Here is a 273804-nt window from a genome sequence, read left to right on the forward strand (position 1 = left end):
AGGAGGGTGGCAGCAGCTGAGTGGCGTGGGTAGTGGCTGGGAGGGGCTGGGGGGCTAGTGGCTGGGAGGGGGGAGTCCAATTGACTCCTGGTAGGCCTCGTTCATGGAGTTCCCTGGAGCCATGGGCAACCGGGAACCATGGCAGCCACCCCTGCTTCAAAACTGAAGCCAGAGTGAAGGATTGAGGGACCCAGAGTTGAACCGGGGCTGATTCGTAAGCACCAAATTGGCCTTTGAGTCGCTTCAGGGCCTATGTATAGTCCTAGTTTACACAACACACTAACCTATGATGGAGTAGCATGTTGTCTGTGGGCTGAACACACACACATGGTGGGTTATTTCCCCCAAATAAGCCACCCTGAGAACCCACAGTCTGCAGTAAGTCTTGTATATCTATGGTGGGATAGTGTGTTGCTTGTTGCACAGTGTGGGTTACAGCGATAGCCTCCTCTCAAGCAAGCTGTATTTCCACTGCAAAGGAAGCTGGGATACCTGCCTGGCTGGGTGAGAGGACTACAGGAGGAGGAGTGGCAAGGGAGGGGTGAAATAAACTACTCTGTGTAGCTTGTTTGTCTGATTGTCTGGCGGGAGCACAGTAGGTTGTTTGCATAACCACCTACCCAGCATAACTTGCCATCCACTATGGCTTAGCGTGATGTGTGTACCTAGCCAGAGAGAGATATGAGGTGACTGGAAGCCACAGTGATGCTTCCAGTCACCTTCCAGAGGAGAAGGAGTGAAACATTACAGTTGTGTACCTATCCTGCCTTATGGTTCACCTGAAAACATATCAGAGGTTGGGGGAGCAAGGGGGAGGGGCAGGCATTCTGGGTTTGCATCAAGGCTCATTGCCTTTGGACCCGCCCCTTTTTTGGCCCTGCCCACCATAGGAATGCAGCCCCTGAGAGCTTCTCCAATATGGAGTTTGGCCCCACAGACTGAAACAAGCTCTGCACTTCTGGTTTACCACACACTAGCAAAAAGCTATGCACCATTTGCCCTGTTACAATGCCCTTGAAGAGCACATTCGGCTTATTCTGAATAAGCTGGCCAGATTATATTTCTTTATTTCTTTCATATATTTTTTAGCCTCCTTTCAAGACCATAATCTTCCCAATGTTTAGATGATAACTAAACATTATCTGAAGGAATTTTCTATGTTTATATCTCAGAGGGCTGCAGGGTCTTTTCGACAGAAATACCATGGTCTAGTTAATGCTGTCCCTGCTTTAGGCACTGCTCTTGTTCTCCTCTGAACCATATGGTACAAGAGGTTGGTTTTTATTTTCCCTTTTATGCCAAGAAATACATTATATTAATACTAGTGTGAAGCCAACGTTTCCATGGGCGTTAGTCATCTGAGTGTGACACATGTTGCTTTCACCATATCAGTCCTCCAGAAGCTGTATGCAGGTTACTTTCCCTCAGCGCAACTGAGAACTTTTGTCCCTCACTTCCTCACTTCCATCACTACTGAATGACATTCACTTCTTCCCCTCAGGCCTCAAGCCCACCTCCTTCCCTCTTCCCCCACATTTTAAAGCCCGGCTTTTCCTAGAGCTACTTCTTTTCCTCCTCCACCACCACTGTTCCTGGTGACAATAAGCCTGCCCTGAGAGCAGGCTTGACTCACAAAGCCCAAGGTCCTCCCTCTGTCCCAGCCTTTGTGGTTTTCTTTCCTGCATGGCGCGGAGCTACGTGGGAGCTGCAGTTTAGTTCCCCAATAGCCTCAGACTATGCTCAAGCTTTGAACTTCGTTGAACTTTCAAAATTTTCTGCAAGTCTACACTGCTCAAGCTCCAGTTTAAAACTAAAATGAAATAACTGGGCATGTTTAGCCTTGAGAAGAGCAGACTGAGGGGAGGCACTCTTCAAGTACTTGAAAGGTTGTCCCCCAGAGGAAGGCCACGATTTCTTCTTGATCATCCCAGAGTGCAGTTCATGGACTAATGGACTCAAGTTACAGTAAGCCAGATTCCGGATGGACATCAGGAAAAATTTCTGACTGTGAGAGCAGTATGACAATGGAACCAATTACTCAGGGAGGTCGTAGGCTCTCTCACACGAGAGACAGCTACCTGTCAGGCATGCTTTAATGTGGATTCCTGCATTGAGCAGGAGGTTGGACTCAATGGACTTATAGTCTGTGATTCTATGAATGAGCAAAATCAGTCTAGCCTTACACTACCATATTCTTATAAAAGATTCACAGTACTCATTTGGCATGATGTGTGCATGAACATTTCAAACACCTTTGCCGTTCATGAATAATATACCTATCCCATGCTCTATGAAAGCCCTTCTTCCCTGACACACCATAATTCTACTGTACCCAAATAATGAATGGTGTTATTACATGCTCCAGCTCTGAAGTGTGAACCTCCCCCCCAAAAATAAATAAATATATCATTATGGCTGACAGCTTCTCGTCTATTTGAGAACCACACAATTGCTTTCAGTTTTTAAAAAAAGAAGCAGGAGGCAGCTCAAATATGACATCTAGTGCTGTACAAATTGAGACTGAAAGCCAAGCTCATTTTCTTGGAAACAAGCTTAATTGAACTCAGGAGAACATACTTCTGGGCAAACATGTATTGGATGGGGCTGCATGCCATGATGTGTCATGTTATGAGGTTCCTTGAAAAGAACTGCGACGTGGAAGCACACCAAGGAATCAGCAAGTTAAAAAACAGTAAGGAAGAGGAGGCAATTTAATCCTTCCTCTGAGGTTATTGTGTAATATTAAGAACCATAAAAGACAAGCACCAACGGTGGCGTTACACCCCCCAAGTCAGTTCCCTAATGTGTGTCTAGTATTTGAAAGTCTATTGTGTTTAGAATGTTGACCTGAGTGGGTGGAGACTGAATATCTTAGGAGGGGGGAGGAAGATATATAAGGGAATGACTGAGGTGATAACGGGGTATTTTTAAAAGTACTTTGGTTCGAGGGAGAATTAGAGGATCAGGGTAAAGAGGGTTGTCTTTTGAGTGTAGTGTGCAGATAGTCAGTGGGTGTATATTAAACAATCCTGATAATAAAGAAAGTTCAAGAGTGAAGGTGTGAGAGAAAGGAAAGTGTGTATGAGAAGAGAGAAAGGATTGGATGAGAGGTTTTAACAAAAGTCTGAAAAGTTTTATTATGAAACAAAGTTTGTGAACATTGAAATACATTTTTATTCAGTTTGTTTTACTACCACAAAAATCCCACGTGCCTCCTTGGCATTTATCATCTGCAGTTATATACATATAACACCCGTTCTGACATTAATTCACCATCAGCACATATAATTCACAGCACATTATTTTATTCCTGAAATTATTGTAAACAGCCTGTGTCGTGACACCAACCACCACAATGTGTCTGTTGGTGGGCTGTACTACTTCACACATAAGTGAAAAAATTAAATGCCCTCCTGGGTGTAGAAAACCAGCATATCAATCAAAAACTGTCCGCCACCAGGATTCTGAAGTGGTACAGCCCATCAACAGATACCTGACACAGATAGTCTGTTTATCTGTTAAACTCTTATTTAGACCCAGTAGTATGGTATGCACACACCCACACACACCCAGAACTTTGGTTTAGGGTTTCATGGAACATTTTCGTTATCTTGGTAGGGTAGACACATTTCCTAAAAACACAAATCCTCACTTTTGTTACCCTGTTCAAGGTTGGCTGTGTCAGCACCGTTTTCTTCTGGCAGGTGTTTCTTCTTCTTCCTGGACCAGTGAAATTATCCCAGCCAATCAGGGATCTTAGAATAAATATGATGTCATTAAGCCATATAACCAATCAGATTGTGTGACATGCTTCCATAATTTAGAGTGAAAATAATACTTTCTGGATCAGTCATGTGGACAATCCCAATCAATCAGGGATCATGTAGTGCTCTCCATTTCCAGGTGGTGGCACATCTGAGTGTGCTTTTTGCCACCCGGATAAGCTATGGCTTTGGCTCTTTGTTCACATCAGTCTTCTTCCTATGAAAAGTAACATCATCATGTAACCCAGAGTTGGGCAAACTGTGGCCCTCCAGAGGCTAATAGACTCTCAGTTCCTTTCAGAACCAGCCAGCATGGCCAATGGTTAGGAATATGATCCAAGTTAAAGTTCAACAAGAACTGGAGACCACAGGTTCCTTGCCCCTTGTTCTAAATTAGCATTGTCTGACCTCCATGTTATCATCACATAACCACATGTGTTTGCCTTCCAGATGTTTTGGTCTACAACTCTCATGATCTTTCACCCTTTGCTATGCTGACTGTAGGCCAAAACATCTGGAGGGTCACAAATTGCTCATCCCTGGGCTATGTGATGTCATCTCTGTGCCTGGGAAGAAGGTAGTGTTGAAGTTTTAAAAATGATACTAAAGAAGCTGTCAATCAGGGCTGTGAACAAGCCTGAACAAGGTAAGCCAGGGAGTTCTCAAGCCCTTCATTCTATATATTTTTATACATTCTTGTCATGGTGGGTGTTGAAGCCACACTACTGTAGATCCTAAGGCACTCTGGTTCCTCCATATGTGTACAAACAGGCCAAGAGAAATTTGCCAGTGCTGTGCTCTGCTACTGACCTTCATTCCACGGAATCTGTTTTCCTGATGTCTAAATGCAGCTTGGGAAATCAGCCTTGAAATGCTTCGTACCCAGAAGCCAGGCTCAGTTAGAAATTACCTCCATAGATATGATCCAAGCACAGAGCGAAACCCAATTTAAAGACCACTGTGGCAACAATAAAGTTAACCTATGCCAGAGACAGTTTTCAAGTCATTACACCAATGCCTGCAGGACAAGTGAAATGTTTTACACAGAAAGGCATTCATTGCTGCTATTCCTCCATTCGTATCCTAAGCCAAAAGGAAAAAGAAAGAAAAGGGTAGCTGTTTTCCACATAAATCTATTTAAGGGCCAGGGCGATAGGAAAACATCAGCTGAGCCATGCTGTGTCTAAATAGTAGCATGGGGGAAAACCCAGAAGCACTGGCGCAATAACGCAGTTGGGATTTAATCCTGACTTCATTGAAATAATTGTCAAAACTTGCATTGGACCCAGAAGTAATTGGCAGGAGAAAGGGATCAATTAAATACGTATTGGGAGTAATTTGCAGCACTCTAGGCAAGAAGATTTTTGACACAACCAGGTTGAGAACGATTGTCACTCTATGTAATGTTGTTTTGCCTGTAGTAAAACTCAAAATGATTTTGAAATGTCATTCTGGCATATTTGGAAGGAAAAATAGTCATGATTATGGTATTTTGGCACTGCCAGGCAGTAAAACCCTACCTGCGTCCAGGGCTTTAATATTGGTAATTTAACGCAGCTCAACAGTGAAATGAAGATGAAAGAGAGAAATCTAATAGAAAGTGTGAGCGAAAGTGCGCATAAAAAGTGGTGCTTCATAGGTCATGTAAGTTTCTCCATAGGAAAGGATACCTTGGAAATTCTTCAAATGCAGTATCATAGCCAAAACATCAGGGCAAAAAGAAAAGATGGATAAATCAAGATAGATACATAGGGTGGTAGTGATGATGATGATGATGATGATGATGATGATGATGATGATAATAATGATGATGATGCTGGTAGGTCAGATCCAGATTTAGAGTAGGCTCACTGAAACCAATGGAAAATTAGTCATGACAAACCTTAAGGCCCATTGATTTCAATAGGTCTACTCCAAGTATGACTAATTCTGGATTCAACCCAATAATAAGGGAAGGATTCAGGATCTACAATATGCAGCAATGATTTTCAGTGGGATTTAGGATAGAAAATGGAATGTAAAATAATAACAATTCAAGGCATTTTTGTGCAAAAGGCTGATAAGAATGCTTTTGTAAACCAGAAGTGGTTAAACAAGAGAGGGTTAATGGGCCAGATATAGCAAGGCATGTGTTGGCATGGGGATGAAATAGTTATCCATTTGCTCCTTCATGCAGGATGTTCTGAATACAAAAACCAATCAGAGAAGCGACAGAAATTTCGGGATGTTTTAAATAGGAAATTCAATCAGAGAAGGTGACAGATGCCAGATCTACACCAAGCAGGATACAAACTATGAAAGCTGTTTGAAAATGGTATGTGGAATGTGTCATGGGCCCAACAATTGTCAGTGCACTTCAATACCTAGGGTGACCCTATGAAAAGGAGGACAGGGCTCCTGTATCTTTAACAGTTGCATAGAAAAGGGAATTTCAGCAGGTGTCATTTGTATATATGGAGAACCTGGTGAAATTCCCTCTTCATAGAATCATAGAATAGCAGAGTTGGAAGGGGCCTACAAGGCCATCGAGTTCAACCCCCTGCTCAATGCAGGAATCCACCCTAAAGCATCCCTGACAGATGGTTGTCCAGCTGCCTCTAGAATGCCTCTAGTGTGCCTCTTGAATGCCTCACAACAGTTAAAGTGCAGGAGCTATACTAGAGTGACCAGATTTAAAAGAGGGCAGGGCATCTGCAGCTTTAACTGGTGTGCATCCAGTTCGGGTTAAATCATCTGAAGGAGAAGAATCTGAACGTGTTTTTGATTGTCCCAGTGTTGAAGGGCAGCAAATAGGCCGTGAGTACAGGATAGAACATGATAGCCAATCAAGAAGGGTAAAGTGCAACAGGAAAAAAGGGACACGGCAGAGACATCGGGGTGGGTGGGACACTGTGTATAGGTGTTTCTATGCAAATGCTAGAAGCCTCTGAGCCAAAATTGGAGAGCTTGGTTTCAAAGGAAAATAGTGTGCATTACAGAAACCTGGTGGAATGGAGAGAACCAATGGGATAGGGTCATCCCTGGATGCAAATTTTACAGGAAGGACAGGGAAGGGTGTACTAGGGGCGGTGTTGCTCTGTACATCAAAGAGGGCATTGTGTCAAGTAGACATTTACCTTAATGCTGTGAACCAGTGAGGCCTCCATGGGAACGTGCACTCTGGAGCTGTTCAAAGCTGCTAAATGAATGTTTTCCACAATACAGTGCTAGGGCACATGTCTTGTGCAATCAAAATCAAGCCACAAGCACCTACTCTATCATTTCCAGCATTGGTTAGCTTTGTATCTTCTCAGGGACCATGGTTGAACATAAACCAAACCATCTGCAAAGAAGGAGCAAAGAAATCATAATCAGTTGTAGATCACTGCTGATTGGATTTTTCATGGAAATCCTCTTGGTGATCTTGCTAGATCTGATTACAATGATGGCAATATTGTGTAGTGGGTGTGGGTGTGCGCGCACACGCACACACACACACATTATAGCAGAGATGACAGTTCTAAATAGGAGCCTGCGTGTCTGTTTTAGATATGTATAGGAGCTTATCCTTGACTTCACTAATAACACTTCTCCCCTTTATGTTTTAATGCAGAGCTGGGCAGATGTTTTGTACTTCAACTCCCAGAAGCCTTTGCCAGTATAGTCAATGGTCAGGAATGTTGGGAGTTAAAGTCTAAAACATCTGGAGGGCAACAGGTTGGGGAAGGCTGGTACAGACTGTGTAGCATCTGCCCACCCCTGTTTTAATGTATACATCCCCTCTCTCTTCAGTCCTTGTTTTTCCAGATCTGATCCAGGAAAACCATGTGTATAATGCTGTAGTTCCCTGATTATTGTAGCTAAAGTTTCCAACGGTTTTGAAGCATCATGCAGTAGTCTGTGCAGAATAACCCATTTAGGCCTCGAAAGGAATATTTAGTGCTCTGAGATTTAGAGTGTGCTCCCTGTCGAAAGTTTATAATGGTGCATTCCTATAACTATGTATTAGGCAAACATGCCCTGTGCGTAAGTTACAGTTTTAGTTAAAGGGGTTGTGGTTGTGGTTGTTAAAGCAGATTGACAATATTTCTAGGAGGGGTGGAATGCAGTATCTTGGAAGACAGGTTGACTAGCTGGCTGGAAAACTGAACAAGAGCACTTCATGCTGCAATAATTTGTTACAGCTCTCACTGCTGTATTACTGAAGCTAAGCAGGTAAATGGAAGATTGCTGGAAGTCCTGTGCAATGGTGTGATATACAGGTAGTAACCAAATCTGTGAAACTCTCTCTCTCTCTCCCCATGTGTGTATAATCTTCTAGAAAAGAAACCCACTGCATTTATGTAAGGAGTTTGAGTGCATAATGAGGCCATCAAAGCCAGCCAGTCCATGATTTTAAATTCTTGCCTAGGTGTCTTGCAAAACAAGGCTACACTGACATCTAGTGGAGATGTAGCTAATTTTTTGTGAGATTCCAAAGAAATGTATTTGTTTTGGGGAGAGAATGGGAGGAGATGGTTTTAGGAAGAAATCCACAGATAAATTGTTGTTCAGAGACAGATAAGCTTCCATATAGGACATGGAACTAAGTTTTTTTTTTTTAAAAAAAAATCCCACATCAGTGAGCCTATGTTGGACAGAGGAAGATGGGGTTTAAGATTCCCGCTCAGTTCACTGGGTGGCCTTGGATGTTAATTCCAAACATGGGTGGTCCCATGTCTATTAATTTATAAGTGAAATAGGGTCATGGAAAGATAAGATGGAGGTTTCTGCACACCCCTAAGTAGGCAGAAGAACGCTAGTTAGTAAATTAAAAGGAGAAAAAATGGAGATGGAGATGAGTGTGTGGAAAGAGTTTGACATGGATCTCCACTTAGTGGCTTTAAGCACCTACAGAACACGTAAGAGCAGCTGAGCCACAGAATGTTAAGGGTGTCAGTTGGAGGAGGGAAAATAATAGAGTGAATGGGGCCTTAGCTAGACCTAAGGTCTATCCCGGGATCGTCCTGGGGTCATCCCTGCCTGCTCCCAGGATCCCCTGTGTGTCATTTACATGAACAGGGATGACCCTGGGACAATCCCGGGATAAACCTTAGGTCTAGCTAAGGCCTTGGTCTGCTTGAATTCCTAATGGATTTTAATATTGGCAGAGGGTCAGGCAGATTCGCATAATAAGATTAAAACTTCTTGTCCCACAACCTGTTTGACACTTTCCCCTTTCCATACTCCAGAGATCTGTCTGTCTGTCTGACAGAGAGAGAGAGAGAGAGAGAGAGAGAGAGAGAGAGAGGCAGGCAGGCAGGCAGGCAGGCAGGCAATAAAGAGACCAGGGCCAGATCTACACCAAGCAGGATATAACATTTTGAAAACGTTTTGAAAATGGTATATTGAAAGTGTCCTAGGCCTGAACAGTTGCCAAAACCATTATAAACCATTATAAAGCAGTAGTGTAGATCCTCTCCAGATCACACTACACTTGATCTTAGCCTTGTCATAATGGGGAAAGGTTTCAGGAGGGTGGGAATAATAAAAAAAAGTGCCCCTTTCCTCACCTGAAACTTCACCCCTTTTCTGGTAATCCCAACATAAGACACCTGTTTCAGGCTGGCTGAACCTTCAGCTTCTATTAGGAGTCAGATTTTTCAAAGTTGGTAAACTGCACCCCACAGACTCACACAGATTCTGCATTCCAAGCAAACTTACAAGTTTTATTCAAACAAAGGCCTGGTTCAGACAACACACTAAACCATGCTGCTTAACCACAAAATGGATGCATTCCATTAATCATCTTGTGGTTAAGCAGTATGGTTTAGCGTGTTGTCTGAACCAGGCCAGAGCCTTTGTACTGAACTCTCTCAGGATGTGGCCTGTCTCTTTTCAGGCCAGAAGCAATAAGCATTGGACTTCCTGGTTCCACTAAGGCTGAATCCAGCAGTTCTTTCATATTGTTACATAGGGTGACCATATGAAAAGGAGGACCTGGCTCCTGTATCTTTAACAGTTGCATAGAAAAGGGAATTTCAGCAGGTGTCATTTCTATATATAGGGAACCTGGTGAAATTCCCTCTTCATCACAACAGTTAAAGCTGCAGGAGCTATACTAGAGTGATCAGGTTTAAAAGAGGGCAGGGCACCTGCAGCTTTAACTGTTAGAAATGTAATAATAAATAAATAAATAAATTGTGATGAAGAGGGAATTTCACCAGGTTCTCCATATATACAAATGACACCTGCTAAAATTCCCTTTTCAATACAACTGTTAAAGATACAGGAGCCCTGCCCTCCTTTTCATATGGTCACCCTAGCCAATCCTTGTTTTGCTTCCTGACTTTGCCCCCCACTGACTTACTATGATCTAAGGTGACTATATGGAAAGGAGGACAAGGCTCCTGTATCTTTAACTGTTGTGTAGAAAGAGGAATTTCAGCAGGTGCCATTTGTACGCATGCAGCACCTGGTGAAATTCCCTCTTCATCACAACTTTTAAAGCTGCAGAAGCCCTGCCCTCTTGACCAGATACAAAAGAAGGCAGGGCTCCTGCAGCTTTAACTGTTGTGATAAAGAGGGAATTTCACCAGGTGCTGCATGCATACAAATGACACCTGCTGAAATTCCCTTTTCTCTAGGACTGTTAAAGATACAGGAGCCCTGTCCTCATTTTCATATGGTCATCCTAGTTGTAGGTCCCCAAAATGAAACAGGACGCATGGAACTTGTCGTGTTTTCTGGGCCTGGGAGAACACAGGGATACAGAAGTATATCCCTTTGCAAAGTGAAAGAAAGCAATGTTTTAAAACCAAAATGGTCCAACAGATAACAGTTCTCTGTGTGTTCTAGGACATATGGAATACTGAAGACAGTTGAGCCATGGAATGCTGAGGGTTTCTGGGAAAAGGATGTCTAGTGACAGGGAGGAATATAGGGCCAGAGCCTCCCAAAATGTTAATTCTCCCAATATGAAATGTATTTGAATCCTCAAATTCCTATCATTTCAGTAACTTAAAACCTTTGTGTGTGCGTTTTAAGAAATAGTGTAGGCATCTAAAAAGAGGGGTAGGGCAAATTAATTGGTCATAACAAAGAAATGTAAACACAGATAACAAATAAAAATATAAAGGTGTGAATGAACTTAAATGTCTCACTTTAAAAGTCACAGGAATTCCAGTAACTGTGCAGTGCTCAGAACAAACTAGGAAGAACAGCCAATATTTGTCAATTGCAGAGTCAAAATACTGCAACCTTCACAGCGGTTATTGGGCCAGTTCGTACAACATGGCAGCCCACTGTAGGTTAATTTACCCACGAAGGGTTGTAGCATGTGCCAGCTGCCATTGTGAATATGCAAGCCCTGGTTGGGGTTTGCCATGGCTTCTCATGTCATCTGAACCTGGGTGGTAGGGTTAGCGTTAAACAACCCTTTCATACTCCGAAAACAAACAATGTGTTATGCAAGGGTTGTTTAGCCTTCAAATAACCCCTGCTGGCTGGGTTCAGATGACTTGACAAGCCATGGCCACAGCAAATCCCAGCTGGGGCTTGTACATTTGTAATGGTGGATGGCGCATGTCGTCGTGCCCTGAGGATTAATTAACCCACAGTGGGCTGTCATGTCAAGCAAGCAAAGTTGCTGATGCCCTTCCTCGTGGGTGCTTGTTAAGCACCATTAATGCCCCCTTCTGTGTACCTATGACAATACAAAACAGGAGAAAGTATAAGACATATTTGGTGTCTGCATCAAATGGTCTTTCTAACAGAATACATCTGAACTCCATGCAACTGTAAAATGAAGTAGGAGTATGTGTGTTTGGAGAAATAGGACTAATCCATGCACCTAATATGCATATTGTGTGATACGGACTATGGCCCGGAATAGTTATTGGAACATGGTTCCCGTGGAAGTTTTGGAGCTTATTATATCAGTCCTGTCTAGTAAAGTGTGACTGGAATGGGTATTGGAATGTGGTTCCTGTGCACGTTATTGCATCAGTCCCTTGTGTGACTGAGAAATTTGGTTAAATTGGCTTACTTGGAAGTTGTCGTTCTGTGCTGTCTGGTGTAATATGGACTATGGCCCAGAATAAGTTTTGGATCTTATTATCATCTAGTAATTTTGTATTTGTGTTTTTAACCTGTTGGTTGTTTTATTATGGTTTTAATTTTTGTGAACCGCCCAGAGAGCTTTGGCTATTGGGTGGTATAAATATGTAATAAATAAATAAATAGTAATGCATGAGTGGCAAGTTTGGTTGAGTTGGCTCAGTTGAAAGTTGCTGTTCCAGCCTGTTTTGTGCAATATGAGCCATGATCCAGAACAGCTATTGAAACATGGTTTCCAGGGCAGTTTTGGAGCTTATTATATCAGTCCCATCTAGTAATGTGTGACTGGGGAATTTGGTTGAGTTGGCTCACTTACACTTGAGTTGTAAGGTATGCATCAGGACAACAGTAGGTAATTTATATAGATAAAGAGGTACAATTCTATAAATTATAAGACAAATGCACTTCTACCACAACTAGCTACTTTTGCCTGCTGAAAAGCTCTAGTGGAACGGCTCTGTTCAACCTGTGTTGACTGACCTCATTTCCCTTCTTCCTTATCGTTTACAGGTTCCTCTGATAAATAAGACATGAAGAATTCATTATTTATTTACTTTCTTATGTCCGGTTCATGCATTTTAGGATAAAGATTTCCCACAGAACTCAAGTTTTCTTTTCCGTCGAAGGGATGGTTATGAAAACTAAGCCATGGTGACAGTAAGAGATCAGAACTTTTAAATTCAGAGAGGAGATGTTTGACTATGGCGGGGGGAATCATTTGGTTCCTATTTTAATACAGACCTACCTACTTCATACTTCCTGAATCAATATGTGAACCAAGGCCTTAGCTAGACCTAAGGTTTATCCCGGGATCGTCCCAGCGTTGTCCCTGCCTGCTCCCGGGATATCCTGTGTGCCATTTACATGAACAGGGATGACCCCGGGACGATCCTGGGATGAACCTTAGGTATAGCTAAGGCCCAAGATACAGCTATCCTTTGGTATTCATGAAATTTTGTAATATGGTATCCAATAAAAAGTGCATACAAAAATTATAGGTGAAGGAGAAGTGCGCACAAAAAGGTATATATTAGGGAAAATAACATCCCAAAAATGCATCATATAAGGGAAACCTTGGGAAAATGTGGATATTATGAGAAATGCACATGAAAATATGCACATATGTTCATTCAAACTTTTAAATATATACCAATTGATACGGAACTGGGATGAACAAAGGTAAGATTGGGAAAAGGTGAAACTGATAGACATTTTTTTTTAAAAAATTGTCCATCTCTCCCTCGACGTGGGATATGATTTTGACATGGGGATGGGGATACATTTAAACAAGAACATTTCTCACATAAAATCTGAGGTGGTACAGTTATTTGAGAAGACTGTACCATCTCAGATAACACAAGGCTGAATCTAGGCCCCAGTGATTTCATAAATAGTGAGCATTTAACATTGCGTTGAGAGATATAGAGTTTGGGAAGCAGTTGTGCTTTCTGAGTACATTTTAGAGACATTAACCATTTATGGCTTTGAACCAGCGTAATCTTAAAACAGGGCTAATAGTGTGGTGTAATGGTTGGAGTGTTGGACTGGGAAGATCCAGGTTCAAGTTCCCATTCAACCACGAAGCTCTCTGTGTAACTTCGGGCCAGTCACCCTCATCTAACATACCTCGTTGTCAGATTAATACGAAGAGGATCATATATGTCACCTTGAGACAGGATATAAATGTAACAAGCAAACAAACAAACATGGACATATGAAGTACTCTAGAACCAGCCCTATCATCAGGCAAAGAATGATCATCACCTCAGGAAGCAGATACCAGTGTGTTGCAAGATGATGTTGAACAGAATTATGTGCGCGTTCAGTCTGTCCCTTTATCTCTTAAAACTAGTCTTCTGCCACCAGATACAATGGAGGTAGGGTGACCACATGAAAAGGAGGACAGGGCTCCTGTATCTTTAACAGTTGTATTGAAAAGGGAATTGCAGCAGGTGTCATTTGTATGCATGCAGCACCTGGTGAAATTCCTTCTTCATCCCAACAGTTAAAGCTGCAGGAGCCCTGCCCTCTTTAGCTAGAATGACCAGAAACAAAAGAGGGCAGGTTTCCTGCACTTTAACTGTTGTGCTGAAGAGGGAATTTCATCAGGGTCTACATGCATACAAATGACACCAGCTGAAATTCCTTTTTCTTTAAAACTGTTAAAGATACAAGAGCCCTGTCCTCCTTTCCATATGGTCACCCTAATGGAGGATGCAGTTCCACTGCCAGTGCTGAAGCAACGTTCATGGTTGATTTCTGGTTGACGTCTGTACATGCAATTGGAGGGGAGCCATCTTGTCCTTCTCTTCAGGCAGCAAAATGTCTTGAGATGACCTTGAAGTAGCCCAACGCTAAGTCATACTATTGGATCATTTAACCCAGTGCCATTTTCATTTGAGTGATAGTGGCTATCATTTCCTGTTACTCTGGCCATGCCTTCAAATAGCAGTACTCTCTCTCTCTCTCTCTCTCTCTCTCTCTCTCTCTCTCTCTCTCTCTGTGTTTATTACTGGGATCCCCTGGGAAACAGTATTTAGATTTTGCATTGTACATGCAGAAATGCCACAGCTTAAATTTATTTATTGTCTTTGTTCTCCATCACATGCCTAGCAGGTCCACAGAGCTTTAAAAAGAGGGATTGCTGTGGTATGCAAAAACAATGGTGGGTGATCACAAATAGCACAAGGCCCATCCATATAGTGCAACAAACAGCCCAGTTAATACTGGAGGAACTACAACATTTAATGGAAATGCGCATATTCCCATGCTACTCTTGACACTGAGGCTTCCTGAGTATGAAAACTGAAATAAAGGACAGGCAACCTCTCCTGTATAATTATCTTAGGCCTGACCTACACTTGCAGCAGAATGAAGTGGTAGGAGTCTTGCTCATCCCAGAGTGCAGGACACGGAATAATGGGCTCAAGTTTCAGGAAGCCACTTTCCAGCTGGAAATCAGGAAAAAAAATTGACTGTTAGACCAGTACAACAATGGAACCAGTTACCTAGGGAGGTTGTGGGCTCTCCCACACTAGAGGCATTCAAGAGGCAGCTGGACAACCATCTGTCAAGGATGCTTTAGGATGGATTCCTGCATTGAGTAGGGGGTTGGACTCAATGGCCTTATAGGCCCCTTCCAACTTTACTGTTCAATGATTCTATTATACTTTACCCTTTTGGTCCGCAGCCATAGGAATCAGTTTTATGCTCCCTGTACTCTTTTTAAAATCCAACAGAGTAGCCCAAAGAGTTTGGCTAAAATGTCTCAGCCTGGTATGCAGGGAGATAACCATAAGGTCAATTCTTCTGGTTCTGGTTCAATAGGGGATTTCATTAGCAAAGGGTGGCCTCCACGAGACAATCTACTTGAATGGGCAAGGCCACTGAGGGGCTCACAACCCAGCTGGGACAGTATTAGTAGTGCTGATTTATGAAGCACTGTAGTGATGCTGAGCCAGTGGGGAAGAGATATGCACAATTGTACATGGATATGTACAAGAAAGCATTGCTGTAATCATGCAAATTGTAGTGACATGGCCTCAGGCCACCTTTACCTGCTTCCATGCCAGCCAGGTCACAGGGCTACTAGTGACCTGTTTGTTCTCACAGGCTATTGTGTGGTGGCTATCAGCAGTATGAACTGCCCCCCAAATCTGATTTATTCAAATCTCCCAATTAGGCTGACAGCCAGTGTGGTGTAGTGGCTAAAGTGTTGGACTGGGAGTCTGGAGATCTGGTTTCTAGTCCCCACTCAGCCATGGAAACCCACTGGGTAATTTTGGGCCAGTCACAGGCTCTCAGCACAACCTACCTCACAAGGTTGTTGTTGTGAGGATAACATGGAGAGGAGGAGAACTATGTACACGGCTTTGGGTTCCTTGGAGGAAAGAAAGCAGGATATAAATGCAGTTCATAAGTAAATAAATAAATAATAAAATTCATTGTGTAATTGAGGGGCCATAGCTCAGATGGAGGGCCATAGCCTAAGGGAGGTTCTGTAGCTCAGTGGTAGAGCACTTGCTTTGCATATAGAAGGTCTCAGGTTCGATCCCTGTCTTCGCCAGGTAGGGCTGGAAAAACTGCCTGAAGCCCTGGCAAGCTGCTGCCAGTCAGTGTCAACAATATTGGGCTAGATAGACCAGGGTCTGTCTCAGTATAAATCAGCTTCCTAGGTTCCTACTGTGACTTTCCATGTAGCTCCTCACTGACTCATGTCAGTAGTGTCAATATTTCTGTGATCATTCAATTACCTAAATACTGTAGGCATTTCCTAGGCTTTGGACCACTTCTTACCTCATTTCCTGTCACCCTAGAGGCAGAACAAGAGTTACATGACCATTGGTTTGGACTTGATATTTAAAAAGAGGGCACCGGGACCCTCTGAGTGAAGTCAGAGCCCAGAGACCACCACAGAAACAGGCACACATTCCCATGTAACAACTATTTGATTTATTTAACAATACAAATTTCTTTCTACCGCATGGTGTAAGCAGAGAAAAGTTGAGAAACAAAATTAAGGTTTGTTTTTTTTAAAGTTTAAATGTATACACAAAAAACCCCAACCTCTTACTTCAGTAAATATAAAATTTACAGACAAAAAAAAACTACATTAAAAAAACAACAAGGCTGTGACAAACCAATGACAGGAAGGGAACTCAGCATCAATAATCATTTTTTTTAGTAAAGGAAACGGGCAATATTGAGAAGGCAATCTGAAATTTGAGGTGCAATAGGAAACTTTAGTACATTAAAAACAAGAATAAGGTTTTAATTATACTATATATTTTGAGATATAAATATTTGAAAGCTTTGCAGGTCACATATTTAATATGTGAAATATACATTTTGCCCCTTACTGTAAATTCATGGGACTGTTGTACATACAAAGTATGGTTGTATTTTGCTGGCATACGGGAACCAGCAAAGTCTTTGGAGTCTCTCCCCATGCTCTAGTTACCTGGAAGTTGTCGTTTCTTAATTCTCATAAATTATAAGGTGAATCTACAAAGCCTCCACGTCATGTAAACTCCATCGATTTTAGTGCGGCCCACTAAAATTAATGAAGGGTGCCTGGTAGAAGTGTCCTACTGATTTCACCCTATAATGTTTTTTCTAAGTAGACCCACATGCTCTCTTATTACAAAACTAGATGTAGGCCCAAGTTCTCGCGGAGGTACTAAAGCTGTTTGTGCTGCAGACTACAGGTTGGATCTCATAAGACTGAGTGACTCTCCATACAAAATAACAACAGCAACACACAAGTTCCTGTGCACAGGAAACTAGCATGTCAGGAATAAGGCTAGGATAGAACCCTTCTCTGTGACATCTAGTTTTAGCTGTAGAAGGAATTTTCTTTTGCGTATGAAAGGGGCTTTTAAATCACGAGAGCCTTTTTCTGAGTCTGAGGCGATATAGCCCATAAACAGCTTTGCCCACCGCAATGAGAAATGCCAATTGTTTGCAGCAAATTGTTTGCTTCTACCAATTGACTACTAAGGACATATTTTACACTGATTTTTACTGAGCTGTTAACAAACCCCTCTCACATGATGAGTAAGAATGGCTTTTGGTTGCGAGATCAATGGTTCAGTTGTCGTTTGAGCCTCCTTTCAGAGTATGTAGGTATTATACGTCAAGTAACATCGCTCTGGAAGTCATATCCTGAGACCACAGATCTTACAACAGCCTTCTCCAAGCTGGTGTTCTCCAGATGTTTTGGGTCACAATTCCCATCATCCCTGATTGGTCATGCTGCTCAGGACTGATGGGAATTGTAGTCTGAAACATCTGGTAGGCACCAGGTTGGGGAAGGTTATCTTATAGAGACAAGAGAATATAAGACATCTTGAAGTCTCCATAGCGAAGTATTTAAGAGATTTAAAAATACTGAAATTCAATTATCCATAAAAGCACGTAAGTGTTTGACAAGAGGTGCTCCAAAAAATTCCAAAACATGCACAGCAGCTTTGGTGGGTTAGGGCCCAAGAGACTCAGCAAAGTAGTCATTAGGAAGCAATTCAATTTTTCTTTCCTTGTTTGGGCTTTGTCGCCACTTGATAGCGAACTTATAAAGAACAGAAGAGTAATTAATTGCTACCGATCAAGTATCTAGAATTCATGGCTGTGTCTTGGGCCCAAATCCATACATTATCCTCCTGGGTCAATGGCTTGCACTGGTAATGTATGGATGCTTTGATTACATGGCTAATTTCCATGTCAGTGTCAGTTACCCTAACGGAGGAGGAGGGAACAGTGATGTGAAAAACTATCCCTGTAATAAAAGCTGCCCACATGATTGAAACAGCCATATACGATGGATGTACTGGTGGAGCCAATCAGAGAAGGAGGGGAGCAGATTGGGGTTGAAATCATGTTGCAAAACTAATGTACGGATCAGGCCTTCCTTGTAGAGAAAGGGTACAACCTACCAGGAAACTATCCTATGTAATCCCCACTGAAGCAAATGGGAACTGCAGGCTTTTGGGGAATCCCATTCATTTCACTGGGGCTTGTGCAGGAGATCTTCTCACTGGATCATGTTCAGAACTACTTGTCCCTGGCCATTCAGAAGACACCTTAAACCACGGCTTTAACCATGGTGGTTAAGCCAGAAAGCCTTATTCACTGTGGTTAAAGCCATGGTTTAAGGTGTCTTCTGAACACAGCCTGGCTTTCTGGCTTCACCACCATGGTTAAAGCCGTGGTTTAAGGTGTCTTCTGAACAGGGCCATTGAAACCTACATTTCACTCATAAAAGTGGATTTTGCCACTGCAGTGTTTTCCTCCCCCCGCCGTTTTATTTTTTTAAAAAATGTTATAGTTCCAGATCAATAATATGCTACTTATTCCACTTTGAGGGAAGCTGGTAAACAGAGCCTGCCATCATGCTGCTTTGGAAGAGTTTAATGTGATTCGATAGGTTGGAACTTTAAACTGAAATCTAAAGCACTGAACGCCCTGTGCTCTGATAAAAGTTGAGAACATAGCGGCAAAATCCACAGCAACTTTTATGGAAACAAAACTGAGCCCCCAGGTTTGAAGACCTCTGCATTTGATCCTGCAAAAGCTAGCTTATTTATGGGAAATTATTGCTGGGGAAGGCAGGCCAAATAGTGTAAAATCCAATAGGAAATTGGATGGGCTGCTCATTCACACTGGAAATGCAATGAAATAGCAAGACTCCTGCCCCCAGGAACCCATTGCCCTGGTCAACAATGGGTGAATACAGATGATCATTTATCAAGAATTAATATACAGTAGAGTGCATGTAAATCCTTGGCAAGCTGGTTGTGTTTATTGTTCTTCTAAACAGGGAAAAGAATCGTACCATTCACTCTCTTAACTTCACTGCGTTTCTAAGCAGGTGTGGAAGGCTGGTAAAGCCTCCGGAACATTTGCCCAACCAATAGGACAGGAGTGAGCAACTTCGGGAGCTCAGGGATCCATTTCACCTCCCCCCTAGATCCCCTCAAGAGCTGCCCCTGCCCCATGGGTGCTGAAAAATAAATTTAAATATTTTTTTAATGGCATCTGTAGTAGTTGCAGAGTGACCCAAGGGCCAAAATTAGCTTGTTTGCAAGCTACTTCTGACCATTTTGGTGTGCTACGGTGGCTACGGAGCACCAAAAAGGTCAAAATTAGTTGGCAAATAAACTCATTTGATGTTTTTGGCATTTCATAGCCACAACAGACACCATTCCCCACCCCCAATAATAATTTTAAAAGGGGACAGTGTGGGCTAGAGGGAGCTGTGGACCACATCCTGCCCCCCTCTGCAATAAGAGATGAACAGTTTATCAGATTATTACATGCACACTTGGCAAGGGATCATCTTACTATTCACCCATTGTGCCAAACTCATTTGCGCTGCAATATTGAAAGATTAAACATTAAGCATTAAATTCTATTCATCCTTCAAGGAAAAAGCAAGGGCCAAACTACAGGTGACACAGAACACATCACTTGCAGGTGCATGGATGTTTTTTAAAAATATGGCAAATAGCAGGCCGAGGAGAGGGGATTTTCAACGGGACCGCAGGGAGGGCTGGTTGAGTTCTTTCCTTCCTTGCTGTGGTCCCACCAAAAAAGGCTCCCATCCTGCTATTAGCAGAGGTTGGGGTGAGATCTCATTGGTGCCAATAAGAGCTTCCTTCCTCAGGCTAATAGGAGTTGGGGAGGGGAGATTTTTTTTGGGATGAGTAGGGGGAGGAAAGGGCTAAGCCCACCTTCCAAAATGCCATGGTTTGATCCTGACCAGCCCCTCCCTGCACCTGTTCACCATTGTATTGATTTAACATATTTATATCCCTCCTTTGTGCCACCAAACAGGCTTCCGTTCCATGGCAGCTGTCAATAAGTGAGATGATGATGATGATGATGATGATGATGATGATGATGATGATGATACATCAAAGACTCATTTTTAGAAGTAGTGGCTTAGGGGATGGGTGGGGCAGGGGAGGGGATGGTGATGGAAAATGTCCACTCCCCAGACCTTAGGTGACGCTTCTTCTGCTTAGACCTTGAAACACATGACCGCAACTACAAGTGACATGTTTAGCATCTCATGAAGCTTGGCCTTAAAAAGAACTGGGCAGAATTAAACCTGAAGTAGAAGCTACATGGTCTTACGCTTGGGCCTTTCCTTCCTTATGCTAGTCTTCCGTGAGGATCTGTGTAGAAACAGCCCTGCCTTCTAATCAATTACAGCATGCTCCGATTTTAATTTCAAATATGAGAACAAAGCAGCTCTTCCTTAGGGAACATGTTTATTGTGTTTGAGATGATACACTGGATGCTCTCTGAGCTACAAGGTGGGTGGTGATGGAAGGGGAAGGGCTTGGGGGGGGAAGAATCCCTTTCATTACAAACTGACAAAGGTAAAAGTTTAAAACAGTTTTCACAACAGCATGTACCACATATCGGAAATAGATCTGGGCTTAATACAAATGACGTAATTCCTAGTCATCTACAGCTACCTTTAATAACTTGATACAGATAATGGGTTAGGCTAAAATGCACTATAATATTTGGTTGACTTCAGGAACGGTTTCCTTAGTTACATCACAAAATACATTTTGATATCCCAAAGAAGCAAGACTTGCAAGTAGGCATTTTAAACATAACTAATCTACAGCTACAAAGTTCTACTCTTGATAGCATTTACCTTTTGGGGGGTGGGTGAGGGTGGGGAGGGGAGGGGAGGGGGGTTCAGGAGGGAGGGAAAGCGGTATCCCAATCTTCAAAAGGATAAAAGCAGAGAGTAGAATCAGTATAACATATACACAGAAGTCCGTATTGTAAAGGCTATAAAGATTGGTTGCACACTGCAAGGCGGCGTCCCTGCACCTTCACACTGCACAAAGTCGTCGGCGTCGCTTATGTTGCGTACCTCTTGGTCCACTGTCTGGCTATCCTGTCATGTTCTGCTCTGTTGGTCAGGTACTGCGTGGCTATGCTTCCCACCAGAGGATCAGCTGCGAGAGATTGGCAGGCCGCAAGGGAGAAGAGGGAGACGGCATGTTAGGGGCCATTCTATTAACAGACACACCAACGCGGCCCTGGCTTATTGCACCACGCAGGGTCTCCAGTTGGCTGCACCCACGGGATACCTAATGCCACTGTGACTCTTAAGCATGGCTCATGGCAAAGGTTATTCACGGCTGGCAGAGGGACGCTGGAAACTGTGGTCCAACGCAGCAGATGGGGGAAGGCTGGTCTACACCAAACAGCAGAATCCGCGAGAGCACACTTCTCACTGGCTGGACCATTTCAGACTGCAGGAGGGGGCGGCGAGGGGAGGGCGAGGGCTTGGCGTGTGTGTTTAGGAGGGTGGCAGGGAGCGTTGGGGGTGGGGCAAAAGAAGGTCGGGGGCCACTCTAAGTGGCGTGAGCCAGTGTGCATGATAGGGCTGGTGGCAGGAATGGCTGGTTGCAGGGATGGATGACCTATTGGACTGGAGCCAGAGAAATGCCAATGGAAGGGGTAGGCACAGCCGCCTTCCATGAGCAAAGCTCCTCTTAATGGAAGAGGCCTCCATTTTTGGCCATCCCCACTACCCCCTCAGACCTCCCTCCACCACAGCCTACAGTTCGATGACCCTTGACAGAGGCTTTGGGCCAGGGGGAGGAGGGGGTGGGAAAGTCCCTTTCCTCCCACCCACATCCACTGGCGTTTCTCTGGACTCAACCCATTCTGTTCATATGCAGCCCAATAGCTACTTTTGCAAGGGAAAGGCAGGCTCAGGAAGGGGATTTGGAGCAGCAAAATGACAGGAGGCAGAGCGGCTTACCCTTTCCCTGCCTGCTCAGCAGTACCCCCTATGGGTTCCCAACTGCATGTTTTCTAAATCTGAAGTCCATTTGGAGAGGAGAAGTGGCAAGTAAGGAAAGTGTGAAGCATCCCTCAGTGTTTCGCCACTCCGAATCTCCTACCCTGAAACGGCTCTTCCCTAGGAAAACGCCACCTTCGGCCTTCTGTTACATGCATATACATGTAGTCCTGAGCCGAGAAATACTGTGGCTTTTACAAAATATAGATAGATAGATGGATAGATAGATACATGCATAATCCAGACATGCACACCTGTTTGGAGAAAGGAGTCTAGGGTAGCCTTCTTACTGATAGGCTATTGTTTCCTGTGTGCTGGGGGTAGGGGTAGGGGGAATTCAAAAGTGTGACTCTACTGTAGTCTAAATTAGTACAGTCCTGGGCCAAATTTATTGCAACAGCTTCCACCCAACTTGGTGCCTTCCAGATGTGTTCGGACTACAACTCCCATAATTCCCAGCCAGCATGGTGTCTGCCACGCAAAGCAACACACCTGTAATTTTGAAGGAGAAAGTGCACACATGGCAAAACCTAACACAGAGGCTTTCATCTGTTCACCCTCCCTTTATGATGGAATAGTTAACATTTCTTTTAAAGCCTGGGAAACAGGCTATGTCCAGATGTTAAGAGAATTTTCCTGTAGCCATAACAATACAGAGGTCAGGCAGGAAAACCATGCCATTTTGTTTGTGGCAAAGCTGACTCTGTCCAGTTTCACATGCCGGAAATTATAGCTTTAGCAATAATCTCACTCATATATGACATTTTAGGATTACATTTGAAGGTATTATGTATTTTGTGTTTTTGCTTATCGTGTCTATCACAGCCTACTGCTGATACAATGGACTTTTCCACCTCTACCCCATGGTGCTCCTGAAAAGCCTCTCTGGAGGGGGTCAAGAAATGGATCTTGATGGGCTGCAGTGGGAATGATAACTGGGAGAAAAATGGGTAGTGGCAGCTTGTGCGAGCCGAGCTCTGGATCCAAGCAGAAGTCTTTCTTGAAATCCTCCTGTATTTCATGACTGAGGGTATGCTGGCGCTGGACAGCCCTGTAATGGATTTGAATGTGCAGAAACAGCACATGATACAGTCCAAGATGGGTTACACAATTTCATATTGTAGATACGGGGGAGGGGGGGAGGGGAGGAGGGAACGACACACAGGGAGGTCTCCCTGTACATGGAAAGGTCGCCCAGCAGGAAGGTTTTGCCATTTGTGATTTAAGCCTGATGGCCCTGAGTGTGTATTCTGCCATTCAACTCAATGCAGAGTGTGGATCAATGCCAGCTCTATGGCAGAGCCGAAATATTCAGAGAATTAAAAATAACAAACAGCATCCATTCCCAGGCCATAGGTTTAAAAAGCAAAACAGCATGAGTTTTACTTCATCCTAGTCTGAGATCTCACGTTTATGGATTGTTTTTACACAGTGACCCTGTTCAGATGACACCCTAAGCTATGGTTAGGCCGCTAATGTAGCAAATGGCTAGCGAGCGGGTTTAAACCGTGTCATGTAGCGAAGGAGGGTGTGGCCTGGTGTGGTGTAAGATGTCCATGTAAAATCTGGCTCCTTCAGAGCCCTCCAAAAATGTGTAAGTAGAATGAATATCTGCTCATAAAAACACATCTAAAAACAGTTTGCTAAGTGGGGGAAAGTCCATGTGCCAAGTGGGATCAAAGGCGAATGATTGAGCTCAACATTATGGCTTAGATGTTTAGATGAAATGCTAAGCCATAATGCTTGGCTCAAAACTGTGGCTTTGCATGTCATCTGAACAGGGTCACAGTCGATTAATAATACCTTTGAATAATTGTTGATGACTAAGTGTGCAATCCTATGCATGGTCAGACCGGGGGGAGGGGGGGGGGGGAGAAAGTCCTACAACCCCCAGCATCCCCTAGCCACCAGGGATTGTGCCCTAAGTACAGGAATTGTGTTGGCTCTACGTGCCGCACAATTGGTAACACCTGCTTTTGCTCCTAAAAAATGAAATAAAAAAAGCATCGCCTTACCAGGATTGCAGTCTGTCAAGAGGGAACAAATAGACAGCAAAACCTTTGAAATAGTCAAAGCAGGGCTCCAGTTGTCTTTCAGAATATCCAGACAGATGACTCCCTGACTGTTGATATTGCAGTGGTAGATCCTAGTACGGAAGGTAACCTAAAGGTAGAAGAGCAAAAGATGGGGAGGGAGGGAGGGAGGAGAAAATCACCATTACATGTTCTTCATCCACAGCTTGTTACCAGTCCTTTGAAACCTGCTTTGAATTATTCACCCTCAGTGGGAGAATACTTCTATAGAGACCTTTCTTTTTTGGGTTGCTCATTCTGTAAGACTCATCTAAAAAGTGACCCCCCCCCGCCCCGCACTTAGCAAGCAGCTGTCTTATTCATGTCCGCCATGTACATCTCAACGTTAAAAGCTTTATTGTGGCTTTTTCTGGCAAGCCTACAGCATTTTTAAATCCAACTTTTTTAAAAACAACAAGCATAGCATAAGAATATTTTACATTATTCTTGTGTACTTGGGAGATATGTGTATCTACATTTAAATAAAAGGGGGTGAGGGTTCAACTCAGATGCCTCGCTTCCATTCAATTCCATTACATGTGAGGCCCACAGTGGTGGCTTAGCTTTCAAGGGTGAAAGAATAAAGTCCCACAACCCCCTGCTTTCTCCAACATCAAAGAGGGAGTAAGCCTACCCTCCCTTGGCATGGACTTCCACAGCTAGGGAGCGGCCACCGAGAAGGCCCTATTTTGCATTGCCACAAAGCGCTCCTCTGAAAATGCTGATCTTGAAAGGAAGTCCTCACTGTGTGTGTTGTGGGTCTGTGGAACATGACATTTGACAGACCCTGGGGATGCCTAAACCTATTACATATAGAACATGCTTTGCAACAGTGAAATGCCCAGAGTTAACATTCTTTTGGTAATCTTTTGTTGATGGGACGTGGAACACTGTTTCATGGAACTTGACAAACACATTTTTTCACAACTTTCCTTTTAGGTCAGGGATGAGCAACTTGTGGCCCACCAGATGTTTTGGCCTACAAAACATCATCATCTCTTACCATTGGTTGTGCGAGGCAGGGTTGGTGGGAGTTGTATGCCGAAACATCTGCAGGGCCACAAATTGCCCACCCCTATGTTCGACGGAACTATAATGTGTGAAGCATGCTCTGCTTTAACTTGTGTCATCATTCTGCTCTAATTCACTCTAGTACTGATCTTCTGTACAAATGTGGCACAGAGTTTAAATGCATTAGTTGCAGAACAAATACTTTATGGCATAAAGGATAATGTACATCTTAATGGCACCACACACTGAAGCAAAACAAAAGAGTCTTTGGAAGTTTGAAGGTAAAATCCTTGCGGGGGAGGATGGAAATTACACAGAGTTGTATCACTCCAAGTTCAAGACCAGTTTGTTTAGTTTTTTTTAAGTTTGTCTCAGCCTTATTTTATTTATTTATTTACTTAAATTAGTTATTTACTTACTTTGCATTGCTATGAGATGAAAGATACACTGAGGAGAGACAGTGACCTGCTTCGCACATCACATAGACAAAATATGTGTTTAACCCATAGACCAACTATTGGTTAACAACCCAAAGTTTTAACCCAACAATTATCTATGGTTTGGCACTGGGTGAAAACTCTCACAGGCTCCCACTGTACTCTGGCAATTCATGGGTTAAACAACCCACAAATTGTCGTTACGTGCGAAGCGGTTGAATGAGTAGGATACAGAGAGCTGGACAATTACTTCTGCACATCCTCACAGCCCTGCTGTGTCAGACCAAAGGCCTATCTAGATCAGTATCATTTCCCCCAGTGGCCAATCAGATGCCTCTGGGAAGCCACAAGCAGAATATGAGTGCAATAACACATCAAAGTGAAGCTTTGGACTGGTGTTTTTCAAACAGCAGGCCCCCTACCACATGGCCAATGGATTTTAAAACTGATAGTCCCTTTCAAATGCAGGTTATGATATGGTATGAGAATTTGAGAGTTTTTAAAGAAAAGTTAAAAAAAAAACAAAAAAACCTACTGGGCATGCCAAATCCCTTTGAGCCTGCCTAAAATAGTTATTTGGATCCCACCCAGAATACACAACTTATTAAGACAAGGCAGGATAACTGGGCAGGGGTGGGAGGCGGGGGCGAGAGACACAACCCTCTGCCACTTGATTTCTACAACATGTGTCAAACAGATTAACTAGCTTAGTAAGCCTAACATTTGGTCTATTTGTTCAATACCAGATTTTGAATCTTCTTCATCGAACATCTGCTTAGCAGCTGCAATTTTTGAACAAACATTTATGCTGGCATAAAAAATCTATAACATATGAGCAAGCACATAAGATTTTAGTTTACGCTTGGGACAATTTTAAGTACTAGATTTGGCGTGCTTTTTCTTTCTTTTTTAAAAAAGAAGCGGTCAAACAAATCGCTAGCATACACATCATTTTGCAAAATGATAATTGATTTCAACACTTAATTTTCCTTTGGTAGAACTTTACCAGTATCAAGACAGTTATTCCTTTGTAGTTTCTTATATTTTTGGATAATTCATATCGAGACATCATCCTTGAAACAGAAGCTTCCCTCTGTGAGATTTTGATCTCCCAATTATTTAACCTACTTCACTGTATAATTACGATTTTGACAATTGCTACCAGAATTACTGGTAGAAATCATGCAGTTTTCACTCATCAAAGGCACATTATTTGAGAATATTAAACAAGATTACAATTCAGCACATATTTTATAAACACTTAAGTACTGCTGAAATCAGCAGGACATGAGTGTCTATGACTCTACACAAGGTTCCAATAAATATCCTATTGTTCTCAACCTGTCAATTTACTCATTACTTAGTTTTCTCTGGGTCAGATTGATACTTAGGCCTTAGCTAGACCTACCTGCTATCCCACGACGGAGGAGGGAAGATCTCGTGTTGTGTTTAACACGAGATCCCTCCTCTGTTTACACGCGATGACCTCAGAAAGAGAGGCGTCGCGCCCGCCATTTTCTTTTAAAGGGCAAGCAGCGCACGAACGCTCGTGCGCAAAAAGTAAGTCCTTTTTTAAATTTAAATTACTTTCCCCGCTCCCCCCACCCTACCCCCAATGGGCGCAGCGCTCCTGAGGAGTGGCTCCTGGCTCCTCGTGAGGAATCGCACGGAGCCGGGTCAACCCGCAGCAGCCAGCCACATGTTCCGCGGTCTCAGGCTCACTCGACCAAGGGTTGGTGGGAGAGGGGGAGTTAAAAAGGGTCTTTGGGAATGCTTCCTGTGTGTGCACACAGAATGGAATCATGTCCTTAGTCTTCCCCATTTTTGTCCCTAGGAAAGTCTGGTAAAAAGTTACTGGCTGCGTTCGGACAACACAAAAGTCAGTGGTGGGTTAAAAGTCAACTCCATGGTTGATCATCGACAGGGTACTCCCTACACGACATGATTACATGGATTAAGGCCAGCGTCGAGTTGACTATTAATCAATTGTGTATTTAATTGACACATCCCTTGCCCTCTCTAACCCCTCAGTCCTCCTGTTGGTATCCCATCAGCCACTGCGAGTTCTGCCAGCTGGACTAGAGCGGCCGCTGCCACTTTGGTCACTTTTGCTAGGGGACTCTGTAGTCGCCAAAAATAACCAACTGTGTGTGACGAAATAGTCAACAGTGCCCGACACTCGACATGATAACCAACTTTTGTTCAAATAATCAGTTCTGCACAGCGTTGGTTATTCTGGCCGAATAACCAACAGTGGTGTGAAAAAGTCCCGACAGATGACACAATAACCCACCATTGACTATTTAACCCACTGTTGGTTATCGTGTCATCCAAACCCAGTCACTGTCAGCCTAAAGAGATTCATTTCCCACCTCCGGAAACTGTCAACGTGAATGTGTTCTGTAGTCCACTGAAGGCTTGCAGTCCTGGGCTATGCATGATGTTTGGAATTGTTTTGAGGGCAGCTGCCTCATCCCCTCATTTTGCCAACATACAAGAAAACTCATGACCCTTTTGTCCCGTTTCAGTTGAAGGTACACAGAAATATATAGACAACTCCATATTCTTACCTTTGGTGGTTTAAATGGGTAATCGGATGAAAATGTGATATCCAGAAAAAAGACGCCACCTTCGTATACAGAACCTGGGGGACCAAGGATAGTAGATCTCCATTCATAAATGTTATCACCTTTAGGCCCAGCGCTATTGAAATAAGAGAGAGGGGGAGGGGAGACAGAAAATGAGCTGGAGGCTGTGAGAGCATTTACATTCATTACTCATCTCGTCTTCAGTTGTTGTGAATGGCATCTGTTGCTGATATATATGGCGTGGTGCTTTTGTATGCGCTTGCTAGGAACGAAGAAACTGCACATCAACAGTGCTTCTGTCAATGTTTGCAACACAAGGCCCATCTTTGTCTTTTGTTAATATTTAGCTGTGTAGCCTTTTGTCTGCTGCTCTTTCCGGTGCATGGGGCAGACACGAAAGGGCGGGGGGATGCTTTAAACCACAAGGGCTCCAATTCAAGGCAGAGTTAAGCATACTTAAGACCATTCATCTGCCCATCACATTTTATATCCTACCCTTCCTTTAAGGAGCTCACGGCAGTGTATGTGGGATTATCCCAATTTATCCTCACAAACCCATGAAGTAGGTTAGCCTAAGGGAGAGTGACTTGCCTAAGGCACCCAGTAACCTCCAAAGCACAGTGGAGAGTTCAATCCAGGCCTCTTCAGTTCTATTCCAACTCTCTGTCCACCAAGGCTGCAACCCGATGTCCACTTGGCTGGGAATGAGCCCCACTAAACACAGTGGAGCTTACTTCTAAGTAAACTTGTATAGGAATGTGCTATTGCACACATGCCTAAAATGGACTTAATAGTGACCAATGGGTGCAATCCTTTCTGATGCTGCTGAAGCTGACAGCAAAACTCCCTATGAATGGCTCTGGAGTGCAAATTAATGCTTTGAAGTATCAAATGGAGCCATTCCTCCATGATAACATGTATCTCTTGATCCCACACTGCTCTTGTGGCTTTGATGTGCAATCAGTTCAGATCCATTTTCTAGGATCCAAGCATTCTACACACACTTCTTGAAAAATCTACACATTGTTCACTTGCTTCCTGAAAACCCTTTTTGACCTTCAGAATAAAGATGTAAAAGAATGGTGTTCTGATACTGCCATCCTGCAGAACATCACATTATGAGATGGTGAAAGCACTGAGAAAATTTATGGATTTGAGAGAGAGAGAGAGAGAGAGAGAGAGATCTACAGGCCATTTTAGACCCCAAGTTTTAGTATTATACAGCTGGTCATTTTGATAGATTTGAACTCTTGTTCAAGGATCCCTGAGATGGTTATTTTAAGGATGAATTTTCACCGCATTGCAACAAAGCAGCAGGGATGATACCACCGTTAAACTAAACCTAGGTCCCCTTGAAAAGCCAATTTCAACAGAAGGATAACTACTTTATAAATATGTCTGTAAAGGTACCAAAAAAAGCAATAAATATACTTTTAGGTTAATGCTTTAAGAATATCTACATATCTATATTTCTAAGAGGGCAGAATGTCCTTTTTTCCTCTTCCTTCGTGTTTTACATTTTATTCAAACACATGTGGTGCTGGTTTTAACCTATAAAGCCTTACAAGGCTTGGGACCACAATACCTGACGGAACGCCTCTCCCAACATGAACCTACCCGTACACTGCGCTCAACATCTAAGGTCCTCCTCCAAGTGCCTACTATGAGGGAAGCTCGGAGGATGGCAACAAGGGAGAGGAGCTTTTCAGTGGTGGCCCCTCAATTATGGAATGATCTCCCCAATGAGGCTTGCCTGACGCCAACATTGTTATCTTTTCGGTGCCAGGTCAAGACTTTTCTCTTCTCCCAGGCATTTAACAACATATGCTAAGTTAGTTTGTTTTTTAATGGACCCCAGAACTGTTGTTTTTTAAATGGATACTGTTGCTTTTATATTTTTGATGGTTTTAAATTTTGTATACTTTTTAATGTTCACTCTTTTTAACTTTTGTAAACCGCCCAGAGAGCTTCGGCTATGGGGATGGTATATAAATTTAATTAATTAATAAATAAATGTGGTAGACTTATCTCACCTCCATGCAATCTTTTTTTTTAGTAAGGCCTTTAAGAGAATTTAATATGAAATGTTATGATCACAAATTGTATATGGGAACATCAAAAGCCTTATTACATCATCCTTGGTAGTAGTAGTAGTAGTAGTAGTAGTAGTAATAGAAACCTGAATTCCATAGCTGTAAACAGCTATTTTTTAAATCATCATCAGCATTATTACTGAGCTGTTTTAGAGCTATGAAATTCAAGTTTCTAATTTCCAGAAGGGATTTAGCTGAATTATGCTGACTATAATATAGAAATAAAAAGATCTGAAATGGAAAAAATAAACTTTAGAATGTTTTTTGAGGGTGGGCTCCACTTCAAGAATAATATTTTTTGAGGGTGGGCTCCAGTTCAAGCCACAGTTTCATGGGTTTTCTGACCGCTGCCCCTCCTCTTCAGGCGCAATCATATGGGATGCGCTCAAGGGACTCATAATTCTTGGAACTGGAAGTCTAGCAGGGGCTTTGGGGAGCAGAAAGGAAGGAAGCTGGGGACGACTGGGGGTACCTCACAGCCCCATGTCCCCAGGCTCCTTCCCTCCCTGCCCCTAGGAATGCCTCCTTTCCCCCATCGCTACGTTCCATTTTATGAACATGGAGAGATAACCTGCAGGGTTTTCTCCGCGCCAACCACGATTGAGGGAGGGAGCGCAGTTTCCTAGCTCTATGCGACATCACCAGCCCTTTCACTAGGCCCGTCGCATAAACCCTTCTCAGGCCAAGCACCACCACTTGAAACTATGAGGGAAACAGGTTTAATATAGGATCTCTCTGAATCTACTGTGGGTATAATTTGTTGTAGATGTTTAATAACTGTAAGGCAGGTAAATAATGCCAAGCTGACACATATTTGGTAGCAAACAAAATAATAAGTTTATTGTTATTTAAAAGCTTTAAATAAAAATATAATACTTTCAATCCTGCCTAATCTAAACTCTCCACACACCAACCACCTCACTCTCTTCACACCAATCCTAAATCCCTAGAATCCAAACTCTTCAATAAACAACTCTCTCTCACACACACTCACTCACTCATCCCCCAAACTCTCTTTTTAAAAAATCTGTTTACAACAAAGGTGATGCAAATAAATGTTAGGAGAAATAAGGCTAAGGAGAGACATCAGGCCACAAGGCCTAAGTAATTCATGGGGACCTCAAACATCGCCCGTATTCCACTCTTCTACCTATATTTTCCAATAAAGAATAAGAATTATTATTATTTTAAATAATACAAAAAGTTGGAGCAATATAGAAAATATTTAAAACAAAAGTGGAGGGCATTGGGTTTCCTAATTAACTCTTGACATCCATTAAGCACATAGTGCTTAATTAGCGTTAGGCTTGAAAGTCAAATTTCTCTGGAACAATTCAATTTTGGCACAGGTTTCCTTAATGGCTATTTTATAGCTTAATGCAGAGGTTAGTGCTCCTATATCATCTGTCAGCCACCTTTCCTTCTAACACCTCTAATAGCTGGATGCAATTCAATCAGTTTAATGAAACAGCTGAATTGACTTAGCAACATATTTCAGCCAAATTAATCAGTCACAATTAAGGTTACAGCCTCTAGCTGTGTGCCAAACTACCTGGTAATCACTCAGAGAGTCAGAACAAGGGCATCTATCAATTAAATAGTCAAACATCTAAGAGCAATAATTCCTAAGTTACTATTTACAATCATCAGCTGCATTACCATTAGTGCCACTTAAAATGGTAAGGGTTGCTCACAGAGAGGGGCGAGTTTGCCGTAAAATTTCAGATGTTCTGACCCTGTCAGTGTAGAGGGCATTTTGCAGGAACCTGATCGTTCCGCCTAGCATCTGAGCTCAGGGTGGAGCTGTTCTCCCCCTGCCCACCCCCCAATTGTTAATTTTGTAGTGTTGGGATCCAGGTGGAATTGAGGTATTTGAAAGTGTGCATAATATAAAGGCACTGATGCCTTAAAAAGCAGTGGCTTTTTGTTCTGTTCTTTAAATGTGGTCTGATACGCTCAGGGGGTTATTCGGTGAGAACAATGGTGGGCCCACTTCCTTAGGATGACCACTGGACCACCATTACCAACCTTCCTTTGTAATACACAGCTGCAGGGCAGAATTAGGTGTGTTCTGTAGCACACTCTCAGTTGACACAAGGCAATAGAGAGACCTGGTGAGAGCCTTGTGTGTACCAAGTGTGTACCCTGGAATCCTCTGCAATGCACAGGAGAGAACGGCAGAAAAGCAGATGTGGAAAGTATTCTTCAAGACAGAATGTGTGTGTGTGTGTGTGTAAATCACTGCCCTTAAAAGCCTGGTGAAATGGCACCAGATTCTGGTACACAGTGGTCCATTTATACACACATACCATCTGACTGTGTTGTCTACTCTAACTGCAGCATCTCCCCAGGAAATATTCCCATCACCTGCTACCTGATACTTTGAACTGGAGATGAGGTGGTGGGCTCTCCCACCCTAGAGGCATTCAAGAGGCAGCTGGACAGCCATCTGTCAGGAATGCTTTAAGGTAGATTCCTGCAAATGAGCAGGGGGTTGGACTCGATGGCCTTGTAGGCACCTTCCAACTCTACTCTGATTCTATATCTATGATTGAACCAGGGATTTCTGCATGCAAAGCAGGTGCTCTATCACAGATCTATTGGCTTTCCTCTTGTTCCATGTGGATCCTATTTTATTGCATTTACGTAACTTATACCCTGCATTTTTCACCTCTCCCTTTTTGGGAGGCCCAAAGTGACTTACAGATTCATAGAAACTCTTTCTAATTTAAAACAGTCTAATGCAGTCTCTTCTCAAATGTTTTTTTATCCCGGAAAACAATTTATCTTGTAAAAGCTGGCTGGAATGGGAAGCTAGAGACATTGCATCAGTCCAATGCAAAGAGTAAGATGAATTGTATCCAGAGGTGCTGAGGAAAATCACTTTTATTCAAAAAAAGACCAAATGCATTTTGAGATGTAAAGCTCTACCTTTACATTCTTGCTGATTTCTTTTTCTCCGCTTAGAGAGGCAGCAACTAAACCAGAATTCACTTTTAGAATCCTGAGAATCTCTGCTTTGAAACTGTTTCAAAGATCAACAGAGCCTCTGTGCCCCTCCCCCCTGTCTCCCTCTAGTCCTCTAAGGCAGTGGTTCCCAATTAGCTAAGTACTGCGGACCCCTTGTTTTTCAAATGCCAAGCCATGGACCCCCTACTTTTGAAAATTTTGTTATCTCTATGGTAGCTACCTGTGCGAAGCAATTTTTTGGAGAAAATAGGGTAGCCCCTAATAAGCCAAGTATTTTAGGTATACTAAAAAACAGACCATAACATCTGTGATATTACCACGCAAAAATGACAATGATTTAGTTAGGAATATAAAGACAATTTAATTTTACTAACGTCTAGTTTACAATTGAATGACATGTCTAGCATCTACTAAACCTAAACATGATGGGAGAAATCATGCCTCTTTTGTCCCGAACAATCCCTTCCACATCCGGTTCAATATTTCCTACTTTTAATCTCAAATCTGGATCAACATCGATCTGATTTCTATGCTTGTTCTTCATATAACAAAAGGCTGAAAATGATTGTTCACAAAGATATGTGGAACAAAAGGGAACTAGATGTTTCAAAGCTTTTTCACTTAAATTCTTATAATCAGGAAAAACCTTCACCCAGAATTGGTCCAGTCTATATTCTTTGAAAAATGATTTCAATGAACCATCACAAGTTACGTCAACAAGTGCATCTTGCTCTTCCGCAGATAGAGTTGTTAGTTGTACATCACCACATTCAAAAGGATTCCTTTACCATGAGTTTTCAAGATTAGGTGCAGGGAAGTAATCTCTGAAGCTAGTCGCTAAATCACGCAGGTGCTTTTGCGCATGATGTCACCGTCGAAGCAAATGGAGCGCGGGAGACGGCATATATTTTTTTTATTAAAATGTGGACCTTACAGAGCTAATATGTGAATGGTGCCATGGACCCCCTGGGTGGGTCCGCGGACCACCAATTGGGAACCACTGCTCTAACGCCAAGGATCATATGTTTCCCTCCGTTCAAAGCTTGGAAACTTATATGTTTGGATCCAGCTTCTTTATCACCTGTGGGAAGCATTCCCCAAGTGGAGTTCTGCAAAAAATGTTCCTCCCAGGAGAAGGGGGCAGGCAACCTTTGCAAATTCCCTCCTCGTTTTTCAACCCTCTGTGTCATCTCCCCGCACCCAAGACCCATTCCAGAAGGTCCCTATTCAATCAAAATCATTATTAATTATTATCCATTGATGCAGCTGTTTGAAATTAGGTTTCATAAAGCTATACCTGGAAAGGCAAAGTCTTTCTTGCTTGCTGAAAGGCAGGCAGCAATGGGGACAGGCAAACTCGTTTAGGCATGTTGTTTCAAGGACTTGGCACCACCACAGAAAAGGCCATGTCCATAATGCTCACCCAGTGTAACTCACTCAGATGGCATAGGATGGGACACACGGTACAAGACTCAGTAGGTTTATTGCACAAGTCCAGTAAATCTGTATTATTTATTACAGAGATATCTTGTCTTCCCTCCAAAGAGCTCATGGTATACATAGTTCCCCATTCTCCGTTTTATCCTCTCAATAACCCTGTGAGGTAGGTTAGGTTGAGTCTCTGTGTGTGTGTATTTGAGTGAGAGTGAGTGAGAGAGAGAGAGAGAGAGAGACTGGCCAAAAGTCACCCAGTGAGCTTCATGGTTGAGTGGGAATTTGAACCTGTGTCCATCTGCCATTACATCACATTGGCTCATATGATTAAATTCATACAATGGTGAGAGCACACCCATGTTGTTTGTCCACAGCATCTGGTAATCAGAGGTATTCTGCCTCTGAACATGGCGGTTCTATATAACTGACACAGTTTATAGCCACTGATAGGACTGTATGTACATTGTCCCTCTAAAATGCCAACTTTTTTGGTGTTCATTTGAACCACCCATGTCAACAGAATTGATATCTTCCATCATCCCCAGAAGCATCTATCCCCCTCTTTTTCTTTTACTGATCATCTAGCCCGAAGAAGAGTTCTGAGGAACTCAAAAGCTTGCTCATTACTTTGTTCACCACCATCACAACCACCACAAAAAAAGTAATACACTACGGTTGCTTTTGGGGTTCTTTTCTAATGGACCAGCATAGCTATTTGCAAGGTTTGTCTACGGTGGCATTAAATCAAACAAGTTAATGAAAAAGTACTTCAAAGCAGGGCTCAGATCCAGAGCATTGTCGGGGATGAGTTAGTTGTTACCTATTTGTAAAATACTGAGAATTAAGAAACGGAAGCATTTGGTGTTTTCCTCAGCAATGCACGGCCTGCTTGTTGAAGACTGGCTGTATTTGTTGCAGGTCTGGGAAAAGCAGGGAGAAGATTAGACACCTGGGAGAAAATGGACAGTATAGAATTTGATGTTCAATTTTTATGTATCCATGGCAGGGCCATTCAATGTAAGATGCTTGTCCTGGGGGAACGGTGGCATAGACTGAGTTTATAAACAACCCAGTGCCAGACAGGTTCCTTTGCAATAGTCCTATTACATACTTGTCAGCTGTATTTTACCTTTAATAATTGCACTTAAAACCCAAGTCCTTATCATTCTCATCACATAATAGCTGGATTAGGATAACAAAAGAAAAGAGAAATAAAGCACAGCTAAGCAGGTGATCTGACATAAAATTCAAAGGCTTTAAAAGCAAGAACTGTGATGAGAACCTGCCTGGACCCACAGAATGGTAATAACTGGAGCACATGTGAACCGCTGAGATATGAGCTAATCGCTGTCTAAGTCCCACCTCACAGGGCAGCTTCAGATACTGAGACTGAAAATGCTCCCAAGCCATTCACATGGGCAGGTACATGTAAGGATGGTTCACACATCTCTTTCACTGTTGGTCAGTGAAAAGAAGAAGAGACCAGGAGAAGGCCGCAGGAATGAGTAGGAGATACCCACTCACAGTCCCTCAACAGCAGTGAAGAGCAAAGCTCAATGAACAGCTCCACAATACCACCTGTTTGAGTTCCTTCAAATCTCCCCTCAAAACCCACCTTAAGCCTTTGGCACAAGGCTAGTCTCCATACCCCCATGTGACTCTCCCTGAGTACCCTTCTATCATTCAAGCCACATGATGGAAATGATCACATATTTGCCCCCTTTATCGCTGCCGTCAGTGTTAATTAAGTGGGACCTTCAACAAAATGCCCAGGGTTCCAACCAGCCATGCGCTTTTCCATGATGCTTCATTCCATTCCCCTTCCACCATGATTTTCTGTTCCCCACCCCCAACAGACACTTGTCACGATGGGAGTTGTAGGCCAAAAGATATGGAGGGCTACAAGTTGCGCACCCTGCCACAGGCAAATAAAGAAGGAAAGGAAAGTAGCATAGGTGATCCGTCTAAAGCCTCTCGTGACAAAATTAATTGGAATTCCTGACATTGGGAGCATGTGCCTCATGCCACTCCAGTTGCTACTGTATACTTTGTTGTTAACAGAGCCTTAATAAAATCTTAACCCCTTCCCAAGGCTCAATAAAAGCCATATAACACATGTGGAAAATCTCTGTTCCTCAAGGGTACCTATTTAACCCCCAAAGTTCCTGCCACCGCTCATTTTGCCACCTCCAAAAGACTACTTCCATGCAACTGCTCCTGAGATCCTCCTTCCCTGTGGGCCTATGACAACCAGGAATACTCTGTGGCTGGCCTTGACCATGGCAGTCCTTGGCTGCCATGGTCAAAGGGTTACCCAGACAGAGTGCCAGGTAGAACATCCAGTCTGCAAACTCTGTCTGGTGCACTATTATGATGGCACTATTGCTGCAGGAAATGATACTCACACCAGCCTGCCAAACAGCAGTTTGGCGCTGTGTGTGTGTGTGTGTGTGTGTGTGTATTGGAGCCTATGTGTAAATGAGTGTGAGAAGAGTGTGAAGGCGTGCTGGCCCTGCCCTTGTCCATTACCAGTTCCAACCACTTGCGTCGGCACATGTATCCCTTGGGACCAAAAAGGTTGCTCACCACTGCCCTACATGCAAGCCAACTCAGACATAACCTCAGATGTATTATGCCAACGTAATCACCCAACTCCACTGCATTCACCACAGCACCTGAAACCAACTGGTTTCCACCTCCACCCCCACAAAACCATGATAATACTGAGGAGCATCATCTACTGTGGAGCAGTGATGCATAGCCAGTATTATCTGGCCACAGCCTCCATACAAGCCTTCTCTGACCTGGTGTCTTCCAGATGTTTGGGACAACAACTCCCAGAATTCCTGACCATTGGCTGTGCTGGCTGGGACCAATGGGAGTTGAAGTCCAAAACATCGGGGGGGGGGACCACATTGGGGAAGGCTGTTCCACGCCTTCCAATATGGGCTAAAGACTACTGCTTGTCTTTGGGAATCCTTCTTGAATTATTATATTCCCATGACAGTAGGACTATAATGACCTACATTGCCCGAAAACAGATAGCAACATGAGGGCTAATTGCGAGATTGTTTCTGCTTGGAAAAGGAATGCAACACATATACACACACACATGCAGCAACAGCAAAGGGTGTGCCTGACCCCTGAGCTCTAACATGAGGAATCTATCATGGTAGCCACAAGGAGTGATGAATATTGTTTCAAGGAAGGCTACAGGCTGATGTTAACTCTGGACCTTAGCCCAACCACAGATTCAACTGTGTATTACGTTGTTAAACAAGAATTCTTGGAGGAATCTGTGCTAGTGTCAATCCTTTCGGCTGACAAAATTGTTGAAAAGCGAGAAAATGAGATATTTTGGGATGTATCATCAGCTCCAGTAGCTTTCTTATGATAGGTTTGCCTTTACAGCAGGAGAAACCATGCAGCCAAGGACATGTGTGTGGGCATGATAAAGGGAGAACAGAGAATGACATATATTTGATCTCATACAAGCCTTGATAAAGCTGCCCCACAACCATGACCTTTCCCTTGACTCAGCTAAGTTTACCTACCCTCTTTATCAACTGTTCACTTGAATTACTGCTGAGCAAGGAAGGCGTGACGTCAGCCACTGGCATCCTAGGGCAGCTGCTAGTGACCCAGCAGGGCCAACTAGCACTGGCACCTGTCTGGGCCCTGTCTGTAATACTCTGAATACTACACTGGGTACTCTGGGGCACAACGAGAAATCCAAAAGTCCACTCCTACCCAGCCTTGGGGCACTGATGGCCTGGCACAGTTTGTATGTAATGGCCTTTAATTTCAAGAACTGGTGCAACTGGCAGACTAGCACTATAACCCACTGTACATGGCAGACATGCTGGGCTGTTTCACTAGTACAGCAAAATATCCAGCAGGCTTCCTTGACGGTGCCGGGTTGCCGCTGCTTTGGGGTAAAGCCCACGCTTTTGGGGTGGCAATGGCTAATCCTGAAGCAGAAGGTAGCGCGGGCTTCCGGCAATCGGTCACGAGTTGCCATCCATCCAGGAAGGCCTCCGCCTCAACACCGGAGTGAGGACAGACAGTGGTGAGATACTGGCTTGGTCATGTTTAGAAAAGACTCCATGGAAACAATGTGACTACAGTTAGCAATGACTTATTTAAGTCCCACTGATTTCAATGGGTGTACTCTAAGCATGACCAAATCTGGATCCAGCCCATTATTCTTGAGCCTTGGGTTGTTTTCGTTTGTTTTGAATCAGCGCTGCTTAATGGAATCTTTTGAATAGCAAGTGCAACTCTTAAAACTGCATACACCAATTGAAGGATTGTAACGTTACTCAATTGTGATTCCGGCACAGTAAGAATGGGCTAAATCAGTGGTTCCCAAACTTTTTCAGGTCACCGCCCCCTTGGTTCCACAAACTCATGCCCAGAGCCCCCCTACCCTACACTATAAAAATCATTATTCAGAATAGTGGTTTTCAACGACTCACCAAGGAAGATAATAACAATAAAATTCAAAACAGTAACAATTAATTGAATACTTTATTCAAAATCCAATTGGTGTGCCCTGCCATGCTGGCTGCAAACAGAGGCGTTCGTTCTCTTTTCCCTCCCTCCCTCGGCAAGCCTGGGGCGGCTGCTTCCCATTTAGAGGGGATTCTAGGAGTTGAAGGACTTTTTTCTGTCTATACATGCATAAAATTGTGCCTTTAACTTATCATGTCACACTAGCATGAATACAGGAATCAAATAGGATTTCCTTCTTCAGTGGAACACACTTACTTAGGAGTAAGCACCATTTTGTTATAGGAAAGGATAATGTATTTTAATTAAAATTTTAAAATAATTATCTGCCACCTGGTACAGAGTTTACCTATGGAAAACCTGGCTGGGACTGAAGTAGAGGGGCACTAATTTTACTGTACTTATTGTCTTTAAATATGGTTAAATATCCCACAGTTACCTTGCTATTCTATTTCTACAATTCATTTTCTCCTGGCTTTTCTTCACCCTCTCTTCGTTTTCAGGCTGAATCCTATGCACATTTACCTCAGAGTAAGTTCTATTGATCTCAGTGGGGCTTACTTCTGAGTAGACATACTTAGGATTGTGCTGCAGCTCTGTTTTTATGGTGACACAAGATACACACATACCTTGTTTACCAAAAGAACGCTTGAAAAAAAGAGGGTTAGACACCCTGAAATAAGCAAGGGCAGATAGGAATTGTTTCAGCAAGCATTCTGGGAAAAGGTGCTGCTGAATCTTCTTTAGCCAGGAAGGACCTGGGGAATTGCAATTCTCTCTCCCTCCCCCTTTTCTTTTCTCTCCCAATCCTGTTGTAGTCCAGATTTTTTTGGGGGTGGGAGCACACACAGAGACACGCAGCATCTCTCTCTCTTTCGCTCTCTCCAACCCCCCTCCCCCCAAGCTTCACAATAGCTGCCGGGCTGATTACGACAGGAAGGCAGCAGCTCAGAGGGGAGATGGCCCCAATCTGCAACTCCTGACAGGGGAAGGGAGCCTGGTGATACTTTGCAGCAGCACAAGCAGTCCCGCTCCCCACCCAGCCGGCTGGCTGACTGCTATTCTTGGCAGCTGCTCTGCCGCCTGCTGTCCTCCACGTGCTCCTTCCTCTCCGCCACATGGCTGCTGCTCCCGCCTTGTGCAGAAACTATCGCGAGAGGTCTGCCGGGGCAGCTTGTAGGAGGGAGCCGCTCTGGCTGAGGGAGGGAGGGAGCGAGCGAGCGAGCGGGCAGGCGGAGGTGGCTCCAGCAGGAAAGAAGCCCTGGGCCTTCCTAGGCAGGAGAAGAGTGGGCAGAGCAGCTGAATTCGCCGCTCTTTCCTGCTCTGCTGCCTCCTGTGGGCGCTTCCCCCACCCCCTACTTCTGGTGGGGCCGCTGTGGGCTTGAGATAGGAGGAGAGAGCGGCTGTGTGAGTGAGAAAGTCCTTCCTGAGCAGGAGCAGTGTGGGGAGAGCAGCTGAATTTGCCGCTCTTTCCTGCTCGGTCCCTGGGTTTTAGGACCTTCTGGAGAGACCACCTCGAGCGCCCCCCTGCCGCCCCTTTGCCTGTTAGCGCCCCCCTATGCAATCCCACCGCCCCCAAGGGGGCAATACCGCCCACTTTGGGAACCACTGGGCTAAATTATTAGTGTAAAAATCCTGTTCAGTGGATAGTGGTGAATTCATTTAATTTAAGAACATTGCTTTTGGTAGCTCTGCGGTAACGCTACGAAATTACTACAGAGCTGTCAAACATATGATAGGTTCTTTTTATAAACAAAGGAAACTGCAGGGTTGATATTTTCTAAAAGCTAAGAAAGATCTTCAGAGTTTTTCTAACGTGTTTTGCTGAGTCTTTTGCTACTTCATTAAAAACAGACAAATATCTGCATGAACAACAGATAAACAAAGTGAAAAAGTAGGATTTCACACACAGCAATTTCTAGATTTTGGAGCTTAATGACATGTAGAGACACTGCTGTACAGCAAACATCGAATGCCAGCTTCTGTTATGAATGATTTAGAAATACTAAATAATTGTTCATGTTCGGCTGGTGTGTGAATTGCAACTTAAATAGACAGCACCAGCTGTATAAAGACCTCTTTAATGTTATATTCAGAGGAACAGCCATAAGTCAGGAATTTGTAATATTGGTATTTGAAATACAGCTTGTAAAACATATACTTTAGCATACTTGTTTGGAAAAGCAGTTATTAGAACCGGCATCCAAACAAACTGGGATCCATACATATTCTGCCCCTTACCTAGTGGAAGAACAACAATCCAGTTTATAATGGAAGGGCTGTGGATAGCATTAAGCTATCGTAATGTTTGAGTGCTTTCACAATAAAAGCTACAAAATATTCTGTAGCCATCTGCATCAAACAGGGTGCTTTTTAAGGAATATTTCCCACATTGTTCTGTTTGCTGTAAAACCCCTACACATCACAGAGAACTCCAGGACCTATTCTAGAATGCAAGCCCAGTTAACTCAAGCTCTGTTGGGTTTACTTATCACCCTGTGCAAAAAGGGAGCACTTTAGAATATCCCAAGTATCAGCCGTGCCCTCTAGATGTTTTGAGCTACAGTTCCCATCATCCCTGTCCATCGAACATGCTGGTTGGGCTCATGGGAGTTGTGATCCAAAACATTTGGAGGATTCCAGGCTAGGGAAGACTGGCCAGTGCAGCATTGTGAAATAAGGTTGATAATGTCAGGAAAACTCTCTTTTGAGTCACCTGGTCCACTGTTACTGATCTTCTTGGTACATTTGTGTTTTCTTTTGATGCATTCTGCGCCAGTGGGCAACTTCGCAAACTGTGGTACTTCTGCAAACCTTGAGGTTCCCCCACGTTGGCGGAAGCCTCCCTCTTGCACGTACATAAGGATCAGCACTTGGGGAATGAGCTCACTATTGGTATATTCATTTATTTATTTTTGTATCCCGCCCTATATCACAAGGATCTCAGGAACGGTGTACAGGTAACATTATACAAACAATATAAAACAATAAATATACACAGCTAAAAACCAATTAAACCATTAATGCGCTAAAACCACATGCAGTGCCTATGCCTGGAATATAGGATTGTTTTCACTCATGTTGTTTGATGAAAGAGGTCTGTGACTGTTGTGCTGATTTCTGGATATTCAAGGATAAGGATATGGAAAATGGAATGACTGACTGGCATCTCAGATTTTTAAAAAGACCTTTAGGACATTGCACTGACACATTGATATGCAGCTGTATCATACCACTGGAAGAGGCAGATGTCTACTGAAGAATGTAGTAGTTATTTCTCTCGCTCTTCTGAAAATATACACCTTGGATTCCTAGTTTGCTCCTTTACCTGCTATGGAGTTACAGTAGCCTGCAATAGAGTCTGATCTCAGAGCCTTGATTGTAAAGTGTTCTAAGATTTGTATCGACACAATAGAAGTATAGAAGCAGCTGGACAACCATCTGTCAGGGATGCTTTAAGGTGGATTCCTGCATTGAGCAGGGTTTGGACTCAATGGCCTTATAGCCCCCTTCCAACTCTACTATTCTATGATATGGGAGAGTCCAATACCTCCTTTGGCCCAGCATCGTCTGCTGCTCCCTGCCCATGGTACATGATGCAATACAGAGCAGTAGCAGGAAGAGTCTTATTCACGTTGGTAACTAAAATAAATGAGTTTGAGGGAATCTGGAAACAGTTCCTAATATTTGTGTTTACTAAGGGAAGTGGGAAACCGCCAGCAGAAGGAACGATTAGATTTTGGACTCAGGAATGATCCCGAGGTGGGGGGTGCACTTTTATGTTAAGAATGATGTTGTTGTAGTATGATAAGGTATAGGTAATAGTTATTCAACATATATGTACTCAACATTTATTCAATATGTATGTAGCAGTTGTTTGATGTTTTTCTTTTTGTTATTATTATTATTATTGTAATGTTTTATGTATGTTTATATAGTGTAGAAAACAAATAAAAATTATAAAAAAAAAAAAGGGAAGGTGCTGGATGTAGAGACCTCTAGTTCCCAATTTACAACACTGATCCACCACATGCCAGTTTCACCGTTAAAGTTAGATTCTCAAATCTTGTGAGAAGCCATGATCCACATGGCTTCTAGGAGCCACGTGTATTTTGTTCATGTGCTTGCATGTTGTGGATCTCTCGACCACAGAATTTACACATGTAAGTAACAAGACATTAATTTACTTAAAATTAGATTTTGACTATTTTAAGGGAAGACAATATAAAATTCACACACTAAAAAATGAATGTTTTCTGAACATTTTTAAGAGCGAGAAGGTTTTTGTATGAAACATATTTTGCCTCATGACTGCACTATAGAGCTGAACATACAACACACTCTGTTCTGAGATTTTGTAACCATCAGCAGAGAACTTTCTTATCTATTAGTAGTTGGAATCTTTTACACATGCTTTCCTTCTCCATGCTCAGTCTTTTTCTTAAAAAACAGAGGAAAGGGGGGAAATTGCCACCTGCTGACAGTTCCAATACACACATACCCAAATAGGAAATTCTGATTCAGACGTGACTTGCTGACAAAATAAAATAATAATAATAATAATAAAAGCAACAGAATGAGATTTTTTTCCTGATCACCCGCTCAATCTTATTTGCAGGGACAGTTGTATCTCATAATGTATACAGTCCTATGCATCTATCAGCATATGGAAGCAATAAAAAGCAGGACACATATTGACATTCCAATCCATGAGCGAGAGTAATGATCACGGGGAGGCAGGCAGGCTTCTATACAAGGCTCTTTTGCCTGCCTGGCAGGCAACCGTGCACACAAGAGAAGACTTGCTGCATTCTTTCAAGAACTGGAACTCTGCATCCAGCACTTGGGGCTGGCCAACAATACACCGGGAATTTGTTTGGCCTGGCCCTGTCAAGTTGGCGGAGAGGCAAGGCAGAGCTGAAGTAAGGCCAAGGCAGTTGGTAGCTTGCACAAGGTAGAGATGTGAAGGCCAGGGGGAGTTGGGGGAGAATGTATATATTTTTAAACTACACTCCCCCCTCAATCTTTTCCCTGAGGTTTTTGGAAGATTTGGGAGGAAATTCCCTTCAATCCCAAATCTTCCCCTCCCAAGGCGTTCACATCTCTGGTACAAAGGACAGCAAGAATAGGCTCCCACAGGTGTGAGAAAAATCAGACCCAAAAGCACTCCTGATGGGGGTCTAGGGGGATTACTGTTTACTTCAACATACAATCTGCCGGGTGTCCATTTGTGATGCAGCTGGAAGATTACATGAACTCCTTTAGGCAGCCATTCTCTGTTCAAAGTTCCAGATCGAGTAACTTTGGTGGTGTTTCAGAGTGGTTAGGCCTCAGGGAGAAAAAATCCTCTCTCTGGGTTCTTGATAAAAACACACACATAGATCTCTCCCCCGCTCCCCCAAATTAGAAGAAAAGCACATATTTATTAATCTAAGCATTGGTACAAAACAAAAGCAAAAACAGAGGATGCATCGCTAAGAAAACAAACCTAAGCTTTTTCTCCATCTACTCTGCTTAAATTCAGCACTTACGCCCTCACACCAGTCTCTGGAGAACACCACACAATCCTCCGCCTCCATGGTTGGGAGGGGTCCCAAATATCAGCCCATCCAGCTACCCACAGCCCCCTGGTCTGAAAGAAGCAAAGCTTCCACAGTTTTCCCCTCCTCTCTTGTTCTTTCAGGGCTAGCCAAATGATGAGAGCAAAAGAGTGACACACCTTCTTCTAATTAGGCTGGAAGAAGAAAGGGGCCAGCTGTTAACTAACAGGAGAACTTCTGGGCCCTGTTCCAGCCAGCTGGTGATCTTTAAAGGAGACCTGTCAAAAGAAAAAAAGAAAGAGGGAGGCAGCCCTATGCCGCACCTTTCCTTTGGTCAGACGTGGAAGTTTGTGTGTACAGGTCCTCATCTTACATCTCTCAGGTTCCAGGTACAGGACATGACACAGGCTTCGATTTAGAGTTCAGGGACCACAGCTCAGTGGTAGAGCACCTACTTTGCATGCAGAAGGCCCCAGGTTCAATCCCTGGCAGCTCCAGGTAAACAGACAGGACACAGGTGATCCAAAGATTAGAGTCTAGCCTAAGGCAAGCTTCAAAATGTTCTTATAGTGCTGAACAGATGGAAAGTGTTGTCCAATGGAAAAGAAGGGGCTGAACTTAGGACATCCTTTCTCTAATGGGCAGAGAGTAATGGCTGTGGACTTGGCTTCAAGCCCTACAATCCTCCTAAATGGGGAATGAACACAGCTAAAGCCAACTGTTTCTAGCATCTCATTGAGGCAGGTATAGGTAAAAAAAAGCACAGCACCACTTGAGTAGACCACAGCGGTCAATGCTGATGTCTGGATCAGGGCCAGCATGCCAAAAATGTGGATTTGGGAATCAAAACTGTAGGGCTGAGTTCCGACGACACGCTAAGCAACGGTTGATTTCAATGTCTCTCCTCTAACCCCTCCCCCCCCCCGTTGATTAGCGTGTCATCTGAACTCAGCCTAGGAGTCCGATCACTCCATGTGACAGGCATGATTCACCCCTTGTTACTCAATGAACACCCAGGCCTTTCTTTAGATGGATTTTACAGAACAGAGCACAAACTATGTTACACTGGCACACGTTATTCCATTGCTAGTAGCTGAAATCCCAAGGTTAAAGACACAATGATCCTCAAATTGCTTTACTTTGGCACAGTCCCATTCATTCCTGCTGAACACTTCTGACATGAGTATAATTCAAGCACTGCAAGTGAACTACGATTACAGCAACCAGTGTTCTGGATTCCATGTAAAGTATTGGAACCAAATGCCAAAGTGCCTAAAAGCGATTCTACCATGAAGCACCCACTTCATGAGCCAAACCCACAATGAGTTCCTGGCACTCTGACTGTTTTAGATATCTTTTGCTTGACACGTCAGAACACAGCACACTTCTGCTGCGGTTGCAATGCAACGTGCTCATGATTGCTCGGTTTTTAATGGAATTCCATATACCTCCACAATTCTTTAATTTGTACATTTCAAAGCAACAGTGTGTTTGCAGATCTTTGATGAGGAGGGCAAACAGTTATTAAGCCACTGGAGAATAAAGTAAGAGACACCTATGACAATGGGATGAAACAGGCAGGCTTCTAGGAAGAAATTTTGGGCACTCAAGATAAAAATGGTGGGGATCTAAAAAGTTACTTGGAGATAATATATATATATATATATATATATATATATATATATATATATATCAATCAATCCTCTCCATTTCTCCCACAACATATCACAAACCACTTCCAAAAGACTATTCAGCTTCAAAAGCGCTTTACTACAGCCTTGTAAAGAAGCCTACAGAAATTACTAGCCTGCAATAAAATTTAGTAGCCTGCTAAGAGACTCGTAGCCGGTATTTCTCCATGCTGGTCACAGAGGAAAGGGCTTTCCTTCTTCTGTGGCTAGCTAGCATGGAGACCTTGCAGGTGGATGGAGGGAGGAGAGAACGATCCTACCCTCTTCCCACTCACTATCCCGGGCAGTTGTTAAAAGCTGGCTAGTTTCCTATGACTGCTGCTAGAGGAAAAAGTATGGTAGCACTACAACAGAGGTGAAGATGAAGAATGTCTGGCCCTCCAGACGTTGTTGGATTGCAACTAAGGCCTTAGTTAGACCTAAGATTTATGCTGGGATTGTCCCAGCCTGCTCCCGGGATATCCTGTGTGTCATTTACATGAACAGGGATGATCCTGGGATAAACCTTAGGTCTAGCTAAGGCCTAACTCTCATCAGTCGTAGCCAGCACAGCCAATTCTGAGGGATGATGCGAACTGAAGTTCAACAAGATCTGGTGGCCCACACTTTCCCCACTCCTGTACTACAATATAGGGGATTTCTGGTAATTCCTCTTCCCCCCTCCCTGTGTTTCTGGATTCCTTGCAAGGAAATTGGGGTGGGGGTGGGGAGATTCCCAAAGTGACCATACCCAAGCAATCCTCTTTATCATCCCTGCAAGCAGAGGCAAGGGGGACATTTCTGAGTGTGATGCTAAAAATGTTACCCAGCCCAAATACTAAAGCTTGGATCCTAAGTGTTGCTGAATGGAAGGGCTCCTTTTTTTGATGAACAAGACCAAGATCCAGGACAAAATCCTGCTGGCGGAAGAGATGTATATTCCTTCCAATAATTCTCCCCAATTCCTCTCTTGCAACCCCATTCTCAGCTCTCTGGATCAGACTTTTAGGGGCACAATGGGCTCCACAGGCAATCAGTGAAAACTGTCTCCCCTGCCTCACTTTCTCTGGCGAGAACATGCACAAACAGGACTCAGGATCCTGGTCATAGTCTGTGCTGAATTCTTCTTATTTGGGGAAAATTGCTTGAGGAGTTGTAAAGTTTTCTGTAACCACATTTATTTAAATATTTCTTGGCCAAGTTTTAGGGCAGGAGCCGCCCCAATAAACAATATAACACATAAGAAAAACCAATGTGGTATTAAAAACCATAAAAACACAATAAAAACACAACGATAAAAATGATAAAAACATTTAACGTTAGCCCTAGGTAGAGTAGACCTACTGAAATAAATCTGACTCAAGTTAGTCATGACTAACTTAAGTCTCATTCATTTCAATGGGTCTATTCAACAAGGCAGTAACATTGGATACTACCTAATAAAAACAGGAAGGACGCAATAAAAACAGTAACAACAGCAAATATACCAGAGGAAGACTGGAGTAAAACAGTACGCTCTTAAAAGCCTACGGTGATGGGCTTGGTGGACACTGATGGGAAAAAGGAGCGTAAGAAGATACATGACCAAGAGTTACAAAATCATGCATGATGTGGAGAATGTAGATATTTTTCTCCCTCTCTCATAATATCAGAACCCTGGGATCATCCCATGAAGCTGGCTGGTGGGAGATTCAGGACAGATAAAAGGAAGTACTTCACATAGTGCATAGTTAAACTACGGAATTCACCACAAGATGTAGTGATGGCTACCAATTTGGATGGTGTTAAAAGGACGTTCGATACATTCCTGGAGGAGAAGGCTATCAGTGGCAAACTAGTCCTGATGGCTATACGCTACCTCCAGTATCAGAGGCAGTAAGCCTATATATGCCAGTTGCTGGGGAACATGGGCAGTAGGGTGTTGTTGCACCTGTGTCCTGCTTGTGTATTCCTGGTCGATATCTGATAGGCCACTGTGTGAACAGAGTGTTGGACTAGATGGACACTTGGTCTGATTCAGTTAAGAACATGGTCTTAACTTATTCCAGAAGTGTGGGCCCACATGCAAGTGCATCATTGGAGGTGAAAATTGAAATTAAAATTAAAGCTGATGTATCCAGCACTGACCAAGGTACAGAAGCCTTTTCTAGAAAGCCAGATGCTACAATTCATAGTATAATCACAGCCACAAGATTTCTAGATACCCAATCTAGTTTTTGCCTCTCTCAATATAAAGAGAATCTTATGTCAGCATAATGTAAGCCAATCTTGCGTGCTCTTTCAAGGGCTCTCTTAATAAATTCTGCCCTCCATCTTCAGTTCATCTCCACATTAAAGATCAAGTATTAGTAAGACCTATCAAAATAATATGGAGGATGTAAAATGTAATAATTGAATTAGATGGTTTCCCTGAGGCTTAATCTAAATGAAAGGTTTACAAGAGCACAAATAGTCACTTCAACAAAGCAGGCCAAGGCTGGGGTGTGCAGTTAGTTCTGTCATGGGAAAGAGGCACAGACACTTCACCACAACTTGTCATCATGATCCACCAAAACAAAGATAATGAAAGTCTACACCAGTTGAAGTTTCTAGTGCTTCCCTTTGACTGTTTTTATAGTAACTGCCACCTAAGAATATTGAAGTAAGAAATTTAAACAAGCCTCTATAAAATGCTAACTCTTCTGGATCCATCTGTGTAACAATTTCATTTGGTCCAAATTCTTGTATGAACTTGAATCTCCTGAAACTCTTCACAAATTGGAACACACTTTTGTGCCAATCAGAATTTCAAAACGCAGTTTGTAAAGTGCCTGAAAAAATGCGGATATTAGGGAAAATGTGTACAAATTTTCATCCTGAATTTTTTGAACTGGATTAGCAAACTGATGCGGAAACGGGTAGAAATGAATTCACAGTATTGAAAATTAGGAACTGAGGGAAACAAAAATTGACAGATTTATACATTGCTATTAAAATATAAACCTGTTCAAATATGTACTAGGGCTGTGCTCCGCTCCGATCGTGAATCTGGAGCTGAGTGACCCGATCCGCCTCCACCAAAGGCGGATCTGAATCGGGTCAGGGGAGCTGTGGATCGAGGCGAAGCGGTTCGCCTCCATCCAGAGCTCCGAATGCATGTAAGTGGGGGGGAGGGGGGCTCACCTGGTGGCGGCGCCACAGTCCATGTGGTGACAGCGGCACAGCCACGTAAGGGGGCAGAGGGGAGGGGGGCTTACCTGCCTCCGTCGTGGTCTGGCGCAGGCTTCAAGTGAGGGCCAGGCCTCCAGCCAGAAGAGCAGGCCACGGAGGCAGATAAGTGTGGGAGGAGGGGGGCTTACCTGGCTCTGCTGCCGCAGTCTGTGCGGCAATGGCGGCGGAGCCAGGTAAAGGGCATGGGGGGCTTATTCGGTACCCATTTTGCCCCCCCTTCCCCACTTACCTGCCTCCGCCGCCCGCCACGGAGGCAAGTAAGTAGGGAAGGGGGAGGGCAAAATCTCGATCCGCTCCTCCAGATCTCGCTTCATGGAGTGGAGTGGGGGAGGGTTGGATCGACCCGAAGCGGATCGGGACACAAAGTGGTTTGGGGAGTCCGTGCACAGCCCTAATAAGTACAGATATGAACTAGTTCGATATTGTGATGCTAGTATTGATAATCTGGCAAACTGGATCTATTCTCAAATAACATCTGCTCTAGCATTAGGGTGCAAACCGTAAACATTTTTTAAAAAATATATATATATATATATATATATATATATATATATATATATATATATGTTGATTTGTCATTAATGTGTTCCACACGGCATCAACCTAGCCTTGTAACCTTTCATTATCCACTATCATCCCACTGAAAGGCAAGACCAGAAGTACAGATGCTCAATGCTAGCATTATTTAGGTAAGATCTTTGCTATGTTACTTCTGATTTTTTTTAAAAAAGAAAACTCACTCATACAATTTTGTTTGTTGATGAGAAAATCCAATGCTGTCAGCCTAAATTCCATTCTAGACTAATGGGTCACAGCCATCACAGCATGTTGAAGGAGGGCCAGTTTCTATAGCCAATGACACACAGAAGTACTGATCATAGTTTTTTGCCTTCCAAAGACTCTGCAGATCTTTATTAAGGCAGCTTCATGCACACTATTAATTATGCATGGAGGAAACAAGGTGGCAGGGCCAGATTTACGTACAAGCTACAGCTTAGGGCCTCACATTAAGAGGGGCCTCACGTTAGAAAGAAAGAAAGAAAGAAAGAAAGAAAGAAAGAAAGAAAGAAAGAAAGATTTACAACATTGCCACCGGGAAACCATAAACATCATACAAAACGAAGACTTCTTCAGAAGAGTGAATAGTGTTATGTGATTGGGGTCAGTCTAAATTATCTCCAGGGATCCCTTAACTCAGTGCCTCTGATCGCAAAGAGATTGAGGATTTCCCCCAACTCAGTTGCTCTTGAAGTTACCAGGCCTGTTGAAAATAGATTTTATAACTTAAGGATGAAAAACTCTTTTCACTTGTTAAACCAATGAAAACATGCCACACAAGAAGTCTTAAGATATGAATGGTTTATAAAGAAAAGTAAATGCAAAAGAACATCAGATACAGTCAGAAGTGAAATGTGAAACATGCAATGATTAGAAAGAAAATTCATGTGTACACTTTGCAAAATACACTACAGTTTAACTTTCTAAAGCTTAGAAAAACAGTGTAAATGGCCAAAACCAATGTTGTAGGGCCAGAAGCGCTTTGAAAGGATTCAAAATTGTACTTAAAACTTACACCGGCCCAAACTAATTCAATGAAGTGTTTGAAGCTTTCAACTTTAGAACAGTATAGTCTTATGTTGTTTAATTGCATTATGTGTTTGACAAACACCTAAATAGTGTGCACACATATAACTTGCATTTTTAAGACATATATTACACGACGATGAAATTCCGTTTAATTTTATAGTCTGTATTTTGCATTTAACTTTTTTATTATTATTTGTTTAAGAGGGAAGGGCCTACTCATGTTATAGCTTAGGGCCACAACAAGTTTAAATCCTGACCTGAGAATGCTATCACTCCCCTGCTATGAATCATCGTGTGCACACGGGCCATCACAAACAGGGTGACCCTATGAAAAGGAGGACAGGGCTCCTGTATCTTTAACAGTTGCATAGAAAAGGGAATTTCAGCAGGTGTCATTTGTATATATGGAGAACCTGGTGAAATTCCCTCTTCATCACCACAGTTAAAGCTGCAGGAGCTATACTGGAGTGACAATTTTAAAAGAGGGCAGGGCACCTGCAGCTTTAACTGGTGTGATGAAGAGGAACTTTCACCAGGTTCTTCATATACACAAATGGCACCCGCAGAAATTCCCTTTTCAATACAACTGTTAAAGATATAGGAGCCCTGTCCTCCTTTTCATATGGTCACCCTAATTACAAACATATAAGAGATGGAATTGTCATAGCACCTCACATCACCTCCAGTGCAGCGCAGATCAGCGGGAACTCTTTGCCCAATAGTCATGAAGGTGGGAGCAATCAAGTGTGGGGAAATCAAGAATATACACGGCGGGCCAAAATGGTTGCACCCAATTAACAGGTGGTGAATTGCAGGAGGACTTTGGGGGGGGGAGGGTTACCATGCGGAGAGGGATTCTTATCGCCTTTCCCCTTTCTTAACTTTCAAAGCTGCCAGCTTTGACAACATGGCAATGTGAATGGCACTCTGGTCACAGCTGTCATTATTACTTTGTATTTTTACTTCCGGCAGGAAGGCGAACAGAAGCGGCTGCCATAGCTCAGCTCCTGCTGCTGAAGCTGACAGCTTTTAAAAATAAAAAAAGAGGGGGTTAAAAGCCCCTTTCCGTCAACCCTGCCTCTCATGGCACAAATTGCTTCATGCAGTCTTCTTCTCTCCTGAAAGCTCATCCTGAAAAGTCACCCTTCCCCTCCAAATCAGGTAAACCCTGACATGGGGAAAAAGGAGACTAGTTCTCGCCTGAACCAGTCATTAGTTTGGGCAGTTCATCTGAGGGTTGTGCCAGTGTTCACAAGAAACGATTGCAAAACCCAGATTTTCCCCACCTCTCCTCGCAGGCCCCAGCCCCGCAAGCAAATGTATTATTAGCCTTCAGAAGAGTCTGTCATGGCTTGCAACACTCCAGTTCGTTCCAGCCCAGGTTCAGTGGATCCGTCTGCATAAAGCTCTTGTTAAAACGTGAAACAAAAAAAAAAACCTTTACCACTGGAGAGGGAGGATAACTGGCTGCAGGAGGGAGTCCAGTTTGCCAAGTGAGGGGCCAGCTATCCAGCCTGACCAATTGACTTCAGCAGCCGAAATGAGGCTTCTGACTATGCTCTGAAGCATTGTTTCTTGCTAGCGTTAAAGGAAATATAGTTTCAAGCTAGGCTACTATGTGCCACAAGATACCTCCTGTTTGCAATGGTAAGGGTTCCCCCCCTCCACACCAGCTTTGCTTCAAAAGGGGAGGTGGAACTGGTGGGGGAGATGGATCTAATCTGTGACCCATTTTAAGAATCAATCCAGACCTGCATGGATGTAGATCCACATAAGATTGATTGCAACTTTCATTTCAAGCAGGGGAAGTTCCGAGGCCCCCTCCCCTCTGAATATTTGCCCATTCCTGGTATATATGTGCAGCCGGTGAACTTTTTCCTGAGGTATTTATTTATTTATTGCATTTCTATACCGCCCAATAGCCGAAGCTCTCTGGGTGGTTCACAAAAATTAAACTAAGTTCTGGAGCGCTTCAATAATTTCTTACAATATTCTCCGCGTTTCATGCTTAGCTGTTGGCCATCACTGTTTAGACAGTGATCATCACTCCTTCATTCTCTCACTAATTCTCTCAGTCTCTTTTTCAAGTATTGCATTCCTGTTTCAAACCCTTGACACCAAAGTCACAAATATTTCTGCTTTGTACCAGGCGCGTTGCTACTATGAGTGGACACAAGAATGATGCTGCACAGAATTTTTTCAGCTTTTTAAAAATTTATATTCCATGGTGAACAGTATGTATAGAAGCCTTTGGCAACACTGCTGTGGAATTCCTCCCTTTATCCTTTATAATAGCGGTAGTGGTGTGTGTATGTGGGGCGCGGGGACCCTGCTTCCTTGGAGGGTGAAGCATAGTGGAGAAAATGGAAGCATAAACTTACGCTTTGAAGCCATGACTGTCTCTCGTGACTAAACACTGCACACTCCAGGATGCCACAGTAGGTGGAGTCACTAGAATAAATTATTTATTGCCTGGGTCATTTTGGAGGCCTGAAAACAAGCCCTTGGAAGAGCACTCCATTCCACTCCAGTTTGGTGGTTCCAGGTCTGCGTAAAGCTCTTGTTGAAACGTGAAACAAAGTAGCAAGGCAAATGTATCCTCTTGAATACCCAAAGGCAAAACAAGCACAGCAGAATGGCAGGGAACAGTTAACCTTAGGACTATACCGGCTGGCACAATGTGCTGTTTGGCTAAAACATGAACCCCCTTCACACAGCATACAATGAATGTGGAGAGGGAAGTGGGATTTGCGTCCGCTGTCCCCAACCTCCACACATTCTTTGACTCCGTGCACATACTGCCGACGAATGTGTAGAGGCCAGAGACTCTGTGGGCAGCAGTCTGAGGTGAGCCAAGAGCCAGGAACTAGGAACCACCAGTAGCCAAGACCAAAGAACAAGTTGGGGCAAACAAGGAGGCAGGGTCATGGAGCAAGCCAGAAGAATAACCAAGCGTGCAGGGACACACCAGAGCTTGGCAAATCTTGTTGCTTGAGCAGGGCTCAACTCGAACAGTAAGACCTGTTATACTTCTTCCTGTCTATGCAGATCCAGTGGGCATCACAGTGGTTTATCCCACAGGGGAGCGGCATCCAGTCCCAGCTGCTCTTCCAGGCACAATTCTGCTCTCCTTCAGTCAGGGCAGCTCAAGAAATTCCACATGTAGCGAAACTGGGTCCTCAGCAAAAGCACCAGCTGGAGGAATTCACCTGGCACTTTGAACAGGGATTAGATGACATGGGAGGGTCGGGGGCTGGGGGCTGGCCCTGTCCTCTGATGTCCTCTGGTCCATGGATGGCCAGATGGGGGTGCGGTCATCTGGCCCTAAATCCAATTCTAGTTCAATAGCCCTGCTTTAAAATAATGTTCTTAAAATATTTCCTTGATCATTCTGATTACTATAATGTTTCACAAGATGTTCTGTTTACCTTCTATTTTTTCTCCAAATATTGCGTTTTCAATATTTGCTCTCAGAAGACAAAAGAAAGAAAGAAAGAAAGAAAGAAAGAAAGAAAGAAAGAAAGAAAAGCCCGCTCCAAAACTCCACCTATCTCCAAATTATATTTTATTCCCCTTGGACTTCCACATGTCTCTCTACTCCCAGGTAGAGCCACCACTGCCACCACATTATTTTCTTAGGGCCTGGGATGTTTTTAGTCAACATTTGAATTGTATGAAGTATTGCAGGCTCTGCAATTCATAATGATGTTTGTTGGTTTTTCAAAATAAAAAAGACAGAAAGGTTAGCCAGTCATTTAAGCTTAATTACTGCAGTATAATTTAAAAAAAACTTTCAATATAAGAGACCATAACCTTGATCTTTTGGGGGGAAGGGTTAGGAGGAAAGTTTTGGATAATTAATGGTATCGCATACACGTCTCAAACCTAAATAGAACCCATGTGTTAACAACTGAGGAAAATCTAGATATTTTATTCTCTACTCAGAAAGTTTAGAAAACAGAAAGGAAGACTAAAAAATTATAAAGAAACTGGTTATACTATTAAAATGATGCTAATCCACATCCAGGCTTTAGTTCTTTCTTATGGGTTATCAAGAACAAGATCTCTAGTGCAGATAAACTCTCTCACACAAACATGTTTGCAATTTACCTCTCCTCTCATTAGGACTTCTCGTGAAGTGCAAAAGTACCAGAAAGCTTTGCTTACCCATCACTATGATAAGTAATTGCTCAGAAGGCCATGGTCATGTCTCCAATGGTGCCATTCATGTTCCTTCTTTGACTTTATTCAAACTGGGTGCACGCACAAAAAGACCATTCCCGCTTAAGCAGAAATGCCATGATGTGCGAACATCCCCACGCTGCAGCAAGCCTCTCAGTCCTTCAGATTCTCTGTACAGACTGAAAGAACCATGCAGAGATCCAAATTCCATGGATCTCACATAGATTAAGCAGGCTTTAAATGCACACTAAATCCTCCTCCCAGACGATAATCATTCTCATCAGGCCATACCCGTGAAATCAAACACAGTGGTATCACAATGTTGGTAGTTTTTAACTCTCGTTTTATTTCTTGGCTGCCTTTAACACCTTATTTTAATTTTATTTTTCCCATATTTTATCATGTGGCCTGCATTGTATTTTCATCACGTTGGCTTTTCCATTTGCACTTGTATTTTAATTGCATTCATTTTATATAGTTGTGTTTTATTCTTTACGTTTTCATGATGTATTTCCTGTTCTGTTTGGTTGATATTCACAATAAAAATAAAATCAAATAAAATATTGTTGTGCTTGTTCATTTGAGATGGAGGTTGGGGACCATGGGAGAGGGGGAGAGAGAGAGAGAGAGAGAGAAATTTAAGCTGCAATCCTATGCATACTCACTAGGAAGTAAAAAACAAAGACTCCTCCACCATAGAGACTAACAGATTTATTATGGCAAAGTAAGCATTCCACGTCATCAGGTGCAGAAAGGGTTATCCCCAGTTGGCAGGTTGTACAGGAAAAGAGTAAAACAACTTTAAACAGTGGGGTCAAATGTTAATGCTATGCACTATTCAATTAAACCAGGGGTGGACAGGTTTCAGGCTTTTGGGATGTATTTTATTCTTTATTCCATGGTGAGTATAACCTCTTTCAGCCCAAGGACTGGATTCAATTTCTAGAAGCCCTTGGAGGCCACATTCCAGTGGTGGGCAGGGCCAAAGGCAAAATGGGTGAGGGCCAAAATACAAAAAAAATACCAGCATGTTTTAGCTTAATACTCTTACTGTCAGTAGCTAAGCCATAAGAGATTAATTTCAGCCTTTTAGAATAGGGAAAAGTGTGCAGAACTTAAAAAAACAAAACCACCACTTAGCAGAAAACCACCAAATGATTGGCAGTCAGGGGAAAGGGGGGCGGCCATCTGGGGAACCACAGAGGACTGGGTTGGGACCCCAGGAGGACCAGATATGGCCAGCATGCTTCACGTTCCCCACCTCCACTTTACTGAAGTGGAGTAGTGATGGACACCAATTTGGATGGCATTAAAATGGGGTAGGATAAATTCGTAGAGGAGAAGGCGATCAATGGCTACTAGTCCTCATAGCTATGTGCTACCTTCAGGATCAGAGGCAATAAGCCTATATATACCAGTTGCTGGGGGACATGGGTGGGAGGGTGCTGTTGCACCGTGTCCTACTTGTGGGTCCCTGGTCGACAGCTGGTCAACCACTGTGTGCGCACAGTGCTGAACTAGATGGGCCCTCGGTCTAACCCAGCAGGGCTCTTCTTATTTTCTTATTAAAATCCCAATAATCTGCCAATCTGTACCTGGTGCAAAAGACATACCATCAAAGAATTCTGAGCCAAGGAATTTGTTTTCTGAGTATCAGAATTTAATGGAGCTCAGAGTCCTTCCATAAAAAAAAAACTAAATTTAGCAGTATAATTTAGGGGAGGAGAGATACTTCATTGTTGCTATTGTTGAACAACGGGGAAACATAAAATCTGTGCCAATCTACGGCAAAACAGCCAGAGATGTGCCAGCAGATCCAGATCTTCCCACCCATTAATTAAAGTATGCAAAATAAGCAGGGACTGAAGATAACGCTTCATGCATCTGATGAAGTGGACTCTCATGCCACAATAAAATAGTTATTCTTGAAGGTGCCACAACAAGACTCCTTATTTTTGATGCGAGTGACAATATCACTATGGAAACAAATAACTTTATTTCCCCCCTACTATGTTATTATTCAATTAATGGCCAGATGGCCAGATTGCTAGCAAGATAGAAATCATCTTGGGTTTTTGGAGTTGTTTGTTTGTTATTTCCTAAATATAAACAACAGAACACCTGGTGAGTGCTACATGCAACGGCTCACATTTTTCTTTATTAATATTTTGATTAGAATGGTACTTACAAGGTTTATGACAAGGTTGGGTATAACATTCATTTCTTACCATGACTAAAAAATTCCTATAATTATACAGTTATTCACAGCTGGGATAACATTTACATAGATCAGGAACCAAAGAACAGTGTGATTCACTCTACATGGTCAAGGCACCTTTGAGGTTGTTTCTTGAACAGCAGACTCTCATGTCACATGAGGAAACTGCTTTTGAAATGAAGGATGGCTTTCAAAAGCAGTTTGAATGGGTGTGGATATCTCCTTTGTGCGAGTGCTTATTTTGCACATTTTATTTTTTCTTCTGCTACTGTAGATATAGGTGAGCAGCAAGGGGCACCCAGCCCCACACCATGATCATCTACATCCTCCAATCCTGGCTTCTTGTTACTTACAAAACATTGCCAATGCACTAATATCCACAATACAGAGTGGAGAAAAAGAAAACAGATTTTTCAAAATCTTGCCCAAAGTCAGGGCAGATCTAACTGCAGAACTACGTGCAGAATGTCCACTTTGCAACTTGAAGCAAAGAACTTTCTGCTTTTCAGAAGGATCGGCATCAGTTCCTAGACAGTTCTTGGGTAAGGACGAATTATTAGTATCCTGGTCTGGGCATAAAATGTTAGCACAGCCTCACAGTCGGCCACATGCCAGTTTCATGCCATTAGTGGATTTTTCCAACAATGAGTAAGCCTGTTCAGAAGGATGGAGGAGGAAAAAATGGTGGAGGGCTCTGAAATGATTTCCCATTCCAGTCTCCCTGCCCCCAGCAACTAACACAAAGAATTTAATTTGGGAAGCTGGAACTTTGGTTTGCAACCTAGATTGTTCTATTAGAATATCCACTGCCTATCTATTTTCTGAATATAGAAGTTAGCCTGTGATGTGAAACAGTATGCATGGAAGGACACATGCTATTTCCCACCCATCCCGTCTCTGTTAACTTTAGCAACTGAAGCACAAACTACCTTTTAAACCAGCTTTTAGAAGTACACATCAGTGAATCAAACACCCATCGCAGACTCTATTTAGCTCCCTCACCAGTAGTTATGCTGGCTAGGGTTGATAGGAGTTGTAGGCCAAAATATCTGGAGATTCAGAAATTACCCACCCCTGAACTAGTGACACCGCCGTTTCCCAACAGAATGTGGCCGATCCATCATAATGCCTCTATCCAACACATGGCCACATTAAATTGGGAACTGGAAGTGCTGCTAAATGTTATGAGCCCTTCTCCAAAAATTGCTCTGAGATTTGGAGAGCTCCACCAATTAGAGCTTGAAATTACAGAGGGTGAGGTAGGTTGAAACCGAATGAGGTGAAAGGAGTTCCCAACCAACCCCACAACTCTATGAAGGCTGAATCTTTTATCACCCCTTAAGGTTATTCGAAAGTATGTACGCTAGCGTAGCTCCTCTCATTTCCAGTTCTTTCTTGTACACTGACTTATACTGAGTCAGACAACAGTCCAACAGCTTAGTCCTGCATACTTCAATCAGCAGCAAGTTTAGAGTTGCCAGGGTTTGAACAACAGGACCATCTACATGACAATCACATACTCTTCCACTGAGGTATGGTTGCTCCTTGTGCTCTGAATCTAACATTATTATTGTCAGATTCCTAGCCTACCACACCACACCAACACTAATGGTAGTTACATCATATTGTTTTCTATTCACAGCACAATTTTCTCATAAGTGTTCAAGGAGCACGCACACACACTTAGGCCCTTTCTACACCTAAGGATTATCCCACGAAAATGGAGAGATTGTCCCTGCCTGTTCCCAGGATCCCCTGTGTGTCATTTGCACAGGGATGATCCCGGGACAATCCCAGGATAAATGGCTGGTGTAGTCATGCCCCAATTCACATACTATCTCTGGATGTCCCAGCCTCATTCTACAGTGCACCTAGGCCCTTTTTACACCTAAGGATTATCCCAGGAAAATGGAGGGATCGTCCCTGCCTGCTCCCGGGATCCCCTGTGTGTCATTTGGATGCACAGGGATGATCCTTGGATGATCCCAGGAAAAAAGGCAGGTGTAGAAATGGCCCTAGTCATTTTAACACTTATCTAAATAACAACAATGATAAAAAAAAATCTGGACTCACAGGGTATTTACACATTTATTAATAATCCACAGGCATGTATTGTGGCAGTTAATTTTAAAATGTATGTTATATTTTGCATTATCCATTTTTATTTACATATTTTATGAAATCAACATAAATGCTAAAATGAAATACAAAAGTAACAGACGCTGGTGCAGACCCTAAATAACTTCTTTCTGGAGGCTTCGCTTCCAGTTTTAAACTAGTCACAGTTTCCTGTGACATCTGAACTCAGGGAACTGTGGTTTGTTTAAACTCTGGCTTCAGGACAAACCATCACAGTATGATTCTGGCTTGTTTTCACTGGGAGGAAGGATGCCAAGTGGATGGGAAATTGCTCACATGGTTGCACTATACACACATAATTCCTAATGGTATGGGATCATATCATGTGGAAGCATCTCCCATACTAGAGTACATGCGGAGTGGGAGACAGAGGGAGAGAGATTTTAATGAAGGGGATCACTATAGAATAGCACTACTATCATACATTAGGGTTGCCTGGATAAAGTGGTTGTACAACAGAACTATCTGGAAACTTATTAATAAGTTACAAGATAGAATATCAACCTCTGTGATCTACAAAAAATAGGCTGTAAACATATCCACACTTCCTTGAAAGATCCACTGGAAGCAAATGGGACTTATTTCTAAATAAGCATAGTTAGGACTGAGCAATTAATCTAGCTTAATGTCAACATTTTGGAATTTTTATAGGCTCATTTAAAATCCCAACCTCTATTTGTAAAAGCAATTTTTTAAAAAATAAATAAATAAAACAGACATTACTTTTCTTTTTAAGGAAAGCTGGAAAGAACAAAACTCCAGATGTTAACACTTGCAATATGAATACGTTTAGCTTTCTTTTGGATTTGAGTGAAAACTGCTGGTGAATCCAGATTTATGTAAAAAAAATTATTAATCTTTTAATATACTCTGTGGGTATTGCTTAAAATAACAAATGGAGCTGAACTGTAGGAAGGAATGCCAACAATGCTTTTAAATCACTTTAAATGTCTAACAGAATATATGGGCACTAAATAACCTACTACTGAACATGTCTGCACAGGGCTTTTGAAAGAGAACTGGTCATCTCCTTGATGGGGATGCTTGTACAGAAAGAGCTGCTTGTAGTGTTACACTCAGAAGGCCAAATCAATTATCACGGGATGAACTAGCCCCCTTTAATTCATTTCTGTGACATTCAATCTACACGTTGCACACAATGAGATGGGAAATGTCTGGCTTATACTACTTTAGACTGCAAGTGTGGGGGAATGCATTTTTGAATGTTCCCCTATTGTAAAACAAAAACTCTCATTGCATGCAGCACGCTGGCACATGATAAAGAAAGGCTTGGCACAACCCAATCCCTGATGTGCTAGTTTAAGACATGCAAGGAGATTTTTAAACACACACCATCTGCAGCCTGGGATAGATTTCTAGGATCTCAGATATGGTTCATCTACCTTTTTCAGAGTAAAAGGTAGATGAATTGCTCACATTTCCCCCAAACAATCCAGCTTTTAATTGTTGGAGCTGATTCACAAAACCACCCCAACGTTTGGAATAATGTGTAGCTACAGCTCTAGTGGAATGCTTGTAGACTATAACCATAGGGAATCCTCTTGTGGTATAAGTGATTGAATCAATTATTATTATTTTAAAATGGCTTATTCCTAAGGCTACAGTAGTCTCTCTCTCTCCCTCTGGGGAGAGCCACAAGGGACCGTCTATCTAGCCATCTGGTTAGTTTTTGCAAACGGGTAATCCTGAGCAGCTTTAGACTCTGCCTTGTTAAGTCTTTATGTTATATGGGTTCAGGAAAACGCTGCATTGAGAAGCAAGCTGTGTAAATATTCCAATCTGTATTTACATTCAGTAATGGCGCCCTTGCCTTCTGCAAAGCAACAGATACTTGCCAGATTTTTAGCAGGCATATGAGGCCCGTTTGACACTTAAGAGTGCCTTTTGCCATATGTCAGAGCTGAGGTAAATTCAGCATGTGGTTTTCCAGTGACATCATTCATTTGCTTGTGGTAAATGTTCCATCATCCCTGTAATTGGGTTATAATTTCCCATCCCGTTAACAACATTTTTGTTTACATCAGTTCCAAATGGAAATTGGGGCAATGCCGTAACGAAACCTATGAAGACAAACAGCAGGTACCAAACCAACCAGACAAAACGTTATGACCAATAGATATCAAACAGGGTGGTAAAACAATGGTGTGCAAGATAGCGATAATCCTGAGGTAAAGCACTGTGAGGTAAATATGCTTAGAAACCCCCTCGCATATAGTATTAACAAAAAGTGCTTAGCACTGTGATCCTATGCACGTCTACTGACTTAAGTCTCACTAATTTACTCCCAGGAAAGTGATGTTAGAACTGAAACTTTGGTTCCAACTCTGAGCTCATGTTCCAGAAAATTCTCAAGCAAATTCAAAAGCAAGTGAATATTGCATTACTGCATATTTCCAAACATGCAGAAGAGGAGTAGTAACAGGGTATAAAATAATCAAATTCGTACACTTGTCTAATAAAAGATGCTATCTGGAAGGCTTCTGATGGGCCAAAAAGCATGATACAATGGTAACAAAATATAATAAACATAGGGCCAATTTCAAGGAAACTGTCGTAAATCATGGGAGTTGTGAGATAAGCAGTAGCTAGAGTGGTCATTAAACAGTCCAAGGTCAGTATACCAAAAATATCTGTCAGGAGCCAAGGCAAACAACACCAGATTTAGGGACACGTAGAAGAATGGTCAAGCCATTCCGGGTTCAAGGTCTAGTCCGAGTGAAGTCAGGGAGCTGGCAGGAATGCTACTGAGAAAAAACAACGAGGATAACAATTGCTTCCAGCAAACACCCAGTGTCTGAGGCTTGCCTTATATTGTGCTGCTGATGACTGAGTGAGGCCAACTGCATTGGGCTGCAGCTAGCGTCTGTTTGATCATGTGCTGGGCCCCTCCCCAAACACTCTCAGGCCCAGCTGTTCTGTTTTCCTCCTCTATCCCAAACGGAGGCACAACAGAAACCTAGAGACCTGCCTCTCTGTTTTCCTTGCACTTGTATGAAGCATTACTTTAGTGCAGGGGTGGACAAGTCTGGGAGGCATTTTGCCCCCACCCTGGCTGCACTCCTGATGCAGCTGAAATCTGCAGTGGCAATAATATTGGATATTGGTTGCCGATTTTTAGCAGCAAACCACGAACTACAGAACCAAATGGCCAAATTTAGTTTGAAAGCAATTTTGGTGGCGGGTGTGGGTGTGGGTGTGTGGAGAGGGCTGTACCCGGGGCTGTGGCCCACATACCACATGTTGCCCAACCCTTCTTTAACATGACCACGCATGTTCTCATAGGGTTAGTTTAGAAACTCAGGCCTTAGCTAGACGTAAGGTTTATCCCGGGGTCATCCCTGTTCATGTAAATGACACATAGGATATCCTGGGAGCAGGCAGGGACGACCCCGGGATGATCCGGGATAAACCTTAGGTCTAGCTAAGGCCTATATGAGACAGTGTTCATCTTTGCATGGTGTCAGGTCAAACAAGGGCCAGAAAAATAATGCATATAGGCTTACACATTTAAGGACATAAATGTGCATCATGGGGTGGGGGTCGCAGGTGTACATTCGCTCCTCCATCTCATGATCACTGGCCCTGTTAGTGTATGAACAAGGTCTACGTACAGATTTCCGGTGACTGTCACATTATGCATCACAGTTCTATGTCAGTCAGGACCTAAAAGAGACCTGAAATTCGCTGTTTGTGCAGGGCAAATAACAATTCAACAGCACTCACGAGGCAACCAGGATCTATTTCATGCACAGCCCTGGCCGGCTCATCATTAACTGTGCAGCCAGACTTGCACTGTGCTGATACAATACTAGAGCAGCTGCATGGAAGGTGTCTTTGCTCTCTCCTTAAAGAGCTAGGAACACTTAAGGCTAGAAGAGAATCAGTACAATACCTGCAGATGCCCTAAGCCATTTTACAACAAACATGAAGTAGGAGAGAGAAGGCGGGGGAGGAATTAGAGAAGCAAAACTCTGGTGCATATTCTTAGGGGACGTTGGCAAGAGAGGGGTATCCGTAATAGCATAATAGCTCTGAAGAAGTGCTCTGTGCATGTACAAGGATGCTAGGTTTTTAATTCCTTAAAAGCAAAACGAATAACGGGTTATTTTCAGTTTACAGATTACAGAATTCATTGTCCAAATGCACGTGGTTGTCCTAGATGGTTCCACTGAGCCTGTGACTGATGCAGGGGCTGATAGTCCCTGGACTCAGCAACCTTCTCTCTCTTTCTGACTACACACACACACACACACACACACACACACAAACACACACACGGAGAAAAGGAAATTCAGGGGTCGGTGATTATCTTCCGCTCCATCTGTGAACAAGCAGGATAATTTTCTTATTTCAAATATAAAAAAGGGAAGCTTCTATACCAATGCTCGCCAATCAGATGCCTTCTAAAAGTTTTGGACATCAACTCCCATCAACCCCAGCCGTCATGGCTAATGCTCGGGAATTCTAGAACCTGTAGTCCAAAACATCAGGAGGGCACCAGGTTGGGGAAGGCTATTCCACACAGCTCCAAGCTGTTTGTCTCCCCGCTGCCCCCAAATCTGCTTAGGTGGGAGGGTAGAAGTGTCAAAGCTCTGAGGTTTCTGGCTACCGGTGAAAGAGCAGAAACTCTGCCCGGTGTCAAGACAATATTTGTGTAGCTCCCACAAGGCTGGAATCAAGTTTTGCAGGCACCACATACAACTTAACTGGAAAGCCGGAGACCTTGCCAGATGGCAACTCAAACTCCTTCTCAATTGGAGTGTGATCTTGGCTCGTACATATCTTGAAACGTAGCTGCATTTGGTTCTTCTGAAAGTGTTGTTAGGTTTTATGTGTGCGCAAATATTTATTTATATCCCTCTGGTAACAAATAATTAAAAGAGAGAGAGAGAGAGAGAATTGCATTTGCAGCACATCCTGTACCACATTCCCAACACCCTTTTCACTAAACTCTGGTTAGCCTCGTTAAAATAGCTTCCTACATCTGCAAGCAAATCCATCTTTTTATTTTTTTTAGATTTATCAACATCAGGGCTAGCATTTTGACCAGCTGAAAAATACTTGCTCAAACCAAGTATTTATAGCATTACTTTTTTGGAAACTACAACGAGGGAGAAACCTATGCTAATTAAAACAAGCAAACACACCAAATTAGTTAACTATTAATATTTAACAATGGCATTAAATTCTGAACTGCAATCTGTTATTATTTACAGTCAAATATTAAATCCGTGTGTGTGTGTGTGTGTGTGTGTGTGTGTGTGTGTAGGGGAACATAAAGAAACATTCAAGCAACTGAATGGTTCCTTCTTGGCTTCCATCCTGGAACCCCAGGGGAAAAGAAACCTCCAAAGAGCTAAAATATTGGTTTAAAACAAAATAAAAACAAGGAGAGCAGCTATAAAAGACCACGTCAGTTTTTAAATGTGGTTATCGTTATGAAGAAGGGGAATTGGAGAGGGATCTGCTCCTAAATAAAGTGTGAGTTTGGGGAGGGTTCCTGACTTGCAAAGCTGACAATGGCTTAGTTCAGACATGTTTCTCAAAGGTGGTCTTAGAACTCCACGGTGGAGTTTTTACACCACTGTTGAGAAATGTGTTGTCTGGCGGAAACCTCCACCCCACAGTGGAGGTTTTTTGGAAAACACTCCATGCAGAATATCCATGCTGTGCAGACGAGAATTCCTACATACCCATTGTGTTTTGTGTTGGGCCCTGTTTTCTGTTGTGTTGAGTTGACTTTTCCCACTGGCTACAGAGTTCCCTGGCAAGAGCAGTGAAAAGAGTGAGTGCTGCTCTAGGAGAGCTCCTGGGATTATTATTTTTTCAGCAATGGCTGATGGGATGCCATCGGGAGGAGAGAATGGAGGAACTGTCAATCAAACGTTGTGATGGATTTTACTCAATTCCATGCTGGCCAACAGTCACACAATGGTGAAGTTAGAACATGTTGTGTGGGAGGGAAGTACCCCCTAAAAACTCAACTGTTGAGTGGAGTTTTTACAATGTGTTGACTAACGTGTTATCTGAACTGAGCGAAGAAGTCCTACCCCACCCACCCTGGAGCATAGGTCAAAGGGGGGCAGCTTTGCAGTCTGTGAATAAAGTTGTAAAGCTAGGGTTGCCTTCCCTCACACAGTACACACCAGAACAACCTCCACCATCCCTGACCATTGCTCATGCTTCTTATCATTCCTGACCAGTGGCCATGCTGGCGAGGGTGGTAGGAATTGTAGCCCAAAGTATATGGAGGGCACCATGCTGGAGAAGGATGAGTTAAAGCTTGCACTTCAGCTCAGCCAAAGAGATAGTGAATTTGGAGATGCTCATTTGTTCCCTATTTGGGTGAGTTCATACATAATGACAAGCCATGGCTGTATAATGCTTCAAAGAAAGAAAGAAAGAAAGAAAGAAAGAAAGAAAGAAAGAAAGAAAGAAAGAAAGAAAGAATTTTCTCCCTGGTTATCTGGAGGTGATTATTATCTCATTACAGGTGACCAGGAAAATGACTAATTCTGACTGTTCTCACACAAGGCCATTCCAGATTATATTGTACAATGTACATGTCTCTTCCAATGAAGCCATTTAAAAGCATGTTTACTATTTTGTTTAGTAGTCTGTTTATTTAATTTTTATTGCATTTGTATATCGCCTAACTGGCAAATGCCCTCGCGACGGTTTACAATCTTAAAACCAAAACAACAACAACAGAATAACGAAAAATATATAAATAAGTACAATATCAAAATAATACAATAGGGAACATGAAAAACATTAAACATACATAATAAAAACACTAAGGAGCCATAGCAAAATTAATAAAGTGGCAGATTAAAGGTTAAAAGCCTGTTGGGGAAAATAATCCAAGAAGTGGTAATGAAGCAACAATGACCCGTGAAGTGCAGTGTTTGAGAAGCCTCCCCCAATATGTCTCATTACAATTTATGTTGTCCTCCAACCTTTGAAAACAGGTGTGGGACTTAGCACGGACCTCCTATTTGCAACTCAAAATGTTGCCCAAATTGACACTGCATTTACATTTCCCCCCCATGCCATTTGAAAATAAACATGGGAGCTAAGATGGAATTTGGATTTGAAATACATCTCGATTCTGAAGGAAAATATCATATTGCATTTTCCCCATTTCTTCCTTGATCTGAAATGTGTGTGTGTTAAGCTGATATGCAAACTGAAACACAGAATACCAGTCTGAACGTGTGCACCAAACGCCAGATGGCTTACTTATCTTACTCAAATAATGATGAAAGTGGTTAATGATAATACCATCATCATCACTACCATCTTGATGTTACTCCAGAAAACATAATACTCAGGAACACGTGTAACAATACAAGCAACTTGAGGAAAACATGCAAACATATGCACAGTGCATGTTAACTGTAAATACAATTTTATTTTTCGTACTGTAGAATACAACCTCAACAGTGAAAAAGGTTTGTGGTTTTAATCCCTGGTGGTTTTCTATTTATTTATGTCACACATAAGGGAACAGAAATGTGCATGAGGAATAGACATGGAAATGACATAACAGGAAAGAAATCTTCTACATTGGTTTCTCTGAGCCTCCAAAAGCAGCATATCAATATTGGGAATGTCATTTTAAGTGCCAAATTGGAAAATAGTATCATCCCCAGCATATCATTTAAATAGGTCTTTAAAAGCATGGTAAACAAACAAACAAACATCAGAACTGCCACAGAAGAATATATTGAACGGAAATAAAATATTTCTGTGGGGGTGGAGTGAGGAGTTCAGTCTTGCATGGAAATGTGAAGGCCCAGATTCATTTTCAGAGAGCCACAACGACTGAAAGAACACCAGTTACGCCAGGAAACAGCTGCTCGCCTGTAATAAAAGCTGACCGGAGCCAAACAGTTTGAAGCGCTTGTTGCTGCCCAGATAGCAATCTCTTCACAGCCAGACAACATACAATAAATAAGCTGGCCTAGAATGATGACCTTGACAATTACGGGCCACAAAAGACAATAAGACAAATTAAAAGAACATTTCCTTAGGCTATTGGGCGGTATAAAAATGCAATAAATAAATAAATAAATATTTAAGGCCTATGAAACCAACAGTAATGCCTCACTATCATGGCACATACGGTGTAGAGTGGGGGTGGGGGTGACAGCTTTTGGCACAGTGTGGATGGCCATCCATCAACCCCGCCTTCCACAGGCCAAATGAAGTCAGTGGGTGGAGCCATGCCACCTGACTCTGCTCATTCGCTGGCCAAAGCGTTGCCCAGGGTCCTGACTTCTCCTGGCTGGGGAAAGCCTGTGTCCAGCGAAGCCAACCTGACTGAGGCACCTGTTGGAGGAGTGATCTTCCAGCCCATTTATATTGTATTTGCATATGCTAATTTAGAAATATAGGTGCAAATGCAGAAACAATTATAATTTAAATAGAAAAGCAATACCTCTCACCACAGTTGAGAAGTCTAAATAAGTGTCCTGAGTGCCTGCTTGGTCTTGCTGTCCAGGTGCTCACTTGTTGATGGGCAACTTCAAGGGCCACATAAGACACACAACCTTCTTATGATTCTTTGACCTTAGCTAGACCTACCGGATAATCCTGGATGGAAGAGGGGTGATCTCGCATTGCGATTAACGTGAGATCTCACCCTTGTTTACATGTAAGGCGCGGCGACCTCCGGAAGAGAGGCGTCGTGCCCGCCATTTATTTATTTTTTAAAGAAGATGGAGTGCACGAATGGTCGTGCGCAAAGGTAAGGCTTTTTTTTTTAAAAAAAAAAAAAAGTCATTACCCCGCTCCCCCCACCCTACCCTCGATGGGCACAGCTCCCGGCTGGGTAAACCCGTGGAAATGGGCTACACGCTCCGCGGTCTTGGGCTCAGCCTGAGGCTGTGGAAAAAGCAGGCCCAAAGTGTAGGGCTGTATCCCAGGGCCAGGGAAGGATGATCCCTCCTTGATCCTGGGATCCCCTTTGCGTCATGTGGACACCCAGGGACAATCCCGGGGTTTGCCCCAAGATAAACGCTGGTCTAGCTAAGGCCTTTATGTTTAGAGTGGACATGATCACAGGATGGCCCTTCAAATAGAGGAAGCCTTCAGATAGAAGGCCATCCTCTGGCAGCCCTTCAAATAGAAGAATGTCCTCTGTAAGGTAGGTCACTCTATATGGGGAGGGGGCTTGCTTGAGGAGGAGGCTGGGGGAAACTGCCCCCTCTGAGCAGTCCTGTGCTAATCCCAGTTTTTTTCTAATCCCTTCACTGCCTGAAGAGGGATCGAGGCCTGACCACATACAGGTCAAAGCAGCTAAGAGGTTTCAGCTCAAATCCCTGATATTCAGTGGCATTCAAAAGGGGGCTGCCTGCTCCCATACCTCTTACCTAACTAAAATAATTATTCTACATAAAGAAGCCTTTATGTCTGGTTTTCGTGAACCAGCCAAAGAGAATTTATTAAGACTGGTACATCGTTGTTAAACGGAATCAAGTGAAAAAGTAGAAGCAGAACAGTCAATTCATTATTTAAAGAGCAATATCTATCTATCTATCTATCTATCTATCTATCTATCTATCTATCTAAATTTGCCACTAAAGAAAAGCGTGCCAGCTGATTTAAAATACAGGGCAATAAAAAGCCGGGGGGGGGGGGAGAGATTAATTGTGCTCTTCTTTTTCATTCCCGTAGAACACTTTATGTTGTAAAGAAGGGACAAGACGACAATAAAGAGGAGTACATTTCTTAACTAACCAAGTGGGATTTAACAAAAAGGCATTTTAAGCATCACTCCCCCGCCTTCCCCCCCCCCCAACAAATGTGGTGCCAATGCCATTGAACGATATAAGAAACGCTGGAAGGAAGATTGCTCATCTTTTGAACAGACCTAAACTAAAAACATTAACTGCAACTAGCCAGTTGGCCAGCACATGGTGAGAATATGTATGAAAACATGCCCTAAGGACCAGTGAACTCCTCTTTAAGGAGCAGAGTTTTGTGCTGTTAGTTGCTTTTTGCAACACTGAGTCCCTAAAACTCAAGCAAATAAGAAAACTCTAGTTCAAATTACAAACACTGACTTGTCTGGTAACCTGCAGGTATTTTTTTAAAAAATCACCACAGGTGACCAGAAGAATTTCTCTTTGAAACCTAAACAAGAACAAAAGTAATTAATGAAGGAAGCCAATAACTAGGGATCCACAAATATTGGCTTCACTTATGACTCACGTTCTCTACCCTCTCCTCTCCTCTCCTCTCCTCTGAGAGTTCTGGCTAGCACAGAGGGCTTGAGGCATAGGAGCCATTTCTCTCACTTGCACAGAGGTGTGGAGAGTTTAAGGAAGAGAGGAACAGGTACATTCAGTTTCTTATCTTCTCTAAGCATTGTGGAACGAGCTCCCCAGAGAGGTCCGCTTGGCGCCTACACTGTACTGATTTCGTCGCCAGCTGAAGACCTTTTTATTCACTCAGTATTTTAACACTTAATTTTAACTTAAATTTAAATTTTACTGTTTTAACTCTGTATTTTAATCCTATATCAACTTTGCTGTGTGGTTTTATCCTGGTTGCGCTTTTTATACTGTATTTCGTAATTGTGTTTTAAACTGTTGGGTGTTTTACTGTGGTTTTAATTTTTGTGAACCGCCCAGAGAGCTTCGGCTATTGGGCGGTATAAAAATGTAATAAATAAATAAATAAATAAATGAGCAAGTGGAAGAAGACCTAGGGCAGATCTATACATACCCTGTTTCCCCGAAAGTAAGACATCCCCTGAAAATAAGACCTACTTCCAGTTTTGCCTCTCGCTGTGATATAAGGCATCCCCCCCGAAAATAAGACCTAGCGCATCTTTGGGAGCAAAAATTAATATAAGACACTGTCTTATTTTCGGGGAAACACGGTAAGTGAATAAACCTCTTATAAACGTTTTTAATTTCATTTTCCATCTTATCCAGCCACATGACGCTTGCCTTGTAACGTGGTATTGCTTACCCACTCTGTCGTTCGATTTTCTGATCTTATACGTATAAGTAGTTGTATTTTCTCTTATGTGGCCGATTACATCATTAAGAAACCTTCCTTTTTTCCAAATGCTTTTCCTTAGCCAATCACCTTCCTCGGGGCGTGTTTCTTGTGTTTCCGCGCCCAAAGTAGCAGCTGTTTTAACTCTTTCTTGCCTCGTGTTCCTCTGCAGCCACAACCTCCCTCAAAGGGAAGCCAGCATGTGATGTTAACAGTTGAAATCAATAGGATTTACTTTAAAGTAAATCCCCATACCCTGTCTGGAGGCTCCCTGCATGTGTATGGTCATTGTTCTATATGTGTTTACTCCGAAGTAAGACTCTCTCTGTTCAATGGGCTTTCCTCAAAGGGAAGCCAGCATGTGATGTTAACAGTTGAAATCAATGGGATTTACTTTAAAGTAAATCCCCTAACCCTGCCTGGAGGCGCCCTCCAGCATTTCTCTCGGAGGAGGGGCAATGGGAGAAAACAGGAAGCAGGAGGAACAAACAGCAGATGGGGGAATTGAGAAAAAATGATTAAAAATACATTGTGTGGCCCAGATCAGTGTATATCTACGGACAACACAACAGTAAGAAACGTATTAATAAATACATGTGCCTGGGGACGTATAAAATCGTAATAAAACAATGTGTTTAATGACTCAAAAAAAATGTTTCATATACCTGTGTAGATCCGCCCCGGGTCACCTCCTTGAATACCCTACGTCAGAAAGAGAATTTGGGACAGGGGCAGGCTCTTCTCTCAAGTGCACTGAGGGTTGGAAAAGTTAGGAAACAGCAGGAAAGCCTCCTGTTGTTTTGTACCTTCTCCAAACTGCATTTCAAGTGAAAGCTTGGAAGAACAGAGGACATGTCTAGACGGGGCAATATCCTGGGGATCATCCTGGGATTGTCCCTGTGCGTCCACATGACACACAGGGGATCCTGGGAGCAGGAAGGGAAGATCCCTGCATTTCCCCAGGATATTGCCCTACACGTTTTTCCCGGTTTTTCCCGTGGTCCCAGGATGATCCCAAGACCGCGGGACGTGTGGACGGCCTTCCCGGTTTTGTCCTGGCTCCTCATGAGTAAACGCGAGGAGCTGGGAACCGGTCATGGAGCTCTTCAGGAGCTCCGGGCCCATCAGGGATGGGGTAGGGAGTGGGACTTTTTTTAAAAAAAAAACTCATTTTTTCGGTGGAGTGCTCCTGCGCTCTTTTTCAATATATATATTTTAAAAAAATAGCGGGCACGACATCCTCTTCCTCCTGGGACGTCGCACGTAGACACCCTGGGACGATCCCGGAAGCAGGTAAGTCTCTTAGTGGAGAGACCTATAATAAGGCCTTTGAAGAAAACCGTAAATTATGGGCGAGTTAATTCAGAAGGAGGGAGCTTTCAGAAATCCTGAGTTGCCTCCTGGTCACCAGAGAGAAAAGCCTTTCTATACTGGAACACCTTTCTTTCTCTCCTCACCCACCAACAAATGTTTCATAAACATAACATGACATAGCATCATTTGAGAAACATGTCCAGTGGCTGGTAAGAAGTAAAATAAATTGGGGGGGATCAATGCCACCACTACACTGGTAAGGCCCTCCTGAAATCACCCTCATTTAAGGACACCCCCCCCCCCCCATTCAGCCTGGCTTCCAGATTTTGAGCCAAGAGCACTCAGCTTTCAATTCAGCCTTTGCTAAAAGTGATCTGCAGTGCAATCCTATACATGTACATTCTGAAGTAAGTCCAAGGATCCACAAACCGCCCAGAGAGCTTCGGCTATTGGGGGGTATAGAAATGTAATAAATAAATAAATAAATAAACGTACTTGCCAGCTCGCCAATGGCGAGTATATCTTCTGCTCTGGCGAGAGCACAGGGTAAAGGAAGGCCCCTACCTTTCTTCTGTGCCTAGAGAAGCAAGAGGATTCTTCCTCATGACAACAGGATAACTTCACAAAGACAGGAGAAAGGCAGAAGCTCTCCCTGATGCTGCACTGAACCTCGGAGATAATTCCTGCTTTCTGAGTAACTGAGACTTAGCACGATGGGGATAAACTCCCATTCCTCTCTTCAGCTGTGGAAGAGGGCAGGGCCTATCCCCTATCCCAGTTATCTTGGGTCTCCAGCTCAGTGGAAGATCCTGTTCCATCCTTCTCCATGGGAGGGGGTTTAGGGTCATGGTGAGAACAAATTTTGGCTGACTTATTAAGGAGAGCCAAGGTTTGTTGAATCCCCCACCCCCACCCCCACCAGCATAAGTCCTACTTCAATCAGTGGGACTCGCTTCCAAATAAAACAAACAAAAAAGCAAAAATCACATAATTGCAGCCCCAGATAACAACTGATGCTCAGTTTAGATTTAGATTCAGCAGATGCGTTTCAAAGCTCAATGACATTTTAAAATTTCTCAGTCTGAGTAGATACGAAAAATATCATCAGGTTAATGTACTGTGCTTTCATGCTAAAAAAAAAAAGTCTTTTATTGTCTGAATTTCCAGTAAACATATTATGCAGCCACAGATGCCATGGCTGTGTCACAGATGCTTGTCACACAGTAGCTGGGGCACAGGATCTCACAATTCTTTCAAAACCAGTTAAATAAATTCTCCATCAGGGTGGGTTGATTTAAATCCATGATTTAAAACATAATTTAAGGCACCACGAAGACTGACTTAAATCCCTGATCTGAATCAAATTTCCGATTTTGCAATACATACACTTCCTAAACAACTGTGCATACTAACTGGGCTGTTGTAACTATTAAAACAGAATAGTTTGCATCTAAACAGAGCCTTTATACCACCTAGCAGCATACTCCACAACATTTGGTCATATAGTCCACATACTTTGTACTACAGAATTATATCACGGGAAACAACTGAGAAATTTCAGAGTAATTACATGAATACTATGCAAGATGCTGATTTGAACATCAGAGTTCAAGCAGAAGGCAAAGTGTGATTCAGCCCATAGAAGCCAGGCTTGATAATTACTGGCCAAAACAGTATTTCTCCAGGAGAAATCCAGGAGATGGGGGAAAAATAAATATTAACAATTTGCCACAATTATTTATTTATTACTTATTACATTTATATACTGCCCCATAGCCAAAGCTCTCTGGGCGGTTTACCAAAATTAAAAACAGTGAACATTAAAAACAAATATATAAAATTTAAAACCATGAAAAGCATGAAATACAAACAAAAAACAGACAATAGCCATTTAAAACAACTATTCTGGGTGCAGTTACAAAACTCAGCATATGCTATTAAATGCTGCTAAATGTCTGGGAGAAGAGAAAGTGCATTGGTTGATCCTGAGGTTGCCAGTTCAGCAACCAGGGGCTGTCTACACGGCAACGCTTTTACTGCTGAATCCACCCCAGAACCTGCAACATTGCAACTGCAAAGTGACAACCGCCACGATTACATGGGCAGGTTTGAATGCGAAATATCCTTCCCCAAAACTGCGCAGCATCGTGTTACACGGCTGTAATGCACAACAAATAGCAACTAATGATGGGGCTCTCAAAGTATTTTCTTTCTTCTGTAATGCTGTGCAACTCCGTAGCAGCGAAAGGATGCCTCCACGCACCTACAAAGCTACAGGCTGTTGAGTCTTAGCATTTAACATAATTATCTGCTTTACTTTGTTTTGCCAATGGTACCTTACTGTTGCCACGCCTACCATTTGCGAACACTCATCTGGGTCCCGTCCCCTACCATGCAATCTTGCGAGGCTTCACACATGTGCAGTGGTATGCTTAGGTGGGGCGTACATGTTCTGACAGCATTTCAAAATGGATCCCTCTGTACCGCATTCGTTCCACCAATGAGAACCATTGCAATGGCAGAACAAAGCAAAAATACGTGGTAAAACGATATAGCAAAAACGTGCAAATTGGCAGTTGTGCAAAGTTGCGCAAGTTCTCAGCCGCATCAGAGAAAATACCCTGCGTGGACGTATCCCTGGAGAACAGTTCTGCTTTTAAAGCCACCAGTTCAGCACGGTACTGGTGGCATTACTCAGCAACTTGAGATGTATGAGAAAGGAGGGCAGTCCTTAGAACAGCAGCTAAGGAGATGCCAGGACTGTTGAAGGGAGATGCTAGGCAGGAACTGAGGCAAACGCAGCTCTGTTGCATCATGTGGGTATGTGGCTATGATTTGGAAAGAGCAGGGGGCTCTCCCTCTGCCTCTGCCTCTGCTCAGCAGTGACAGCTAAGTAATGACCTCCTACCATGTCCATCACTGTATCAGTGCTTTTAAAGTGGAAACGGTTCTCCAGGTTGATGATCTGACAACAACCATGACTTTCCATGTGTGTAATGCTTTGCTTCAAAATCAGATCATTATTTTTTAATAGAAGCCCAGCAATAAAGCTCACTGGCTGACTTTGGACCACAGCCTAACCTACCACACAGGGCTGCTGTGAGGATAAATGAAGAGGAGAAAGACCACGTAAACCACCTTGGGTTCCTTGCAAGTGGGGAAAAAAGTCAGGTTATGTAATATATAAATGTAGTAAATAAATACATTATATTTATTTGTTTAAAATTACTTTAAATTATTTTAAGGTTGCTTTTCAGGGCAGAACCCTTTCTAGCACAAGCTTTTAACACACCTTTTTGTATTAAATACCACACTACACTTTAAATCAGCTCCTTTTTAAAAAGAAGGCAATAACTTAAATTTAAGTTTTTTAAAAATTAAAAGCAGATTTAAATGAAAAAAACCCTCACTTTATTATATTTTTAAAAACGTACGTAATTTATTTTAACCCATTTTTTGTCTCTCCTGTACTCCAGAAATATACACATCACTTAGGCTACTGACATTTCTATAAAACAATTCATGAACCCGGCAATGCTCTTTTCCATCCATTTGGGACCCCTTAAGCATTCAAATATTGACGCATTCCATGTAAATTTGATGAGTTGTGAAAGACTATGAATCCTAACCTCATCATCGCCCTCCCCACTCCTCCCCTCTCCTTTAATAAATCCACATAATCAAATCTTAAACCTTTCTTCTCTGCACGCAGTGTGCTCTCTATTGGGAATACTCCTTCTTTCTCATCCTGCAAGATTTTCATCCAGTCGTTTAACTTTAAACATATGTACACAACTCAACTTTCCGCATTTCATCCTGGAACTCTACGTCCCTCCCAATGAACCTCACACATAGTACCTGTGTTATGAACAGAGATACCATGGACTGTTATTAGTAACTGAGCTCTGTATCCCACAACTATTGCGCAGAAGGGAAACATATTCTGCCATTGGTCACGGGACCAAGGCCCGTTGGGAAGTTGCACCCCCATCTCCCAGGAAGAACATCACAGCAAGAGAAAGACCAGTCAAGACCCATCCTTCAGCCAGAGAAAGAGCAGCACAAAGGAGCTTGGTGCCCCCCCGCCCCAAAAAAACCCCACTCCACTCCAACTGCTAGTTGCCCTGGGACCTCAGAGCAAAAGGGAATCACCCTTTGGCCTCTACCACCAGCCACAGAAATTGGGTTGAAGCTCCTCTCTCCCAGCAAGTCCACCAGCAATGGAAGATCAGCCTGGCCCCAACTGGACAGGAATGTCTATTAACAACGGACCACTTTGTACTGGCATTGTCAAATTGACCTCCCTCCTATAGCTTTTCTCTCCACGTCTCTTCCCTTATGTACCCTGCCTTTTTAGTCTATAACCTGAAAAGCACAGCCTGCATCTCTCTCTCTCTCTCTCTCTCTCTCTTTATTGATGTAAGCCACTTTAGGAGACCATATTTGTCTGCGAAGAGGGATATAAACAAACAAATAAACTTACAAAGGACAGGTGAGCAGACGTCTGCCTTATGGGATTTGCATCTTTCTCTCTTTCTAAAACCCTGGGGTCCACCAGCCGGAGCCAGAGGCAAGATAGTGGCTCAGGCAGGCGAACATACACTACAAATTAAGGAACAGGGTCTCTCTGAGCACATCAAGCTCACAAGGCTTTTAATATCAAAATCCTCTCCTGGTTTCTCCCCCTGGTTGTTCTTTCTTCAGCAACCTAATATCTGGTTGCTACTATTGTTAGTCTATAAGAAGTCAGAAATCTTTGCCAATGTACCGCAAATCAACCAGAGATCTACCAGCCAATCCCGATCTGCCTTCTTCACACCTCTGACTTAGAGCACCATCCAAAATATTAATCAGCATTCTTTCCTGCTGATTTCAATGGGACTTTCTCTCAGGCAAGTGGGTATAGGATTACAGCCTTAAGCATCACAATTCCCTCTCTCATGTCAATCTTTCCACCAAAATTATATTCCTAGCTCTTTCTGGCCATCCTTACTTCAAGCACTCTGTGTGTGTGTGTGTGTGTGTGTGTATTTGTGCCAGTTATACCTTTACAGTTATACATAACGTTAAATCAGACAGTGTCTTTAAAAGTGTGAACCTTTAAGCATTTCAAGCATGTTGCACGTATTTAAAATAGACTACAGGTGTACTGTGCATTGCAATTATTCTGTTTCTGTCTGTCTCTCACAAGCCCCTAACCTTCCCATTTCCCACCCTCTCAAATGCTCGGAGCCTACAATTTTTCTCATTGCCTCTTCTACAGGAAGGAGATAACTTTCAGCTTTTTATAAATAAAACCTGAAAATGGTGGCAAGTGTATATGGCAAATACCAGAGCCAACTACACCAAGAACAATCAGGAACACTCTGCAGCCCCAAATATTGTGACTTGAGGACAACAGGAGGTCAGGGTTTTTTAAAGCAAATTTTCCAACTGCACAAATGCCCTGTCAGACCCCCTCCCCCCGTTCAAGCCAAACACATTATTGCTCTTTTACAACTGGACAGATTATCACCAACACTAGTAGCACCTTAAACTTAAAGACAAAATGACAGGGCCATACAGATACACAGGAAGGACAACAGACCAAGAGAACTACACCACTGGTTGTCACCTACAGCCCCCAATTGAAACCACTGCAATGGATCATCAGTGAACTCCAACCCATCATCAGCACAGAAACTTCTCTCACACAAGCCTTGGGAGGCAGACCAGTTCTGGTCTACAGAAAACCTCCCAACTTGAAGCAGATGCTAGCCAGCAATCGTACACAGGCCTTAGCTAGACCAGGCTTTATCCCGGGGCGAACCCCAGGATTGTCCCTGTGCGTCCAGATGACACACAAGGGATTCCAGGATCAGGGAGGGATCATCCCTCCCTTGCCCTGGGATATAGCCCTCCCCTTTAGGCCCGCTTTTTCTCAGCCCGAGACCACAGAACGTCTGGCCTGTTCCGCAGCTGCGCCCATCGAGGTTAGGGTGGGGAGAGCGGCGAAACCAAATTAAATTTAAAAAAGACCTACCTTTAGCGCATGAGCGTTCGTGTGCTATGTCCTCTTAAAAAAAAAAATGGCGGGCGCAACGCCTCTCTTCCTGAGGCTGTCATGCCTTACGTGAAAACAGGGCAGAGATCTCGAGTTAATCCCAACACAAGATCTCCCCTCCTCTGCCCTGGAACAAAAGGTAGGTCTAGCAAAGGCCACAGACAGAGGGACCAGACCATGCAATTGTAAATAATTTCCATTAGAGGACATCTTTTTTGTTCATTAATGGTAATGGTAGAGTCAATTCTATGCCTACACCACAGGAACCCAGACTACTAAAAAGGATTTATTCTAGTGGCAGCAGTTTAAAAGATTTTATAGCTGAGGCAGCATTTCCTGGAGTGGTTAGGTCTCATTGAGAACTAAGTATTAAAAACTGTGGCAGTGAGTTCTAGAAGCTCAAATGTCAAAGTTATTTTTTTTTTAAAAAAAGAAACATATGTGGGATAAGCCATGTGCTGTTCTGTTGCTCTGGTGACAGTGGTAGGAGAACATCTGTTTTCACATGTGGGTTTTAGATTAGAACTACACTAATTGACTACTGCAGCATCTAACTAGAACAAGCCTAGAAACACAGGGCTCTGTAGAACAAAACCCAAACTTTCAAAAATACACATTTTCTTCCTTATTATGATATGGTGACTCTACTCACATGTTGGGAAACTGAGCATCCCTAAATGTCTCTCAGTAAAAGATACATTAGATCAACAATTTTAATCACGAGTGGAAGAAATCACTACACTGAAAATCTGAGAATAAAAACAACAACCCCATTTTCTCTCACAGCTTCATTTCCAAATGTTTTATATCTCTAGTCTTTCTATAAAAGTCTTCTTATAACATAGTTTTTTAAAATCATTTGGTTGGAGTAAAGACTGTCTAACAATATATAAACACATCTTAAATTCTAAAAGATTTTGTTTTTATAATCCAAAGCTGTTCAATTTTTTTTGGGGGGGGGGAACGGTCCTAGGGAAAAACGGGAAGGGACGACAGCTTGTTTTCCCCCCGGGGCTTCACATCTCTAGCCCTTCCTGGCACCCATGCTGCAAAAAAGCGAAGGAAAGGGAAAGTTGCAGTCCAGTAATTCCTATTAAAAAGTGATTTTTAATTAAATGCCAGATACAGCCCCCAAAGCCTCCGAGGAACTCTAAAAGTCTTCCTACTCCAATCTTGGATAAACTGAGATGATTCCTCAGTAGTGAGAGAGAACAGCCCTCTGGAGATAACCCTGAGTTCTGTTTGTTCCAGGGTTAACACTTGATGAACCGGTCCTTACTCAGAAAGAAGAGACAGTTCCTCAGAGTTCTGGTTAGTCATGGACAAAATGGTGCAGATTGAAACAGGGGGGAAATGTACCTACTTGGTGGCTCAATTAGGAAGGTGCTACAATGTTCAATCAGCTTTTCCAAACTATAGTGCTATTTAGTAGATCGATGCAGTTAAATCCAGTCAAACATTATAAGTACCTGAATTCTTCAAAGTCTTGCAAGTCACCAGTGAAACTAGTAAAAAAGACCTCTACAGTATGTCTCATGGTCTCCAGTACCCCATGTCAGGGACCAAGAAAATGTATGCGTGAAAGTGGGGAGCGAACTGGGGAGGGGGGCAACCCAGGCTACAACCCTAGTACCATGAGAAGAAACAAAACAAAACTGAAGCTAAATTGCTTTGAGAATTATTTATGGGAGCTTATTCCCCTGTATCTATGTACTTGATGTCCAAATCTTGTGAGATTTGTTGGAGCCAAATCAGGAGCAATGTTGGACCAGATCAAGCCACACGCTGAACAGTGAGTTGTTGGCCCAGGCCTGTCTCTAGAACACAATGAGTTTGTGCAATTAAACTAGGACTTGTAGTTCGAAAGACAGAGATTTGTGCTTCCCTGCGTGGCATTCTCTCCCCAAAACTACCAGCCCCAGAGTCCCTTGTGCATAAGCAGGAGGTAGGCAGGAGAGAGTGACACCTGGTAAGAAGAGACAAAGCACCATCATAATCAGGGAACATTATTCCAAGGGACAGTGGGAGCCACTGCTGGCGGTAATATTTACAGGCCCAAAATATATGTAGGGACACAATCCTTTGAATTGTAGGATTTTTTTCTGTTTAAACATGCATAGGATTGTGCCCTTAATGTTTAGTTCACATACACTATATACAAAGTTCCCAAAGCACACAACTACACAATATACGTAAAGTGATGAATAGTAACAAATAACCTTATTTATTTACAATATATAGCTGGTGCATAACATGCATCAGTTATATATTGTAAATAAATAAGGTTATTTATAACTATTCATCACTGTATGTATATTGTGTAGTTGTGTGCTTTGGGAACTTTGTATATATTGAATCATTCACACTACTGCCTTCTTCTTTTTGAATAGTTCACATACACACCATACTATCATGTTTGGCTATCAATAGAAATCAGACAACCAGAAATTTAAAGAGTTTAGAGAAAGGAGACTAAAAGATTATGAGACTGGATGTATGGATGGGATCATGGTGTGAGGGAGGATGTGGTGTGGTGTAGTGCCAGTGTAGTGGCTAGAGTGTCAGAATGGGAGTTGGGAGATCCGGGTTCTAGTCCCACTCGGCCATGGAAGCTCACTGGGTGACTCTGGGCCAGTGACAAACTCACAACCCAACGTACCGTCACAGGGTTTTTGTTGTGAGGATAAAATGGAGAGGAGGAGGATTATGTATGCTGCCTTGGATTCTTTGGAGAGAAAAACAACAGGATATAAAATAAATAAATAATAAGGATGTCCAAGCGACAAGTTTGTCCTGCCCCCCCCCCCCCAAAATGATACTTAGAACCTGCCCATAGTTGAAGATGGGACTGCATCAATGGGTCTAAATGAAACTGACTGTCCCTGGTGCATCTGAAAACAGTTCAAAGGACTCTGATAAACATGGGAGGTGAGCCAAATCCTGGTTAACAAAAAAATAAAAATAAAAATGCTCCCCAAAAAAGCATTATGTGCAAACTCTGCCAATATGTGCTTACAATACGAAACAACTGATTCACCCAGGCTGTCGCCCAAAATGCAAAGGGACCTAGAGGCCTATGGCAAAGAGTCCTGAAGAGAAACATTCAAAGCCTCATGTCATATTTTGGATATTCTAACCCAAACTGCCTAGCAACCTGACCCTCTAATGCTGGAGGAGATGACAGATAGGCAGACTACATGGGCAGGGCCAGAACAGGAAAGGAAAGACTGACAGAACAAGCAGGCAGCAAGTTCTCATAATGCCAAATGTGTTGAATGCCATCCTTTTATTTAAACACACACAGTCAAAGATCAACAGAAGCCTTTTCAATTTGGATCACCCCTCTCCTTGCAAAGTTTTTTTTTTTAAATGATCAAATGTCTTTCTTTTCCTGCACAGCTCTGCTAAGTGAAACTATCCTTCCTCTGAAAATTTCAAAATCAAGGCAGCTTGGGGTGGGGGGCGGAGAGGGAAGAGAGAGGAAGAAGCTGTGTTTATATTGCTTGTAATCTAAGATGGACTGGTGGCATGGGGTAGCCTTCGCATCTCTAAGAAGAGATACCAGCTGTCTCATTTCTTCAAAACCCTGCTAATAATGCCTGGGCCATGCAATTCCACTGAGAGGGAGAGACGGAGCTGCCCTACTGCCGGAAAACAGCTTAGAAGTGCCACTTTTGAAGAGTGACAATCATGCCTGTGTGATCTAGCTTTCTTTGATTTGTTTTGTTTTTCCTCCTTGCATTTTTTATCAATGCTCCTTTCTTTTATACTTTATGTAGGAAGTGCTTATTTTATGTTTCTTTTTAAAGAAAATTTTAGCACTGCTGAAAATGTGAGAAATAGGCCGTATATACAAGACAGCAGAAACTGCTGAATATCAGATCAGACAATGCCCTGGTTCATACCGAACGCTAACCCATGGTTTATTTGACCAATGGGTTGTTGTGATGTGTGAACCTAGCCGTGCTAACAAACCATGGTTTGTTAACCATAAACAACCAAAAAAGAGAGCCTATGGTTGGTTTGATGTTGGCTTGTGAACTTTGGGTCATTTAAACTATGGATTGTCATTATGTATGAACCCAGAACATTGTTCATTGGTTGTTTTGCCAGACTACATAGGTGGCGGACAAGAGCGGTTAAAAAAAACCTCGGCTCCTCTACATGCTAATACTACAGCATCACAAAGGCAATTAGGGTACAGGGAGGGAGTGGGCAAAGGAGAAAGAAACAAGCAACCTAGAGTGTGAGAAAAGAAACCATGGTTTGTTCAATCATCTGCCAAACAAAACTGGATAGGGCAAAATTCGATTAAATAAACGGGTTAAATAAACTATGGGTTAGTTTTCTGTGCAAATCAGGTCTAGCCCAGAAGCTCCCAGAAGACATCATTCCCATCTCCAGCTACCTGATCACCTGACCACTTGACCAGGCAACACAAGGCGACCATTTCAAGCGGTTACAGGACTTGGTAAATGGTCAGCCATATTTGCACGCTCGAAAACCGGGCTCTTAAGTTGTAATCGCCAACTGTGGTGAGAGTCATCCATAGTCAACAAAGAAGGAAGTTATGTAAATAATGTCCTGTGAACCTCGTAGTATAACTAGGATTAATAACTCCTGTCATATCGCTACCATTATAATAAGTACTGCAAACAAACAACCCCTGGTTGTGTATACAGCGTCTGATTAATTGAGAATTCTCAGAGCCAAAATTACATCTGTTTACAGAAAGTAGCTCTTTTCATTTGTGCATGTGCACATCAACCTGGCATAGTCCCACAAAAAATACAAGCCAGATTGCCAACATTTGTGTGTATTTTAAAATACTTTTAAGGTGGGGGGAGGGGTATCAGGATTTCTATCTCGAAGTAACGTGAAAGAAGCAATTCTTCCTTTCCTCTTCAATAAGGCAAAGAGCATGCACAAAAAAGCCCCCCCCCTTTTGCACACAGTGACACAAGCAGGCTATGTACTCAGACATTAAGTCCCATTCTTTGCAGTAGGTAAATGTGCATAAGATTGCAGCTGGGCAAACAAAGCAGGAGGCTTTAAGTGTGGAAATGGAAGCACTGGCTCAGTTGGTCACTACTAGAACCTCAGAGAGGGATAAACTGAGCATGGGCTATGGGTTTCATTTATTTATTTATTGAATTTCCATACTGCCCAATAGCCGGAGCTCTCTGGGCAGTTCACAAAAATTAAAACCAATCAAAGTATAAAACAACAGTATAAAACCATAATATAAAATACAATTCTTTTCTTTTAAAAGAACCAGACTCACACCAAGGATAAACTGAGAAGGGGAGATAACTTATAGTGAAGGGGAGGGGTATAGGTTTTTGGGTTTTTTTACTAAACAGCTCACCCTGGGCAACCAGGCAAGCAAGCATTTGAACGCCCAGCACACAAGCAAATGTAATTCATTGTGACGTTTTCCAGCCATACACACAATGAATGCCTGTACTTATTTCATTTATTATTTATTTAACAAAGGTACCCCTTGCCTTTCCTAGCCATTCGAGGCAGCCAACAATAATCTTAAAATGCCAACCTAACAGGGCATAAAATCAGCCATAGCTCTTGATTGTATGTATGTTCAGTGTAAACGAAACCATGGTTTGCAAAACAGGAGCCAGTCCCAGTAACATGTGCTCCCTTCCCCCTTCCTTTCTGGCATGAATCTCCCCTGCCTTTTTCCATGTCAGCTTTAATCATCATTTAGCATTAGGCCTGCATCAATGGCAATGATAATTAGTGGTAACCAAGCTTCTGTTCTTAACCAGAGTTTGAGCGTCAAAAGAGACATTTAAATCAGTATCTAGCACCTATGACATTTCCCCATCCATTTTTTTTACTCAAGAGTAGATGCAGGGCCCCTATCCAGATTAGGACACTAACATGAGGAGGAGGGAGATTTTTAAGATCTGGAGCTGAGCTGAGGAAAATGAGAGGGAGAGCAAAGACAGCCCTGCTGAAGACCTCCCTCATGAAGCTCCACCTCCCTCAACTGTCACCACAAACCGCCATTCCAGCAGGCTGAGCAGAGGGAGATGAGGGGGAGACCAAAAGACCAATTTCCTCCCTCTTCCCTCCCCATTCCTTTTTCCTTCAGTGCTGTGTCTTTTTAGATTGTAAGCCTGTGGGGCAGGGACTATCATGTGTTTACTTGATTATACATAAGCTGCTTTTGGCTGAGGTGCAACATAAAATATTTCAAATAAATAAATATGGGAGTTGGGGGAGACATAGCTATTAGACACTCATTTAAAGTAATGCCTGCTTAGGCTCACAAATCAGAGCTTACAGGGAGCTTGCAAACCCTGGTTTGGGGGTGGGGAGCATAAGCCAGCCTTCCTCAATTTGATGCCCTCCAGATGTCTTGGTCTACTGCGTCAGATGTCGTGTAACACAACTAGAGGACACCATGTTGGGGAAAGCTGGTATAAACCATGGTTAGTATAAGCACAACTGTAACACCAAACCATGGTTTAAAAAGACAAGAAAAGGGAGGGTGTACTTTGTGTCAGAGAAGGGTGGGTGGGCAAGAATGCATCTTTCCAAGGCTGGGAATTTGCCCATTTGAAAACTGCCATTTGGAGGAAGCCATCATTGTGTCTGTACCAGAGCACTTAGGAAAATACGTGCCAAGTGTAAAGCAGACCAAACAATACAGAAACATTGATCGCAGTATAAAACGTGACATTCCCATGTGCCATGTGGGAGGCACATTCTTTGCGGTGTTCACGAAAAAAAGGCGCCACATTCTGAGCCTTTCAACTTCCCTCCCTGCTAATAACTACTTTACTTACAGAAGGCTAACGGTGTTGCCCACTCTTCCTTCTCCTTTCCTCAGGAGCTTTTCACATCTGAGTGACTACCCTTCTGAACTTTTAACGCCCTTCGGCGCTTAGGAGGACAAAAAAGACGGGTGCTGTCTACACTTTAGTTTTACAGTTCCATTAAAAGGTGACCTGCAAACAAAAGAAGAAGAAGAAGAAGAAATATCATGGGACTTTAGTATTGAACGCGGAATGTTCCCCAAATTCAACAGGTCTGGAAAGCATTCATTCCACTGTGCTGGTGAACATTTAGCTGTCTGTTCCCTTCAATGAAATGATGAAGGCTAAACCTCTTCGCATTTTTGCAAGGGGAAAAGAAACCGAAGTATAATTCTGTACAAAAAGGCTGTAAGTGTTTTTACAAGCAATCCAAGTCCCTAAATCCCCATTTACTGCAAGAAACATATTTAATTCCTTTTTAAAATAGTGTGGGGAGGGGACAGACAACAGAGGTTGGTAAGATGAAGGAACAAGACAGATCCCAGAACAAGATGCAGTGTTTCAGAAACCTTAAGAAACAGGGTTTATCATTTGGGGTGGGCGGAGTGGGGTTGATTTAACTCGTCTGTTCAGTGTTCTTAGTACCTTCCATGAACGTGTCACAAAACAGTATAGTTCATGTCTTCAGGACAGAATTCTGCATTTTCATTATAAAAACTAGCTGGACCCCATCTCCAGATTGTCTATGGTAAGAGAGCTTCAATTCTGCAGTAAGAGCAATTCAATAATAGAACCGATTGCCCTGAAACAGGTGTACAGAACCTCTTCTAACCTGAAGATCAAAATCCACCTTGAGAGAAGCTCTTGGGGCCCGTATTCCAGTGATGGCCAAGCTGGAGGCAAAAGTAGTGGAGCCGTTGGAGAGGCATCTCAACCGTTCAGAATGGGGGGGGCCCTGCATGAAATCCGGGAAACTACCAAATAATCTGTAGTTGTGGGAAAGGGGTTGGGTCCAGGGAAAGGTGGTGTGGCCTCCTGGGAAACCCTAGAGAAACAGATTTGGCTCTTGGGCCTGAGGTTTGGCCCCCTGACCTAGAGGAGTGGTGGGCTCTGTTTCACTGGAGATTTTCAAGCAGATGCTAGACAGGCATCTTTCGGAGATGCTCTATCTCTGGATTGACCAGGGGTTGGATTAGATGTCCTTCAAGGACCCCTCTAACTTTGTGTTGGATCCAGATACTTGGGGCAGGATCATGGGAATCAATGTAGCTTAACTTAGCTATGACTGGCTTGGCCAACTCTTGCAATGGGGCTATTCATTGTCCAGCTAAAACTGGATCCAATCCAGTAGATCCAGTTTCTATGATGCAAAGTTGGGTAGAAAAGGTGTCAGATGTGTATTTACCAGTTGACTGAGAATCAAAGTCAATGTGCAGATTCTGAGCATCAACAAAAGCCAGGGCAGGGGAAGTGTGTTTGCTACTGAACAGGGGGAAAGGTAAAAATAGAATGTGAGAACCAGTTCTCCATTTCTTGTTCAAACCCAGCTTGACACCCCATTCCGACACACACACATTTCCAAGAGGGCCAAAAAAGATGCAAAATGTATAGGGAGGAGGGGGGAGTCCCACCTGCATGTCCCTGCCACCGCTCCCCAGGCGTTCAGCATAAGGTCTAGAAGAGAGGAGCCTAAATGCAGACACATTTTATATAGTGAGGGGAAACAAAGGAAGAGATGCACAAGCCCAATCTTGTCATGTGTAGCAGTCCTGGGGGTGGGGGTGGGCGGAAAAAGACTTGCATCTAAAGAAAAAGACTTGCATCCAAAGCTATTTTTGGGGATACAAAGCAATTCTGCTCATGCTTCCTCCCTATTTTTCCTTGGATGCCACTACCCCTCAAACTGGGGGAGTGGGAAGTGGTATGTTGGGTTGTAGTACGTAGAGGGATTGGCAAAAAACAGGGGCCCATCTTGCGTGAGTGGAAGAGATTTCCGCTCACGCAAATGAGTCTTTGGATAGAAGCCACTGAACTGTTCATTCAGATCCACAAATTAATGGATAAGGGTAATGGGTTGTATCCAACTGTGCCCTTCTGTTCATGGGAGGTTCTTTGATCCAGCAGAGGCTTCCGTGAACAAGAGGAGGAAGGAAGACATTTTCACAAGCTTCTCTTTTCTCTTGCAACCCCCCACCCACCCACCCACCCCGGGCCACTTCCCCCACTGTTCTGGAAGGTCCCCAAACCCTCTGGAGCAGATTTCAGGTGTCTATAGAGGGAAGGGGAAATCACCAAACAAAAAGAAAACCCTCCCTCCTTCTTCTGTTCATGGAAGCCTTCACTGGATCAAAGAGCTCTTCATGAACGAAACGACACAGTTGGATGAAACCCAATATATCTAACTCCTGCCTCTAAAAATATTTTTGGACAAATGTAATTTCTTTACTGGTGTGGTCTTTCCAAAAAGAAAAGAAAAGAAAATGTGTATGCATGTGTGTGTGTTTTAAAGAAAGTTGAGATACTCGTTTTTATTTCCAAAATGTTGCTGTTGGAAGAAAAATAAATGTAATTTGCAATGACAGGCTAAAAGCATTAAGTTGTAGAATACGGATTTGCTTCGTTTCCTGAAACACTACTCCAGGAATCCTCTGGATAAATTGCTCCAGAAATCTGAAAATATACCTAGTGTGCAGTGACCGTTTCCAGGCATCCATAAAGCCATCTCTTCAGTCGGGCTCTCGATGGCAAGTAGCAAAGAAGCAATAGGCAAAACGTGAGAAGCCAATAACCGAAGGGATAACACCAGGGCAATTCTCGGGGAGACGGTGGCTGCAATCCTGTGCACGCTTCTCTGTCAATAAGGATCACACTGAACAAAGCAGGGCATACGTCTGAGTAAACATGCACAGGATTGGGCTGCATATTCGCATCAGTGCTCACTATATATGGGAACATGACGAAAGCGCTCAAGAGTTAACTGGGAGATCCATAAACTCGAACCACCTTAGGAATGTGCATAATTAATGGGGGGTGTTCTTTCTTTCTGTCTTTCTGGATACATTTAATACAAATTTGCATTGCTTTATGGTATATACAACTTCATTGGAATGAGAGAATAAAATTCCAAAGGCATTTACCGTATTTCTTAGATTCTAAGATGCACTTTTCCCCCCAAATAAACATCTCTAAAAACAGGGCGCGTCTTAGAATCGCGGGTGCGTTTATTATTTCTTGGAATCAAAGCTTTTTTCCTGTTGGTGGTACTGAAATTAGTGTGTGTCTTACAATCGATGGCGTCTTAGAATTGAAGAAATATGGTAAATCTTTTTGGTTGGCATAATGAAAGGTATTTCTCTTGTGGTTGGTTGATTTATTTATTCTTATTTATTTATTTATTTATTTATTTAATACATTTATATCCTGCTTTTTTTCCTCCAAGGAACTCAAGGCGGTTTACATAATCCTCCTCCTCTCCGGCCTTAGCTAGACCTAAGGTTTATCCCGGGGTCGTCCCTGTCTGCTCCCGGGAAATCTTGTGTGTCATTTACATGAACAGGGATGACCCCAGGACGATCCCGGGATAAACCTTAGGTCTAGCTAAGACCTCCGTTTTTATCCTCACAACAACCCTGTGAGGTAGGTTGGGCTGAGAGTTTGTGACAGGCCCAAAGTCACCCAGTGGGTTTCCATGGCTGAGTGGGGACTAGAACCCGGATCTATCGAGTTTAGCCACTACACCACACTGGCTCTTCTTGACCTATAAAGAAAGGAAGGAAATACTTAAGATTTGGAGAATGATATATTTTCTAATAGATATATTTTGTAATAGTTATATGATTATTGATTTCCTATGAGATAGGGGGAGGGGAGAGATATTATGTTGAAATTCACTTTGTTTTGTTTTCTGTATGAAATTTAAAATAAATAAATTTATTTATATATATATATATATATATATATATATATATATATAATATATACATATAAAGTAACAGTTTAATGATACAAATGCGAAAGAGAATGTATGCCACAGAACATCCTCCCCAAACCTGGTGATTTCCAAATGTGATGGACTAAATGGATACTGTTTTTATACTGTTGTTTTTATATTTTTGATGGTTTTAAATTTTGTATACTTTTTAATGTTCACTGTTTTTAACTTTTGTGTACTGCCCAGAGAGCTTCGGCTATGGGGCGGTATATAAATTAAATAAATAATAATAATAAATAATACATCTCTCACAATCCCCAGCCAGGTTGGGAAAGGCTGCCATAGAACCTGGTATCTCCAGAGCTTCACTTTCCAGGCGCAAAACGAAAGGAACAAACAGAACATGCAAATATCTAGCTCTCAAAAGTTGCCAAGGACAACCTGGGAAAATGGAGAGTTTTCAGCGAAGGCTCAAGGGAGCAGAGCTAGGCAGGCCTGCAGTGGCTGGGATCCACGCTTCGCTGCCCACGCAGCGCGTTGTCTTTCTCCCATGTGAACTACCCATTACTAGCAACTTCCCTTCTCTGCTCATCAATCCTCAGCATCTATCCACTTTCTGCCTTGCCCTCTGCTATCACAAATCCTCTGGAAACAGAAATGTTGGTTTAACTTGACTTGCTTTTTTTGAAGGGGGGGTAACTTCGTCACTCTCATGCAGGTGGTTGCTATCCCATCCAGGCGAATATTTTTAAATATGGACATCGGTATATAAGTCCATTAAATAAATAGTAACAAATAAATAAGTGTGTGAATGTCGTAGCCACAGATGGGGAGCCAAACACATCAGTCCTTTGTTCCTGCTTAGTACCTTCCTAGTGAGAATGAATGAAATTCAAGAGTGCCCATCTGCCACCAGAATAGTCACCCCACCCCAAAAAATCTGCCGTTAACCGGAGTTTTAATTTTAATTAACATGTTTCTCAAGTGGCTAATTCTGGATGCAAAAAAACCCAGTAACATATATGCAAATTTGCTTAATTTATATGTGCTGGCCCATTTACAACATTTAGATGTGCTTGTTGCCAAACACAGGTTTCCTGTGCACATGGAATTAATGAAGCCTAAAGAGGTTCATAAAGGAAGCAACACAGATATATTAATGTGCCGAATGTTCACCAAGTTTTATTTTTAGCACAAAAGAAGCACTTTTTTCAGGGAGACAAAATGTCACACACACATCTGAAAAACTCTTCAATACACCTTTCGTTTTTTATAATTGCCGTTTGCAGCCATCAAGTGCTGCACTGCTTCAAACACACTTTTGAGGGCGTTTCCAACCTGGAGTGATCTCAACTAGCGAAGGATCACAGGATAAACGGGGTGACCTCTTATCATGACATAGCCAGTGAAACTTGGCTATATGAGAGGATCACTGAGGGCAAACAAGGCCAACTGAGAACCAGGTCAGTGCTTCTTGCAGCATATTCCTTTCACTTTTCATGGGTGATCACCTTCGTCCACTTTCAACATTACCCTCCCAAAAATCGCCAGGGGGAGAGTCCTCCTTTTGTCATTTCTGAAGTGCTCCATGAAAAGTATCCCCTCCATTCTGGTTTCAGCACACCTCTACTTTCAATATTTGAAAATGTTATTAAAACAGCTGATTTGGATACTGCTATTGCACTCATTGCAGGGGTGGCTGAGAATGTATTGGTTTATTTTTTGATGAGAACTTACCAAAAGCCACACATTTCTTCATAAGTAGGACAGAAAGAATATGACAGTTTTTTTAAAAAAAAATGAATTCCTGAGAAAGTGAAACTTTTGGATTCATCTATCCAGGCCCAGGACTTTGAATGCTTGGCTCTTAAAAGTCCCTGTGTATTCAGTTTTATTTATGTGTTTATTTAAAATGTTTCTTGGCCATCTTTCAGGGCAGGAGTCCTCCAAGGTAGCATACAATGATAAAACACATAATAAAAACCAATGTAGTAATACAAGCAGTAACAACACAATAAAAACATCAACAGCAGCAAACATTCTAAAAAATAACAAACACCAGCATAAAATAAAGCTTACAATAGACAATTGAAGCTACAACACAGTCTGATAAAACATAACTGGGGGAAGGCCAGAGAAAACATTGGGCCTGTTCAGACAACATGCTAAGCCATGGTTAGGCCGCTAATCCTTTTGGAGCAAATGGTTAGTGAGCATATTTAAACCATAGTTATGTAGCCACCATGGTTAGGAATGGTTCACACAACCCGCTAAGTCATGGTTCACATGACATGCTAAGCTATAATGTTTAGCTCAAAATGCTCAAACACGTGGCTTAGTGTGTCGTCTGAACAAGGTCATTGAGTTTTCAGAGCCTTTATAAAAGCCTGCAATGAAGGGACCTGTTTCTGGTGCTGAATTAGGATTCCCAACTATTCTTTTCTGCCATCTTTAACACCCTTATGGGTAGGTAAATACATCATGATCCTCTCCATGCCAGGAATAGCTATTGAGTTTGGCCAGTGCAGATGGCAAAGAATTTTGTTTGGTTTGGGGGGGGGGATGTTTAAAGAAGAACTTACCAAAATTTGCAAATAGCTTTCATAAATAGGATGGAAGGAACTTGAAATTTTAAAAATTAAAATTTGAAAGTAAGCCTGTCCCTAATTTACCTGCAGTACAGCCTAACAGATATGTGGTCTCTTAGTTTTTGGGTTGTTGTTTTTTTAAACTATGGAAACAACAGTTCTTGAAGAAATCCTCCTGGTAAGAGTCTGGAAGTCAAACCAGACGTTCTTTTGAATAGAACCCCACAAGTGTGTGTGTGTATGTGTGTAACATATTCAGTTCACAAACACAGCAGCACATAACTGCAGCTAGACTCTTCCATAGCCCCTCCACAATCTAAGGCATCCTCCTGCCCCTGCTTCCTTCCATTGGACTACAAATACCATTAGTCCAAGCCCTAATGGTCAAAGATCATGTCAGTTGTAAATGGTGTCCATCAGTTTGTTCACAAGAGCATCCTCCCGCCCATGTCCCCTAGCAACTGGTGTACATAGGCATACTGATACTACTGGAGGTAATATGTAGCCATCATGACTAGCAGTGTCTCCAACTAGGATGGCGAAGACCAGCTCTGAAACCCTAGATCCACCAGTCAGTGTAGGCAAATTGAGCTGGATAGACCAATGGTCAGATTGTCTATATTTAGGTATTTCCAGGATCTACAGAGAAATACATGGTAAGAAACACAGGCCTTAGCTAGACCTAAGGTTTATCCTGGGGTCATCCCGGGGTCGTCCCTGCCTGATCCCGGGATCCCCTGTGTGTCATTTACATGCACAGGGATGACCCCGGGACGATCCCGGGATAAACCTTAGGTCTAGCTAAGGCCACAATGTCCCCACAGTTTGAACCCCACAGTTTGAACCAAGCATTCATTCATTTTAAAGCATCTTGCCAACTTTTAAAAAGTCCTCCGAAATTTCCATGTCACTAAACTCCATTCCGGCACACACCATTTTCAACTTGCTTTGTGGCTGAATATTTCTGAAACAAAGGTGATTATCCAACGATGCAGAGGTTTGCTCAACCCTGTTTGATCCTCAACCAGCAGATACTCAAGCTCAAGGCTAAACTACAATTTCATATTAGTTTCCACTGACATGACAACATGCAGAATGCATACCAACAGAAAAGTTTACCATGCACCCCACTTCAAAGAAAGTTGATGCAAGTTAAGAGAGGGGAACTAAAATACTTCTCTTGCCCCATATATGAAGGCTTCAAATCTAGCCAATACAGATGAGGCAATAAATCTGCTAATCATAATCTAGCTTTCAGTGGCTTCCACTTTTACGAAACGTAAAACTTCGCAAAAGTGCCAGATATTGGGAATTTCAGGGGGAGAGACAGCAAGACAAGTCAGAGAGGAAGCCCGGCACTTCACATACTGTTTACAATGTGCTCGAAGAGTTCTGTCGGGCGGAAACGCAGGCATGAGAAAGTTACCCTTTCAGAGTCAAAAATAAGTCATGCTGTGCAACTATTGTGATTCTATGTAGATCCATCCACAGTAAAGCATACCTGCTTACTACTCTGCAATGCTCCATAAATAGCAATCAAATGAGGTTAGCAGAGCTGCTTGTTATTCTCTTCAGGAGTCAGATATACCCGGTGCCCATCCTGCTACACACACTCAACCAGCTTCTTCTTCTTTTTTTTTTAAGAACCCACATCCTCTTCTTGCTAATGGGGTAGCAAAAAAAGACGGAGAAAGGAGTCAAATAGACCGGGATTTGAATGTTCATAATTCCATCTGTCCCAATCTAATCCAATCAAAATAGTCTTCAGCTTCAAGAATCCCTCTCTGGATTTGAAACCTTAGGCACAAAATAGCTGAAAAAGAACATGCATCTGCTAACTGTTTATAATAATAACTATTAATATTAACTTTTTATTGAACATTTATCTTTTTTCTAACACATATAACATCCTCCTCCTCCCCCTCCCTGCATTTCCCCTTGATTCCCCTGTGCTTTAAGATATGAGGCACTTCTCTGCCAATGTTCAGTACTCCCAGATGTATTAGAGGGTACAGCATTGGTCTCTAAGGTTCACTGTGGATGGGAATGTGTGCCCTGTTTTTTTTTGTCTGCGACCCCTAAACCATGCAAAACACCACACTGCCTGTGACTACAGCTCAACACTGGACAACTGGTGGTTGCCAAATACCCCACAACCACATTTATCCAACATCTAGGATGTTGAGGATGGAAGAGGGGTACTAACATCTCCTAAACACTTGTGAAGGTCAGTTAAATGAAACCTCAATTAATGTAGCATAGCTATGAGACAAGTTTACAAGTGAGGCACAGTGAAGCCAGATCTATGAGAAGGAAGAGATAACTAGTGATACCTCTCTACGCGTTAGCTGCATCCCATAAAGCAAAGGAAGAGCGATTGTGTGCCTCAGAAGTATGACATGCATTCTTCAGATGAGAAATTACAGGCAGAGTGCACAGCTTTAATCACCTCAGCCTTTTGGAGGGGAGGGGGGAGAGGCAGCAACATTGTTTAGTGCTGACATTAATTTTCCAAGATGAATGAAAAAGACCCCGAAGCATGTCTATCCCCACAAAACAAAAATAAAAATCCATCTGAAATGACCAAGCACTACAACCAGAGCGGGAGACAATCCAATAAGGGAGCATAAATTCTTCGGCACAGGCTTAGTTTACATTTGAAACATTTTCAAAATATTGTTTTAGCTGGGTGTAATAGACCACTGTAAGATCTGACACATGGCAAACACAGAGCTTCAATTAAGCAGCTGGCAAGCAGCCAGGCACAGATAAAGGCTCAGCCTGTCACTCGCCAGACAATATATATGGCTATTTTGGCAGCCCAAATTGAATGTGATAATTGAGCCATGACGTATTAAAAAGACACATGCTTTCAGAGGAAAAACGTTCCGGAGTGTTCTCAAACTAGATGCCACTTTGAACCAAGGTACTCCAGGGCTAAACAAAGGTGCTGAAATAATGATGCAATTCAGCTGGCTATATTTCAGTAGATTGAAGAAAAGCAATAACAATGCAGGGTGTACAACATATACAGCTAACGCACTGCACAGTCATCCTAAAATGCTGTAGACGGCCTAGGGTGACCATATTTTGGAAACCAAAAAGGAGGACAACATGGTCGGCCCCCAAGGGGGCCTGCCCACCAACATGACTGGTCCAAGGGGTGTGTCCAGTACCAAGGCGGGGTGCTCACCAGAACATACAGTAGCCTTGGACACATGTCTGATTTTACAGCACACAATCAAAACAACTCTGTTCTACATTAACATCTTAATGTGAAAATCACTGAAATAAAGAACAAGTGAGAGGTTCAATGTATCTGAAATTAACTTAATTCACTCCTACTTTTGTAGCTTTTGCTGTACTTTGAAGCTTTTGCTATACTCTGTGTGATACAGTCTCCCCTTCCCTCAAATATATTTTCTGACTGTATCTTCACTTGTTGCAAGCTCCTGCTGCTGTTAATGGGGTTTGCTGCCAGCCATTCGGCTGGCTTTTTTATTTTTAAATTTCAATTTTTAAAAAAACTTGTGTATGATTGTCACAAGTTTCTCTACTCTAACGTTAGGTTGGGTGTTGAGGGCGGTGGACACTACTTTGCCCATTCACACTTCTCCCTTATATACATTAGCTTCTCAAGGTTTGTGCGTTGGCACCACTTCGCACATCCAGACTTTGAACTCCTGTCTATTTCCTGCACAAACACGCGACTCTGAGACCCCTTTCTAATGCTCTGTGTTGCATGCCAGCACCACGGGGCTAAGTTACAACAGGTGTCTCTGGGTTGTCTGTGCAGCCTGTTGTCTCTCTAAGTCATTGCAGCCAAACCAAAGCCTCCAGCTTCAAACAATCTCACCCTCCCTCCCTCCCTCTCTCTGCCAAAGTCTCCCAACGGTCCATCTGGGCTGTGCACTTGTGGCTGGGGATATTGCTTATTGCAGCTTATTGCTTGGTCATGTCCGGTGACTCTCACTTTAAAAACCTCCACCACTAGCTGCCTCCACCTCCTCTCTTCCTGCACATCCACTAGACTCTGATGCACTCTTAAAACACTCTGGGTGGCAAGCCAGCCTCTCAGGGCCAAGTTACAGATGCATCTGGGTTGCCTTCAGCTTCTCTCTGCCAACATCTCCAGCTTCAAACAATCCCCCACCCACCTCTCTGCCAAAGTCTCCCAGCCAGGCTGTGCACTTGTACCCTGTGGCTGGGGGTAGGGTGACAGCTTATATAGCTTGGTCGCATCCGGTGACTCATTTTTTAAAAAGAAAACTCCACCGCCAGCTGCCTCTGCCTGCACCAACACTGGACTCTGGGACACTCTTAAAAAGGCTCTGTGTCGCACACCAGACTGTCAGGGCTCAGCTACAGCCATCTTTGAGTTGCGTCTTCAGTCTAACTCCATCTCTAAGATATATGCCAGCCAGACAAAGCCGCAAATCTATGTATTTTTCTCTGACACACACTTCAAATGTTCTGCATTGCATGCCAGCAGTGTAGACAGAGCCTACCTCACAAGTGAACAAAGTGAAGTGGAAGGGAAGGGGTAGCAAAGCAAAGCAACGACATGCCGGGTTCTAATATCTGCAGCAACAGGGCATCCGCAAAGATGAGAGCCTCTCTCTCTCGACTGACACCTCACTGTCGGTCATGAGAGTTTTTCTCTAAGTATGACCCTTCATCACCCATGATGTGGAACTTTGAGAAAAAGGCCTCTGGCCCGTTCTGTTTTGCCCTGTGGGCTGCTTTGACTGACCTCTCCTTTCCCACATTTTGATTTGTGGATGCCTCGCCTCTGCTGAGTTCCAGGTGCCCAACTGCCCATCAAATCTGCAACAGGAAAGGTGCCCTGCTCACCAAGCACTTCTTAGCTAAAAACTGGAGATCCCCTTGATGCCAAGGGCTGAAACTGCTCAAGGCACAAGACCCCAAAGTGGAGGTTTGAAAACCTGAGTTTGAAGGATATGGCTCCAGCGGTTTTTTAAAACAATAATTTTAAAACCTTAAACTTTTTTTTAATCCTAAAAATCAATGGATGAACAAATCTGTTTCAAACTTGGCATGGATAAATCCCTCCTTAAGAGCTATCATGGTGCCAACTTACAGCTCTTTACTTTTAAAAATGACATTTAATTCCCCCCCCCACCTAAAACCTCAAACTTTTTTAAAAATCCTGAAATTCAACAGATGAACAGATCTGTTTCAAACTTGGCATGGCTAAATCCCTCCTTAAGAGAAATATGGTGCCAAGTTTTATCTCTTTATCTTTAAAAATGATGGTGATATAAGCATTTTCGTTAATTCCTATTAAAGTAGAGCTGCCCTTTGGCTGGGGAGGATGGGAAAAATCCAGATTTTTCTTCAGATTTCGTAATCCCCTTCCCGGATTTGTTACCAAAAATCCTGAATAATCTGGGTTTTTCCTGTAATATGGTCACCCACTTGTCTTTCTTTTAAAATCAATTTTCTTGCCCTTGTGGTTGTGGAAGAAAACAGGCATGTAACAACATATGCTCACCAAGTGAGTTTAAAAAGCCAAATATAACTGGTTGGATCCAGGCTTAGTTGCACATAGGCCCCACTGAAACCCATGTGAGAAGTTAGTCATGACTAACTCAGGCCTCACTGACTTAATGAAACTGAAGTGCAACTAATTTAGCCTGGATCCAAACCGCAGTGTTCTACAAATCTCATGCCACGGACATTGAATTCACGGTTTCTGCAAGGCAAGCTGGCTGTAGATCTTTAAAATGTGGTGCAAAAGCTTTCGGTTTTGTTTTTAAATCCAATATTTACCCACTGTGGCTTGGCAATAACAACATTAATACAAATTATATACATATTCTATTTACGGCTCGCAATTGAAACATACATGTTAGTTCTGGCACTCCAGATTGTAAGAGGTTTTCAATGCAACTATTCAGTGCTATTCTAATTGTTTCAAGCTGCAATCCTATACTCGCTAACCAATGAACTCAGTGAGACTCACTTCTGAAAAGACATGCTATAGCAGGGGGGCATTTGGCAATCTGAGAAACTGTCCTGAGCATCACCAATACACACACTCTCCACTTTCTTGTTCATGTGCACCGGCTCACCATCCATAGTCTCAGGTCTTAGCTAGACCTAAGGTTTATCCCGGGGTTGTCCCTGCCTGCTCCCGGGATATCCTGTGTGTCATTTACATGAACAGGGATGACCCCGGGACGATCCCAGGATAAACCTTAGGTCTAGCTAAGGCCAGAGTCTCTCTCTCACACACACACATGCAAGCACCCCATGTATCCACCATGCATACACACAAACATGTTCCTCCCTTCTTCTCCTCACTGCAAGAACACAAAACCCCACATTCACTCTTTTGCAGGATCACTCTAAAAGCCTCCTTAAACCCAATCCCTTCTCTCTCCCTCTCTTTCTCACAAGCATACAGGCTCCATCCATTCAGACATGCAAGCACACAACCCTCCCCCACCCCCCCACCCCAGGTTATTCCCAGCTGGCTCCTCCAGGCCCCACTGGCTTCCTGTTAGCTTCCTTGACAGCCACCCCCCTTAAGTGGCTTACCACTGTTTTTCTTAGCCCCCCCCCCCACTGCTCTCTCTAGCCCACGGTTGCTGGCCACTCATGGAAGTTTACAGGTTGATTACATGATGTCGTCAACAGCCAAGATGTCCCGTGTTTTAAAAATACAGAGATAATCCAATATCTAATTTATGGCTGGATTTATTCCACCACTAGATGGCACTGTTTTAGTTAAAAGAATAGGCTGCAATAGCATTCCCTTTTCAATTCAAAATCAAGTGGTTGCTGTTGGTTGCTGTCTGAAGGAGCCCATTGCGAAAAAGTCTGAGACCAGTTGCGGGTTTTTTTTCTTAATGTAGAACAACTCTGGGTGTCACTATATTAAGAGACTCCCAGAGGAAAGCATCAGCCTGCAGCTGCCTGCCATCTTGATTTCCTAAGAATGTCTCTGGGCTCCACACATGTGGCTCAGAGGCATTCATGGGAAAGGAAGATGCTAGCAACTGGAGGCTCTCACTTTGCTTCGAAATAATCCCAACTGCCAGTAACTCTTTTTGTTTTCTTTTTTCAAATGGGAAACCCTGTAGGAGCCTGAGTTTCTATGGAAGAGCCACGGGGGGAGGAGGTCCACTTAACCCTTTTTCTTCTGACTGTTTGTCCGTCGAAATTCCCCATTCCAGCTGCTTAACCCATGCACAAGAAATCCCAGATATGTATTTACAAAGGGCGGAAGGCCCAGAAGGGATTAAGTAGCATTGGTGGTAATTTTGAGACTACAAAAAAAAAAGGGGGGGCTAAACAGCCTCCCGTCTCTGCTCCTCCACTCAAAAATTGCAGCCCTCCAAAGCTACTTTCCATCTAAGAAAACCATACTGGGTCTTCATTGCAAGCAGGTGCATGCAATATGCAGTTTGACACACGTGTACACACACACACACACACACACACTCACACACACACAGAGAGAGAAAGAGAGAATAATGGCTTCATGATTGGTTTAATTCTTCATGAGAAAACCACGCACGTACACATACACTCTGTTTATTTTAAGTATTGACCTTAAAACAACACAGCAGGTTATGCATGTAATAAATATCTCACCTATGTTGGCACTAAGAAAATAGCTGCACGGGAAGGAAAATATCCCCTTACTTTTATTTTGTATGCTGCTCTGGGAGCGCACTGTCCCCCTGTGTGGTTTTATTAAATAATTCAAGGATACAATAATGAACAAATGTGGTAGATAAACACAGGGTTTTAAGTTAACACCAAATAGTTATGTAAAGACTCACTGTTATTGGGATTAGTCAAATTTGCCTGCTGAGACGGATGAGTTTCCTTCTGGAATAAGAAGCGCGAAAACAGCCTGATGCACACATTCCAATAGCCAATTTAATGTAAAATAGGCTATAAAGTACGGTATGTTTGCTATATAAAAGACACGGTGAGTGGAAATAAGGTTGAATCATATTGTAATTCAGGAGGAGGGCTCCAAACAATCATCTGAGATGAGGACTGATGAGCTCAGGCCATGGTTACATGGAGCAATTTCGCTGACCAGCCATGTCACGGACATGTAGCAATAAGGGCTGTACATTCAGATCCGAATCCCAAATCCGAGGTGAATCAGGGTGATTCAGAGGGCTTTGAAACAGATCTGAAGTGAATCAAACCAGGTCCAAATCAGTCCAAAGCGAATTAGCATGATCTGAATCGATTCGGATTGAATTGGACCCTTTCCCAAGCACAGATAGATAGACATGAAAATTGGCACCATGATAGTGCTTCAGTAGGGCTTCAGCCCTGCCAAGGCTGAAGCATATCGGTTCATCCCCTGATTTTTAGGAATTTTTTAAAGTTTGAGGTTTTAAAATTATTTTTTAAGAATACACTGTCATTTCTAAAGATAAAGATAGGAAACAGCACCATGATAGCTCCTAAATAGGGCTTTAGGCATGCCGTATTTAAAGCATATAAGCACGCACCCCAATGCTACACACATGATTTAACATTTTCCAGAGGGGTAGCCATGTAGTTCGCTGCAACAAAAAACAACAAAGAATCTTGTGGCACCTTAAAGACTAACAAATTTATCTTGGCATAAGCTTCTGTGGACACTATCTACTTCATCAAAAGTTTTAACATGTGGCTCAACTGCTCCATGATGAGGCTTATATGCAGGTTTTCCTCACAGAAAGGGGCAGCATTCAACATCGTGTGAACAAGACCTCTACATGATGCACCTGCTTCTGACATTACTCAGAGTATACGGTAGAGGAGACTGAGGCCTTAGTTAGACCGGGAGAAATCCCGGGGCGAACCCCGGGATCATCCCTGTGCGTCCACATGACGCACAGGGGATCCTGGGATCAGGGAGGGATGATCTCTCCTTTGCCCTAGGATATAGCCCTCCACTTTGGGCCCGCTTTTTCCACGGTCCCGGGCTGAGCTCGAGACCACGGAACGTGTGGCCCGTTGCTGCTGCTTGACCCAGTTCTGCATGATTACTCGCCTGGAGCCGCGCATGGGGCGCAGCACCAATCGAGGGTAGGGTGGGGGGAGAGGGGAAATTAAGTTAAAATTTAAAAAAACCTTACCTTTACGCACGACCATTTGTGCGCTCCATCTTCTTTAAAAAAAAATTAAAATGGCAGGCGCAACACCTCTCCTCCTGAGGTTGTCGCGCCTTACATGTAGACGGAGGAGGGATCTCGCGTTAATCACAATGCAAGATCTTCCCTCCTCCGTTGTGGGATAGAAGGTAGGTCCAGCTAAGGCCTTTGTGTGCCCACTGCTCTACCATGGGAAGAGGACTGTCAGATGGATAAATATGTGAACTGGCATTGAGTTAATTAACATGTATCTTGAACAGTAGTATAGAAAAGGGAATTTCAGCAGGTGTCATTTGTATGCATGCAGCAACTAGTGAAATCCCCTCTTCATCACAACAGTTAAAGCTGCAGGAGCCCTGCCCTCTTTAGCTAGTGACCAGATACAAAAGAGGGCAGGGCTCCTGCAGCTTAAACTGTTGTGATGAAGAGGGAATTTTACCAGATGCTGCATGCATACAAATGACACTTGCTGAAATACCCTTTTCAATACAACTGTTAAACATACAGGAGCCCTGTCCTCCTTTCCATAGGGTCACCCTAAACATATGGCTCTGCCTGGCTGGGGAATGCTGGGAATTATAGGATGCCTTTCTGTCTAAATATGTATAGGATTTCATCTTTATTTTACTAAATTCAAACAGCTTCTATTTAGAAGAACAAACCACAAGCACACAGAAACCATGGCAAAGATATTTACTCTCTTGGGCTTCAAAGTCCACAGCAGGCTGTTAAATCACACCAATACACAAAGAAACTCTTCTACACTCCGGAAAAAAACAAAACAGCTTAGTCTAAACACTGTATCAGATTAAATATTTTTGGTGTTGTTCCTTGGTCTCCCCGAGGAAACAGCAAGTACTGAACTACTGAAATTTAAACAACAGCTGTGTGGTGGAGAGAAATCACTTTCAAATCTGGATGTGGAAACTTAAGCCAATGAAGCCAGAGTCCACCAAGTTAATGAGAAATGACCAAACACTATCAGGAATAAGTGAAAATGAAAACAAGAACTGAACAGGAAACAGGAAACATACAACTTGCTATACAAAGAATATTTTGAATTCTTCTCAGACAGAGAATCTAGAGGGTATATTCACAGTAGGGGAAGGAATCCATTTTTCCGTTAAGAAAGGTTCAGAAAAAACACAGTGGGAAAGATACACTTTTCACAGACAATAAATAAAAGCCTGCTGTAAAGAGCAATGTAGTTGTAGAAAATGGATAAAGAGCTTGGAAAGACTGTCAGCATTATTAGCTTTTTTCCCCTTTTCTTTTTTTAATAACCCTTGCTGTGCCCCTTGGACTGCACTCCTGGATTTTCTCCAATCAATATTTTAGCCAATTCAAATTGAAAGCAACAGGTACTTTAACATCACGCCTCCCAAAACAGCTACAGCGCTAACCACTACAAAGCAAGATCTTTCACAGTACATCTATTTACTATAATTCACCCAGTCGTTTGCAAGGTTTTTTTTTTAAAGGAATTAAGTGATTTATAGCAATCCTATGCTGGCTGGGGAGTGCTGCGAGTAGCAGGGTTTTCTCTCTCTAAACATGCATAGGATTGCACCTTTAATTAACATATTAATCAACCACAGAAAGATGCAGGGCTTTTGAAGAGTAGACCTCTTGGCAGGCCACATCAGCAAATCGGCTGAAACTCCCTCCCTAAGGAGGCTTATCTGGTGCCCACCGTATTACCTTTCTGATGTCAGATTAAGTCCTTGTTATTCTCTCGGGGATTTTAATGGTCTGTATTTTCAGCATAGAAAGGATGCTGCATTTTTAACACTGGAAACAAAAGTTTGTTGCTTTAATTGATATTTTAATTGTATAATTTGTTGACTGGTTTTAATTGTTTTACTATATATCGTTATTGTTGATTTTGTTTTAAGCTGCAGTTTCTGCCCTGGGGATAAGTATTATGGAGGGCAGGATACAGATGCTTTAAATAAATGGGCTTGTATCATTGCACAATCTGCTTATGTTGCAGTATTAGCAGAACATGAATGATTTTGTTATCTTGTGAGTCAGTGAGTTGCAGGGCTCAAGAGATCTGACTTCAGAACTCTCTTTAACCATGAGCTACCCTCAGGCAAATCATCATCCCCCAATACATAAAAATGTGAGTGGTAACACCTAAGATCACATGAGGCCTTTTTTTGTGAATGGCTACTAGTCATGATGTATATATATTACCTCCAGTATCAGAGGTAGCATGACTCTGAATACCAATGGCTGGAGAGCACAAGCAGGAGAGTGTTACTGTACTCATGTTTTACTTCTGGGCTTTCCACAGGCAGCTGGTTGGTCACTGTGTGAACAGAATGCTGGACTAGACAGGCCTTTGGTCTGATTGAGCACAGCTCTTTTTATGCTTTTATCATAGAATAAGGTTGTATAACACTATTCAAAGACTTTATTTCTCTCTCTCTCTCTCTCTCACTCACTCTCTCTCTCTCTCTCTCTCACTCACTCTCTCTCTCTCTCTCTCTCTCTCTCTCTCTCTCTCTCTCTCACACACACACACACACACACAGAGGCTTAAATATTTGAAGTTTATTTCTATAAAATCCATTCAACTCCCCCTGTCCCACTTTTTAAAACCATTTTGCCCTAACACAACAGAATGCAAGGCTAGGCCAGCTACCCAGAGGCTAGAAAAAGGAGGAAGAAACCAATTCGGGTGTGAAAGTAGTTCAAAGGGCAGCATTACTAGCAATGTGCAGGCAATTTAAGTTTCTCCAGCCAAGAGACAGGAAGAGACTCACACTTGTGGTGGTGCACACACTCTTTGTGACAGAACTGTTTAGTCGGGGCAAATGTAATTCATCCCAGATCCTGCTGGGTCAGGTTCCATTGTGGGCCAATCTTGAAGGCTCTTCATACCGCTTTTGGGGACCCTCAACACAGAGGAGTAGGAGTAAACAGCAGTGCCAACCCAAGACATTTTGCTGTCTGAGGCAAAGAACAAGACCACCACGCCTCCCCCATTCTAGGTACAAAAGTTGACTGTGATGGCAGTTGAATCTTTCTTCAACTTTGGTGATGAGATAGTATTTTCCAGCACATCTGAAGGCAGCAGGCTAACTTTCGTGCCAGAGGTGGACTGTCTCATGCTGCCTAATGGTGGAGTAAGCATATCTGGTGAGATCTTAATCAATGCCAGCCAGGTAAGAACCAGGAATAGAGAGGTCAATCATAAATTCTTGTTCTTGGGTGGTGCCAGAGGCAGAGAATCAGAGATGAAGCCCAGCAGAGTCAAGTGGCAAAATAAATTAATGTCCAGCTAACATGTCCAGCTTTTCAATGTTCTTGCAAGCTGATGCCAGGCCCCAACTGTTCCACACAAATGCAGTACAGAAACAAATAGAAACGAAAAGTGAATGCAGAGGTCCAGATGACAGAAGCATCTCTGACCACAGGACTAATCAAGAAGTCACATGCGACATATGCAGCTTGGAGTATGTTCTGCAATATAACACCAATGCGGAAAGCATAGGTGTGCGTAAAGGGTGTGCAGACTTCTACTGTTACTTTCTACTGTTAGTTTTACCCTACCCTGTGCCTGCTTACCCTACCCTGTACCTGTTTGCATTCTCTTCCCCTCCTTATTGTTTTACTATGATTTTATTAGATTGTAAGCCTATGCGGCAGGGTCTTGCTATTTACTGTTTTACTCTGTACAGCACCATGTACACTGATGGTGCTATATAAATAAAATAATAATAATAATAATAATAATAATAATAATAATAATACCAGTTGTGCCCAGGCACAGCCTAATGTCTCAAGCAATAATGTCTCTCTGCTGCGAGCCGCATTTCAAAGAAGCCAGGAGGAGGAAACCTGAAGGCTAATATCGTCTCATAAGACCCTCCTCCAGCCATTGTCACCAGAAAACCCCGTCAATGCTGGGACTTGAGGAATGTCTCCTCATTCCGCCCCCCCCCCCCCCCACATGCAATGGCCCTCCTGTGGTCAGGGAATCTGAATGTGGAGTAGGGCAATGTTTGGAACAATGGAACAATGTTTAATAAATAAACAAATAAAAACAATGAGTACTCAATAAATATTTGCCTTCAGAAAATAAATTAATTAACAAAATTTCCTGGGTGCACAAATTTCCTGGCAGCGCATGTCTACAGCAGAAAGCCTACAAAATGTTGTACAGGTCACAATCCAATGTTTTGAGAATCTCAATTTCATTTTATTTTACTAAATTGTTAAAATTCCCCAGACATTATCTTGAAGCCTACAGAGACAGACTTCAAGATAAGGTTTGGTGAACTGAAGACAATAGACATACCAAAGAAGATTATCAGTGGTTGGGGTGAGCCTTCAGAGGCCCACAAAGTTCCTTCTCCTTGTCAGGAGGAGCAAAAACATATTATATAAAATAATTGAATGGGTTTGCTTGATTTATTTAATTTCTTCTGCACGTCAGCTGTCATGAAGAAGCATTTGGGGTGGGGGCTGGCACTGGGTATGCACAACCCTGCAAATATGCAGTACCTAAAGAGGAATTAACCATTTATCATCATTCAGAAAGCTTTCTATCTAAGCCATGTGTCCTATTATACAGATGTGTAAGTCTGAGGTTTAGAGATGAGCAAGGCCAGCTAAAGAATCAAGTGTCAAAAATTCCAACTCACAAGGCAGAGCAGCAGAAAAAAAATTATCCTCAAGCTCATTGGTCATTCACTGCATGCTCTGCTACCCTGGACTCTGCTACTCTTGTTAGCATGGGTCACATGTCCTACTTTATAGAAAGCAGTCCTCTATTTGAAGGGCTGCCAGAGGACAGTCCTCTATTTGAAGGCATCCTTTAAACCCAGTGTGGTTTAAAGATAATGCACCATTAGGAAAAAGCACTTGAAGAGATCTTAAAGTTACCCATCAATGGTTAGCACCTGGACAGCAAAGTAGCACAAACACAGGCGGCCTGCTCACAGTCTTCCCCACTATGGTCAGATATCTTGTTTTCTAATTAAATTGTATTAGCTATGCCTAAATTATTATTATAATTATTTTTAATTACATTTATATCCTGCCTCTTGCAAGCAACCCAAGGTGGTGCACATAATCCTCCTCCTCTCCATTTTATCCTCACAACAACCCTGTGAGGTAGGTTAGGCTGAGTGTGATTGGCCCAAAGTCACCCAGCGAGCTTCATGGTTGAGTGGGGGCTATTTATTATTGCATTTATATCCCACCTTTTTTTCCTCCAAGGAACCCAAGGCGGCATACATAATCCTCCTCTCCATTTTAGCCTCACAACAACAATCCTGTGAGGTAGCCTGGGCTGAGAGTCTGTGATTGGCCCAAAGTCACCCAGAAGGTTTCCATGGCTGAGTGGGGACTAGAACCCGGATCTCCTGACTCCCAGTCCAACACTCTAACCACTACACCACACTGGCTTTCACCTATGCACATAAATTATCACAAAACAAATTTTACGCAGATCTGTATCCTCTTGTGAGGTTGATCCATTTCCTTTTTTTTTTTTTTTTTTTTTGCAATGCAATGCAACAGTGACCACTCAACCCCCTGGTAATCCTGCCTGTACAGACAAGCCACTATATCTCTCAGTCTCGGTCCCTACTTCTGTAATACTGGATAATAAAACTGATCTGCCTTTCAGGGTTGTGAATGGATTACAGAGATAATGTGCACAAAACCCTTTCAGTGCTAAAGCGCTGTAACAATATTATGTATTATTAGTGGGCCCATCTACCTTCCTTTTGTCTAATATTCAGCCTGCCTGGAAATGCATTTGTCAGCCACTGCCATACAAAATGATTATGTAAGACTACTGCTATTACTGCAAATTCAACATCTATTTTGGATTAAATATAACTTAACAGCTAAAGAAACAAGGCAGTGCATCAGCCTAATTCTGCATTACAATTCTGCCTGAAGGTGATACAAGTAAACTGCAATCCTTAAATGCTTTAATATCAAACATTTTTCAACCTTCTGCTGACTGAAACAGCATGAAATGCAAACAATTTAAGGCTAAATTCTCTCTTGCTTTCTTTTGGGTTAGGTACATACCAATATATATATAAGCCCCTACCCCTTCACCACAGAGTTTTGTTTATTTGTCACTGTACATGAGCTCAGGAAACACAGCTGAGAAATTATTTTAATAACTAAATAGAATTTAATCAATGTAGGGATACATTAATCCGGGAGATCTAGCACAAGTCTTTCCCTTATACAAACGTATTTGCATTGCAGATTCAAACATTACGTATAACGCCACAAGTCCTCCTCATCAGTTTCAAAGTCTTTAACTCCAGTGAACCCTTTCCAGACTAACTTGTCAGCCAGGTAACTCTGATCATTTCCCGTGAATCCCTGTATATTAAAGAGGATTTTTGGGAAGGATATATTCCAGGCCATGCACACAGTGCTCAAGAAGCACTGTCTGGTCCCACCGGACCTTTCTGTTACCCTAGAAAAGAGGTGGGCAGGTGGGAGGGTGAAATCAATTGGTAAATTTCTGTCTGATTTGCAGATTTCTGACAGCCGGTTCTTTAAAAAGGCCACCATTGGTAATGCTGGGTAAGGTTGATGGGAGTTCTAGGCCAAAACATCTGGAATGCTACAAGTTGCACACCCCTGTTCTACCCCAAGGAGGAGCCTAGGGTGTTTTGGAAATGCTCAAATCCTACAATTCCAACATTAGGCTGTGTCTATGGCTTCCAACATATTTTACATTTTACAAATCCCACTCTCCAAATTAAGACTCACTCAGGATGCATTATTCCAATACTTCATATTCAACTGAACTAAGTCCCAAGGCATTTTAATTTGGCTGCTTCAATCCACAGGTCAAGGCTGAAATTGTCATTCAATCAGATAGGATGAAGTGAAATCTGGCATTTTGTGTAATTGAAATTCACTTAGGTATGGAGAGAGAGAGAGAGAGAGAGAGAGAGAGAGATTGGGCCGGGGGTTGGGATATTGAAATCTGCTTCTACTTTGTATCTTCACTTATATGGTTTGCTTTGTTCATTTTAAAAAGTCAGTGGAAAAGCTGCTTACCTACATATGTCCACAAATGGAACGTGTGTGTGTGTGTGTGTGTGTGTGTGTGTGTGTGTGAAGGGGGGGACGTTTCTCAGAGGCAGTCCCCTCTTATCGTTAGACTTGACAATATTCCACATAAAGTCCACTGCCCAAAGAGCCAGTGTGGTGTAGTGGCTAAAGTGTTGGACTGGGAATCGGGAGATCCGGGTTCTAGTCCCCACTCAGCCATGGAAACCCACTGGGTGACTTTGGGCCAGTCAGACTCTCAGCCAAGTCAACCTCACAGGGTTGTGAGGATAAATCGGAGAGGAGGAGAATTATGTACACCACCTTGGGTTCCTTGCAATAATAAATAAATAAATAAAATGGCCTCCCCCCTCTTTTTTTTTTTTTAACCTTTGATAACGAGATATGATGCCACATTCAAGCAAGCGGTTCAGCAACGTGCTGCAACGTTGGCCAGGCTGTAAGCTAGCAGAGCCAGGCACTCTCCTTCAATCGCTCTGATTCAGCACCAGGGGGATTCAGTGCAGGCCGCCCTTTTTCCTTTGCCTGGGGATTTGATTTCAGCAACAAAGGCCTTGCTGTCGTCACTTTCCCTTCAGAGTGAAATAGACCTGGAAATCAGTCAAGCGAGGCCTCAGTGCAGGGGGCTCCCACCAAATAAATCAAAGAGGGTTTTGTGTGCTCGTCAGATTGTGTCTTTAGTATACCTAGCCTATCTCCCACTGCCAAGCGCGATCTTCATGAACGTTACATCGCCAATGAATTGGAGGGGGAGAAAGCTGGCTGATCATCATTCACTTTAATCGAAAGCTCCATTTCTTTCTTGCCGTTACAGGGATTCATACTTCTAATAATCTACTTTCGTCATCCCAGCCCGGCACATCTGAAATCCAAATCCAGCAAAGCAAAAGAGAAATCTCTTCTTCATCACATACTGTGGGTTACAGGAAGGACGAGATCAAGCCACAAGGTCGAGGGGGAAAGGATACAAAGTCGAAAGCCCATTGCAAATATGCGGAAGGACAATTTTTAGTTACACAAGAAGTCAGTTTGTAAATTAATCTACTTGGGGAGAAAGAAAATCTAATGAGGAATGCCCTTCAAATTCAACAGATTCCCTAGGAAGTACTTTATTTTATTTATTTATTTATTTATTTTATTATTTAATCCTACCTTTTTCCCCGCAAGGAACCCAAGGCAGCTTACATAATCCTTGTCCTCTCCATTTTTATCCTCACAAAGAACAACAACCCTGTTAGGTAGGTTAGGCTGAGAGTCAATGACTGGCCCAAAGTCACCCAGTGAGCTTTATGGCTGAGTGAGAACTAGAACCCAGATCTCCCGACTGCCAGTCCAACACTAACCACTATGCCACACTAGCTCTCTAATGAACTGTTTATTTCTGTCTCCGTGACTTTGTCAAGACACTCTCACTAACTACTCTGGATAACCATTTTTCAGAGACTTGAAGATGGTACTATAGAACTATCATTGCCCAATACCAACCTTCCCCCAACTTGGTTCTCTCCAGATGTTTTGGATTACATTGGCCATGTGACTGGGGCTGATGGGCATTGAAGCCCAAAACATCTGGGGGGCTGCTCAATACTACTGCAGCCTTACCCAACTTGGTTCCCTCCAGATGTTTTAGACTATAATTCCCATCAGTCCCAGCCAGCATAGTCAATATTCAGGGCAGCCAGCCTTCCCCAACCTCCAGATATTTCAGACTACATCCCCCAGCATTCCAGACTGTTGACCATGCTGTCTGGGGCAGATGGGAGTTGTAGTCAAATATATCTGATTGTTACCAGGCTGGGGAAGGCTGTCCTAATGTAACTAAGTCAAAGCACATGCAACTGAATTAGTTGGGCATGCTTCCCCTGTTCCTGCCTCCCCTTCCTCTGCTGTCTATTTCTAGACTGCAAGTCCCTTGGGGAGCAGGGACTTATCTTTTTGTACTCTTTAAAGTCCCAGGTACACAGATTGCATTATATAAATATATTATTATATCATCATTATCATACATACATTTTCATTTTCCAGAGTGCTACAGAAAACTGAAAATCTGTTCAATTTGAGACCAAAGCAAGACAGAAATATGCGCCTCTCCTGCAAAATATGTTTGACCATAAGCTATAAAGAAGCATTAAAAATGAACATATATACCCAGTAACAGAGTTCTTGTGTCACCAAGAATTCTGTGGGTGGGATCCAAAGGTTCTGCTGGAGGAAGCTCCTTCAGTCAGAGGAAAGGAACCTTTAAATTCAACTCTCTGAAAAATTTATAATGTGCCTTAATTTCCCCCACTATACTAAAATTATGCTCATATTCCAAATCAAGATCTATTTCTGAATAAGAAATTAAATAACTTGCTTCCCTTATCTCTCACCCACCAGATCCCACAAGAACAAACTTATCAAAACTCAAAGTTATGATAACAGGAGGCAACACTCACTTCACCTATACACACATGAATTAAACAGTGTAGTAGTTAAAATATTAACAGTGCAATCCTGTACATGCTTACCCAGAGGAGTCCCACAGTGTTACAATTGCCATCAATATTGCAATCCTATACATATCTACTTAGAAGTTATCTAAGTGCTATAATATAGTATTTTATATTATGGTTTTATACTGTTGTTTTATACTTTGAATTGTCTTAATTTTGTAAACCGCCCAGAGAGCTTTGGCTATTGGGCAGTATAGAAATGCAATAAATAAATAAATAAATAAATAAATAAATAATCTAAGAGGAATAACATTTTTAAAAGGTCGACAAAGCCGTTACTCATTTTCAGGTCAAACGCTTAATATATGGGTGAGCAACTTTGGTAGGACCGGGAGGGGCACTTTCCCACTGCACCACCACCACCACAGGCTACACTCCTGATGAAATTTAGTGTCACGGCAGCAGAAAATTTATGGTGGCTTAAAAAGGACAAAGTTAACTTGAAAACAATTTGTCCTTTTTAAGCTTCTATGGCAGTTTTGGCAGCAAATAGCCTATTTTCTGTTGCTACCGCACTGCCAGATTTCAGTGTAGCAGCAGCCACACCAGAACACAGAACCAGAACACAGAGGTGCATATGTGGCCTACGGCGTCAGTATGCAGCCCAGGAACTGCATGTTGCCTCCCCCTGGTTTCATAGGGATTATGTACAGAGCTAAAATACACACATTCTATGAAAGGCACTTATTTTGAAAGTGCTACGTCTCTCAGTTTGTGGTATGTCCCCTCCTATAGCTTCATGTCAGCATAATCCTATATAAACAACCACTACATTTGTCACAAGATTCAATTACTTGAGCATTAAGTGGAGTTATTCTTTTTAGCTAGGTTCTGAGTCCGGCACACAGACACACACAGAGCGCACACTTGTAAAATAGATCAGTCTCCAAAAATAGTGAATCTACATCTGTGAGCCTATAGGGGCTTTATTTATTTAAACATATTCACCCTGCCTTTCAGTCGGGGGAGCCTCAAGGCGTCTAACAATATCAGCCACAAAAGCAAACATAAAGTAAGAACAAACACAGCAAATTGCGGACTAAATAAACAAGCGTAACCAGCCACAACATGAAGGTGCTAAAGAGGAACCATCAATGAGCAAAGGCACACAACTTGTGCTTTTTATATTGTATTTTGTATTTGTGTTTTTAGATCGTTGGTTGTTTTATTATGCTCTTCATGGTTTTAATCTTTGTGAACCGCCGAGAGAGCTTCGGCTGTTGGGCGGTATAAAAATGTAATAAATAAATAAACTTAATTTACTTCAGCCCAACTACCTGTAGATAAAAGGCACAATCAAGATGCCACAACTGAGGGAGTTCTAGGGGGTTCCTAGGACCCCCTTCATGTGTTCACAGGGGTGTGGGGCCAGGTTCCTTCAGATATTATGGTCCCAGATCATGTATGGCCTTAACCACAGACACGGGAAAACATGGTAACACATATTCCAGGTGTGTGCCTGTTTACCCTACCCTGTGCCTGTTTGCTTTCTCTTCCCCTCCTTATTGTTTTATTTTGGTTTTATTAGAATGTAAGCCTATGCGGCAGGGTCTTGCTATTTACTGTTTTACTCTGTACAGCACCATGTACATTGATGGTGCTATATAAATAAATAAATAAATAAATAAATAAATAATAATAATCAATACTATTTTTTCCCTCTTTCTCTCTCCCCCTGGGGCACATCTCATTGTGTGGATAGGTGATTTCCAGGTTCACATCGGAGAAACTATTTTTAAAAGTCCCCTGAGGCAGAAGTCAGAGATGCCGATAGAAATCTATGGAGAAATCCAGGATATTAATGTAGCTATGACTGGGCACCAGCGTTTCCCCACAACCACCCAAAAACAAACAAACAGTTGTAGAAAACACAGAAGTTTATGTCCTTTCTGAGTCAGGTCTTGTTTTGTGATATAAACATTTTTTAACATTTAAAAGTCCAATGTGTATGCAGGCAAATTGATGGAGCACAAGAGTTCTGCACGCAACTGAGCTATGAACTGGGTCTGAAGGGGGGAAATTCAATCAGCCTGAACTTTGCCATAGCCTATGGGATGCTTTCTATGGGGGAATTTTGGCTGGAAATCCAACCCAGTTCCAACCCCACCTCTGACCAGCAATATTATTATTATTATTATTATTATTATTATTATTATTATTATATTTATTTATATAGCACCATCAATGTACATGGTGTATGTTATTCTTTCAGCCCAATATGCAACTGGGGTATAATATCACTAGACTACCTCGCAGCGTGGTTGTAAATCACTTTCACTCAGACCAACCCTAGAGGCAGTATTAGCAGTGGACTACATTAGCCAAAGCCTCACAGTTGTTTTTTTAATTGACTTCTTTGGGTTATTTTTTTAGACCACTTTTCAGTTCTGTTGGATTCCCTAAATGGGTTGCAATTAAAAGGTTTCAACAATACAAGTAAAATTAAAACAATATGACACAAATGTGGGCCGAGGGAGGGTGGTGCAGAGCAACAATCAAACCTCACCCCATTCCCTGCAGCTAAAATCTTCCCTCTGGAGACAGCATTGAATCCAAAAGTGGAAGTTTCTGGTAGGGGTTGGAGACAACGTCTGAGGCAAGTAGCTATTAAAAGTCCAAGACAGGCAGCACAGCAACCACGGAGGAAGATGACATAATTGGGGAGGTGGGGGAGGGGCAGAATATGGGGATAATGGGCCACATTTGCATTGCAATGTGCACTGGCAGTGGTATTTTTAAATGTTTAAAATCTCTTAAAAATGGATTTTTCACGCAAAATAAGAACCTGATTTAAAAAGAGTATGAATTCTTCTCTTTGCGGCTGCCTTTTCATTTCTGGGTAGACACACTTGTGTCCGATCGGAGTTAAGGTAAACTCCTCAATTTATCCACTGCTTCCAATGGGCAGCTCTTCCTTCCACACTAGGAGACAAATCAGTAGCTGTGATGTTCAGCTGCCTTATATGATGTAAATGTAAATATATATACAAAGTTATAGATCGGATGGTTGAGGGGGAATGCAGATTGGAACCTGATTAAGAGTGGGAGGAGTTAGAGAAATGTATCTATATATAGTTAAGGGAGGGAGAGGGAGAGGTGTGGGTTGGAGTTCTGTGAAGTCAAGGTAGAAGTGGGGTAGAGAGAAGTGAATGATTGTATGAGAGAAGTGGGTGATTTTAGTATTCTGTAGTGGAACCTTTTAAGAAAGAAGTGACAGAAACCAATACACTTAGAATCTTGTAACCATACCCATTTGAACTGAGGAAACCCTTAAGTTTATACACGCATTTACTTGAGTTAATAAATTCCAATTATATTTACAACCAACTGGTGTGGTCTGTGGAGGTGCCTGAGGAGAAAACAACAAATGGTAGCAGCGGAATGGGAAACTGAGGGCTAGTTTGCTGGGCTGTGGAGCTGTGCAGCCTGAATTAGAGGCGAGACAGGAGCAGCAGCAGCAGGCCAAAACCCTCAAACACGTCATTAGCACAGGGGGGATTAAAGTGGTCCTTATTATTATTGACGTGGACAGTCCTGTTGGGTGCTTGTGGGTGTCTCAGGTGAAGTTGGGACGACACAGGGGGGTAGGGCGTCACAGTAGCCAATCTCTTTTGAGCTGAACAACACACACACACATACACACACACACACACACACTTCCCATGTTGTACGGCAAACTCCTGTTGAAACTAAGAGGGTCAGACATTCCAGAGACAAAATCCTAGTGTCAACTTATGCAGTACATATGCATACATTCCATTTTAATTCATTACTCCCATCAGAAATTACTGATTCCCCCTCCCCACAATCAACCCTCACCCACCCACCCCACACTTATCATCATTTTTCTGAGGGTGACATTATGCCATCAATTAATTAGAGTACAAAACTCAAAATGCTAAACACACACGCAACTTCATGAAAGCAACTGTAGTCTGTCTGTCTTTCCACATGCACACACACACGCGCACAAGTATGTATGTATGACTGAAACGCTTGCTGAAGACACTTTACAACACAAAATCCAATATGGATAGTATATTTTCTTTTTTCAAATGCTGAGACATCTTGGGGAAAATTATGCTCTAGTCATTCCTAAGCGCAGCAAGTGAGAAACAACCTCCTGATCTCCAAGACTTGTCAAGTCTGCTAAATTAATAACACTCTTAAGATTCTATTAGGCATCTAATTGCCTCCGATTTCTACTGTGTTTAGTATTTTTCATCATAGCTACTCGCATTAAGTACTAGTTACCCTGAAGGACTAAAAGGCGGCCGAAAGAGAGATGTAACGACTAAAACAAAATCATAGATGGTTAAAACTGCTGCTGTGCTAAATTATATCACCCTTCTTTCTTTCTTTCTTTCTTTCTTTCTTTCTTTCTTTCTTTCTTTCTTCATTCTTTCTTTTTTTCATTCTTTCTTTCATTCTTTCTTTTCAGCTTACTGCTCCAAAATTAAATCATCGAGTCCCTCCCCGATACACCAATAAATCACTTACTAATAATAGCTATGGGTAAATAAAGGTTATCGTTAGTTAAGCACATCTTTAAATGGCCGCAATTCATTGATTTACCTTCCAAAAAGATTAACGATGAAGAAAGTCGCAGTCGGAAAAGACAGCCCTGCCACCAGGAACAGCTATCTAAAGGCTTCATCAAACGCTCTTTCTAAGGGCTGTTTGGTTCAGCTACAGGAATAGACCACAAGCACATCACTAACACGCTCACAGGGCCCCAAGGAAACTCAGCAGCGCTTCCTTTCTTCTTCTCCCTTCCATCACTGTTCCAAAAGCCCTCTGCAAACCTTGGTTCTGCTCCGTTGTGCTAACCCAAAAGCAGCACGTTTTTAATTCTGACAAATACACACACACACACATTCCTTTAAGGTCTGACCAGCTTCCCGCCACATGTCCACATCACAGACAAAGTGCAAGGCAATAAACCCAGTCAAACCGCATTTTCACAAGAGCTGATAACAGATAAATGTGAAGCCTTTTGCCTGGTCAAATGCACAAATGGCACCATTTAAAGGCAGTTCCTGCTGCGGTCGGGAATCAGTGAGTACACGAATAAGCTACTAGGATAGCTAACAGTATTATCTGACAACACAACAAAAATAAAGGTAATGTTAATGGCCCCTTTATATATTATATACCTGTATAGAAGGTATTAAATTGGTGAAGATCTATACCAAGCAGGATATAGCACTATGAAAGTGGTATGAAACCGGTATCTAAGAGGCAGGAGCCACACCAAGCAGGATATAACACTACGAAGGTGGTATGGAAGCGGTATATGGTATGTGTCAATGGGCCCCAACAGTTGTCCGTGTTCCCCTGAAGTTTCTAACCCATAAGGTTAGGCTTAAAAGTGTGTTGAGAGCATCTCGCGAAATTGTTTCAGTATTCTCTAAAACTCTGTTCCCATTGCAAGCCAAAGCAGAATTATGCAAATAAATGCAAATATGCAAATATGCAAATGTTCTGAGTGCATAATTCATACAAGTCCCAGGATTTAGCTTTTCTTGGCACAGAGCCAGGTTTACACTGCTGCAGAACTTTGCATCATAGCAGTGGGAAAACTGGAAACAGAATCTTTAAGATGGCAGGACAGAAAAAGCCGACTCAGTTTTCACTTTTCAATCTCCCTGAGTTGTCCGAACAGCAGCATTCTTTTTTAAGAGCTAACAGCGAACAAAAATGTGGAAACCGCATTTGAAAAGGAAGGAAACTCCACACCGCCAAACAGGATTCTGTTTGCACCTCTAGCCATATGTGAATTTTCCCTAGGAAAGAGATCCAAAAGCTCCCTTCATTTTAAAAGCTCTCGTACTGTTGTAGCCCCTTTGGACTTCAGAGGAAGCTGTCCCCAAAAAGCAAAGAACAAATTAACTGTTTTTATGCTATTGTTAGGAAAGAAAGTCTCTAGGCTCAGCTCTAGGCTGTCATCAAATTGAAGCAGGTACCTTCTAGTGTTACAACAAGCCTCTAAACTACTAGTGTTACAACAAGGCGTGTTGAACCTGAGGGCAAACCTGGACAACCTGGGGTTCAAATCAAACTTTCTGAGATAACCAGGTGGCCCCGCCCCCTTTACTTGGCCCACCCCCTTTCCCCACACCACTGATTATTTGGTGGTTTCCTGGTTTTTGCAAATTTCCACCATTCTAAGAGGTTGAACTGCCTCCACTAAGGCTTAGTTACTAGGAGTAAGAGCTTTAAGCTAAAATATTCTGGTATGATTGGATATTTTTGGCCTGCTCCCTTTTGACTTCAGCCTCACCCTCGACTGGAAAGTGGCCCCCAAGAGCTTCTGCAAAATTGAATTCAGCCCTCAATCTGAAAGAAGTTCAACATCCCTGCTCTAGAAGTTCTAAACACTGCTAATGGGGTTATAGGGAAAGATGGTTTCTGGGATTGTTTCCTAGGAAACTCAACAAGCAAGAACTCTTTGAGCACACTGCAGGGGGGGAGAGAGGCAGTTTTGTCCCACTTTCACAACTTGGAGCTCACTGCAGACACTGCATACTGAAATACAGAGCCTTGGGAGAAATGGTGCAATGGCCGCCTTTGTAAAACTTGGCCTTGTGCTATCAGAAGCACAAAGTGAAAGTCAGCTAGAGCACAAAACATCAACAGAAAAGAGCAAATCAAACCAAGAGAGAGAACATAAAGTCTCTCTTGTCCACCATTCCCCCTTATGATCTTGGAATTAAAGCGCAAACTGTGTGCTCTGCTCTCAGCAGGACATTTCCAAAGAAAGCTATTTGGGATTTTATGATGCCATATCCTAAGAACTCGGGGATAGGAGTGGGAAAGGGTGTTATGGCACTATATTGCCAAAAGCATAAATATAAGCTCTTTTAAAAATCCACAAGATCCTTCCAAATCTCATTTAACACCTCTCCACAAAGGCCTTTCCCCTTCATATGTCGGCCTGTATAGCATTTCATAAAATCACATAGTTGGAAGGGGACCTAGGAAGTCATGTAGTCCAACGCCTTGCTCAATGTACCATCTCAAATACAGGATGCAACTACGGCATCCTTGAGACATGGCCATGTAGTCTCTGCTTAAACATCTCCAGTGGTGAAGAAGGATCTCTTTAGAATTCTAACTGGTTCTGACTGAAACCCAGAGAGGATTCACTGCCCCACTGACATCGGAGCTACCAGTTCTTACTGGTTCTGGACCTTCAGAATAAGGCACTCCATAATTACAGGGCAGCCCTTGACTACGTGCTCACATCAAACAGGCTGGACCAAGCGATATCCTTTCCATCAGAAACAGCGATGGCAAGGGTTTGATGAAGGGGATTGAAGGACAGGTTGTGTGGGCCTGTAAGAGAGAAGCCCAACAAAGGGGGGTGTCAAACGTGCTACAGGAACATGGTTGCTTTAGAACTCACCATTGTCACCAGAGGTGAGGTGAGGAAGTCCCTCCTTTGCATATTACGTCAGAAACCCCAGTTTCTTTTGAACGTTTTGAACCACAAAGCACCGCTCTTCGTTGGTTAGGGCTGCCCTGATTTTAATGCAGTGAAATACTTCGGCTTATCCAGGATCCACTGAGATCAATTTGGATTCAGAGATGGTGAAGACCCACATCCTGCATTTATTTCCAGACCCTGAATATTGGGATCAGACTGGAGTTGGAACAAGCAAGCAGTCGTTCACACAAACCACATTTCTTCCTTTGGTATGATAATGCCCTTGGACGCAGTTTGGAGTCCCACGTTAGCCTGGCAAATTGGCTCGCAACGCTCCCAGTGCCTTAAATGCAAAGCTGAGCAGAAAAGGATCTCAGTGCGGAAATATTTCCTGAGCGCATCTGTAAATTCCCACCGTGGCGTATCTGTTCTATTACCCTAGGAGGTGATTAGCTGCTAGGGTACAGCATATAAATAATAGCCATTCTGCACACAAAGAAGAGGCTTTGAAATCAGCTGAACAGCCAAGGAAACCTTGCTTATTACAGGCAAAGTCTCACTAGAAACACTGACTAGTGTGGTGCAGTAGTTAGAGCAGGGGGGCTGAACCTCTCTCACCCAAGGGCCAAATTCCATTTCAGAGACTCTCTCAGGGGGCATGTTCCAGTAGTGGGTGGGGGACAAACACCAAAAATACTTGCATATTTTACCTCAAAACTCTTACTGTCAGTAACTAACCCGCATGAGAGGCATTATAGAATTTGGCAGGGGTGGGTGGAAAGAAAGAATGCAAAAGCTGAGAAACCACAAAATTATGGGTGGTCAAAGGAAAATGGGTTGAGCCAAGTGAAGGGGTGTAGCCTTCTAGGTAATCCCAGGGGGGTAGGATTTGGCCTGTAAGCCTGAGATACTACACCCCTATTAAGAGTATTGAATAAGGACTGGGGAGACCCAGGTTCAAATCTACAGTCAACCATGAAGCTCCCTGAATAACTATGGATCCATCCCCATCTCTCAGCTTAATCTACCTTACAGGCTTGTTTAGAGGACAAAATAGGCAGGAGGCGAGGACCACTCCTTGGATGAACAGTGGGATGGAAATATAGTGCATAAATAAAAACATTGTTATACACAGTATTGCCATATATCACAGACACAATAGATTTGTCAATTCAGTTCAAAAAATAAAACAAGACATTTCAACAGTGCTAGGCGCCTGCATAAAATGTTAAGACAACCAAGCACTCAAGATTTTCTAGCCAACGTTGCCCCCAGACAGCTCCAATTAATTTAAGTGGGCCTTGTTCAGAAGCAGGGCTCAAGTTAAATTTAAAGGAGCATTTAAAAATCCAGCCCCTTCTAGATAAAATAAGATGTGAGGGGGAGGGCAGGAACAAAGAGATTGAAATACATTAAATTCCCTTTTAAAAACTGCTTATTTAGACCAAAGACTGACCTCTCCAGCAATAGATTTTATAATGTTGCATAAGGTATTCACTTACAAATAAGAGGTGGTGGTTGTTTTTCCAGCAAACAAGAGAATAGCCTGCCAAAAGTATTAAGCAAAAATAACTAAGGAATGTCTGTGCTCAGAGGCAGCATACCTGATGCTGGAGAGAAAACAGGCAATGACTATCTCTGGGTACATTTCGAAGATCGCAGTGAGGGGAAAAGCCATTGTGGCTTCCCCACCCCCACCCCATACAGCCGTCATTTCCATTATTTCCCTAGCATGGCGGGGAGGTGACTTACCCTCCCAACAACCTCTACTGCATATCGCGGGTTGCCCTGTTTACAAGACTCCGATGGAATTTAATCGCAGGCTACAGTTGGAGGCAGAACACTGTTGGGACGTTTGTCTAATCCAGCAAGTCGTTCTTCGCCTGTTGCATTCAAAGCTACTTTGAAACATTTTAATGTTCTGTTTTCCGCACACTGCTCAGAGTTGCAAAGGGAAGCCGGGGGGCGGGGGAGGAGGGGGAAAGATTATGGGTTTTATCCAAAATTGGGCACATGCCAGCAGAGCAGAAACTGCTAGCAGAACACAATGCCCCTCTTCGCTGCAGCACCCGTCCCCCAAAAATCTACTTCAAAGGTTTGGGGGATTCCCTGGAGCAGATTTGGGAGGGGCCTGCAGTTGTTGGGGGGGGGGGGTGAAGAGCAAGGGGAATTCTGCTCACGCAACATTGGATTTAACCCTACGAAACTATTTAATAAACAGCAAAATCTCTTAGACAGCAATCCTATCCATATTTAGCTGGAATAAGTCCCCCTGAACTCAATAGGACTGACTTCTGGGTACATATGTACCCAACATTGCACTGTTAATATATGTACATAATAAAAAAACAAATCATCATAATCTCTGGGTGGTTCGGAACAATATAAAAGATATGTAATATATGTATACATGTAATATATGCATTTCCTAGTGCCAAAGGTCATCTCAGTTTCAAATGTGGATACACTGAAACTTGCTGTTAGGAAGGTGTGCATAAATTTTAATAAGGAATCCCTCATTGCCTACACCCACACCCCTTCATCACATTTGTTGCTGATTTAACCATCACATCCTGTTACCATTTGAATTACAATATTCACCCAGATTTATTTATGCCATTAAATATAATAAAATCCCTAAGCTGTTCACATATAAATTTTAAAATCACATTTAAAATACAGCATTAAAAACAATTCCAATTACAATACGAGCAATACAAGGAGCACTAAGATGGAGCAGCGTGATTAATTTAATTACAAGCTGGGGAAAGCCTGGGTGAACAAGTGTGTTTTCATGAAGCGCTTGAAAGATGTCACATTTTCTGCCTCCCAAACTGCACGGGAATGAGTTTTCTAGAGCGTGGGTACCGCTACTGAGATGGCCCACTGTAAAAGTACTATGTGGCGACATTCCGTTAATTACAAACCAAAAAGATCTCCTCTGATGATCTTAAAGATCGGCTGGGTATATATAGGGTAAGGCAGTTTGCTAGACATTCTGATCCCAAGTTGTTTAGGGCTTTATATTTATTTACAATATTTATATACCGCTCCCTATTGAAAATTTCAGAGCAGTGTACAAGATAAAATAAAATAAAAACAGAATAAAACACTTTAAAATAGATTTTAAAAGAAGCAAAATATACAGTAACATAACCTTGAACATGGCTTGGAAGCTAATAGGCAGGCAGTGCTGTTAATTTAACCCAGATGTTATGTGAAGACAGCTGGGTGTCCTCATGAGCACCCTAAGTGCTGCACTCAGCACTAGCTACAGCTTCTGAACCAGGCACAAGGGCAGCCCCACATAGGAAGCATTATAGTAGTCCAATACCAAAGGCCATGGGATAAGAGTAGAGAGTGGTACCACCCATCCAAACGGGAATTTCAGGAAGCAAAAGTGGGCTGGTGGTAGAAGTTTTAATCCTCCCCTCCCAGAGCACGGTGATCTCAATCCAAACTGGAGCTACGCAGGCAAAACAAAAGACGAGCCTCAGCTACGCGGCGATTAGTGTAACTTACCATTTGGTTCTTTGACGTGATTTCAGCACCAATCTTTATTTTACCTCTGCTGATGGCATTTATGCTGTTTTGCATTTGTTTTATCCGTTCTGACTGCTTTGACGCTTGCTGTTTTAAACCATGTTGCTTTTCATGATCTTTGCTTTTGTTGTAAGTTAGAGTCATTGCAACCCCACCCTGGTCGGGTGAATTACAAATCCATATGATAAATAAGGAATAAAATTATTTGTATTCAGTATGCTGTCCTTTTCGATGGCGTTCTGTTTTTCTTTTCGTTAACTATAGGAGGGACCCTATTTCCCTCATTACCTGGGTTTGCCACTAAGCGTACCTTCAACAAGGAAAGTCTGCAGACAAGCACAGCTTCCTGATGGGAAAACATGCACAGTGCAAGTGTTCCCAAGCCTGTGTTTGTCTCATTCACATGTTACACTTTTGCTTGTAAAAAAACACCCTAGATGTACATCAGAGTAAATGTACACAGTGTAAACTGGCCCGTTCGCTCCCAAGTGTAAAGTACAAACAAATAGAGAAAATTAGTAGAATACAAAGAACAATTACACAAAAATGTTAAAGGGGAGGGGCCGTAGCTCAGTGGTATGGCACCTCCTTTGCAAGTGGAAGGTCCCAGGTTCGAACCCCAGTATCTCCAGGTAGGGCTAGGAAAGAATCCTGCCTGAAATCCTGGAGAGCCGCTGCCAGTCAGTGTCGACATTACTGGGCTAGATGGAACAAGGGCAGTGGTTTATAACCCACCTCAACAAGCCATGCTCGCCATGTGCAAACAACGTGAGAAACCGTGCCAGCGAGGGTAGTTGTACAAATACAACCAGCATGCAACCGGCACACACAGGGTAGCTAACAAGCCACGGGGGCTTCTTAACCACCCTGCGATCATGTGAACCGGCCCAGCGCAAGGCAGCTTTCCCAAGCGTGAATGTGGACAAAACAGAAACTCAAAACATGAGCAAATACAGCTCCAGTGCCGACAAACAAATAAAGGACAAAATAAATAAATGCAAGCCAAATTGTCAGCAAACCACTGAATATTCACATTCATCAGATAAAGGGTGTTAAAACAGAATTGTATTAAGGAGCAGGCAGTGATGTTTGCCATGCTGACAGTCAATAGGGAAAGCGAACGTTTGTTGCACGGTAAATTATCCCCAATTACATTTACCAGAGTGGCTCCCTAATTATACATATAAACAAAATAACGCACAGCAACCCTAAAGTAATTCAATCATTTCCTTTGCACATTAGTATCATTCTGGCATTGGAAGAAGCCAAGCTTCCTTTTACCGTTTGTGATTACTTTTCGCTTGGACAATGAGAAATCACTCTTGGCAGTTCCTAGCTGTGCTTATTGTGAATCTCTATCACCCTGGAATGCTGAGGTTACAAACCAGCCTTTCCCAACCTGGTCCCTGCCATGTGTGTGGGGACTGCAACTCCCATTATCCCCAGCCAGCAGGCTGTGGTAATGGGAGTTGTAGTCCCCACTCTCCTGTGGGGAGGGGGCAGCTGGGGATGGCTGATTTAAACAATTAAGAAAATAGTTTTCCATTCAAAACAGAACACCTTTTACTGAGACCCAAAGCAAAGCCTTCACATTTTTCTTGATTAACAAACGTAACATTTCTACACTATTTACGTTTTTGTTAAACTCTACTTCAGAGGAGTGAGAACCTACCACCACCTAATTCATTGAGATACCGACTGTGGCTGTCAAGAAAAGATGTGGGCAATTCAAAACCAAAATGTTTGCCACGCACCAGGCAACTGATGTGCACAAGTGTCGTGTCTGCGCAGCAGGTAACTGTGCCATTCCAAGCAACATATAAGAGGTACAGCAATGTCCTCTTGCTGCTCTGAATTCAGGGCATGTGTCTATTATGAATGCATGACACAAAGCAGAGAGAGTCATTTCAAAATCAAACGGAAATACTAGTCAAATGTAGCTTTTCATCCCACTTACAGAAGCAGAACATGCAAATATTGTTAACCTCAAGCCTGTTATGCAATGTTGTGTATCAGTGAGGAGCATGAGCTGCAAGCCAGGATGTCCTGGGTTCAAATCTCACCTCAGACACCAACCCACCAAGATGTCTTAGGCAGGTCACTCTTCTCAACTCCCCAGTTGCAATACAGGGTTAATAATAACTGTTGCAAGGATTCATGTGAAAATGACTATGAAGTGCTTTGAACACTTGAAATGCACGCTATAAAAATGAAAGGATTAATACTGTTCTTGTCATTGTTGTTATTATTAACTTTATATATTACATTTTGGGAATCAGCTGCTAGTTGCAAAGTACAGTGTAATTTCTAAAAGCCCTCTGCATGAATAAATAGTGGCTTTTGACAAAATACATCCCAGGAAGGGGTTTCCAGTTGTTGCTCATGTGTAATTTGTACCTTAAAAACGGCTATTTATTTACACACAAGTGTAAATAAGGGTATATATATATTTGTATACTTGGGAAGCAGTTTCTAAAGATCAAATGCAGTTGAGGAAATGGCCCTTAAAAGCTATTGAGAGTGCTACTGCTCTAAGCTATGCTGAGCTCTAACTTAGTGGAAGCAACGCCGTTCCCTAACAAAATGACTCCCTCAAACAACATGACCTTTTTCTTGGAGGCAGACACCGCTTTCACTTAACTCTCATCGTACATAGAGAACAGGATACATTTCGCCAAACCACCAGTGTGACATAAGAATCTAACTGCCTCTCAAAAGGGGAACTTTTGCAAACACAGTTATTTTGGGCAGAGGAAGGATTCTCTCCCAAAAATAACAAGACAAAATTGAAATATTAAAGTACTTTTGTTCTCATCAATCCTTCACAAGGGATCCAAGATTGAACACTTATTATTTTCACTGGAATCTTCTATATTTACAGATTTCTCAGCCGCCGCCAAGAGACCAGTGGACTTCCAAAGATGTGGTCACATTTTTATTGTGGCCACAGTTCTTCATACAGCACCGAGACCTAGGAGAAAGTGGATGGACCTCTCTCGCTAGCACCAGCTCTGGTAATTAGGGACCTGGGCCACTTAACCCTGAAGAGAAGCTCTCAGAATTTCTTCATTGACTTTAGTGTGGTGGCCCCCTTCCCCTGGAATTCCCTGTCTTTGGAGGTCAGGCAGGAGCCAACGTTGCGTTGCTTCTGGTGCCTCCTGAAAACACTGTTATTTCAGGAAGACTTCCTTGAGTAACCTCCCGCGGTTTATCAAAACTCCATTTTATCAGAACTCTGCTTCTTTTTTAAAAAGTATTATTTTAACATGGTGTTTTTATTCTGCTGTTCATCACTCTGAAATCATTGGATGTAGAGCAGTAAACAAATATTGTAAATAAATAAATACATACATACATCCTCCTCAGCTAAGAACAGCAATCCTGTTGGGGTGGAGGAACACATGCCATTCTTGGGGCCATCTCAAATGCCCAGCCATGACACCCTTTGGCATTAGTCCAGTCTCTGTCTTTGTGCAGGAGAATCAGACTACATCCCTCCCACAGAGACTGGGGAAAAGGAAGGCTCAGCCTTAGTTTGCTACCTCTCACTGCTTTTGAGTATCTACACAGCTCAGCATGGTGACAGATGGATTCCTTGCTCTAAGATCTTTGTACATACCAGAGCAGGAGCAACCGCAAATAATGTCTGGCTAACAAGGTCAGCCAAAATGGGTATACCCCTGGAAATGTCTTATTCACCAAGGGTGTTGTCATTCTTTCTTTCTTTTAATTTAAAAAAGGAGATCCACTATTGATTCCCCCTTAGCGTTATCTTTCCCACCCTCTATACCATTTCCTTTTAAAAGTGAAAAACTGCTTCACTCTCACTTCATGCAGTTGTATAGCCTCGCAAAGCTTGGCCCCATACACACCATCAAAACAGAAAGGAAGGATGGTCAGCGGCACTACATAAATGAAGAAGTGTTGTACATTTACTTTCTATGTAAACATACCAAACTTCTTTCCCCTGGCACAAAAACACATTCATAATATAGCACGTTCCCTAAGTGCTAAAACAACAACAACCTACCTTTGCATATATAATTTTATTTATTTATTACATTTTTAAACCTCTCCAATATCCAAAGTTAGAGGTTCCAGCTAAAGAAACAGCTTATCCCACCCAATCATACCACCCACCCAACTCTACAGGAAGTAGGATTACAGGTGTGCAGCACAACAGGGAGGAGAAGATGGGGGCACTGAGAGAGACACGGCAAAGTTACAGGAATGCTCTTATTCCCATTGTCTGGGGCAGAAGATGTGTATGGGTACGAGGGAAAGAACAAGGGATTGCCTAAGCTGTGTCAGTGGGACAATGGCTGAGGTGAAATTAGAATTAGGGTCCTCTATGCTCATAGCTTACCCTTTTTACCACTGGTCTCAGACACCCATGGATTTCCCCCTTCAAACTGCTCTACCACTATTTTGCCTTTCTATTTCCCTTATGTCTGGGGTGAGCAGAAGGTAGAACTGGATCTACCGGCAGATCTCTGGGTAATTAGCAACAGATCGGCAAGGATTTCTGACTCCTAATGGTTTAACAACAGCAGCAATAAAATGACTCCCATCCCTGCTCCCCATCTGCCTTAAATTATACTGTGTTTGGGATAAATAAGGGTAGAAGGATGGTAACTCCATGAAGTTCTTGTACTCAAAACTAATTCCTGGGCTCAGAATTCTTTAATTCAACATATTTCTATACCTAAGGGTTATCCCAGGAAAATGGAGGGATCGTCCCTGCCTGCTCCTGGGATCCCCTGTGTGGCATTTGGATAAAGGGTGGTGTAGACATGCCCTATGTCTTTTGCACCAGACTCCAGTTGGTAGATCTCACGGTTCTCGTTGAAAACAACAACAACAACAACAACATGGATCCTGCAAGCCTGAAGCCCGCCCACCCTGTCCTTATAGGATACCATACCATGAATTTGGAGTGACCACACAACAGCACCAAAAGAACACAAACATTCAAGCATAGACTACTTGAACCTGTTGCAACAGAACCACAGCACGAGCCTTCGAACGGCATTTGACCTGTGCCATAAAGTCAATTATTTTATCAACAGCTTTTTTTCTTTTTCTTCTTTTTAATCTTTGCCTCTAGATTGTTTTTTTTTTTCAGGGCAGGCATAAAAACTGATAAAAATTACATTTGGTACCAAGCTATTTAAAAAATAAAAACACAACAGCAGCAACAGTAAAGCCACCCTGGCTCTGAGAGTTGTTTCTCCAGAATCCAATTAAATAACACACCTTCCCCAGAACAGTGCAATATACCCACACATGAGCAATGCTTCTAATATAATAGTCACTGTAAACTGCAATGCCTCATGAACTGGGGGGTGGGGGGAGAGAGAACATACAACAAATCGATTAAGAGAGAGAGAGAGAGAGTCAATAGCAGTTTCATGACAGCCCAGAATAATTTTATTTCCCAATCCCGACACTGAATAATTCACCACCCATCGTATTTTTGCTTAATAGACACGTACACCGCAACTGACAATTTTTCAACAAGTGGGGGAAAAAACCGAGCTAGCATTACCATCACTCCCAAAGCCAAAAAGTTCTTTTTACACTGTTCTTATAATAATAATAATAAAACACCTACACATCCAGAAGACAAACTACAAATATAACTCTTTAACTTTCTTTTAAAAAACATAGCACCATCCTAAGAATGATTGGTGGGGGGGGTCTGGTGATTTTTTTTTGGGGGGGGGGGGGGAGAGACATGCTTTTATTTCAAACTCAGGTAAGCCAGCATTTCTAAAGCTTCAACAGCCCTAAGCGAACAAGACACATCTAGAATAACTATTTAGCTTTCAGAAACATACACAGGAAAACAGCTTGTCAACAAGGGCTACTATTACCAGCAAACGTGCCACCTACACTGTGTAGCTGACAATCAAAGCTTCGTGGTACATTCTATCAAGCATCTCGGCACACTTGTTCCAGTTGCCTTACACAATTCCTGCTTTATCTCAGATCCACATCCAGACATTACGGAGCAGCACATCTGCTAGGCTGAGCAATCCTCCGTCCTCATTCACTCTCCCCGCCTCTCCGCCCAGCACTAATCGACATCCCCACATTTCAAAAGTTCGGTGTCTTGGTTTGTTTTCCCATACCTGCAGTTGGGAGGTGGATCCAGGGTGATTTCGGCTAGCTCCTTCTGAATTCTGTTGGCAAAATGAGAACAGACACAAAGCATTTGAGATAGTCTACGGAATAAATCAGGGAATTACACTGCCCTCTACCACCATGCAGTTAAATGCAAGATTGGTTTTGCCTTCAGTAATGCTAACATGGCTGCTTCCTCTTTGTTCTCAGAGGCATAACCCAAATCCCATAACAGAGAAACTTTGCAGCTTTTTTTCCTCTCTGTTATGGGAAATAGACAGGGCATTTACACTTCAGCCCAGTAGGAATTCCCACAGAGTCCTCAGAAAAGTGAGTCTGAGGGATTTCCAGCCACTTTATATAAGAGAATGTTTCTTTTTAATCTTATATGCAAATGAGACCAGGAGGGGAGGAGGAAATACAAGCATATTTGAGAATGACTTTCCACCAACATTACCGGAATTGTAGCCAAGGTGGCTACGTAGTAAACAAGGACACGTTTTTGGCAAGGTTTTACCTGCTGCTGATTGTGAATTTTAGCATTTCAATTAACTTGGCAAATATGAAACCAGGTGACTGGAGACACATCTAGCTTTAACTCTAGACTTATTTTCTTCTTACTGCTCTTACCTTTCCCCACAAAGCCATGAAACATTTTTATTTGCTAGAAACCTTGTAGAATAAAACAAATACTGATATCGCAATGATGGTTTCAGCCCAGATGGTGTCTCTGGACAACAGTTATAAAGCTGTTAGGATCCAAAGAGAAAATGTTTTATCCGTTTTATCACAGTTTAATAGAAGTTATCAAAAGGACGAAGCTTTTGTCATTTGGCTCCCAGAACAAAATATTTGTTGTTGCTCGTTTTACAAACTTCAGACAATTTATGTTTTGAGAGAAGCAGATCTCTGACAATGACAAATGGTCTAAATATAATTTAGGTACTCTGGTTTTGCACCCTGCAAGATTTTAAGCAAGGCACCAAGCCAAACACTACACAGAGCTATGATTTTACAAAAACAAACATGATATTAAGGGAAACAGCCAATGAATCTATTTATCAACAGCAAACATGCTGTATAAATACCTTGTGAGCAGCTAGCAAAAGTGATCTTAAATATATCAAAAGTTACCCCACACACACACACAAAATGAAAAAGATCTACTCTCTACGATTTTTTTCTAATTCAAACGTCCTAAGTCCTAACAAATGTTTGGAATACGGAAACAGCACATCCATACAACCCCGACACACACCAAACATATCAGTCCACTTTAGAGTCAATGTGAAAAATGCCATTGCTTTTAATGAAACTGTATTGAACCCTTGAACATCTTTGATGCCATTTGTCAGATATGGTGTTGGATAATGTAATGTGGATTCCTAGCTAAAAGTGAGCTTCAGGGAAAGGATTACTCAGTTATCTCCAAAGAAGCACAGATCAAGGCATTTCAAGTTTGCCCAATTCAGAAATTAAGAGCACATGTGCCTCTTGAAAGCCAAACTGCCAGAAAATGTATACATAGACACTGATGATGATCAGATAGGTTTCTCAAGTTTTTGAAACTTCAAAGATAAAAAGACAATCATTAGTCTAATCCCATTGAGGCAAGAGACACTCGAGTTAACAGCCACACTTGTGTTTTAGCCATACACAAAACCCCTCCATTTACATAAGTTGACATGCACTGAGGTTTGAAAAAAGGAGTAAGCACAAAAGTCATATTTCTTGTAAAGCGTTCTTCTTACACAGCATTCAATGGAAGTCAGCTGAAAATACATCTAAAGAATGGATCCTTCCATTTCCTTCCTCCCTCCATTCCCAGAAAAAAATGGTAAAGGATGTAGATCTAGGTGTGAACATATGTGAGCCACTTGGGCCAAGCTGAACAAGGCAGAGTCCAGCACATGGCAAAGCAGTCATGTGACTTGTTCTCCTAACTCGCATCTCAACCCACATTAAATACACTGCATCTGCATCATCATCAATGGTTCAACCCAAACGCTCACCATTTGGTGTGGAATTCTGCCTGGATCAAGTCAACCCACAGCCTCAATGGGTTGGCTTTGTTATGTGAATTGGTCCTAGCTGGAGACATTGCAATACATGGATTCTACTATAAGGCCAACTCTTATTATGGGTGTTGTCATTCCCAACAGTGAAGAACATGGCACACTTTTCTGCTTTATCATAAAGGTCTGCCCCATGAGCAGACTCCTCCTCCCCCCCCCCAAAAAAAATCTTTCTGTCCTTTGGAGCTGTTTACCTTTTAGCACTAGTGGATAACTTAGCAGTGGTTTTGCTGGAGAGTTTGGTATTTTTCTTCTGCTGAGTTGCAGAAGGCTTTCTTTCTTCTTGCTCTTCAGGTTCAGGTGCTGGTGGGTCCCTCTGATCTGCATCTGAACTACCACTGCTGGTACTTGGACTTTCGTCATCTGACCTTTGTCTGTCACTGGACATCTTGGAAAACTTTTTGGGAAGGAGCAAAAGTATAACAAGAACAAAAAAAGTGGGACAAAGAAAGTCAGTTCATTCTGTGAAGTGGAATTAACTCAATATCCTAAGCAGAATTATTCAGTACCTTTAAGAAAGGCTATGATAATGATTTAAAGGGGGGGTTTGAAAGACAGTGGCTGAAATATCTTCTCAGTTGCAGTGCAAGCGTTTCAATGCTTACAGATTATTTTAAAAGGAGGAGAAGGGGGGATCTCATTTTTTAAAAGATGTATCCCCCCCAATTCTATTCATGTTTCCCTACACACACGTATACTGTAATTCCTCAGACAGTACGTCAATCGTCTACTTTGTTCGAAGGCATGAGGCAGTTTTAGCAGAGTACTTAAGCAATGAGCATTAATAACTTATGACATGTTGTAAATAGCACAGATTGCTCCCCCCTCCCCCCCCAAATTATTATTATTTGGAAGTCACTAATACCTTGTAAATATTTATACATGAGCAGAAGGGGGCTTTGCAGCCACATTTACCCCTCTTCTCCACCACCACCCCACACACAATATAATGCCAGTAACAATACTTGAGCAGCTATACAAATTGGGAGGCCAAAGCAAAAAAGAAAAAACGACCCACTCTCTTTTGCCCCCTCGTATATAAAGAGCTAGGGAGGATTCACTCTTTGAGACTCAAAATGCTTTTTTCTTACAGTCGCGAAATCAGCGAGCTTCGGGGTTGTATTTACACGGCCAGCAGCAGCAAGAGCTGCATTTGGTCACCCCCGAACAAGGCTGGAAAAGGGGGAAGGAGGGAACCGGGGGTGGAGGGGGGGGAGAAAAGGAAAAGAAAAAGAAGAAGCATAATTCAAACTGCACCTTCTGGAAAGCTCTCAACGCCACCGAGTCCTGATCAGTTTCTACAAAACAGACCGACATATTTTTTTTCCTGCCCCCCTCTTAAAAAAAATACATCCAGGAAGGATCGAATTGGAAGGACGGGAGGGAGGGGGTGTTTTAAATATTTGTATTCTATAGTCTTTAAAAAAGAAAAGAAAAGACGATCCCCATAAGAAATTGCAGCAGCAGGGCAGAAATTTCAGCTTTGCCCTCCCTCTCTCTCCCTCTCTCTCTCAAACACACACACACACACACACACACACACACACGAGTCGTTGTCGTCGCCGTCTCCCCCCCCCCCTCAGCCACCCCCTCCTCCTCCTCCTCTTCCTCCTCCTCCCCTCTTGGCTTTGTAGGGAGAGGCGAGCTCCCAGCCAAGAGGGTATGGAGGGGCTGTTATGGTCGCAAGCTTTCCACCACGATCAGTGTGGTGTGTGTGCACCAAGTGAGGCGTGAACTCAGTCCCGGCTCCTCTGGCCACCGCCAAGCAGCAAACGCTGAAAACAAGAACAAAGCTCCCTCCACCAATCTCTCTTTCTCCCCCCCCCTTTTCTCTCTCTCTCTCTCTCTCTCTCCCTCCTCCTATCTCCTCCTCTCCCCCCCCCCCACCATGCTCGCCCAGGTTCCTGCTGCAGCCACCTAACCCGTTTCTCCTTTACCTTCGCAGGCGTCCTGTCCCGATGTTTGGATCGGAGGGGAGGGATGGAGGGGGGGAGGGAAGGGGATGAAACGTCCTTGGAGGGGATGGAAGCAGCCGGGGGGAAATAAAGCAGCAGAGGAGGCTCTGTGGCCGGGCAGTGTGGAACATTGAGAGTCGGAGCGGGGGGGTGGGGTGGGGGTGGGGGGAGAGCGAGTGAGTGAGTGAGAAAGGGGGAGGTGCAGTGCGCCTCGATGGCCGGAGGGTGGCGCTGCCGAGGCCCATATATATATATATATATATATATATATATATATATATATATATATATATATATAGCGAGCTCCCACAGCGGGGCACGGAGGGGTGGGTAACGTAGAACGGGGGGGGGGGGCTCCCCGCCCCCGGGAAGCGGACCGGATAGAACGAAGGGAAAATCGACCGTTCTACCGCCTCCGCCCCCTTGTGTCTGAACGTTCGGCTTCAGAACATTGCAGTCAGCAAAGTTCCAAACGGCGGAGGAGGAGGAGGAGGGGGGGGGGACAGGGAAAGGGGGATGGCGCTCGTTCCCTTTACTCGCCTGGCAGAGCGCGCCCCCCTGTGGGCTGGGGCGCGCGCACGCGCTCTCTTTACCTTTGCAGGGTGCGTGCTTTCCCCGGTGCTGCTGGCCAAGGACAAAGAGTTTGTGCCTCTGTAGACCTCAAGTTTGCACCCTGGGTCTTGCTTAAGCAATGCTGCCTGTACTTCATCGACCCCAGCTACCCCAATGCAAACATTTACTCCCTTCCACCCCATGTGTAGCCAGCGGCGGCAGCTACTGGCGCGAGGGGAGGGGGAGAAAAATTTACGGTGGCGGTGAGCAGTGAAATCGTGAATCTGCTGGTGTGAGCTGACAGCTGTCTTGCAGTTGCGATGAAACTGACTTGGGAGGAATTAGCTCTGTTACCGTGTCCCTCTTAGTACACCCAGCTGTATGTGTATGTTTAATATAGTTATCTGATCGTAGGAAAGAGTTGAGTTGAGTGGGGAAAACAAGTCTGGCCCAATGTGCCATAGAAAGTAAGCTCTGAGAAATCAGAAATGGACTCCACCACCACGTAAAACACTCTCAAGAGCTGACCACTGCTGCCCCAGTCACACCACTTAGGTTATTAACTGTTTTATGAACCAAAGCCAAGCCCCCAAGTCTAGGTAGGCTTCCCGCCTGAAAATGTCAAAACGGTGGGAGACTGCGCAGTTGATGAGATTTGTCTGATGCTCCTTCGTGAAAGCGCAGGTTTGGGAATTCAGCAGTAAAATAAGAGAGGCCTGTTGAACAGAACCTGATCAATATTGCTGGTGATCAGCCCGTCCGAAACTTAGAGCCTGTTTCATCTAGTCACACGCCTGGCCGTTCCTACTTGAATAAAGAATAGGTGCCTCCCCCATCTGTACTTCCCACACAACCTCAAAACATTCTTCCTGAATTGAACTTCAAGATCTGAAACCGAGCGAACGCTTCAGCAGTTCCACCATATCCATCTGAGTGAACTCATTCACCTCTCAGAAAAGCAGAACTTAGCATCTGCCCTCCACTTCACACGCCGCTCCACCCTCCCAAGCATCGCATTCTCCCAGCTTCGTCGGAGAACCTTCAGGAGCGTGGCTGTTAAAGTAAGAGTCGAAGGACATTTGTTTTAACCAGTTTCCGTTGTCTCTGTAAGCCGCCTTGAGTGGCATTTCTTTCTTTCTTTTTTTTGGTAGAAAGGCGGGATCCAAATCAAATACATAAGTAAATTTATTACACAGAGAAGAACTTTATTTATTTATTTATTGCATTTTTATACCGCCCAATAGCTGAAGCTCTCTGGGCGGTTTACAAAAAAAGATCTTAAACCTGTGCCACAGATGCCAGAGGATGGAAGTTTGTGGCAGTTGTCCTAGACAGAGGCAGGAAGGCCACGTGCCTGTCTGTCGCCTCTAGAGTCAGGCCATTTCTCCTATCATTAAACTAGCGGCAAAAACACAGAACAGACACTAGAGCGCAAAACAGGCTGGCACTATCTAAAGAGGAGCTCTGGACTCAACTTGGCCAACCACTGATTTAAGCTGAAGGAGCAGGAAAGAAACTACATGACTGATTGACTTCCAGTTGTTGTCACATGGGCGTTGCCGGGGGAGATGATGCCATCAGTTCACAGCCCCCCGCCCAAAAAAAGCTTTTTGAACAGCTGCAAAGGGCTAAAGGCCCAGACATGTAATGACTCCTCTGCAAACTCCAGCTCATGGGCTTGTCTTTAGATCTTCCCCACAGTTGTCTCTCCCCCTTTCCCCCCACCACTTTCCCCACTCACTGACCTCTCATTTTGCAGCCACTGATATTGAAGTGAGCATCTTTGTGAAACATCCATGCAGGTATGAAGAACCCCCGGGCTGCAGCTGAGAAATGCAAGGACTCATACAGTGTACAAGCACCCCCTGTTCCTTCTGTGCTGTCGTTATTCCTCAAAGACTCACACAATCAAGGCTCCGAAATTGCTACCTTAACGTTTCTACCTGCAGACAACAACCTCGGTCTACCTGAACAAGGAATTCTAAGGATAAGTTCACTCTCAGGGTCTGAATTCAATGCCGGCTCCAGATTTTGGGGGCCCGTGGACAAGGCACCCTCCATGGGCACCTTCCCTCAATGAGTCACCTTCTCAATGCCATTGTCACTAGCTGCTTTGGCTCGTCACCTCCTTTCCCATCACTTGCTCGCTTGACGGGCAGAGAGAGCCGGTGAGCAAGTAGCATCTGCTGCTCCTCCTTCTCACCTTACTCAGTTGTAGAGTAACGCAGGTGGACAAACAGGATGCAATGGGGAAGAGGAGGAGCAACTTCAGGTGGTCTCTTGTCAGCGGGCCCCCGGCAGCGTGGGGGCCCTCAGCAGGTGCCTGACCATCCCTGTCTGTATTCTATAAAGTGGAGATGAGCAGGGGTGAGTAGTTGCATGCCCATCACCACCCAGCTGAATGTTCAGTGTGAACCGGGGCATAGTCATGTACATTATAGGCCCTCCCAGTGCAATCCATGAGCCTCTTTTTCTTTCTCTTGCCTTTTGTTGTTGTTTTGACCTAGATGGGTAATTGGGGCTGGGCCCACAAATTCAGGCATTTAATCTTCAGTTCACACTAACCATCCAACATGTGGATTGGAGATTGGTGTTGTAAATAAGTGCTTTGCCCAAAAAAAATTCCCCCACCATTTTCCTGAGTATTCTCATTCAGTTTGATAGGAAAGAAACTGCTGTTGAAAGGACATTCCAAGGAGAAGAAAAATCTGCAGAAATTCTCATGGGCTTGGTTCTGGGTTCTTGTGCTTACCTTATGTATGAGGTGGCTGAGGAGTGTGAGTATCCGGACTTTCACTGTGCAATTGCTTTTCAAGCAGCCTGTAGCCGCCTCCGCTTCCCACACTTCATTTATAGTCCCGGGGAAGACATCATGAGGCAACTTCATTTGTGGGGCTTTTTCAGATCAGGAAGTGCAGGCAGCCTGGGAGGCTGCAGAGCAATGGAGAGGGGTGTGTGTGTGTGTGTGAGAGAGAGAGAGAGAGAGAGAGAAGAGCACATACAGCACCCCCACCCAACCTACAGTGATTAAGTAAGCTCAAAAACACCACCAAAAGAAATGCCAAATAAACTATAAAGCACCCCAAGGAAGAGGTCTGAAGCCTTTTTTTCATAGAGGAAGAAAACCAGGGAAACTGGGTGACAGATTTTTCACACAGCACCAACTTCACCTCTTCTCCAGAGCTGGACTCACTCTGCAGTGTCACACCTGTTACTGGACTTTCAGGGAGATAGAGATAGTAGAAGCATCTCCATAAGAATCCACACTCATCCCACAGAAATTTAACGTTTGGAAGAATCTAGGGAAGGTGTTGAACTCTGAAGAATGGCCACTAGAACTGAGCCAGAATTTCTCAGAAGACATTAGTCTGAGAAAGGCGCTGAGATTTGTCTTTTTCTTACCCCACCACCACTACCACTAGAAATCAAAGGCCACTTTGCAGAATTTTCTATAAAATGTTTTTCACCATTTCTGTGATCTTCCCCACCACACACACACACACACAGTACCAGCTGTGGGGTGTTGTGAAAAAAGCAAAATGAGGGCCAGGCTGCCAAGACATTTGCTGGTGTTGCCACTTGCACTCTCAGTGCAAAACAACAACAACAACAACAACAAACCCCCCCCCCAAAAAAAACCTCTTTAGGAAATAAGAAAGCTGCACTTTCTTACAACCACTGCTAATGCTGAGGCTCACCTTGGAGAAACTGTTGGAGAATTTCTCCTCCTGGAGAAATTCAGTGAAAAGGTTCCCCCAGTTTCTCTGCCCCCAATTAGGATGAAGAATTTTGAGAGGCCATTTGCACACAGCTCTAGTTACAAATGATAGGGCCCTGTGTAAACCATTCCTAAGATATTTACACTAGATGCTTGAATACACTACACTATGTTTCTCCATGGACTTGCAATCTCTCCGCCCACCAAAGATAACAAATTGATTGTGTATGAAAGGAAGTGAGTCAGAAATCCCTGATCTTGCCAGCATTTGTTGATTCTCTCAGCCCTTTTCAGCCTCTGTCTGTAAATAGATCAAGGGTTGAAGTGAACTTGGGTGGGTGGGTCTCAGGGCAACTGCCTGCCTGTCACACTAATACAACTGCACGGTGAGGTACATCACCACCACCTCAGGTAGAGCTGGTATCACTGGGTGTCTGGTGAGGCCCATCCTTCAATTAGGTGGTCCACAGCCAACCGCCCGCCCCCCCGGTCCCCCAAGCCTTTTGGCTCTGCTGTTGCTCCTTCTCTTTGTCGCCTGCCCACTCTGAGGCCCTTTATGCACTGGCCTTTTCCCCCAGGATCATCCCGGTGCATCCAAATGATGCACAGGGGATCCCGGGAGCAGGGAGTGATGATCCCTTCATTTCCCCGGGATAACTGAGACCTCAGTTGTCCAGGTTTTACCAGTGTTCCCAGGACAATCCCGAGGACCGCGGGTGGTGTGTGCACCTGTTCTAGTTTCTTCCCTCCTCCCCATGAGTAGCGGGGGTCAGCAGAGGGAAGGAGCCAGCGTGGGAGGAGTCCAGGACCATCTGGGGTGGTGGTGTGTGAGCGAGATCAGGGCTTTTTTAAAAACTTACTTTTGCACTGGAGCACAAGTGCGCTCTGGCTCCTGATATATTTTTTTTAAAAAATGGAGGGTGTGATGGGCGCAATGTCCCTCCCCCCAATCCAGGATGTCGTGCTTCCATTTAGACACACAGGGACAATCCTGGAAGCAGATAAGTCCGGGATCCCCCCTCCCTCCCTCTACACCCTTAGCTGAAGAACGGGCCTGAGTGAGCAAGCAGCAACAGGAATAAGGAGAATGTGCAACATCCTCCACTTGGCTCACCATCTCTCTAGCTGGCCGTGCCGATTCATAGTTTGGTCTCAGTGGTAAGCAAAAGGTCCCAGGTTCGATCCCCGACATCCCCAGGTAGAGTTGGAAAAAGTCCTGCCTGAAACTCCAGAGAGTCAGTGCCGACAATACTGAGATAAATGGGACAATGATTTGGTTTGAGGCAGCTTCTTTGTTCCCAGCAGGTCAAATTATTGGGCAGGAGCAACAGAAGCAATGAGGGAAGTGGGGCCCACTGAAGTCAACATGTTCCCTAACGCACCCACCCACCCCAAAAATCTGAAGCCAGCACTGATTATTCCCATTTCTGTGAGCAGGAATTTGGATTCAGGGCTGCAGACAGCAGGCCTGTGTTTTTAACCAAGGGCTCCGAAGTCTAAGGACAACAGTGTCCTAAAGTAAATTAAGGTGAATGAAATATTCATTTTGATAATGAAGTAATGGGAAATAACTATCATTATGCGAGTATGGCTAATCAATTATGGAGCAATAAGGACATGTGCCGTTTGTGCTGGGTGGTGGCGAGGAATCATGAAATGTCATCAGGAGAATTGTGCTATTAGTCATGATGGGAAATCGTTTCCTTCCTTTCTAGCCATGCATTCAGCATTCTGATTATCATGGCTGCAATGTACAATGTAGCCTGATCATAAGAAACTGCCGTATAGCTGTTTGAAAAGTGCCTGACAATATTTGGAACAGTCTCTGCTCCCGTAGTTATGCTTCCTTTGCCTTTATTCCTCTGTCATTCTGTGTCTTCTAGAAAAGATACAGCCCGTGATATAACTGTCTCTGTGGTGTCAACTTAACAGTATGGTCCTGCAATAAAACGTTGCCGTGTGAAATGCTCCGGTTTAGAATTCCAGCTGGCCAGCCATGCCCTTTTTCAGCCATTCCATTCCACCCTGCATCTCCAGGATTCCTCAACCTCCTTCCCTCCCTGATGCCTCAGCTGGAAGAGTGAAAAACTCTGCCTAGCGAAATTGCAGAGCAGTAGACGTGGAGCAGGCGAAGATCGTCTCCGCCATGCCTCTTGCTCTGCACTGATACTCATAAGCCTCCAAATTTGGAACCTTATAGGTATTGAGGGCAGATCCAATAAGATTGTGCCCTTAATTACCTATTCAAGACCAAACCACCCCCAACTGCTTTCCTTTACAAGGAGCGATATATTGTTCCTGTGAAAATTGCTGCGAAGCTCAGAGGGAACAGAGAAGTCTGGGGGGGCGGGGAGGAGGCAGATGATGTCAGCATCCCTGCTGGTCAAGAGGTGCTGGAGCTGCATCCCTGAGAGCCCTGGCTCCACTACACCACCGTGTGGGAAGTGTGGAGGAAACCCTTCTCTTCCTAGCTCCCTTGCAAATTGCCCCTTGCATGAGGGAGAACAACCATCTATTGGCACCCATGGATATTCAAGGCTCTGTGAAACAGATCTGGGGCCATGAAAAATAGATTTGGGGCAGGGCCCCCATTGACCCAGGACCAGCAATGCCCCTGCCCAGGGCAGATCCATTGCGATCAAAGGGGTTTAGTGTACTCATGACCCATTTATTTCAATGGGCTTGTTCTACGCAACACGAAGCCTGAATCCAACTTTCCTGGACAGGGACAACCTAGCCACAGTGGTGCATGCACTGGTAACTTCCCGTTTAGACTACTGCAATGCACTCTACGTGGGGCTGCCCTTGAAGACAACTCGGAAGTTGCAGCTAGTGCAAAATGTAGCATCTAGACTGCTGGCAGGCACATCCTGCAAAGACCACATGACACCGGTCTTAAAGGAATTGCACTGGCTGCCTATACGCTTGCAATTGGAATTCAAGGTGTTGGTAATGATGTTTAAAGCCGTAAAAGGCTTGGGACCTAGATACTTGAGGGAGCGCCTCTCCTTATATATGCCTGCCCGAGACTTGAGATCTGTTGGATCTCAAGTCCCACGCTACCGTGGAACAAGGGAGAGGGCTTTCTCTGTTGTGGCACCCCGACTGTGGAATGCCCTCCCCTTGGAGGCCTGACTGGTGCCAATGCTGACTCTATTCCGATGCCAGGTAAAAACATGGCTTTTTAATAAAGACTTTAAGGGTTAAATTCACCTGGCTTGCACATTGTTTTAATTGTTTTAATTGTTTTACTGCTTTTAAATATTATATTGGTTTTAACTTGATCAATGGTTTATTTTGTTTTTAGCTGTGTATATTTATTGTTTTATATTGTATGATTTTAGCTGTAAGCCGCCCTGAGCTCCTAGTGATATAGGGCAGGATACAAAGGTTTTAATTAATAAATAAATAACTCATGGAAAATTAGGGTGGCAATCCGCAAGCTGTTCATGCCATTCACTTCAGCGGGATGGCAGCCATACCTGCAACTCAGTGAAGCAAAGCACTTGGATTTCCGTCATAATAGGAGTTAAACAAAATTTGTGAACAAGCTGAATTAATGAAAGAAGCAAATAGCAGGCAAAGACATTTCCTTCAGCACTTCACAACATGATAAAATATAATATAAAATCTTTAACATTCAAAAATTTAAAACAGTTTGAAAACAAGTTAAAAACAATTAACAATAAAACTGCCAGGACTTGATTTTTTAAAAAGCCCCATCAGATGAGGCTAATGTGCCTGGGAGTAGAGGAAAGACTTGACTTGGTGCCAAAAAGATGGCAATGACGGCACTAGATGGACCTCAGTGGGGGGAGTACGCCACAATCAGGGGATTACCACCAAGAAGGCCCTCTCTCTTGCTGCCATTTTCTGAGCCTCTCTCCATCTTTGGAGGCCTCAGATGTTGATCATAGTATGCAGGTGGGTTTGTATTGGGAGAGCTGCTCTATCAGGTATTGTGATCCTGAGTTTACAGATGCTTTTAGAAGGTTTTGGCACATTGCTCGGTTGTTACCAGATTTCACCTCAAAAGTATCTGAGGTATTTGAAAGGAAGTAAAAAAAATTTTTTTAATAAGGCAAGCAGAAGTGTGTGTCTGTGGTGATGGGGGAGATGGGTGCTTACCGATAAGGATCTTCTGACACCATAGTCCTGATTCATTCTTGGAGTTTTACAGGGCAGGTCCAGATGTTGTCGTCTTCCATTTGTAGCCCTTCTGCATTTTCCCACCCATTCTTATCACAAATAATCTATGAAGGGGGAAAAAGACGGAATAGCTGCACAGAATCTTCTAATTGATAGAACTAGGGGCCCTCAGTGTGGAAGCACTCATTGTCATATATCCCTAAAGCCTATCATGTCACTATCAGGGTAACCTACCTTACAGGGGTGTTGTGATGACACAATTGGGTGGGATGATGTGTGCCTCCTGGGGCTCCTTGAAAGAAAACTGGGGCATAATTATAAATAAATAAATAAATAAATGTTCATTTGCTTCATAAGTTCAGAAATGGGCCTGAATTAAATACATTCTCGACATTACTCATGAACCAAGAAAATTCACTCATGAATTGCCTCTGCCTGGAGCATTTAAGGAAAGACTCTGTGTCACGACACAGGCCTCACACAGCAGGCCTTGTTGCACACAAACCCTCCGCAAGCCAAGCGCCACCACTTGAACAACCTGAGGGGAGGGTAAAACACAACCTTTCCCTCATATGAGAGGGAAAAGGCTAGAATCTGAAAAGGGTTTACCGTGTATGTAATAAGCTGAAGGTTATATATAAGGTGTTTACGATAGTAACTGTAGAGCAGGTGATAAAGCCAAGCAGACACGTGGTTTGAGGTAACAAAACAAAAATAAAATGTTTATTTTTGTTTAACAGATCTTAGTTACTTCATATTCAACTTAACCTGCTTAATCTACTAGTTTTAATAAAAACAGTAATCTTAAATCTCTTAAAAACTTATCTCCTTTCACTCTCCACACCACTGACAATCCTAACTGACACTCCCAACTCCCCACCAACTAACCAACTTCCCAAGACTCCCCCCATTTATACTCCTCCCCCTTTCACAGCATCATCCGTCACACCCACTCAATCCAACATTCTGCACTCACTCGACATACAAAGCCAGACATACCTAAGGGAACAGAACTGTGGGGTAACACCACACTCTGCCTAGTTCATGAAATCAGGAATGCTGTCTTTGCCTACGTTTCAGAAATAGACTTACTGCCATGATTAAATGCCTATTTCACAAAAGGGAATGCTCTTATAATAACTTAGGCAAAGGTGTTATTCATTTCACTAATTGAATGAAGGATCGGCTACTTTCATGATCTACGCAAAGGAGGGATCAATGTCCGAATTCAGAAGGCCCTTCTCCTGTGTGTGGAGAGCCCTGTGCTCATACAGGTGGGATTTCAGCCAGTGGAACTATCAGTACCTTGGATAGCTCCTTTAGAGTTCTGGCTGGTTTTGCCTGAAACCCAGAATGGATTCACAGCGCACTGAAATTGGAGCCAACAGCCAGCACATGACTAGGTGATCTACTGCAGGCAGAAACCTTCTCAGGAAATACAGGGAAGGATCAGGGAGAATATAGGAGAAAGATAATCAATCTCCCATTTCCCTTCCTCTAAAAGACTCCTGAATTCAGCACATGCATGACAGTGTAAGTCGGCTCACTTCCAGATGGATGTGAGAAAGGTAGAAACACCTAGCGAGAGGGGTTGCAGGTTCTCGCTCAAGTATGGCCTTGATACGAGCCATCGTCAGCTGTTTTCACTAAAGCTAAACATGGGGCAAGCAGAGTGCCCCATGCGACCTGCTTTCCCTAAGACAGTCTTCGATTTGAAGCTCCATGTTCAATTTAAAGATAAGGAACCATCAGAAAGGATAGCTGGGCTTCGACACTGCCTATTATCAGTACCTGGGCAGGATCTACACTACTGCTTATAACAGTTTATAATGGTTTTGACAACTGTTCAGGCCCAGGACACATTACATATACTGTTTTCAAACCGTTTTTAAAATGTTGTATCCTGCTTAGTATAGATCTTCTGCTGGACAGCAGGCTTAGTGCCCACTTTGATGAGATGTATTGCATTTTTATGTAAATTCTAGTAATTATGTCTAAATTGGCATCTATACAAATGTTATGTGAATCTGTGTCCTCACTATTTTGGGGTGATGCAGTTCTCTTCCTTTGTAGGGTGGGGAATTGTGTAGGTGGCACTCTTTAAAACAGGGGGCAAATTTAACGTAGGGGAAGCTCTCAGGAACTGTTTTTCAGTGCTGGTCATGCCAAAAAGGGGTGTGGCCACACACACACACACACACAAATGCCAGCATGTTGTAGCTTAACATTCTTACTGACCCCGTTCAGATGACACGCTAAGCCATGGTGGTTAAGCATTTTGAGCTAAACGTTATGGTTTAGCGTGTCATGTGAACCATTTCTAACCATGGTGGCTACAAAAGCACAGTTTAAACATGCTCACTAATGATTTGCTGCAAAAGGGCCTTAACCAAGTTTAGCATGTTGTCTGAACAGGCCTGCTGGCAGTAACTAAGCCTTAGGAAAGGTCATTCAGACTTTTAGAGCAGAGAAAAAATGTACAAAAGCCCCAAACCCACCAAATGATCAGTGGTTGAGGGAAAGTGGGTGGAGCTAGGGGAAGGGAGGTCATCTGGGAGCGAAGAAGGGCCAGATTGGGATCACAACAGGATCGGATTTGGGCCCCAAGCCTCAGGTTCCCCATTCTGGTCTTAGAGGTAGCATTTACTGAGTAGGAAACTGGTGGCCTTCCAAAGATGGTTGACCTTCAACTCCCATCAGCCCCGGAGAGCATGGTCAAATCCAGGAATTGTAGTCTAACAACATCTGGAGGTCCACATGTTCCTCCCCCCCCACTCCAATCCCTGCAATAACAGTGATCAGTGTTCCAGCGTTGTTGTAAGGCCTACTGAGATAATGTGTGTGATGCCCTTTGAGCACTCTAAAGTGCTGTATAAATGATTATGATGATTATGCAAAGTATTCTAAAAATTATCCAACAAGAACATTATGTCCATCTTGCTGCCTGCTCTGAATATCTTTAACATTTCTGCAGCTCATAATAAGCTGCCGTCTTATTTAAAACAAAATAAAGCCAGAAAAAGAGTGCAGTACCTGTTTTCCAGGGAAACGTAGGGCTCAACTACACCAAGCAGGATATTCCACTATGAAAGTGGTATATAAAAGGCAGGAGCCACACTACTGCTTTACAGTGATATTGAAGTGCACTGACAACTGTTGGGGCCCATTGACATATACCATATACCGCTTTCATAGTGTTATATCCTGCTTGATGTAGATGTGTCATGTGTTCCAACAGTTGTTAGTGCACTTCAGTAACACTATAAAGCAGTAGTGTAAATCCTGCAGTGCACTTCAATGCCGCTACAAAGCAGTTGTGTGGCTCCTGCCTTTTATATACCGCTTTCATAGTGGAATATCCTGCTTGGTGTAGATGAGCCCGTAGTCTGACTCTGGGCAACTGGAAGAAGACCAGCCCCATAGCAGACAAGAACAAATGAGACATGCAACAAAATGTTGCAGAGTATCCCCTCTCCTAAAAGGAATGCTCCTTTTCAGGATTCCATCCAGCCATTACCCAAGTAAGGCATTCTCTCCTCATTTATTTATTTTTAAATCACTGTCACTCTACATTCAATGCTTTTATTTTATTTTTCTTTATTTTTCGCCTCCTTGAGTTTCCTTTTTAAAACAGGTTTTTTTTTTGTACTTTTGCACACCTCAGGGTTTCTCCAAGCAGTCTGATACTTTCCTCTTGTTTCCCAGCCAACAGCCCCACCTGAATTGCTGCCTGCACTCACCACCTGAATTTGCTATTAGAAGGAGTGATATAAAGGCCTTAGGACGAAGTATGATTATCATTAACATTTTATTCCACCCTTCGTCCAAGAAGCTCAGTCTACAGGACATGGCCCGCTCTACCTGCTTAATCTTCACAACAACAACAGGTGAGCCTGGGCCTTCCTAATCCTAGTCCTCTGCTAAATGCTTTACTGATGTATATTCATTGGACTTTATGTTTTATTGCTATTACTTTAACTAATGTTGTAAGCCATCTTGAGAACGGAGAATGAAATGTAAATAAATTAAGTCAGGACAGCTTAAAACTGAGTACAGTGTGTGTGTGTGTGTGTGTGTGTGTGTGTGTGTGAGAGAGAGAGAGAGAGAGAGAGAGAGAGAGAGAGAGAGAGATTATTATAGATGTGAAATAGTTTACGAACAGTCCCTGTGTTTCCTTCCACCCCAAGCCCTATAGACTTTTCACACTTCCTTCCTGACACCCACATCAAGGAGCCTAAGAGCATAAGGTATACTGAAAAGTTATAAGCAAGTAGCTGTGGTGGGTGAATGACTGGAGCTCACTCAAATGAAAAGCATGGTGCAGGCTTACTATGAACATGCTTTGACCATAGCTCTGTGTGGGAAAGCACCTGCTTTGCATGCAGAAGGACCCTTGTTTGATCCCTGGCAGCTGCAGGTAAAAGGATCAGGTAGAGGGTTGAAGAGATGCTGACCTGTGCACGAGACCCTGGGGAGCCACTAGCAGTCAAAGGAGACCTGCCTTTCCCTGCCTAGTGGACTACTGCACTCATCACTTCCCCAGCCAGCATGGATAATGGGTGTTGTAGTCCAGGACATCTGCAGAGGGCTGGGTTGGAGAAGGTTGAGGGAGGCAATCCTGGCTTAGGTGGACAAATCGGCAAGCCGCTTCTGTTCAAGAGTGGCGCGGGAGAAATAACGAAGGTTCGTTTGTTTGTTTTAAAAAAGAGAAGAACAGAAAGTAGGCTGCCGAGGATTCCCAGCTCACCACTACAAGCAAATTGCCCCCGAGACATGCTGTAGAAAATTCCTAGCATAAACAGTATCCAGAATGATGAGCAGCCTGGGCATAATTAGTCAGAGCGACGCAGGACAATATCAGAAACCTATCAGTCAGCAGTGTGAGCCTTTCGTTAAGCAGCCGTTGATGGTGCCAAATGAGACTTGGGAGATTAGGGGGAGCTCTGAATGTCAGGATTAAGGATGTGGAATTGTAGTTGATCAAAGGTGAAAATTAATGATGCAACTTGTGTTGAAACTCATACTGCTTCACTACTATGTAGCAAATCAAATGTAATGGCCTCCAGTCCACACACACACACACACACACACACACACACACCAGTCTCAGCAGCTCAAGAAGAACAAACACGACATTCATCCGTCATTAAAGGGTGCCCAGAATAGGAAAAGGGAGGGATGAAACCCAAAGCGTTAAAAATTAAAGAATTCCTGAGAGATATTAAGTATACCCAACAACAGAAAGGGTCTTTAGGAGGCCAGGTTCCCATAAACAATTACTTCAGACTAATGGACCATCTTGTAAATGGTCATCCGGTTGAGGCAATATAAAGAGAAAGGTTCCCCATTTGAAAAGAAGTGTATTCATTTATTTGTTAGATTTGTATCCCACATTTCCACCAGATGGTACTCAATGCAGCCAACAGCAATCATACAAATACAATAAAGTACAATAAAAGAGCAATAAGGGACAAAGTTTTTTTAAAAATCCACAGAACAAGGTTGTGAAAACATCAGTTACAACATTGGAAAGAAGCTGCTGAAATAGGTTACAACATACTTACAAGTCGGCTTGTAGGTCAAAGTCCTCTCTAAATGAAACGTTTTGGCCCTCTCTCAGATGGTCAGCAGAGTCATGGGCCATAGCTAGACCTAAGGTTTATCCCAGGATTATCCCGGGTTCGTCCCTGCCTGAGTGCTGGATGCCCTGTGTGGCGCTTAGACGAACAGGTTTGACCCCAGGACAATCCTGGGATAAACCTGAGGTCTAGCTGAGCTCCCTCTGCAAGGAATTCGAGAGCTTCGGAGCAGCCACCAAGAAGGCCTCCCAGAGCTTTGGAGCAGCCACCAAGAAGGCCTCCCAGAGTGCCTGCCAAATGTGCTTTATATGTTGGTGGGACAGAAGGAAGGGTTCTCCCAAGGATCTTAAAGCCCAGGCAGACTCATGGAGGTCTTTCAGATAGCCTGGTCTCAGTTGTATGTAGCTGTGTAAGTCAAAACCAGAACTTTGAATTTTTCCTTGAAATGGATTGGTAGCCAGTGAAGCTGTTGTAACAGGAAAGTCAACAGTCTGGCCACAACATTCTGGATCAATTATTCTCTGAACACTCTTCAAAGGCAGCCCCACATAGAGCGTGTTACAGTAGTCCAGCATTCCCCAGCCTGGTGTCCCCAGATGTTTGGACTCCAACTTCCATCAACCCCAGGCAGCATGGCCCATTGTCAAGAATGCTGGAAGTTGCTGTCTGGGCCTGCCTGGGCTTTCGGGAGCTCAGTTTGAGAGCAATCAGGCCCTCATGTGAAACTATGTACGTTCCGTTTGCAGTCCGACACTTCTGAAGAAAGCCCATGCATTTATTTGACTGTGTGTACATGCAATGGGAATCCACTGCCAATCGTGGCTTCCAGTATATATTGAAACCTCTGTGTGTGTGTGCATTCAGCATGTACATCCAGGAGTCTTGCAGTTTCCCGCACTGAAATGTTCACGCCTGGTGTGTTGGTCCTGAATTTGTGCGTGGCACAGCAATCACCTGAGCCCTCGGCCTTTTGCCTGGATCCCAAGTTATTATCCTGTCCTAAGCCATCTCTCTGGGAGCACTTGCATGACCTTATTGTAGACAGATTTAGTTTGGGCTGATAGGGAAAGTCAGCAAAACTGAATATAAATGGGTTGTGTGCACTGACCCTAACAGGGGGATCACCGTATACACTTCCTCTGCCACATCCTCCAGTTTCTTTCATGCAGATCCTCGAAATTAACGAAGATCAAAGTCTGCTGTGAAGATTCACTTCAGCTTTAGATGTGTGTTAAGTGTACCAAAATGTTTATGAAACAACACTATGTGTGGGAGTATAAAAAAAGGACAGGCCAAGGCTATCAACTTGTATCTGTTAATTACCTTGATTAGTTCTAAGCCTTTTTATGCTACTCTTTAAAAAACAAAAACACCCACCACTGAGCAGCAGTTAATTGAAAATCCTAGTCTTGATGTGAATTTTCAAACCTTTGCACCTTATTATCTCAAATTCATGCCAATGGCCAGCTGAATAAACACATATTAATATCAATTAATGTTTATGCCTTTGATCCCCCCACATATCAAATGCAGAAAGATGTGATTGATCAATGGAAGGTTGGACTGTTTTCCTCTTCATGGTCTGCAATATGATGAACAGCCATCTGCTTTAAAGAACCATGCCACAAATGGGCTAGCCTTCCCCAAAGCATCAGCTGTGGTGGCATAAAATGCTGCATCCTAAGCCAGGCAAGTCATGGAGAAGAGCCTCCTGTTCTCCTGCTTGACAATGGGAAGGATCCAACAATGTCTGGCTGCTTGCACTGATTGGATCCAGATTAATGCTGGATCACCTGCATGGATGGAAGTGATCTTTGTTAGCCCCTCCTGCTCATGGCAGTTCCTCCAGCCCCCTAAAATGCTACACAGAGTTTCAGGAGATCCTGCTCAATGGGCTGAGCTGTGGGGGGGGGGGGAGAAGAAGGGAGATCTCCCAAAAATCAGGGCAGGGACCTTCCATGAGTGGAGCCCTTTCTCTTCTGGAAGGTCCCCTCCTCTTGCAAAGAGCAGATCCTGGATCCAACCCTCTAATTTGTTACATGTAATCAACCTGGAGCACATGCTCTCTAGAGTAGTGGTCCAACTAGTTGGTCATGATCCAAAAGTGGGTCGTGAGATCAGTCCAAATGGGTCATGTCAAAGCAGTTGCCACCATGTTAGGTAATTGTGAAAGTGGGCCCCATGTTGCAGGTTGGGGGTCCGAGGTGGGTCTCAGGTCTGGACCAGTTGAAGACCACTGTTCTAGAGAAGCTCAGTCTATTTATTAAACAATCACATCTAGAAATTACAAGGAACTGTCCTCTGACATGCCATTTTACGGGGCTCTGCGCCACTATCCCAACCCACATTGGAGACCAATTCGGAACTTCCTGATAGGTCCTAAACCACCTTGGCCTGATCCAGACCCAGTCCGACCTGCTTTGGCTCTTGATCCGAAGCAAGATCTGGACATCCAAAGCAGGTTGGATGTTGTGGTTTCCCAGGGCAGCTCCACCAAGCAGCTGTTTGATGGGTGCCCAGGAAAGCTGAGCACAAAGATGACTGGGAGTCCATCCCCTCCCAGTCACACACACAACCAAATCCGGTGAGCCGCTGCCCTCCTGCCTGCGAGCCACACAAGTGGAAATGGACTTTCATGGCTGCCATAGTTTCCAACATCAGATTTATGACAATAGAGAGTCCCCATCTTCATTCAAGATTGTGGCTTTCGGGAAGGATGGATGGCTGCCAGTCATGAGCAGTTGGGTAAGATAAGTCCTGGCCACTCATGTGGCTCAGCGGGCGGGGGGCAGTGGGTTGCCATCACTCCAAAGGGGGCCGAAGCGCTTCAGACCAATCCAACCCGCTTTGGCCACTTCAGCCTAAACAGCTACGGATCCAGATTCAGACCAAAGCAACCCAAATTGGCCTGCTTCAGTTCAGGATTCAGAACCAGAACCAGAGCAGTGCACAGCCCTACCATTTTACATTTGGATGGTGGCTTTCAGTGATGTTCGCACAGGTGTGAAGCTATTTCACACCCACAGGTCATCTGTTTAGCTTACTTTAAAGGCAAGTCATGTGTCCTCAATCTGTTTTTCACCCCATTTCATCATGCGTGTATCCACAGCAATCATTCCAGAAGCCAACCCATGAATGCCGACTTTACATCACAACCAGCTCGCGGAGGAGAGAACAATTGAAGCTGTTCTTCTTTTCTGTGCTAGCTGTGGTGAATTGCTCCATTAGCTCAGCTGATAAAGCTTTGAGGGGAAAATGTAAATTCATGCCTGCTTTGTTTTAGGGTACAACTGTGTATATTTGAGTCGAAACAAAAGAAGATGGGTCGAGTAATGTCGACAGTTTCAAATATTTAAAAGGACGAGAGAGGGAGAAAGAGAATTTTGGTTAACATGTCTAGTGGGAATACGGGCAAGGAGCATTACACACAATCCTGTCAAAATCGAGCACTTTTAAGCCTGGGAAAAAAAATTGGTGGGGGAGATTGAAGCATGATACCTTTCAAACTTCTGTCGAAAATTGTTTCACAGCAGAACGAGCTGCTGAATCACGGTTCTGAAACGGTCTTTGGAGTTTTCAAGTGATGTTTTACATTTTAGGGTGCTTAATATACCAGGTCAGAGATGGGCCATGTGGTGCCCATCAGAGGTTATGGACTACAACTCTCATCAGCCCTAGCATGGCCAATAGTCAGGCATTATGAGAGTTGTAGAAAACACCTAGAGGGCTCCAGATTTCCCTTGCCCTGTACTACACGGGTGTGGAACCTCTTTCAGTCTAAGGACCAAATTCAGCTTAAGAGAAGTTTAGTCTGAAGAAGAGAAGATTGAGGGGAGACATGATAGCACTCTTCAAATATTTGAAAGGTTGCCACACAGAGGACGGCCATGATCTCTTCTCGATCCTCCCAGAGTGCAAGACATGGAATAAAGGGCTCAAGTTAGAGGGAGCCAGATTCTTCCTGGGCATCAGGAAAAACTTCCTGACTGTTAGAGTAGTACGACAATGGAACCAGTTACCTAGGGAGGCTGTGGGCTCTCCCACACTAGAGGCATTCAAGAGGCAGCTGGACAGCCATCAGTCAGGGATGCTTTAAGGTAGATTCCTGCAATGAGGAACTCAATGGCCTTGTAGGCCCCTTTCAACTCTACTATTGTATGATTCTAAGTTCTCAGGGGCTGTATTCCAGGGGAGGGCAGAGCCAAAAGCCAAAAACTCTTACTGCCAGTAACTAAGTCTTAAGAGAGGCATTTCAACTTTTGACAAAAGCCGGGAAACCATAAAATAATTGGTGTTTAGAGGTGGGGCCAGGGGGAAAGGGTGTGGCCATTTGGGGAACCTCATTGGGCCAGATTTGGACTGTTGGCCTGGGGTTCCCCACCCCTGCTGTACTAGGTCATCCTGTTCCAAAGCAAGAGCATAGGCTAAATGATAACTTCATCTCCTTCCAAACTTATTAACCCGATTGGCAAAGAACAAATGCATCAACTTTGGTGGACGGGATATTCAGTAGGCCCAGTGGAAGAACGCAAACTTCCTGCTTTTTACTGGGCCGCTATTCGCCGCTAGTCCTGGTGTTTGTGAAGCCAATGATGTGGCTACAGAAATGTTCTGCTCGCTGTGATCACCACTTTACTATTGTTTTAATGCAGAGCAGTATATGAATTGTGTAAATAAATAAATAAAGCAACAGGTGATGCCGGTGCATCATGAACCACAGTAACAAATGGCCCCAGTCAAGGAACTGTTTTAATATGGTAGCATACTACTGACAACGGTCAATTAGTCTTACTGTGACTGTGATTTATTAAGGTCGATGGGAGTTTTGGATCCATTGCACCTACTGGCAAGTGCATCATTAGCGTAATGTAATTTAATCCTAGTAATACTTAGCATTTATATAGCTCTCAGAGTTCCTGTCTATATACACCCAGATGACATTTAAGATCTTCAGAGGAGGTCTTGCTGGCCATTCCAAAGCAAACGTAATGCTGCCATGAAGAACATCGAAAGCGGGCCTTCTCTGTAGCAGCCCCCACCATTTGGAAAACCCTCACTTGTGTGGTTCGGGAGGCAGAAAATTTAACATCCTTTAAGCCCCCTCTTGAAAGCACATCTTTTCACAAAGGCTTTCCCTGGGCTGTAACTGCTGCTGGGCTGATTTTGGTTTTACATGGTATTTTTAAACATTTAAAGCTTTATATTATGTATTGATTTGTTGCATTTTGTGGTTTTTATTGCGAACGGCTCAGAGAACCTTGGCTATTGGGCAGTATATATGAAATAAATAAAATAAATAAATCATGTAGGCAATGGTCATAGACATGTATATGCTTAGGCTGGCTTTCTCCCAAATTGGTGCCCTCCAGATGTTCTGGACTTCAACTACCATCAGCCACAGCCAGCATCCTTGACCATAGGGCAGGAAATGATGGGAGTACAACATATCTTGAGGGCACCAGGTTGGGGAAGGCTGCTTTAAAGTTGGCAAGGCACCTCTTGCTATGTCAGTAGACCGTCTAACAGTACAATAAAGAAAGATATTATTTATCATCACCCCCGTCATACCAAACACTGTGGTTTGCCTAAAAGCCACCCAGAAAATTCATGACTAAGATATGAACTAGAAACATCCCAGCTCACAAGTAATTCTAGCAACTGCAACACACACGAGTGACACTGACAGTGTTTGCAAAGCACAGGCTTATACATAATACAAACTTTCACTGCTCAGAATACTAGCCTTTATTATGAGTCAGGCAGTCTTCTTCTGAAACTCCCACAGTTGTTTTGAAAAGGGAATTTCAGCAGGTGTCATTTGTATGCATGCAGCACCTGGTGAAATCCCCTCTTCATCACAACAGTTAAAGCTGCAGGAGCTCTGCCTTTTTTTGTAGAGTGACCAACTGGAAAGGAGGACAGAGCTCCTGCAAGGCATCAGAAGACATCAGCAACCCTGCTAATAAAAAAGTCATGGAGCTGCGTCCCTAAGAGAACTGACTCCACTACACCACTGCTTCTTTTGTTGAAACCAATGGAGAACCCTAAGAGACCCACGTGCTTCACCTGCACATCAGCATACATGTGGAATACTGAGTTGGAGCATGTACATTCACAGCTCTTTGTGAGTCTTTTTCCAATAGTCTGAAGAGGAAGGAATGATCAAATACCTCCTTTGGTGGTGTTTCGTGCACAATCTTTATATACTTCAGACGGAAAGGTCAGTTGGATGTCGTTCAGTAGGTTCATCTTCAGTTTTAAAATGAATCCATTCAGGAGAATACATTTTAGAGGAGAGAAATCTCATGGGGAAATATAAATGTGGGAGCAAAGCCTCATTTTCCAACTGTTTATGACTTCAGCGAGTCCATGAAGTCCTTATGTTCGAATGAGTAAATCTTTTTCTAGTCTGTGGATTATTGATGCAGGAAAAAACATAATGGCCCCTTTGGAGTTCTTAGAGACATTCATATTAATCCATGGTTTGTACATACAAAGAGAATGTCAAAGCTTGCGGGGAGGGGGAACGCGTTTAATTTTTTTTAAAAAAGGGGCGTGTAGCAGATATTTACAACTTCTGTAATGATCATTTTACGATTTGCTCTTCAGAGCAAAAACACACACATCAACACTAGATGTTAAAAATGAAATCATTCTAGTCATCATGATGCAAACATGACATTTCTTTCTCTTCCTTCTTTCCTTCCTTCCTCCATCTCACTTTCTGAGGATGCGATTGGTGGAAGGCATTTTGGTACATTTTTGCATGAAGTCAATCTTTAGTTCTGTGTCATTAAAAACTTTGGAATGGAGTATTCTGTAGTGGAAATACTGGCTGCTTTTACCTATTGCCAAGGACGTCAATGATGCATCTATAAGATAGAATCTCATTAAAATCTTGAAAACATTTCTCCCTGATTCATATTTGATTATGTCATGAAGCAGAAATCATTCCTCGGGCCATCGATTTAGCAAAAATAATCACTGACTGCCAGCAAACCCAAAAAAACATATTCCACACGGGCCTGGAGAGAACACCGCTCATTTCAAGAGCATTCTAATGAATACTTTGGAGGATCAGCTTTTGCACTTCTGCATTTCTTTTCAAAGATACCCTTATATGAGGGCAAGAAATAATTTTCAACCAGCTGAAACTGGGTTTGGATTGTATAAGCCACAGACTAGATCAGCCTTCCCCATCCTGGAGCTTTCCAGATGTTTCAGATGCCAACACCAAGCATTCTGGCTGGGGCTGATGGAATTTGAAGTCCAAAACATCTGGAACACACCAAATTGGGGAAAGGCTGGTCTAAGTAGTAGTGTTTAAAAACAAAAATGAACCATGACTCTGAAGATGGAATCAGGGGAAGCCTCATTATTTTTATTGCCATTGGTTAATTACTAAGTGAAGGAGCTACACATTTACACAGTGGTTCTGTTCAGAGGACACGCTAAGCTATGGTGATTAAGCACTTTGAGCTAAACATTATGGCTTAGCGTGTCGTGTGAACCATTCCTAACCATGGTGGCTGCATAACCATGGTTTAAACAAGCCCATTCACCATTGGCCTAACCGTGGCTTAGCGTGTTGTTTGAACAGGTCCAATGATGACTTCCATTTCAAAAGACAGTTAGGAAAACAAAGCCAGCCCTGCTGCTGCATGTTACTTCTCCTCTGTTCAGTTCTCTCTGTCCCATAGTGGATGGCCTGCCACACCTTTTCTCAGCCAGGCCGTCCTCAGAGATGTTTGTATATTGTATTCCCTCTGCCCTTATGACAGTCCTCCTTTAAATGTGAATATAGTTGTTACTATTTTTTTTTTAAAAAAAAATATATTATACTATCCTTCATTTTCTGATGACAGGGGAGCATACAAAACACGATTTAAAAATGAAACAGCAACATGAAATAGAGCAACAAAAGGCAGGAAATGCATAACGAATGCAATCCTTTGAATATTTAGACAGAAAAAGAAGTCCTGCAACTTCAAGCATGGGACATGCTGGGAATTCTAGGATTTTTTCCCCTGTCTAAACATGCATAGGAATGTGCCCAAAATGTATTTAGTTACCCCCACCCTACCCCCAAATTACCAAAGCTTTCTGGGCAGTTCAGAAAACAAATGTAAACCCATAAAACACAATAACGTAGTAAAACATAATATAGAAATCATAAGTTTAAAGCAGGATAAAAGGAAAATAAGAACCAAGATTTTTTAAAAACACACACCAGGAGCTTTTAAACAAACTGCTTGCATCAATCTGTTTAAAATAAACTGGTTTTCAAGCGCCCAGGCAAACAAATAGGTTTTGACCTATTCTTCTGAAAAGAACAGTATGTCTTCTAGGCAGGAGTGTGGTTGCTCTGGTCGGATGTATGATATCGTAAACGGTGAGGTTCCCACCTCTCATGGGCCCAAGAGCCCAGATGTGTGGAGATATGGTCTTGTAACCAAAGTGGGATGCTTTAAGGTTTTGTTTTTGTTTTAAAAGAGAGAGAGAGATGGGACTATTAGCCATTTTCTCCTCTTATCTATTTGTGTGAGAAAGGCATACATGGATTGACAGGACTGGACCCAAGTGATTCTACATGGTAATCCCAGTTTAGGCAAGCAGTGAAGAAAGACATCCCCTGAAGCAAGCCTTTATTTTTCCTCTTTTTATCCACTCTTTCTGACATACACAATCCTTATTTCAGAGTAGTGTTTGAGCCCATGTGTAGGGAAAAAAGCCTGCTTCGTTGAAAAGGGCTTCATGCCTAGATTAGCAAGACAAATCTGGAACCTTGGCAGGAACAGACGGGGGTGTGGACCGCTCAGGATTTAAAGTAGTTCCTCCCTGCAGCTTGTGTCTATTTGGGGACATGCAAGTGGCCTCAACAACGTAAACTTGGTGGTGGCAGCTAGGGAGAAATAATCCTTTTGCTAACTGCTTCAACTGCTTAACAAGCTGGGACTGAATGTCTTCCTCAGTGTTTTCCTCAGTGTGTAAAATTCAGGCCATACGAAACATTCTTCCATTCACACTATAGCTCAGCATTGGATTAATTACTTCAGTGTGAGCACACGTGGCCCTGATTTGGATTGGGACTGTGGCACTCCATTTCCCCCCTCAAATTACACACACACACACACACACACACACACACACACACACACCATGGATGTGTGTGTGTGTGTGTGTGTGTGTGTGTGGCTAAAATAAAGGGGGGGACTCCATTGGAACCTCCTCCACTATGTGAGATTTGAAGAAGATTGAGTTTGGCCCTCAGTCATTTCAAGACACTTTTATAAAGAGGGACGGAAACTTTTATAAACACACCACACCCTTGCAGGCTGGACAAAGGTACTGAACTCATTCATTTCACTCCAACCACAGTCCCAATCTTTGCCTGTTTGACCAGTCTTTTCCTCCAGGCTCCTCCCCAACCTGGTCTCCCACCTTACCTCTTTCTTCAACTTGTCTACACCTGCCATGTATCCCGGGGTGGTCACGAGGTCGTTCCTGCACATCCGAATGACACACAGCTGATCCTGGGGTGAACCGGAGACGAGCACTCAGTTCTCCCGGGATAGCTGGGACTGCTTTTGTCCCATTTTTTCCTGCCGTCTCAGGACCATCCCAAGTTCTGCAGGTGGTGTGGCTCTCCCTCTCGGGGTCCTCCCTCTTCCCCATGAGTAGTGGAGTTCAGGAAATGGGCACGGAGCTGTGCAGGGCAAGTCCGTGGGCATCGGGGATGAAGGAGAGAGCATTTTCGCCATCTTTGGGATGGTGCTCAGCATCTTCCAGTGCTAAGTTTGTTATTGTTGTTGTTAACAAAATCATTCCTTCGCACAGGATTGCGCCCACACAATTGCGCAAATGTCTCCTCTTTCAAAAAAACAACAAATGAATTTAAAAAATGTCACCCCAGAACATCCCTCTTTACTTCTGGGACAACTCGTTGGCGTGTGGTCCCTGAGGGACGATCTCAGAAGTGGAAAACTCCGTGATCATCCCTCCCCACTCCCCAAAAGGCTGCAGGCGTAGATAAGCCCTTGATGGGCCAAATCTAAAAAGCATTATCTCTCTCTCTCTCTGGCACTAGACATGTAGGCAAAGTGGCCAGAATGTTACATGCCTAATCAGATTTAGCTCAATGATAGAGCAAATGCTTTCCTTGCATACGGTTTGATCCCTGGCACCTCCAGGTAGGACTAGGAAATCATTCCGCTTGAAACCCCAGAAAGCTGCTGCCAGTGAGTGCAAACAGTAATGGGCTGGATGGGTCAATGGTTTGACTCAGCTTTCTATGTTCCCATCCGATGTTCCTATTCTGGGCTAGATCTACACTACTGCTTTATAGCAGCACTGAAGTGCACTGATAACTGAGCATATGACATATTATACCGCTATCGTAGTGTTATTTCCTACTTTTTATTCCACATTATCCAAAATACTGCAACAAATGTATTTGTGCGTCCTACAAGGGTATACGTGCGCAAGAGGGATATGGCGTTAAAGTGATGGGATCGTAATGATTTGAGACAAGGAGTAGATTTGGCCTAGTTACCAGAATTAGAACATGCAGTAATGCCAGAAAGAAAGAAAGAAAGAAAGGAAGGAAGGAAGGAAGGAAGGAAGGAAGGATCTACACTACTGCTTTAAACCGCTTTATAACAGTTTTGACAACTGTTGGGGCCCAGGACACACTCCATATACAGTTTTCAAAACGTTTTCAAAGTGCTTTAAAGCAGTAGTGTAGGTAAACATTTTGGCTCTTAGTGCATATCTCAGAGTGGCACGTAGCCTGGTGCAGCAATAGATACACAGGCAGCAATTATATTTTTCAGTGCAAAGCATTCACAGTTCACACATGGATACACCAGAGAAAAAATATAGGGTTGTATCCAACTTGGTCCATCCGGCAGTGGAACAGACTTCACTGATGGAACCAATTCCCTCCTCCCCTTACCTGCATGCCCCCAAACCTGCTGTGGAGGCTTGGGGGGGGACCCTCTGGAGTAAATTTCGGGATGCTGTAGCGAGGAAGAGAGGAAGGGGACATCCGATTGCATGAGCAGAAGCTCATTCACACAACATGGGCTGGAAGCCCCTACTTGCCACTAGGGATGTCGGCATTTTGTGAAATCCATCCTGTGGATTGTAGAGTGTCCTTTGTTCCAGTGTCTGTTCTCAGACAGATTCGATCCCCACTCCACCCCCCGCCCCATTATGCAGAAAAATACGAAAATAATTCCGTAAGAGAGTTCACAACAACTTACATAATTTATGTTAGCACGTAGCATTTAGCGTATTGTTCCCCATTCCATTCAACTTTTCCCCTTGTATATTTTTCCAGAATGGCATATGTCTCAGCAGAAACGTGCATATTTTCCTACGAATAAATTTGTGTACATTTTGGGAAAGTAAAAAAAGTCCAAAGGGGGCGGTCCACTGCAGCTTCTTCAAGTTGGAATCTTGGGAATTCAAACTCATTTTAGTGTATTTCAAAATTCTTCTGTGCTGCTACAAAGAAATCTGACTCTTAAGAAGAGGTAGGATGGAGACGGATGGCATTAGTTTGCAAGTTGCATATGGCAAAACAGCATGCGTGCGTGTGCCTTCCAGACAACTAGGAGGGAGATGTACCAGAAAGCAGGAACAATTGGAGCATACGGTGAAAGAGTTGGGGAGGATGGGATGGGATGGGATGGGATGGGTCCGTCTCCATTCTAGCAGTAAACGCAGTTACAGAGTTTAATACACCACCACTGCCTCCATGCAAATCAGAGAAGGCAAAATGAAGGCAAGAAATTAGGTCACAAGGGTGAGAAAGAGATGAGAATACAAATGGTATACCAACCTTCAGAGGCGTAGAGAAGAAATTATAAATTAATTACTACCCCATTGTAGGATATTAATTTCTTGTAAGAAATTATAATACTGTGCCAAAGGACATCACTAAAGGAATCTGAAAAGCAGGATAAAAGAAGCCAGTTAAAAACAATTTTTGTGGCATTTTTAAATCTCACTGCTTAACCTTGGGAAATTCATTCAATCTGTTTCTCGCCTTTACAAAAGTTGTTCATATATGTTCTTTTTAGCAAGGAATTCACTATTAAAAGTTGAACTTTAATTCCTATTCATTGGTCCTTAAATAGATGTGCATGCATCCTTAACCACTAATGGTAAATTGTCCTCTACACACAGCCTGACCACTGTGTCCGGGGACAGAACTGTTGTTTTTGTTTTCAAATTTTGTATACTTTTAATGTTTACTGTTTTTAACTTTTGTAAACTGCCCAGAGAGCTTCAGCTATGGGGTGGTATATAAATGTAACAAATAAATAAATAAATAAATAAATAAATAAGACAAGAACAGGAAACTAACAAAAAATAATAATCAGGTCAGAGGTGCGTGAAGTTATTTGCCTGCATTAAAAAGCTAATAATAATAATAATAATAATAATAATAATAATAATAATGGGTCAATGTGGCTTATGGAACTCACTACCACAAGATGTAGTGATGGCCACCAATTTGGATGGCTTTAAAAGGGGATTGGATAAATTCCTGGAGGTGAAGGCTATCAATGGCTACTAGCCCTGATGGTTGTGTGCTATCTCCAGTATTCGAGGCAATAAGCCTGTGTGCACCAGTTGCTGGGTGGGAGGGTGCTGTTGCACCATGTCCTGCTTGTTCATCCCTGGCTGATGGCTGGTTGGCCGCTGTGTGAACAGAGTGCTGGACTAGATGGACCCTTGGCCTGATCCAGCATCAGGGCGCTTCTTAGGTTCTTAATGTGCTTCAGTTCATTCAAAGCCCTAAACGGTTTGGGGCCAGGTTATTTGAAGGAACACCTCCTCCCATATGTACCTGCCTGGACCTTAAGATCATCCATAGGGGCCCTTCTCCGTGAGCCCCTGCCGAAGGAAGTGAGGCAGGTGGCTACTAGGAGGAGGGCTTTCTCCGCTGTGGCACCCCGGTTGTGGAATGAGCTCCCCAGGGAGGTCCGCCTGGCGCCTACACTGTACTCCTTTCATCACCAGCTGAAGACCTTTTTATTCACTCGGTATTTTAACACCTAATTTTAACTTAAATTTAAATTTAAACTATTTTAACCTAAATTAATTTTTGCTGTGTGGTTTTATTCTGGTTGTGTTTTTTATATTGTACTTTGTATGTGTGTTTTAAATTTGTTGGTTGTTTTTATGCTCTTCATGGTTCTAATTTTTGTGAAATGCCCAGAGAGCTTCAGCTATTAGGCGGTGTAATAAATAAATAAATAAATATCTAGTTGAAATTGTTACAACAATGATGTAAATCAAGCCAGCATTATGGTGTGGGTGAGAGAAAGCAGCTTGCCTAAGGCTGCCTAGACCAGATCTACACCAAGCAGGATATAACACTTTGAAAATGTTTTGAAAACTGTATATGTAGTGTGCCCTGGGCCTAAACAGTTGTCACTACTGTTATAAACCATTATAAAGCAGTAGTGTAGATTCTGGATCCCAACAGTTACTCCTGTTATAAACAGTAGTAACTGTAAAGCAGTCATGTAGATTTAGGGCTTTGCTAGACCTGCCGGGATAAGCCGGCAGGGAGGCGGGGCGACGGCGCGCTAACTTTAAAGCGCGCTGCCCAGCCTCCTAGACGGCCGACGCGTAGGGACGACACAAGCCCTGCAGCGTCGGCCATGTTTTTTTTTTTTAAAGGGGCCATGTGGGGCCCGAAGCCGCCGGAGAAGGTAAGGGGTTTTTTTATTTAAGCCCCCCCCCATCCACCCTCCCTAGCCATCTCCCGTTCGTCGCCCTCCACCCGCCCTCACCGTCTCCCGGTCGTCACCCTCTGCCATCCCCTCGCCGTCTCCCAGTCGTCGCCCTCCGCCCCCCTCACCATCTCCTGGTCGTTGCCCTCTGCCCCCCCCTCACCATCTCCCGGTCGTCGCCCTCTGCCATCCCCTCGCCGTCTCCTGGTCGTCGCCCTCCGCCCCCCTCGCCGTCTCCCATTCGTTGTCCTCTGCCATCCCCTCTCCTGCTGGTCTGGCCTTCCCTCCCCCATCTCCCCCCCCCGGATCACACACCCCCCCGGCATGATGGGCACAGCGCTCGTATGAGCGCTGTGCCAGGTCCGTGGCTTTTCGCGGCTACTCGTGAGTAAGCGAGTAGCCGCAAAAAGTCACGGACCTTCCTAGACATTTCGCAGCCCCGGCCTGAGGCCAGGGCTGTGAAAAAGGCGCACCATAAGCGACTTCGCTTATGGCGCGTTAGAGAAGGCCTCAGTGCGACCTGGCATCTGGACGCACAGCAGGGAAACCAGCCCACAAAGCGCGCTTAAGGTCTCGTCTAGGAAGGCCCTTAGTGAGTTCATGACAGAGATGCAATTTGAACCAGGTACTTCCTGGTTTATAGTTTGACAGCCACGATTTCAGCCTCTCCTAATGTGGTGCCCTCTAGATGTTTTGGACCACAAGTGCCATGAGCCCCAGCCAGTTTCACCAATGATCAAGGATGATAGGAGGTGTAGGCCAAAACATCTGGAAGGCATCATGTTGGGAAAGGCTGCATGATTATATCACAATAAATGTGTTTTGCTGTAATGGACTAACACATCTACCTATCTGGACATTAGCCTCTATACTACACCAGTTCTGATGCAGCTGACTTGGCCATGAATCATAGAATAGTAGAGTTGGAAGCAGCCTATAAGGCCATCGAGTCCAACCCCCCGCTCAATAGAATGGGCTCCGATGTGTTTACGGGTCATGATCCATTACAGTGAAATGTGGAACAGTAGAGGCAGAGGTGGACATGCAGCAATGACTTGTTTAAACTTTTATTTATGACTTTTATTTTATACTGTAGTTTTAAACCTACAGAATTGTATTTTACGGTTTTAATTGTTGTGAACTGCCCAGAGAACTTTGGCTAATGAGCGGTATATAAATGTAATAAAGAAATAAAAATAAAAAAATATAAAGCACTCTAGCAGTGGCAGTGAGTGAAATGTATATAGACTTAGTAGTTCTCTGTAACTTCCCTTTCCCATGGAATTCTGGCTCTATTTCTGACATCGCTGAAGTTCCCTGGCACGTCCCCCACTTAATAAAGCTCTTTGCCAAAACCTTGCGTGTTTCCTTTGGGATTCTCCCATGCTTGTATGTCATCTGTGTCACACAGCTTTAAATAGTCAATTTTAACAACGAAAATGCTGATTCTCTGGGTCCTTTTTTTTTTTTTTTAATGATTTTGCCATTAAAATGTATAGGAATAACATGGATTTCTGTTGGGTTGGCAAAGTGTACCTTTACTGCTCCGAGAATGATCTGGCTTTACATCACTTATTTATATGCCAGACTATTTCACGTTCTGCTTGTCATTTTTCTTCTACTTCTGTCTGGGTTTGATCACATCATGGCACTCCTAGCCAAATGTAGCATTTCACCTCATTTTGATGACTAATCATCATACTGAGAAGTGAAGGCAAGAGAAGGGAAAGAGAGAGAGAGAGAGAGAGAGAGAGAGAGAGAGAGAGAGAGGTAGATCTCATTGTCATTGTGCTTCCTTCTCATAACATACTTTGTGGTTTGTGACTCAATAAGTCTTAAATAACTACCACACTAGCATGTTCATATCTTTTTATGTTTTAGGCAGTTCCTTATAGTACAAAATGCAGTTATGAAAACTTGAGTCTGTAAATGCATTCAGATGTTTCAAGGGAGGGGAAAAGAGGATAAAGTCAACAGTTTCACACAAATACAGATAAAAAGAAGAAGAAGCCCCCAACCAAAGATGAATATACTTTCCTTATGGATTCACTTCACAACTGCACTGGAAACAGATGTGGATCCACAACTCCAGGGAAAGTCAAAATTCTTCTTTCAAAGCTTTTTGTCTGTCAGTTCCTAGAGAAGAGATAACATTATTGTAGGATGTTTTGCATGACTCTAAACTAGTTTACCAAACACCAATTCTTACACCATTCCCCCCCCCCTCCTACTTACGGGCCTTATTTGTAGGGCTGGTTGAGAATTTCATTTCAGTTTGTTCTTGATCAGAATTGACCAACATTCACCGATTGCTTTATATTCAGATTGAGGAAAACTAGGGCCTTAGCTAGACCTACCGGGTCTAGCGGGACCGAGAGATGAAGATCCCGCGATATTGTTATTGCGAGATCTCCCCATCTGTTCACTCGCAGCACGCAATGACCTCAGAGGGAGAGGCGTTGGCTAGCCATTTTGGTTTTAAACAGACAGGAGCGCACGAGCGGTTGTGCGCAAGAGGTAAGCCCTTTTATTAAAAAACACATTTTCCCCGCTCCCCCCACCCCACCCCTGATGGGCTCAGGTCCCGGCTCCTCGCGAGGAACAGCATTGAAATGTGAACTGAATGAATCACCCCCTGCCTATATCTCTAATTATAATGCCTGAAAAGGGTACAGGAGTGGGTGTAAGGGCCATGCATACCGCACCCACCCCCATTGTCCCCACCTCTATCCCTGACCTCCCTCCTTTGAGCTGAAGGGGGCCTTCCACTTGCATTCATTTGAATCCACCACCCAGTTAGAAACCCTGCCTTTTTGTTGTTCTCTAACCCATAATACTTGACTTAGCAAAGGTATGCAGGTCATGCTTATGTGGTGCAAAGGATCCAACGTAAGAAGCAATAGTTGAACCAGGAGCCTGAAGTCTCTGCAGCCAACCCAAGACATTTTGCTGCCTGAGGCAAAGCACAAGATGGCATCCGTCCCCATTTCCACATACAGAAGCCAAATGGACTGGCAGTTGAATCTCATTCCAACACTAGTGATAGGACAGCATTCACCACTGTACCACAGGACAGCTGGCTAGCTTGGGGGGCAGAGTGCAGGCACACCCACCCACCCCACTGCATCTGCTCCCTGGGGCAGATTCATTTTGCTTCTTTTAAAAATCTATTTTAAGGTGTTTTATTCTGTTTTTATTTTATCTTGTGCACCGCTCCAAAATTTTGAATGGGGAGTAGTATATAAATATTGTAAATACATAGATAAATAGATAAATAATGTTAGCACCTGTCATCGAAGACTCTCACTAACCACCTGGCAGAAAATACAGCAAGGCGTTGCTCAAAGTTCCGTTCTCAAGGAATGGAAGGTGGAACGGGAAAAGGATAGAGCGGGATTCCTCGTTCCCAAACATTAACCTTGAGGCTGTGAAAGCAGAGCACCGAAGAGTGCTCCTCACTCCCTAATCAATTTTAGAAACAAATGTCTCACAGGTTGGAAGAGACAGTGCTGGGATCCATTGTTGCTGACTGGGCAATACCTAATTGGAACTGTGGGCTATTAATTGTTTTTTTGTTTTCTAGCATTATACTTTAAATCTGCCTTGAATACTAACAGGTTCTAGTATCTGAAATGCAGTGCAAATGTCAATATTTGCAATGCATATGTTTTTTAAACACACACACACATATACATACAATATATATATATATATATATATATATATATATATATGAAATTGTCTAAAACTGCAGTCTTGTTCTCTAGCTGCACCACAATATAGGTTTCAAGAATTGTCGGCAACATCAGTTTTTAATTTTCTGGGCCTCTTGAAACCACATTAAAGCGCCAGCTGAGTATATGGGAAATTAAGTCTGTTTTCTTTTTTTCACTAAGCAAATTTGTATCAGGTATCTAACTTGAATACTATTATTGACAAGGAAAGGCCAACACAATCCTCTACACATTTACCTGGATGTACATTTAGCTGGTCCAAATGGGGCTTACTTCTGAGTAGACATGTAAAGAGTTGTGCTGTGATACATTTTTCTACTCATGACTCACCCCAACCGTTTCCCTTTTTCTTTTCTTTTACTTTTGCAGAAAATATGCATGAACAAGTCCAAGCCATTCTACCTGAAATGTTACAGCTTAGATTTTCTGCAGTTTTCAAAGAGAGTTCCTCCAAAGTTTTAAATCATAAAACAGTGCAGACAGAGAGTGTGCCTTCACTACTTAGCATTGCCATAGCAACGCTCATAATAGCGTCTTATTATACAAAGATGCCTAAATGTGCTTGAGAAAAGTTATACAATAATTAAATATAATGTCGTCTTTGGTGCCAAGACTAAAAATTGAAAATCTGAGCAAAACGAGACGTCGGTATTCAAGGCAGCCCTTTAACATAGCCACCCCCCACCCCCCTTGTAGTGTGCTTTGATCTGCCATGAAATTATGTAACATACTGATGAAGACCTTTCTAGATTTCAGAGAAAGACGCTTTTGTCTACAACTCCTGAAGACCTCACTTTATTTTGAGTGAAGCATCTTATATTATTAGTTTCTCCCTTTTTATATATGCTTGAATGGTTTCACTACTTCTTTTGTGGGTTGATGTTTGTTAAAATCTAACTTAAAAGGGGGCCTATCTTATTTTTACTGCTGGGTCTTCCACTTAATTTGTTAGTACTCAAAAGTCAGCCTGATATCAGGCAGACTTCATTAAAAAGGTGTTAGAATGGTGTTGCACAGAGTACAAACAAACTTTACAACACATTATAACCAAATTTAGAGAGCAATCCTACGGTTCCTGGGAGAGCATCTTCAAGCTTGGAAGGAGGAATCGGAGATCCAAACCCCCCTCTCCCACCTCCTCCTCACAGCCAGTGGGGAGAGAACCATCCTGGCGACCCTCCGAGTCAGAAAAGGGACCTTGGAAGAGGAGGAAAGTGGGCATTCTGGTGGGTGAGGAGAGGAGGAAACAGGAGAGGTCAAGATATGAGATATCCTGAGCCTCCTCCAGTCTCTTTCTCTCCCTCTCCAAAGCACTCTCACTAGACGGGCTGAAAAGCCCCTCTAGTGAAAATCACTAAAGATGGAGGGCTGGGTGGCAAAGACAGCCTCTGCTGCTTCTCGCACCCTTCTGAGCAGTGAGGGCAAAATCAATAGGATTGCATCTGTGGCAGTTTAGGAGTGAGATCATAACACCAGTGTCAGGGTCTGGGGCGTGGGCGGCAAGGCCTCAGTGCAGGAACACCAGGGCAAGGATGGACAGCAGTGGAAGCAGCAAACAGAGTCCAGGCAGGGCTGGAGGCAAAAGGCAAGGTCCAGAGGCAAGCAGGATTCGGAGTCCAGAGGCAAAAGGTGTGGTCAGGAGAAACAGAAGGTCAAGCAAGGTCCAATATTGCAAGTAGTCAGGCACAGGAGACCACATTGCTGTGGCAAAGCTGAAGTAGAAATGCAGCTCTTACATAGCCGGTTCCTGGCTGCTCCCAGCTGGTCTGCCTCAGTCCACCTGTGAATGCTTGATAATAAGAGCCTGGATCCTGCAACTACTCTGCGGCTGGCAAGGTGCACTGCGGCCACCAGGTGGTGCTGCAGGACAGAACCTGACAACCAGAGGAAGGTGGGACTTTATTTATTTATTTATTTATTGCATTTATATACCACCCCATAGCCAAAGCTCTCCTGGTGGTTTACAAAAGTTAAAAACAGTAAACATTAAACAAATGGTATTGCCCAACTCTGGTTTGGGAACAGTTTTTTTTTTTAAAAAAAAAATGGTTTATGCCACGCTCTGGTTGCTCTCTCTGACGTATGCAGGGAGGGCCAGTGGATGTTCCTAAGGACTGTGGTTAAAAGGGAGCCCTGTCCCTGCATGCAGGAGGCAGCAGGCTTTAGGTTTGCAGGATTTACTGTTTTTCCTCCCCTAGAATCGTGATAACCAGAGTGTGGGTCAAATGACATGCACTTAGAATTCAAGAATCCTGAGTCAATGTATTTGTTTTGTGTACTAAAACTGAACAGAGCTCACAGTCCTTCACTCAGTCGCTTCAAGTGTACAGCTATAGAGAAAATAGCATACGCCACCAAGTGGTGGGAGCAGGTAGTGCAACTGTCATGGTAGGAAACCATGGGAAGGAATCTATTTCATGTTGGCTGGAGCTGCAACACATACTTCACTGCAGGGATGTGGAACACATGGTGCTCCAGATGTCATTGAATGGCAATTCCCATCATCTCTCACAATTGGCTATGCCTGCTGGGGCTGATGGGAGTTGCAGCCCACTGACATCTAGAACAGGGTGTTGTACCTATTTCAGCCCAAGGGCCAAATTCCATTTTGGAGAAGTACACGGAGTCCACGTTCCAGTGGTGGGTGAGGCCAAAAATACCAGCTGATTTTAGCATAAAGCTCTTATTCCCAGTAACTTAAGCCTCAGCTAGACGAGGGGGATCGTCGCCCTGGTTTACACGTGGCGTGCAACATCGCGGCCACCATTTTTTTTGTTAAAGGGGACAGCGCGCATGAGTGCTTGTGCACAGAAGGTTAGTGGGGTTTTTTTTTTTTAAAAAAAATACTTTCTCCGCTCACCCCACCCCACCCACCCCGATGGGCACAGCCCGGCTCCTGGCTCCTTGCGTTTACTTGCGAGGACCCGTGACAAACCGTGACAGTGGGCCACACTTTCCGCAGTGTCTGGATGATTCCGAAACCGCGGGAAAAATGAGAAAAAAGAGTAGGGTGATATCCTGCTCCTGGGATCCCCTGTGTGTTATGTGGATGCACAGGGATGATCCCTGGGTTATCGCCCCATCTAGCTACAGCCTAAGCCCTAGGAGAGGCATTTCAACCTGGTAGGATGGGGAAAACCTGTGCAAAAGCTGGGAAACGAAACAATTGGTGGTTGAAGGAAAGAGGGTGGGGCAAAGGGAATGGGTATGATCATCTGGGAACCACAAAGAAGGCCAGATTTGTGCCCGCCCCCCCCCCCCCACAGCTGAGCTTCTGTATCCCTGATCTAGAGGACCAAACTTTCTCCACCCTGTTTTTGCTGTAATGGTGGGTATATATTAAGGAGCAAAATGAATGCTTGAGGACACTTGTTGAGAGTGGCTGGTGAGAAGTCACAAGTAAAAATCTAGGTACTAGGTCATCCTGGCGCTGGGAGAAGAGGAAAGGTCAGGAACGGAGGTCGAAGCTGGGAGTCACCTTTATGGAATGAAAACTGAGGAGTTGACTGGTTGCTGCTAGAGCTTGCTGTTTCAGGATCTGTGGAACAAACTGTCCTCATGCTTCAGATAGAGCCCCGTGAAGCTTTGCCATAGAAATCCAAGGCTGTAATTCCTATTGGCTGAAATCAGAAATAGATGTGCCCATCCTTCCTGGCTGAAATCACAACCAGGATGGGATGTTTTGAGCTACACTAGCAGCTTGGATCTGGCTTAGCAATTCTGGCTGGCTTGGAACTGCAAAGGAGCTGCGGGTGCATTTCTGCTGCCACCTGCTGGGTGGTGTCTCTCTACTACAGTGCAGCCAATCTGCTGTGGCTCACTGCCAGAACAGGGCATGTTGCAAGGCTCTGCGGTCGCTGCTGCCCCTTGCTGCATCAGGACATATTATAACACACTCAAATTTCTGCATCTTTGTGGATCACACGAGGGACCCCTTCCCTTCCCTTCCCCCCACACTCACCGACAGCTTCCTTGAATTAAATGCAAGCCCAAAAGACATAGACTTCCATTGGCACATCTAGGCTTTGGGAGGAGGTGGGAAATTTGGATTTAGGGATATTGTTGCTAAAGTCTTGTTGATGTATTGTTCTTTGTTAACTTGAATAAATACTGTGGTTTGCCCCTGTCTTAGGCATGTGTGTGTGAGAGAGGTTGTGGGGAGAGACTGCTCCCCAGACATCCAAATTGGGTTCTCATGTTTTTCTGGGTAGGAGCACGAGCCAGGACTTAATATAATAAAGAGAATAACCCCTAAGCATTGAACCCAGCCCTTGGTACAGACCAAGGGGCTACACAATTTTTCTTCATTTCAGGGTGTGGGTGTGCCATTTTATTGCTGCTATCTTAAACAACTGGGAGTCAGAATTTGTTGCCAATGTACTGGGAATCACGCAGAGATGTATCGGTAGATCTACGGTGACCATATGAAAAGGAGGACAGGGCTCCTGTATCTTTAACAGTTGTATTGAAAAGGAAATTTCAGCAGGTGTCATTTGTATATATGGGGAACCTGGTGAAATTTCCTCTTCATCACAACAGTTAAATCTGCAGGTGCCCTGCCCTCTTTTAAATCCGGTCACTCTAGTATAGCTCCTGCAGCTTTAACTGTAGGGATGAAGAGGGAATTTCACCAGGTTGACTGTTAAAGATACAGGAGCCCTGCCCTCCTTTTCATATGGTCACCCTAGGGTTAGCAAGTATCTTACTAGTGGCCTTTCTAAAAATAAAAGATCTTCATCATATGGGGGAAAGACATTAGGGGGCAAGATGAACCTCTCTTTGGATAGAAGGAATTGCAGGGCCTTGACCCTTTCCTTGTCCCAATGAGGTGAACTGTTAGGGTAGATGGAATAGGTCACAAGGATTCTTAAGTTAACCTAAGTAAATGGGCAGGTTTATATAGGCCGGGGTAGCATAAAGAGCAGGTATGGTTGGGCACCTGCCCAGGAGACCACATACCAGCATGGGCCCTTGGGCAAGAGCCCCCTGGAATTGTTCCTCCTATTCACCGCTGCAACCTGCTTGTTCACCTGCCTCTCAGTCTGGCCCAGGCAACGTTGGTGGTAGAGTGAGCAGTAGATGCCACTGCCTACTTGCACACTGGCTTTCTGCCTATCCGTCAAAGTTCCTTCTATGACCTGGATCCCCATGAGCAACTTTTTAAGGATCACTTTCTCCTTAAGAGTGCCACCTTCCTTCTTTTACCTTCCTCTTCCCAGTAATGTGAGGTTCAGGCTGCAGATGTGAGGTGAGGACACCACAGACACTTTAGGTTTAACACAACAGTTTACTTGTAAAGTAAAACAAACAACTTACAACTAATGGTATTTAGTCAATAGAGCTGAGTATACAAAAAGCATTAAAAGAAAATAAAAGCTGCACCTAGACTTCTTCAGGCTGTTTCTTTCTGCTCCTTCCTCATGCTCTGCTCTTCTATGATTCTCTCCTGGCTGGCTCCCTCACTCTTTTATACCGTCTTTTCCCAAAACAGAAAATACTGTTCCAACTTTGAAAAAAATGAAACTTAACTGGAGAAATGAAACTTAAGCAGGGAACAAATCTTAACTGGAGAAATGAAACTACTCCTCTCAGGGATACCCTCTCCTAACAGAAAAATTCCAGGCCTCTAGGCCTGAGTTTATTATTACCTTGCCTCTGTAAGCCTCAAACATTCACACTACCAAACAAGCAAGTGGTAGCAGTGATGAGAAAGAGAACGAGGAGCAATACAGCTGGTGACAATGGTGGGGAGAAGGTAGACTCACTGTGGAAGGGGACCCACGAAGGGTGTCTTACCCAAGAGCCCTCAAAAAAATTGTCTCAGCACTGCATTTAGGTTCACTGAGACTTACTCCCAGATAGGCGTGCATAGAGGCAGCAGAGTGGTGGCAGCAGTGGGTCAGCTTTAGCCAGGAGGAGCCAGAAAATTTTTGATGGGTGCACAGTTTCAATCACCTTCAGTTATGGGGTGATGCAGGCTTCTGGGGAGCCCAATGTTCCCCCCTTCAGTATCCATGATTTTAGACCTTTCCCCTTTCTACACAAGTTAGTGGAGTGACATTCACCAGCAGCCATCACCTACAACCTCAATCAAAGAGCCATTTGGAGCCATTGATAGGCTTAGAGCTCTTGGCAGACGAAGAACAAAATGCAGCCAACATGAAACATGTCCCATGGGAGCCCCTGTCGCTGTTTTCTTCCAATTTGTTCTCAACATGTCCCCAAAATCAAATGCTTCTGGGCCATCTGATTCTACTTTAGATAAGATTCCTGTGGCCCTGGGAATTATTTCGCTCTTCCCTCAGATATTTTGCCCATCTGTTTCTCTTCATTCAGGGTCTGTCATCTTTGCACCAACCATTTCAACGCAGACATGTTTCCCTAAATGAGATTAGTTATGCTGTGACTGTCTTGTGGCATATCCTTATTTATTTATTTAACGTTTGTTTGTTTGTTTGTTTTTGAATTTGCCAGTTGTTTTCTTTGTTTAATCGCCTTTGCAAGGCAATTTGTGGATGGACACATTTTGATCGTTAAAAGGTGCTCCAATGAAGTGGAGCTGTGAAATAGATTAGATTTCTTCACTGTTTACAGGTCTGCAACTCATCTTTCATCCCACCCTGCTATATGGGACCCACTTTTCATTTTTAACTATATCATGCCAATCTTTCTGCTGCTTACCGCCCCCATCCCAGCTGCTGTTTCTTCATTTCTCCCTGTGCTGCCCCAACCATTCTGATTTTCCCTCTCTTTCCCCCTCTTTTTAAAAATATTGATTTGAAAAGATGAAGTAAGATGATGGTTGTGCATCTCAGGCGTGTCTCACCTTAGGTAGTTCTCACAACCCTGTTCTTGGTTCCAGCCCAGTTACTGGTAGTAAGAGTTTTGAGCTAAACTGCGCTGGTATTTTAGGCATTTGGGGTATTTTGTGACCACCGCTTTTGCCTTTGGCCTTGCCCATCACTGGAATGCAGCTCCTGAGAATTTTTCCAAAATTGAATTTGGCCCTTGGGCAGGGCCGGTGCCAGACTATTTTGCGCCCTGGGCAAGGTGAGCTACTTTCACCCCACCCCATCCCAAAAATGCCAACTTTGATTTTTAAGAACATATGTTTCCTGGAAAAAATAAGAAGCACAAAACTTGAAACTGCTAAATTTATTTTAAAGTGCAAGAAATACGTCATGCCAATTGTATCAAACAAATTTGAAAGGAACAACTATGGGTCTAAAATGCATTATTTAATAGGAATATCACCTCCAAATCATCCCCCCCCAACTCACAAGCGTGCTCACACACACACTCAGCATCACTCACTCCAAACAAACACACGCATGAACATATGCATTCAGTCAACGATCCCATGCAACCCATTCACCCATACATTCTCTCTCTCTCTCTCTCTCTCTCTCTCTCTTCCGGGTGCGTTGTGGAAGTCCGAACGTGGAGCCGCTCCACCCCCACCCCAGCGTCCCTGGCTTCGCTTCGGCTGGGCAGGCGCGGGGCGCCATCTCACCCGCCCAGGCCCAGCTGTAACCTCAGGCTGGGCCGGCTCACAGCCAATGTGTATGAGTGCTGCGCCTGGTGCCCCTCTTAGCTTGGCGCTCTAGGCAGCCGCCTGAGTGGCCTCTATGGTAGCACCGGCCCGGCCCTCGGGCAGAAAGAGGTTAGACACCCCAAAAATAAAGAGCCAAATATGTGCCATGTATGTTTTATAAAGATGTGTTAGGTGGGCCGTGAATAGCTAGTAAAACTTCAGCTAGGGTGTTAAATTCCAACCATATGTGGGGTGATCACTCACACAGGCCCATGACTTAATCACTGTCTTGCCACATGGGGACAGAATACACACAGCCCAAAAAACGCCTGAAACCAATCTGCTTTCAAAAATTTCAAAAACCCAACCAAAACACACAGATCTTAAAAACTATCAAATGCATCACACCAGAATGTAGCTTCTGGTGTATGAAAGGTTATGCTATAATAAATGTGTTAGTTTTTAAAGTGCTGCAGGACTCTGTAGGTTTTGCTACAACAGATTAACAGAGCTACCCCTTTGTTTTTTGTGACTCCCAACACATGCATGCAATGTTTTAAGTCCTCTGTCCCCTTTTTCCATAAAGGTGTACATGTTTGTTTTTCTCCCCACATTTTAACCTCTCTTTCCTGCATGGAAGTGTCTCTTTGGTCAGCATTAACAGGAGACAAAACAGCTCCCTCATTTAATTTTAAATGCATCTTCTTTGTTGAAAGTTCTTTGCATTTGTAAGCTGCTTTTCAGCCTAAAGACCCACCAGAGTGGCGCACGATTAAGACAGAATAAGAGAATCAACAGATACCAATCAACAGACACCAAAACACAGTCCAGAGGGAAAACCAAACAGTCATTAAAAATAGGGGTGTGCTCCACTCTGTTACGGATCCACGGATCCGAAGTGGAGCGGGCCGATCCGGACCTCTGAAGCCCAGTTCCAGAGCGGATCGGGGGAGGTCCGAATCAGCTCAAAGCAATTCGGACAGTTCTGAAGCTTTGGAGCAAGGTAATTGGGGAGGGGAGCTTACCTGGCTCCCTCATCTGCCACCCTAAGCCTTTAAGAAGGGAGTGGAGGGGGGGAGTGCACTAGAGCCAACATTTCGAGCAAGTTCCCTCTTTCTACACAAGGCCTTTATTGTGCGCTCATGATTCTTCACTTAGAGTAGTTTGCAGGTCTAGTACACAACAGTCTCGTCCTCCAAGGCCTCTCTTGCACTTTGCAACCATTTCAGTGGGGGATAAAGCCTAATGTAATTCTGCTATTCCACAGTGCCATCTAGTGTTTGTTTAATGGAACATAAGGAAAGGAAGAGAAAGAAAAGAGGGCAAGAAACACATGTAAAGGTGCTGATCTTAATCTTGCAAGGAATCCGGAAACAGAACCCCCGGTAAAGTGGCGGGCTAAGTCTGTAGTGTGGATATGCCATTAGTGGGAGTGTGTTTTGGAGGGGAAGTTGCTGACAAACCAAACGAGTTTTCTGTGGTGTTTTGAAGACCCCAAGCAATTTGATACAGGTCAATGGGAAATCAAAGAGAGTTTATTGGTGTTTGAATTGTGTGTATGTCATTGTTACATTCTGTTATGTGATTTATTTATTTGTGACAGGATTTTTCTTTAACTTTCTAGCATCCAAATGAAGAAGAAGAAAAGACTCCCAGGGTTGGTGGGTTTTTCTACTACTTGAGGAAGTTTTATATTACATCATAAAGAAGCTGACATTTCCATAGACTGCAGACTATAAAAGAGGAACGTATACGAATATTATTATCAATACATCTCCTTTATATTTACTTATGTTTACTTTCTATTCCAATACATTTATTGTCAATGGGCCATTGCTCTTGTGTACGGCATATTTTGTACTAAGGATTGTCTCAAGCATTTCTTTGATACGAATCCCTGAGCCACCCTGAAAGAAACCTGCACCGTGATAGATTACAAAAGCTATTTTCAGTTAAACTTGCTTCTTTGTCTATTCCAGGCAGCACTCAAATCCGTAAGCCTCGTAATGATAGTGAAATGCATTCTCGGGCTGGAGCTAAACAGTTTCCACTCAGCACAATCCAATGGCATCCTCCATGTATGCTTTCCACATGGGCGTCTGTAATCCCCGTCCTGTAACGTAATTAACTCCTGATTCAGTCTTGAATGCTGTGACTTCAAACATCCTCCGCTTGCTCAGTAGGAGCTGCACAGCTGTGTCCTCAGAGTGATTACAGGCAAGGGACCAATGCAGCAAACATTATTTTTGTACTGGAGGGACGGCACACTAATGGAGGTCTTGCAGCAGCGGAGAATGCAATGCACTTGTCCAATGGGTCGCGGAACGTGTCACTTATAGAGACATGGTGCTGGCATTTGGTTGACACAACTGCCTTACAAGGGCGAGAAGCAGTGCTGTAAAATGGTGCTATTTTGACCATTATAGCCAGGTAAAGCTGTACCTTCTGACTTCTTTCTAGGAGATTTCATCAACAACAACAACAACAACAACAACAACAACAACAACTGCTTCTGATTCAAGTGTCTAGCAGGTGGGAAGAGAGAGAGAAAGAAATGTTATGGTATAGTGGGAAATGTTGGCGTTCAGACACTCATCATGAAAGACTGTGGCCCTTTCTACACCTACGGGTGTAGAGAGAGGGAGAGGGGGCGATCCCGGACTTACCTTTTTCCGAGATCATCACCCTCAGTCAAAATGGGCTGTGCAAAGTCATGGGCATCGTGCTTGTTGCGGCCGCCATTTTTTTTAAAGGGCCAGAGCTGAAGAGCACTCACGCTCCAGCGAAAATTAAAAGGTAAGGGGGGGAAGCCCTGACCCCACTCCCCACCCCACCCCTGAGGGCCCTGGACATGCCCTGTCCCGTCCCGGCTCCTTACCCCAGATGATCCCTGCTACTCGTGGGGAAGAGGGAAGAAACTGGGACAGGTGCCCACACTGCCCACGGTCCTCGGGATTGTCACAGGACCACATGTAAAGCCGGGATAACTGAGGTCCAGGGAAATGGAGGGATCATCCCTCCCTGATCCCGGAATCCCTTGTGCATCATTTGCACACACAGGGATGATCCCTCAAGAAAACAATGGTGTCAAAAGGGCCTGTGTTGCCACATTCCCCAAGGATAGTCCAAACATTTAGGCAGCTGTGTTGGTTCATATCAACAAACCAGTTCTGGCACTTCTCATCTCCACCAGCAGCAGGTCTTTTGTAAATCCACTGGGTCTTAATTGCCCATTCAAGACCTTTTCACTACAACAGGGAACAATATGTTGTTGTTGGGAAAATCCAGTTCTCCCCCAGCTATTGTCGCAATTGCAACTAAGCCTGGAGGAAACAGGGAAGCTTCGGGAAGTGGGGGTGGGGTGGCAGATGACATCAGCATCCCTGCTAATCAAAAAGTGCCGGTGCTGCATCCCTGCAAGCCCTGACTAGGCTACACCACTATGTGTGTGTTTCTACAAGGACAATATTGCAGCTTTTCTGGCATTCCGGCGGCAATACAAACCTGGCTGAAAGTACACAGAAATAATTGGCAGTAGCAATATGGAGATGGGGTACTTCCACAGGAAATACTCTAAGTAAGCCTTCCCCAATGGGGTGCCCTCCATTTCTGTTTAGACTACAAGTTCCATCATCCCACAGAGAACCAGAATTGTGTGTTATCGAGGTTTCAATATGTTCACTTCTATGCATATATGATCCAGTTACATATTGCATCCATCACATGTGAAGGCACATTCCTGCTCCTACACAGCACTTTACCTGGAACAGTTTATTATTTATTTATTTATTTATTTATTTATTTATTTATTTATGTATATAGCACCATCAATGTACATGGTGCTTTACAGAGTAAACAGTAAATAGCAAGACCCTGCCGCATAGGCTTACAATCTAATAAAATCATAGTAGAACAATAAGGAGGGGAAGAGAATGCAAACAGGCACAGGGTAGGGTAAACAGGCACAGGGTAGGGTAAAACTAACAGTATAAAGTCCGAACAACATCAAGTTTTAAAAGCTTTAGGAAAAAGAAAAGTTTTTAGCTGAGCTTTAAAAGCTGCGATTGAACTTGTAGTTCTCAAATGTTCTGGAAGAGCGTTCCAGGCGTAAGGGGCAGCAGAAGAAAATGGACAAAGCCGAGAAAGGGAAGTAGAGACCCTTGGGCAGGCGAGAAACATGGCATTAGAGGAGCGAAGAGCACGAGCGGGGCAATAGTGTGAGATGAGAGAGGAGAGATAGGAAGGAGCTAGACCGTGAAAAGCTTTGAAGGTCAACAGGAGAAGTTTATATTGGATTCTGAAGTGAATTGGAAGCCAATGAAGAGATTTCAGAAGTGGAGTAACATGGTCAGAGCGGCGAGCCAAGAAGATGATCTTCGCGGCAGAATGGTGAACAGAAACCAACGGACTGATGTGAGAAGAAGGAAGGCCAGAGAGAAGAAGGTTGCAGTAGTCCAACCGAGAAATAACTAGTGCATGAGCAAGCGTCTTGGCAGAAGAGACAGACAAAAATGATCGAATCCTGGCAATATTATACAGGAAAAAACAACAGGATTTAGCTACTGCCTCAATATGAGGAATAAAGGAGAGCGAGGAATCAAATATAAAGCCAAGACTACGAGCTTCCTTGACTGGAGTAAGCGTGACATCATTGACAGAAAGAGAGAATGAGAGATGAGGAGAAGGTTTAGGAGGAAAAACAAGCAATTCAGTCTTTGCCATATTAAGTTTCAAACGACGATGAAGCAGCCAAGCTGAGATATCTGAAAGACATGCTGAGATACGATCGTGAACATCAGGAGAAAGTTCCGGAGATGAAAGATATAATTGAGTATCATCGGCATACAGGTGATATTGGAGGCCATGAGATTGAATGAGATTACCCAAGGGCAACATGTATAAAGAAAACAACATTATTTGATCTGTAAATGATTGTGGCATTAAATTTTGGGTAATTATTTGACAGTTATTTGGATATTGTGGCCAATGAACTTCTGTAATTAACAGCCATGCATCCAGGAAACTTGTTCTTATCCTAAAAGAGAATAATTATACTACTGGATAGTAGAATGCACTCCATAATATATTTCCAACTATTGGAATTAATTATGCTGCACAGTGGTTGGCAATGGAAACGTAACTATAAACTCTGCTCCTATGTATTATTGAGCATGCATGATCTTTTTACAAATAAGCATCAAAGTAAACCATGTGCCTAGAAACCAAGAGCATCATCAAATGGGGGGGGGGATCATGTTTCCTTACTGTCACTTCCCCCACCACTTCTGTCCCACAATACTTCCTCTTCCTTCACATGGGGAAGAAAGAGGAAGTAAACAATGACCATGTGGCCCATTCAGTGGCTGTTTTTATCGTGCTGCTTTTCCTGCACACAGCAGGAAATGGCAGCACATTCTGCTTGCAAAAATAATAATAATCAGATTTACTGGGGTCTTATTTTGTCATGGAAAGAAGACCAGGGAGTGGAAGATGCACGGGAGACAGATGTCATCATCCAAAGGACCCACAAAAAAACGTGAGTGGCCAGTAACAGGTGTGTGATAAAACGCTTGTCTGACCAATGTAAATCAAATGTCTCTTGACAAAGCTATCTTGCTAAAGAACTTTTGGTTGGAGAACAACATTGCCATGAACAGATCAGTTTTGATTCAGTGGATTGTGCATCCATTAGATGCCAGTAAAATTCCCACAAAAAAATAGTGTAGCATCAAAGTTTTTGATTGTACAATGGTAAATGCTAGAGCACATATTTATAAATATAGCAAACCCAGAAATATATTTGGTTTCAGGACATGGGATGTAATTTACATTTTTTTGAACATTTGATCACATCCTAAAGTTTACATCTTTGGATGCAAACTTTTTGGAGCTTTGAAAGCAGCCTTGTTCAATAGTAGGACGTGAAAAAGTAGTAGTATAAACAGTATTATTGTGTATTCATTCAATCGAATAGCAGATAGCTGTTATATATTTGTAGGCAGTAAAATCAACATACTGCAGCTTAAACAGAAGACATTCATTATGTAGCCTTAATTACTCGATGTACTTGTACATTTTGAATATGTTTTGGGGAATTGATTAATGCAAGGTATTAAATACATGACAAATTCCACAATCAGACCCAGCCATAAAAAAACAATATAACCTCACTCATATGACGGGCTTGAAAAATACTTGGGAAATTACAGTTTTTGAGAAATGGGAAATCCTATCTGCAATGTTTAGTTTGTTTATTTATTTATTTATTTATTTATTTATTACATTAATAAACAGCCCCATAGCCAAAGCTCTCTGGGTGGTTTATAAAATGTTCAAACTGTGTGGATAAACCAAGTTTTTGTTGTTGTTGTTTATTCGTTCAGTCGTTTCCGACTCTTCGTGACTTCATGGACCAGCCCACGCCAGAGCTTTCTGTCAGCTGTCGCCACCCCCAGCTTCCCCAAGGTCAAGTCTGTCACCTCCAGAATATCATCCATCCATCTTGCCCTTGGTCGGCCCCTCTTCCTTTTGCCTTCCACTTTCCCTAGCATCAGCCTCTTCTCCAGGGTATCCTGTCTTCTCATTATGTGGCCAAAGTACTTCAGTTTTGCCTTTAATATCATTCCCTCAAGTGAGCAGTCTGGCTTTATTTCCTGGAGTATGGACTGGTTTGATCTTCTTGCAGTCCACGGCACTCTCAGAATTTTCCTCCAACACCACATGTTATGTAAACCCAAGTTTACATAACAGAAAGTTCTTCAGCAAAATCTGCCCACCAGACATCATCAATAATAGTAATAGCAACAGTAATGTTCAATAGGTGGTGGGCTACAATGAAACCACATGTAATTAACGTTATCATCTTAATGAATTACTCATCTGTAAAATTCTAGGAGAGAAAAGCTCTAGAACTAATCTGCCATATACTAAAACAACGTAATACTGTTTGCAAGGAGGTATATACATGCCAACATTCTTCTGGCTTAAAGATAAATCTGCAAATTAAGTAGGCTAATTGACAACCATTTAAAAACCCGATATCAAGCTGAGATCTAATCTGCATAGTCATCATCTTCATTATTTGCTCCTGATTTCTCATTTTAGAACGATAAGATAGATGACAAAGTGCAAATCCCTTTATTAGCAAAGAGGCATTTCTTTCTATAATCTTTTGAGTCAAGGCTGCAGCTGCAGTAGCTTTGGGCTATGCTGGGCTGGCAGCAGAGCTTTCAGGAACACAGAAGGCTGTTGATGGGAAACAGCGCAAAGTCTGGATAAGTGATGGTAACAGCAGAGCAAACCTGGGTTGGTTACCGCAGGGAGGGGGGGAAAGCACAAGATATTCAGCTCACAAAGTGCCAAAATATGTCACAGGCAAACAGAGGTGCCATTTCAGAACGGTGGTGCTGAGGAATACACAGCAAGATACAAAGGAAGAAGCAGTCTGACGCGGGTGCATCAGGCGGCAGAAATTGAATGAGCAGCAAATGGCTCTCCCCTTCCAAAGTGCCCGGCACTTCTTGGTCCAGCCAGCTGTCGGCAAGACCAAGAAGCAGCTACTCACTTGCTGCCTCGCATGCATCCCGCCGACCCAAGCTGCTTGCACGCCTCCTGCCCAGATTGGGTGGGAATGAGATCCTATTGATATAAGGCAGGATACAAATGTTTTAAATAAATAAATAATAATGTAGGGGGCAGCGGCAGGTGCTTACTTCAGACGGCAACCTGCCTTGGGCCGAGCCTGTACAAAGGCCTCTGCTGGATATATTCAGGTTAGAATTGCACAAAAACAATGGATTTGAAGATCTCAGGGATTGAAGATCTCAGGGATTCCTAGGAAATACAGAGGAAGGATGTTCCAAAGGAAACTCTTCCCCCCCCCCAACCCACTAAATGGCAGCAAGCAGAGATCTTTGAGAATTTCATGCAGTCCTCATTAGGCTAGCCAACTAACCTAATTTGCACTTCCTGGAGTATATTCAGACTGCATGCTTCTCTGTAATTTACAGGGCAGTAGTGAGCTCTAAAAATGCATACAAAAATGTTTTTTTTTCTTTTAAAAGCGGAAAGGTGCACATTTTAAGGGGGCAGACATACAAAAATGTGTATTTTAAGAGGAAAGGTATACAGATGCATATTTTGGGGAGAAAGTGTACAATTCAAGTGCATTTTTTCATAGAGTTTTTAATTAAAGCAACTTGCAGAAAATGGGATAGTATGGACATAGGACTGAATGCACATGACACTGACACATCCCTGAAATGGACTGATCTGGCCATCTCTTGTACCAGATATAATAGAGATATCCATTTTAATTTAAAATGTCTCGTGGACTGAAGTTGTTTTAAAGCAGGTATCATATCTTTCATGTTCTGCTGCACTTTCTAATGTGCAGCAGAGGACTTTTGATGTATATGATGCACAGGCTACATCTTGGGGGAAGGACAATCAGTTCCTTATTCAGGGTGCTCCTGGCCAGAGTCCACAGCCCTGACATTGTCCTCCAGCAGAAACACCATCTCTCAAGTTACAAAAATAGGCATGGGCCCCTTAACAGTCCAGTCAGCTCCTCCAGGAGGTGAAACTGACTTCACTACAGGTCAGCCTAAATAGGGCTTCAAGTTGGCTTTAGCTCCCTGCTGAGACAACCTCCTCCTATTGTTCTAGTGGGAGAACATTATCCATATGGCTTTAGCTCCCTGCTGAGACAACCTCCTCCTATTGTTCTAGTGGGAGAACATTATCCATATTTACTAGCAATGTAATCTCACTGAGATGAACAAAATTACTTTCCCCCCCCCCACACACACATTGTATTTAGAACACCATCTTACTTGGGAATAAATTCCTTTTGTGTATCCTGAACCCTCCTGCTCTCTTGTGTGTGAAAAGAGGGAAGAAGCTATGGAAAGAGACAACCAAGATTCTGAGGGCATCAGGCATCACAACTGTCTCAATTAAGGTTGCACTCCTGTTTACAGTGATGTGGATCCCATTTTAATCAGCGATGGCTTTCTTCTGAATAAGCATGCACAGGATTTCAGTGTGTGTCTACTACTACTCCCAACACAGGATTATGATGACCTTTTTACTGTAGCCTTTCATGAAACATGGCACTTCACTCTAAAAAATCTTCTGGTGCCTTTCCCCTTATCTTTAAAACAGAGGTGAGCAGAAGGTAGGTTTCCAGATGTTTGAGATTTCAACACCCAGAAGTGCCCACCAGCATGGGCAATGGCCAGGAATTCTGGGAGATGCAGTCCAAAACATCTAGAGATTTACTTTCTGCCCGACTCTTCTTTAAAACACAATTAGTCTTTTTGGACTGATTTTTTAAACACTGTCTGCCTCCAATACAAAAGTGAGATAAAACAATCATTTACAAACAGCTGGTTACTTTTCAAGTTCTGTCAACTTTTCAATCTAAATCGCTGCATTTATTTCCCTGTCATTGTGGAGACAACCTTCCATTCCAGCCAATCTCATCCTTTAGCAGAAAAGGATGAGACAGAAAACGGTTCAATTTAGGATCAATCATCTTTTCCATAGCTTTCGCCAGGGCGTAGGAGTGATATCCGAAAGCACGACAAATTACTTCTATAAGCAGAGTGTCAAAGCAGATGGGGCAAGGTGCAGCCTGTTTTTCTGCCCAAGGACCTTAGCATTTCATTAAAGTGGGGGGTTTCTTTGTGTGCTTGCTGAGGTTTCACACACACAAAAATCCAACTTTAATTTCATACACATTTTTTCTGGGAAGAGAGCACGGAGGACATACTGTTTATCTACGCAATGCTCAAGGACCTGAATCAAGGATAAGATCCCCGTGTTCCTTCCTTTGCTCAGATCAATAATACATAAGACAAACCTTGCTGCAAAAACAGCTTGCCATCTAAGAGCCAATCAAAATCAATAGGTGGGGCTTTAGGAGGACAAAGAAGAAACGCAGATATAACGCTTGGCACAACCTTCAAACCTTTGTCCTCAGCTGCAAAACACAAACGGAGGTTTTTTTCCCTTTTACATTTTTAGAGGGTAACTTGCACCAGAATTCTTCCATAACACTAGGCTGGACGGTCGTGGTGGCAAAAGATTCTGATTTTGTAGAGACGTTTATTTTTATTTTTTTAAGGAAAGGGTTTACTACATGAAGAACAATCGTTTTCAGATATATATGGGAAAGCAAACCTACCAGATTAAATCTAATGTCATGTTAGTGGATGTCTGCTAATGCAACAGGACATTCCCCCTCTCTCTCTTTCTCCTGCTGACCTTCATGCCATACAGAAATCTCTTCCAGAGGTTTCCTGGCCCTCTGGAGCAGTTTTTGAGGGTGTGTGTGGGGGAAGCAGGAATCACACGTCCCTCACAGTTCCGCTGATGGAAGCAGTTCCATTGCACACCATTGGAATTAACCCCTATTTGGGGATGGGGGGGCGTGGAGGAAAAGCCTGTACCAGGCCCACAATCAGACATTTTGCAGAAGCAGATGGAAGATGAAGGATACCCTGTCCTGGGGATAAATGAAGCGAGTACAAATTAGCACAAACTTAAGTGTAATATGATTAGATTGGCATTATTGCATTAAGGAATTTTAATAAAATAAATAAGAACTCTCAAGCCATTAATCATCACAGTGTTTTGCACCCATTGGCCAGAGCAATAAGGAGGTGGGTGTAATTAAGTAATATAGTAATTAAGTGGGTGCCAGTGTGGTGTAGTGGCTAAAGTGTCAGACTGGGAGTCGGGAGATCTGGGCTCTAGTCCCCACTTGGCCATGGAAACACACTGGGGCCATAGCTAGACCTAAGGTTTATCCCAGGATCATCCCGGGTTCGTCCCTGCCTGAGCACTGGATGCCCTGTGTGGCACTTAGATGAACAGGTTTGACTCCAGGACAATCCTGGGATAAACCTTAGGTCTAGCTATGGCCTAAGTGACTTTGGGCCATTCACAGACTCACAACCCAACCCACCTCACAGGGTTGTTGTGAGGATAAAATGGAGAGGAGGAGGATTATGTACACCACCTTGGGTTCCCTGGAGGAAAAAAGGTGGGATATAAATGCAATAATACATACATACATACATACGCATAATACAGAATTAAAAAAAACAATCTGAAAATTCTGGGAAGATGGCTTGGAATATCTTTGTGGGTGCCTGTTTCACCCTGTCACCTATCTAGAACCCTAACCTGTTTGAAGTCCAAAAACATCTGGAAGGCAAAAACTTGGCGGTGAAGGCTATCCTAGCAGCTATGATGTCACACAACCCTCTAATCCTTATTAGAAGCTCTAATAAGAGAGCTTCGGCTGTTGGGCGGTATAAAAATGTAATAAATAAATAAATAAATAAATAAATAATCCCCTAACCTGCCTACCTGCTTCTGTCTGCCATGCAAATTCTTGGTCTTAGGTTGCTCCCTGTAAGCTGCATGGAATGGCAGGGAAGAAAGAACAGCGCCGAAGGAAACAAAACCTTTGGAACGACATCTCCTATCCCCAAATGGGATGCTGATAAGCACAACTGAAGTATGTGTCCATTCACAGATCTATAAGAAAGCATCCTAGCAACCAGCCCTTGTGAGACAACTTGCTCTCTGAGGTGTATAGATATGTGCAAATGACTGAGACGTGGGGTATTGTCCTGGTTCGTTGCGCAACAGATTGAGATATTTATTTATTTATTTATCACATTTCTATACCGCCCAATAGCCGAAGCTCTATCAACGCAACTGGCTACAGACCTGCAGTTAAATCAAAGGACTGTTGAGTTGGAGCGGATCTCCGTTCTAACTCATCCAGCCCCCCTTCTATCCCCAACTTCCCTAACATCAGACAATTATTAGTTGTATGCTTCAGTTCTTGGTTTCCATAAAAACGGAAGCTCTGCCATCATTTGGCACAAGGGACAGTAAGAGGAAGGTGTCATTTGATTTGCAAAGTGGAATATTTTATGCTTGTTCTCCTTAAGTTCTGTTTTCTGGTAAAGGCACACAGCAGGGGGGAAAATACATCTCTGTACTCTGATGATTGGCTGTAACTAAATGCTTAAGATAGAAAAGAGGGGAGGGGGAAGCACCCGAAATATCCACAAAGAAGCTCCAAAGAGCATCAAAGACACGAACAAAACACACATACCGTGGCAATAGAAAACAAATTGCCAGCTATTGTAAATCCTATTATTTTCTCAATGCCTCTAAATACTGTACTACCAGGACTCCCACTGATTTTACCAGCATGGAAATATAATATTATTGTGAACATGTTTTCAAAATAATACAGAAGGCACTGGAGTCAAAGTAATTTTCTGTGCCATATAGAATATTATACAGCGGGGAAGCTTTTCTCCCATTTTTAATGTCAAAGTGTATAACTTGTTATGAACTTTGCATTTGAGTGCAACACATCAAGATGCTTGGAAGGGTTGTTTACTCTTGAGTTTTAAATTCATATCTTATTGGGGTCATGATATCATTTTTTTATTTTATTTTTTGCTTTGCTTTATCTATTATTTGCCTTAGAAGATCTCCATGGAACTAATGGGGCTGTTCCCCCTTCTAAGTCATTTAGCACAGCCCATGGTGCATTGAACTGCTCATGCAACTTCGCCTCATCATTGGCTGTGGAATTCAAGTATGCATGAACACAAGTGGATCTGTAGTTGGCAAAGAGAATTCAGCTGGCTTCACCCTTTAAAGGACTTCGAAACAGAGTTGTGCTGTGGGCGGTGGGGGGGGGGAGGGATGCCTTGGAACATGACTCATTGGCTTGCATAGGAGTCGCCTCAGCTCAGAGCCTCAGAACTACATTGCACTTTGGCTTAGATCTGAGGCAGAAACTCACCTCACCCCATTGCCCAAAGCCTCAAGTGTACCCCTGATTGACTATAAGGGGAAAATCAACACATACCTACAATTCATTTTGGGTCAGAATTAGATGGAATTTGCAGGCAGAGCAAATAGGTGAACTCAGTTTTGTGCCTTTAAAGTTTGAGGGTTTGGGTTGTTTTTTGTTTTGCTTTATTTTAAACCTTCTCTGTGGTTTTGTGGGCAATTTGCATGAATGTGACAGAGCATCAAAGAAGGTTCCTTGCAGAATTTCAGAGTCTCTCTCTGTATGTCGTCCTCTTCCTCTTCCTCTTCCTCTTCCTCTTCCTCTTCCTCTTCCTCTTCCTCTTCCTCCCCCTCCCCCTCCCCCTCCCCCTCCCCCTCCCCTTCTTCTTCTTCTTCTTCTTCTTCTTCTTCTTCTTCTTCTTCTTCTTCTTCTTCTTCTTCTTCTTCTTCTTCTTCTTCCTCACTCACTCTCTCCGTTTTCTGCTCAGTTTGGCACCAAAGTTGTGCAAAGCTGATGATGCAGCTCAATGGGACATCACAAACATCCATTCACTTGGAATGCTGGTTGATGGGCAAAATTCCATTCTTTTCTGTGTTCTACGTTGTGTGCATTGAGTGACTAATAGCACAATGCTATACGTTTCTGCACAGAAGCAAATGCCGTTGAGTTCAGTGTAACTTACTCCCAGGTAAGTGGCGATAGGATCACAGCCTGTGTTACACATATGCACTCTCAGCGTTACCCACTACCATAATACCAACAGAGCTCAAGTCGCCTCCTCTTTCAGGCAGAGCCAGAGAGGGGGGTTGGGTCCTTCTTGTTTCAGAGCTGAGAAGCCCTGCTCATCACTGTGGCTATACATCAGAGGTGAGGAATGTTTGGTTTTCCAGATGTTCCTGGATTGCTACTCACTTCAGCCCTTGCCAGTATTCTTCTGGACAGGTGAAATTTAAACCTAAATGAACCCACATCACTGACTCTCTTTTCCTTTCTGTTCAAATACACCCCTTTGCAACCAACATTAGATTTCACTTCATTTCATTTATTATACTTCAATAAATATAATAAGCTCTCTGGGTGGTTCATAAAAATTAAAAACCATTAAAATGCATCATATAAAGTATAAAACTAGTCATGTAATGACAGAAAGCAGATAGATGGCATATTTGTCAAATGGAACCTGCAATGAACAGTTCCTATATTTTTGAAGATGCAAGTTTACACAATTTCACGATAGGTTTTGTGTGCCCTGATTGAAATTTCCGCAATGAATTTTCCAAAACCTTTTCCGCAATGAATTTTCCAAAACCCAGAACCTTTTCAAAGTCTTCAATTTAAATAACGAGGTCATAGAAAAAAAAAGACAGCATCAAAATACAAAGTAACTATTAGCACAATAAACAATTCAGAAGTTCACATAAGACTTTCAAATGACGTTTGGAACAGAGCAAACAACAAAAACTGTATATTAAATACAATTCTTAAAGACAGCTAATGTATCAAGCACACTTCAGCAGGTTGGTAATGTTCCTAGCAAACAATGCAAATTCAACCGCATGCATAATGAATTATTCAAAACATAGATGCAGTGTGTGGCTTCCCCACCACAAACATACAATATCTCACCATGCCTTGAATGCTAATTTCATTGTAAATGCACAGGGCCGATTATATAGTACACCTAACTCAAATTCCAAGTGAAATGATTAAATATAGTGTGCAAATATGATAAAGTACAGCCCAATGTTTGCATAATTGTCCTGTAGCATGAATAGTGAATAGGGTCTATATAACCAGCCAAGGCTTGATTATCGCTGCCTGGGCTGTGACCATTCCATCTAAAGAAGCAGCAAAGGGTACCAGTGGTTATTGGGTTGGATGCGAAAACTGTGTTCGCTGCACCGTTCTTGATGTGGGTTCGATTTTATTTGTTTATTACACTTATTTATATGATGATGGTCATATAGCCCGCTTGTCATCAATGCTGCAAACCTTTGACAAAATAGATCGCTAGGCGTTGCATTGATACTCTCAGCCTACACTTAACATTAGCTGAAACTCCCCCAAATGAGACAAGAGTTAATGGTTAGGAACCATTCCTCAACCCTGCCACCCAACTTATTGATTTAAGCCCAGACCAAATGAATTGAATGACCCTGGTCCCCAGTTGTCTCAGCCTTCCAACAGTTCCTTCAAAATGAAGTGGAAGGGGGGGGATGTACTGGCAGGCTGGACAATAGCTCTTACCTTAGAACACTTAGAACACTTTGGCTACTTGGGGTGAAGAACAAGGCAGTCCCCTCCTCTATTCCATGCTCAGAATCCAACCAGAATGACAGCTCAAACTTACTTCAACACTGGTGACAAGACAGCCTCTTCGACCATACCTGAGGGCAACATACAAGTTTATGGGGTCACAGAGCAGGCTAGCTTAGGAGCCTTGGGGAAAATGGCTGTCACCACTCAACCAGCCACTGTCTATGGCAGCTGCCTCATTCTATCTAATGATAGCGCTGGCCCTACCTTCGACACTACAGTCAGGGTGAGCTCCAAGTTTGAAGAGGCCCTTAACATAATGATCTTTTGAACCCACCCATCCTACAATAGTGCTCCTGAAGGAGCCCTTGTGGTTTTACCTGACACTGGACAGAGGTGGTGGGCAGCAGTATTCTGATGAACACTGGGTGGCTTGTAGAGGTGACCTGCCCCTTCCAGAAACCTGCTCCTTCCATGGGAGCATTGGTGCATATGAGTGTCATGTTGGAGGTCCCAACTGTAACAACCACAGGAGAGGACCATTGCCTTCAAGCCCTGCTAGTTGGCCACTTCTGAAAACAAGATTCTGGAACTTTTTTCTCATGTTATGAACCTGAAGTTCCCTATTCCGAATTCTCAACTCTTTTAGGGGGAGGCAGGGTGTGAGTGCTTTGTTTTGCATTACCTGGTCTTGCTCGGTATAAAAACATTTTCTGATTCTGTTATTTGCATTCACTTTCCTCCCAGTCCCATCATGATTTAGGATGTGCAAATCTCTCAAGCTCAATTTCTCAGTTTTCCACTGCTAAATTCATTCCATCCCATTTCCACATCAGATATTGTGGTGTGTGTTTTTTAATCCATGTGAAAATTCCTCTGTATTTTTGTATATCATTTCACAGTATGAATTGTTATAAAATGTATATTTTTAAATGTAAACACTGTTTTCCAAGTAATTTTTCCATTCCATAAAGGATTTCTGCACATTTCCCCAAATATACACATTTTTTGGTATGTCTCATTTCAGATGTATGCATTCTTGTGCACACTTTTTCCAGATGTATGCGTGTGTGAGAGAGACCAACCTGCATCACAGTGTCTAACTGCAACCCGGTTCGTGTTCAAGGCAACACGAATTTACAAAGTGTGAATTTGGAAAGTTCACGTTGAAATGCAAATGAAACAAATTTCTCACCTATCCTTAGTCTGTCTCTTCTGCTTGTACTGACCAAAATGAATGGTGCCATCCTGGTCCAGTGAAAGCTGTTATCCTGCCATGTAAGAATTGGGTTGTTCTCCTCTATAGCTTGATTTATTGCCTTGGTGCACAATGTAATGATATGGCCTGACTGATTTCATAGGAAAAGGGCAGAAACACACAGCTCTAAATTCGTTGCCATTACTAATGGAGCCAAGTTTCCTTTGTATGCCTAGCTATACTTGGAAAGCTAGAATTTTACAAGGAAATAACTACATGGTGGAGGCACTGTTCTATAGAGAAATATCTACAGTTCCACCCACTGGACAAGCCTCACTGTAATTAATGGGATGCTACAGAGCTTAGACAGGAATCTGCTCTCTTGCCAAGGCCCAATTACCTGACCAGCCAAATCCTGATCTACCTTACTGTGAAGCCATGAGGGATGATTTTGCAGCTCTCTGGACAGCACAGGCTTTAAGGGGGTCTCTGTCCATTGCTGCTTCTGGACTTTGATGGTTTGCTCAGTTAGGTTGCTCTGTGGGGAACTGAGGAAGCTGAATTCAAGACCCATTGCCCAGCCCTGTAGCCAGCCTTCCTTGTTAGGTGGGGCAACCACATTTCTAGGTGGGGCATTGAGGGGATGTATAACACCAGCCAATCCCCCCCTCTGCCACCAACACTGGTGGAGAGTGTTCTTCAGGTATAAATGAAGTTTAATCTGTTGAATTGTCTTGCTCTTTTTTGAGAGATCCCCGGAATATCAGACTCAAAAGCTTGATTTTGCCAATAGCATAATCATTCCTCTGTCACTTGTGTTCCGATTCTTCATAAGCAGAACTACTTTGGTAATGACAGTGAGCTCCTGAGCTTGGCTTTGATGCTGGATTAGGTGTCTAAACTTTAGATTCCAACTTAAAAACAAACTTGTCCATGGTACAAATTTAGGGAAGTGCAGAGAGAAGATAGAGTCTAGACCTTGAGGATCCTTCCTTTTCATGGCCTTTAGATTTTCTTTCCTGCTGGACAATCAAGGGAAAACTTTTTAACTGGTTGCTATATAAAGGGCTACCTAAGCATTTGGAAACAAACTGTGGAAAGCAAATGGATTTCCCCCCCACTAGTTGCTGGGTTGATTTTTCTGCCCAGAAACCCTGAAAAGGCCCCCATGCTGAGCTGCATACATTGGGAAAATCAGGCATTAGGCCTGAGTTACAGCCTAGGTTGCCATCCATCCAGCTAACTGTAGTGCGCACAGCAGTACTTCTAGTCCTCTAGGGCTATTTTCATTCTTTGCAGTCAAGTACTCAAAGAAAAGAAGAAAAAAATAGCCACTATGGTTGTGAGCATAGTGAGTGCTTTAAAAGAGTAAAGGGTAACTTAGGATAGATATTTTTTGAGATCACTTTATGTTGTCTCTTTATTTCACCCTTTAGCAATATGCACCCAATCCTGCTCTACTCATCATAATACCTGCAAAATAAACCAAGTCTTACTTCTTACTGCAGGCAAACAAACATGCTTCTTTATTGCTGGCTGGGTAGAGAACACAAGTGAAACTGAAAAGCACAGCAAAGGAAAGTCCAAGGCGTGGAGTCTAACTCTAGGTCAGAATGCAAAGTTCTAACATTTAACTCTTCACGGGTCATCCTGGTTTTTTCAGGATCACTTCAATAATTATATGGTGATTGTGATCATGAAAAATCCACCCTCAAGCCTTAGCTAGACCTACCTGCTGTCCCGCGACAGAGGAGGGAAGATCTCGTGTTGTGTTTAACGTGAGATCCCTCCTCTGTTTACACGCGATGTGCGATGACCTCAGAAGAAGAGGCATCGCACCCAGCATTTTTTATTTTTAAAGGGCAAGCAGCGCATGAATGCTCATGCGCAAAAGGTAAGTCCTTTTTAAAATTTAAATTATTTTCCACACTCCCCTGCACCCTACCCCTGATGGGCGGCTCCTTGCTCCTTGCGAGGAATTGCATGGAGCCGAGTCAACCTGTGGCAACCGGCCACACGTTCTGTGGACAGTGGAAAAACCAGGGACTGTGGAGGGCAAGATCCCGGGGCAAGGGAGGGATCATCCGTCCCTAATCCCGGGATCCCCTGTGTGTCCTGTGGACACACAGGGACAATCCCGGGGTTCACCCCGGGATAAAGCCCAGCTATGTCCTCAGTCTGTGAAAGCAGACTTTTGGGGCTTTTCCAGATGAAGCTTTTGTTGTGAACTCACCCTGGCTTCTTCACTTAATTTTTCAGAGGGTTCTTAAAGTGTTCCTGTTCTTAAAACAACTTGTCATTCTTTAAATAGATGCTGTCTATGTGTGTCATGGGAGATTTAAAAAGACAATTAAAACAAAATCTGGGGGTGCATGCAACGCACAGATTGGGGGGGCAGTGAACCCATTTGCCTCACCCTGGCTACAAGGCTGCCCCTGCCCCTGATAATATCTGTGGATTACGCCACCCATCAGCAATGGCTGAAATAATTTAATAGGGATAAACGCCAAGTTCTACATCTAGGAAAAAGAACCCAAATGCACAGTTACAAGATGGGAGATACTTGGCTCAGCAGTACTACAAATGAGAAGGATCTCGGAATTGTTGTAGATCACAAGCTGAATTTGAGCCAACAGTGTGATGTGGCTGCAAAAAATGAAAATGCTATTTTGGGCTGCATTAATACAAGTATAGCTTCCAAATCGAGAGAGGTACTGGTTCCCCTCTATTCAGCACTGCTTAGGCTTCATCTTGAGTATTGCGTCCAGTTCTGGGCACCATACTTCAAGAAGGATGCAGACAAGCTAGAGGGGGTTCAGAGGAGGGCAACCAGGATGATCAGGAGTCTGGAAACAAAGCCCTATGAGGAGAGACTGAAAGAACTGGGCATGTTTAGTCTGGAGAAGAGAAGATTGAGGAGAGACATGATAGCATTCTTCAAATACCTGAAAGGTTGTCACACAGAGGAAAGCCAGGATCTCTTCTCAATCATGTCAGAGTGCAGGACACAGAATAATGGGCTCAAGTTACAGCAAGCCAGATTCTGGCTGGACATCAGGAAAAACTTCCTGACTGTTAGAGCAGTATGACAATGAAACCAGTTACCTAGGGAAGTTGTGGGCTCTCCCACACTGGAGGCATTCAAGAGACAGCTGGGCAGCCATCTGTCAGGGATGCTTTGAAGTGGATTCCTGCACTGAGCAGGGGGTTGGACTCGATGGCCTTATAGGCCCCTTCCAACTCTACTATTCTATGATTCTATGATATGACAATATCTTGAATCCTTTGTGGACAACATGTGGTCCTCCAGATTTTTGACCTACAACCACCATCATGCATCACCTTTGGCTATGCTACAGAACTGATAGGAGTTGTAGGCCAGTGACATCTGGAGGCTAACAATATCTGGAGCGCCAGACATTACCCACCCCTTCTGAAGACGACAAGAGGTCAATTCCCCCCCCCTGTAGATTTGCATGCTTTGTTCTGATCTTGCAAATGGAGGAACATGGCATTCAGATCCCAACTTTTCACATCATGAATAATCGTTGAATGCAATAATCATGCGATCGAAAGATGTAGAGCTATTTGCATGACCCAATCCTGTGTGTTTATGCTGACACACCTCTCTTATCAGGAAAAGGATTGGCTGTTTTGATGACATAGATTGCAGCTGTTCAGTAATGGATTTCAGCCATTCAGTGTTAATCCTTAAAAGGGGGGGGGAAGAGATATTCTCAGCAAATGTGCTTCCCTAATCTGTGCTCACAATTCAATTGGTCTTAACTGTTTTGAGGACTAGGCTGCCCCTCAGTGGCACAATGGAAAAGGACAGTTGTGCTGGGTTATTATGGGATTTCCACACAGATCACTATATTTGCCAAGCAAGAACCATTGACACATTCATTGTAGGTCAGATTTTAGCAGGATTTCCAACACCAAGAGACCATTTTGGCAGGAGGTGTTCTCCATAAATACACCAACACTAGCCAAGGCGGCCCAGCTTCAGTAAGAACAGACCCATTAAAATGAATGGGAGTTTCCCCACACATTTGAAAGAAATACAAATAGTGTCCATTTCCCCCACTGCTCTAACATTCAAATTACAAAATGTTGTCCCACTAGGGATGGCAGAGAAATCTGAAATGGAACCAAATGACTTTGGAGTTTTATGAATGCGACCTGCAGATTCCACAGTGGACCAGCTTTCGCCTGTTGGGAAGAGTCCACAGACTTCAGAAAATTTGCGCAAATTTTGTCATAGGGAAATATGAGGGGGGGGGAATTAAAAACAGCCAAAATATGCATTTCCCCCAAAGTCTAAATCATGAAAATATGCATTTTGGGGATATTTACACATTTGTGGAGAATTTGCACGCGTGCAAATTTGCACAAATTAGGAAACAACAAAACTAATTCTTTCAATAGTCAGATGACAGAATGAATGGCACCTGCCAAAGGCTGAAACACAGATGGAACAGATTTTACACAATCCGTACATCCCTATCTCACTCTAAAGAATAATCTGTGGTGATGCCACTTGTAATTAAACAAAGCAGTATTGCAATTTCAACATTATTGTTGTTGTTGTTGTTGTTGTTGTTGTTATTATTTATATCCTGCTTTTATCCTCCAAAGAACCCAAGGCGGCGTACATAATCCTCCTCTCTGTTTTTATCCTCACAACAACAACCCTGTGAGGTAGGTTGGGCTGAGAGTCTATGACTGGCCCAAAGTCACCCAGCGAGTTTCCATGGCTGAATGGGGACTAGAACCTGGATCTCCCAACTCCCAGTCCAACACTTTAGCCACTACACCACACACTTTGTCCATCTTGCCCAGTATTATGACTGGCACCTCTTTCCAGGCTCTTAGACAAACATCATCTCCATCACCTCAATGGCGGCTGGTGGCTCTGTTTTCGGTGGGACTGTGAATCCAAACTGGGTTTCAGTCAGAACCAGCCAGAACTCTAAAGAAGCTATCCAAGGTTCTGAACCTATTTTGGGGCTTGGGGTCAGCACCTTAGATAGCTCCTTTAGAGTTCTGGCTGGTTCTGACTGAAACCCAGAATGGATTCATAGCCCTACCAAAAATTGAGCCACCGTCCTCCACTGCATCACCAGCTATCTCTTTTCTTTTCCTTTTCAACCAGCAGATCCCAGTGGTTGCAACTGGGACCTTCTTCATGCAAAGCGTGCGTGTTACCAGTAGGGGTGTGCACGGACCCCCCAATCCGCTTCATGGCCCGATCCTCTTCGCGCCGCTTTGCCCGTCTCCCGCTCCGCTCTGCGGAGCGAGATCCGGCTTCGCCGACATCACTATATGGACGGCAGCGGTGGCGGCGCAAGAGAAACCACCCACCCACCCCACCCCCTTACCTTCCTCCATCGCGGGATTCAATTGTGGCCCCGGTTGAAGCCGGAAGAGGCCTCGGCCTTCACTTCCGGCTTCAACCGGGGCCTCAATTGAAGCCCGTGACGGAGGAAGGTAAGCATCCCTCCTCCCTGCTCCCTTACTTGGCTCCGGCGCCGCCGGCGCATGGATGGCGGCGCTGGCGGCGCCACGTAGGCCAGGCTCCCACCCCGGCCCCCGGCCTCTTACCTTCCTCCGTCGCGGGCTTCAATTAAGGCCCCGGTTGAAGCCGGAAGAGGCCTCGGCCTTCACTTCCGGCTTCAACCGGGGCCTCAATTGAAGCCCGCGATGGAGGAAGGTAAGCGTCCCTCCTCCCTGCTCCCTTACCTGGTGCTGCCGCCGCCGCCACATGGATGGCGGCGCTGGCAGCGCCAGATTAGTCCCCCTACCCCCCACTTACCTTCAGGCGAAGCTCTGGATTGAGGCGATCCTCTTCGCCTCGATCCGCAGCCCCCCTGACTCTCTTCGCCTCCCCCTTTTCCGGAGGCGAATTAGGCCACCTCGCTCCTGCTTCTCTGAACCGAAGAGAAGCGGAGCACATCCCTAGTTACCAGTGAGCCTCAGTATTTTGCTACCATGGCCTGTGGGGAAAGAAGATGTGATATAGGGAACTGTAATCAGATTTCCCTATTTTTTAAAAAAGCTTTAAAAACATCCAAACGGGGCTCTGAAATTGACTAGAACAACATGATCAATCCTCTCCCTATGCGGTTTCCATGATCTACTTCCCCTCCCTCAAGTTGTTATTAGCCCCATTGGGGTGGGGGGAGACAAGTACCTGCCTTCTGCTTGTATTTTCCCCAGTGCGGCTAATAACAGTGTTGTAGTGACAAATTTAGGTGAAAAGCGTTAGCATCCCAGCTGCCCCTCCTACAACTCTGCTGCTTCAATCAAAATTGGAACCACCCACAACTGTCTTAAAGTAAACAAAACAAAATACGTTGGGAGCTGGCTCTTCCAGATTGCCAAGTCCGACTCAAGAAATTTTGCTACAGGAGGTAGGGCAGCAAATGCATGTGTGTGTGTCCCACACCCCCCCTGCTGTGTCCCCACCACCCCACACAGAGACACACACCAAGTCAAGAATCATAGGACCTAACGCTGGCTACGTTGCTTTGGCGCCTGAGGTAGAAAACCTCACAAACGCTTCTCCCTCTCTGTAAAAATACAAAAATAATACATTATATAACTAACCATTTGCTGTTCTTTCATAACATCCCTGTTCAAATGCCTGAAGCAGCTGCCCTACTCTGCCAAACGGTAGGGCTGGCCTTGCATTATATCTGTCTTGGCTTGGGGGTTGGACACCCCAAAAACACATTACAGTTGTCTGTCAATTTCCGTTCCAGCAGTTCCATACTTTTGTCAATTTTATTTCAGCTCACTTTTTGTCAATTTTACCTCAGCTCCTTTGTCAGGGGAGGAGCTGTGTCTCAGGCCTTAGCTAGACCTACCTCTTATCCCACGACAGAGGAGGGGAGATCTCGTGTTGTGCTTAACGCGAGATCCCTCCTCCATTTACACGTGAGGCGCGACAACCTCAGAAGGAGAATTGTCGCGCCTGCTGTTTTTTAAAAAAGCGAACGGAGCACATGAACGGTCGTGTGCAAAAGAGAGGTCTTTTTTAAAATTTAAATTAATTTCCCTGCTCCCCCCACCCTACCCCTGATGGGTGCAGCGCTCCTGCAGGCTCTGCGTAAGGAATCACACAGAGCCGGGTCAACCCGTGACACTGGGCCACACGTTCCGTGGTCTTGGGCTCAGTCCGGGACCGTGGAAAACCCGGGACCAAAGTGGAGGGCTCTATCCCGGGGCAAGGGAGGGATCATCCCTCCCTGATCCCGGGATCCCCTGTGCATCATGTGGATGCACAGGGATGATCCCGGGGTTCACCCCAGGATAAAGCCCCATCTAGCTATGGCCTCAGTCATAGGGGCATGTCTACACCTGCCTTTTCCCCCAGAATTGTCCTGGGATCATCCCTGTGTATGCAGATGGCACACAGGGGATCTCAGGAGCAGGCAGGGATGATCCCTCCATTTCTCTGGTATAATCCTTAGGGCCATAGAGACCCTGCTTTGCATTCAGAAGGTCCCTGGTTCAATTCCTGGTTCTCCAGGTAGGGCTAGGAAAGATTCCCACTTGAAACCCTAGAGAGCTACTGCCAGTCAGTGTCGACAATACTGGGCTAAATGGACCTATGATATAAGGTAGCTTCCTTGTTCCTCTGATCTACAGTATAGTAGTCTTGCTCTTGAGTGATGAAGACAGCAGAAGCAGTTGAAAAGTCACTTGTAGAAAGAGTGATGCTATCTGTCGGGGTAAAACCTCTAATCTCCTCCTTCGTCACTCATCTATTTCCGATCCAGTAACACAGAGCTGCAAAGTGAATCACAATCTTTTGAGAAAATGCTTGTCTTTAGCTCACGTGTTAACCTCCTGTGCAGATATTATCATTTTTATATTCCTGATTCTGGGGGTGTGGGGAGGATTGAAAGTCAGACTTCCAAAAAAATAATAATGATGAGATTAGGTAGCAGTCTTTGTTCAAACTTAAAAGAATGTAAAAAATATCCTGCCACTTCTTGTAGAATGAGGTATAAGGCTACAGTATATCCTTCCAAAGACATTTTTTTTAAAAAGGCATTAAATATATTTTAAGATGACTTTTACCCAAATGAACAAAAATGCTGGCTACATATAATCAAACAGCATGGATTATAGGTCATTGAGATGAGTGTGCTCTTTTCAGTCAGGAGTGGTGTGTGTGTAGAATAAATGTGACTATCTGCCTGCCATATTATAGATAATGGGATTTCAGCTGTCGCCGGGAAAACTGCATTTTCAGACAATTGGCACCTCTTATTTGCAACTGCAAAAACGTTTTTGCCTTCCGCAGAAAAATCCAGTTAATGTCATTGTTTTACCATGTTTTGGCAAATCTTTTTACACAAATTCTATTGCAGGTAAATAAAATACATTTCTGGGATAAAATGCAGTGCGCATTAAAAGTACCAACCATTTTAGTAGGCGTTACTAATTTTCTTGAAAAACAAAAGCAACGCACCTACACCCTCCAAATCTCTTTGGTTTGGATGAAGATCAAAGAAAATGACATTTAAGGATTGCGAACTCTTTTACTTGCTTGATCATCCACACTTTAAACTGATTGGTTTATTGGCTATAAATAAATGTGCATATTCTCAAAATCTCAATATAGACACCCTTTTGATCTACTCAGTGAAGTCCAAGAACTTGCATTTTAGCAATCTATAAATGAACTAAATAAAAAAATAAATACATTTTTAATAAACTTGTTGAGTTGTATCCATTGCAGAACTTGTGCAAACATACTCAAACGAGGGGAATCTTCCACCCCTTCCTTCCTATTGTGTCCTCCAAAAACCTGTACAGGACCACCCTGGGATGTGGGGCAGGGGGGTGCTGCCATAGGAGGGGGAATCTGAGAAACTAGAGTGGGGCAGCTTTTGCATGTGGTAGCCACTCACATAAGCTGCTTCCACCCCAAATTGGTCCAATTTGTGCCTTCCACTGTAGCCAACACCCCACATCTGAGGCCTTTCCTGAGAGTCCTTTCACCCACAGGAAAGGCTTCAGGGGGGAGGGGTAAAGGGGACTGCTGCCAGATGGATGGAGGGTAAATTTCCCTTGAGTGAACGTCCGCATGGAATACCCATTGTCCGTAGGAAAGGCTACCTATATTGCATTGTGGTAAGCCTTTGGCTCTGTTTGGCTGAGCTGATATCATGACATGGAACATTCCAATTACTCAGGGAACAAAGCTGTCATCAGCAAGCATGTGAGAAGAGATAGCTGTCAGTTTGGTGCTCATAAACATCTCCATTCAAAGAACCAACATGGGAGAAGCTAAGGACAAGAAAGCTAATTGGCAGGAGGCCCACAATGTAAGGGAACCTACTGGGAAGGGAGCCCAGAGGCAAACTGGCTGAAAGAAAGGCACAGAGCAAGTAACTGAAGAGAGATAAACGAATGTGGCGGTGAAGGTGAAGGTGAAGGGAAGGTGAGGTAGGAAAGACAGATCTGAGGGAAATGGTTCGGAAATCTAGACAAGAGAGCTGGGAGCATAAGGACATAACACTGTGAGGGCTCCTGCATCTTTAAACAAATTAGAAAGTAGAATTTGGACAACTGGAGTTTCTACCCTTTCCTTTTTTCATAATTAACTGTGGCCCTATTAAATGAAAGGGGACCACTGGGCAAAGAAATGTTGGGGTGAATATTGCATTCCATATATAATTTGACGTAAACAGCCAAATTCTTGATTGCAGATGTCTGATCTATTTTATTCCTGGTTAGAATAACATACCCGGACCAAAATAGCCTGTCTCACTGATTAAAAATTGGCATCAACTGATTAATTGACTACAACCTCTGTTGGTTCATCAACAAAATGGATTTAATTTATTGTCAGTGCAATCCTGTGCACTGAAGTCCGCTGAATTCAATGGAGCTTATTTCCAAGTCAGTCAGTATGAGGTTGCAGCCTATTTTTTTCAGACCTAATATAGATTCCAACTTATATTGTTTAAGGTACATAGGTTGGCATATATATGAGAAATGCCATTAAGTAGTAATAGCATTTCTCATTGTGGCTTCATAGTCCAATTGCAGAGCTAATCTTCTTATATAAGAATACCATAATATTAAGCTTATTACTTGAGATCTACCAGAGTAATTTTATTCATTTTTGTTTTAAATTGAAATTTGAGCAGTGTTGACATATAGCAAATTTTAAAGTTTTGAAAACATTCAAAGCTTGAGCTTTCAGCAGCCCAGAAACACAGAGGAGGGCCAGGATCTCTTCTCGATCATCCCAGAGTGCAGGACACGGAATAATGGGCTCAAGATACAGGAAGCCAGATTCCAGCTGGACATCAGGAAAAAAATCCTGACTGTTAGAGCAGTACGACAATGGAACCAGTTACCACACTAGAGGTATTCAAGAAGCAGCTGGTCAGCCATCTGTCAGGGATGCTTTAAGGTGGATTCCTGCATTGAGCAGGGGGTTGGACTCGATGGCCTTAAAGGCCCCTTCCAACTCTACTATTCTATGATTCTATGAAAACAAACAAACCCAACACCACCCCATGATATGTGGAACCTCTGTCCATATTAAGAAGTTTTTATTGGTCTGATTTTTATGAGATACAGGGAGACAGTGACCTGCAAACATATGGCCATTTCATCAAGGTTGTTTGTGCACCTAAAAATGTAAAGCGTGAATGCGATAAATACATGTATCAAACATTTATATTCATTAGGCACCCAGGATGGGCTTCAGTTGTCTGTTCAGTGTATACACTCAGTAGGAAATCTGGATTTTCTGTTGTATAATGGCTGAAATGGGCATTTCTTAGACTTTCTTCCTCTGTGCCATGAGTGGATTCTGTAAATCTGACAGGGCCTTTATGTGAGTTCGGCAGTGCGTGCCAGCCCCCAACATGCACAAAGTGCTGCTATCTTATTTATCATGGAGTCATCTGTACAAGCCACCACACATTTGGGATGAGGAGAAAAGGGTTTTAGGGCTTAAGGGTGTGATGGGCAGTTTTGAGTCTCAGCTCATTTTAGCAATTGCTATTTATGTATCCTGGCCTTTCCCCCAAGAAGATCAGAGTAGCATTTTAACCTCCTGTGAAGGAAAGGTTAGGCTGTGAGATACTGGTGCACAGGGCTACCCCACAAGCTTCATTGCTGAGCAGGGATTAACAAATGACCTTTCTACATACAAATCCATACACTATAGCCAATACACCATAGCGGCTTTAAGCACACACTAGATCTGTCAAGAACAACTCCTGTACTATTCCATCCATGCCCCAAATTCTTGGAACAAAAGGTCACATAAAGAGTCGTTTCCCATGAGGTGGACACAACCTGACAATAGGATTTTCTTAGCCCTGGATGCAAACTGAAGCTCAAACCTTGGCTTCTGTCTGAGCAGGTGTTCATTTTCAAATTTGAAACTCAGTAGGAATGAGGGCCTTTAGATCAGGGGTCTCCCATGCTGTCCCGTGAGACCAGGCTGAGATGCCATCAAACTATTTTCTCTCTCTGCAAGCGAATGGAGCGATTTCTCCATTCATTTGTATATCAGGGAAAGGTCCTCCATCTGAAAAATGGCTGGAGAGCAAAGGGACAAATTCCACACTCACCCAAGACCCCTTGATTTTCAGTAGGGGGCTTTATTCCTCCCTATTCAAGCCAATGTACTAATTACTCTAAATAGGGAGGGAGAAATATCCACCATGCTGAAAAGAGAGAGAGAGAGAAAACAGGAAGAAAAGAGCTAGAGAGTGGAAGGAAGGAAGGAAGAGAAAGAGAGACAGAAGGAAGGAATGGAAGAGGCAGAGAGCAGCCCATCTTCCTCTATGCAAGTCAATGGAGATGTTGTCTCCCTTGACGTGCATAGGAGAAAAGATGGATTGCATCCCCAAAAATGAGTGTTGGGACTGTCCCTGGTGGTGGGGTTTCCCTACAAACTGTTCTCAGAACTACAGCCTTTCTTTTTCTCCATGTAAATCAATAGAGACATTGCTTTCCCCCCATAACTTGTATAGGGGAAAAAACAAGTTTGTAGTCCCAAAAATGGCTGGTGGAGCGGGGGAACCCATTCCTCACCAAAGACCTCTGGGGCAACAGTGTTCTTGCTGGAAATAAGATTTTCCCTCCCCCTCCCCATTTAATTAACTGAAATAGGAAAGGCAAATGAATTAAATCTGAATTAACAAAATATGAATGCAAGGTAGGTTTTTTTAATAGAAATTACAAAAGTAATTTCCCTCCAGTGGACATTCCTAAAGCAAATATGAATAAATGCCAAGTGGATGCATGCACATTTTAAATGTCCAGTTCATGCTCAGGTGAGATTTTTCAGTGAGCCGAGCTTGGTGATAGCAGGAAATCGTATGAACTGTAAATCTGATTACAATGCTGTTTTTAGATCAACTATTGAACAACTTCTTCTGAAGAACTGCAATTTGAAATGTGTTTGATGTCAGCTTAGCATGAAATTGTTTTTTTAGCCAGTGGTCCTCACCTTCTGCATCTTTTCAGCCTGTCAGACACCCACCAGTATGTGGTCATCATGTGGAGGCAGGAATTGCTGCCAAAAACCAATGACAGTCACTTCAAACACCCAGAATACCTCTTCTGTTACATACTTTCTATTTCCTGGTTCTTATCAATTGAAGAGACCTAGAAGCACACTGAAAATTATCTTTCAAATGCAAATTTCATAATGAAAATAATGTTCCACTCACACTTTTCAGATTAGCAGTTGGCTATAAAGTATGGAGTTCAGTATTCAAGTCATCTTGGATATGAAGAGAATGAATGATGGAGATGTCTCCTGTGACTTCCGTGTATGACATACCTTATATAGCTTTTTTTGGTTCACTCTTATATTCATCATGAACACTTAAAATACCTGTCTTATTATTATTTATTTATTTATTTTATTTATTTGTTACATGTCTATACCGCCCAATAGCCGGAGCTATTAATTATTAAGGCATGATAGGTAATTTATGTGGCATTGTTTCTGTGCGCTGGCTGTGAATGAACCATGTAAGCACTTCTGGTGCAGATTAACTAAGAGAAGAATTTAAAACTCACTTTTTTTGTAAATGGCCCAGAACATTAATTGGAAACATAGTTTATATAGTTATAATGATTGTTGGTGTTAATGAAACAGGAACATTTTAAAAAGGGCCCTTCAGAAGCATATCCAAAGCAAGGAGAGTTGAAAGAAGCCAATACAAAATGTTGTCTTCTTGATAGGAATCCTCCTAGTGCCTGCTAGGATGGGCATTTCCACTGCCATATAATGCAGAAAGCTTTTCAGTAGCTGTAGTAGATGACTCTGTTATCTTTTTGTTACTACAAGGTATACACATTAGTTCCATTAAACATTGCAGCCCTATTCAGGTGTTCTCCTACCCAGTACAATCAATACATGACAAAAGGTAGTGCTACAGGCCTGCCCCCCTCTGTAGTCTTATCCATCACCCATAACACCCATAATATACCCGGTCACTACGTTCAACATCTAAGGTCCTCCTCCGGGTGCCTACTCCGAGAGAGGCTCGGAGTGTGGCAACGAGGGACAGGGCCTTTTCGGTGGTGGCCCCCAGACTATGGACTCTCCCTGACGAGGCTCGCCTGGCGCCTACGCTGCTATCTTTCCAGTGCCAGGTTAAGACTTTACTCTTTGCCCAGGCATATGGCAGCACATCTTAATCACCCACATGTTTATTTTTAACGGTTTTTAATGCTTTATGTATGTATGTTCTGCGTTTTAGAATTTTAAATTTTGTATACTCATTTTTATCTCAATTTTAGAATTTCTGTAAACTACCCAGAGAGCTCTAGCTATGGGGGCAGTATATAAATGTAATAAAAATAAATAAATAAATAAATAACATCTGGAGGGTGACTGTCTGAAGAGGAGAGCCTACTTCATCTGTGGAGGCTTTCCATGTGACCCAGAATGCTCAAAAATGCATGTTCTGGCTCATGTGGAGAGCCTCCATAGATATAGGAGGCTCGCCTCTTCAGACTGTTACCCTCCATGTGATGAGGAAGAGGAGAAGAGCTTCAGTGCTCCTTCTCCTTATGAGTTTGCCCTATTCAGGTTCAGAATGTCTGAATAGGATTCTGGGTTCTGAAAATATCAGGACTGTTATGTCAATATTATGTCTATTTCACTATTGTTTAACTATTATTATATCATGCTATATCACTATTATATATAATAGAGAAGTCATTCTCTGACTGCCTATGCTTATGTAGCAAAAATGACACCATCCACACATAAGGACTAGATATCAGCAGGCTTGGGGGAACCCCAAGGAATACAAAAGTACAACCCCCCCAGAGGGAGAGGAAAGAAGCAGGGAAGAAGAAACCAATAACAGCACAGTGAGGACTAAGCATGCTCAGTGGACACAATACTGAGTGACTATTTACAGGGAAGAGGGGATGAACGGAAAGCCAGGGGAATGGGAATGGAATGGAATATCCTGAAAGGGGACATGGCTGGCTGACTAGAACCCTGAGCAGGACGACTCCACACTGCAATATGGGTCCTGTTTGTCTACAATGATATGCCACTTTCCAGGCTTCCACCATATTATAGCATGACACCACAAGCGTCATCACACAGGAGGAAATTGTGTTTGCTTACCATCTCTTCTCTGCCTGTGTGTTTGTCCCTCATTACTTCCTCTTTTGAAAGAGGAAGTAAACAGCGTGCACGTGGCCCATTCAGTGGGCCATTTTGATCCCGCTGCTTCTCCCACACACAGCAGGAGATAGCGGCAACTTCTGTCTTTAAAAGTATGTTGGACTTACTGGCATGTTTTTTTGTTCCGCGAAGAGAGCTAGAAGGGGTGGGAGGTGCATGGGAGGCAGACGACAGTGTGAGTGGGACCCACAAAGGTCCATGAGTGCCCAGTAACGAGCGTGCAATAAAACACTAATCTGATGGAGCTCCAAGAGAGGCAACCCCAGGCCAGAGCTGTACAAACAGGGCCCATGAGATCTCAATGGCTCCTTCTAAGTTCTATGGGACAAAGTACATGGAATGCAATCTGGAAAGACACAACTGAGAGAGCCAAAACCTACCCCTTGTCCAACTATTGAGTTCACTAGGGGGGAAGTTTAGCCTCACTTTAGTAGTATCCCAGAAATAAGGAGTGTCCATTGTATAGGATGGAGCTATCACATTCAAGATGTGATGCTACTTCAATTGAAGGGTCATTGGGCAGTGAGAAGCAACATGCACCAGTGGATGTGTGTTGATGGCCAGGGGAGAGGAGCAGTTATCCCCATCCAAATCCAGCCTTCTGCCCAATTCCAGGAGGAATGCAAGAATATATTGTTCTACCCACAACACTGAGGCACTTCATGAAGACCCTGAGGAAGAGACCCAGAGATGGGTCATAAATGGGGGGAAATGTTCATAAGGGGGAAAAGGGGAGTAGAAAAAAATGTGCCAATGACAGAATTAGTGACAGTATTGCTTCTGTAGAGTAAATGACTTCATTGCTTGGTGTTTGCAGGTAGCTTTCCTAAGGGGTATTTTTAGAAAGTGTAAAAACATTTTTTGTTAAATGTGCAGTGCTTGTGAATAAAAAGGACATTCTCACATATAATGAACAGAGTTATATATTACAAGTATCAAAAATGTGAGTGCCATGGTTTGATAGACAGAGAGATATAGACATATACAAAACAGGATATGACTTGATTTAGGAGTGGAGCTGTAGTAGAGAAACTATGATAAGGGGATTGAAAGATTCTTTTGTGGATTTTAAAAAGTGTGGTATACCTTATGGCCAGTCCCTATTCAAAGCATCCTGGAGGTAAATGGTTGGTTTATAGACATATTGAATATGCCTGTTTCGCTTTCTCCCACATTCAATTCCTCCACCCCCGAATATCAAGTTCTTTCTGACCCATTTACGAAGAAACTTGTGAATTTTTGGAAGTCTTTATCAAACAAATGAACTGAAAAGAATTTTCACCCTTCCCTGAACCAGCCAAATACAATAGGTATAGCTATTTCCAGAATGGACCATGTTATACCTGTCTCCATTTTGCTATTCAAAATGAGGAGCCTGTCAGGAAAAACAAACAAACAAACCAAAAGGTGGCCACCCCAATTTCAATACCACATGTGTAACAAAACATTTGTTGTTTATTCGTTCAGTCGCTTCCGACTCTTCGTGACTTCATGGACCAGCCCACGCCAGAGCTTTCTATCGGCCGTTGCCACCCCCAGCTCCCCCAAGGTCAAGTCTGTCACCTCCAGAATATCACCCATCCATCTTGCCCTTGGTCGGCCCCTCTTCCTTTTGCCTTCCACTTTCCCTAGCATCAGCCTCTTCTCCAGGGTATCCTGTCTTCTCATTATGTGGCCAAAGTACTTCAGTTTTGCCTTGAATACCATTCCCTCAAGTGAGCAGTCTGGCTTTATTTCCTGGAGTATGGACTGGTTTGATCTTCTTGCAGTCCAAGGCACTCTCAGAATTTTCCTCCAACACCACAGTTCAAAAGCATCTCTCTTCCTTCGCTCAGCTTTCCGTATGGTTCAAACCTAGACTTTGAAGAGCTAAGCACTTAAAGTGATGCCCAAATGGACAAATACGTCAGCTTTGCTTTCTCCCATGTTCAGATTTTTTAAAATCTCAAGTTCTTTCTGTCTTGTTCATGAAACAAATTGAGAATTTTGGTAAGTTCTTATCAAAAAAACAAACAAAATTCTTACCCATCCCTAGATAGGTGAACCTTGGACCACAGACTTACCCAAGACAAAGGCCTAAACTACACCTGCAGGCCTTCCAGGATGGCGGAGGGAGGATCTTGGGCTTTCCAGCTTCTGGGATTGTAGCCCAGGGTCCAAATGCCAGTACGTCATCTTGGAAGTGAAGAGGGATGTTCCAGTGTGGTGGTTTTGTTTGTTTGTTTGTTTTAAAGAGAGGAGACGTTGTGCAATTGCATGGGCACAATCCTGTGCCAAAAGTAAGTGTTTCTTTTTTAAAATCCCCTGAAAACTGGGTGCTGAAACCCACCGAGAACCATCCCAGGGATGGAGAAAATGCTCCCCCCTCACCCCCAATGACCATGGACTCCCCCTGCAGAGTTCCATGCCTGTTTAGTGAGCCCCGCTACTCGTGGGGAGGAGAGACGACCCCGGGTGTGAGTGCCACACCATCCGCAGACCTCGGAGTTGTCCTGGGACCACAGGTAAAACTGAGAAAAACCAAGTCCCAGTTATCCTGGGACAACTGAGAGCTCATCTATGGTTGACCCTGGATCACCTGTGCATCATTTGCACACGTAGGGATGATCACGAGCCAACCCTGGGATAACTGGCTGGTGTAGACATGGCCAAAGTGGATGAAGGGCTCTGCTCTAAAAGCTAAAATCTAAAAAGACTGACTTCCTTGTCTCACTTAGACTTTTCATTGTGACATGATCAGCAAATTAACCCAGACTGATTATGCCTCCCCATGCCCGTTGGGCTGATGGTTATTGTCTTTTGCTGCATTTTATTGTCTTTTGCTGAATTTATAGCTCCCCATTACAGAATTCAAGGACGCATACTAAGAGGCGTCCTATCCTTAGTGTCAACTAGCTTGGTGTCTCATGTGCTTTTAGATCTGGTGCTCTCCAGATGTTTTGGTCTTCAACTCCCACCAATCTCAGCCAGCATGGGCAATGACGGGGAATGCTGTGAGTTGGACTCCAAAACATCAGGAGGGTGCCATGCTGGGGAAGGAAGCTTTACATTATGGCCCTGAGTATTATAAAGTTCAGTCTACTTTGCCTTGTTCCTTTGCTACTGGAACCCTAACAAACTGGTGGAGCTGAGCATCGTGGTAGTGGAGGAACCCACGAATAGCACCTGGCTGTCCTCTTAACACAATTCAAGTGGAAATACAGCTGTTCAAGTGATTTGGGAATTCTAGCCACAGTACGTAGCCCTGCCTATAAAATTCCAGATTTCCCCAGACTCGTTTCAGTTTGAATTTTTAATCAATGAAACATTGGGGAAAGAAAGTGGAATCCTTAATCATAAAAGCAACATTTGCACTAATTTATGGTACTTACATTAAAAGCATGATCACAACTTTGCTTGTGTTTAGGGAGGGATCATTCCAGGTGGAGAAAGTGATCCATCAGGCAGCCCGTTTACATTAGAACATTTTGACAGCTGCAATAATCCTTTTCACAGGTGCAAGGAACTGTCTTAAATGCCCCTCTGGCTATGGTGCTCCCCAGGTTTATCTGCCTTACGTAGCAACGGCTGTGTAAACAAGATAATGGAACGATAGTAAAATAAATAAATTCAGAAATACACAGACTATGCAGTCATTATAGTGCATTCTCTTGAGGTTTTGAAGCACCAATGTGCATCTGAAAAAAAATATTTAGGACCAAGGAGGAGGAGGAAAACTTGGGAGAATGTTGCACTATTCGCATAATATTGTCTGAAGTCTAGATTGTCACAACTTGTTTGGGTGGTCTTGCTAAGAGAGAGTTGTACAGATACAAGGATAAGTATTGTTGTTGTTGCTGCTGCTGCTAATGTATCATTTATTGCACTGCATTTCTATACTGCTCAATAGCCGAAGCTTTCTGAGCTGTCCGCAACGATATGTATATCTTGGACTCTCTCTAAGAGCTTACAATTTGGAATAGTCTACTGTAAAAATGAAGCATGGAAAATGATAATCCTACTACTACTAATATGTCTTTATAGTTTTTCCTTAGTGCACATATATTATCTTTCCGAGATCCCTATATGATTTGGTAGAGTCATTTTCCCCTTAATTAAAGTTTGGGGATGGGGTGAGTGAGGATCAGGACTGAGATCTACACTTTGCATCAAATCATTATGAATGCGGAACAAAAACCAGGAAATAACCCTACAAAAGCAGTATATGGAACGTGGATTGCAGCCCAACAGTTATCAGTGCACTTCAATACCGCTATAAAGCAGTGGTAGGGTGACAATATGAAAAGGAGGACAAGGCTCCTGTATCTTTAACAGTTGTGTAGAAAAGGGAATTTCAGCAGGTGTCATTTGTATATATGGAGAACCTGGTGAAATTCCCTCTTCATCACAACAGTTAAAGCTGCAGGAGCTATACTAGAGTGACCAGATTTAAAAGAGGGCAGGGCACCTGCAGCTTTAACTGTTGTAATGAAGAGGAAATTTCACCAGGTTCTCCATATATACAAATGACACCTGCTGAACTTCCCTTTTCAATACAACTGTTAAAGATTCAGGAGCCCTGTCCTCCTTTTCATATGGTCACCCTAAGCAGTAGTGTAGATCTAGCCTGAGTCTGCAACCCTATATTCACTTACCTGGAAGCAAATTCCATTGAACCCAATGAGACATACCCCTGGGTAGATATGCATAGCATTCATTTATTATTTTGAAAATATATTTCGGGGCGGTGCAGGGCAAGACCCTGCATCGCCCCAAATCACCCTGAGGCGCACCGGCCTGTGCTGACCTGCTTCAACCTCTTGGTGCTTTGGGCTGACCTGGTACTGCCTTCGATCTGGGCTGTGGTGGACTGAGTTGGCCCGCCTTGGCTCAAATTCAGGGATTCGGCCCAAGGCAGTGCACAGCCCTAGTAACAGCAAGAGATGGTGAGTCTTGAAATGCAGGGTTGCGCAACAGTGTGGGCATCACCTGCTTTCCCCGTACACTTTCCTTTGACTCAGGGGAAACAAGCTGTGCTAACTCAAAGGTAATGAGCTCATAACAGAACAATTTTGACAAGTACATGCTTACGCCCTGATTGATTGATTTTGTTACCTTACATACACTATTGAGAAAATGCTTCATTTGAGGGGAGACATGACAGCACTCTTCAAATACTTGAAAGGTTGTCACACAGAGGAGGGCCAGGATCTCTTCTCAATCCTCCCAGAGTGCAGGACACAGAATAATGGGCTCAAGTTACAGGAAGCTAGATTCTCTCTGGACATCAGGAAAAACTTCCTGGCTGTTAAAGCAGTATGACAGTGGAACCAGTTACCTAGGGAGGTTGTGGGCTCTCCCACACTAGAGGCATTCAAGAGGCAGCTAGACAGCCATCCATCAGGGATGCTTTAAGGTGGATTCCTGCATTGAGCAGAGAGTTGGACTCGATGGCCTTATAGGCCCCTTCCAACTCTACTATTCTATGATTCTATATTGTTGGCCTACCTCCTCTCTTTAAAGAGTAAAGTCCTTCCCCACTGGGGTGCCTTCCAGATGTTTTGGTCTATGACACCTATAATCCCTCACCATTGGCCATGCTGGCTAAGGCTGATGGGAGCTGTAGTCCAAAATATGGAGGGTGCCATGTTGCTGAAAGCTGTTCTAAATTGTTTAAGCACCTACAGATGGATGGATGGACTTGTATCTTTGTTGGACTTTGCATGGTATGGCAAGGGACTTTCATAATGTAGGCAGGGCACTTTATCTTAGCAATCAACAGTTGGACCCTCTTAAGCCAAGGCAGGATCTACACTACTGCTTATAACAGTTTATAATGGTTATGACAACTGTTCAGGCTCAGGACACATTACATATACCGTTTTCATAATGTTTTTAAAGTGCTATATCCTGCTTGGTGTAGATTGGGCCCAAATCTAGCTCTCCAGAGAATCATGGTTGACTCCTTGTTAGCAATCTAGGTTGAAAAAGTCAGTGATAGCTATGGTAACAGAACTTGCCACTTTGGGCATGGAGTGGCAGTGAGACTTCGGCTGGGCTCAGATGTAATGCTAAGCCACCATGGGTCGTGTTCGGGAACAATTCATATGGGGTTAGTATCATGTGTGTGGGAGGTATTCCCCCCACACAATTGGCAAAGTATCCACCCCGGATACCCACCCTCTGCAGTGGGGTCAAGGGCCGCTGGAGTGTCTTACCGTGTTGTCTGTGTGGCATTCCGTAAATACATGAGGCCACTCCATGGAAAAATCTCGCAACCAGTGAGATGGCTGCCTAGAGCATCTAGAAATTCTGGTGATGTTCTAGTATGCACAGCCAAACTCGACGATGGCTTGAGTGGTCAGCACAATCCAGTTCCCATTGTAGCAACCACTGGAATACATGGCAGCTGCAGTGGGAGAATGATGAGGGAACCACAGTGCAGGAAACCATGCTTCACTGCAGTTGTTTTCTTATCCCTCCCCACGGCATAATTCCCACCCCCCTATGATCGTGTGAATCGGGCCTTGGTATCTTGGCCTTCCATCCTTGGCTCCCTCTGAAACCAGCCATTCCAGAAATCAAATTCCTGTCCAAGAAGTAGTAATGCCTAGAATGCTGCATCAGTGAAACCTTTTGGATTAGGCTGTGTTGCCCTGCTGTTAAGACAATATAGACTTACACCCTTATCCAGTAATGGAGAGCACCATATAGAAACAGCCTTCCATGCATGCAGCCAATGCAGATGCTCATTGGGATATGGCCACTTAGGAATCATCAAAAAGGCCAAAGTAAATTGCCAAAAGAAGAGGATAAAAGAGGATACTGATTTGCATAAAATATGCATATGCTAATTTATATGCATAGATGCAACTTTAGAAATTATTATTATTTAAATAGTAATACAGTAGATCTCACCATAGTGTGGAAGATTGTAAGCAGGTGACCTGCCTGCCTTGCTCAGTCTGCTGTCCAGGTGCTGTGGATGGGTGGCTTCCAGGCCCAGCTCTTCCTTCTGGTGATGGTTCGTTTCTCTAAACTGGTCTTGGACAGGACAGCACTTCAAAGAGAGGACAGTCCTCTTGCAGCCCTCTAAAAGAGGACACATGGCCACCCCAACATTTTCATGTAAATTTGCATCCACATGCAGTACTTATCCAGGACCTCTTAAATCCTTTGGTGAAAACAGAGATAAGCATCCCTCCACCACCAGGCCCAGAAGTCATTTTGTGTGACTACAACTGAATCACTACAGCTACAGAGCTTGATGAGTAGATTCGAAAAAAGATCTTTTCTTAAAGCGGGAGAGGATTATAAGATTCTCTCAAGAGATGTTTAGAGGGAAAGACTAACTGTGTCCCAGTTGGAATTTCCTGTATAATTTACATGGGAAATCTGTGCCTCTTGGCTCCTGTTTTGCCTTATCTCAAAGACCAAAAATGCAGTCTGGCTAATGAGGCAGTAATCAGTGTCAGCCCAGAAACATGGAGGCATGAGATCTGCATGGAACTAAAAGACCATCTGGCCCTATACAAAAGCCTGGGGCCATTCCCCTACCAGACAGTAGTGTGCCACAATAGAAGAGAAAGTGCAATACAGAGCAAAACACCTAAAGGTGATTAAGGCTGTGATCCTATGCAAGCATACCTGAGCAAATCCTCTAGAACTCAGTAGAGTTTGTTCTGTGTAAACATGTATAGGATTACACTGCAGCAATGCAATTCTCTGCATGGCTATTCAGAAACAAGTCCCATTGCATTCAGTGGGGGTTATCCCCTCCTTTCCCCATTGTGTCCTACTTTATTTATTTATTACATTTTTACACTGCCCAATAGCCGAAGCTCTCTGGATGGTTCACAAAAGGCTGTCAGAGGCCTCTCCTCTATCTGAAGGGCTGTCCAGTCCACACTGTTAGAGGCAAAGTACCGTAACAAGCGGGAGTGCAGACGGATCTTGACGTTGCCCATCGAGAGCATCTGGGCAGCAGGCTGAGCAGGCATACCGATCAACTTGTCAGTGTGTCCCCCACTCTGGTGATATGCACTGCATCTGCATTTCTATTTAATGATTTCTCTATTTGCATCCATTTGCATAAATTAGCACAGGCTCATTTTATGTGCCCTTTTTGGAGGCTCCTTTAGAGATCACTGCCCCACTGACATCGGAGCCACTAGCCTCCAGTGCAGGTATGTCCTATGCAGACAGGGCACTACCTTTTACCAACACAGACCTTTGATCCCTTTAGCTCAGTAATGTTCACACTGACTCGTAGGGACTCTCCAGTGGTTTAGACCCAGAAGTCCTGTGTAGCCCTACCTGGAGACACTAGGTATTGAACTATTGCTTTAAACCAGACAAGACTAACCAAGTTGGGTTCCTTCTGCCTTAAATTAATTTTAACATATTTGGGTGAGCTGATATAATAAAAGGCTGAGATGGAATTAGGGTGGATTTAGGGGCTGGGGTGCTAGGCTGGGGGGGTGGCGTTTGCATTCTCTTCCCCTCCTTATTGTTTTATTATGATTTTATTAGAATGTAAGCCTATGCGGCAGGGTCTCGCTATTTACTGTTTTACTCTGTACAGCACCATGTACACTGATGGTGCTATATAAATAAATAAATAAATAATAATAATAATAATGAGGTTTATCCTGGGATCATCCAGGATTCGCCCCTGACTGAGCACTGGATCCCCTGTGTGTCACCTACATGAACAGGTTTGACCCCTGGACGATCCAGGGATAAACCTTAGGTCTAGCTCTGGCCATGGTCTATTCAATTATCCACTCAAGAGCTAAAACAAGCAGGACAAACTTCATCTTCTGTTGCAAAGCTGCAACACTGACCTGCATGGCCAGCTGTGTGTTATTATGGTTTGTTTTATTGGTGGTGGTGGGGAGTTGTGCATCAGAGTTGTGAAATGGACTACAAAGGTGAGAAAGAAAAAAAGGTATTAAAAGTTACCTCACACCTATATCCCCATTGGGGCCATAGCTAGACCTAAGGTTTATCCCTGGATCATCCAGGGGTCAAACCTGTTCATCTAGGTGCCACACAGGGGATCCAGTGCTCAGGCAGGGGTGAACCCTGGATGATCCCAGGATAAACCTTAGGTCTAGCTGTGGCCTTGGTCTAGGGTGGAATGGTTTCCCTTGGGTTGAATCCAGTCCTACTTAGAGTTTGTTGTTTATTCGTTCAGTCGTTTCCAACTCTTCATGACTTCATGGACCAGCCCACGCCAGAGCTTTCTGTCGGCTGTCGCCACCCCCAGCTTTCCCAAGGTCAAGTCTGTCACCTCCAGAATATCATCCATCCATCTTGCCCTTGGTCGGCCCCTCTTCCTTTTGCCTTCCACTTTCCCTAGCATCAGCCTCTTCTCCTGAAAGCTCATGAGCAACTAAAGTCCCATTTATTTTAGTGGGTCTTCTCCAACTAAGCAACCAAATATATGTATATTTCCCAAGACTTTGAAACCTCCCATACATGACAGATGTGTTGCATGACAGGCCTGGTTTACAGAGCTTTAGGACAGCATTGGCTGACTTAACACAAGCAGCGGGCTCATTTGCGGAAATATTTATGGTACAGCTTCACAGGATCATTGAGTTCAAATATCAGCCAGTGGAAGCCTGGCTAGACTTGGGACGGTTTTAGAAACTAATCTTGGATATAAAATATCATTGTACATAGCGAATTTAAAAACATTTTACAGTTCAGCTGATAGTTTAAAATATTACCAGGCAAGGAACGGCAGAAAAACATCAGTGGGGTGACAAGTGTCACATTGGTGCTTCCTTTCCAGAAACACAACACAAAGCAGTCCAGCAAATGGAGTGTTGGATTTGGGCCTGGTTCATCCAATCACTCGCTTGCTCTCAGATCCAGGCCCCCAGCTCTATCGGGAGAATATTAGTGACAGATCAGAATGTAATTGTATGGACTAAATTAAGGAAACATGTTAGCAGTGTTTAGGTACATCAAAGGATGCCACAGGAAAGATGGTCAAGAACTATTTTATATTGCCCCAGAAATTAGGACCTGAAATAATGGGTATAAGTTACAGTGACTTAGATTTCAATTAAATATAAGGAAAAATTTCCTGACAGTAAGAGTTGTAAAACAGTGGGACAGTCTACCTACGGAGGCTTTGGGTTCTCCATCTCTGGAGGTTTTTAAGAAGAGGCTGGACGGCCACCTGGTTTAATTGGATTTCCTGCACATTGCAGAGGGTTGGACTAGATGATCTTTGTGGTTCCTTCCAACTCCACAATTCCATGATTCTATTATATCCATAAACTACAAAGATATAATGATTTTATATCAGTTGTAACTGTCATGGCTTCCCACAAAGGATTCTGGGAAATGTAGATTGGTGAAAGGGCTAAGACTATCCCCAGATCCACCTTTCAGAGAACTATAGTCCCCATTCATGAGTTGCCTTGGGGCAGTTTTAATAGGGGCAGCGTAAATACCCCCATTCTAAGAGAATGCACCTTGCCCAGTTCGGTTGCAACCCTAACTACAAATTCGTGGAAATAAGTACGCAGGATCTTGCTGCACAACGTGTTAATTAAATGATTTTTTTTTTTATAAAAAAGCACAACCCAAGGACTTGGGCCCTGTCTTCATGGTGCAGAATTGGCGCTGCTCCACCGCCAAATCCTTTGGTTTCGCTGGTGCAGGATGGTGGCAAGTTGTGCAGCCAGAGGGAGGCAGTTTGGGCTTTCCAGCAGACATGAGGCTCACTGGGCCCTCCCTGTCCTGCAAGTTCCAGTGACTGATGGCAGATCACCTTCCACCTGGGAACACACACACCCCAGAACAGCACCCAAGTGAGGACAGCTGGAGAAGAGCCACACTGACAAGGTGGAACAAGGATCTGACTCAGTGTAAGGCAGCTTCCTATGAGAGATGGGGAAGAGACGCAGGGCATTAAGTGCAGAGAATAATAATAATAATAATAATAATAATAATAATAATAATAATAATAAAAAATTTCTTATCCACCTCTCCGATTGGATCGAGGTGGGGAACAACAGCAAGCATAAATTACATAAAATACTGATTTAAAAAATAGTAAACACTGTTAATGTTTATGTAAGCCTATGCGGCAGGGTCTTGCTATTTACTGTTTTACTCTGTACAGCACCATGTACATTGATGGTGCTATATATATAAATAAATAATAATAATAATAATAATAATAATAATAATAATAATAATAATAAAAACATCCTAAAAGCATACTAAAAGCATACTAACACTTTATGATCAAGCTTGAAGGCCTTTGAGGCATGACCAGTAGAAAAGGGTATGTGCAGGAGAGGTATAAATATAAATAGAACTTTTCTACAAAGCTTTGAAACAACCCTTCAATATCTTACTCAGATGATTCTGAAATATTCAAGGGTGGGGGGATATTGCCTGCAATCGCCACTAGTTTTGGGGGGAAATCTAAGGAAACCGTTACATTGGGCATCTGAAATAACGAAGGAAGTTGCAGAGTTTTTGAGATTCAGACAACTGTGCCTCTATTTGAGGCCTTAGCTAGACCTAAGGTTTATCCCAGGATCGTCCCGGGGTCATCCCTGCCTGCTCCCGGTATATTCTATGTGTCATTTACATGAACAGGGATGACCCCGGGACGATCCCTTGATAAACCTTAGATCTAGCTAAGGCCAGAGATTCCTAAAATGGCTCTATGTCAGTGGCTTGCAAACTGAGTTCAGGGTTGAAGTGGCCACTTTACAGAGGACAGTCCTCTATTTGAAGATGTTTGAAAGATCAATGCACTGAAGAAGGGAAGAGCCTTGAAGAGGCCTTCATCACCAGCAGTGAGCACTTGGATAGCTGACTGAGCAGGCAAACAGGTCACCTGCTCAGAATCTTCTCCTTTCTGGTGTGATGTGCTGTATTTCTATTTAAATTATAGTAATTATTTCTACATTTGAATATACCCACACTGATAGATTAACACATATTAGCATATGGAACTGTTATGCAAATAAGTCTTACTCTTTTTTAAGGATGTATTTCTTTTTCTTTGGCAATGTAGAAGTGTCCACTCTTCCTCTGCCCTGAACTCACTAGGAGCCTTAGCAAAGTCAGTCTCAACCCTACCCTCCATCTGACTACCCTGCTACAACTGAGTCAGGCTCAGCCCTGGGGCACAATCCAATAGCAAGTCAGCAAACAGGCACATGATCAAGCACAGTTGTATCAGTCCAGCAAGAGGGCAGTTCAAAGCAGGAGAAGTCAGTAACCAAACAAAGGTCAAGACTGAATCTGGTCAACTGAAGAAGGCTAACGTGCCCTAGTATTATCTCCAATGCACAGGCGTCCCATAGCAACCATGCAAGTTGACATGGAAAAGGGCACAGTGATGGACACCATGTTTTCAAACGTCCCTCGAAGTAGGAAGTTTGAAAAACATGATGCCCGCCAGTTAAATGGCCAGTTGTGAGAAGCAATCTCCAATATTGTGGAGATAAATATTAGGCAAGTTGTGAAGAGATACCCATCTGGGGAAAGCTAAAGAAAAGAAAGAGGAGCATTTATCCAATTTCAAGCTTTTAAAATGGCTTGTACTCCTCCCCACAAACACACCAACCGCTCTTCTCTAGGATTTCATTGTCATCTTCTAAGCCTCTCATTTTCCATTACTTGTGAAACTGGAATGCTGTTCAGCAGCTTCGTAACAGACCAGCAAACACTCTTCACTCGGTTGCTTATATAAAATCTAAATTTGGAAAGGGAGCACTCATGGTTGAATATTTACTATAGGAATTTCTACAGAAGGCAGCTAAGATCACCATGGCCTCCCGCTGAAACGCAATCTGGCACTTTGCTAGGAGTGGGTAATTTTAAACTGTCACTTATTCTCACCCTTTTCCAGCACCTTCAAACTGAGACTGTGCACCAATCCATTCTTCAGACGTTTGGCCTTTGACCACCTTTGAGATTGGTTTGGACATGAGTTACCAGATAAGGTCCCTTTGGCTGCATTATTAACAGTAATTGAGCATTTGCAAAGTAACATTTTTGTTTATCCTTTTATTCTTTCCTTTTTTAAAAAGGGGGGGCACTCTTTGTACTTGTGCATCTGATTTTACTCCAAGCATTCAGTCTTTCTTGCTGATTTGCAAACTTCAGGCTTGTTACAAGCCACTCTGTCCTCTATCCCTCCATCATAAGCAGCATACGATGCAAGAGCAATGCACATGTAGGTGAATTGATAACCCTTCTAGTTCTTGTCCGCTAGCTGTTACTGTTACAATTAAGAGGGCAATACAATTATTTATTTATTATTTATTTATTTAAAACATTTATATCCCACCCTATATCAATAAGATCTCAGGGCGGCGTACAGGATAGGTGTAGGGCTGTCTCCCGGGGCCAGGGAGGGATGATGCCTCCCTGATCCCGGGTGCGTCATCTGGACGCACAGGGACAATCCCAGGGTTCGCCCCAGGATAAAGGTAGGTCTAGCTAAGGCCCCTGTGCATCATTTGGACACACAAGGACTCGGCCGAGACCAGCCTGGATTTTTGGGCTGGTGTAGAAACGGCCCTAGTCTCAGAATCCCTGGCAGGAAACTGACACAATGGGAATCACTGAGATGATAAGTTAAGGTATGAAGCTGACACAATGGGCATCACTGAGATATAGCTATGGGCATCTATGAGCATCATATGGGCATCAACTGACCCTGTGGGCATCACATGTGCCTGAGCAAACATGATAGGCTTGTGCTATCACTGATCCCTTAACCATGAATACTCTTAAAATATTTCAAATAGGGTCACACATTAGTTTTATTTAATTCCTCCCCACCCTTCTTTGTAAAGGTGTATTTCCCTAGGGTTTGTTTACTGTAGCCACTAATTCATATATTCTGCCTGAATCTGAGCAGCTCCCTTTTGAAGATAGAACTAAAAACCACCATCTACATGACCTAACCGTTCAGATGAGAGAATATTACACTTAGCGACACAACACATCATTCACAGATGAATCAAAAGGCCACAGGCACCTCTCATTCAGGGATAATGAAGCATGAAATGGTGTTTTGGAATTAAATTTACATTGGGGGTGGGAAGGGGGGAAGCAGATTCAAAACAAAAATAATAATAATTAGCAGTGAAATTGTGGAGCAAAACTGCAGAATGTATAAATTCCACAATTATCAGCAGAGAGCAAGCAAGCAGTTCATCATTTCTTTGATTTGCAATTTACACAGATCTTGGTATTCATAAGCACTTGGGCATTCAGAGTCTCTTTGATAAAATAATAATGAGCTCTTTTGTAGATCTCAGATTGGCGGGTGTTCCAGACAGAGCGCTAACCATTTGGCATATGTGTCTAAATCAGTGCAGCATGTAGGAACTGGCAGATGTGTACAGCTAACCAGGATTGTCAGCTTGCAACCCAGAGCTTGCTCCTGTACTTTTAACAATGCAGATGCGGCAGAAGAGATTACTGTTGCTGAGAACCTGCTCCTCTCTCACACACCCCACCTGATTGGGCTTCAACATCCCAGATGTTGATCGGGGATGTTGAAGCCTGTGGCATTATCCCACAATTGAGTATCTTCTATACATCTAAATTAGTATGTCTGGTGAGTATATCTGGTGAGTATGGAATGTTAGAACTGATTTGGTGCGGTTTCTGGTGTAATAGGTAGGGTGTGGGAAGGAGTATATAAAGAGTGACTGAGGGGAGGAGAGCTAGGCCTTAGCTAGACCTAAGGTTTATCCTGGGATTGTCCCGGGGTCATCCCTGTTCATGTAAATTACACATAGGATATCCCGGGAGCAGGCAAGAACGATCCTGGAATAAACCTTAGGTCTAGCTAAGGCCTTAGTTAGGCTGTTGTTGGGTGTGGAGGTTGGAATTGTTTGTGGAGTGAGAGGAGATTAATTGCTAGGGATTTAGGATTGGTGTGGAGAAAGAGAGAGAGAAAAAGAGAGAGAGAGGTGGTTGGTGTGTGTGGAGTTTGGATTAGGCAGGATAGGCTATCTTTAGGGTGACCATATGAAAAGGAGGACAGGGCTCCTATATCTTTAAAAGTTGCATAGAAAAGGGAATTTCAGCAGGTGTCATTTGTATATATGGAGAACCTGGTGAAATTCCCTCTTCATCACAACAGTTAAAGCTGCAGGAGTGACCATATTTAAAAGAAGGCAGGGCACCTGCAGCTTTAACTGATGCGATGAAGAGGAAATTTCAAGAGCTTTGTCAAGAGCTTTGCTGAAGTCAAGATATATTATGTCCACAGCATCCCCACAGTCCACAAGGGAGGTTACCTGATCAAAAAAATGAGATCTTCCATGATTTTGCAAAGATAATAGACAGTGGTTCTAAGAGTTCTTCTGCCAGCTCCTTTATTACTCTAGGATGCAGTTCATCGGGCCCTGGAGATCTGAACTCGTTCAAAGAAATTAGGTGTTCCTTGACCATTTGTTTATCAATCTCAAACTGCATTCCTGCCCCTTCAGCTTGTACTTCACTTTTACCAGGGGGGTCATAGACCTGTGTTTGAGAGAGGACTGAGCCAAAGTGGAAATTGAGCACTTCTGCCTTTTCTCCAACAACATCTTGTCCAAGAACCCTCAGAAAGTAGTTTGGTGCACTGGCTGTAAAAACAATTTCTGTTGAAACACAGAAATGCACCAGGAATAAAAGACATTGTATTTTCCTATAGGAAGGGAGGTTGTTGTTTTTCTGCATTCTTTTGTAAAAAAGAAATGAATGAATCTTGTTTCCCCTGCCCCCCACACATACACACATCGGTAGAAAATGGGGTGAGAGATAGAAAGGGAAGGGAGGAAGGCCAGTTATGATTCCTTTCATTGGCAGAGATTGGCTTTTTCAATGTTCCGCTGTACATATTGTTCATTTGCAAGGATAATATCCTTGTGATGGGGCTGAATTTTTCTTCTGTGCCATCATGACTTTTAATGAAGGATAAATCATTTGAGAAGTCAGGACAGCAAAGACCTTGATCAATTTATGCATTCATAAGTTCACTGTGGTATTTATGCAATTCAAGAAAGAAATGGATGGAAATCCCATCACATAAGTAATAGGGATATTTTGCAATAAATTTGGGGATTACACTTCCATCTTACCATACAGAAGCTTCCAGTGATGAACTATAGGGGCAAAGAATATTTAGCATAATGCTTTGGATATAAAATGAATTAAATTAGATTTGGGAACCCAATCCCCCAGCTCCAGAATGGCTAAGAACATAAGACGAGCCATGCCGGATCAGACCAAGGATTTATCTAGTCCAGCATTCTGTCCACACAGTGTCCAAACCAGCTTGCCTGTAGCACATGCGTTCAATGGCTGCAACAGTTCTCTTTCTGTACACACATCCAGCTTCTGTGGGTCTTACCTCTGAGTAAACAACAATAGGATTGTGTTGCTGCTGGTTTTAAATACAAATGGCAGAGGAATCTGCCGGTGTGTGTGTAAAGCTCGCCAAGCTTTGGACCACCTGGATTTCAGCACATTTCCCCATGAGCTAGCCCAACATGATCTGCTTTGGGCCAGTTCATGGATTTTTTTTTCTGTTTTTAAAAGGTGCACAAATAGCAGGGTACAATTTGCATGATTTGTGCAAATTTCAGCTGTAATTTGTGCAAATTACAGCTGAACGTGCAAATCACATGAAATGTGCCCCACAATTTGTGTATATTTCTATTTTCCTAATCAAAAATAAAATAAAATCCACAACTACCCCCCCCCCCCCCAAATAGTTCCCAGATTTCAGGAAAACCGTCATGGCTCAGCCCACAAGCACAAGCCAAATCAGGTGCTCACTGGGAGTCCATTGAGGCCAAAAGAGGTTAGATCTCACACTGATAATCCCTAGTTCTAATGGTGTTTTAATATTGTTTTAATATGCCTTTATTGTTTCTGTGTATTATTGGTTTTATTTGAATTGTTGTACACTACCTGGGTGGAAAGGTGGTATATAAATATTATTGCTACATAACAAATAAATGTTAATATGGGAATACTTTCAACTCTCCCTGAAAATTAGTGATGAGCAAATTTGTCAGATTCTCTTTCTCCTGCACTGAAAAGTTTTTAAACTTCACTTTATTTTCATTTTGAACATGAAGAAATTTGCAAATTTGGGTCAATTCTTATATAAAACACACACACACACACACACACACACACACACAAAGCAAAACAAAAATGTTGTCCATCTGAACCATCCAAATTAACAAAAGACCAGCACGTATCCACCTGTCATGTAGATGTTAAAGTTGAGGAGTCAGTTAGAAAAGAGAGGACAACCCCAATTCAGTACCACCCATAATTTATTTGTTTATTTATCTATACTTCCCAATAGCTGATGCTCTCTGGGTGGTCCATAACAATTAAAAGCACAAACATAGCATGGCAGCCAATATAAAAATTTGAAATTTCAAAACTGTAGTCTAACAGAGAAGGAAAAATCAAAATAAACCTAATATCGATGCAGAGTTTTAAAATAAATCGACAGATTTAAAACCAGAAGACTAAAATTCAGCAGACAGGGGTTCAACGCCAGACTTTGAAGAGTTCAACACTCCATGCATGGATGTGTGACTTTCAGTTTCTTCAACATTCAGTTCTTGTTGTTGTTTTTAAAAAAACCACTCACGTTCTTTCCATCCTGAATATGAAGAAATTTGCAGATTTTGGCAATCTCTTATAAAAAACAGACTGAAATGGAATTGTCACCCATCCCTGTTGAAAATAAATGCACATCTCATCATACCAGTGCCAGATTAATTTTAGCATGTTGAGAGGAAGGGGGGGAAAGATGATAATAATAATAATTAATAATAATAATATTTCTTTATAAAGCGCCATCAATTTTCAAGGTTCTGTACAGAATAAAACAAAACAAGACAATCTGCCATATGGCTTACAATCTAAAATCACTGTAACAGACAGGGGAGGGAGGGGAAAAACCAATAGGGGTAGGGGACATTAAAACTAAATATAGACTAGTATGACCACGCTATGGTTAAAAAGCTTTCGAGAAAAGAAATGTTTTCAAGTGAGATTTAAAAACAGAACTGGACGTCGTGTTCCGCAAATGCACTGGAAGAGAATTCCAGGCATAGGGGGCAGCGAGCGAGAATGGGCAAAGACGAGTGAGAGATGTGGAAACCCTTGGGCAGGTAAGAGACATGGTGTTATTGGAGTGGAGGGCACGAGCAGCCAGACTATTTTGCGCCCTAGGCAGGCGCACCGTACTGAAGCCTCCACCCTGCCCCCCACCCCGCTCCTGGTTTCGAAGCCAGGACACTGGGGTTAGGGGGTGGGGCGGAGGCTTCGAAGCGGCGCACCTGGAAGTGGCTTCCGGGAGCGCCGTTCTGAAGCTGCCGCCCAAACCCCCAACCCCAATGTCCTGGCTTCGAAGCCAGGAGCGGCTTCCAGCCGGGCACTGACTTCAAAGCCAGGATGCTGGGGTTGGGGGGAGGCCGGGGCGGTGGCTTTGGAACAGCGCGCCCGGAAGCTGCTCTAGGAGAGCAGCTTCCGGGTGCACCATTCGGTGCCCTCCTTTGCTTGGCGCTCTAGGCCGCTGCCTGAGCTGCCTCTATGGCAGCGGCAGCCCTGTGGGCAGTGTGATGAAGTGAAATAAGGGACGAAAGGTAGGGAGGAACCAGATTATGACAGGCTTTAAAAGTAAGAAGAAGAAGCTTGTATTGGATTCTATAAGCGATAGGAAGCCAGTGGAGGGATTTTAAAAGTGGGGTGACATGATCAAAGCGACGAGCCAAGAAAATAATGCTAGCCGCCGAATGATGAATGGAGACCAGTGGAGACAAATGAGAAGAGGGAAGACCGGTCAAGAAAAGATTACAATAATCTAATTTATCCATGATAAACGTGATTTCCATGAATGCAAGCTGCACTTGGTAACTGAATTGTCTCTGAATCAAAGAGCCCACACCTTGTCTTAACAATAACCCTCTTCTGTTGCCAATATGAAGTGTTTCCCTGAATGCATTACTGCTATATCCCCAATTGCTGGCACTCAACGTGGCTGCTCATTTCAATGATGCATTGCATGTTCCCACTTCAGTGAGTACGGCTGCTCATTATTATGTAAGAGTTCACTTGCCAAGGTTGTGTAAGCACATTTCAGTCATTCATATTCTGCAACTGGGTCAAAACTTCACCGCTAATTAAAAGAATAAGAATTAGATCACAACTTTCTTTACTTACTTTTCCCCAAGGTTTTGCGCCTCTGGCAGAATGCCTGCACACGCCAATCCAGAGGTGTGGTAGTCATCAACCTCCTAGAATAGTTATACGATTGTAGCTTCAGTAGAACCACAAGAAACAGATAAGGATTCAGAGCAAGGTTCAAAGTCTGAGGATGAAGGACAAGGTATCGCTCAAGCAAATAAGATTATCTACACGCCTCACAGGATGGAGGCATTGTTCTTCTAAATGGAGGCATTGTTCTTCTACCAAACATATTGTGCGAGAGACACGTTTGGCCTGCATACAAGATGGACAGTTTTATTTCATATAATGGTACGACACATTCACAGTCTCATTCTGAAGACAACGGTAGTGGTGGATGGGGAAAAAGAACTCTTAATGGGTTGTAACCAACGTTAGTTGAAATGAATGGGATTTGTTAGTTGTGTCCCATGAATTTTGGGGGGTTAAGTATTTTTTAAGGAATTTAATTAAAAAACCCTAGGTTTACACCTTCAACTCCTGGCATGCCTTGGGCAGAACTCCCAGCATGCCTTGGGTGGGAGGCCAGACTTATTGGCCTTTGGCAGCCATTGTGAATACATGGGCGGGGTTGCCGCTGTGGGTCTTTCACAACCCCGACTCCAAAGGTTGGTCTCGAGCAGTCAACCCAATTCCACATAAAATGAAACCGAGTAACCGCGAGGACCCGGGACCTGGGCATGGGGCACAGAGTTCCTCAGGAGCTCTGTGCCCATCCGGGATGGGGTGGGGTGAGTGGAGAAATTTATTTATTTATTTAAAAATTCACATGTTGTGTTCAAGTGCTCCTGTGCGCCTACTCCTTTTTTAAAAAATGGCGGGCGCAACGTCCTTTTCCTCCTACGACATCGCGTGCCACGTGTAGACAGAGGAGATCTCACAATAACCATATTGCAAGATCCTCTCCCCTCCATCTCGCTAGACCCAGTAGGTCTAACCATGGCCAAAGTTAGGGATCAGCCAAACATAAGACTGGAGAAACGAAATCCTGAAAGAAAGCAGAATTGAGTTATTCGTCCCTACCATGGGAAAAACACCAAAAGTAGCTGGAGAAGGAATAGTAGTCTGTGGTTCAGCCTCAATGGAGACACTGCTGCATCTCCTGTCCACCCCCCAATGTCCCACGGAGAAACAAATCTACATCTTGATGGGTGTGCAGTTATTTTATTTAATTTATTTTATTATTACAATTATAACCCACCTTTTTTCCACTTGCAAGGGACATGAAGTGGTTTAAATAATTCTCCTCCTCTCCATTTTATCCTCACAACAACCCTGTGATATAGGCTAGGCTGAGAGTCAGTGATTGTCCTAAAGTCACCCAGTGAGCTTCATAGCTGAGTGGGAACGAAAACCTGGATCTCTCAAGTCCCAGTCCAACATTTTGACCACTACAATACACTGGCTCTATTTAAATGGTTAGTCCTACCACTAACTGCAAGAAACATTATGACCTGCTTTGAACATTTCTTGGATGAAAGGATGAAAGCAGGCCCCACTCACATCATGCAGCCACCGTGAAAATGGATGGATGGATGGAGATATATATGTATCCTTGTGGGCATTAACACACTTATTCCCAAGCTCACACTAAAGGTTCTGTGCATGGTGGTGCATGGCAGCAAGCATTGCACATGCTGTATGTGCAAATTATCGTGCTAGAGCATGTGTTGGCAGGTCCTCAAGCTGAATGCATAATGTTGTTTCTGCAGATAATGTAATGGGGTAAAGCAACGACAACAACAACAACAATTGATGTGCATTGGCATTCCTAGCACCTTTGCAAGGCGGCTTATAGGGCAGTTGTCCCAGGAAATGTGTCCCTGTAATTGCTAGCTAGTTTCTTTCTTTGTGTGCCATAAGGCACACAGTTCTTCCATCGTGAGAGATGGCAAGGTGAATGTATCTTCACAGAAACCCCTGCAAGCAGTCAGTCTTTGGATCTCTCTGGTATTTACTTATGCCTTGGAGTTCATCCCTTTTTTCATCTGCTTTACTTAGCAATAATGAAAGAGATCTATGCTCAAAGCCTGATCCTCAACTAGTTAGCTCATTGATGTCTATAGAGTTAGAGTCAGTTTACAGCCAGCCAGCTGAGAATTTTTGCCTTTGGTGGTCTTCTACACTTTAAATAGGCTGCCCTAAAAAATAATTAATTTAACAACAAGAGGAAAGAAAGCAATAAAATAAAATATCCAAACAGCAGCTTCTAAAGTCCTCTTTCAAATGGGATTTTTAGGTCAGTCAGACATTTACATAAGTAAGTAAGGCATATTTAAAGATCATGTGAAAGAGGAGTACTGTATAAATGTTTTTCAGCACTATAGATCTGTGCCAAGGAATTGCATAGCCCTGGCTATATAAGAAATGTAAATGTTTGACTTAATGGATAAATGAAATGCTACTGAGGCTGTCGTCAATAAGTGCCCTACTAGGAAGAATGCCCCAATAAAACTCTGTGGGGCTGGTCAGACGACACTTCAGGTTCTGTAGTTAGTGAAACTGTGGTTCTCTGGGGTTAGCACTAACCATAAGTTGTGCTATCACACACACAACACTTTAAGCTGTGGTTAGCATCGCTAACCCTGCTGATGGTTTGTCTATGGGAGCAGGATTTAGCAAAACGCATTGCACAAGACACCTTAAACACTGCTGCTTAACCAAAAGCCTTAACCAGCAGGGTTTAAGATGTCTTCTGAACAGGCCCACTAGGACTGCCTTCCAACCATGTATGTTTTGTTTTGTTTAAAGTCTTCTGGATGATGATGATGATGATGGTTATGATGATGACGATGATATTAGAATGCAAATATATATCAGTACCCAGCTTCCCTGGATACTCCACCTTCCTCTCAAGACCCAAACCTAGTAAACAGAGGGGAGGAAACAAAGAGAGAAGGACTGCAAGAAAGAAAGGAATAGAGGGGGGAGACCGAAAAATGAAGAGCGTGGGGAAGGAAAAGTAAGGCAAGCCACCAGAGATACCTTTGAAATGGTGGGTAGGCAATCAGAATTCAAAGGGCTCTAACAATTCAGATGATACTAGTGAATTGAGTAGCAGCACTACACCTGTGAAATGCCCATTCTAGAAGCTCCTCCGTCCTGGTTTCAATATGCATTGGGGTCAATGCTTCCAGTGTTAGAGTGTGAGATGTTTAGCTATCATGGCAGCTCACAGGAACTATAATTTTGGGGCTGGAGGTAATCTCCCACATAGTGGCATGGGTTAAGAGCTGAAAATTTGAACAATGAATCCAGAACCATGTGAATTCACTGCTCTTGGAATCAAATGGCAACAGGGCTAGTCCATATATAGCCACATCTCCAGTAAAGTGCTGTATCTGGACTAACAGGAAAATCTGTTGTTTCTGACATGTGATGTCTTATTCACACAGGCTAATCACCACTTAAGGCTGCAGCTATCGAAGAATTAGCGTGCATGTGTGACTCCGCTCTTATAGTTGTGTTATTTCCCCCAATCATTAAACAATAAAAAGAAAGGCTTTCAGTCCATTGTAGCAAAACATAGGTTACATGGAAGGAATATTGCTGTCTGGCAAACTTTGTGCATGAGGGTGAAGGATTGTGAGAGGGTTGTGGGGAAATGTTAGCCTGTCTAGAGAGAGCGCTGAGTAATAATGATAACATTTCATAGGAAATCATCTGAATTCAAGTTAAAGAAGCCAAAGGTGATAGGATGTGGCACCAACCATATATCATTTCCTAGTGCACCACAAGCCATAAAATATTGTGTCTTCATGTGCCAGATGGCTTGGAGGAGAACTTTTAATAGATGGATGCTGTCTAAAATATCCAGTTATCCAATTGTTCCCCATGCTTCTATATCCCAGGGCATTTGCAGTGCAATCCTATATATGTCAACTTTGAGGTATGTCCCATTGAATTCAATGGGACTTATGTTCTTATCAAAAGCAACAGGAAAATGTGTGACCACAAGGTAATTCACACTGAATAACCACATTTCTAGGAACTATCATACAAATAAAAATAACTTTGTTTCTATTTTACATATCATGTCAAACATAGCTGTTGTTTTTAAAGGGATTAGAGATTTAAAAATACACCACTTGTGACAGCACATTAAAAGCAAGCCGGAAAGAGGAGACTTGGGCCATAGCTAGACCTAAGGTTTATCCCTGGATTGTCCAGGGGTCAAACCTGTTCATCTAGGTGACACACAGGGGATCCAGTGCTCAGGCAGGGGCGAACCCTGGATGATCCCAGGATAAACCTTAGGTCTAGCTGTGGCCTTGCATAATCTGCAAATTGTGAGGTTAAAAGCCTTCTTGTTCTGATGCATGTCATAGAGAGGAGATGCTGAGAGACCAACAGCATATATTTATTTATTATTACATTTATATACCCACCCCATAGCCGAAGCTTAATATAGCTAGGTAAAGGCACTTTGCTTACATGTGGCTGTTTGTTTCAGAAAAGGAAAAGGGGACACCCCCACCCAACCAAGTGGTACTTTCCACCTTTTGAATGGAATCCAAAGTTCCCATCTCCTTCACTTAAAAATACATCCATCATCAAATAGTATGACTCAAGCAGAGCTTGAATAGGGAGGTGTTTGTTATTTCTAGACATTCTGCCTCCATGTGGCATCACTTTTTTTTCCTTTTGCTATCCCTTTTCAGAGATCTAGTAACTATGGCATAGCGATGGTGGTGATGGTAGTGGAAGGGGGATAAAACAGGACAATAACCTGTGTCCTCATTCATCTAAATGTCCGTACATAACCCTATATGTGTGCAATTGGCAGTTTCCTCCACACAATCTAGAATCCTGGGAAATGAAGGGTACAAATGGTGCAGAGAGACACCCTATGGGGGTATAAGTTGTGTATGCTTAGGCTGTGTACAGACAATCAGATGAATGCATGAGGTAGGGATAAGAAAATATCTCCCTGTTCCTGTTGATTGTTCCTCTGATTTTACTTGGATGCTCCTCTTGGATTCCAGCTTAATGAGAAATTCTATTCTTTAATTTGTGAACTGGAGCACATGCAGTTTGCCCCCATCTTTCAGTTCCTCCAGTTCATTTGCACCTGCAAGCTTCTTTTTGTGAAGTCTTTATCAATGCACACATGTTCCTGCACTCTGCTAAGATGGCACTGTGACAGTACCCTGGAGCTAGGCTGTGTTGAGGACACTGTGGGAACTTAAAATGGTGGTCAGACCCCACCCTGGTGCTGCCTGAGGCACTGGGTTAGAAAATAGGGTGTCACCATTAGGCCCTGTTGGGGTGTTGGGACCCTGGTAGCTGCTCCAGGATGTCCAATGTAGACCCCAGACCTGTTTGAAAACTCCCCATTACATGACTGGCAAAACAGGGATGTGCTTGCTAACCCTGTCCCCTCCATTGGATGCCCAAAGGCCCAGGCCCAACCTCCATATGAATTTCTGCACTGAGGAGCCAACTCTGTGTGTAGACTCATTTATTTATTTATTTATTTATTTATTTAAAGCATTTTTATAGCGCCGCCTCACCATTTTTGGCATCGAGGCACTTTACAATAACACATAAAACAATTCCATTAAAACCCTCAACCCACATTACAACAATTCCATTAAAACCCTCACCCTCAAACCATTAAGAGCCCTCAACTTCAATTTAAACCACCCCCTCCCCAGACTCTTGTGAAAATAAAAACGCCTTACAAAGGCGTTTGAAGCAATTAAAAGTGGGAGCCTGTCGAATCTCCAGTGGCACATTGTTCCATAACCGGGGGCCAGCCACTGAAAAAGCCCTGGCCCCCGCACATTCCAATTTGTAGCGGGGGACCATCAGGGCACCCTGCTCCTGAGAGCGAGTCTGCCAATGGTGAGACACAGGAGAAAGGCGAGTGCTCAGGTATCCAGGACCCAAGCAATGCAGGGCTTTATACATGGTCAACAAGACCTTGTAGTGCACCCTAGCAGCCACCGGCAGCCAATGAAGCTCTTGAAGCACCAAAGTGATAGAAGACCACTTCGGGAGCCCCTTGACCAACCTGGCTGCTGCATTTTGTACAGCCTGTAGGCGTTGGATTTGCTTCAAGGGAAGCCCTGTATACAACAAGTTGCAATAGTCCAGTCTGGAAAGAACCAGGGCTTGGACTGTAGTGGTAAGATCAGCCTCTGACAGAAAGGGGTGAACTTGGTGGAGCACATGGAGTTGATAAAAGCAACTCCGAACCACAGCCCCCACCTGTGATGACATAGTTAGGGACTGGTCAAGAATAACACCCAGGTCCCGTGCCTCAGTCACAATCCTTGGTCGGATTCCTGAAATAGGCAGATCTACGAGCTCCTGCCTCAAATCTGCCAGCCGCTGACCTCGGCCAGTCACCATCAGCTCAGTCTTCTCCGGGTTAAGCTTTAGTTTACTATTAGACATCCAGTTACAGATCTCAGCCAGACACCAAGACAGAGTAGCAACTGCCTCGCCGAGGTCAGACTCCACCGAGATGTAAAGCTGGGTATCATTAGCATACATATGGTACCTCAGCCCATGGACTCTAATTAACTCTGCCATCGGCCTCACATATACATTGAACATGAAAGGTGAGAGGATGGAACCCTGTGGAACTCCACAGGGGAGGGTTGTGGGGGTAGATGTACAGGTGCCCACGGTAACCACCTGAGCCCTTCCATCCAAGTAGGACTGGAATCAGGCAAGAGCCAGGCCCTCCAGGCCCACCTGGGTCTTCAACCGTCTAATCAACAATTCATGATCCACTGTGTCGAAGGCCGCTGAAAGGTCCAATAACAGCAGGATGGACAGATGACCTTTGTCCATCACTAAAAGATCGTCAAAGACTGCGGCAAGGGCAGTCTCCGTGCTGTGACCCGGTCTAAAACCTGATTGAAAAGGATCTAGAAAATCAGAGTCATGAAAAAACTCTTGAACCTGCTCCAATACCACTTTCTCTACCACCTTACCAAGAAAAGGAAGGATAGAGACTGGCTGGTAGTTTGTCAGCAGCGATGGATCAAGAGTTGGTTTCTTAAGGAGCGGCCGCACACTAGCCAATTTTAGGCAGGTGGGCACCCTAGCCTCCATCAAGGATGCATTCACCACTGCCATTAAAAGTGGACCCACCACCGACCAAGCGGAGCGGATCAACCAAGTTGGTCATGGATCCAGGCCACAGGTGGTCGGCCTAACCTGACCGAAAATCCTCTCCAGCTCAGTCAAGGATACTAAGCCAAAACAATCAAACGTAGGCCGTAATCTCGATGCCTCCAGTGGCGGCGCAGAGGGTAAGCCTGGAGGAAAACCAGCTCTAATTCCATTAATCTTATCAACAAAAAATTGGGCAAACGCGTCACATCCATTAACTGTAGGTTCTACTACCGTTGCTGCACAGTTAGGATTTATCAAGCTACGGAGCATTGAAAAGAGGCCAGCTGGCCGGTTCTTTAATGCGTCTAGGTGTGAGGAGAAGAAAGATTTCTTCGTCCTCGTCACAGCCCTATGATATTGTTTGCGGTGCCATACAAGAAATTTACAATCAGCAAGAGAGCGGGTCCGTCTCCAGTGCCGCTCTAATCTACCCAACCTCTGTTTCATCCCACGCAACTTCCAGCTGGGCCTGGAAGTTGCCCATTCACAGCGCCTGCATAGCAGACAAAACAAGCACCTGGTCACCATCTTCTGCGCTATGGTGCTATGTACTGCATTTCTATTTAAATTACAATAATTATTTCTATATTTCCAATGATATATTAGGATGTTTTAGAATGCTTTTAGGATGTTTTAACAATGTATATTATGTTCTTAATTCAGTTTTATGTATTTTATATTTATTGTTGTTTCCCGCCTCGATCAAATGGAGAGGCGGGTAAGAAATACATATTATTATTATTATTATTATTATTATTATTATTATTAATTAGCGTATTAAAATTTCATGCCAGTTGGTGTCCTCTTTTCTGGTGATGCATGCATAGGCGTGTGCAAGGGGCATGCAGGGTGTGCCTAGGCACACCCTAATGTCTCAAGCAATACCGTATTTCTTCAATTCTAAGACGCCATCGGTTGTAAGATGCACACTAATTTCAGTACCACCAACAGAAAAAAAGCTTTCATTCTAAGAAAAAATAAATTTCTTAGAATATCTTTTATGAGTAGAATTTCTTAGAAATTTCTTAGAATATCTTAGGATTTCTTAGAAAGAGCTGGTTTTGGCGCCACTGGGCTGGGAGGGGCTTAGGGGTAAGCCAAAAACCAGGCGCTTACCCTCCCAGCTCCTCTTCACTCGCACGGCTCGCTGCTGATGCAGGAGCGTCCTCTTTTGGCGGCCTACCTGTACGAGGAGGAGAGAGTTGACTGGAGCTGCGGCGTAAGAGCAGCTTTGGTGGAGCAGCACTTCTTTGACCTCTGGCCACAGGTTTTTCGGGCCACTTTGGCCCAGCATCCGCAGGCGTGAGAAGCATTATCCTGCCCTCCAGTGGACCAGGGAGCCAGGGATCACTTCCAGGCCCCACTCGGGCTGCACGCTTCCCGGCCAACAGTGTGGGACCCGCCAAGGCTGTGTGGGCATGCTCGCCGGTGCCTAGCCTAGCCAGGTGCCTTCCTGGAGCATGGTAACGGTGGTGATCTCTAAAAACCTGCGCTTCTAAGACGCACCCGTGACTCTAAGACGTACCCCGTTTTTAGAGATGTTTATATGGGGGGGGGGAAGTGCATCTTAGAATCGAAGAAATACGGTAAGTGCCAAATTGAGGGGGACCCGGTCCTCCAGCTGCCCTCTGGCTGCTCTGCTGCTGTGCCGAAGAACTGCTGCCTCCAAGAAAGTACCATTGCTCCCAGCAGCAGGAGCAAAATGGAATCATTCTGCTGGGAGCCTCACCGGCAAGAGCTGCACTCCAAAGAGACCATGAGGCGGGCCCTTGAAGGCTAATATTGCCTCATAAGCCCCTCCTCTGGCCAGTGTCACCACAATACCCCACCAATGCTGGGGCTTGAGGACCGTCTCCTCATCCCCTCCCACAAACTGCAATGGCCCTCCTGCGGTCATGCAAGTTGAAGGCGGAGCAGGGCATCAGTGTACAGTGTTTAATAAATAAATGAATAAAAATAATGTCCTTTATGATGGAGTATTCAATAAATGTTTGCCTTAAAAAAAAAAAAACCCTAGGTGCACATCCTAATGAAATGTGCTGTGCATACCTATGGATGCAAGTCTTCTTCTTTTTAGGCGGTTTGTAAGTGGCCATACAGCCCTAAACCAGAACAGATACTAGTCACTTCATACAGTTAGCCTACCCCCCACCCCACCCCAGCACTTTCTTCATGAAGAAGCCACTTACGTGGGATTAACAGTGATAATTTTGGGACGGTGTGGTTATATCACTACTGTTATATCACAGTTATATATGCAATCCTAAGTGTTGGAGTATTCTGAGAATCTAATGCCCTGCCAGGCTGTTACCAGCAGGGCAAGAGGAGGTGTTTTTCACCTCCCTGTCTTCCATTTTACATATTTTCCTCTAGACTAGCATTTGAGGCCATCTAGAGGTGGCACCCTGGCATGGCTGAGACAGGACTGAAGTGGCCATAGGATTTCTTCTGTCCCAGCTTCTCTTCTTCCCTCCCCTCTCCACCCACCAGAAACCTCCTTTCCCCTCCCCCCAAGGCTGCGTCTGCAACTTCAGGAATCAGCAGGGCATAGTTCTTTCTAAAGAGGCTGTGAAGAGTAATGGGCGTAGGCATAGGTATAGGCAGAGATCAGATTCAGGAGTCCTCCTTCCAAGGCTGTAGCAGTGTCTAAGGCATTGGAGGAGGGTCTCTAACAAATCCTACAGTCCCTGAGATGATAGTATCTCTCTCTCTCTCCTATGTGCAAAGGCAACCTAAGAATAAAATTTTACTTGAACTCACATGTCACATCATTAAAAAAATAATGCACATTCCTTTCACTTGAAATCTCTGATAAGTCCAGATCAAAGAGGGGAGCATTACATGGTAGGCCCCCTTTAAGACAGAGCTAACATTAAATTGCCTGTTTAAACTAACAAAATATGATTTATTGGTCCACGTTAGAGAGTTTACTGCCAAATCTTGTTGAATTAAGATGGAGATAAAGTGGATAAGCTTCTAAAGTATGCTCCGGCACTAGAAAATAAGTCCATAGAAGTGGCATCATCTTATGTAGCAGATTTTGATAAGCATTCAAAATCACAGCTGTTTGTCATAGTTAAACAGGAAGAACGTCCAGAGAGGCAGCCGTGTTAGCGTAGCAAAAACAGCAGAGTGTTATGGCACCTTAAAGACCAGCAGATTTATTGCATCGTAGGCGATTGTGGACTAGCGCCTACTTCATCAGATGTACGAAGCATCAACATCAACTGGTATGTATGCGGATATCGCTATAGTTATATAGTAGGGCTGTGCACGATTTGGCCTCAGCCTCAGAATTCTGTGACCATTTTCTAGAGCTGCCACCACATCATGCACAGCCCTTGCGTCAATGCAGAAAAGTCCTACAACTTCCAGCATGCCTTGCCAGGGAGGGAGGGACTTACTGGGCTCCGGGAGTGCCGGGTGCTCGTGGTTTTGCCGTTGCTGTTTCCGGTGGGTCACCCAGCCAGTCGAGCAATCAGGGCCATGGGAGACCCTGCATGGCTTGCCGCAGGGTCCGTGAGCACCCTGTAACCGCTGCTGTCCCCTCTGCTCCTCTCCAATGCTGGCCCTGAAAGTGTGCAGAAAGGGTCTGGCACACAAGGGCCATAAACCAAACAGCCAGTTCTGCAAGACACCAATTTGCCTATCATTTGCTTGTGCTAACTTATATGTATAGATGCAAATTTAGTAATGATTACTATAATTTAAACTGGAATACAGTGCCTATCATCATAGTGTTGGAGACTGTGAACAGGTGACCTGCATGCCTTGCTCAGTCTGCTGTCCAGGTGCTGTTGATGGGCGACTTCAAAGCCCAGCTCTGCCTTCTCACGGACTTAGACAGGACAGTCCTTCAAATAGAGGATGCCTTCAGAATAGAGGCAGTCCTTTGACAGCCCGTCAAATAAAGGACTGTCGTCTACAAAAGGGGACATAGGATGTCAGAGAAATGTGCAACAGAATCAGATGAGTCCAGATTCTGCAGTGGACCAGCTTTTCCCGAGTCGCAAAGATTCCATGGATCTGAGCACTGCCTTTGTTACTTTCTGGAATTTTATGCAAACTGAGTCATAGAAAAATGTGTTAATTTTTTTTTTTTTTAAAAAAAAAGCACAGCCAAAAACATGCATTTCCCCCAGAGGCTAAAGCATGAAAATCCACATTTGGGGAAGGTGCAGTTTAGGGAATTTGTGTCTTTTCACCAGTATAAATTTGCACTAATACAAATTTGCACAAATTCAGGAAATTGGAATACTTCCAATTCCATCAATGAGCAGTCAATGGCACAAAAGGCAACTTGCAAAACACAGACAGAACAGATTTGACAAAATCCACACAAATACAAGTGTAAGTCTTTAAGGTGCCACCAGAGCCTTTGTTGTTTAAATTGGGATGTCACTACTGTAGAAACAACAGAACTGTAGAAAATATAAGCTGGTGTTTCGTTGTTGTTGTTGTTTTGGTCTGGCCTGTGCATAATGAGATCACAACACTGCTAATTCATTGAGACACTTTTTCAAATGTTATCTTCATGATTCTATATTTCATCCTACGTTTAAACTTCCCAGGAGCTTTGCCACTTTATCAGTGTGAAAACTCTATTTGTATCACAGAAGGTTTCCACCAAGATTAGCATTTGACCTGTGGAATCATTATTACCACATATGACATTATGGGCCAGTGGATAGGACACACACACACACACACACACACACACACACGGCTCTACTCTGCTTTCAGGTCACCTCAGCAGCTTTGAGGACAGGCTGTTAGAGGTCTAATGCCATCATTTTCATTCTCACCTAAGCAACTTGCAGCTGCTGCCTTTGAGGCAGAATCAATACTGAATGCCATGATGCTGTTTTTACACCATTCCTTGTCAGAAGGTACATAGGACTCTGAAGCAAACCAAAAACCTGCAGTTCTGCTTGTGTACTCTTACAGCAACATGGGTCATAGCTAGACGGGGCTTTATCCCAGGGTAATCCCCGGGATCATCCCTGTGCATCCACATGATGCACAGGGGATCCCAGGATCAGGGAGAGATGATCCCTCCCTTGCCCTAGGATCTTGCCCTCCCCTTTGGCCCCAGTTTTTATGTGGTCCTGGGCTGAGCCCAAGACCGCAGAACGTGTGGCTGAGTGCCACGACTTGACCCGACTCCACGCGATTCCTCGCGAGGAGCCGGGAGCCACGCATGGGGCGCAGCGCTCCTCAGGAGAGCTGCGCCCATCGTGGGTAGGGTAGGGGGAGTGGGGAAAGTAATTTAAATTTAAAAAAACACTTACCTTATGTTCATGAGCATTCATGCGCTGCTGGCCCTTTAATAAAAAATGGCGGATGCGACGCCTCTCCTTCTGAGGTCATGCATTGCGTGTAAACAGGGGAGGGAACTCGCGTTAAACACAATGCGAGATCGTCCCTCCTCTGTTGCGGGCTAACAGGTAGGTCTAGCTAAGGCCATGGTGGTTTATAACAGAAAACTGGTGCCTCCCCCAACCCCAAGAAGTATCATTTTTAAATGAGATATGTTTTATTATATTCAAAAGTATGTGTGAAATATGGTCTAGAGGAGGGAACACCAGCAGTGCACACATACATCCAGATTTGCTGCTGCTGAGTTAGGGAGAAGAGGTGCTTTTTTCTGGGGGGGGGGGTGTCTTTCTGTGCCTTTCTATATATTTCATTCTTCAGCCACTAGATGGTGCGGTGGCAGAGCAGAATTGTACAATTACCTGAGACTCCATTCTGCCATTTCAAAATAATACCAGTCTTTCCTCATGGGGGGGGGGGGGGAATAAACCCATGATAAAGGTTGCAAAACAAGGGAAAGGCTATGTAAAGGACCCACAAACTATCGTGAGTGAGCAATCACAAGCACACAATAAAAGCCTCACGTAGAAAAGCTCCAGTATAGGTCTTCAATACCTCCATTTGTGTGTTCTTATACCTGAGTCTTTTGTAAACCACCCAGAGCTTCAGCTATGGGATGGTATAGAAATACAATAAAAGAAATGAAATGAGTTACTTACTAGCTAGAGAAGAGAAAATGGGAACTCTCACTGTCCTTCTATTTTCCATCTTTCTTTTCCAGAAGCTTCAGTTCAAAATCGTTATGATTGCTGCTAGTGGCCAACAGATTTAACAAGGTACCAGCTCTGACCACAGTGTGCCATTATTTACCAGATGTATTTGAATTGCACTTCTAATCTACAGCCAAAGCACTCTGCTGAGGACGCTGGCATATATGAAAAAGGAGATTTTCACAATTCAGTATTGGTGTGAAACTATTTTCTTTCCCAGTTATCATATTTCACAATCTCATAGCTCAGGCTAAGGCTTGCAACACCCTAACGGCTAATTGTTTATAATTAAGCAACTGATCAATGGGAAAAAGGGAACGCATCTTTTACTACACTAGCAAAACTGGCCTTCATTACCATGAGCCTTTCAAACAACACATGGCTTGTTAAACCAAAATGCCTCAACAGGTTCGTGCCATTAACAAAGGTCCGTGGGAGAATAATTCTATTTGAAGCTCTCACCTGAACTCTCATTTTTCATAATTACTCTCCTCTTTTCTCACCCAACAGTTGCGCATAGAGGAATATGTGCTTCTTATTAGCACTATGCAGTTCTTCAGAAACGCTGACACACAACATACATTCAATGCCTACCAGCCTTGAAGAAAGACCACAAATGACACCAAGGAGCACACCCACACAGCAAGGCTCCCCACTTGCTCATTCTTGCCCAGATGGCAAACTATGGAGGAGGTGATCCCCCCCCTCCATTCTAGTGTTTACATAAAGCACACCATACAACACAGAGAAATACATTTGCCACATTGACTAATTGCTGATGACTCTCTCTCACACACGCACACACACATACTGTGATGATTTGATGTAATACGATTAGACAACTCTTAATTTCAATCTAAATGCATGGATTCCCCCCACCACATTCTGGATTTCCCATTTAAAAGGAAAATGATTCATGTTTGTTTGTTTGTTTGCCCCTTCCCCCAACAAGGTTTTCAACCAGTTTCTGGTTGATAGGAGGTCGTAAGCAAAGGGCCAGATATTCGACCAAGTGGTGTAGTGAGTCGGGGATCACAGAAATGGAGCACCAACACTTTTTTATTAGCAGGGACACTGATGTCATCTGCCACCACCACTAGGGTGACCAACTGTCAGGATTTCCCCGGATTTGTCCTGGTTTTTGATCTTTCCATGGTGTCAGGGGGGATTTTCTATAATTTTCAATAATGTCCTGGAATGACACACCTTCCTCTTTAAGGCTGCCATTAGCATGGCAGGAGGGAATGACATGCTTTCTTGAGGCACATCATTCCCCCACCCCGAGTTCCAATTGAGGTCTTAAAGGGGAAAGTGGGTCATTCGTGGACATTATAGAAAAGGCCCCAATTGGAGTGGATGGTGGTGGTGCAGAATGAAATCCTTTCCCCTCCTCCACTCCAATCGGGTTCTTTAAGGTGGCGGGGGAATAACGTACTTTCTGCAGGACTCAGAAAGCTGCTTCCCCCCACACACACTAGGTGTCCTCTTTTTTGGTTTCCCAAATATGGTCACCCTAACCACCACCAACCCTCAGAATTCCTTGTTCACTGAGCTTAACACTCATAGAAGCTGCGAGGGAGGGGATGAATTTTTCAGGTATGATATATAGTTGCGAGCTTTCCCTATTGTTATTTTGGGATGGCCTGGTCTTGAATGGGCAGTTAGATCCCACTGGATTGCCAAAAGAATTGCTCCTGGAGAAGATGAAAACCGGCATATATGGATCAACACAACTGGCTGCATTTTTGGCCTTTCCTCGGGGGCACGGCTATGTGTCTGTCAGGATGCACGCCTGCACTCCAGACTTTACTATTACACCACTAACTGTAACACCGATATTCTAATTCAGAAGGGCAACTGGAAGAGCCTGGTCTACTCCCAGTAGGGGAGACAGTTTGCATTTTAGTGGCTAGGCTGAAAAGCAAATGTAAACATTCAAAATGCCTGAATAGCTATATGCTCCCCTGTAGAGTGTTCCTGAATTGGTGCCTCCAACTGGTAATGCATTGCTAGCAAGTCCGAGAATTGCTTCAGGCAGACGTATATGTTTCTCATCATCACTCCCAGATGACATTTAAGATCTTTGGAGGAGGTCTTGCTGGTCATTCCAAAATGAACAAAATGTTGCCATGAAGAACCTCAACAGCAGGCCTTCTCTGTAACAGCACCCACCATTTGGAAAACCCTCCCTCGTGCGGTTCAGAAAAATGTAATATCCTTTAAATGCCTCCTGAAAACCCATCTTTTCACACAGGCCATTTCTACACCTGCCTTTTTCCCCGGGATCGTCCCAGGATCATCCCTGTGCATCCAAATGACACACAGGGGATCCCGGGAGCAGGCAGAGATGATCTCTCAATTTTTCTGGGATAATCCTTAGGTGTAGAAAGGGCCACACGCTTTCTCTGGGCTGAACTGCTGCCTGGTTTATTTTGGTTTTACATGTATGTTTTTTTAAAAATTGAAGTTTATATTATGTTTAGATTTGTTGTATTTTATGGTTTTAATTGTGAACTGCCCAGAAAGCCTTGGCTATTAGACAGTATAAAATGTAATACATAAATAAACCCATTAAGGAGCTGAATTCCCCCCCCATCGCAAAACACTGCATGCAAAAAGATCTGAGGTACCACAGGTCAGTTGGAGAGCATCTGTTTTGCAACTAGAAGGTCCCAGGAGCAACATCCCCCAACCCAGTAATGTCATGGCTCAGACCCTGGATTCACAGAATCATAAAATCATAGAATAGTAGAGTTGGAAGGGGCCTCTAAGGCCATCGAGTCCAATCCCTTGCTCAATGCAGGAATCCACCTTAAAGCATCCCTGACAGATGTCACCATCAAGAACCTCATTCCTTTGCATCAAAAGAGCTACCTTGGGACATTAAGGACCCTGTTAATAAATGAGACGATCTCTGGAATGTAAGCAGCTGTCAGACCATTATTCCTTCTAGTATAATTTAGCCTGGATTGGCAATGGTCACCCACGGTTTCAGCCAGGATCCTTTCCCAGCCCAACCTGGAGATGCTGGGGCTGAACCTGGGATATTTTGCATGCAAACCAGGTGCTCTACCGTTCAGGTAATATTCACTGTGGCAAGCGTGTGCTGGATTTCAGTGGTGAGCTAGGTAATTCTAAACCATGGACTTAAGGGTCCTATTGGGGTGGGGTGGGGGTAGGTGGCCCTGTGTATTACTTCAGTTGTGAAGAACAGAATCAGTTGCTTCCACAGTCCTTATACATTCAAGCAAAATACAAAATAAACAACAGAAACAAAACTGTTTGCTAACCCTAATGAAAAGAATTCTCTGAACATGCGCAGTCTCCCATTCTAAAGGCACTTAAATCATAGCACCATCATGACTATGGGAATAAAATTGAATTTGCTTCTGCTGATGTGAGGCAAGCCCTCTTGGGAGGAAGATTAACCTTAAAGGATAGCTCCTAGTAGGCATACACCCTTCAGGTGTGAAGAGGTGTCTTTTTTTAATTATTGAATCAAGACTTTGTGGATTGCACAGTGAATCTCTGTTGCCTCACATTTCAGTGGGAGAGCTTGGAATCCTGACAAAAGACTCATTGAACTAAACAGGAGTTTCTTTGAGTACAATATGTACAGGATCGAGCTGTAAAGCAGAGACCTGAAAAACCCTTTAAATTCAACAGTCCATGCCTAATAATGCTAAGCAGAAGTGATGGTAAAGGACGTTTTATATATTGGGAGAAGCACAGTCAGAGTGTTATTGCTGCACATCATTCTTTCCGATCCGAACACCCCCACCTCACCCTTTAAGGTTTTATGCAGTCAATTTACGAGATGCCTGGGGCAGGGGCAGGCTCATTTACTCTGCGCTGTGAAAAAGAAAGAAAAGGGGGGGAAGTAAGATGAATCCTCACCAATGCTTACTGTTGTTATAAGAAAGAATAAGAAGGAATTCAAACACGGCACTGGCTTTCCAAATGGGCCTTCAATAAAGCTGACTTGCAGCGTGCATCGCCGGAGCTGGTTTCTAGAGAATGAGTGGGCGCACATAACACCTGCGCTTTTGATCATTATATACTGCTGCTTGCTAATAAATTTAATGAGCCTTAGGGCTGGCAAAGCTGTTATAAACTGCAGCCCATGGGGGCAGTTGGCACGCAGCAAAGCATGTGGGGTGCATCAGCTCACCACGTAGCACACTTCGTTATGACGCTGCAGGCCAAGCTATGGGGGAGGGGGAGGTTCCAGTTGTGGTGGAGGGGATGAAAATCAGCCAGTCTGCACGATGAATTGCTGCCCACAGAAGAGCTCAGGTGAGAGCCGCCATGCACGGCAATTTAAAATGATCTCCATAAGTACGCCCATGAAGCCCTTAATGTATGCATGCGCCCAGACCCATTAATCTAAATCCAAGTTCTTAAAACAAACAGTCGTCACTCTGCTGGGTAACTCTACTAATGGCAGCCACGGCTGTTCTTGTAAGTCCCTACTCCACCATTACATAATTTACTTATTTATATAGGTAGGCCCATTGAAACCAGTGGGACTCAAATTATTCACCGCAAAGTTAAGTCCCATTGACTTCAATGGGTCTACTCTAAGTATGACTAAATTTGGATAGAACCCATATCATCCCAATCTTCCTTCATCGCCATCAGGATGGCATACATGGAGCTTCTCAGCACCCTCATTTTGTCCACAGCATCATCATCATCATCATCATCATCATCATCATTTCTATAACGCCCCATAGCCAAAGCTCTCTGGACAGTTACAAAGATTAAAACACTGAACATTAAAAACCGATATACAAAATTTAAAACCATAAAAAGCATAAAAACAGATTAGAAAATATATCCATTTAAAACAATTATTCTGGGTCTGTTAAAATCTCAACGTATGCTGTTAAATGCCTGGGAGAAGAGAAAAGTCTCGACCTGGCACCGAAAAGATAACAATGTTGTTGCCAGGCAAGCCTCATTGGGGAGATCATTCCATAATTGGGGGGCCACCACTGAAAAGGCCCTCTCCCTTGTTGCCATCATACAAGCTTCTATTCCCTCAGAGTAGGCACCTGGAAGAGGACCTTAGATGTTGAGCGTAGTGTACAGGTAGATTCATGTCGGAAGAGGCATTCCATTGCCCACAGTCCAGTTTATGATGATGCACTTTTAACTCTCATCAGGCCTGTTTAGACAACATGCTAAACTATGGTTAGGCCCTAACCCTTTTGCAGCAAATGGTTAGTTAGCATGTTTAAACCGTGGTTATGTAGCCACCATTGTTAGGAATGGTTCACATGATACGCTAAGCCATAAGGTTTAGCTCAAACTACTTAACCACCATGGTTTAGCGTGTTGTCTGAACAGGGTCATCGATAGCAATAGAATCTAAGTGGTGTAGAAGTGCCACTGGGCTATGCAATGCAGCACACAATTTGGTTGCTCTTGTACCCTCATGATGTTCCAAACTAGCAATCCGTTTTCCATTGAGACAACTAATTACTATCCTTACTCCTTTTCAGATGACGTAGCAGCTTGTAGGGAAAGCAAACTGATAGAATCCTTTCCATATACAACAAAGACCTTTTTGACATAGGGTAGTATTTGTTTGAGTGTGCACAATGTGCAGTCCGAGATGCTCCAGTCATGGCCACATGCACCTCCTGAAGATTGGAATCTGCCATGAGACACATTTAGGAAAGAGGAAATGGCTGAAGATGGAAGTTCACCCATGTGAACCATGGGGCCATTGTCCCTGAACATTTGACTCACACTTGCATGTGAGTTCTCCGACATTTCATTTTCTGTTCACTTCCCAACATATGGGTTGTATCCAATATTAGTCTAATTAAACCCCATTCATTTCAATGGACTTACTCTGAGTAGGACAGACAGGCTACAATCCTATGTCCTTAACAATGGAAGTAGGCAAACATTACAACGGAATAGGTTCACGACCCTCATGATCATCACACTTTATTACCCTGACAGAAATACACACATATGGGAAGTTGAAACCAGGCTTCCGAATTATCATAATGACTGAGGATAGATAGATGGATGGATGGATGGATGGATGGATAGATAGATAGATAGATAGATAGATAGATAGATAGATAGATAGATAGATAGATAGATAGATTTTTATTTAATTTTTGTGAACTGCCCAGAGACCTTCGGCTATGGGGCAATATAGAAATGTACCTAATAAAACAATGCAACAGTAAAAAGTGTATAACAAAAAAATAACAAGTAAAAAAAAAAGCTTTATAACAATCAGTTTAAAGGGGAGGGACAAAACTTCATAAAAATAATTCAAATACTATTAAAAGCCCTAGAGAATTAAGCAGTAGCCCACAAATCAAGAGTTTTGGGGAAGGAGGCAAGCAGGCTCTGGCCGGAGTCACAGACTCAAGCAGACAACTTACTCCAACAGACTTAAATGTTCCCAGACCCTCACTTACTTTTCCTAGGCTCTGTCCCCCTGCCACACAGACAGCCTTAAAAGGGTAGCTACTGAGTCAGACCATTGGTCCATGTAGTCCAGTATTGTTGACACTGGCTGGCAGCAGCTCCCCAGGGTTTCAGGCATGAGTTTTCCCCACCCCATCTGGAGATACCCAGGATCAAACCTGAGACTTTGGGCATGGATAGGCAAGGGGAATGGAGGGCAACGATCTCGCGATTTTGTGATTGCGAGATCGTCGCCCTTGTCTACATGCAGCACGCAACGTCCCGGGAGGAAGAGGGCATCACACCCACCATTTTGGGGTTTTTTAATCAGAAAAGAGCGTGGGAGCACTCCTGTGCAAAATGTAAGGGTTTTTTTTTTGGTTTTTTTTTTAAAAACACCTCCCGCTCCTCCCACCCCACAACCAATGGGCACAGAGCTCCTAAGGAGCTCTGTGCCTGGCTCCCAGCTCCTCGCGGTTACTTGCAAGGAGTCGAGATGAAAACAGGACAGCGGGCCACACATTCTGCGGTCTCAGGATCATCCCAAAACTGAGGAAAATTCAGGATTAAACTGTAGGGCGGTATCCCAGGCCAAGGGAGGGATTGTCCCTCTCTGCTCCCGGGATGCCCTGTGCATCATGTGGACATACAGGGACGATTCCGGGACGATCACCGGGATATCGCCCTATCTATCCATGCTGCTTGTTGCATTCAAAGCAGATGCTGTACCACTGAGATACGGCTTCTCCTCCCCTCCCTTGCTCATCCATTTGTTTATATGGGGATTGCTTCTTGTCCCAGCTTCCATCTCTGATTTGGATGCATCTCCCGTTACCATTGTAAGGGGAACATGATGACAATGACAGGAAACATAAATGTGATTTAATTAGAGTGTTCAGAAGGAAATGTGAGAACGAGCTTCCAGGAGAAAATACATAATGAAAGTGTGCATGCATGGTACTCTGAATTCTTGTGAACATGAAAGGATTAGGTCACATTATATGTCAGATGAAGGAAGCAGGTTTCAGAATCCGGAAATGACATGCAAATTACTGTGGATTCCATCGAAGAATGGAACAGAAAATGTAGGAGGCATTACTTGACTTACTCTGTAATAATTGCTTGCTCCAATTACTTTCCTACAAACTCTATTTAATTTTGCTTCATCTTTTATGGGAGGCATGTGAGCTTTTCTAAAAACAACTGAGTAGTAGGATTTCCAGGGGTCTCCCCTCCCCTGTCACACCCAGCCAGGAGATCTCTTGTTCAAAATTGCCCTTCCCCAACCTTGGCCAGATCTACACCAAGCAGGATATAACACTATGGGCATGGCTAGACCAGGACCTGGAGGGGGAGGATCTTGCAATCACCATATTGTGAGATCCTCCCCTTCTGTCTACACGTGGCATGCAATGTCCCAGGAGGAGGAGGACATCATGCTTGCCATTTTGTTTGGGGTTTTTTAGCAGAAAAGAGTGCAAGAGCACTCGAGCGAATACTGTGTTGTTGTTGTTTTTTAAAAAAACCTCACACTCCCCCACCCCACCCCCAATGGGCACAGAGCTCCTGAGGAGCTCTGTGCCCCATGCCCAGTTCCCAGCTCCTTGTGGTTTCTCACAAGGAGCCAGGACAATACCAGGACGGCAGCCCAAACCTCCCTCGGTCTCGGGATCATCCCAAGACTGCAGGAAAACTCGGGATAGATGTGGTGCCTGTTATCCTGGGGAAAGGGAGGGATCACAGGGATGATCCCGGGGCAATCCCCGGGATATTGCCCCGTCTAGCTTTGGCCTATGAAAGCAGTTTGAAAACAGTATATGGAATGTGTCAATGGGCCCCAACAGTTGTCAGATCACTTCAATACCATTATAAAGCAGTAGCGTGGCTCCTGCCCTGTTGTCCTCCACCTGCCAAATAGGGAAGACAGGGTTTGTAGCCTACCCACCTGGAAAGCACCAGTTTGGGGAAGGCAGTTCACACCTATCACAGCTCCGTGGCTGCTGAGTTCCTTCATTTCAGAATACAGCCACTACAGAGAAGAAATGTAGCAGCTATTGCGCAATGTCCCTTTTCTTTCTTTCTTTCTTTCTTTCTTTCTTTCTTTCTTTCTTTCCTTTTGAAATTCTAATCAGTCAGCCCTTGCTTGGTACTCCTAAGAGTAGAAGGGCAGAACGTATGACATGGCATCTATTTGAAACAGTCAGAATAGACCTCTCCTCTTGAAAATGGACAAAGCCTAGTCGAATTCATTAGATCATGGCTTACTGACTCCTCAGGGAGATATTCACATAAGCCAGCATAGAACAGATCGCACTGTCGGTAAATCAAGGCACAAGAGCCTGTGTACTATTAGGTAATTCTTTTCCTATGAATTAAAGTGTATCAACTTTTCATTATGAAAGAGGCAGGCCTTAGCTAGACCTAAGGTTTATCCCGGGATCGTCCCGGGGTCATCCCTGCCTGCTCCTGGGATATCCTGTGTGCCATTTACATGAACAGGGATGACGCCAGGCCAATCCCAGGATAAACCTTAGGTCCAGCTAAGGCCAAAACAGAATCTTAGTGGACAGAAGTCTCGAAGAGGTTTGGCTACAAGTCAGTCAATGATCTGGGTGGTTCAGTTTTGAATCAGGAAGGCAGGATGCAATTAATAAATAAAATATTGCGCAGCTCGCGAAAGTGAACACATCATCACCCACAAAATAAATATCAATATATACTATTATGTGCTTAGACAATCTTGCAGCGACATTAACCTCCAGCCAAGGTGTCTGAGGGGATTAATGAACCAAGGTTGATATACAGTAGAATTAAGTTTTGCTCCGACATAGCCCTCCATTCATAGAAGTAAATAAAATAAAATAAAATGTGAGAGAACAATTGACATAGAATCGAGGATAAAGAACATCCCTGTCATTGGAATTTTTAGCTTAGAAATGCACACACACATACAAGTGCTTTAATTATCACCCAAGGTATTGTCTTTTTCCCAAAGCCAAGGGAATGCACAAAACATGGAGTGAAGTCAGTAAATGGAAGGCCAAAGGAGATGTGATATTAATTATGTGAAGGCAATTCACACAGGGTGTGTTTCATTATCTAAATATCAGCTGAGGGAACATGGGAGTAGAGAATGGGAAGTTTAACTATGCTTTTTTTTACTCCTGCCCTGTTCCCGACAAAAATCACCTCTCCGAATGTTATTTCCATTCTAGGGGAGGCCTCCTTTGGTGCGAATGAGGGCTTCCCTCAAATAGCAGGTCAAATAGCAGAGAAGTTAGTTGGTAGGGAAGAAGAGTTCAATTCACCCTCACCATGCTGAAGAGTCCTCAGGCTGCTTCACGCTTTCCCTCAGATACTAGTTACATAACAACAACCCTCATACATACACACATATACCTTAACTGCGCTCACACTATTAACATCACATCCAAGGCAGGTTCTACACTACCGCTTTATAACAGTTTATAACAGTATTGACATCACTCTATATAATGTTTTCAAACCATTTTCAAAGTGTTATATCCCGCTTGGTGTAGATCTGTTTGCCTCCCCCTATAATAAACTGATTGACAGAAGGTTCTGAAGCAATCCACAAAGGGACCCACTCCTTTACGCAATTGTTTTACTTATTACATTTCTATACTGCCCTACAGCCAAAGTTCTCTGAGCAGTTTACAATGATTAAAACCCTAAAAATACAATACAATATCATAATGTAAAATCATTTTTTAAAATATAAGCTAGTAGAAAGCACTTCATGCCACTGTGGCCACCTGGGCCTCAAGGGATAATGATGATTCCAGGAGAAACACGCAAGCTATGAGCCTGTTCCTTCGGGAGAAGGGGGTGCGATCTGATCCAGAACAGGTTGAACACTCTCCATCCAACAACAAGCTGAGGCCATTGCTAGACAGAGCTTTATCCCAGTTTGATCCCCGGGATCGTCCCTATGCGTCCACATGATGCACAGGGGATCCCAGGATCAGGGAGGGATGATCCCTCCTTTGCCCCGGGATCTCGCCCTCCCCTTTGGCCCTGGTTTTTCCGCAGTCCTGGGCTAAGCCCGAGACCGTGGAATGGGTGGCCGGGTGCCGCAGGTTGACCTGGCTGCACACGACTCCTCGTGAGTGCTGCACCCATCGGGGGTAGGGTGGGGGGAGCAGGGAAAGTAATTTAAATTTAAAAAACCACTTACCTTATGCGCAGAAGCATTCGTGTGCTGCTGGCCCTTTAATGAAAAAAATGGTGGGCACAACACCTCTCCTTCTGAGGTTGTCACGCGTCACATGTAAACAGAGGAGGGATCTCATGTTAAATACAACACGAGATCTTCCCTCCTCCGTCGTGGGCTAACAGGTAGGTCTAGCTAAGGCCTGAGTCTTCCTTCAAACTCCACATTATTACAGATTAAAATTCTAAAATATTCCCAGGAAGGGGCCAAATATATTTTAAAATCAACTGAGTGAGCATATTGAACTGGGCCATAAAAAGTACAGTACACCTCTGACCTGAACACATTGACCAGTTGTGTTTTGTTTCAGGGGTCATCGTGAGCCCGGTGTCCAACAACCTTATCCAAATGTTCACTGAAGAAGACAAATTATCCTTTCGTTCATGAGATATCTTTCCGCTGGCTAGAATGCTAAATCACCATTTTCTTTTTCTTTCACAATCCAGTAATCACTCTTAGGGAGTCATGATGCCATGTGCATTGGAATGGAGCTGAAATATAAAAGAGGCTGCACAGCTTGAGTTAAGCAATTTTGAATTAAGTAACCAACGTGTCTGGAAAGAAATATTAGAGGGCTTCATAATAGCACATAATAATTTGAACTGAAAAGCATTTGCAAAATAAAAGCCAGATTACGAAATCATATAATGTATTGGAGTACAGGTTGTTGCCTAACATATGCATCTAGGCCTCAGAACTCTGACTATTTGGGGGCGATAAAAATACCAATGGATTGTAGAAAGGGGCGAATGCTTCTAGGTGCATGCGTTGGGCTTGGCGTCATTATAATATATAAAATGAGCCAGAATGTGTCAAGGACTTCTTCTTTGATCACATTTTTCATGAGACACAAAAATGTGCTTTCATATCTTTCTCATGTTATTCATGCCATATGTGAATTTCATTAATGCAGAATACAAAGCAAAAAGAAATTCCACTTACATTGTTGCCAATGTTTTTACATTCACATCAATGATTTATTTATTTATTTATTTATTTTAAAGCAGATTAAAGCTTCTCTTGTGAAAATGCCCTTTATTTGCACTGGACTCTATCTCAGACTTTTCCTTTCCTTAAAAAAGAAAAAAAAGAAAAGAAAAAAAGGGAAGACAAGGCAAAGACTTTCATTAGCGTTTGCATATCTCACTTCTAAACCCTCCGGTGCAAAGTGAACAAGGAGAGAACTTCATGATGTCTAAGCAGGGCCAGATCTACACCAAGCAGGATATAACTCTTTGAAAATGGTTTGAAAACTGTATATGGAGTGTGTCCTGGGCCTAAATAGTTGTCACTACTGTTATAAACCATTATAAAGCAGTAGTGTAGATCCTGCTCAGATGATTACACTGGTAAAATCAGAAACACTTGCCTTTCTGGACCAAGAGTCAAGAGCAAAAGTGAGAAGTTAAATGGCTTGGTGTTTTGAAAGATTTACTGATACATGTTTCAAAATGTAATGAAGGAGTAGGCAGACCCCAGGCTTGCGGGAACTACTTTGGTTTTTTAGATCCACTAAGTGGAACTTGGTATAAAAGACATACACTATACAGAATTTGGTGCTCAAGAATTTGCTTTGACCACAGTGGTACAGCTAGGTAATTTTACACCATGGCCATAACGGCCTTATGCCCCCACCACTCCTTAGAAGAGCTAGGGGCATGTCTACATCATCCATTTATCCTGGGATCATCCCGAGATCATCCCTGAGCATCCAAATGCCACACAGGGGATCCTGGGAGCAGGCAGGGACGATCCCTCCATTTTCCTGGGATAACTCTTAGGTGTAGAAAGGGCCCTTGTCTATTCCTTCAGTTGTGAAGCACTCCATTGATCATTCTGTTCTCTCCAATCCCACAATCACCTACTGCAAATCATTTGTACCACTAGACAGGCTTGTAGCTAGGGTTAAGCTGAGGGTGGTGGTGGACCCCTCTAAATTTTATCTCCCCGCCCTTTTTTTACAAACAAATAATTAAAAACCAGTTTACAATTTTGTCTTTAAAAGGCCTGTAAGACAGATGAACTGCCCTCCTACTTTTTTTTTTTTTTTGGCAACTCCACCCCTTGCCAAACTTTTAGGCTGGCTACGGACCTGCCACTACGTGCAGATTTACTTCCCCCAATGTTAGGGTGACCGTATTTGGGAAACCAAAAAAGAGGACACCTAGTGTGTGTGTGTGTGGAAGCAGCTTTCTGAGTCCTGCAGAAAGTACGTTATTCCCCCGCCACCTTAAAGAACCCGATTGGAGTGGAGGAGGGGAAAGGATTTCATTCTGCACCACCACCATCCACTCCAATTGGGGCCTTTTCTATAATGTCCACGAATGACCCACTTTCCCCTTTAAGACCTCAGTTGGAGCTCGGGGTGGGGGAATGATGTGCCTCAAGAAAGCATGTCATTCCCTCCTGCCATGCTAATGGCAGCCTTAAAGGGGAAGGTGTGTCATTCCAGGACATTATTGAAAATTATAGAAAATCCCCCCTGACACCATGGAAAGAACAAAAACCAGGACAAATCCGGGGAAATCCTGACAGTTGGTCACCCTACCCAATGTAATGGACTCTGAAAACAGATGAGAATAGTAACTTAAGAGAGAATCACAAGGAATGTGCATTAACTACAACAACAGGGGGGAGGGGACACACAGAGGATTAATCCAAATTAAAGCAGTCATGATTACATAAATAATACCATGAATGGGCCATTGCAGGGTTTTACCCCTGGCCCTATCAGATATATATGGTTAAGTACACATCCCTCTCTCTCTCTCTCTCTCTCTTTCTGCTACAGCTTTATCGCCTGCCCCTGCTCATGACAATAAAGTCACAAGGACGGGAGACTATATTTTCCCCCTAGAAAGCTGAAGGTATCATGATAAAGTGCTTATTGCCATGAAGTGCACCATCATTCCATTATCATCTCTATTCACAGCATTTGCAGCTGTTTTTGTAACACTTCAAAAAAACAACAACACCTGCAAACCCATTTTGATGACCAGATACAACAGGGGACAAAAGAAGTGACTGTTTAGACTGTAGGGAGTATGGCTCATGCATGCATAGTGCCTTCAGCTTTCTTAAACACTCTGGTTTATCTATTCATAGTTAAAGGCTAGATCAGGAGTGGGGAACGGGTGGCCCTCCAAAGTTACTGGACTACAAATCCCATCTGTCCAAGACAGAATAGTGAATGGTGAGAGATGCTGGAAATTTCCCAACCCTGGGTTAGAAGCTGACTTTAATGTTCATTTCTGCAAGCATTCTAAACTCTCTGAAGAATGTTTTCTTTCCTTTCTTCTGTTTCTCCTCGGGGCCTTGCTAGACCAGGGTTTAGCCTGGTACGAGCCCCGGGCCAGCCCCTGTGTGTCCTGATGATGCACAGGGGATCCTGGGCTCAGGCAGGGGTAACCCTCCCTTGGCCCAGGATAACCGGCACCGCTTCTGGCCCAGTATTTCCTGCGGTCTCAGGCTGAGCCCAAGACCACGGGCGTGTAGCCCATTCTGCCACTTTTCCCGGCTACCTTATTTACTTGTGAGTAGCCAGGAAAAGCGGCAGAGTTGCGCAGAACTCTGCAGGAGCGCTGTGGCCATCAGGGCAGAGTAGGGAGATGGGGGTGGGAAACAGAGCCAGAGGGGATGGGGATCGGACATGGTGGGTGGGCGGGCGATTGGACATGGCAGGCAGGCGGGGGGATTGGAGATCGTGGGCAGGGGAAGGAGAATGGGGCTAGGGGGAGATCACGGATGGGGGGAAGGAGAACAGGGCCGGGGGGGAGATCGCGGATGGGGAGAAGGAGAATTTTAAAAAAACCACCTCTACTTACTGTTCCTGGCTCCTGTGCTGCTGCGCCACTTTAAAAGTAAAAAAAAATGGCGGCCACAACAGCGACAGCTCTCCTCCAGAGCTCGTCATGGTGCGCATGTGAATAAGGGCGAGATCTCACATTATTCATAACACAAGGTCTCCCCTCCTCTCCCCCGGGTTTTCCACCAGGTCTAGCAAAGGCCTCAGTGGTGCCAGAGCAAGTGAGCACACACTGGAAGATGTCAAAGAAATGTATCAGTGATGATCTAGGAGACCGTTCAGAGTGATGACAAGCATATATTATATTCTGAAACATGGTGGAAGTCATTTGAATTATAGATGGGGAGAAATTTATTCACTTCACTTTTTCATGCAAGCCCACTTCACTTCACACTTCCAAATTGCTACATGGATCCAAATTCAATTATCCTTCGAAATTCACAATTTCCTAAATTTTCCAAATGGTGCTCTCGAGATGTTTGTTATGAGGAAAACAGCTTGCAGAAAAATGGGTATATTAGGAAAGAATGCCTACAATAATACATGCATTAAGAGCAATGTACACAAAAATATTCATAAATTTTATGCAATTCTTTTTTTAAAAAAAAAGAAAGAAAAATCTCAGGTTTTGGAAGGAACCAAACAAAAATGAGAAAAACCGGAATTCACAGATTCGTCCATCCATAGTTTGAACACACATCTTTTCTGCCTTGAAAACAAATGCCTCAGAATCCAGTGCATGTGTATCTAAACATTCCACCACAATCTTCCCCTTTAGTGATATCCTAAAACAGCCTTCTCCAATCTGGTGCCCTCCAGATGTTTTTGACTGCAACTCCCATAACCCCTCACCATTAATCATGTTGCCTGGGGCTGATGGGAGTTGTAGTCTAGGACATCTGGAGGGCACCAAGTTGGGGCAGGAAGGCTGTTCCAAGGCTTTCCCCTGCACCGAAGCCAGAGAACAGAAGGCTTTTGATTTTTGCCATGTTGAAGGTGCCTCTCTGTCCCCTAATCCTCTGGGTGGCTTTCACAGTCCCTAGAAGTCCGGGAAACTGGGCTGTACTCTGTTTTCTTGTTCTCTAAAGGCCTCCAGGCTGCCCTTTTCCTTCAAAGGCAGCCAATCCTAGACATCACCGTTACAAATGCCACGTAATGTAATCTTCAAAAGCAGACTACAGCAAATGTACCCAAATTTCGCAAGCTCTGTATTTCAAGCGAGAAGGTAGTTAAAGAAGCACTGAAGGATAAAAAAGCATTTCATCAAAATAAATAAATCACAAACGGTCCTGGCGTTATCTAAACAGTGCACTGGTTCCACGGGGGAAGCTCGTGGTTCGAAAGTAAAACAAACAGCAATTGCTTCCTATCACTGTTGCTCTTTAAAGATCCGTGGTGTCTGCTTCCCTGAAGAGCATGTGAGCTGAGGGTCTAAACAACATGGGTTTTATCCAACATTGCACACACTTTCACTCACCTAACTTTCACTCATCCTTCCTCTCACCCCCTGCCCCCCTCTGGCCCCCCAAACCTTTCTGGAGATTCCCTCAACCTACCAGAGTAGATTTGGGGGAAACACACTGGAGAGTGCAAAGAGAGGGGGACAGCCATTCCACTAGGCATGTCCGTTGTACTGGTGGACAGACACTGTTGGATAAAACTCACAGTCTTGCACTGAGCAGCAATTGAATACCCCACTTTGCTACCATTCTTTGATCCAGTATCTTTCTACCAAAAATGTATTTGATGTGCAGCTTTCAAAATAAACTGAGAATGATCTTCCTTAACAAACAAATCAAATCAAATAATCATAAAACAAATTAAAAGTAAAATATCGAAATTCAAATACCCTTTTTAAAACTTTCCACTTACGTTATTCTTATATTATCCTTATATTATTATATATAATAATAATTTATTATTATTATTATTATTATTATTATTATTATTATATTTTCAAATATGTAGAAGAGAGTCTGATCGTTTGATGATCAATATGAAATACCAATGTGAGATTAATCACATTGAGATGTGATTCATTCTCTTTGTAGGTTTGTCTCAGAAAACGTTTCTCCTCACTTTAACCAGATAAGAACATTGGGCTTCCCCCTCTCCTTCCTTCCTTCCTTCCTTCCTTCCTTCCTTCCCACCCACCCACCGCCTTTTAAAAGCTTTTTCTGCTCATATTTCACCAATGAATGAGCACAATGATCAACAGGGCATATATTTTTATATACTATAAAAATGAATATTTTAGGTTGACAGTAACAAATGTACACCCAGGGTTTCGCCCCATGTGTGCCTGCGCTCTGAAATGCAGGCATGAATTTTTAACCAGTGACATCTTCCTTCACCATCTCCTGCTTTAGGACAAAATCATTCCTGAATAATTTCTTTCCTAATTGTCCATTAAAGACTACTGCAGGGGCATGGATCATGCACCTTGATATATATTTTTATTATTTTTTCATTTTTCATTTAATGCACTCACTGCCTCTCTCTCCCTTTTGAGTCATTTTAGCACTACACTGCAAAACTAATCAGAGCGATTTTTGTATGTATTAGATATGTAATGAATATCATTTACCACTAACTGAGAAACTCTCAACTATATTCCTCCCTCCCCTGTCTGTTACTGTGGTTTTAGATTGTAAGCCATATGGCAGATTGTCTTGTTTTATTTTATTCTGTACAGCACCATGAACATTGATGGCACTTTATAAAATAATAATAATAATAATAATAATAATAATAATAATAATAATAATAATAATAATATAACTGCAGTCCTCTTTCTGGCTTTCTCCCCTCAACACTTCCACTACAATTCATCCTTCATTCCATCTTTTGTCCGAAGAGTTCGGACCCAAAGCACATTCCCCCCTACCCGCACAAGCGTCATGAAGCAGTTCAGGACTTGAGCATGGGTGCAAGAGGGGTGTTTTAACCCTTTCTAACCACTACAGTCCTGATCTGGGACGGGAAGGGCATGCTTGCAATTTATGATCCATTAAAATTATTTGGCAATATTTATTGCAGGTGTGTGTATGGAGGGGGGCGGGCGGAATCCATGAGCTGCTAGTTATATCTTTAAATCAGGGGCAACACCCAGCCTGTGGTCTGCCAGTAACCCACCCTGGCCATTTGTGTGGCCCTCATCCAGCCCTTCCTGTTGCTGCTCCACCTCCAAAATCCAGGCAGAATGGGGTTCATGACAGTCTATCAAACAGCGGCTTGGCAGACTGTTGGGAGTGTGATTCTTGTTTTGTTGCAGAATCGCTGCCCTGTTTCACTGCAGAATGAGGCTCCTGGCAGTGGGCTGTGGCCCCTCCGATTCTGCTGGAGAACTACACGTGCCCCATGCATCTTGCTTCCCAGTAGAATCACTACAATTTCACCACTTCCAGTTGCGGTGGGCACATCCACCAGCAGCAAGGGGTGTGGGCCGCACAGCACTCCAGGCTAGCCCATGCAGTCCACCAACCCACCTAAGTTGTCTGCCCATGCTCTAAAGTAACATGCAGTTTAGCCCTCAGAGGGGCATCAATAGATATTCTCCCATTTTTACCTCCCAACAATGCTGTGGAAAGGCTTAGGCCAGGAACAACCCTTCAAATACGTGAAGAGCTTTCACACAAAAGATGGAGGAGACTTGTTCCCTGCTATTCCAGAGGACAGGGCTGGAAACAATGGGTGGAAATTGCAGAGAAACAGATTTTACTGAGCATTAAGAGAAATGCCCTAAAAGGTATGAGCTGTTTGACAATGAAGCAAACTGCCTCAGGAGGTAGTGGACTCCCCTCCAAAGCAGAGGAATGTTGTAGTCACATCCTGCATTGCAGATCCTGCATTGAACAGGGGGTTGGACTAGGTGGCCTAGCCCAATGGTCTTCAACTGGTGAGTCGTGACTCAAAAGTGGGTTGTGAGATCAGTCCAGATGGGTCGTGCCAAAGCTGCTGCCACTGCCATGTTGAACATGGAGAACATTGTGAAAGTGTGTCCCATGTTGCAGGTTGGGAGTCCGAGGTGGGTCTCGGGTCTAGACCAGTGAAAGACCACTGGTCATATCCATCTAGATGTCTAAGTGCTGAGCTTTAGCCCCCAAAATAGCTTCAGCACCTAGAATAGCTCCTTTAGAATTCTGGCTGGTTCTGACTAAAACCCAGAATGGATTCATAACCCCACCGAAACTGGAGCCATCAGCCTCCACTGGATGGCCTCCAACTTTATAATTCTATGACTCTGTGTTCCAGGTGTATGTGGTAAGCCGTGTGTTTGAGCAGGGATTCTCTAATCTCTACCTGAACCTCTCTCAGCCTGAAGGCCAAATTCTCTTTTGGAGAACCTTTTGGATCACATTCCAGCAAAAAGGGCAGAAATGTCCAAAATACTAGCATATTTTAGATTAAAGGGCTTACTGCTTAGGGTGACCATATTTTGGAAACCAAAAAGGAGGACAACATGGTTGCCCCCAAGGGGGCGTGTCCAGTACCAAGGGGCCGTGCCCACCCAAACATAGCCTTGGTCACATGTCTAATTTTACAGCACACATTTAAGACAAATCTGTTCTACATAACATCTTAATGTTAAAATCACTGAAATAAAGAACAAGTGAGAGATTCAATGTATCTGAAATTAACTTCACTCAATCCTACTTTTGTAGGTTTTGCTGTACTTTGAAGCTTTTGCTATACTCTGTATGTTACATTCTCCCCTTCCCTCAAATATCTTTTCTGACTGTATCTTCACTCATTGCAAGCTGCTGTTGTTGTTAACAGGGTTTGCTACTGGCCCCAGATCTGTTTCAAATTTGGTATGGCTAAAGCTCTACCTAAAAGCTATCATGTTGCCAACTTTCAGCTCTTTATCTTTAAAAATGACTGTTTAAAAAATAATAATTTTAAAACCTTATTTTTTAAAAAAAAATCCTAAAAAATCAATGGATGAACGGATCTGTTTCAAATTTGGTGTGGCTAAAGCTCTACCTAAATCCTATCATGGTACAAAGTTTCATCTCTTTAACTTTAAAAATGACGATTTTAAAAATAATAATTTTAAAACCTCAATTTTTAAAAAATTCCTAAAAAGTCAATGGATGAACAGATCTGTTTCAAATTTGGTGTGGCTAAAGCTCTGCCTAAATCCTTTCATGGTGCAAAGTTTCATCTCTTTATCTTTAAAAATAGTGATTTTAAAAATAATAATTTTAAAACCTCAATTTTTAAAAAATTCCTAAAAAATCAATGAATGAATGGATCTGTTTCAAATTTGGTATGACTAAAGCCCTTCCTAAAAGCTACCATTGTGCCAAGTTTCATGTCTTTATCTTAAAAAATGACAGAGTTATAAGCATTTTTGTTAATTCCCATTAGAGTTGCTCTTTGAAAAAAAAGCCGGATTTGCCACCTGAAACCCGGACAAATCCGGGTGAATCTAGTCATATGGTCACCCTATTACTGCTAGTAACTAAGCTTTAGGAGAGGCATTTCAACCTTTTAGAATGAGGAAAAAAACTGCACAAAAGCCAGAAAACCACAGGCATGTCTAGACCTAGGTAGGGGAGGGAGAGGACCTCATGTTATGGTGATAGTGAGATCCTCCCCCTCAGTCATAGAATCATAGAATAGCAGAGCTGGAAGGGGCCTACAAGGCCATCGAGTCCAACCCCCTGCTCAATGCAGGAATCCACCCTAAAGCATCCCCGACAGATGGTTGTCCAGCTGCCTCTTGAAGGCCTCTAGTGTGGGAGAGCCCACAACCTCCCTAGGTAACTGATTCCACCGTCGCACTGCTCTAACAGTCAGGAAGTTTTTCCTGATGTCCAGCTGCAATCCGGCTTCCTTTAACTTGAGTCCATTATTCCGTGTCCTGCACTCTGGGAGGATCAAGAAGAGATCCTGGCCCTCCTCTGTGCGACAACCTTTTAAGTATTTGAAGAATGCTATCATGTCTCCCCTCAATCTTCTCTTCTCCAGGCTAAACATGCCCAGTTCTTTCAGTCTCTTTTCATAGGGCTTTGTTTCCAGACCCCTGATCATCCTGGTTGCCCTCCTCTGAACACGCTCCAGCTTGTCTGCGTCCTTCTTGAATTGTGGAGCCCAGAACTGGACGCAATACTCTAGATGAGGCCTAACCAGGGCTGAATAGAGAAGAACCAGTACCTCACGTGATTTGGAAGCTATACTTCTATTAATGCAGCCCAAAATAGCATTTGCCTTTCTTGCAGCCATATTGCACTGTTGGCTCATATTCAGCTTGCGATCTACAACAATTCCAAGATCCTTCTTGTTTGTAGTATTGCTGAGCCAAGTATCCCCCATCTTGTAACTGTGCCTTTGGTTTCTATTTCCTAAATGTAGAACTTGGCATTTATCCCTATTAAATTTCATCCTGTTGTTTTCAGCCCAGCACTCCAGCCTATCAAGATCACTTTGAAGTTTGTTTCTGTCTTCCAGGGTATTAGCTATCCCACCCAATTTGGTGTCATCTGCAAATTTGATCAGCGTTCCCTGCACCTCCTCGTCCAAATCATTAATACAAATGTTGAAGAGCACTGGGCCCAGGACTGAACCCTGCGGTACCCCACTCATTGCCTCTCCCCAGTTTGAGAGGGTTCCATTGATAAGTACTCTTTGAGTCCGATTCTGTAGTCCACACACAGCACGCAACGTCCCAGGAGGAAGAGAACGTCACACCCGCCATTTTGGTTTATTATTATTATTATTATTATTATTATTATTATTATTATTATTATTGAAAATGAGTGCACAAGCACTCCAGCAATACAGATAGGGTTGTGTTTTTGTTTTTTAAAAATGCTCCCGCTCCCCACGTTCACCCTGCTCTAGTCCTCGTCAGAGTCCAGCCCTCTACAACCACAGGGACTCTCAGAGGATTATTTGTTCATACTTAAAAGGCAATGATACATCCCAATGCATATTTTTGATTTAATTATCTAGAGGATATTTAAATGTGGTATCCCTTTGCTGTTGAATGATTTATGATATTTTCCAGATTACACTCCATTCTGAGTGATCTCCCTTTGCAGCAGTTAATCTAAATGATGGAAACAGTCTCTTCAATTACTGTTTACTGCCATTTATATAAAACTTATACTTCTGCAACATTAATTAGTATCAGCCAGAACATATAATTTAAGGATATATTATAATGATCCAAGGAAAAAAATATGGTGCATAATTCTCCCTCAAACAACCAGCAAACCAATAAATTATTCCAGTGCACTAGGCTAACTTAGAGGCATTAGCTATACAGAGCTAGCACATCAGGGTGCATTTGTCTGTGTCTTGCTGGGAAACATTATCCTTAATTTTATGCCTATTCAAGATAAGGCCAGATTAACGATTATGCTAATGATGCCAAGGCATAGGTCTTCAGCCCAGTAAGGAGCCTTCCCCCCTTACAATAGTGAATTTATATGGCAGCAAATCAATGTAGTGGGATGACCCCTGCCTCCTACACAATGACACCATCTCGTACACAATGCTGCCTCAACCAAAATCAGAGGATACAGTTTATAAAATCAGCATGACATAAAGAAAAATCATATTTAAACTTGCGCGGTGCTAAAAATTTTGAATCTTCCATTTTCAGCATTTCATGGGAGGGTGGAGGAAAAACGAAACCTCTGGCAAAAGAGTCTGAGAGAGGTGAGAATTTCAGAGAATTTTCTCCTTGGGGAGGGGAACAGGGTTTCCCCATACCTTTTTAAGTGTAGGCACTTCTTTCTACTTTTTTATTTTTTAAAAAAAACACCTCTGGCACTTGCAGGAGCCCAGAAGTTCTTCCTGAATGCCTATTGGAGATGCAGAGGTCACATGGTCTCTAATAGGCATTTGGGAAGAATTACCAGGTTCCTCCAAGGGCTGTGGGTGTTGTTGTTTTAAAAATTAAAAAATAGAAAGAAGACCCCTCAACAACTGGCTACACTTAAAAAAAAAAGGGATATGGAAATCCTGTCTCCCTCCCCAAGGAGAAAATTCTCCAAAATTCTCCCCCTCCCTGTAAAAGAGTCAGAAAAAAATCGCCTCTTTTGCAGGGAGAGAAAAAATTCCCGAAAATAGGGGACAGGATTCGGCACAGCACTAGTTTAAACTGAGGGATCAATTTACATGTTTCAGGAGCAACATAAGCTCCTATAGGGAACCTCATGCTCAGGGGAAAATCCAGCCCTCCTGGCATCCCAATCTGCCTCCTGCCTCCTGCCCCTTTCTACCAACCAGTGATTGTTTGACGGCTTCCTGGCTTTTCTGCAGTGTTTTCTCATTCTAAAAAGTTGACATGCCTCTGTCAATGCTGCTTAACCACAAAATGGTTAACGGAATGCATTAACCTTAATGCATTCAATTAACCATTTTGTGGTTAAGCAGCATGGTTTAGCGTGTTGTCTGAACGGGGCCACTGTCAGTAAGAGCTTTAAGTACAATATGCTGGTGTTTAGTGGCCCCACCCCTTTATCTTTGGCCCTGCCCCTCGGCCCATGGCCCTGCCCACCACTGATATGTGGCCCCTGAGAGCTTCTCTCAAATTGAATTTGGCCTTTGAGCTGAAAGAGGTTCCTCACCCCTGAGACAGAGGTGTGAGGAGAGAAATATATATCTTCTTTTTTTAATCATAAGTCATGACCTGGCTCCTTTCACCCTTGGAGAGCAGATTATTAAGGGGCTCCTGTTGTTGTTGTTTATTCGTTCAGTCGTTTCCGACTCTTCGTGACTTCATGGACCAGCCCACGCCAGAGCTTTCTGTCGGCTGACGCCACCCCCAGCTCCACAAGGTCAAGTCTGTCACCTCCAGAATATCATCCATCCATCTTGCCCTTGGTCGGCCCCTCTTCCTTTTGCCTTCCACTTTCCCTAGCATCAGCCTCTTCTCCAGGGTATCCTGTCTTCTCATTATGTGGCCAAAGTACTTCAGTTTTGCCTTGAATACCTTTCCCTCAAGTGAGCAGTCTGGCTTTATTTTCTGGAGTATGGACTGGTTTGATCTTCTTGCAGTCCAAGGCACTCTCAGAATTTTCCTCCAACACCTAGCCATTTATTGTGTCCCCCTCCCCTTCTCTGAACTGGCTCCTTTGCTGTGCCAGAAATGCAGCAAAGCCTCTGCGTAAGCAGAGGCTCTTCTGCATTTCACCTACAAGCATCCAAGGGCCTGATTCTCCCCAAGCGCCCTAGCATGTTGTCTACTCACAGCAGAAGCAAGAGTGGCACTGTGCCCAGAAACAAGGCTAGGAGGACCAGTGCGCAGGCTGCTTGTAGGCTTGGTGCAGGAGAGCATCTGCTGGTCATGAACAGCTGGATGAATTGCAGTGCATCCGACATAAAGCTCCATCCGACGAGCGTTTTACTGGACGTTCGTTACTGGGCACTCGTGAATTACATGACGTCGTCTGCCTCTCGCCCATCTTCCACCCCTTCTGGCCGTTATTATGCCGCCAAAAAACCCCACACCTCATTAAGTCCGGTTGCTGCTCTCTCCTACCGGACTGAATGGGACTAATTACTGCATTACCTGTTTTACCTAATTCTTTTCAGGAAGCAACGTGGGAGCGGCAAAAGACGAAGCGACAGGAGCTGCGCATTTGACTAGATGTGATGAAGCTTATAGAAGACGTAGCATCTAGGGCTAGGAGAGAACAGGATCACATCCAGAGCCCCTCTTAAGAAATTCTTTGCATACTTTTCTGCATAACGGGGGTGGCGGAATCGAATCCATCTGTGAACGGATGCTAGAACGATCGACACCACACAATCCACAAAACACACGCAGGACGGATTTCACAAAATCCAGGCATCGCTAAATCCCACAACCGTGCTAGTGGGATTAATCGTATATCAATTTCTGCTGTGTGGTTTTATCCTGGTTGTGCTTTTTTATACTGTATTTTGTATTTGTGTTTTTAGATTGTTGGTTGTTTTAGTATGTTCGTCATGGTTTTAATTTTTGTGAACCGCCTAGAGAGCTTCGGCAATTGGGCGGTATAAAAATGTAATAATAAATAAATAAATAAATAGTGCGTTTCATGAATTGGGTGTGCACATGTTCAAATGCAAACAAACTTATTGCTGTAACAGATCTGGCAAGAGCAGAAAATACCTCGTTTTACATGATGGAAAATGGTAACTGTTCTGCTAAAATAAGGTGCAATCATAGAACAAATTACAGCCCCACCACACAGGCAAATGAATGCATTTAATCACATGCCACTGTATTGCTCGTGTTTTCTAGTCCTGACCAATTAGAGTACACAGTGAGTGTCGTCAAACTGCTTGATGTCTGAAGCAAGGGAATCGGCTTTTTATTGTGTCTGCAAGGCACCATACAAAGCGGTGATTACATATAAATGGTAGAAAGGTGCTAGAGGGCAAAAGACTTAAGCAGCTGCATGACTGAGTTTAATTCGCTGCATTGTTTCCTTTTGAACCATGCTCCGAGTTCAGAGTTTTAGCCTGCTCTAGCTAGAAAATCCGTGGCCATGGCCCAGAATTATTTCCAGTTCAGGTACATTTGTTAATTGCTTAATTGCAAATCCTGGGTTCGTTCTCCATCGCTCTCCAAAAGGGCCCTTAGATATTTCAAAGGGCTTTTTGAAAGATCTGTCAAAATGTTTTTCAGCGCAGAGATGCTTGATGATCATTGAGAGCAGTTTGAGGGGGTTTTAATTGGCAGTTGGCAAAAGTCAGCTTGGCATTCCAACAAAAATGCCTTCTTCCCTCTCTCCCTCAAAAGTGCAGCTTCTGCAATGCACCCTACTTTGCAATTCCACCCAGAATAAGTTGATAGACATTTGGAACACTTACAGCACCTTCTCTGTCATGACCTTTGCCTCCTCCTCTTCTTCCTGGTCTTTCTTCACATGGCAGGATTTGGAGCTGGAATTCTTTGTGCCCACACTTTCATTTCACCTACCCTGCTTTACCTATGTCATCCCACTATAAGAATCTGAATTGAGATATTGGGCCCATTCAGAAGACACCTTAAACCATGGCTTTAACCATTGTGGTTAAGCCAGAAAGCCAGGCCCTGTTCAGAAGACACCTTAAACCATGGCTTTAACCATGGCGAATAAGGCTTTTTGCTTTGTTCACCATGATTAAAGCTGTGGTATAAGGTGTCTTCTGAACACGGCCCATCTTTCTGGCTTAACCACTGTGGTTAAAGCCATGGTTTAAGGTGTCTTCTGAATGGGGCCATTATCTAAAAGAGCAGCCCAGAAGAGGTGATGCACAGGCAATGCAGTTCAGACATGTTTCCTGGGGAGTAATGGGTAGTTATGCGCTCCTTGCGCACAGATATTCTACAAGAATAGGTTTGGAAAATGGAAATATTGTCAGCCAGGCTGGTCACCAGTACACCTAGGCGTGACCATATTACACCAGTTTTAAAATCTCTTCACTGACTGCCAATTAGTTTCTGAGCGAAGTATAAAGTGTTGGTTATTACTTTTAAAGCCCTACATGGTTTGGGTCCAGGCTACTTGCAGGATCGCCTTCTCCCGTACAATCCGCCCCGCACACTCAGGTCCCCTGGGAAAAATCTACTTCAGCTAGCAAAAACTAGATTAACAACTGTTATCCAGAGGACCTTCTCTTCTGCTGCGCCCAGACTGTGGAATAGCCTGCCGGAGGAGACTCGTCAACTTAACAGTCTACTGGCATTCAAGAAAGCTAGAAAGACTGATCTCTTTCGGCAGGCCTATCCAGTGGAATTTTAAGATGTTTTTGGAATGTTTTAGGATGTTTTTAACAATGTATATTATTTTTAAATTTAGTTTTATGTATTTTATCACTTATTGTTGTTCCCCGCCTCAATCAAAATGGAGAGGCGGGTAATAAATAAATTGATGATGATGATGATGATGATCTAAAGAAGGGGGAAATTGGGCATGTTCGCTTTTTAAAAAAATTAAGAAAACAGAAAAGTTACTAAGCTTTTCTGTGTGCTTGGGGTTGGGGAAAAGCCCTTCCTGCAGTTTGTTTCTGCTGCCTCACCCCACCCCACCTGATGGACATTGACATCAATGTCAGCTGACTGCCCTCTCCTTTCCCAACAGGTATAAGGGCCAGGCTGCCAGGGGCAGCGCCTCTGTGTCGCGCAAAGTGCGATGCCAAGTTGCGTCACACTTAGCGTCGCAATGAGCAGAAGCAGAGGAAAGAAGACACCAGTCCTGCTACCTTTGGTTAACAACCAGATTAACGGCAGCAAGTTGTGGCATTTTATCTCTTTTTATTCTATTTTACTATTTGTATTTTTAAATATGTGCCTGCGGAGCTCAGGGGGGCAAGGGGGTGCTCACATAGCTGTGGTCACGGGTAAGGGGAGGTATGGTGATGGGGGAATAACAGGCCAGATGAGGAGAAGAGGGGCTAGATTTCTTACAGCTATCCCCTCTTCTGGTTTTCCCCCCAACCAAATGGTTCCTGGCAGCCTTACCAGCTTGCCCTCGGGTTTGGTTGTGCTTCTGCTGAACGCCAGGTCGGTTCAAAATAAAACCTCCCTCATCCATGATTTGATTTTGGATGAGGGGGCTGACCTGGCATGTATCACGGAGACCTGGGTGGGTGAACTGGGAGGGGTTACTCTCACCCAGCTTTGCCCTCCTGGGTATTCGGTGCAGCACCAGCACCGACTTGAGGGCCGGGGAGGGGGGGTTGCCGTGGTCTATAGAAATACAATCTCCCTCTCTAGGCTTCCTGTTCAGTTGACTACTGGTCTGGAGTGTTTGTACTATGTGTTGGGTACTCGAGACAGATTAGGGATTCTGCTGGTGTACCGTCCACCCCGCTGCCCAACAGTCTCCCTGCCTGAGCTGATGGAGGTTGTCTCAGATCTGGTGTTGAGGACCCCCAGGATGATGGTTCTGGGGGATCTCAACTTCCATGCTGAGGCTCCTGTATCCGGGGCAGCTCAGGACTTCATGGCCGCCATGACAACCATGGGGCTGTCTCAACATGTCATCAGCCCAACACATGCAAAGGGACACACACTTGACTTGGTTTTCTAGACTGGGCAGGAGTATGGTGATCTGAAAGTGGGGGAATTAACATCTACTCCCTTGTCATGGTCAGATCACTTCCTATTGAGGTTTAGACTTTCGGCAGCCTTTCCCCTCTGCAAGGGTGGGGGGCCTATTAAAATGGTCCGCCCCCAGAGGCTAATGGACTCCGATGGATTCCAGAGGGCTCTGGGGGATTTTCCTGCTGGTATGGCTGGTGCTCCTGTCGAAGCCCAGGTCGCTCTGTGGAATGCAGAGATGACTCGGGCGGTTGACACGATCGCGCCCAAGCGTCCTCTCCCTCTGAGCAGAGCCCGGTCAGCTCCTTAGTATACACCTGAACGCAGGTGGAGGAAAACTCATGCTGAGTCTGATCGAACACGGGTTAGAGCTCACTATCGAGCCTATTCTGTGGCGGTGAGGGTGGCAAAGAGACAGTTCTTTTCCACCAGCATTGCATCTTCTCAGTGTCGTCCGGCGGAGCTTTTCCATGAGGTTCGTGGCCTGTTACACTCTGGGCCAGGGCGAGAGATGGTGGAACCCTCGGTAGCACACTGTGACGAGTTTGCACGGCACTTTGAAGATAAAGTCGCTCAGATTCGTCATGAATTGGACACCACACTTAATGCAGTTCTACTAATAGAGGCGTTCAGAGCACCGTCCGGTTCAGTTTTATTGGATGAGTTTCAGTTAGTGAGGCCCAAGGACGTGGACAAGGTGCTTGGCCAAGTCCGGTCGACCACCTGTGTGCTTGACCCTTGCCCCTCATGGCTCATTACATCAAATAAGGAGGGGATCGCTGGCTGGGTCCAGGAGGTTGTAAATGCCTCCTTGAGAGAGGGAGTGGTGCCGGCCTCTTTAAAAGAGGCGGTAATTAGACCACTCCTGAAGAAGCCTAATCTGGACCCGGAGGATGTTAACAACTACAGGCCGGTGGCTAATATCCCTTTCCTGGGCAAGGTGCTTGAGCGGGTGGTTGCAGGACAACTCCAGGCACTCTTGAATGAAACGGATTATCTAGATCCATTTCAATCGGGTTTCAGGCCTGGTTTTGGAACGGAAACTGCCTTGGTCACCCTGTGGGATGACCTCTGCCGGGAGAGAGACAGGGGGAGTGCGACCCTGTTGGTTCTCCTAGACCTCTCAGTGGCCTTCGATACCATCGACCATGGTATCCTTCTGGATAGGTTGTCTGAGCTGGGAGTTGGAGGTACTGCGTTGCAGTGGTTCCGCTCCTACTTGGATGGCCGATTCCAGAAGGTGGTGCTGGGGGATTATTGCTCTGTGCCGTGGCTCCTAAGCCATGGGGTTCCACAGGGCTCTATCTTATCCCCTAGGCTGTTTAACATATACATGAAGCCGCTGGGGGAGGTTATCCGGAGATGTGGACTGAGGTGTCATCAATATGCAGATGATACCCAGCTCTACATTTCCTTTTCATCAAACCCAGGTGAGGCAGTGGCTGTTCTGAACCAGTGCCTGGACACGGTAATGGACTGGATGAGGGCTAACAAACTGAGACTCAATCCAGACAAGACGGAGGTACTGTTAGCGGGTGGTTCTTCTGTCCGGCGAGGTGATGTTTGCCCTGTCCTGGACGGGGTTGCACTCTCCCTAAAGGATCGGGTCCGTAGTTTGGGGGTGCTCTTGGATCCAGAACTGTCACTTGAGGCACAGGTGAACTCAGTGGCAAAGAGCACCTTTTATCAGCTCAGGCTGATATACCAGCTGCGCCCTTATCTGGACAGAGATAGCTTAGCTACAGTTATCCATGCTCTGATAACCTCTCGTTTGGATTACTGCAATGCGTTATACGTGGGGCTGCCTTTGAAAACGGTCCAGAAACTTCAACTGGTGCAAAACAGGGCAGCACGCTTACTAACAGGGACTGGCCGACGAGACCACATTACGCCAGTCCTTTTCCAGCTTCATTGGCTGCCAGTCCAGGTCCGGGCCCGATTCAAAGTGCTGGTATTAACATATAAAGCCCTAAACGCCTCCTCCCATATGTACCTGCCTGGACCCTAAGGTCATCTTCAGGGGTCCTTCTCTGCGAGCCCCTGCCAAAGGAAGTGAGGCAGGTGGCTACCAGGAGGAGGGCCTTCTCTGCTGTAGCACCCCGGCTGTGGAATGAGCTCCCTAAGGAGGTTCGCTTGGCACCTACATTATATGCTTTTAGACGCCAGGTGAAGACCTTTTTATTCTCCCAACATTTTAACAATGTATAAATTTTAAATAACATGGTTTTAAATTTGTAATGTTGCACTGCTGTTGTTTTTATCTGGTTGAGCTTTTATATTGTATTTTATATTATGGTTTTATACTGTTGTTTTATACTTTGAACCGCCCAGAGAGCTCTGGCTATTGGGCGGTATAGAAATGTAATAAATAAATAAATAATAAATAAATAAATAATAAGCACAATGGCTAAATCTTTTCTTCGCAATGCTGGCATGGCTATGCTGTCAAAAGAATTGCAAATTCAGGGGTAGGTGTTGGTTTAGAAGCCACTGACAGATACATATATTTTTCCCCTGGGAAAACAGCTTCTCTTGACCCTTATTCTGTACATACCAGATCTGTTCCAATAAATTATCATTTTCTCTTGTTGCTGCATGGCTTTCAGATTAGGACGATAACTATTAATGTTGTATTATTATGTCTGGGGACTTGACAGGCCTTAAAATATGCATCTCTCCCTTGTTCATGTTTTCACTGAAGCAATACAATTTTCAATCAAGTCTTGCTTTTAAAGAGCTCACCCGAGCTTCAGGGAATCACGAAGACATCAGGAAAAAAAAATCCTTTATAAATAAACAAAAAGGATCGCACAAAAGTATTTAATAGGATTCACTCTTTTTTACCGACAGTTATTTGAAAATGAAATTCACTTGCCAATCAAAACAACCAGCTTAGCAAACTGCTCTGGTGGCGGGGAGACACCCCAAAGCACCCATGTGTAATTGCGTAGAAATACAAAATGAAATTATATCATTAACTTATTAATGTCTTCAATGGAAACTACTCATAACAGATCTGTTTAAATAATATGGTAGGTTTGGGGTTATAATAGGCCTTGTGAGATCATTCCACAAATGTATGTTCTTCATTTATGCATGCATAGTGATTTGTAAGCCAAGCGGGCTTGTCAGGAGAGTACGTGCGGTAATTGCCTACTAATATGAAACATACTGTGACAACATGGGCCATTTTGTGGGATCCTGTTCCCACCTTTCCTGTGCCCCCAAATAGTGCTGTACTTCTAAGAACGGCCATAATGATGTAGAGTAATTTGAGGGCACTTTGAAAAGGCTCAGTGCGATTCCCATGCAGGCCCTTTTCAGAAGCTGTGAGGATGGAGAAAGAATGCATATGGGCAGTGGGCAGTGCCAACGCAAGACATTGGGCATGTTTAGACCTAGGGAGGGGAGTGGGAGGATCTCACAATATGGTGATCATGAGATCCTCCCCCTCAGTCCACAGGCCTGGAAGAAGAGGACGTCTCGCCCGCCATTTTGGTATATTTTTTTTATTGAAGATGAGTGCTTGAGTGCTCCATTGAAAAGGTTCTTTTTTTAAAAAAAGATTGCTCCCTCCCTCCCACCCCCAATGGGCACAAAGTTCCCGAACAGCTCTGTGCCCCGTGCCCAGTTCCCAGCTTCTCACGTTTACTCACCAGGAGCTGGGACTAAACCGGGATGGCTGCCCACACTTCCTGCGGTCTAGGGATGATCCCGAGACTGTGGGAAAAGTCAGGATTAAAGCCGTCCCAGTTATCCCGGGGAAAGGGAGGGATCATCCCTCCCTGCTCCCAGGAACCCCTGTGCGTCATGAGAATGCACAGGGATTATCCTGGGGCAATCCCCGGGATAACCCCTTGTGTAGACATGCCCGCTCTGTTGCCTGAAGCAGAGACAAATGGCACCAATGTGTTGGATTGCAACTCCCATGGCCATGCTGGCTGGGAATGGTGGCAATTGCAATCAAAATTGCAATCTGGTGATCACACCAGATTGGAGAAGGCTGCTTTTAAGGGAATGGCATCTCATACAAGAAAAGCAGGTTCCCTGGCTTTGAACGCCAGAACAACCTAAGCACACCTTTCACTGGTAGAGCATTTGTTGTACATGCATAGGGTTGTATCCAATGCCAATCCTACTTAGAGTAGGCCCATTGAACTGAATGGGACTTCCAACTAGACTCACATTGGATAACATCCACTGGATACAACAATTCATAATCCCTGGATCATGTGGCAGGTGGTGTGAAAGGCCTCGGCCTGAGACCAGGGAGAACCTCTGCCAGAGTAGACAATCCTGGCTTAGATGGACGAATCGTTGAGCCTGGCAGAAGGCAGCTTCTTCTGCTCCTAAGCCAGGGAGGCAGCTGTGGAACTTTGGACTTTATTTCGGAAGGGGGTATTTCATGACTGGTAATAAAGCTTTGTGTTTGCCTTGGAAGACATTTCTGGCTTGGCCCACAAAGGCCTTGTGTGGTGTTGGCATGCTTTGGCAGGATTGCACAGGCACCACGCCAGGCTTTTGTAGATCAAGCCCTGAATCTCACCAGAGTTTTGGCCGCATCTTTCAACCTCATTTTCACTCGGTTTTTGAGTTACACCTGCCTTTTGGAGGGGGGGCTGGGATAGGGGTGTACAGCTTTTGTAAAAACCCTTGTGTCTGTATTTTGTGGATTGTCAGGTGCCTTTCATTCTGTCTTCCTCTCAATGGCGGAAACAGATTTTCTCCAATTTCCTGAATTTGTGCAAATTTGCATTTGCAAAAATGTGCAAATCTCTCCAAATGTGGACATATGCACCCAAAAACGCACAAATCCCCCTATGTGCATTTTCATGCTTTAGCATATTAGGGAAATGCACATTTTTGGCTTTTAATTTAATTTTATGTATTTTTCTATGACTAAATTTGTGTAAAATTCCAGAAAGTTTTTTTTTTAAAAAGTACACAGGTTCGCAGAATCCATGTTACTTGGGAAAAGCCAGTCTGTTGAGGAATCCATGAGTTGGATTCATCGAAGTTGAAATTCATTTGATTCCTTTGCAGATCTCTCCCTAGGGTAAAGTGAGGGAGCGAGATCCAGCTAATGTCTTCCATGATTAGTTTTAAGTTGCATTCCATAATGCTGATTTCCAATGGAGTCAGGGGGCTCATCTATACCAGCAGGATATCCCACTATGAAAGCGGTATGAAAGCGGTATATAAAAGGCAGGAGCCACACTACTGCTTTATACTGGTACTGAAGTGCACTGACAAGTGTTGGGGCCCAGGGCAGATCTACACCAAGCAGGATATAACACTATGAAAGTGGTTTATGGTATGTGTCAATGAGCTCCAACACTTGTCAGTGCACTTCGATACCACTATAAAGCCGTAGTGTGGCTCCTGCCTTTTACATACCGCTTTCATACTGCTTTCATAGTGCAATATCCTGCTTGGTGTAGATGAGCCCAGGGAGAGATAGGACTGAGGAGTGACACCATGATGCAAGGGATAAAACTGATGAATTGTGGGTAATAGCCCCAAATGCCTTGCCATCTGCTTTTCCCAGGTGTTTCTCCTACACCCTGTGCCTTGAAGCTGCAATGATGCCAAGGGAAAAAAATGCAGCACTAATAAACATTATTTCTAATTCATGAAGGAGAAGCAGGCTAGATGAAGTCATCTTTTGGGCCCAATGCCAAATGGCCAACCCTGCTTTAGGGGACATTATATTTGCTTGCAGCTACAGAGTGGTTGGATTCCTGTCAGAAGAAAACTTAGAAGAGATTATATGAAAGGAAATGTAGCTCCCAAAGTAGTTTTCAATTCTATTTAGGCAATCTAAAACCTTGTACTTAAGTCGATATTTTTTTTAAAGAAAATAAAAACAGAATTGATTGTGGAACAATGGATTACACTGTAGAGAATATATCAAATATTTCCATTGTCTATTTAGCTTTCTCCAGAGATCAGTTCTAGAAAAGAATAAGGGCTCATCTACATCAAGCAGGATATTCCACTATGAAAGCAGTATATAAAAGGCAGGAGCCACACCAAGCAGGATATAGCTGTATGAAAGCGGTATATGGCATGTGTCAGTGGGCCCCAACAGTGGTCAGCGCACTTCAAAATAAAGCAGTAGTGTGGCTCCTGCCTTTTATATACCGCTTTCATAGTGGAATATCCTGCTTGGTGTAGATGATCCCTAAGTTGCCTAGACCAACCGGTGGTATGCATGTTGGGCCATGGAAGTAGTATAGATGGGGGCTTGGGCCTTTATTAGGGTGACCATATGAAAAGGAGGACAGGGCTCCTGTATCTTTAACAGTTGCATAGAAAACGAAATTTCAGCAGGTGTCATTTGTATGCATATCGCACCTGGTGAAATTTCCTCTTCATCACAACAGTTAAACCCTGTCTTTCTCCCAACATAGGTCATCATACAGGGCGACCAAGGCTGTTTCCGTGCCAAAACCAGGCCTGAAACCCGACTGAAATGGATCCAGATAATCAGTCTCATCCAAAAGTGTCTGGAGCTGTCCCGCCACCACCCGCTCAAGGACCTTGCCCAGGAATGGAACATTTGCTACCGGCCTGTAATTACTAAGATTTTCCATGTCCAAGGAAGTTTTCTTCAGGAGTGGTCTCACTACCGCCTCTTTCAGACGGTCTGGGACCACTCCCTCTCGTAGAGAGGCATTAATCACCTCATTGGCCCAGCCGGCTGTTCCATCCCTACTAGCTTTTATTAGCCAAGAGGGACAAGGATCCAATACAGAGGTGGTTGCGCAGACCTGTCCAAGCACCTTGTCCACATCCTCGAGCTGTACCAACTGAAACTCATCCAAGATTACAGGACAAGCCTGCGCTCTGGACACCTCACTAGATTCACCTGCTATAACACTGGAGTCTAAGTCCTGGCGGATGCAAAAGATTTTATTCTGGAAGTGCCTGGCAAATTCATTACAGCGGGCCTCAGATGATTCTACCATGTCCTTGGGGCCAGCATGTAATAGCCCCCGGACAACTCTAAAAAGCTCCGCTGGGCGGCAAATTGAAGATTTAATAGTGGCAGCAAAGTATTGTTTTTTTGCTGCCCTCAGTGCCCCTGAATATGCCTTACTATAGGCACTTACCAATATTTGATTGCATCCACTAGGAGTTCGTCTCCACCTGCCCTCAAGCCTTCTCCTATTTTGTTTCATAGCTCTCAGCTCTGGGGTATACCACGGAGCCGTACGAGCTCTACTCAGGAGAGGGCGCTCGGGAGCAATCCTGTCAACTGCCCGGGTCATTTCTGCATTCCACAGATCAACCAGGGTTTCGACAGGAGAGCCAGCCCTATCAGCCGGAAAACTCCCCAGTCCTTTGGAAACCATCCGGATCCATTAGTCTCCGGGGGCGGACCATCTTAATAGGTCCCCCACCCTTGCAGAGGGGAAAAGCTGCTGTAAGTCTAAATATCAGCAAGCAGTGATCCGACCATGACAAAGGGACTGATGTAAGGTCCCCCACTTCCAGATCACCATCTCCATGTCCAGTTGTGAAAACCAGGTCAAGAGTGTGCTCCGCTACATGTGTTGGGCCGATGACATGTTGGGACAGTCCCATGGTTGTCATGGAGACCATGAAATCCTGAGCCACCCCGGATAAGGCGCCCTTGGCATGAATGTTGACATCCCCCAGAACCAACAGTCTGGGGGATCTCAGCATTGCAGCCGAGACTACCTCCGTCAGCTCACCTAGGGAGTCTGTTGAGCAGCAGGGTGGGCGGTACACCAACAGAATCCCTAATCTGTCCCGCTGACCCAACACAAGGTGCAAACACTCCAGACCAGTAGTCACATGGACAGGGAGCCGAGATAGAATTCCTATAGACCACAGCAACCCCCCCCTCCCCGGCCCTCAGGTCTACCCTGATGCTGAACCAGGTACCCCGGTGGACATAACTGGGAGAGACTGACTCCTCCCTGCTCACCCACCCAGGTCTCGGTTATACATGCCAGATCGGTCACACTAGCTTTATGCTAGGTTGCTAGTTTGTTACAGATTTTTCTGCACTTGTTAACTGCTTCATTTCTTCAGTGGCAGCAGTGTGCTGAATCTGTGACTATGGATCCTGGCTTAAAATGGCTATGAGAAAGGTGATGGGGAAAGAGTGTTAAATGTTAGGAAAGGTGAGACTATGGTCATCCAGTGAAGGATTTGCAGTCAGAAAAGATATTTGAGGGCAGGGGAGACTGTACCACATATAGTATAGTAAAAGCTTCAAAGTACAGCAAAAGCTACAAAAGTAGGAGTGATTGAAGTTAATTTTAGATACATTGAATGTCTCACTTGCTCTTTATTTCAGTGATTTTAACATTAAGATGTTATTTTAGGGTGACCATATAAAAAGGAGGACAGGGCTCCTGTATCTTTAACAGTTGCATAGAAAAGGAAATTTCAGCAGGTGTCATTTGTATATATGGGGAACATGGTGAAATTCCCTCTTCATCACAACAGTTAAAGCTGCAGGAGCTATACTAGAGTGGCCAGATTTCAATGAGGGCCGGGCACCTGCAGCTTTCACTGTTGTGATGAAGAGGAAATTTCACCAGGTTCCCCATATATACAAATGACATCTGCTGAAATTTCCTTTTCAATACAACTGTTTAAGATATAGGAGCCCTATCCTCCTTTTCATATGGTCACCCTAGCTTTACTTTACTAGTAAACTGTTGTGTTAAGCCACAAGTGTCTGGAGTGTTACTCACCCACTTCTACACCTAGGGTGACCATATGAAAAGGAGGACAGGGCTCATGTATCTTTAACAGTTGTATTGAAAAGGAAATTTCATCAGGTGTCATTTGTATATATCAGGAACGTGGGGAAATTTCCTCTTCATCACAACAGTTAGGAAGGGTTATGGGATTTAGTTTACTCAAAAGTAAATCCCATTGATTTCAACTGCTAACATGACATGCTGCCCCTTGGTTTGTGCTTAAGAAAAGGGTGCAGAAAGAGGGGAAATCTTTCCAGCCCCTTTGCTCTCCATTTCTCTCCCCTCCAAGCACAGCTCTCTGGGCGGTTCACAAAAAATGTTATAGACCAAATGTTATAGACCAATGGGCAGCAGATCACGTTAGCAGTTGAAATCAATGGGATTTACTTTTGAGTAAAGTAAATCCCCTAACCCTTCACTTATGTGAACCACCCAGAGAGCTTTGGCTATGAGGTGGTAAACAAATGCAATACATAATAATAATAATAATAATAACAACAACAACAACAACAACAACAACAACAACAACAACAGCAACAACCACCCTGCCTGGAGGCTCCCTCCCTTCATGGTTCCTCCTTAGAAAAAGCTCCCAGGTGTGGAAAGAGGGGAAATCTTTCCATCAGCCCTTCACTGTTTCTCTCCCCTCCAAGCACAGACTGAGGGGCAGCATGTCATATTAGCAGTTGAAATCAATGGGATTTACTTTTGAGTAAAGTAAATCCCATTGAAGACGCACAACTTCGGATGTTCAAAGGAATGAAAATGCAATCCTACATTCCTCCACACTAGCAGACTATAAACTCCAATGGATTTGAGGGAGGAAATGTAAAAAAATCAATGGATGACCCAATCTGGTTCAAATTCAGCATGCTGAAAGCTCTCCTTAAGACCTACCTCTATGCCAATTTGGATCTCTTTATCTTTAAAAATGAGGGTGCTGCTAGCAAGGAGGGTGCATTTCCCGCATTTCTTTTAAAGTGAAAATGGACGAGTTAAGACGGAGGAAGAGGAAGAGGAAGAGGAAGAGGAAGAGGAAGAGGAAGGATTTGAATTGGCAATTAAAAACACTGGCGGGAGACAAGACACACCCCTTTCTTTCATCAGCAATTCCGCCCCTTGGAAACACACCCACAGAACACCGGATTCAAAAAGAGAGATGAAAGTGCATATTGCAGTTTGAGCGATGTGCTTTCGCATGACCGGCAGAACCGTACTTTCTGCGCACCAAAATATTTCACTTCTTTTGGCTAAGAAGCTCAATTAAAGCAGGATGCATGGGACTACTTCACAATAAAAACAGATTATAAACTGGAAAACTTCAGAGTACTTCACAATTAAAGCAGATTATAAACTGGAAAACTTCAGAGTACTTCACAATTAAAGCAGATTATAAGCTGGAAAACTTCGGAGTCCTTTGCACGCAATTTGCAGTGATTGCACAGTATAACACTGATGTGATAAAGCTCAAACAGAGCTTGTCTTATTTTAAAATCGACAGAGGAAGAGGGAGACACCACCATCTTGCCCTCAAGACTGTCAGGTGTCTGGATAGGCAATTTATTATTGAAGTGAGAAATATCTTGCCTCTGGGAGCAACAAAACTTTTTTTTTTAACTCATGTTGGTTTCATAGCCAGTTGCTCAGAGTGAGAAAACTCACGCTATCGGGATCTCTGCCTTTGGCAAGGAACCAAAAATCTACAAGCTGTACTGGATGAATGAAGCCTCAAACATTCCAGAGCAGCAAGAGGGGATAGGAAGCCAAATCTCAGGGAATTGAAACCTGTCAGGGAAAGGACGGTAAGCACCTGGACAACAGACTGAACAGGCAGGCACACAGGTCACACTGGAGAATCAGAAAGTGCACCTTCTTGTGCCTCTCCCCCCTCCCTAGCCCATTGGGGCCAGAAAGGGCCCTGATGGACACAGGGGGAGGGAGGGAAGGTGCGTGTCTGGGGCCTCCGGAAAGTGTGCAATTCCCCCGGCATGCTAACCGTGTGCCGTGGGAATTGCGCACTTTCTGGAAGCCCCAGATGTGCGCAACACTTAGTGCTCAGCCCAGCCGGCTCAGCCAGAAGGGCAGGCCTCTGAGGAGCTCGCCATTTACTAGCTGTTGGGTTATTTCAGGGTTGCTGCCCCCCCTCCCCACAAGCCATGCCCCCCAGGTTTGGACAACATGGCAAGCCGTACCAGTGAGGGTAATTATGGAAATCCACCCAACACAAATGGCAGGTGAAATAAGCCACCATGGCTTGTTAACCACGCTGTGGTTGTGCAAAGCAGCCCACTGAGCAAGCAGATAGTGGCATCTGCTGCTGCTCCTTCACACCATCAGTGTTGTCTGGGCCACAACAAGAGACAGGTGAACAAGCAGCTTATAATGGTGAAGAGGAGGAGCAGGTCCTGCCAGTGGGTGAGGGCCCTTGCCAGATGTCCAACCATGGCTACTCTTGATGTCAGTCCATCCTTAGTTCCATCCTTTAGTTCATTAAAAACAACCTTCCCCTCATTTTTAACCACTTTTCCTAATCCCAGTTGAGCAGAGCGTGGTGTTTCTGCCTATCCCAAATTATTTTATAAAAGTGGGATGGAACACAGTTTTGATACTGTCTGTCAACTACATATTTGTCATTTGAATAAGCACTATTCTGCTGCCTAGAATAACGATATTGTGATCACAGGGGTTCATGCTGAGGGCCACTTACTTTTGTCCTTTAAGCAGTAGCCAAGTCCTTTTGCTTTGCACATGGCCCTTGCCCCAACTGGGTCACAAGTGGTACATGAAGCAAGTGAGGGCCTTGGCAGTCACTGGCAAAGAGAGGCACAAGAACCTGCCTCTGCTGTAGCTTAGGGTGACCCTATGGAAAGGAGGACAGGGCTCCTGTATCTTTAACAGTTGAATAGAAAAGGGAATTTCAGCACGTGCCATTTGCATGCATGCAGCACCTGGTGGACTTCCCTCTTCATCACAACATTTAAAGCTGCAGGAGCCCTGCCCTCTTTTGTATCTGGTCATTCTAGTATAGCTTCTGCAGCTTTAACTGTTGTGATGAAGAGGGAATTCCACCAGGTGCTGCATGCATATGGATGACACCTGCTGAAATTCCCTTTTCTATGCAACTGTTAAAGATACAGGAGCCCTGTTCTCCTTTCCATATGGTCACCCTACTGCAGCTGCATCCTGCATGGCTGATCCTGCATTGAGTAAGAGGTGGTACTTGGTAACCTCGAAGATCTCTTCCAACTCTTTGATTCCATGACAATTCTGAGTTTCATGAGCATAAATGTTCATTGATTCATTCCTTCATTCATGCTGAACAATGTCCACTCCAACCGCTTAAGCTGCGACCCAGCACACCCTTAAGAATGCTTCAGTCCAATTAAATCAGTGGGATTTAAGTGTACTTAATACTGTGTCATGAATTCCAGCTTCAGTCTTTTTCAAAGGCCGTCCCTGGAGTGCATGAAATATTATCAAGGACTGAACATGCAGCCCTTCGTCACATAAAAGCAAGGCCATGGGAAATTATTGCAAACTGTAACAATGGACTAAGAATCCATCAAGAATGCACTGTCAAAACGTTGTTTTGAAATAGGGCTGGCAAGAAACATGTTATGTAATCACATATCATTTTGATTAAAATGTGATGCTACTTTACTATTCTGATGCGTCTATGGTGGCCAACTAAATTATGAAGGAATTATTGCCATCATAGCAACTTCCCT

General features: G+C 43.6%; 1 protein-coding gene across 2 annotated transcripts; it reads right to left on the reverse strand.

Annotated features, from left to right (window-relative positions):
- Positions 1–20594: 20594 nt before the first annotated feature.
- On the reverse strand, positions 20595–131474 carry UBE2E3 (ubiquitin conjugating enzyme E2 E3). Of its 2 annotated transcripts, none has more exons than XM_063116301.1 (6): positions 131333–131474; positions 129590–129792; positions 127329–127379; positions 28264–28396; positions 24189–24336; positions 20595–21319 (listed from the first exon to the last, which is right to left on the reverse strand). In XM_063116301.1, the coding sequence occupies exons 2-6, from the start codon at positions 129781–129783 to the stop codon at positions 21222–21224; spliced, it is 624 nt and encodes a 207-aa protein (XP_062972371.1). In that variant the 5' UTR covers positions 129784–129792; positions 131333–131474; the 3' UTR covers positions 20595–21221. The 2 variants fall into 2 exon arrangements, with proteins under 2 accessions (XP_062972371.1, XP_062972369.1); XM_063116299.1 differs by lacking the exon at positions 131333–131474 and adding an exon at positions 130653–130928.
- Positions 131475–273804: the final 142330 nt, after the last annotated feature.

The sequence above is a fragment of the Elgaria multicarinata genome, chromosome 2 (assembly GCF_023053635.1).
Source record: "Elgaria multicarinata webbii isolate HBS135686 ecotype San Diego chromosome 2, rElgMul1.1.pri, whole genome shotgun sequence".
NCBI lineage: Eukaryota > Metazoa > Chordata > Lepidosauria > Squamata > Anguidae > Elgaria > Elgaria multicarinata.

Coding starts and splice junctions, on each gene's coding strand:
- UBE2E3 (XM_063116299.1), bottom strand. CDS start 130,712: ATGTCGGTCTGTTTTGTAGAAACTGATCAGGACTCGGTGGCGTTGAGA. Junction 24,337..28,263: donor ACCCATTTAAACCACCAAAG/GTAAGAATATGG, acceptor TTCTACCTTTAG/GTTACCTTCCGTACTAGGAT. Junction 21,320..24,188: donor CTTGACAGACTGCAATCCTG/GTAAGGCGATGC, acceptor AATCTCTCGCAG/CTGATCCTCTGGTGGGAAGC.